Source organism: Hyaena hyaena, unplaced genomic scaffold (genome assembly GCF_003009895.1).
Source record: "Hyaena hyaena isolate Hyena2069 unplaced genomic scaffold, ASM300989v1 scaffold_830, whole genome shotgun sequence".
Taxonomy (NCBI): Eukaryota; Metazoa; Chordata; class Mammalia; order Carnivora; family Hyaenidae; genus Hyaena; species Hyaena hyaena.
Window position 1 is genome coordinate 130,923 of NW_024081455.1, and position 262,396 is coordinate 393,318.

Below are 262,396 nucleotides of genomic sequence, written 5' to 3' on the forward strand. Positions count from 1 at the left end.
CGAATTTTGTGCCCTAAGATCAAAGTCATCCCTTTAGGAGCAGCTGGGTGGTTCAGTTGGTTAAGTATCTGACTCTTGATCTCAGGGTCATGGGTTCAAGCCCTGCACTGGGCGTGAAACCTATGTAAGAAAAAAAAAATCATCTCTTTGGATGGAGGCTTTGAGTACAGTTCAAGAGCGAGAATAAGTCGATTTGGGGGATACGGTGTTATTTTAGAGTATCTGAAAGCAAGAGTCTCTAGTAGCCCAGGGAGAAGCCACACATACATACAACTATGTATACACTTTATCCTCTTCAAAGGGCATTTAGTTATGAACACTTAGGACATTCCTAAGGCCTCAAGTTAAGGGAGACAGAGCATCTCAAACATTATACACCTTTCAGAAACGGTTACACCTCTTTAAGGGTGATGGGCCTGAGACATGGAGGCATAAGGCATTTTGAAAGCTAATAGTAACTACCATTTATTGAGCATTCACTATATACCAAAATATCACATTTAATCCTCACATCAAGTCTATAAGGTAGGTGCTACTAAAGCTCCGTTTTACTCTTTGAGAAACTGAGGCACAGAGATTTTATTTGCCCAAGATTGCAAGGCATTAAGTGGTAGAACTAGATCTCTCAATCACTAGACTGACTTCATGCTCCAAGTCACTTAGCTGTAAACTTCATAATGGCAGGGTGCCATTTAGAGGTCCCAAATATCTCTATCCTATTCCCACCCTGGTGCGAGCCAGACTGACCAGTATTGAGACCAAGCCAAGGAGGTGGTCATCTCCCTTTTCCATTTCTATACCCTTCATTCATGACTAGAGGAAAGTTTCTCCTGCCCCTTGTCTCACATTTGGTACATATCTTGTCCCCTGAGTAGACTGTAAGCACCTAGAGGGCAGGGATAACTATTCAACATATATTTATTGAATACTGACTGTGTGTTGGAGCCACTGCTAGAGGTATATGTTGCATGTTTGAGGGCCCAACATCCCTGGATCTGAGCACTCTGCTTCCCACTGGAACCATACCCCTTCCTGTCCCCATAAGTCTGTGGGAAGCTGGGACACAGAAGAGGGACAAAGCCTACATCGAAGTCCTCTTAGGAAGGGGACCTGTGGGAGTAAAGGGGGGGGTGGGTTCTGAGGAGCAAAACCACTTCCTCTGTAGCTAGTTCCTGTGTTGACTGAAAGAGCTGAAGGGGAGGAGGGGAGTGGAGAAAACAGAGCCTAAGGTTGGGGGACTATTTAAACTCTGGAGATGTGAAGGCCAAGAGTCATTCTCTATGATAAACCCCCTCCACTACTGCAGCTGGAGAAGCTTTTCCCAGTCTCTGTGCTCCCCTGGGGCAAGAGAGGTCGAGCAAGCAGTTTGGGTGGGAAAGGAGAACTGGAGGAAGTTGACAGGGATGGGCGGGGCCCTTGGGGGGGCTGACCAGGAACCCGGCTTCCTGCTCAGTACCCAGGCATCCAGCCCCTGGCTCACCCCCACCCCTTCCAGCCCCCACTCCCCTCAGGAACCTAGGGTTCCAGCCCTCCTCCCAAATCCCAGCTACCCTCCCCCATCAGTTTCTCCCCTCCAGGGGATGGAGGCCGAGAGACCCCAGGAAGAAGAAAATGGTGACCAGGTGAGCTGCTACTGGGTTGGGGAGGCTGACATGGGAGAGAGGGAGGTAAGAGGATGTGGGGCAGAGACACAGTGACAGGGGACTCTGGGGACTTGGAAGGGCTTGGGCAAACTGAGGCAGGAACAGAGACACAGAGAGAGGAAATGGGCCGTTGGCCTAGCCCCCTGCCCACCACACCCCCACTTGACTGGACCGGATGTCTCCCAGCATCAGGGCCCCCATCAGGATGAGCGTGGCTGGCCCCCTGTGAACACCACCACTCGGCCTTGGCGATCTGCTCCTCCGTCCCCTCCTCCTCCTGGGACCCGCCACTCAGGTACCCTCACTCACCCAGGGAGCTCCCTCACCTTGGTGCCCACATCCTTGTCCTTTCTGATCCCATTACCAAGGCCCTCTCCCCACCTCCTCCTGACTCCCCATTGCACCCCCTCAGCTCTCACTGCAAGTCATCTTGCACCACCACCCCTCCTGTCTGCCAACTTCTCTGGGTCTCTCAGCCCTACCCCTCCTCTCCCCAGCCCTGGGGCCCCGCTCGGGCTCCCTGCTCTCCCTGCAGACTGAGCTCCTTCTGGATTTGGTGGCTGAGGCCCAGTCCCGCCGCCTAGAGGAGCAAAGAGCCACCTTCCACATCCCCCAGAACGCCCCAAGCATAGCCCCAGCCCCACTCCGGCCTCTTGAGGACAGAGAACAGCTGTACAGCACTATCCTCAGTCACCAGGTGAGACACCTCCCCAGAAGGCAAGACCCAGGCTTTCTGGTCTCTTGGCCCTTGTTCTCTTTGGGGCCCTATCCCTCCTCCTCCCCACCATCTACCCCCTGGCCAGGCCCTGGTCCCCCCATCCCCATCACAGGTATCCTATATACCCCTCTCACCAGCCTTGGCTCGTTGCAAGGCCTGCTCCTCTTAAAACCTCACCAACACCCTCCCTTCCCTCCAATCCTCCAGTGCCAGCGGATGGAAGCCCAGCGGTCAGAGCCTCCGCTACCCCCAGGGGGACAGGAGCTCCTGGAGTTGCTGCTGAGAGTTCAGGGTGGAGGTCGAATGGAAGAGCAAAGGTCCCGCCCCCCCCCACATACCTGCTGAGACTTGAGCCCACCCCCCTACCAGCCCCTCTGCACTCCTGGGGCTCAAAGCTGGGTGGCATGCCCTCAAACCCTGCTTGGCAGGGGCACCAGAGACTGGAAGACCCAGGAGAAATCTCAATATTCATCACTCTCATCCACCTTCCCCAGGAACAGAAGAGGTGAAAGTCCTCAAACCCTGAGAATAATCAGGGTAGGGTGGTCTTTTAACTTCCTCCCCCAGGGGAGCTTGAAGCAGCCAGAAGATCCCAGCCAGAAGGACACCCCACCCCTCCTCTGATCCCAAGGAGTGGCTGGAAGTCTTGGTCCTGAGCTGTGGGGATGCCCCCAGTAGTCTAGCCACTACCCAGGATCTGAGGGGTCAGGCCTCCATCTCCCAAAAGGCAAATCTCCCAAGGTTAGGGCCTGAGAGACAGTTCCACCCTCCTTCCCAGTGAGAAGAAAGGGAGAGAGAGCATTACAAAGATATAGACCATTCTTCTACCCCACCACCAGCACTCTCAGCCCCAGGACTGAGGGGCCTACAGGCTGTGAATGGACACTGAGCATTGCCCACCCTCCCTCCCCGCTGCTGCTCCGAGTCCGATGTTTTGGTTGTATGAATAAATGTAGTATCTCCTCTGAACTGAAGAAGACTGGTGTTTGGGGCTGCGGGGTGGAGGTGGGATGTCGGGGGAGAGGGGGCAGGAAGGTGAGGGCAGAGGCCGTCTCTTTCCCTAGTCTGGCGGGAGGCCAGCTCCCCTCCCTGGCTGGTTAATTACTGGCTCATTAAGCAGCGGTTGGAGACCTCCCTAATTATAACCCCCCACCCCCACCCCAGCTCGCCTCTCCTGGTTTTAATTAAGTAGAACAGGGAGGGGAGTCATTAGGACAAGAAATATGAACTGAGCTGTCTGTGAACCCAGGGATTCTAGCGGCCGGAGTCCACAACACCTAGATTCCCTAATTCAGAACCAAGGAAGCGGCCCTCAAACCCCAAAACGCCTCCCTTCCCAGGCCACCGAAGTCCAGCCCTGGGGCCTACGCATATTTCTCCCGAAGGTCTAGTCTCCTCCCCTCGTCCCCTCTTCCCTCTCCCCTCCTCCACTCCGTCCCCGTTCCTCCGTTTCTATGTGTCTTTCTCCGCCCCCAGCTCCTCCCTGTTCCTCCTCTCTTCTCCCCTCCTCTTCCTCTCCGGCTCCCCTCCCCCCGCCTCCCTCCCTCGCTCCCCCCCTTCTCCCTCCTCCCTCCTCCCTCTCTCTCTCACACACACCCCCGCTTGGGCCTCCTCTCTCTCTCCGGCTCCATTTTCTCCGCCGCCGGGGGCCGGGGTCTCCTGTGGGGGGCCCAGCCGGTACCCCAGGTCTCCCTTCAGGGCCGGGGTGAACCTCCGGGAGAGCCCGGAGTGGGGAGACGGGCGGGGGTTGGGGCAGAGGGAGCAGCGGCCCCACCGAGTTTGGGGGGGGAAGTAACCAGGCGGGGGGGAGGGGCAGAGCAGGGAGGGGGCCTCAGGGCCCCCCCCCAACTATGGACGAGCGGCTGCTGGGGCCGCCCCCTCCAGGTGGGGGCCGGGGGGGCCTGGGATTGGTGGGTGGGGAGCCTGGGGGCCCTGGCGAGCCTCCCGGTGGCGGAGACCCCGGTGGGGGTAGCGGGGGGGTCCCGGGAGGCCGAGGGAAGCAAGACATCGGGGACATTCTGCAGCAGATAATGACCATCACCGACCAGAGCCTGGACGAGGCCCAGGCCAAGTGAGTGCCCCCACCCCGGGACCCCACACGGACCCAGCAGAAGCCCCATTCACAGGCTCTGAATCTTCTGGGAATCCTCCCCTCCCAGCCCCTACTCCAGGATCCTCTCCAGGAACCTACAGCTCTCTTCTCTCCTTACTCCTGGGAGCTCCAAAATAAGCCATCCCTCACAAACCTCCCTTCACCCCCAGGCCCTGAAACCTTCAAAGAGGGGGACCCAGGGTGGCCAAGCCCCACCCCCCAACTTCTCACTGACCCCCATACTCCCTTAAACATCCTTCCATCTTCAGAGCCCTGTTCTGGCTCTGAGCCTGAGAAACTGCTATGCTGTCTTAACTCTCCTCCCAGCCCACCCCCATACTCTCCAGGCCTGGGGACCTCCACAGTCCTTCCCAAATCTCTTACCACACCTCTCCACCATGGCCTAGTCTTCAAGGGCCCTCACCTGCCCTTGGCCCCAGTTCAGTGGGACACTAGGACTATCAGAGCCTCCTGCCTTGTTCAGTCCCAGGACCCTTCACACACATCTGTATTCAAGTCCTCCAACCCCTCTTTGGCACCTCAAACTCTGACTCTTCTTGCAGTCTCCATCTCTTTTCCTCTGAAATCTACCTAGTCACCCTCATGTCAGCAGTCACCCCCAAACTCTCCTTCACTACCCCTTTAGACCCATTTCCCACAGCCCTGTGCATGCCCAGGCGCTGCCTGCACCTTCCCTCCATCTTCCTAAACCCAAGCAGCTTCCCCACATCTCTGCTCTCTGGGAGCTGATCTCTTCCCAAGAACCCCCCAACTCCATTCTTCCCCCACCCCCACTTTGTGCCTCCCTTCTGGTTTGGAGGCTCCCGTCTCACCCTCTTGGTCTCCCTCACTCCGCCCCTCCTCTGTTTCTATAGCTCCTCAACTGTTCTCTTCCCTTCCTCTCAAGGAAACACGCCCTCAACTGCCACCGCATGAAGCCTGCTCTCTTTAGCGTCCTGTGTGAAATCAAGGAGAAAACCGGTATGTGGGACCCTCTCTGACTTCTCCCTTTTGGGGACAGAATCCTGTTCTTTATAGGACTCAAGCTCAGAGTCTGATAGCCTGGGGCCCTGAGAACAGTAGGGGTTAGGGAAGTTGCTAAAGGGGAACTGGGGAGGGAACCAAAACCTGGAAACTTGGGTCTCCAGGAAGACACCAGGAGGGCTGAGAGCTGGCTGTGGGTTCCCTGGGTCCCTAAGTTCACTGGTCTGCATGCTAGGCCTCAGCATTCGAAGCTCCCAAGAGGAGGAGCCGGTGGACCCACAGCTGATGCGCCTGGACAACATGCTTCTGGCAGAGGGTGTGGCTGGGCCTGAGAAAGGAGGGGGCTCAGCGGCAGCAGCTGCAGCCGCAGCAGCCTCCGGGGGCGGCGTGTCCCCTGACAACTCCATCGAACACTCGGACTATCGCAGCAAACTTGCTCAGATCCGCCACATCTACCACTCGGAGCTGGAGAAATATGAGCAGGTGAGGAGACGAGGCTGGAGTGGGTGAAAGGAGAGGCTCTTGGGGGTGGAATCTGAAGGCCAAAGGGCCCCTCCTCACAGTCCACTGGCTCCCACTACAGGCTTGTAACGAGTTCACAACCCACGTCATGAATCTTCTGAGGGAACAGAGCCGCACACGGCCTGTGGCACCCAAGGAGATGGAGCGCATGGTGAGCATCATCCATCGGAAGTTCAGCGCCATCCAGATGCAACTCAAGCAGAGCACCTGTGAGGCTGTCATGATCCTGCGTTCCCGCTTCTTGGATGCCAGGTGGGGCTTGGGGGCCCAGGCCAGCCCCCAACCCTGGGCTCCTTCCTATTCTTCTCCAAGCCCCTGAGCCACTGCATTACACAACATGGTACTCTGTGGCAGTGGCATTCTCTAGAGTTAGGCAAGATGGAGGCCCAGCCAGTACAGCGGGCCTCCTCACCACCTTTCTCTCTCTTCTGTAGACGAAAACGCCGCAACTTCAGCAAACAGGCGACTGAGGTCCTCAATGAGTATTTCTACTCGCATCTGAGTAACCCATATCCTAGTGAGGAGGCTAAGGAGGAGCTTGCCAAGAAGTGCGGAATCACTGTCTCTCAGGTATTGGGGAGACTTGGGGAGGAATTTTCAGGTCAGAAGCTCTCTGATTTTCCCGACTGAGGGGCTTAATAGAAAGTTCTCTACCTGACCCTGCTTTCTGCTCAACACCCCATAGGTCTCCAACTGGTTTGGCAACAAGCGGATTCGGTATAAGAAAAATATTGGAAAGTTCCAAGAGGAGGCAAACATCTATGCTGTCAAGACCGCCGTGTCAGTCACCCAGGGGGGCCACAGCCGCACCAGCTCCCCGACACCCCCTTCCTCTGCAGGTGGACCCCAATGCCATCCTGGCTGGCTGTTTTGCACACTTCCTGCTTTTGTTCCCACTTCCTGTCTAGGCAGGATCACAGCTGAGAGGGGGCCTTTTGGGGTGAGAAGGACCTAGCTAAGATGGGATGGAGATGTCAAGGGACAGAGGCCACTCCAGCAAAGTTACTTCTGCCTATCTTCCAACAGGTGGTCAGAGAGGGAGGGGGGAGCTCAGAAACTGCCCACCCCTTCTGAGTGTTGCAGTATTGTTGTTCGGATAATTTGTGTATAGTGTCACACCCCCAGAACTAGTTCATAGGGCTTTTTGGAAACCAGAGCTGTAGTGAGAATCTTGTCTGCTGTCAAGGCCTCTGTTTTACTCTTCCCTAATCCTTTCTCTACTCCCCCAAGGCTCTGGCGGCTCTTTCAATCTCTCAGGATCCGGAGACATGTTTCTGGGGATGCCCGGCCTCAACGGAGATTCCTACTCTGCTTCCCAGGTCAGGTGGCCCATCTCCTATCGAGTAGGGCTTTCCCAAACTTGGTTTCCCTCTCTTCAAGGTATGAGACTTGTCACTGTGTCATACCCATCTTTGCTGCCTGCAGGTGGAATCACTCCGACACTCAATGGGGCCAGGGGGCTACGGGGATAACCTTGGGGGAGGCCAGATGTACAGCCCTCGGGAAATGAGGGTGAGTGGATACCTGAAGCTCTCTTTGTCCAACTCTCACCAGGACAAGAGGGCCTTTTCGCTGGCAGTGTTGTCCCCATACTGGACTTCCCAGAGCCCTGCCCCAACCGTGTCTCTCTTTTTCCAGGCAAACGGTGGCTGGCAGGAGGCTGTAACCCCATCCTCAGTGACGTCCCCGACAGAGGGACCAGGGAGCGTTCACTCTGACACTTCCAACTGATCTTGCCCCTCAGGGCCACAGGGGTGGGGGCTCACAAGGCGACTCTTGAAGAGGACACGGGCATCCAGAGGACAAACCCCAGACACAGGAGAAGCACAAGACAGAGAAGGGCAAATGGGGTTATCCCTTCCCCAACCAGACTCTCTCAGTGCTGGGGGTGCTGACTTCGTGGCAGGGAGAATGGGCTCCCCTAAGGGGAGAGTGGGGTCTGTCTCCGTTTTTCCTTTTTTTCAGTCTTTCTTTTCCTTTCTCTCACAAAACCCAGAATCCTATTGGTCAGATCCCTTTCCCTTTACACACACACACACACACACACACACATGACCCCTTACTATATTCCATTTCTCTCTTTCTCTGAGCTCCCCCACTCTCTGTCCCCCACCCCACTTATCTGCTCTGGGATCTGTGGAGAAGCCAGCCCTGCCTGACCAGAGATGCCAAAACTGGGGACACACCTTCTGGACAGAGGACATGGGCCATGAACCCTGTGCCTCCCCACCCCCTGCCCCTCCAGATGGCTTTATTACCTCATACGCAGCTCATCTTAAACCAATAGAATTGCTCGGTGGACTAGAGTGTCTGACTCAGATATCTACCTCGGAGGGAGTTTCTGCTACTTTAGGAAATTGTTGACTGGGCTTTGGGGTTGAACTTTTTTTTTTTTTTTTTTTTAAAGGAAAGAAAAAAAAACCCTGGGATCCATCTGTATTTTTAAAAATTTTTGTTGTTATTGGTTCTTAATTCTTAGTTTGGGGAAGTAGATGTTTTTATAAATATATTGATTTCTTTTTTTTTTTTTTTAATTTCTTGCTTTCCCATGTTAGAGGTGATAGCCAAAGGGGTCATAAGAGAAAGGGAACAAATAGAACTTGTAAAGAGGCCCACCTGGCTCCAGTCCTGTCCATCAGAAAGTACATTTAGCAGGACACCAAGCCTGCACCCCTAAAATCACTTAGATGTTCTTTGCTTATGCAGGCAGCTCTTTGCTGTATTTGCTGTGGAGATAGGGGTTTGATCTGCTGACCTATCCCCACCCCCCACTTCTCACAACCCTTGGGCAGGGCTGGACTCAGTAACTCTGAGGAAATGCCACCTTTCCCTGTGAGTGACACGTCTTTAAATCTTTTTTTTTTTTTTAACTACTATTTGCAGATTGGAGGGGAAAGAATGGGGAGGGGCTTATTGCCAAATATGTTAAATGTGGGTTGGGGTGCTTGTGTTATGTTCTCTCTCTCCATTTCCCCAGAAATGAGGCATCTTTTATTCTCAGTCCAAAGTCAAGAGGGTGGGGAGAGAGAGGAGGGAGGCTGCAAAAAGCCAGGTATGGGGGAAAGTAAAATCACCAGTGTCCCATCCTTGGCCAGAACCCTTGCCATCTGAACCCCTCAAACATCCTCAGGATTTTACAAGACTGTCCTAGTGGGGAACCTCTCCTGTCAAGGATCCAGGCAGGACTGAAGGGGAGCAGGTTAGGTGTGTGATGGGTGGTGGGTGGGAGGCATGGGCTGGGGGCAGTTCTCTCCTCACTTGTAAACTTGTAGTTTTCACAGGAAAAAAATAAAAACTACTAAAAAAAAAAAAAAAAAAAAAAAACCACATATACACACACATACACAGTTTTAAATAAAGAAATTTCTTTTTTCCCTGGGTTTAGTTGAGAATTATTTTCAAAAACATGAGAACCCCCTCCCAAAATCTCTCTTTCTCATAAAACCCCAAACAGGTCTTTTTCCCAAGTCCTTCCAGCCTTGGCCTCACCACCGAGGCTCTGTGGTTCACCCTCACCCCCTCCCTGAGGGAAAAAGCCGGGCTTGAACCCTGTTGCCCAGCAACCTTGCCTAAGCAATACAAGTGTCTACCAGGCAAGCCCTGGTGGACTGAGAGGATGGGTTGGGGGTCCTGAGTGATAAGAGACCCTAGGAGGTACACTCCCCACCCCCATGGATGTGGCCGGGCCCAGAGACTAGCAGTGCCTAAAGGGTGGGGTGATAACCTTCTCCTAGCATCTGAAGGACTCTTGTCCAAGAAGCATGAATTCCTAGCATTCCCTGTGACGGGACAGGACGGGAAGATGGGGGTAGGGGAGAGGGTGCAAGCCCCACCTAGGGCGGTGGCCACAGTAGTGAGGGGCAGACAGAACAAGGAGCCTGGGAAGGAAGCAGGATGGCAGCAGGGGCAGCGGCTGGAGCCTGGGTGCTGGTCTTCAGTCTGTGGGGTGAGCTACTCCCCTCACACCAATCCTCCCTGCAGAAAGCACTCCATCCTCCCCACATCTGCCCAGGACTTTCCTAGAACCTGGGCACTGCTTTTCAAGCTTCCTCACCCACCTTGTCCCAGTTTTATTAGCCCCCATTTTCCTCCTACCCTTCCACCATCATACTGTCTCCCAGGGGCAGTAGTGGGAGACCAAAACATCACAGCCCGGATTGGGAAGCCACTGGTGCTGAACTGTAGGGGTGCCCCCAAGAAACCACCCCAGCAGCTGGAATGGAAACTGGTAAGCCGGGCTCCTGTTGCAGCTCCCCCACTTCCAGAGAGATCAGTGATGATTTGTATCCCCACCTCCCTGCCTCAGGAGTCCTTTCCCAAAGGACTTGCACTGCTCAGGCCCCTTTCCTCCGTCCGCAGAACACAGGCCGAACAGAAGCTTGGAAGGTCCTATCTCCCCAAGGAGGCCCCTGGGATAGCGTAGCTCGAGTGCTCCCCAATGGCTCCCTCCTCCTGCCGGCAATAGGGATCCAGGATGAGGGGACTTTCCGGTGCCGGGCAACAAGCAGGAATGGAAAGGAGACGAAGTCAACCTACCAAGTCCGAGTCTACCGTAAGAGTTCAGGGCCTTCCGTGGCCCACCTTTGATCTAAGGAAAAGTTTTGACCCCAGCCCTTTACTCCTTGGCCCTGGTGTGTGAGAACCTGTGACTTCAGATGCCCTAGTTCCCACACCTGGGGTGAGTCTTCAGCACTGCAGCCTGATTGAAATTTTCCCTCCTTCAGAGATTCCTGGGAAGCCAGAAATTGTCGATCCTGCCTCTGAACTCATGGCTGGTGTCCCCAATAAGGTAGTGGAAGAAAACGGGAGAAGTAGAAAGCAGCCCTGAGAAGAGGAAGGGGGTGTAAGCCGTGTGCGTGCATGTGTGTGCATTTTGTGTGTGCATGTGTGTGTAGTCTCTTATTTTCAAAGATGATGGTTACTCTTTCCTCAGGTGGGGACATGTTTGTCTGAGGGGGGCTACCCTGAAGGGACTCTTAACTGGCACTTGGATGGGAAACCCCTCATACCTGATGGCAAAGGTAAGCCCCAAAGTCCCCCCTCTTTGCTGCCTTCTTTCTGACCCCTCCCACATCCACCCTGGGATTTCTTGCCTTGTCCTCCCCTCTCCTCCCTGCCATAGGAGTGTCTGTGCAGGAAGAGACCAGGAGACAGCCTGAGACAGGGCTTTTCACACTCCAGTCAGAACTGACTGTGACCCCAGCCCTGGGAGGAGCTCCCCATCCCACTTTCTCCTGTAGCTTCAGCCCTGGCCTTCCCCGGCGCCGAGCCCTATACACGGCCCCCATCCAACTCACTGTCTGGGGTGAGTGGAGGTGGGGAGGGCCTGAATGTCTGGCCCTCAAGGAGGGAAGAGTTAAGCCCACGGCCACAGGGACCACACAGAGGTATAACTCTCAACCTCATGCCCCCACCCCCAGAGCCTGTGCCTCTGGAGGTCCAATTGGTGGTAGAGCCAGAAGGTGGAACAGTAGCTCCTGGTGGTACCGTGACCATGACCTGTGAAACCCCTGCCCAGTCCTCCCTTCAAATCCACTGGATCAAGGACGTGAGTAACTTGGAAAGGGGGCTGGGAAGTCGACAGACACATCACTGGCAACTAGGAGGACAGGAGGCTCATAGAGAGGCAGGCAAAGAGCTGGGGAAGACAACAGAGTATCTGAAGATACGGAGACAAAGACAGGAGTATGGGATGTGTGGAGATGTTGTAACAGTCTCCTGTCCCCCTTCTCCCCGCAGGGCATGCCCTTACCCCTTCCCCCCAACCCCGTGCTGCTCCTCTCTGAGGTAAGGCCTCAGGACCAGGGAACTTACAGCTGTGTGGCCACCCATCCTAGCCATGGGACCCAGGAAAGCCGTGCTGTCAGTGTCCACATCATCGGTGAGGAGACCTCTCCACAAATCCCAGGGACGCTGGGGCTGGGCTAAGGGATCGTGCAGACTCGAATTCCCTACTCCATCCTGGCACTGTCTCCTCCATGCACCCACACCCAGGCCTCCCCTGCCCCACCCAAGCCCTACCAAGAGAGCAGCCCAGCCTGTCCCCTCCCCTCTCTTCTCTGAACTGAAGAAAGGGGAAGACTCCACTAGGACTCCCACAAAATAACCTACTTTCTTTCAAATTAAGACCTTCCCTCCTAACTTGCTCTGACTTTGTCTTTCAGAAACAGAAGAGGGGCCAACTGCAGGTGAGGGGTTGGAAGCAGATGGCCCCAACGTGACTGGGTGATGGTCAACAAGAAAGGAATGGGAGTGCGAGGGGCCGGGCCCGCTCTTCTCCCCATCTCTCTACAGGTTCTGTGGAAGGGCAGGGGCTGGGAACTGTAGCCCTAGGCCTGGGGGTCCTGGGAGGCCTGGGGATAGCTGCCCTGCTCATTGGGGCCATCATATGGCAAAGACAGCGACGCCGAGGAGAGGAGAGGTGAGTGGAGAAAGCCAGACACCTCAGACTTTGGACTTCCAGGCAGCAAGGAGGGGAGTAAGGGGAAGGAATGATGGAGTGCTAGGAACCATGTGCAACATTCTTCCCCATCTTCGTCCCCAGGAAGGCCCCAGAAAACCAGGAGGAGGAGGAGGAGGAGCACGAAGAGCTGAATCAGTCAGAGGAGCCTGAGGCAGCTGAGGGCAGTGCAGCAGGACCTTGAGGGATGCACAGCCAGACTCCATCCATCAGCTCTGTTTTCTTCCCCCGCCCCTGCCCGCTTTGTTCTGGCCCCACACTAGTTCCGTCCTGTGTAACTGTACCCCAACTCACCAAATCTGCTTCCATAACCAGAGCCTCCCACAGTAAGAAGTAAATACCTTGCCCCATTTGCTCGTGTATGTGTATGTGTGTGTGAGTGTGTGTGTGTGTGTATGTGTGCGTGTGTGTGTGTGTAAGACACTCTTACCCCCTGAACCCTTAAAAGCCTTGAAGGAGAGGCTCACCGTCATGCCTCCCCACACCACACAGATATTTACTTAAGTTAGGGAGAAGCTGCTCCTGTTCTGGAAGGAAGGAAGGACAAAGGTAGGCAGAGCTTCCATCAATACATCTCACCTTGTTTATTGAATTTATAATAAAGGAGGTAGTGAGGGGAAGGAAGCACTTAACTCAGAACCCATAATAGACATTGGGGAGAGAAAAATTAAGTTAAATCAACAAGGGGAAAGTAGGGGACAGGGAAAGAGGGAGCTTTGCCCATCTTTCAACACCAAATCAAGAAATGTGGGGGGAAGCAAAGGATCAGGAGGGAGAAGAAACAGACATTCTCTTCTGTCTGTCCTTCTATCCCAGAGCTGGGGGTTATGATGCTACTCAGTGAGTTCAGAGCAGAAGGTTCTTCCATAGTCTGCAAAGACGTCACTCCTCCCCACACCCTCCTAAAAAGTTGGCCTCAGCTAATATAAATGGAGTAGTTGGGGAGGAGGGGCCTGAAGTCAGGAAGGGTCAGCAAGGACCCCCAATACTGATTCTCCTCTGGCCAGAGGTGGGCAGAAAGGAGACAAAGCTCAAATACTGAGCAGCCAGAAAAAGAAGAAGATGGCGAGAAACAGGAACAGGGAGTCCTGCCAGCTGGAGGCCGAGTGACCCTGTCCCAGATCCACACCTGCAGGAGAGAGGAAAGCTGTGGAAGAAACATCCACTCCTAGGTTGGGAAGGGGACTGGGGACAGAGGGCTCCTTGCTAGGAGCTGAGGGAAGGCTCTTACCTGTTCCCCGATGCAATGACTCATGGGTGTTGAAGACGGTGGTGAAAAAGCCAAAGGGAAAAGCACCAACACCAAATGAGAAGTGAAAGCCCCCGGTATCGCCAAATGACTGGAATCCCTAGGAAGGTGGAGAAAGTCAGAGGGGAACAGGGCAGGTCTTTGGCAAGGAAGGAACACAATCAGACAAGACTCACCCCTCTGCTCTCTGGAGCTGGTCGCTGGCCCTGGGGCCGGGGTGGAGTTTTCAATCTGAGGAATAGGAGAGGGACTAGCAAGGAGAAGGGTTCTCTCCCCTTCCACACCCCGCTCCCAGGGCAGAAGCCTTCCATCTTCCCTCAGCACCACCCCCTCTCTCTCACCTGGGGTCCTGGGGCTTCTGGCTCCCTCGACCATAAAGAGGGACAACCTTTTCTCTGCTGATCCCAGCTTTACACACTGGGCATTCTTGTCGCTCTGGCCGTGTCTCCAGCCACTGGGGGAGAAAATGAAGTGGTTTCCAGTACACAGCAGGGTCTCTGAACTCCTCAGACCTCCCCAATTCCCTCTTCATCTCCTCTGAGTACGCACCTGATGAAGACAGGGCCAACTGGATGGGAGGGAAAAAAAGGAAGTCAAACTAGCTACAGAAAAGAGACACGGACCTGACCTCACAGAGTCCCATCTCACCCCCTCTTCCCAGGTTTCTTTTCATATTTTCCGCAACCTCTACCATGCCCACCAATCTGGCCTTCCTTCTCTGATCTTACAACATCTAAAGCTATATCCATCCTCAACATGCTCAACCTTCTCCTCTCCCCCAACACACCAACACACACACACATCCATCCCCTCCCTTCTCTGCCTTTTGACTCGGTTTCCAGTTCTCTTCAACCAGTTTTCCAGATCTCCTCTTTCAATCCCAGCCCCTCCTTGCCCCCATCAATCCCAAACCAGACTCCCCCTTTACTAGCACCTTCCCCCACTACTCCTTTTCCTCCCTTCTAGGTTCAGCAAAGTCCCTATTTCCACAATCCTTTAAATTCTCAAAGTTGCCCCCTGTCCTCAGGTTTGTCATACCACTCACTGCCTACCAGTATCTCATCGGACTGTGATTCCATATTCCCTAGGTCTCAGCCTACTGAAGTAATGTGTGTCTCCCCTAATCTTTGAATCTAATCCGTTTCCACCTGTACAGCTAAGACCCCTCACTTTCTGGGGTAAGGTGGGTCGGGTCTCGCCTGTACAGATGTGCTGTGCCTGCCCTACCCCCGGTCCGGCCCCACTTCCCCCTAACACACCCATACCCCTCAACTCCTAGTTCCACGGACTTTCTGTTCCATGGGTGTCTTCTGTACAGACGTGACCCTCTCACCGACACATACTAAAAAAGAAATATTAAGTCCCACACTCGGGCCTCACCTACGGGGATGTGCCCTCTAATTATCTGTATGATTGTATGCCATCCCGCCCCCAGCCTCCTTATATGGAGGTGAGACCCACTTTTCTCCCACTCCCAAATTCTCACCAGTACAGGTGGCCACACACACTGACCACAGCTTCGCGAGCAGTCTCCAGACATATATTACATTCGAAGGTCGCGCCCGCCCCGCCCCGCTCGCGGTTTGGCCCTTCGGGGCCCCCGTCCTCCTCCTCCGCTGCCGCCATGGACGGGTTCTGTTTCGCCTTCAAGAACCCCTTAATCCCCTCAAAAACACAGATACACACGCCCCAACAACAAGAAACCGCCTCCGGCCCACGATCTTTGGGCGGGCTTGAAAGTTTTCTAGCCACTATTGGCCTGAGTGCCTGCCAATCACACAGGTCGAAAGAAAGGATTGGTCCAAAGGGTAGGGGTGAGGGTTGAGCAGTCCTGCCCTTGCACCAATGATTATTGGCTGATACAGTTTCAGTCAGTATGCAATGCGACGGGATTGGTAACAACTCGATACGTCCGGTCGCCCGACCCGGGGGAGCTTTACTCGTCTGAGTAGCTGCCAGTCATAATCAAAGGCCAGAAGCAATTGGTTCGGGACTACACAGGCCTCGCCTACTACAAGCCCTCTTTCTTTCTTTCACTTCCCCTTTCAGAGAATGTCCGGATTCCTATTGGACTTTGGAGCTTAGGATTCCAAAGCACTTCATTGGCTGGAACTCGATGGAAAATGGTGGTTAAGGAAAATGCGCATGCGTTTCAGGCGGCGGGAAGGGATGGGCCAATCCTGTGAAGGTTAAGCCTTCTCTGGTCCCTCCCCTTCACCTCTATCTTGTCGCCATGGTGACTGCTCTACGATTGGCGAGGTTTGAGGTTCAAAGGCCTTGGCTCGGCCTCATCCGGGGCCTTCGGCTGTACCCAGGCTGATTGGGCCGTTTCTTTCACCTCTGATTGGCCGAGATCGGAAAAGACGGCGAAGAGCTTGGCAAGAGAGCAAATACTAGGGTCTCAAGGTTCAAAATGGCTCCGGCCTCCTTCGGTGACGTAGAGGGCAGAACTTGGCTTTGCCCCTCCCTTTTAGTGAAGAAGGGAGCAGAACTGGGATCAGCTCAACGTTTGGATGGTGCGAGCATCGATCTGCAGAGCTGGTGTTAACCCATCTCCCTCGGCCGGAGGACTCCTCCCGCTCCTCCCTAGGTGATTTACAGAGCAGAACAGAACTAAAGGCCCACACCTTTTTAATGTGACACAGTATGACAGTTAATCTCGACTCCGTTTTAAACCTTAAAAGCAGAAAAGGCCTCGTTCCACCCCTTTGTGAGTGGGTACCTAGGAGGCAAGACCCGCCCCTTTTCAGGCGACCCGCGGCGGAATGAGGTTAGGCCCGCCCCTTCCGTCCTATAATGTGTCCCGCAGAACTAGGGTCTTCCTCCCGGGTTGGACCCCTGGGACTTGAGCAAGCCGCTTCAAAGCTTGGGCATTTTGTACGAGTTGGGGGTCTTTTCTACAGTGACCCTCACTGTGGCCCAAGGAGCGGAGCTAGGTAACAGTCCTCCCGCTACCCGTGTTCTTTACATCCTCTACCTCAGGGCGAGTAAATTCAAGCAGGGCGAAGGTGTGTCTGGCAGAGAAAGACACAGGCTGAGGGCAGTACAGCAACACCCAGATAAAAGGTCCCACGTGACTCAAGTGAGGAAAGGTGAGAAGTTGGGAGTTCCCTAGAGGAGGGCTGGGGAGGTGAAAGTACAGGAGGCCTGTAAAGGTATAGGAAAAAAGTTATTGGGACGTGGAAACCAGGAGAGGAGTGATGGATGAGCCTGGTAAAGGGATAGTGGAAGTAGGGGGAAGGGGAGATCAAGGGCTGGAGAGGGAACAGATACAGGACTACAAAATTAAGGAGGCATCCTCATCCCAGAGTAATCTAGCATTCATTTTTAAAAAGCAACCCTAATGCGCAGCTTCCATTGGAAGAAAAGACGCACCAAGACTCTGTTGGGGAGGGAAGCTGTCTCACACCGCTTCAGTGACTAGGGGAGACTGACAGGAAGGAAGTAGAAAAGTACTGAAGTTAAATAAAGGGCATGGGAGGACAGGGGCAGGAAGAGGGCCTGAGAGGAAGTATCCCTTCTCTTTAAAGACCAGAGAGGAGTCTAGAGGGAGCTGGGCTGCTGGAAGGGGTGGGGGGAGCAAAGGTCAAAGAGAACTGGTAGAGAGCTGGAGGGTCAGGTGAGATGAGACGAGGCCCTGGAGAGAAGACGGGTGAAGAATTCCGTGCTTCGCATTTAGTAGGTGCTTGAAAATATCTGGAATTGGATGGGGGACAGGAAAGAGGTTTTTGGAGAAGAGTTGGAGGGAATAAACAACACATAAGGGAGTTAAGGAGAAAGGAAGAAACCCAGTGAAATTTCCAGGAAGAGGAGACCTGATGAAGAAGGAATGGGCAAAGGAAGGAATACAACACCAAGGGACACAAGCCGTGTGTGCTGAAAGGGAATTGGAGGAAAAAAGGACGCAGCTGGAGCCAGAGAAGGCCAGAGACGGAGGCAGAGCCCAGCGGAGCTCTCGCGGGGCGGAGCTACCAAGAGGCGACAGGTCGCTGCGGAGAGAAGATGCCTGGGTCCCTGGGAGTCGATTGGCAAAACAGGCCGCCCATCACCGCCCCCTACTTCCTGGCCAGCCCCGGAAACCCGCAGGCGTTGGGGAGGGGTGGGAGGGATAGAGGCAACAGCAGCCCCAGCCCTCAGAGAGACAGCAGGAAGGGAGGGAGGGAGGGAGGGAGCTGGGGGGACAGCCCCACCACCGTTCCTACCGCAATGGGCCCAGCCTCCCACTCTCACCTCCCCTCCATCGGCCGGGGCTAGGACACCCCCAAATCCTGTCGCCCCCTTGGCACCGACACCCCGACCGAGGCAGAGACACAGCCACCCGCCACCACCGCTGCCGCAGCCTGGCTGGGGAGGGGGCCAGCCCCCCGGGCCCCCCACCCCACTGAGGTGGGGGCGGGAATGGGATGGGAGGAGGCGGGAGGAGGGTGCCGAGAGGGACTTGGAGGAGGGGATGGGGGAGAGATTGGGTCTGGGAGGGGGACTGGGGAGAGGGTTGTTGGGGAAAGGAGAGGGGACCTGAGAGGGAGGAAGGATGGAAGAGACACGGAGGAGACCCTGAGAATTTGGGATGGGGGTGTGGACAGAGTCTTGAGGGAATTCCCGACACCTTCCCCAATTCCTTTTCCTGCCCTTTGGCCCTACATGACTCTTGAGGGGTTGTGGCCGGGAGAAGGCGGTTTATTGCCCTCCTTCCCCCAGCAGAATTTGCTTCCTAGGAATGCCCTCTCAGACACCTCTGTTTCCATCTAGGCACAGGACCTTTCTCAGTGGGCATCCACAAAGGGCTAGAATCTACTGACACACAGATGCTTTGTGGGGGGCCATGTTTTCTACACTGAATCTGTGTGCCTTTGACATGTTTAATGGCTTATGTGCGGCTAGCTTCTCCCTGTGCTATCCATGGACTGTGGAGAGATGATGTGTTATTTTCCTTCAGAATTGCCCATTCTCGTATCTTATGTCCATATCTCATGTCCAGTCTTGACATTGTTCAAATGTGTGAGTTTTTTATATATTGCATCTATTATGTGCTTTCATGTTTCTTGCACATTTTATGCTTTTTGCATGTTTACTTTTGGGTGTAAAAATTATACCTTGTTTTGGTTTGTATGTTATGTTCATGATCCTATCGTACGAGATAGTCTTCATGTGTGGTATCCTGTGGTTTAGTTCACTAGTGCACACTCGTGATGTGATCGGATTGGCCTGTTTGCTGCATGTGTTTTCCCAGTTACGGTTTACACCGCACATACACATGCTCCTTTGCATGATATGCTGATGTGACATGACCGCAGCATGTGTGCTTCTGGTTACACATACTATTTATTTCATAATTTTATTGACACTATATTTTGTGAGTCATATGCATATTAACCCAGATGGCACTTCATAGTGCTTATAAATCTTTGGACATTTCTACTCTGGAGTGGGTCACTTAATGTCACATATTAGAAAGGTAACTGGGCCTCCATGTTCCCAGAAAACCATCCCCAATATGCCTTACCTTGCTGACCTTCCTGGTCTACGTCTTTGCACATACATTATCTCTCTAGTGGCTGTGTACAGTCTGTGTTCATGGAGCTCAATGCATGCCACAGAGTCCGCCTTGCTGTGCACATTATCTGTCCCCCACTCTTTTTGCACTGTTGGCATGTATTTGATGACAGCAGCATCTTTCCCGGGTGGCATGTTAATCCCCATTCTGTATGTTTCTCTTTTGTGTGAGATGGGATGTACCATCTTGATTGTTGTTGCCCTCCCTTCAGTGCCACCATATAGCATATGTGCATATTCACAGTAGGTTACTGTTAGGCTTGTTGTGATCATTGCTTTCTTGGTGATTTTTCTTTTCATAGTTAATAGTCCTCAAGAGTGTAGCTATCTGATTCATGATTGGCTCTGTCACTAGTTATGACAGGCTGTGTATACAGCCTTATAATCTGTTCAGCACATGTTTGTTTAGCACCCTCTCTTCCTCCATCTGTTCTGGGTATTGGGGAAATGACAGAGTTCCTGCCCTCAGGCTGCTTACAGCCTGGAGAAGGAAACAAAAATGCTAGTGAGCAGTTATGTACACTGTGGTGTCAAGATCAGTGGTTCTCAAACTTATGTGCACATCAGACGCACTTGGAGGGCTGTCCCTCACTTGAGGGGAGTTAAGATACCTATTCTTGGGCCTAAGGCCCAGAATTTGATTCAGGAGATCTGGGCTGAGGTCCAAGAATATAAATTTCTACACTCTGAGAACCAGTGATCAAGATAAAAGTGTAATGAGAACTCAGGCCAGTACGGTTTCAAGAAGACTTCCAAAGTGTGACACCGAGCTGCGTCAGGCAAGTGAAAGGCGGAAGGGCATTCCGGCTAAAGGGAACAGCCTGTTCACAGCACAGAAACATGAAAGATCATGGTGTGTCTATTATTGACGGACTGAAGTAAATCAATTTGGAGCAAAAAGGGCTCTTCTGGGGATGTGGCTGAAGATGTAAGCAGAAGTCAGCTTGTCAAAAGGGCCTCTTAGTAGACAGAGAAATGCTCAGATTTGTGTTACAGAAAAATCTCTGTGGTTGCCATGTAGATGATGAATTGGAGGAGGAGATTTAGGAGCCTGTTGCAAATAGCCCAGGGGAGAAATGCTAGTCCAGACTTACAGGGGCTGTGGGATAGAGCAGCTCAAAGCCTATAGCTTTAGAGTTGGCGGAGTCTCCTGTTTCCTCTATTGCCCCTTAACGTTCACTGATTGGCAGTGGGCCTACCTTTGAGCACAGACCTTCCTGTCATTGGAAAGGAGTGCCTGTAGCCTTGCTGGGAGTGACAGGTGTTTGCCTGAAAACCTTTTTGTGATTTGTGACCCTGCCCCCAGCAGTGGGACAGAGTGGAGGAAGGAGGAAGAACCTAAAAGGTAGGTTCTGTGTGCCTGCACCTCTTCCTCCTGAACTCTTTCCTTTCCCAGGATCAGTGGTGTGGTCTTTTACTCTCTCACCTCTTTTTTTCATTTGGTCAGGCCTTCCGTGTTATACCTGCCTGACCAGATCACCTCCAGTGTCCCTGTAAGGGAAAGGAGGCATAAGAGTTTGTTTGCCTGCCTGTAGAGGCAGGATTGATAGATGTAGCAACTCCTGGTATGTCCATGGGTTTATCTGGAAATGGGAAGGAGGGGAGAGGGTAGATACCTTGGTAGAGGGAGATTTTTCTAGTTATGCATTTACCTTCCTTTATCTGTTACTGGATGTGATTGTAAGTGTGTGTGTGTGTGTGTGTGTGTGTGTGTGTGAGTGGGTCAATCTTTGTATGACTGTCTATCTGTGTTTGCATTAGTGACAGAGCCTTTATTCTTGCCAGTCTGCCCTTAAGAATGTCTGTGGGTGTTTTGTGCCTTTCACTGTATTTGCTGTGTGCTGTGTGTTAACCTATGTGCATACATACTGGCAGCACCGTAACTGTGGTTAGGAGCACAAGCTGCCTAGGTTTAAACTAGGAAGTGCCTCTTAGGAGCCGTGTCACCACAGGTAAGTTCTTTAACCTCTCTGGGCCTATCTCCTAAAAGTGTAATTTACGTGGTTCATATTTAAGGGTTTAATATAGTCTATAGATCAACTCTAATCCAACAGAAATATAATACTAGCCACGGTGTAATTTTTTTTTTTTTAATTTTTTTTTTTTTTTGCCACGGTGTAATTTTTAATTTTCTGGAAGATAAAAAGTAACAAGGTGAAATTAATTTTATTTTTAAAATTTTTAAATTTATTTTTGAGAGAGAGAGACAGCATGAGCAGGGGAGGGTCAAGAGAGAAAGGGAGACACAGAATCAGAAGACAGGCTCCAGGCTCTGAGCTAGCTGTCAGCACAGAGCCCGATGCGGGGCTCAAACCCACTAACAGTGAGATTATGACCTGAGCTGAGGTCAGACACTTAACCGACTGAGCCACCCAGGTGCCCCTGAAATTAATTTTAATAATATATCCTATTGAACTCAGTATTCCAAAAGGTTAAGATTTCAGAATACAAAAGAATATTAATGGAATATTTTAACATTCTGTTTTTCCTTCAGTCTTTGAAATCTGATCCATATTTTACACTTCCAGCACAACTTAGTTCAAACTAGGCCACATTTCCAATGCTCAGTAGCCATATGTGTCTGGTGGCTACCATATTAGACAGTCAGGTATAGGTCATCCTAAGACCCTTAACAGCTACAAGTGTTTGCTAGTCTTATTGCTGCACTATTACCACATATCTGTGCGTTGTGGGTGTCCATGTCTCATATCTCTTGTCTTTGTGAATATTTCTGGAGCCTTATGGGAGAGGAGTGGGAGAGCAGTCCCAAGCTCCTATCCCCACCACCCCCATCCTAGAGAGGCTTTCTGGTCAGGTTATGGTGGGAGCCCTGACCCCATCCTGTGTCTCTGGCCCTTGTCCTCCTTGCTCCCCAAACCGTGTCTTCTAGGCCTTGCTCGTCCCATTCCTCTCCAGGAACGAGGCCCACTGTCCCTTGCCCTGTCCCCTGCAGGTGGCCAGAATGGAGTTGTGGCCAGGGGTATGGCCTGTGCTGCTGCTCATCTTCCTGTTGCTGCTCTTCCTGCTGCCCACCCTGTGGTTCTGCAGCCCCAGTGCCAAATACTTCTTCAAGATGGCCTTCTACAATGGTTGGATCCTCTTCCTGGCTGTGCTCGCCATCCCTGTGTGTGCTGTGCGAGGACGCAACGTTGAGAACATGAAGTGAGGCCCAGGGGGTTTTGGGTGATGAGAGAATCTAAGAGTGAGAAGTGAGTAGTGGATAGGGAGGATGTGGGGTGTGTAAGGAAGAAGGAAAGAGCCCAGGGACAAGGAAGGGGAGAGGACTGCAAAGATGCTCAGAAAAGCAGTAGGGGGAGGGGAGGGGAGACATGCAGATGGACGTCAGTGGGTCCTACTGGAACCCCTTGCTGTGACCCCACAGGATCTTGCGTCTGATGCTGCTCCACATCAAATACCTGTATGGGATCCGAGTGGAGGTGCGTGGGGCCCACCACTTCCCTCCCTCACAGCCCTACGTCGTGGTCTCCAACCACCAGAGCTCACTCGACCTGCTTGGTGAGACCCCTCGTAGGCACACCTCCCCTAGCCATGCCCTTCCTCTTTCCCCAGAATCTCCTCCCCTAGGGGTTCGCAACTCCCCTTTGTCTGGATGTTGCTTCCTTCCCCCTTTCCCCCCATCTTCCTCAGGATTTCCCACTCCCTGCCTTCCATCTCCATCCTTAGGAGTGTGGGTGATGGCCCACTTCCCATTGACACTTTACCTCCACCATGATCTTCACCCATCACCCACCCGACCTTTGCCTTAGTGATGATGGAGGTACTGCCAGGTCGCTGTGTGCCCATTGCCAAGCGTGAGCTGCTGTGGGCTGGCTCTGCTGGACTGGCCTGCTGGCTGGCAGGAGTCATCTTCATCGACCGGAAGCGCACTGGGGATGCCATCAGTGTCATGTCTGAAGTTGCCCAGACCCTGCTCACCCAGGACGTGAGTCCCCTGTGGAAAAGGGGGTTGCGGCATTGTGGAGTAGATCAGGGGCAGTGACCCTCAAAGGTCCATTACAGCGTCATGACCATTTTCTGACCCCTCTGTGTATGTCTTCTTGACCCTCTATCTTCCCCAGGTGCGGGTCTGGGTTTTCCCTGAGGGCACGCGAAACCACAATGGCTCCATGCTGCCCTTCAAACGTGGCGCCTTCCACCTTGCAGTACAGGCCCAGGTAATTACTATTTCCCCTTCTGCTTTTGAGCCCCCAGCTTCCGCCATCCCTTTCTTTCTTGGCAGCGGCTTGTCATGGGGGCCTTGGAAGGGAACTGTGGGCTGTTTGCTTTTCCCTTTCCCCAGGTTCCCATTGTCCCCATAGTCATGTCCTCCTATCAAGACTTCTATTGCAAGAAGGAGCGTCGCTTCACTTCGGGTGAGGGCTCTGAGTAGATCTGGGGCTAGGGGTGGCCAGAAAGGCCATGGTAGAGAGAGGGTAGACATCCCCACGAGGCAGGATTGGTCAGTATCAGAACTGAGATATCCAAAGGATCATCCAATGTGACCCCACACCAGCCAATAAATATTAAGTGCCCACTGTACCGTACCCTGCTACATGGGTAACACTTGGTCCCCCTATGAGGGGCCGTTACTGCCCAGTGGGAAAGATAAGGCCTATGTGTGCAAAGCTGTAATAACACTTGACAGTGAAAGCTAATCCTAGATGATGGGGGCTGGAAGGGGTGCTAAGGAGGTGTCCGGACTGGGATGTGGGGAAAGCTTTGTGCAGGAGGGCCTTAAAACAGGTAGCAGCTGGCAAGCTGAGGGGCAATTGTCCAGGGTAGGGAGAAGAGAGCCGAAAGGTCCCAGAGGGAGTAGCAGGAGAGCTCAGGAACTGGGCCCTGCCTGTGGGCAAAGGCCTAGGTAGACAGGCCATGATGGTGCTCACCCCCTCCCAGGGCGATGTCAGGTACGGGTGCTGCCCCCAGTGCCCACAGAAGGGCTGACACCAGATGACGTCCCAGCCCTGGCTGACAGAGTCCGGCACTCCATGCTCACCGTTTTCCGGGAAATCTCCACTGATGGCCGGGGCGGTGGTGACTATCTGAAGAAATCTGGAGGGGTGGGCGAGGCCCGGCTCTGACCTCCCTTCCCATCTACCCCCTTCATCCTTCCACACCTACCAGCCCAGTGGGCCCTGAAGCAGGGCCAAGCCCACTTTCTTGTTTTTCCTCTCCCCACTGTTCTCCTCTTTGGAATCTTCAACTTCTGAAGTGAATGTGGATATAGCACCGCTCCTTGCCCCTTCCCAGTTCCCCCCATGGACTCTCTTGCCTCAGTGCAGTCTCCACTCACCCCTACCCACCTCCTGTGCCATCTTGTCTTTGGGATGGTTGCCTCCCCCTCATCTTCAGTGGCTCATCTACACAAGGGTGGGAACACATCATCCTTTCCCCAGTGGACCCTCTGGACCCTCTTCCTTTGTGATCTTCTCTCCCTCTCCACTCCACATTGGCCAGTGAACTCATCCATTCTGTGGAACAATACCCTACCACAAGTCCATGGATTCAGTGGACTTATCCATTTGTGAGGACTCCTCACACTGTGGCTGGAAGCAATGCCTGGAACATTCCTGGCTTATCCTGGGAACACTCCTCAGCACCCTTACCCTCCCTCCCATTGGAGCCTCCTGTCAGTGGAGGCTGGACTCTTCTCACTCCGAGGTCTCATCCTGCCCATACCCAGGTGCCCAGGGGTGAGCATACTCCTAGATGCCAGTTTGGTCTCCACATTTCTGCTTCCCCCTATCCCTGTGGTACAGTTCTTCAGTGGTCCTGGCCCCAACCCAGTCCCCTGCAGCCCTGCTGTACCATTCTAACCAGACACAAGGGGAAGAGGCAGACATTAGGTGCTGCACTCACTTCTGCTCCCTGGGGAGTTGGGGAAAGGAACTGAACCCTGGCTGGAGGGGATGGGAGGGCTTTTAATTTATTTCTCTTTCTTTTGAGGCTTCCCCTCTCTGAGCCAGTTTTTATTTCCTCCCCGTGGCATTAGCCATTCTTGCCTCCACCACCTGTGCTCACAACTGGGAAGGTGGGCTGGGAGCAAAAGGAGAGGGTGGGACCCAGTTTTGTGTGGTTTTTATTAATTATCTGGATAACAGCAAGAAACCGAGAATAAAGATTGAGAGAGAGAGAGAGATCTGGGCACTTTCTGGCTGCATTTGTTAAGGCGTTGAAGTGGTTCTCGCCTAGGCAACCTGCCCCAGCCAGAAGACTCAGGGGTGGGCCCAAGGCACCCATCTTTCCCCCTTCCTTCGGCTCTCGAAGTTTCCATCGCTCATTGCTCCTTAGTGACAGATAACCTTATCTGCACTTCCCCAGCTGGCCAATCCCAGAGGATTAGTGGGGCCAGTTTCTCTATAAATTAGCGAGCAGGGGCTCTGGAGAGGTTCCTTATCGGCCGCCGATTGAGATTGAGGCCTGGGCCCAGGCTGTTGTCCTCACAGGAGCCTGGTGAAGGAAGGAGGCAGAAACATTGGCTGTGGACTTCTGGGGCTGCGTGGGCACTGGAGAGACTCTCACCCAGCAATAAGTGCAACTACTGGACAGGGTACCAGAAGAAGGGAGACAGTATGGGGAGACTGAGTGTTGGGGAAGGGTTTGGGAAAACTGAACCAGGGAAGGGCGTCTGGGAGAGCTGGGAGCAGCTCTTGGGGCTGGGGATTCAAGCAGAGAGGGGCATGAGGACTTACAGGCACCTAGCCTCTCCTCCAGCAGCAGCACTTGATCACTGAGAGACTCAATCCTGTCGCTACGGCCCCATAGCTCTGCCACCTGTTCCGGCTGTAGTTCTTCAGGTGGCATGGGCAGCATGGCTCGGACCCAGGCCCCGGCTTGACCCGCCCACTACAAAGGAAGAGACACTCAGAGTGTTGGGGGTGGAGCATACCCTGCAGGAGGGGTTGGACTCAATCACCAACATTCACCTGCTCCAGCCGATCCAGGCGCCCACGAAGTTTCCAAATCTCCTGCCTCAGGGTGTGGTCATATTGTTCTGCTTCCCGAACTGGGACAAAAGAGGGTGTGACCCACTGCCCAGTTGAGTGCAAGCCCTCACTGCCACCCATGCTCCCACTCACCTGCCACACTGAGGATGCTGGCACTGGTTGGGGGCTCCGGGGCACCCTCTGCACAGGTGCGCCCATCCAGGCCCAGCACCAGGCCTTGGGGACAGTCACAGGTGAAGCTGCCTGCCGTATTGAGGCAACGGTGCGAGCAGAGGGCAACGCCTGTCCTACATTCATCCACGTCTAGTTATGGGAGAGAAGATGGGGGCTGAAGGGTGGTGGAGAGCTGGCACCCCAAAGGTATAAGGTCCTGGTGCCACTGGATGGGGGTGTAGGGTGAGTTGACTCACCCACGTGACAGTGCTTCCCACCCCAGCCTGGGGCACACTCGCATTGCTCTGGCTTAACGCAGACACCTCGGTTCTGACAGGGCTTGGCGCAAATGGCTGTGGGCATAGAAGGGTGGTTCGAAACCAGACCCACTGCCCGCCTCCCGAGCCCTGCGGGGCGCCCTGTCCCCAGGCCTGGGAAGACCCAGCCTCACCATCGCAGGTGAGCGCCCCTGGATGCCGCTTCTTCCAGCCCTGGCAGCACACGACGTGGGTCTGTGGCACCTCCCTCCTCACCTCCCTCCACGCCACGCGGTATGTTGTCCTAGAACATAGGCCCGGCTCTGAACGTTGGTTTATGGGTTTTGGTCTGGGTTCTTGAAGTTCTTGAAAGGCTCTAGAGTCTAGGCTCCCCATCCCTCACCTGTAGGTGCTGCAGATGCGTCTTCCATCACACATGGTCAAGTAGGGCTTATACACTGGTTGGCTATAGGACTCGTTGTAATGGAGGGGGACCACCAGCATCTGCTTGGAGCAGACCCCCTGGCTGTACCCATGCCAGAGAAGGTGAGAGACATTCAGTCACCTGGGCGGGGGTGTCAGGAGGCCCATTTCCCCATAAGGCTCCACTGAGGCCCCTCCCTCCCTGGAGGTGACAGCCTCACCCCCATTCTAAACTTCATGGTTTTGCCACCTGTTGACGTCCCACCCCCAGCAGGTTTTCTGATGACCTCACCCCTGGACCCGCCCCCTGTCATCACCTCTCCTTGAGGGATCCACCCTTGGCCCCCTGGACTGACATCAGTAGCAGGAGGAATGAGAGTCCGCCTAAGAGAGTGCACAGCTCATCCCTGGACCCCATGATTCTCCTTGACTCCAAACTGCAGGCTGCAGGCAAGAAGAGGTTAATGGAGGCCCTTCCCCTCTCCTGTAACTTCTCCAGCTCCAGCCCCTCCAAAAGCATTCTGCTAGTGCCCTCTAAGGGAGTTAGCACAATCACTTACACAAATTTGCACTAGCCACCAGGATTGTCTACACCTGCATGTCCATTTAACACAACCCCTTCATCCAGCACATCATGGTCCAAGCATGCATCATGCGAGTGCACACCCCAACACACTCCCTCCACCTTCTCTACACACACACAGTTAACTCTCTGCCCCCATGACCTTCCTGTCTGTAACAAGCCCTCTTCTAAATGTTTCTACCTTCAAAGCCTCACATATTCGCCATTACACCCCCTCACACCCTGCACACAAACCCATATACCTGGAAACTGCACCTTAAACACATTCCTACTACCCCACATACCCACACCCTCACTCCTACAGCACTCCCCAACTCACACTCACTCTAAGGCTCATTCCCCATTGACACTGTCTCCCCACCTGTCTTTCCCTCTCTCCCGGAGACTTCCAGCAGACCAGCCTCAGCAGCAGCAGCTCAGACTGGTGGGCGGGTTGGGCAGGCTGGAAAGGAGAGGAGGGGCTGGGCCAGACAGAATCCTCCCATCCCTGCCCCCTCCCACAAGCCTCCTTCATAGCTCCTGCCAGATCTGCTCCCTGGGGTCTAGGTCGCACTACCTTCACCACCACCCCAGCAAAGGGGCCCCAAGAAGTAAATTCCCAACTCTCCGAGGCCCCTTATTTCTGGACTCCCCAAATCAGCAGAGGCTACTGGCTCTCTAACACCACCAGTGTGTGGCTCTTGCCACACGCCTCAACCCAACACAGACTAGGGGAGAACTGAAAGCAGGGAGAGGTCATGAGAGAAGAGGCAAGATTAGATGAGGAAAGAAAGGAGGGCAGGTCGTCACAAAGGGAGAAGGAGGGGTGGGCAGCCCAGGGCACTAAGGGGGAATTGCCCCCATTTGATGATGACATTTGTTAGGGCCTGGGGGTGGGGGCAGAGTTGAGTCAGCCACCACCCCCCATGCCAGAGCAGACAGGGCCCTATTGTCTCCACCAAAATTCCTTCTTTCAAGGAAGAGGAGGCTCATTGTCCAGCCCCTCACCCAACTCTGGCCTACAAAGGTCGAAAAGGGGTGCAACAAATGCCCACCCTGACCCTTAGCCCCCTTGTCTAGCCTGGGGGTGGCAGGCGCATTCCACCCATGAGGCTGGGGCACAAACCACTAAAGCCCTGGGCTCAGCCCCCCAAGCTTAGGCTGGGACAGGAAGATAATTGTCCTCTGCAGGAAAGAACCCACAGAGAATCAGGAACCCACACAGAATGGGCATTTAGAGAGCGGAAACACCAAGGGGGTCCCACCCCAGACCAGGCATCCGGGCACCCAGACCTCAGGCTCTCCATACCCACCCTCCTTGGGGAGCCAGGTCCCCCTCAACTGGAAATGAGCCAAACCACACTGAGGAAATGGAATTTTATTTCCATAAATACAGGGTTAACACCCATTCAATGGTAGCTAAAAGGGGCTGGGGCCTCAAACTAGGCTCCCAGGGGGAACCCCAACACTGAACATAGGGACTGGGGGATCCCCAAACCTGAGATGGGCCTCACAGGCCATAGATATTCCCCAACACTGACACTTCAAGAACGGAACTGTCCCCATAGGGGAGCCTCAGAACCCCACTCTCCTGGGTAGTCCTTCCTGGGAGTTGGGAGGGCTGAGGAAAAGGTAACATGGGGAGAACAGAAGCTAAAAATGTCCTGAGTGGCCTAGAAGGAGACCCCTGTAGTGGGTAGGGGTTGGGTTCTCCTATATTGCCAGAGACAGAAGAGGAGGAGCAGCAGCAGCAGCAGCAGCAGCCACAAGTTAAAAACCTGGTTTCTCCCCAACCTCAGCCTTGGGAGAGAGACAGCACAGAGCAAACCCCAAACACGAGGTGGTAGAGACCAGGATTTGTCATTTACAGAGGAGCACAGGAAGGGGGTCCTGGGAGCCCTGGTTGGTGGGGGCAGTGTGGGGTGGTTGCAGGCACACCGGAGCCTGACATCTGCTTTCCAAGGCCACCACTTGGTCTCTGGGCTGGGGAGTTCCTGGGGGATCCCTGAGGACATCTCAGGAGAGCCAAGGTTCAATGCAGGTCTCATAAAGGGTACGGTTGGAGTGCCAGGCCGTGTGGGAGATCCCAGCCATTGGACACCTCACTATGGCTCCCCGAGCCAATAGAGTCTTCAACCCAAAAGAATCCCGCAGATAAACCTTCAAGGTGAACAAAGAGTCACAGAAGAAAGAAAGAAACAAAGTGAGTTCCTGCTGGTATCCCAGGTCCCCTCCCCACAGGGTGAACCCTTCAGCTCAAACGGTCAGTGGCAGGGAGGGCTACAGACTGAGGTGGGGCGTGCCAGAAGAAAAGGGAAGTAATCCCAGGGGGCTCACCGGTTGCTCCTCCATCTCCAAGACCGTCTCATTTGCATCATAGAAACCAAAGAAGCTACAAAGAGAAGGTGGGCAGGGGAGGAGGTTATCAGGAGAGCTGGAGAAAATCAATCAAGATAGGTTAGGGGACTTCAGGAACCCATGGCCTATTGGGAAATAGGCAGCAAGGAAGACACACAAAATACTCAACTGGATTTCATGTACCTCACGAGGTGACACAGAGGCTACAGCATTGCTTCTGCAGAGTCCCATCAAAAACGCAAACCTGAATCTAATCATGAGGAAACAGCCAACAAACCCAACTGAGGGACATTCTACAAAAAAGATGGACCATACACTTCAAAAATATCAATGTAATGGACAAAGACTGAGGAAGTATTCCAGAAAAAAAAAAAAGACTAAAGAGGCATGACAAGTAAATGCAACACATGATCCCAGGTTGGATCTTGCACTGGGTTTTTTTTTTCCCTATGAGGACAACTGGAAAATATTTGAATAAGGTCTATAGGGTATCCTGTTGATGTTAATTTCCTGACTTTGACAATTATATTGTGGATATGTAAAGAATGTCCCATATACACAGAACAGACACTGACATACTGAAGTTTTAGGAGTAAAGAGACATCATGTCTACAACCTACTCTCAAATGGTTCCCAAACACACCTATACCCTGAGGGTAGAATGGATGTGGACGTAAACTTGGTAAAACATTAACCTTTAGAAAATTTAGGTGAAGAGTACACAAGATTGTTTTGTAATAACTTTAGCAACTTATGAAATTATTTCAAAATAAAAAAAAGTCTTAAAAATTTTTAAAGTAACAGTCAACTGACATGGGCAGTGAGTGGGCGCTGGCCATGAGCAACAAACACTAATAGTGTCAAGTCCAAGGGGCCATGGGAACAAAAAAAGACACATACCTCTAGTTTTAGGGCATCAGCAAAGGCTTCTCAGTGAGGTACTCCCCACTGAGGAAGGCTGTTCCCCCAGCAAATGGAAGAGCAAGAGCAAAGGTACAGAGGTGAGGCACCGCTGGGCACATGGGGGAGCTGGGTTGGAGGCCTGAAGGCCATATGGAGGGGCTGGGTTTCATCAGGTATAGGAGAGCAGTATGGGCACACAGACCTGGATTTGAACTGCAGCTCTGCCACACACTCCCAAATGTATGTGGCTGAGCATATTACTTATCCTCTTTGTCCTATATAAGAATACTTCCTTTTCAGAGAGGAAGTGAAACACCCTGGTTAAGCTAGATAGTCTGACTTCACCAGTTACTAACTCTATGAATGGAGACAAGTTATTTAAGCTCCTTGCACCTAAGTTTCTTTATATGTTAAGTGAGGATAATAGTAATTACCATGAACCCTGTTTTATTTTTTTAAAATTTTTTAAATTAAAAAAAATTTTTAAATGTTTTATTTATTTCTGAGAGAGACAGCATGAGCAGGGGAGGGTCATAGAGAGAGGGAGTCACAGAATCTGAAACAGGCTCCAGGCTCTGAGCTAGCTGTCAGCACAGAGCCCAACGTGGGGCTCGAACCCACGAACTGCGAGATCATGACCTGAGCCGAAGTCAGGCACCTCCATGAACCCTGTTTTCTTATATGTCAAATGAGGATTAAAGGAGATTTAATTGAAAAGTACTTAAGAATTGTGCCTTGGGACATAAAAGGTGCTATATAATTGTGAGCTATTACAATCTTCAGAGGGTTGGGGCGCCTGGGTGGCTCAGTCGGTTAAGCGTCCGACTTCAGCTCAGGTCATGATCTCATGGTTTGTGGGTTCGAGCCCTGCATCGGGCTCTGTGCTGATAGCCAGCTCAGAGCCTGGAGCCTGTTTCAGATTCTGTATCTCCCTCTCTCTCTGACTCTCCCATGCTCATGCTGGCTGTCTTTCTCTCTCTCTCTCTCAGAAATAAATAAAACATTAAAAAAAAAATCTTCAGAGGGTCGTAGATGTAAAATGAGAGAATAAATCCCATCCCTTAGTATTATAAAGAACATGACTCCTTCACTTAAAACCCTCCAATGCCTTTCCATCTCACTCAAAATAAAAAATCAAGGGACATGGTTGCCAGGAGCTGGGGGGAGGCAGGGATGGGGAGTTATTGTTTAATGGCTATGGAGTTTCAGTTTGGGAAGAAAAAAAAATTCTGAAGATATATGGTGGTGATGTTTACACAAGAATGCCAATGTGCTTCATGCCACTGCACTGCACACTTAAAATGGTAAATTTTATGTTCTGTATTATTTTAGGGAAAAAAAAAAAAAATCAAGGGCCTTACTTTGTCCTACAAAGGGTCAGTCAATATTACTTGCTCCCTGCTACCTCTTTCATCTCCTCTCCCATCCTCTCCCCAGGTCCCTGCACTCTAGCCACACTGGCCTCCTTATTCCTCATAACAGCCCCAGGAACTTTGTAGGTGCTACTCCTTTTCCTTGTGTCGTCCCTCCTCCCCCCAGACTGTTGCACGGCTCCTTTCCTCACGTCCTTGAGTTTCTACTCCAATGACAAGTCTTCCAGGACTTATCTGGCCATTATCTGACAAACGTTCCAGTCACCCTCTAATCCCTTCCCCTACTTTGTCTCATCACCACCTGACATACATATTTACATTTATTTTCTGTCTCCCACACTAGAACTTAAGCTACTGAAGAGCGGGGATTTCTCTTTCATTTACTGCTGCATCCCAGTGGCCCAGAACAGTGCCTGTGCATATAGACAGTGCTCAATAACTATTTGTTGAATGACAAATGTTAGCTTAGGTGACATTTCAGATCACTCATGATGAGCTGCAACAGAGGCCCACACGTAGCATGATGGAGCCTGAGGAACGTAGCATGGATTTTCCTGAGGAACAGGATGGAGGGGATGAGGCTAGAGGCTATTACAGAAGTCCAGGTATATAAAAGAGGTGGTAGGGGGCGCCTGGGTGGCTTAGTCGGTTGGGCGTCCGACTTTCGCTTAGGTCATGATCTCGCGGTTCGTGGGTTCAAGCCCCGCGTCGGGCTCTGTGCTGACTGCCGGCTCAGAGCCTGGAGCCTGTTTCAGTCTGTGACTCCCTCTCTCTCTGACCCTCCCCTGTTCACACTGTCTCTCTCTCTCTCCTAGAAATAAATAAAAACATTTAAAAAAATTAAATAAATAAATAAATAAATAAAAAATAAAAGAGGTGGTAGGAAACATAAAATGGCATGGAATTATACACATACCTCCTACCAATGACAATTTCCTGGTTTTGATACTGTGCTGCAGTTACATAGGATGCAATCATTGGGGGAACCGGGCAAAAGATACATATGCAGGCCCTTTCTATCTTTGCAACTTCCTATGAATCTGTAATTATTTCAAAATTAAAAGTTTTTACAAAGCAGGGGTTTAGGGATGGAGAGGAAGTAGAGTCTGACTGGCTAGATACAAGGAGTTGAGGAATGACTCAGGTTTTGTTTGTGAGTGACAGGACATATGGAAGATGGGAGCATTAACTGACCAGTGGGAGGTACAGACCAGTTTCAGGCATGAGATAAATTGTTGGGGATTAGGGGGTATCCTTAGCCAATTTTCAGGCCACACAGTCCCTTATTACCTGGACTGCCAGGGAGTAATAACGCCATCATCAGGGCCTCCAATCAGCACCAAGCGGCCCACACGAAGAAAGTTCTTCCTCCATGCTGAAGGGTGGGAAGAAAAGAGCTTGAAGTCAGCCACAGGGGTCAGGCCAGATTGGAGAGGGAAACAGAGGGGGTCAGAGAAGCAGAAAACGGGACCCAGCCAGGAGCCTGGGGTCTCACCCGTGGCATTGGGATGATCTCTTTCCCCATTGATCAGGGCCAGGAAGCTGCTGGCATTGAGGTACAAGTCATCATGGTGGGGGTCTAGGTACAAACAACAGTTAGAAAGATAGAGAAGCAGGGGAAAGAGACAAGACCAGAGGCTGGAAAAACAATCAGAAGACTACAATAATAGATAAGGTAAACAGCAATATAATAGTAACAACAACAATAATAATTGTAAACATGATACCAAACACCTCTCTCCAGCACTTACTATGCCAAATACTGTTCAAAGTCCATTATATTCACTAATTTATTCAATCTTCACAACCACCTATAGGGTAGATACTATATTATTATTTTACAGATAAGGAAAACAGGCACAGTAAGGTTAAGTAAGTTGTCTAACAGGGTCAGGCTTCAAACACAAATAGTCTGGACCCAGCATCCACGATCTTAAAAACTACACTAGGCGTTTGCAAACTATGGACCATGGACCAAATCCAGCCCACTGCTTGCCTGCATAAATAAAGTTCTACTAGAACACAGATACATGCATTTACAAATGGCGTATGGCTGCTTTCACACTATTGTGGCAGAACTGTATTTGTGACAGAGACTATATGGCCCGCAAAACCAAAAATATGTATTATCTGGCCCTTTAAAGAAAAAGTTTGCTGATCCCTGCACCAGACTATACTCTGAGGCAATAAGGTAAACACATGTAAAGCATTCTGAACAGCGACTGTTCACATAATAAGTGCTCATTACACATAAGTCCTCTTCGTCATCACTGCTGGAGGTTATGGTACAGGTGGGAGCAGCAGGCCCTACCCTCCATGCAGCTCTCTCCATGGAGCTCAATTTGGCATCCTCTACTCACCGTGCCAGTAGTTGCAGATGGAGAATTCCTGGCCCCAGGGACTATAGCAGATCCGATAGAGGTTAGACCTCATGGAGGTTGGGAAGAGCCACTTCAAATAGTCTGTATCTGGCAAGAGAACAGCAGTATCAAGTGGCCCCAAACCTTGTGTCCTCAAAACTCAGGCCCCTCTTTGGACCTCACCATCCCCACTCACCTCCATACTGTCCCATTTGCGGAGAGGAGAGAGAGATGAAAGAATCCACATTGTGCTCATCCATGACAGAGAGCAGTGCCCGGCACACTAGGCCCCCTGGAGGCAGAACACCACATTGGACAGGGACTTAGGGACAGCCAGGCCAATAGCCTCCCCACTCGGCCCCCCACAACCACCATGTACATGAGGAGACTGAGGCCCAGTGAAAGCGGGCACACCCTGTGGCAAAAGGCTATATATGTATGTCATGTAAGTGACAGAGCCAGATTAGATCCTGGGTCTTCTGACTCTAACTGTAGGGTGCTTTTTACTGCCCCATTATCCCTTATGTCCAAGAACCATGCGTAATGGCAAAAAGGTACAGCAGTGCAGGGAGCCTCCCTCCCACTCGGGACACAGAGATAAGACCCAAGTGCTGAGGAAGTCAGAAAAGTAGGGCTCAGGTACCAGGGCTCTGGCTGGAAGAACGTGGTTCAGAAAGGGGGACACTAGGAAGTGTCCCTCAGACAAAGATCAAGCCTCACCGAGGGCTTAGGAGTTGGGAGGGGGAGGGCTCCTACCCTGCGAGTAGCAGATGAGATGCACCCCTTGAGGGGCCTTTGCCATGATGGGGGCCACAGCCTCTCCGAACCCTTGCACCTGTTCCCACAAGGGTCGCAAGCTCTCTCTCCCATCGAAGAGATCGAGCACTGTCACCACAGTCCCGGGGTGTGTCTGTGGGAAGGGGGCAATGCTGCAACAGGGGATGGACTCTGAAGCCCCTCCACACCGCCCCCTGGGCAGTGTCCACATGCCTAATTGTGCCCTGCTAGAATCAGATCCCCCGATCTCCCAACGCCAACACGAGCTCCTCCAGGAACTGAGCAGGCCCAGAAGGGCAGCTTTCAGTTCCCCATTTCTCTTTCCCCAGCCACCACAGACGCCTCCAACGCCCCACAACCGGGTGTCCCCTACCAGACCTCGTTGATGTATTCCAGCAGGTGGCGGAAGCTGTACGAGCTGTCAAAAAGCCCGTGCACCACGATGACCGGCTTGTAGGGAGCGCAATGGGGCGCGGGGGCTGCGGGCAGCAGCAGCGGCAGGAACGGCAACAGCAGCAGGATCCCCGCCGGGGGGCGCCGCAGCCCCCTGAGCCCCAGCATGCTCCCGCCTGAGAAGGGGGCGATGAGGGCCTGTGAGAGAGAGGACAGCACACCCTCCCCTCGATGCAGACGCTTGGCATCAAGATTCCCCTCCCCGCCCGTAATCACACTAGGTCCAGGTCACAAAATAGCCTACTTTTAACTTACTTCAAGGTTGTGGGGAAACACACACCCCTACACATTGACGCACGGACGCGCACCCGAAACCCCGCCCCCAACCCTACGGGGACTCTTTCCCTAGGCCCAGGATCTTCCTAATGCATCACCCCAGCCATGCACGACCCTGGGTTTTGCAAAAAAGACCCGTGAGCAGCAGCGCAGGCTCCTGGAGAATGCAAGCTCCCACCTGGCCTAGGTCCGTGAGCCTGGCTCCGCCTGCTGTTTACTTCTCCCTAGACTGGAACCCGCGAGGTTGGGGGAGGGGGAGAGTGTGAAGAGAGCTCGCGCAGGGGAATGACGGATGGGAGACGGGAGGCTGCTAGGGGTCGCGCTTCGCCGTCACGTCCGGGGCTTTCCCTGGCAACCGTGCCAGCGTCCCCTGTAACGCAGGCCCAAGACCGGAGGGGCAATGGAACATTCCACCGCATTCCTCCGGGAGCGGGGGAGGATATCGGCAGAGCGATCCATTTTAGACTGGTGGGGAGAGGAAGAAGCAGCAAACAAATCCTGGGAATCATGAGAAGGCCAATTCAGGCCCTGCTGCACCAGAGACACCAGGGTCCGATTTCCTGGCCTTGATTCGCCCTACTTCCCAATTCGGGCGTCCGGCTCCGCTGCGGAACGTGAACTTCCCTTTTCCCCGGGAGGGAAGCGGGGTGGAGGAGGGCGCTGGGGAAAGGCAGTCCTCCGCATTTCGTCTCACGCCGCCGGATCTGGGCTGAAGCCAACCCCAGCGGACCCCTCCCCACCCCTACCCGCCCGCCGGCCGGCCCCAGGTCAGCGTCTTACAACTCTTCATTATGAAGTGCGTTGTAGTGCCCTTGTCTCCAGAGACGCGAAGAGTCCTCGAGGCCCCTCGAGCTAAAAGTGCAGCCTGGCCCAGTTTCTCCTGGCCTACTCTACTCCGCTCCCGGTATACGACCCACCTCCAAGGGGCGGAGGGCCCCTGGGGCAACGCTGACTCACGCGTGCGTGGTTTCCACCAGTCTTTCAACCTGAGAGACCCCCACAATCGGCCCTTAGCCGGGAGTTCCTGTGTGCGGCTCCCGATGCAGATCTTCGAGCCCCTTCCAGACTTCCGAGCTCCAGGCGTCCCGCAACTCCGCCTTGACCCCTACCCGATACCTAGGTGGGCTTTTGCTTAGTATTTAAAGACATATCCCTTGAGTAAAGGATATCGAAGCTTGTCTGAATCCCTCCTGTTCACAAGGTCTTTGCCGGTCTTAAAGTCTCTCAATAAAACCAATTTGTGCCCAAGTTGTGCAGTGTGAGGATGGGTGGCAGTAGGGGATCAGGGGCTCATGTAGACGCCTTGGAAACCGGAACAACCAGTTTGGGGCCGTGGCCTAAATATCTGGAGCTCCGTAGGCTCCACTTGGACGCGGAGGGCAAGGACACAGCCCGGGAGGGCGACTGCCTCGGGTGGGGGTTGGAGAATACTAATCCGAAGGTGGAGGTAGGGGAGGGCTAATAATGATTCCCTGACTGTGTTTTTGCAAAAAGCCCAACTCCTGTAAATCTCGGTAGACTGCCTGTCTTCATCTCCCCTCCCCTATGCGTGCTCCCAAGATACAATGAATAAAAGACTGCAATTACTGCTGTACCCTGAACTTCGCACTCCTGTCGACTCAGGAGGTGGTGTTGCGTCTTGGCAGAGGTGGTGGTGGGTGGATGGATGGGATTTTAAAAAGTGGATCTGAATACTGAAGGGCCCAGGAACTCTAAGAAGCCCAATAATCAAATGGGGGAAAAGAGCATGTATTCCCAAAATTAGCTACCAGAAATTAGCCGATCCATCCCCTCCCCCCAAAGTGCTCAGCAACTTCACCCTGGAGGAAGAGGTGTCTCTGCATCCCCCACACTTCCTCTGTCCTTCTCTCACCCTCAATCCCCCAACCGTAGGTTCAACTCTCCTGGGAATACTCTAGACCCAAGCCCCCCCCCCCCCCCCCCCCCCCCCCCCCCCCCCCCCCCTTTACCTGCAGTTCTCCCTGGCTATAGCCCTGGGAACTCTTTCAAGGCATCGCAGGTCTCAACTCTGCAGTTCTCTCTCACACAGTTATCTTTCCTCAAGTCGGGGCAATTAGGGCCCAGCATTTGGGAGAAGGCCCTGAGAACTTGCAGGGACTCTGAGGGAAGCTGGGGAGGGGGACACCGGACTAGGGTGAACCAGATCCAGTGGGGACTGGGGTATTGAATCCACTGAGCACCTGCTCACTTCCTCCCACAGTATAATCACTATAGCCTGTCTTGGAGGGGAAGACTCTAGAGAGTTCTCCCTCCCTCCTTCCTTCCCTTAGTCGCACCCGTCTTGCCTGGTCTTGCTTGCCTCCCTGTTTCCATGACAACTCCAAGAGAGCCCAAACTAGGGGCTTGAATGCCGGGGTGAGAGGAGGCGAGACCTAGTGAGGGTACCTCGGAAACTCTCCCCCTCCCTCTACTCGGCCCCTTTAAGCTCCCCCCCTTCCCTGCTCTCCCTCCGCCCCCCGCCGCTGTCTTCATCTCTCCATCTCTGTGCTGCTGCCGGCTGCGCAATCCGCACACCGAGACTCCGACGCCAGCCAGGGACCCTGACTCGCGCTGCAGACACTCTGTCCCAGCAAGACCACAGGCATGTCATCGGAAAAGTCAGGTAAACAACAACAAAACCTCCTGCCCTTTCCACCATCTCCAGACTCTCCCGCCATCCTTGGCCCCAACCCCCCCTCCCTCACCCCTCCGTTGGGGGGGGGGCTTCTATTTCATTCCCTTTCACTCCAGCTCTCAACCGCCTCATCCCCTTCTCTTTCTATATCTCCCACCCCTTCCTTTTCCTCCAATCTCAGCCTTGTCCCCTTGCCAACAACATGGAAAGGGGACAGGTTGAAAGGGTGAGGGAAGTACAAGAGTGGCTTAGCATCAGCCAGGTACTGCAGGGATAGCATCATTGGGAGTGACAGATGGACAGATGACACTGGCTCACATGGAGACATTCAGTGAGGAAATATAAAGACATGATGAGATGGAGGTTGTCAGTAGAGTAAAATCCAGAAGACCCTTCATCTGCCCTAAAAGAGGTGCTGAGATTTCCAGAGAGTCTAGGGCACCCCTCCCCAGTGCAAGAAGACAGAGTGAAATATGTCATCCCTCATGTGTTTATACAACTGTTGCATATGCACATGTTAACACAGTTTTGCATGTCTACACATGTGTACACAGTACACACAGGACTAGCTCAGATGGGCAAGCCCAAGGCAGCCATAGCTTGGGTGTGCAGGTGAAAGCCTTGGGCACTGTTGCTGAAGAGGGAGATAGCAGAGGAAGGTTTCCACTTCCAAACTAGATTGAAAGAAAGAAGGGAGGTGGACAGATGGCCTAGATACAACCCCTTTCCTGCCTGAAGACCAAGAGATGGTTTCTCACCCATCTCCTCTGTCTCTCCCATTCTCTTTCTTCATCCCTGGCCCTCTGTGTCTCTCCCTACCCCCTTCCTTATCTCTTCTCTGCCTGTCTTCACTCTCTCCCCAAACCCTCTCCTGTGCTCACTGTCCCCAGGCCTCTCAGACTCAGTCCCTCACACCTCTCCACCACCCTATAATGCCCCCCAGCCCCCGGCCGAACCCCCCGCCCCACCCCCACAGGCAGCCCCTTCTTCTCACCATCACCACCACCATCACTACCACCAGTCCGGGACTGCCACCCTCCCGCGTTTGGGGGCAGGCGGCCTGGCTTCTTCCGTGGCCAGTGGTCAGCGCGGTCCCTCATCCTCCGCCACTCTGCCGCGACCGCCACACCACGCCCCGCCCGGCCCTGCCGCCGGGGCGCCCCCACCCGGTTGCGCTACCTTGCCCCGCATGCCACCCGACCCTTACCTGCAGGAGACTCGCTTCGAGGGCCCACTGCCCCCGCCGCCGCCGGCAGCCGCCGCCCCGCCCCCGCCGGCGCCCTCTCATACGGCCCAGGCTCCTGGCTTCGTAGTGCCCACGCACACGGGGGCAGTAGGCACTCTGCCACTGGGGGGCTATGTGGCTCCCGGCTACCCGTTACAGCTGCAGCCCTGCACTGCCTACGTGCCGGTCTACCCAGTGGGAACGGTGAGTACAGGGCGGATGGGGCCTGGGAGGAAGGGGTAGGGACACAGGGGGTGCTGGTGAGATAGAGAAGCAGGGCCCAGGACCAGGCAGCGTTCCCAGGACAAGGCCTAGAGAGAGGAGGGACTAGAAACGGGTTGGGAATGTTGGGGGGAAAAGGGAGTTGGTCTGGCAGTCTGTTGGGGTCAGAGAGGGGGAACAAGCCTTGAAGTCCAGAGGAGGTTTGAAAGAAGGAAACAGCCTGGAGAGAGGGGGAGGAGAAATGAAACCTGGAAACCGAGGAGGATAAGGAAGAGTAAACCTGTAACTGACTGAGTAGGGAAGGTCAGGCAGATATCTGGAGAGAAGAAACAAGGTCTGAAGCGAGGCCAGGGCAGCACTGGTGCAGCCATACCTTGGGACAGGGAGTGTGGAGACTGCCAAGAATATAGGGTTAATGACAGCAATGAAGAGGGAAGAGGAACCTACGTGAAATTTTTGGGTGTCCTGGAAGTGTCGTGGATAATAAGTTTCTTTGAGAAGCAACGTGTAAGAACTGTGCTTTAAAAACCATTGTGCCAGACACAGAATGTTGGTGAGCTCAGAGAGGATCTGAATGACATTCTCTCCCCCCCCCCACCTTCCCTACACAGCCCTATACAGGCGGGACCCCGGGGGGAACGGGAGTAACCTCCACGCTACCCCCACCGCCCCAGGCCCCAGGGCTGGCCCTGCTAGAGCCGAGGCGCCCGCCGCACGACTACATGCCCATCGCAGTGCTGACCACCATCTGCTGCTTCTGGCCTACGGGCATCATCGCCATCTTCAAGGCAGTGCAGGTGGAAGTGGGGGAGTGGGTGGGCGTCTGGGAAGGGAGGCCTCACTCGGTTTTTCTTATTCCAAGGGAGTGCTGAATGTTCTGGGAAGCATCTTAGAGGGAGCAGCAGCTCTGATCAGCTTTCTTTCTCCTGTCCACCGCAGGTGCGCACGGCCTTAGCCCGCGGAGACATGGTGTCTGCCGAGATTGCTTCCCGCGAGGCTCGGAACTTCTCCTTCATCTCCCTGGCGGTGGGCATAGCAGCCATGGTGCTCTGTACCATCCTCACCGTAGTCATCATCATTGCCGCTCAGCACCATGAGAACTACTGGGATCCGTAAGGATGCACCTGGCCTGGCCCCGCCCCGCGCCCCTCAACCTCCCAAGCGCGTTCTGCAGCCACGCAGCGGATCCAGTGGGTGCCCGGCACACCTGCCTCTGGGGCCACCGAATTTCGATACATCCTAAATTCTGCCTCCACGGAACCTCTCGCCTTGCGGGCACGCTCCGATTCCAGTTCCTCAGGAACCCCGAAAAACCCCACACCCCCAGAGATGCCACTTTCCGGGATCCCCGCCAAATGCCGGGCCCTCAGTCACTCCAGTCCCCCGCCGCCTCTAAACGCAGCGCCCCCAGCGGAGCTCCCAGGGTCTCCGCTCGCCGCTGAGAGACTGGTCCCTAAAGCCCCGCCTCCTCCATAGGCTCCGCCCCGGCTCTGACAAAACCCCGCCTCCAGGTCGGCAGGCTCCGCCTTCTTTTCCTCCCCCGCCCCCGCGGGGTGATTCCGTCCGGTAATTGGGCTGTGGCGCTAGGCCTCGCCCCCAAACTGGTAGACTCCCTCCCCTTCTCTTGGCGCGGGTACCTAGCCCCGGAGTAGCCACGCCCCCACGCTCTCTCATTTTTCGTAGTACAGTTTTGTCTCCTCCACCAAATCCTCTTCCTATTTTCTTGCTAATCCCAGAACCTCGACTTTTGGTAATTTTGGAATGAGATTTCGGAGGTTCCCAGTTTACGGCCTTTCACTTTGGGCTGACGAACGTTCCCGTCTCTGTAAATATTCCCTTCCACCTACCCCAATCAGTGGCCAGCAGGGCAGAAGGTAACCCAGGGTAAGACCTCCCAACGTCGGGAGGAGCCAGCCCCGTTCCCCGCTCCCCTCGGCAGTCCCAACCTTGTTCTGATTTGTGCGTGAGTGTGTGTGTGAATTTCTGAAAGAATATTAAAGAGACTAAGTGGATTTATCACCTGCAATATCGAAGACTTCAGCCTTACAAAGACCCTCCTCTTTTGGTTCCCTCTTTTACCTCCCCTTAGCTTCCCTTCCGAGGGAGAGAGAGATAAAAGAAAACTGACAGAGACGAAAGTGGGAGGAGATAGATTCCCAAAACACTACAGAGACAGACACAACCATGGGAGAGGGGAGGGGAGGCTCCCTAGGAATCCTACCAGGGAAAATCCGGTATGGGGTCCGTTCTTGGTGGGGATTTCTTTCCCCAGCACACATTTTCCGCTTCCTATTAGACGGGGCTTAGGGCTTTGAAGAGAGGGGACTTACAAGTAGACCCAAGTATCTCTCCCCAGAACTCCAGGAAATTAAGAGAGAAGGACAGACTATTCTAATAGGGTGACAGGGAAAAGATGCCAACTGCCTACACTTGTTCCTGCCTTCAGGCTGGAGGGTGGTAAACAACTTGGATTAGAGCCCGACATGGTCTGTTGTACTTGTATAGGGAAGGCAACGGGAGCAGAGTGCTATGGGAGGCCATCTCAGTCCACACAGGCTGCTAGAACAAAAATGCTATTGACTGAGTGACTTATAAATAACAAATTTATTTCTCATGGTTCTGAAGGCTGGAAGTCTGACAGCAGGCTGCCAGTGTAGTTGGGTGAGGGCTCTCTTCTGAGTTACAGATTTCTCGTTGTATCGTTATATGGTGGAAGGGGCAAGGGAGCTCTATAGGGTCTCTTGTATAAGAGCACTAATCCCACTCATGAGAGCTCCACCTTCATTACCTAAGCACCTCCCAAAGACGCCACCTCCTAACACCATCAAATTGTGCAATAGGATGTCAATGTGTGAATTTGGTGGGGATCACAAATATTAAGACCACAGCAGAGCCCCAGTAAAGAGGTCACTAGGCTCTCAAGTCCAGCTAGGACTCGTTGCCCACTGCTATTCTGGAGGCTAGGGTGTAGGGGTGCATAAGCAGTGGACTTGGTATCCAGCTATATGCCTGCAGGACAGGGCTCTATGCTGAATTTGTGCATTCATACAACACGAAGACACCATGCAGGATGCTGGCAAGACATCCGTCCAGACAATAGATGTGAACACTGACCTCATGGCATTTGTAATCTAGAAGGAAAATGATGCACCAAGATAGGAGATATGGGAGGAGGATGAGATGGACTATGGAAATCATGGGTTCCCCTTTGGACATTTCAGATTTAATGTGCTTTGCTCACCAAACATCTTGAAAAAAGAATTCACATTTGCAGCTTCCACTTCCTCACCACCTACTCATCCCTCCCCCCTTATGTAAGTATTGTCAGAGATGTGTCTGTGTCTCTCTTACTTTCATACCCACTATTTCTTAACCCTTTAAAACATACTTCCACTCCCTCTGCTACTGAAACTGCTCTCTCAAACACCAGAAATTACCAAGAACCAAAGTTACCAGAAGTTGCCAGGAACCAAAATCAATGGCATTTGTACAGTACATACACAGTGCCTTTCTGAACCCTCCCATGTTTGTTCCTTGACCCTAGATTCTCCATTCCCCTGGTTCAGGGGCATGTTATCTCTCCCCCCTTCTCCAACTCTGTACATATTTCTAATCATGACCCCCCTCCTCTTCTCTTGTTTTTTTCTCCTCCCTTCCCCTAAGTGTCCATCTCTAGACCTTAACCTTTTCTGAGAGTTTCCCTTAAAAATCTCTTCCACTCCAAATTCAGATATCACTTCTAACTAAATGTTTCTCTACCATAGACCAAATGTTCATGTTCTCCCCAAAGGAATTAGATTAGTTGAAATTTAATCTTCAGTAAGAAGTGATTAGGTCATGAGGACAGACCCTCATGAATAAGATTAGTGCCCTTATAAAAAGGGACCCCAGAGAGGTCCCTTGCCCTTTCCACCACCTGAGGACACAGTGAGAAGACAGCATTCTATGTACCAGAAGGGGCTCTCACACCAAATCTGCCAGCACCTAGATCTTGAACTTCCCAGCCTCCAGAACTGTGAGAAATAATTTCCTTTAGTTTAAAAGCCATGAAGTTTGTGGTATTTTGTTACAGCAGTCTGAGTTGTCAGAGATATCTCCGACCTATATATTTATATGCAGGCATTCTTCCAGTGCCTGTGGAATATGGCCACATTGGACCATGCTGCTGGTCCTCTAAACTCAGCATGTTCCAAACCAAAATGATGAAATGCCATTGAAAACCTGCTTCCTTGTCTCTCTTAATGGCACCATTTCCCCCTTCACCCTTATCTGAAAACTTGATGCTCCCTCCATCTTCCTCCTGCCTTTACTCTTGGCGTGCTCTCAAGCCAAGTCAGTTCTATCGTCACAATATCTATTGAATCTGTAACTTTTCCCCAGCCCTTCTCTGAATAATGACCTCATCTAGGATTGCTGCTACAATCTTCCTATTTCCTACCTCTCACAGCTCCAAGTCTCCCTCAACACTGCTGTCAGGTTACCCTCCCTAAACACACTTCTTTTATAATTTCACTGCTCGAAACCCCTTCAAGATTCCCTATTGCTTACTCAATCATTTATATAATTGTAATCTGGCCTTCAACCTCTTCCATAATTTAAAACCATCCAGCTTTCTCTCTTCATCCTAATCTCCGACCAAAACTGAATTACTCATCATTCCACCCCCAGGTTCTTGCCCAGCTGTTCTCAAATCTTAGACCTCTTTCTCTAAACTCTCTTACAAACCCAATTATATGCTGCTTGTCAGGTGTTTCTCGGACCACATCTAAGTTTGAGCTCACAATGTTCTCCCTTCATATCTGCGTCTGCACTTGGTCAAAATTTACCTATCTTTTAGGGCTCAGATCAATTCACCCCAACTCAAGCAGGAAGGAATTTCTCCCCTATGGATTTGACTAAAGCAATTGTTTCTAAACAGAGCTCCAGGCATTCCTTGGAGCAATGATTCTCACCCCTGGCTATACATTAGAGTCACCTGGGAGCTTTTAAAAATCCCAAAGCCCAGGTCATATCCTGAACCAATTAAATCACAATCTCTAAGGGTGAGACTCAGGCATCAATATTTTTTTAGACACCCCCAGGTAATTCCAAAGGGCAGCCAAGGCTGGGAATCATAGGCTTAGAGGCAGTTTAGGGACCACAAAGGAAGGAAGAGTGGGGAGCCCAAAAGGTATGGCTTGAACTAGAGCAACTTTTTTTTTAACAAAAAGGTATACAGATCTAAACCCTACACATTGTTACTTTTCTGTATTTTTCCATCTCTTTCCACCTGAAATCTTTTTTTTTCTTAAGTTTATTTATTTAGGGGCACCTGGGTGGCTCAGTCAGTTAAGCATCTAACTTTGACTCTGGTCATGATCTCGTGGTTTGTGAGTTGGAGCCCCACATCAGGCTCGCTGTCGTCAGTGCAGAGTCCACTTCAGATCCTCTGTCCCTCTCTCTCTGCCCCTCCCTTGCTCATGCTCTATCTCTCTCTCAAAATAAATAAATAAACTTTTTAAAAAATATTTTCTTTATTTCTAGGAGAGAGAGAGAGAGAGAGACAGCATGAGCAGGGGAGGGGCAGAGAGAGAGGGAGTCACAGACCGAAACAGGCTCCAGGCTGTGAGCTGGCAGTCAGCACAGAGCCCGACGCGGGGCCCGAACCCACGAACCGCGAGATCATGACCTAAGCGAAAGTCGGACGCTTTAACTGACTAAGCCACCCAGGTGCCCCGAAACTTTTTTAAAAAATCCTTTAAAAACTGGGGCGCCTGGGTGGCTTAGTCGGTTAAGCGTCCGACTTTCGCTTAGGTCATGATCTCGCGGTTCGTGGGTTCGGGCCCCGCGTCGGGCTCTGTGCTGACTGCCAGCTCACAGCCTGGAGCCTGTTTCGGTCTGTGACTCCCTCTCTCTCTGCCCCTCCCCTGCTCATGCTGTCTCTCTCTCTCTCTCTCTCCTAGAAATAAAGAAAAAACATTAAAAAAAATCCTTTAAAAACATGAAAGTTTACTTATGGGGCTCTCTCTCCTAGAAATAAATAAAAAACATTAAAAAAAATCCTTTAAAAACATGAAAGTTTATTTATCGGGGGGCGGGGCGTGGAGGGGCAGAGAGAGAGAATTCCAAGCAGGCTCTACAAGTGCAGAGGCCAACACGGGGCTTGGGCTGACACTGACACTGACATGAGGCTGAAACTCAAGAATTGTGAGATCATGACCTGGGCTGAAACCAAGAGCTGGAGGCTTAAACCACTGAGCCACTCAGGCGCCCTCTCCACCCTGAGATCTTGATGTAAACATCTTACTTAGTGAGCTACTTAAAGGTGGGAGCCAAATTTGGTTTATCTCTGGTTTTCAGATCCTCATCAGATAAAACCTCTTTACCAATCTTTGAACTCAATTGAATGGAAAAGAATTAGGCAGAGGAAGAAGTGAATGACAATGACTCCTCCAGATCTCTTCACCCAGACTCTGCCCTTAAAGAATCATATTCTAATTTGATTTTCCTCCCAGCTTACCTCAATTCCCTCCCTGTATGGTGCCCTTGATTCTTGCACCACTATGGACAGAGATTCCATCCTCTAGGAGAGGCTCTGGCCCCTTCTAACATCTACTTGGGAGGTCTGATTCCCCCAATCATTTGACTCTGGGTCATCATTCCCCCTCATTCACTGAAGATTCAGTACCTAGGTTACCGCCTTCCTTTCTCTTTACCACCACGTCCGTCATTTCATTATTTCTGGTGGACTGAACAGCCCTGTAGATAAACATCTAGCATCCTGGTCAATTCCTGGCCTTCCTCACTTCCACTGAGGTCCCCCCACACACACACACACTCCTTAGCCACTCTTCTTTCTGTGTCATACCTTCAACTGGGTTACCATCAATAACTGCCACCCCTCCCAAATCTGTTCAGCCTTTGCATATCATCCCACTCTTCCGTTCAGTATCCCATTCCAAAAATTCTTCAATCTCACCCAGACCTTCCATCCTTCGACTCTCTCACTCTTCTTTGATATTTGTTCCCCTCAATTTTTCACTTCTCTCATTACCCAGTATAGATCCCAAGGTTCAACACTGCCATCACCTCTCAGACCTTGCCCTTTTATTTCTGGCCCCACTAATTCAGATGTCTTTTAGCCCTGCAAATCCAATTCTGCCTGCTCCATACCTGCACCCAACAGCTGAATGTGTCTGGGGGAAAACACATGGTCATATTGACTGCTCTCACTTCTATCAGCCCTCAGTATGGCCTGCAAGCTCACATTGCCCCAAACTGTTCACATTTCCCAAGTCTGAGACTGCAATTTCACAAGATGATGACCTTCCTTCCTATCAGTGAGAAGACAGAAAATTTCAGAAGAGAACTTCCTCCTGGTTCCACCCCCAAGTCTACTAGGTCACCTGCTTTTCAGCTGTATTTACTGCCTTCTTGTTACTGCTGAGAAGCTAATCTGCTCCCAGTGTTCACCCCATCTGTACAGTGGGGTCCTGTCCCTTCTCACCTTTCAGAAAGGAGACTCTTGAAATTATCTCCTGCCTCTCTTACATAATCAGATTCCCCCTCTTTATTGAAACATTCCCATCATCATACAAAGATGCTGTAATAATACAGCTCATGTTTTAGAAGGAAACAAAACAAAACAAAACAAAAAACTCTCATTTTCTATCTACCTATGCAGTGAAAGCACAACGTTCAGAATAGTGGATACCCTTGGCAGGAGAGGAAATCCAAATTGGAGAAGGATACACAGGAAACTTTAACAATCACAGGGGGATTTTATTTCTTAAGCTGCATGGTATTCATTATGTTACTTTGTAATATACATGTGCCAAGATTGGTAAATGCTAGACTAGACCATCAGCAACATGTGACAACAGTTGAGCACTCCCTTTTCCTTGAAATGTTTTCTTCACTTTAATACTCTTTCTGGATCCAACTAAAGGATATATTGTATTCCCTAGTTCCTTATTTGCTGCTCCTTCTGTCTTCATTGACAGCTTCTACTCCTCTTCCAGACACCTACATATTAGAGGGCCTCTCCCCTTGATCCTATCCCTAATCCAAGCTCCCACAGCTACCATTGTCTCTTGACTAACCCCTGAACTGGATTTTCTGCTTCCATTTTTGACTGATACAGTCCATCCTTCATGCAGAAACCAAAGTGATCTTTTATTATAAATCCTGCTCAAGAGAGCACCAAAGTGATCTTTTAAATTACCAGATGATATCACTCACTTTGCTCAAACATTCTGGTAGCTACCGTATCTACACTTAGAATAAAATCCAAAATACGTTGGCCTATGAAGCAAGCATACCTGACCTTGTTTCTTCCCCACCTCTGACTTCATCCCTTCCCAACCTTTGCCTTGTTTACTCTGCTCCACCTCCTCTGGCCTGCTTGCCCTTCTCTCAGTTGCTAGCAAATTAACATAAAAATCCCATTTCTTTTTGCCTAGGGCTTCTGCACTCCTGTTTTTCTCTTCTGGACACTCTTCCTCCAGTTATTTGCATGACTGCTCTGTTACTCATTTATGTCTTTGCACAAATATCACCTCTACAAGGAAGCTCCTCCTCCTCACAATTAAAGACAGCACAGGGGCACCCCCGTGGCTCAGTAGATTAAGTGTCTGACTTCAGCTCAGGTCATGATCTCATGGTTTATGAGTTTGAGCTCCAGAACGGGCTCAGCAAAGAGCCTGCTTCAGATCTTTTGTCCCCCACCTCTCTCTGCCTCTCTCACGCTGTATCTCTCTCTCTCTCTCTCTCAAAAATAAAAAAAAACAGTAGGGGCACCTGGGTGGCTCAGTCGGGTAAGCAGCGTCCGACTTTGGCTCAGGTCATGATCTCATGGTTCATGGGTTCAAGCCCCGTGTCGGGCTCTGTGCTGACAGCCAGCTCAGAGCCTGGAGCCTGCTTCAGATTCTGTGTCTCCCTCTCTCTCTGACCCTCCCCAGCTTTCTCTCTCTCTCTCTCTCTCAAAAATAAATAAAACATTAAAAAATTATTTAAAAAATAAAAATAAAAAAACATTAAAAAAATAAATAAAAAACAGCACCGCACCTGGTATTGTGGTCATAATGCATGGCCACGATTCAGTAAAGAGCAGTTCTTATCATTAAACATTTCACTGGGGAAAAGTCTGCCTTTCACTGCTTCATCCTGCCTGAAAGCCCTGCCTATAATATCACCCTAAGATGCTTTGGGAGCAAAGAGGAGGGAGAAACAATTTTGACATAAATCCCAGCAGAACTAAAACCACAGAAACCACCAAAGCTAAACAGAAGGAGAAATTTATTTAGCCTTTGGAAAGCTAGAATTTTTGTCTCTCATGCTGATGATAAACCACAGAGAGTAAGTGCAGCATATGGTGCCATGTGGTGAGTATGGAATGCAGGGGAATGTGAGGGTATAAAAATTCCAACCAGCTTGATGCCTGGTGACAGGGCAGCCTACATGGGATATTGAGATACTCTGAGAAAGCTGAGATTGACAAGCCAGAGATGACTAATACTGGATGTAAAGTGGCTTTCATTTCCTTATCTCTCCTGCCCCGTATTGCTTCCTTCACCTGCAATCAACCCCTGCAATATCTGCAGGTCAAAATTATGGCCATCCTCCAAGACTCAACCCTCTGGACTCCTTTTCAGATCACCCTCAGTTGGAAATAAGCTCCCTGTCACTTATCACTTGTATGCTTGCATCCAGAGCTTTTGTTAACTATGACACCTTACCCTATTGGACTGCTGGTGGGGATCTCTCTGTATTTTTCTCTGTGTTCCATTGACAGATTCTGAGTACTCAGTAAAGATTATTGAATGAAGAGGAATCTTACTTCACCTATTTAGAGGGCAGGTGTCATATCCTTTGTGTGTATGGAGACAACAAGCAACAACCACCAGCTTACAAATTATCTTGAGCCAGCTCCTGAGCCTCTTCTCTCAGCTTCTGCCATCAGGTCAGACCTTTGATGACGGCAAAACAACACCTCCGTGGAGCAGAAACAGACCCATAAATACAGAGGACAAACTGATGGTTGCCAGAGGGGAGGTAGGCAGGGAGATGGGCAGTGTGTGAAGGAGAACAGAGGATACAGGCTCCCAGCTGTGGAATGAATAAATCTCAGGGATTAAAAATTCAGCATAGAGAATACGGTCAATGGTATTGTGACAATATTGTATGGCGACAAATAGTCTCTACGCTTGTTGTTGAGCGTGGCATAACATATAGATTTGTCTAATCATTATATTGTACATCTGAAACTAATGTAACATCGTGTGTCAACTATCCTTCACACACACACACACACACACACACACACAATGCCCCTATGGGATAGGGCAAGGAGAGCATCAGAATAAGTCCAGATACTCTGAGCAATCTTGCAAAGAGGTGACTCAGAAAGAAGAAAGGCAGGACAGAAATGACACCAGTTGGGATTTTAAAAACAATTATTTACAGGTAAATCCTCACAAACGTGTCAAATGTGGGGATTTCCCTCAGAATGATCTTCAACAAGGCATTAAGTGCCCCCATAATGACTTGGATGAAGAAAGAATTGTTCCAAAATAGGGCTATAACCACACATTGCAAAAGCAGTGACAACCCCCCCCCCAAGCCCTTCCATTATCCCAGATGTGTCTCTATGTCTCTTTGACTCTCTTAACACAGATTTTACCATGATCTCACTTCCTGTCCAGAGGTTCCTGTGTGCTACTCCCTCCCATCCCTCTCATCTGAGACAGGGGAACTGTCTTAGACACAAGGTAAGTCATGTTCCAAAGCACCCAGACAATTAGGTGCTGTGAGGTTAGTCCCTGAAACACCAAAAGAAGAGGGAGAGCTGAGGACATTTGTAGTAGAAGATTGGGATTGAATCTAGTCACTTGGAAAAGAAAATTCCTTATCTTCTCTTCCCCTCAAGGCTGCGCTTCTTCCAGTTCATTCTCAAATCTTTAGGTGAAAGAGAAAGAAGAGAAACAGTGTTCCTTCCTCACTCCTCAGTCCAAGTCTCTACCCCAGCAGGTAAGTAAATTTTCACTTGCCATCCTCTCTGTGTTCTCCTCAGATCCCATGTTCTCTAGTCAGGCCTGGGGACATAATCCTCCTAGTGTGTTTCCCTGCTTCTTCCCGATTCCTTGGTGACTATCCCCAGAGAGCGGAGCCCCAACATAATGAGGCTCAAGGGGCAGGGAACCAGGAGAGAGCAAGCAGTGAGTCAGTTAACATTCATGCAGCAACACTTTGGGGAAGGCCCTATGCTCTTCCCCATTTCTGAGTTTTCACATCTTTGTCCCTTCCTACTCCTGTGTTTCTCAATCTGAGGCTGGGGGAACCTAAAGATCCATGGATTCCTCCTCTGAGAATTCTGAGTCCTCTTACATAAAACTTAAATTTTGCGTTTTCATTTTGATGAAATTTAAATTTTATTTATTAAAAACATATATTTTCAGGGCACCTGGGTGGCTCAGTAGGCTAAGCGTCCGACTTCGGCTCAGGTCACGATCTCATGGTTCATGGGCTCAAGCCCCCATCTGGCTCATTGCTGACGGCTAGCTCAGAGCCTGGATCTGTGTCTCCCTCTCTCTCTGTCCCTCTCCTGCTCACACTGTCTCTCTCTCTCAAAAATAAACATTAAAATTTTTTAATAAATAAATAAAAATATATCAAAATATTTTCATTTTGGATGATTTGGACTACTTTCTCAAGGAGTTTATGTGCCTATGTTTATATATATATTTTATAGTCATAATGGTGACAAGGGATCACCTGAAGAGACAAAGTCGATCACTTAATTCAGTGGTTTTCAATACGGGTTCTATAGAACTGAGATGCGGTTGGTTTTTTTTTAATTTAAAAAATGTTTTATTTATTTCTGAAAGAGAGACACACACACAGTGTGAGCAGGGGAGAGTCAGAGAGAGAGAGAAGGAGATACAGAATCTGAAGCAGGATCCAGGTTCTGAGCTAGCTGTCAGCACACAGCCCAATGCGGGGCTCGAACCCACGAACTGTGAGATCATGACCTGAGCGGAAGTTGGACGCTTAACTGACTGAGCTACCCAGGCGCCCCTGAGATGCAGTTCTAACTCATTCTTTAAATGGCAGTAAAAATGCCTCATCCACAAGGAATATCCCCTAGTCCTTCATCCACTCTCATAGCATCTCACACTTCTCCATGCTACTGTAATTACTATTTTCTTGGTAGACTAGAAGTTCCATGAGAGCAAAGACTATCTGTCTGATTCATCTATGTACCCTCAGTTCCTGGCATGCTGCTTGGAACATAGCATGTGCTCCATAAGCATTTGTTGAGGAAAGGAAGAAAGGAAGGAAGGGAGGAAGGGAGGAAGGGAGGGAGGGAGGGAAGGAGGGAGGGAGGGAGGAGAGAGGGGAAAGGGAAGGGAGGGAAGGGGAGGGGAGGGGAGGGGAAGGGAAGGGAAGGGTGGGAGGGAGGAAGGAAGGAAGGAAGGGAGGGAGGAAGGAAGGAAGGGAGGAAGGAAGGAGGGAAGATGAAACACAAAAGATATAGAGACAAGGCCTTTGCCCTCTCTAGTCTATTGGAACTGAAACATACATACACAAAACACTAAAAGAACATTACAAAGCAATACATTTGTAGCAGAGTACAGTTTCTTTTCACTGAGAGAAGCTGATCTTTGAAGGGTCATCAGTGTGGCTCTCCAGTTAAGGTATACAACACGAATTAGCAAACTTTGTCCATGGATTAGGGTATAATCAAAATTTTGCGACTCATTCTAGACTTCCTACCTTTTCCAAAAATCCTAGGAATGGAAAGGGGGAAGGAGGGAGGGAGAAAGAAAGGGTGAATTAATTTTCAGTAGGAGCCCAGGGATTACAAGAATCAGAATATTTAGCCATAGGGGAAGAGGTAGCAGTGGACTAAGGTTACTCTGATTCAGAACCCAGAAGTAAAACTTGAGAAAAAGTCTAGGTTAATGACCTGAGTCTCAACACAAAACAGGGAGAGGACTGTTCTCACACAATTCTGTGCCTAATAATGCCCTGGCATGGTCTTTGTAGTCTGGGACAAGATGATAGGTTGTAAGAGAGCAAACTGAAGAAGGAGCCAAAGTGAGGTACTAAGAATGGGATTCTCCTTTCCTGAAGAGCTGTGGTAGCCCAACCAGTGCTGGGAGCTGGTCAAGCAAAGCTGAATCACACTTTTGTGTGGGACCTACTTCTTTTATTAGAAGGAGAAGGAGGACCAGTTTTCCACCCAATGACACCCTCAATGGAACAGGTTATACCAGTTATATATACAAAATATAGGACAAATTGACGGGGCACAGAGCAAGGGTGAAGAGAATGGTATGAAGTTATCCTTGAATTGTATTACTCAAAGTGTGGTTCATGGGTCAGCAGCATCACCATTCAAGAGCATGTTAGAAATGCAGAATGTAGGGGTGCCTGGGTGGCTCAGTTGGTTAAGTGACCAACTTTGGCTCAGGTCATGATCTCATGGTTCATGGGCTCAGGCCTGAGCTGGGCTCTGTGCTGACAGCTCAGAGCCTGGAGCCTGGTCCAGATTCTGTCTTCCTCTCTCTCTTCCCCTTCTCCGCTCATGTTCTGTCTCTCCCTCTTTCTCTCTTTCAAAAATAAATAAACATTAAAAAAAATTTTAAACCCTATCAAAATAACACTCTTCACAGAACTAGAACAAACAATCCTAAAATTTGTATGGAACCAGAAAAGGCCCCAAATAGCCAAAGCAATCCTGAAAAAGAAAACCAAAGCTGGAGGCATCACAATCCCAGACTTCAAGATGTATTACAAAGCTGTAATCATCAAGACAGTATGGTACTGGCACAAAAACAGATCAATGGAACAGAATAGAGACCCAGAAATGGACCCACAAATATATGGCCAACTAATCTTTGACAAAGCAGGAAAGAGCATCCAGTGGGAAAAAAAGCAAATGGTTCTGAGAGAATCAGATAGCAACATAGAGAAGAATGAACCTGGACCACTTTCTCACACTATACATAACAATAAACTCAAAATGGATGAAAGACCTAAATGTAAGACAGGAAGTCATCAAAATCCTAGAGGAGAAAGCAGGCAAAAACCTCTTTGACCTCAGCTTCAGCAACTTCTTACTTTACATGTCTCTGGAGGCAAGGGAAACAAAAGCAGAAATGAAGTATTGGGGCCTCACCAAGATAAAAAGTCTTCTGCACAACAAAGGAAACAATCAGCAAAACTAAAAAGCAACCAACAGAAGGGGAAAAGATATTTGCAAATGACATATCAGATAAAGGGTTAGTATCCAAAATCTATAAAGAACTTATCAAACTCAACACCCAAAAAACAAATAACCCAGTGAAGAAATGAGCAATAGACATGAATAGATACTTCTCCAAAGAAGACATCAAGATGGCTAAAGACACATGAAAAAATGCTCAATATCACTCATCATCAGGGAAATACAAATCAAAACCACAATGAGATACCACCTCACACCAGTCAGTACGGCTAAAATTAACTGAGGCAGCAACAGATGTTGGCAAGGAAGAAGACAGAGAGGATCTTTTTCGCACTGCTAATGGGAATGCAAACTGGTGCACTACTCTGGAAAACAGTATGGTATGGATCTTCCTCAAAAGGTTAAAAATAAAACTACCCTATGACCCAGCAATTGAACTACTAGGTATTTATCCAAGGGATACAAGTGTGCTGTTTCAAAGGGGTACATGCACCCCAATGTTTAAAACAGCACTATTGACAATATCCAAATTATGCAAAGAGCCCAAATGTCCATTGACTGATGAAGGGATAAAGAAGATGTGGGGTATATATATGGGAGTATATATACACATGCATGGAGTATTACTCGGCAATCAAAAAGGATGAAATCTTGCTACTTGCAACAACGTGGATGAAACTAGAGGGTATTATGCTAAGCGAAATTAGTCAAAGAAAGACAAATATCATATGACTTAACCCATATGTGGTATCTAAGCTAAAAAACAGATGAACATAGGGAAGGGAAGTAAAAATAATATAAAAACAGGGAGGGGGACAAAACATAAGAGACTTTCAAAAATTTTTAAATGTTTTTATTCATTTTTGAGAGAAAGCAAAACACAGTGCAAGCATGGAAGGGACAGAGAGAGAGAGAGACACAGAATCCAAACAGGCTCCAGGCTCTGGGCTGTCAGCGCAGAGCCCAACGTGGGGCTCAAACTCACAAACCGTGAGATCATGACCTGAGCCAAAATCAGACGCTTAACCGACTGAGTCACCCAGGGGTCCCAAACATAAGCGACCCTTAAATATAGAGAACAAACTGAGGATTGCTGGAGGGGTTATGGGTGGGGGGATGGGCTAAATGGGTAAGGGCCATTAAAGAAGACACTTGTTGGGATGAGCACTGGGTGTTATACATAGGGGATCAATCACTGGAATCTACTCCTGAAATCATTATTGTACAATATGCTAACTTGGATGTAAATAAAAAAAAAAAAAAAAAGAAATGCAGAAGGTAGGCCCCGCCTCAGACTTCCTTAATCCGAACCTGAGATTTAACATTCCCCAAATATGTATGCACGCCAAAGTTTGAAAAAGACTAAGATTTCTAGAGGAAGAAGACTTGAAAGGAGTGATATGTATGCGGGAACAGGTAAGGAGAAGCTTCAGGTGATCCCACAAGGGAAGAGGGGTAAATGGGGAGAAGGAGGCCTGAGGGTTTCTCTTGCAGCACCCTGGACTGAATGCGCGAAGGAGCTGGTTGGATGGCTCTGGCTGGGAGCCCTGAACGTAGGGTACAGTTGTGCTGGGGGTCTTCACATAAAGGTTGCTGCCGCTATCAGTCACCAACAGCTCCATTACCCCACTCTCCCTCCTGAGCCCGTTTCCCATTTCAAGACTTCTCCAGACTTTTAGTCTCAATGAACTGGTCAGTCGGACCTCGCTAGCTCTAGCTCGGTTTGATTCGGCCAGGTTCGGTAGCTAAGGCCCACAACTTCCAGGTTGCGAGAGGGGCAGGGGCGGGGAGGGAAGCGGGGGCGGGACTGATGTCACGTCCAAAAGGCGGGCTAATCAGACCTCTCCCTCCTCCGGATTGGCTGCCAGGAATTTGATTAGATTCGCAGCCTCGCGGGCTCCAGCCTTAGCTGTTATTGTCCCCAGATGCCCCTGGCCCTCGGCCACCCTCTTCGCCTGGAGCAAGACTCCTAACACAGTACTGAGGAAGCACTTAGCTTCGGAAGGAGCGGTGATTCGAATGGTCCGGCCATTGGCATCAGGCGAGGCGTTTCGGCGGCGCAGGTACTTTTTGACTCGATCGGGTGTCCGTAGTTGGGGCGGCTACCCGAACCGCAGGGATTTGTGGAATTTATAGTTCTGCATTAGTTCTGGATTAGTTCTGGGTGGGCCGGAGGCTCCAGTCCGACAGGGATTTTTGGCGGAAAAAAAAAAAAAAAAAGGATTTTGAAGACTGCGGGCCTGGGTCCCAGAAGGACGGGGGAGGATTTAAAGAGCGTCTAAATAAGAATCCTGCCATTAGCATTATTTTAGTTTTCTTTTCAGGTGCTGACCTGAAACTGATCCATCCCTTTCTGACCAAAACTGTTCGCCCACGGTGGAAGGGACCAGGCAGCCAAATGGAGATGCCACCAGTCAATCCAGTAGAAGAGAAGGACACCTCTCAACCGCAACAACAATGGGAAGAGAACCCCCAGGAGAACCTTGATTCAACTGTCCAGATCAGGCAGCAGCCCCCAGACCCTCCTGAAATCCTTGAGCTGAGAGTGAGCCCAAATCAAGTCAGCCAAATTCTAGAGAATTCTCAAGGAACTGAAAAACTGGCTGCTGGACTTCAAGGAGACTCTGCTAATTCTCATGGAACAACCAGAGAGATGCCAGAGCCCCTTCAAGCTTCTGATCTCTGGTACTGTCCCGATGGGAGCTTTGTTAAGAAGATCATAATCCGTGGCCATGGCTTGGACAAACCCAAGCTGGGCTCCTGCTGCCGGGTACTGGCGTTTGGGTTTCCTTTTGGGTCAGGCCTGCCAGAGGGCTGGACAGAACTAACTATGGGGTTAGGCCCATGGAGGGAGGGCACTTGGGGAGAACTCATAGAGAAATGCTTGGAGTCCATGTGTCAAGGTGAGGAGGCAGAGCTTCAGCTCTCTGAACACTCTGGACCTCCTTTCAGGCTCACACTGGCTTCCTTCACTCAGGGCAGGGACTCCTGGGAGCTAGAGGCCAGTGAGAAGGAGGCCCTGGCCAGGGAAGAACGTGCAAGGGGCACAGAATTATTTAGAGCTGGGAACCCTGAAGGGGCTGCCAGATGCTACGGACGGGCTCTTCGGCTGCTGATGACTTTACCCCCACCTGGCCCTCCAGAACGAACTGTTCTTCATGCCAACCTGGCAGCCTGTCAGCTGCTGCTAGGGCAGCCTCAGTTGGCAGCCCAGAGCTGTGACCGAGTGCTGGAGCGGGAACCTGGCCATTTAAAGGCCTTGTACCGAAGGGGGGTTGCCCAGGCTGCCCTTGGGAACCTTGAAAAAGCAACTGCTGACCTCAGGAAGGTGCTGGCGGTAGACCCCAAAAACCGGGCAGCCCAGGAAGAGCTGGGAAAGGTGATCATTCAGGGGAAGAAACAAGATGCAGGGCTGGCTCAGGGTCTGCGCAAGATGTTTGGCTGATTAAAAGTTAAATCTTAAAAGAGACAGGAACCTGTGAATTGTGGTTTATGCTGTGAGATTTTGATGGGACCAAGAGGGAGGGTTTCAGCCATGTCCCATTCATTCCCAGCTTTTGCTTTCCTAGAGGAGGTAGCAGTGGTCTCGGTGCGCCTCTTTCCCTCTTTTACCATTAAAAGCCATACGATCACGTGTGCTACATTTTGGGAGGCTTATTCATATACGAGGATAAATGAAAGATAACTAAACTTAAGAATTTAGGACTGGGGGAGATGGCGGGTCTTTAAATCCTGGAAACTACAACTCCCAGGCTCTTTATCACTGGCTCCTGCTCGGCGCATGCGCAAACTATGCAGTCCGGTTCAGCGGGCGTGCTGTCCTCCTGCCGTGCTCCCATTGGCCCGCCCTATTCAGCCAACTCAAGTACTCAGCACCCAGGTCTCTTACTGGTCGGTAGAACTTCCGGGACGTCCTCCCCCGCCCCCCCTTTTTTTTTTTTTAAAGAATCAACTGATTGGTTGGTGATGGGGAGAGGCGGGTCTTGGGAACCGTCTCATGGTTGGGGGGCGGGAGGGAAAGATGGCGGAACTGATGCTGCTCAGCGAGATTGCGGACCCAACACGTTTTTTCACCGATAACTTGCTGAGCCCGGAGGACTGGGGTCTGCGGAGTGAGGCCTCGGGGAGGGAGGAGGGCTGTGGCATACTATGCTTCTGAGGCACGCAGGGAGGAAGCGGAGGTCCATAGAAGAAGGCTGGGCAAATATGGAATCCATCACTCGAAAAGAGGGCGGAGCAGGGGGGCTTGTTGTGCATTCGGGGGGATGCGGGAGTTGGGAAAGATCTCTACTCCCTGCAGAAACGTCGAGTTGTTCTGGGGTGGGGGGGAAGGAGGAGCTGAAGTTCTTTGGGTGTATCACGTTTCAAGGGGGCGGGCGGTAGGTCTGGCCTAGCGGAGCCAATGAGGGGTGGGCCCAGGGCTGTGTGTAGATCTGTAGGCTGGGCCACCGGGCGACCCCCTGACACTGCATCTCTTGCAGACAGTACCTTGTATACTGGCCTGGATGATGTGGCAGAGGAGCAGACGCACCTCTTCCGTTGCCCAGAGCAGGATGTCCCGGTATTGCCCCCTCAGCCTTGTCTTTAACCTTTGGCGGTTGGGAGTTGCCCCAGAACAAGGACTCAGCCCCAGGTCAGAGCTCATGAAGCCATTGCCTTCACATTCTTGCCATCTAATGTCCTTCTTTATTCAGTTTGGCAGCAGTTCCCTGGACGTGGGGATGGATGTTAGCCCTCCTGAGCCCCCCTGGGATCCCCTGCCTATCTTCCCAGGTAAGATATCCCTTGTGATTCCCACATCCTTACAAAACCATTTCTTTCCACTGTTTACCAGGAACTACAGAATCCCCTGTATCCTCACATCTCCTCTCATAAGTGTCTGTGCACTCTTCTTTCCTTCAGTCCCGTATGTGTTCCTTCCCTTTTGCCCCCGGTGAGGGTATCCTCACCTCCAAGCCTTTGGACACGTTTTGGACTCCTCAGGCTCTGCTTCCCCAACCCCTTTCTTCCAGATCTTCAGGTGAAGTCTGAGCCGTCCTCTCCCTGCTCCTCTTCCTCCCTCAGCTCTGAGTCATCTCGTCTTTCCACAGAGCCCTCTAGCCAGGTGAGAGAACCGTCTCTCTCCTTCTACTGTTTGTTCCATTCCCTTCACCCATAGGTGCAGAAAATGTTTTGTGTGCTATGGGTCATGGAGTAGTAGTGGTGGTGCCTTTGGATTTCTTTAATATCCTCGTTTTCCAGGTCTCTGCCATGGTTGTCTGTAAGAGAAGATGGAGTCATTTTAATATAGAGAGATATGTGGCAACTATGGTGGGGCCAGGAAGAAGAGAGTTGTTAACTGCCAAGAATTCTGGAATTGCTCATGCCCAAGCTGTCCATTCTAAGGCAATATTTGAAATAATGAGACTTCATCAACCCTCCCAGGAATAAAATAGAGAAAACAAGGGGCCGAAGACACTCAGTACCATTCAAACCAGAATGTCAGTTAGTAAGCTCTAAAACTTTTGTTCTTACTCTTGCTCTCAACACCTTCCTTGTTTTCTTTTCTTTTTTCTGCCCCTCTACTTCACCCCACTCTCCCAGGCCCCTGCTGTAGGGGAGGTGCTGGTTGTGAAGACAGAATCCTTGGCACCCCCATTCTGCCTCCTAGGAGATGATCCAACATCCCCATTTGAAACGGTCCAGATCAATGTGGGTCCCACCTCTGACGACCTCTCAGGTAATAACAGCCTGCCACCCCCCCGCCCCCAGGTTTTTCCAAAGCAAGGTAAATGGGAGAGGGGATGCAGGCAGCAGGAGAGAGAGGAAGAGAGAGCAAACAGGGGAGAGGCAGAGAGAGTGAGTGGGGACAGAGGATCTGAATCAGGCTCTGTGCTGACCCCGGATTGCTGGGAGAGCCTGATGCCATGTGGGGCTCAAACTCAGGGACCCTGAAATCATGACCTGGCTGATGTCAGACATTTTAAATGATTAAGCCCCCCAGGAACCCCTCCTCCCCCATTGCTTTGCATTTTTAAAAGACTTATGGACAGTTTAGGGCATATTTATTTGTTATTCCCCACCCCTGAAGTTTTATTATAAAAAAATTTTTCAAACATACAGAAAAGTTGGAATTCCATATACCCAACTCTTAGATTCTGCAGTTAACATTATTTGCACTATTTTACTAAGTGTTAACTAAGTTTATTTATTCTTAGATGTTTACACAGTAAATATTTATTGAGCTCCTGCTCCATGCCACATACTGGACAGGGTGCTGGGAATGCAAGATGAAGAAGATGTGAGCACCACGCTGACCCAAGAATCCTGTAGTGTGGAGGGAGGGGAAAGACAAATACCAATTGCCATAGGTGTGGGAATTCCAGGATAGACGTCACAGGGTGCCAGGAAAATTCATAAGAGGGGCAGCTCACCTGATTGGGGCTGGATCAGTGATGTGCACCTGGAGGAAGGGTTTCTTGAGCTGAGTTTTGACACATAGAGGGGCGCCTGGGTGGCTCAGTCAGTTGAACATCCAACTTCGGCTCAGGTCATGATCTCATGGCTTGTGAGTTTGAGCCCCATGTCAGGCTCTGTGCTGACAGCTCAGAGCCTGCAGCCTGCTTCAGATTCTGTGTCTCCCTCTCTCTCTGCCCCTTCCCCAGCTCACACTCTGTCTCTCTCTGTCTCTGTCTCTCTCAAAAATAAACATTAAAAAAAAATTTTTTTTTAAGAAATGAGGCGCAAGATGAATGTGGGGATTTGGATGTGAGAAGGGATGGTTGTGAGAAGGGAGTGGGAAGTGGCAAGAAAGTTGCAGAGGCTGTAGACCAAGTGGGAACCCTGATAAGAGACTCTTAGCTTTTTTCCTGTGGGCAGTTGGGAGCCTCTGAAGAATCAAGCAGGATGGAAACCAACTTGACAATAAACTATTTAAAAAAAAAAAGAAGAAGAAGAAGAAGCAGGAGAACAGTGTGATTAGGAAGCTGACTGTGGTGGCAGAGTAGAGAGAATGGATGGTGGAGAGGCAGGACTGGATACAGTTAATCAAGAAAGATATTTGGATGCTAAAAAGAGGCAGAAAGTATGAAATAGAATGGATGGATTGCAGTGACTTCCTGCCTAGGATCTGATGCCAGAATTTCTCCTAGGGCAGATAGGTACTACGGAGCCCCCTGGTCAGGGAGTGTGATGAATTTCAGCGTTGGGTGTGGATTGCAAAGTGCCTTCAGGGTTTCCTGGCACTGCCCATCTTTGGTTGAACTCCAACAAGAAGCTGGAGGGCAAGGGAGCCCAGTGGGGCAGCCCTTTCGTGTTTTCCTCCCTGGCCTCAGGGCGGGACAGGTTAGGATGGAAAAGAGAAACTGATCACACCTGCAAACAGGATAAGGCTATGAACCTTGATTGTTGAGGACTTTTGAGGGCCTGTGCTTTACCAATCAGTTTAATAGACAGGAAGCATAAAACATAATCCTTGCTTTTGGAGAGTCTCATGAGTGTCATAACACGTGGTTAATAATCAAATAGTGGTCATTTCTGAGGAGGGATCCAAGTGGCTGGTAGACGAGAAAGGAAAGGAGATCCACTTCACTGAATTACCCTTTGCTACTTTGGAGTTTTGTGTCATGTGAGTGTATTACCTACTTACCAATATAAGTTGAAATTTTAAAATAGCAAAATTAGCAATTATATAATTAAGTGCCCAAATGAGTGGTATGGACCAAAGGTAGTGGCAGACTGTTGACCTGGGAGTTGAATTTGGCTGTCAGATGAGTTTTATTTCACCCATATGGGGTGATCAGCAAGTCTCACAGTTGGATTTATCAGAGGCCAGGAAAGCTCAGAGGCGACTGAGGCTTTGTGATTTGATGCCTGGGAGGCTGACAGAGTAGAAAGGGAATTTGTGTGAAGGGACAAGCAGTGAGCCCCATTTAAGGCCAGCTTGAATATGGACGGATGGTGGGTCATGAGAAAGAAAGTGACCAGCAGGCACCTTGGGAGTTGGGATCAGGACACAGGGGAGCCAGTCAAGGGTAGAAATGCAGACTTGGCTGCTGTCAGCATAGAGACAGCTTCAGGAGCCAGCGAAGGAGAAAGGAAAGTCCTGGGCAAAGAGGTAGGAAGAGAGCCAGCAAATCAGCAGCCCCGTAGTTCCTCTTCCTTCTGGATTGTGTGCCTAGGGCCAGAATAGTCTGTTTCTGGTGCAAGGAGGAAGGACTGTGTCTTTCATCCCCTATCTTAATCCTCTTCTCCTTCAGTGTTTATCTGATATCCAGCATTTTATATTATCCTGACACCCCACAGATGTCCAGACCAAGCTAGAGCCTGTCTCCCCATCTTCCTCCATCAACTCCGAGGCTTCCCTGCTCTCAGCAGAGTCCCCCAACCAGGTGAGCATAAACCTCTCTTACTCTCTCCAGACATTCCAGTGAGCTCCTTCTGGCCCTCAGAGGTATGAAAGCATTCTCTTCTTCAGCTCCTTCTGCTTGATACTCCTCCTGACTCACATATCTTCTGGAATGCCCAACATAGGCTTTTATAGGAGAGGAGGTACTGGAAGTGAAGACAGAGTCACCATCCCCTCAAGGGTGTCTCCTGCGGGATGTCCTAGGCCCCCCACTTGGAGGTGTCCAGATCAGCATGGCCCCATCCTCTGATGGCTCCTTAGGTAATGGGGCCTTCTGATACCTTGGGATCCCTGGCAGGAGGCCTCTAGTCCTGACATTCCTTCCTTCCTTCCTTCCTTCCTTCCTTCCTTCCTTCCTTCCTTCCTTCCTTTCCCCTTCCTTCAGGCAAAGCCCTGCCCACCCGGAAGCCACCGCTGCAGCCCAAACCTGTGATGATAACCACTGTCCCAATGCCACCCAGACCTGTGCCTCCTAGTACCACCATCCTTTTGCAGCCTCTTGTCCAGCCACCCCCAGGTACTAAACAGGGAGAGAGGGAGCCAGGCTGGATTAACTTTCTCTGGGAGCTCACAGTCATTGAGGCTCCCAGCCCTTGGGTGCTCAGATACGGGTGTGGACATAAGAACAGATCTCACCTCCTTCTCCTGCTCACTTGCCCCAGTGTCACCAGTTGTCCTCATCCAAGGTGCTATTCGGGTCCAGCCTGAGGGGCCAGCCCCCCCTGCTCCAAGGCCTGAGAGGAAGAGCATTGTTCCAGCTCCTATGCCTGGGAACTCCTGCCCACCTGAAGTGGATGTAAGTATTGGGGAGGAGAGGAGTAGGACTTAGTAAGGGGGAGGAAGTCTGCCATGGGAGAGAGAATTATGGAATGAGGAGGGAGCGAAAAGTGAGCAAGCAAAGCCATAGATGATCCTGAAGGTCAGAGTGGATCCCTGTTTATATATGAGTATCAACTCTGTAGTTTTCGGGTCCTTAGTTTTGCTATCACTGCAGATGAAGAAATGGGAATGCTGTCAGTAAATCTAAGGGAGGAGAGTCATACTGTGTCACGGTTGTGGTAGTAGTTGGAAGAGGGAGGCTGTTTCCTAGGGGGAAACCAGGTAAAGTGTTCTTTAATTATAGCAAGGTTAAAGTGTGGGCCCTAAAGAGAATTGAGAGGAAGGAAGACCCCACCCCACCAAGGAAAGCAACTGAGTTTCCACCAGGAACCAGGATGGAGGATGTCCTTCCTACAGTCTGATTTCTCTTAGCTCTGAGGAACAGGAGCAGGGAGTGGTTGAGAGAAGGGCTCCTTCTTTGAAACGTTTTAACAGAGAGGAATAACTGGTCTCTGGCTGCATCGGGTAGAGGTCAGGAAGGCAGTAGAGTGGCCAGTGTGAGCGTTGGGTAATCAGTCCCTGAAGTTGGGGAGGCATAGTTCTCCTCTCCCATCCATCTATCATTCCTTTTCTGGTCCTCTGGGTACCCTAGGCAAAGCTGCTGAAGAGGCAGCAGCGAATGATCAAGAACCGGGAGTCGGCCTGCCAGTCTAGGAGGAAGAAGAAGGAGTATCTGCAGGGGCTGGAGGCTCGGCTGCAGGCCGTGCTGGCCGACAACCAGCAGCTCCGCAGGGAGAATGCTGCCCTCCGGCGGCGGCTGGAGGCCCTGCTGGCGGAAGTGAGACTGGTCCGTCCCAGGGAGGCCCCTGGGAGTACAGGCTCCTTTGGGATGACTCACCACCTCTCATCTCTTTCTCTGCACCTTAGAACAGTGAGCTCAAGTTAGGGTCTGGAAACAGGAAGGTGGTCTGCATCATGGTGTTCCTTCTCTTCATTGCCTTCAACTTTGGACCTGTCAGGTGAGACCTTCCCTGCCGTCCCCAAACCTTCGGGTGGAGCCCAGCCTCACAGCTGCCTGCCTGCCTGCCTTGGCACAGCCCTTTCATTCCACTCACACACAGACAGCACAGGTGTTCTCAGCACTGACGGTGCATCCAGCCAGTCCCTTCTCCTTCCGTCATTTCTCTCAGAGTGGTGTGTCCTGCAGCAGCTGGTGGTAATAATAATAACACTGGTGAAAACAGTGATGTTTAAGTGCTTACTGAGTTCCTCATGCTTCCTGGCTTTATTAGCTAGGGATGATTCTCATTCTGGTCATACGCATGAAGAGATTCACTCTGCAGGATAGATTGGAAGCCAGGCAGGCTTTCTGCAGAGCCCACGATCTTAACCAGCCCCTGGGCCAAGCTGGAATTCCTCATACTCTATTCTTCCTTATCCTCAGCATCAGTGACCCTCCTCCGGCTCCCAGATCCCCTCGGATGAGTGGAGAGGAGCCTCGACCCCGGAGACACCTGCTGGAATTCTCAGCGCAAGAGCCGGTTCATGGAGTTGAACCCCTCCAGGCTTCCTCCCTGGGCCCTGAGGAGCCTCAGCCCAGCCCTCCAGGCCGGCCAAGTTTCAGGTGAAAAGAGGGCCCTCTCTCTTTTGGGGTTGCTCTCCAAAACGTTTTTCTTCTGAGGGGAGCCAGAGTTCTCCTGCCATCATTGCCTGTTCTGTTGGGGGAGGGGTGCGGGACAGCCTCTCATCATCGCCTCCTCCCTGCCTCACTCCAGGAACCTGACAGCCTTCCCAGGGGGCGCCAAGGAGTTGCTTCTGAGAGACCTGGACCAGCTCTTCCTTTCCTCTGATTGCCGGCACTTCAACAGGACCGAGTCCCTGAGGTTTGGGGGATCCCCAGCTGGGACATCCTCCCTGCCCTCTGGGGCCCCTCCACAGGTGGCCCGGCTGCCCCCATGTGCTGAAGCACCAGCTCTCCCTGCCCTCCCTTTTCCCTCTAGTGTGTGGGCAAGGAAAATGGGAGCTCTGGCTCCATACAGACGCGTTGCCCCTCTATTTCCCTAGGCTTGCGGATGAGCTGAGCGGCTGGGTCCAGCGCCACCAGAGAGGCCGGCGGAAGATCCCCCAGAGGGCCCAGGAGAGACAGGTAGGAGGGGCTAGGGCTGGTTCAAGGAAGGCCACTGGAAGACTAAATGTCCTGGGGATTTTGAGGGAGCATCTCATTGTGGAGGTTTGAGGGATCATTTGGGGTGGGTGGAGGGGTGGGTGTGAGGTGACATCAGCTTCCAGGGGCCGTCTGTCTCTTTCCCTTTTCCCTTCACCCTCTTCAAATCCTTAGATACTTCTCCTTCCAGAAGTCTCAGCTATGGAAGAAATCACCTCCAGTTAAGGCAGTCCCAACCCAGCCCCCGGGGCCCCCAGAAAGGTGAGACTATGAGGGTGCTTGTTTGTTACTAAGGGGGGGCTTCACTCTAAATAGCTGTACCCCAGGAGCTGTCTGTGCCTGGCACCATTGCCACCAATGGCGTTATGCCCCCCTCATCCCCTGGGCTCTCCTGTCTTTTATCTTCTCTCATCCTCCCCAGTAGGAACGGGAGTGGGGCTTAGTTTCTCCCAAATCCTGTCTCCCCGCCTGGCTAGGGATTCTGTGGGCCAACTGCAGCTGTATCGCCACCCAGACCGTTCACAGCCAGAGTTCCTGGATGCAATTGACCGACGAGAAGACACGTTTTATGTTGTGTCCTTCCGACGAGTGAGTTCCTCCCTGCCCCATCCCCATCACCCTGGGCTCTCCAGCAGCGTGTCTTCAGGCTGAGGCTGTAGAGTAGAGGTGGGGGGAGAGCCTGTCTGCATCTTTTCCTCCAGCCTTCTGGCCTGGCCCCTTTGTTTCCCAGGACCACTTGCTGCTCCCCGCCATTAGCCACAACAAGACCTCTCGGCCCAAGATGTCCCTGGTGATGCCTGCCATGGCCCCCAATGGTAATTCTCTCTTTGCCAGATCTGGGGAGGGGTCCTGAAATCGAGAACTGGGAGATCCAATATGAGATGCTGAGGGGGAAATGGAGAGAAGAGTGGGCCCTTCCAGAGAGAGGCTAGACTCCTGGATGAGAAGATATAGGAAATGGGTGGAGAAAAAACAGAAGGCAGGAGATGTGGGAGGAAGATGAGGGTGCAGGCCATCCCTTGGTGAGGGTGCTCAATAGGTGTGGGCAGAGGGGGTGGGCTGGGAACAGCCCGATTCTCACCTTCTGTTTTCTCTTGATGTCCTCTCCTCTGTGATCTCAATCATATGTGTACTCTGTGACTCATCAATGATATTTTCTTTTCCTGCCCCTACCACGCCCCCCCCCCACCCCCCGCCGGCACCAACTCCATCCCTGCCCTCTCATTCAACCCCTGCTGTGGATTGGCCTCCTCACCATTGCCCCTCCCTCCCTGCCCACCTTTACTTTTCCCCTCTCTGTTTGCCCTTCTTTTCTCCCTTAACTCTTTCCTTCTCACAGAGACCCTGTCAGGCCGGGGGCCTCCAGGGGACTATGAGGAGATGATGCAGATCGAGTGTGAGGTCATGGACACCCGGGTGATTCACATCAAGACTTCCACGGTGCCCCCCTCGCTCCGAAAACAGCCATCCTCGACCCCGGGCAATGCCACAGGTGGCCCCTTGCCAGCTTCTGCAGCTGGCCAGGCACGCCAGGCGTCCCACCAGCCCCTCTACCTCAATCACCCCTGACCTGTGCAACTCACACTATCTTAGAGCTGGTGGTGGGGGACGGGAGGTGGGGGTGACCAAGTGAGGCTTTTCTAAGTTCTCTGATCCCTGGGCTTGGGGCAATTGGTAAAGGAAAGACAGGGTGTGGGGTTAAGCACTTATTTGGAGGTGAGGGGGTTTACCTCTCTTCTCACCCCTTTTTGGAATATAGGGCTCCTCTCATTTCTCTAAACCCCTAATTCCTGCTTCTTTCTTTGAGATTAAGTTTTGGGGTGGGTGGACTCCTGCACACTCTTTATTCTTTTGTTTCTCTGTTTAGGGGGGTGGAGGGGGGAATTTAGTCCCCAGGAGGGACAAGGGACATTTTTACATTTTGGAGCTAGTAACTGGGAGTAAAGGAGGGGTGGTGGTGGGAGATCAGGTTTACGTATATGTATATCTTCTTTTTTATTATTAAATAAACAACTTGGAGGGAGTTGAAGGAATGGTGGCTGCCTTCCTGACTCAGGACGGGGAATTGGGGGAAAGTGGCTCCTGTATGGCCAGTGTCTTAGAGAACCAAGCACTGAAGACATAGCTGGCTCTGGGGTGGGTTGGGTGTGGGATCCCAGACCTCATGTCATCCCGTTGTCCCCGCCCCTACAACACTGGGGCATGTCTGTGTCTAGTGGTGGGGGTGGGGGGGCTGAGGGTGGGATGTCTCCTGGCATGACAGCCCCGAGGATACAGATCCCTGGAATGTGTCTGAGTAAACAGGAAGGACAGGGGGCCCCACGCCCTTTGGGGTGAACAGCCTCCCTGGGTCCCCTGCATTCTAGCAGGTTCTCCCTCCCTTCCCTTGATTTCCAGGACGAGCAGCTTGAACAAACAGCAGAGCTGGGGCCAGAAGGCTGTGAGCCAGAAAGGAGGGGCCACAGTGGAGAAGGGGGCAGTGTTTGGAGGGAAGGGAAGATGTTCAAGAGCATCTTCTTAGCCCTAAACTGGGGGAGACTGAGACTTGTGCGTCCAGTTGAGAGAAAAGGGTGAGAACGGATCTGGCAGGAAAGGCTATGCCTCTAATTAGGAGGAAGGGGAACAGGACAGGGTGAGGGGCCAAATCTCTTTCAACCTGGGGGGATCCCATCAGCGGCTCCTGTCCAGCAACGCCTCAGGCCTGGCCCTGCAGGAGTGTCCTGGGTCAGCTAGAGGGTGTGGGCTGGGCCTGGGCTCAACGCCCAGATGACTGGACAGGGGCCGCCCGGGCCACAAGCCCAGGCCTGAAGGAGGAGGGGAGAACCTCACGTGTCCAGCCAGGCTCCCCCACTCCCCATTACTGTGTTTGGGGTGAAAACAGACTGGGTTACTATGGCAACCTGGAACTAGGGCTCCCAGGAACTAGGCCTCTCCCCCCTCCGGAGCACAGCCCTGGCTCCTCGGCTTCCCTGTCCCCATATCCCTCGAGGCTTATCCAGGCCCAGGGAGTGCAGGAACAAGGATTCGGGAGACAGATCACCTGAGTTGGATTCCCTGCTTTACCTTTCATTAGTGGATGCCCTTCATATGTAACTTAAACACTTGGGGCCTTAATTTCCTCATCTGTAAAATAGAATACTCCTACCCACTTCTCAGGGTTGGTGTAAGGGTGAAAGAGGTTCACAGTGCCTGGTCCCTGAAAGGTACACCTGTCCCTTGTTCCCTACACCATTCTCTTTCCATTTACATTGTCATTTTCTCCTCTAGTCCACATTTTTTTTTTTTTTTTTTTCCTGAGAGAGAGAAGCAGCGTGAGCAGGGGAGGGTCAGAGAGAGAGGGAGACACAGAATCGGAAGCAGGCTCCAGGCTCTGAGTTAGCTGTCAGCACAGAACCCGATGCAGGGCTCGAACCCATGAACCATGAGATCATGACCTGAGCCGTAGTCGGACGTTTAACCTACTGAGCCACCCAGGTGCCCCACCTCTAGTCCACTCTTAATCCCAGCTGGGTTCATCCCTTTTTGATCATCCCATCTCTCTCTGTCCTGACCCCAGCTCAGGAAAGTGCTTGAGTGTTGGCATCTCAGACTGGGGGCCCTGAGGTGGGGCTGTAGCACATCTGGCTGAGTGGCAGGGGACAGCTGGCACTTTGGTGTGAACTGGCAGTTGACTCTCTTGGCCCAGTGAGTGGAGTGGTGGGAAGGATCAGGAGAGGCAAGGGTGTGCGAGGTGGGAGGGTGAAGGCAGGTCAGTCTCTGGCTGCCGCCCTCCAGGTCCATGTGGCTCTGCAGTCACAGCCTCATCCCAGGCCACCTCAGTGTATGGCCACTGTCACTCCTGCACCTCCTGTTGGCCCATCCTGTCCCAGGCCCACTTTGTCTTTCTGTTGAGCTGCTTTCCTTCCTCAGGATCCGGCCTTTTGTTCCTCTTATCATCCCTGACCCATTGCCTTGCCTCTTTGCACTAGATTCTTTTTCTTTCCCCTCTTTCCGCTCTGTCCCACTGGGAGTCCTCACCTTCTCTTTTGGACTTTTCAGTCTTTGTTCATCTTGTTTCTCATTCCTTTTTTGTTTTGCTCTTCCTCCCCAATGTTCCACTCTCTTTTCCCTTTCTTTTTACTTGTTCTTCTCACCTCCTCCTGCTGCTAACCCTGTGCTCAACTCCTCTCTTTTCATGCCACCCCCTCCCGGGTTCCCTTTCCTCTGTCCACATTCCTTGTCCTGTTAGGCGACTTCCTCTCTGCTCCCCCGCTTCAGCCCTCTCCCCCTTCCTCCCCCCTTCCCCACTGCAATCCCCCGTCCTCTTCCCAGCTGTAGGGGCCAGGACTGGAGAGCCTAATGTTTGCCTCATCGTTCTGCTATGGCTTCTGGATACAGCACATCTGGATTCGGGGGCCCAGATGTGTGGTTGCCACAGCGACCTCGGTCCCTCTGGTAAATACAGGCGCCCACCCGCCCCAGAGCAGAGAACAAAACAATTGTGTGACTTTCTTTTGTCACGAGATAGAAATGTCCTCCCCCCTCCCTCCTCCCCACACCCGCGTCTCCAGGCAAAGGAAGTTTTAGGGTCCAAACCTTCCTTCTGTGGCTCTGTGGCCCCCTTTTCAGCCCTAGCTTGTGGTTCTCTCCCATCTCTCATGTCAGGCTGTCTCTTCTCTTTGAGCCCCCCTTCCTCACCATCTCCCAGTCCCACCCCTCAGTAGTGGAATGTTGAGTCCCCTATCTTAAACTTGGTGGTTTCTTACTGAATCTGCATAGTAACTGGATATACAGGAAAAAAGTTTCAGAAATCTAGATCTTCCACCTTTCCTTCTCAAACAAGTTCTTCCAGAAGCCCTTTCATTTGTTTCTGCCCTAAGTCTTCCATCTTTCCAAGGCTATTCCTGGGGAAGGGAAGAGAATACGGGCTTTGGAATCAGAAAACCTGGGTGGAGGCTCACCTTCACCACCACTAACAAAGTCCCTTGGACAAGTCATCTAACGTCTGTGATCCTCCGTTTCTTCAGCCACAAAGTGGGATTGATCAAATGCCTTCACTGTGTTGGAAAGTGTTTTGTCAACGGAAGCCCAGTACAACTGTTTTCTCTCTTCCCCCTCTCTGGGACTGCTCCCTTGGATCGAAGCCCCTGGCCTCTCTTCATTCCTTCTCTTTTCTTTCAGGTCCTTGCCCTTAATTGCCCTCATTCTTTGTCTTCCCTCCCTTCTCATTGTCTTTTCGTTTCATTACTGTCTGTATCTTTTATCCGGAATCCTCCTGAAGCCAGGACAGGAACATGGAGGTTCTTTAAAGAATGGAAACCCAGAGCTGAAGACACCTGAAATAAGGATTCTCACACCATGAGCCAGAGCACATGGACAGTTGTTAGCAACACTGATCTTTCTGCCCATCACCTGAAACACCTCAGTGAAGGCAACTGGCTCTGACCACTAGGCCTCCCTGCCTCCACGCCTGGGACTCCTGCCAGACTCCCTTTCCCTGTCCTTCTCACCCAGTCCCTTCACAACTTGATAGCGACAAGAATTCATTAGGCACCTGCACTATGCACGGTCTGTGCTTTACTGATGAGATGCAAGCATGTAAGACATCTCGTGTCTTTCATGAGCTCCTCCAAGAGCCTGAAATCCAGGGGGTGAATCAAATTTTAGACAATGATGATCTCAGAAACTGGAATTATGTCTGTTAAGCCTACAGTGGCTTCTTCAAATGCCTTGTAACCTTGTAAATGTTTGCAATCCCCCTCTCCTCTCTGAGACTGGTATCCCATCTGTCCCTAGCCGTGGACTTAAAAAACACCCCATGGCCATCCTTCGAGCTCTCACATCTCCAGGGGCTTCGGGCCACTCCGTGGGACAAGTATACTTATGGTTGCCATACTTAGTAAATAATAAAGCCAGGAACAAGACATAGGAAAAATAATGGCTATAACCATGAAACAGAATTACTGAAATCTGGGGATGTGAGAGGAAATTCGTCCTCTGCATAGTCTGCTCTCCCCAAGTAATGCTGTTTCAGCCCCCCCCTCGCCTTTCAAGTGTTTCCCCCCAGCCCTCCCAATCAAAGGGAAGCTATTACCTACTCCAGGCTCTGGGGGCTTTAGGCCAAGGCAGAGGAAGGAAGCTGAGCCCAGTTCCGTCCAAGATGCTGACTTCATCCTCCCCATCAAAGCCAGGAAAAAAACAGCCACACACACACCCAGACACACACGGGGACACCCACGCGAGAGTCCGTGCAAGCCTTTGCCCTCAGTCACAGGGAGCTGACTGGGCATGTGGGAGTCATGCACCGTGCCAGTGTGCCCTGACCCACGAGCAACACTCTCCTGTAACCAGGGGGATCCGATCTGGGGTGCAGACACCTGTGCCCCAACCTAAGGCAGACTGAGGCACATACAGGCTCCTCGGGGTCCCTTTCTCCCATCACCTATGACTAGGCTAAGCTACTCCCTGATGATGAGGTTTGTAGCTGGGTAGCAAGAACTCACTCCCTGTGAAACCTGGTGGGGTTGCCTCACCATGGATACTTACGTGGTGAAAGTCTTTTCAGCCCAGGGTCAGGGCAGGGAGTACAAGGGGATACAATGCCAGAGAAACAGCAGCCGTATGTGGGAGTGTCTGTTGCCCTGTCCTCTGGTATCCGTCTTCTTGTCCCTGCCTGAGGTCAAAGTGCTTTCTTCCCTGAGCCCCCAACTCTCCCTACCTCTGCTCCTGCTCCCCTGAAGCACCCAAACAACATTAGCTCCTTTCAGCTTTCCACCGACTCTACCCCCCTCGTATCTGCCTCCAGCCTCTAGCTCTGTCTCCATCCCTAAACCTCCCCCCTAAATTTCCAGCTTCTCTTCCCTGTCTCTCCTGAACCCCAACTTCCTTCCCAGGTCATATATCTTGGTGCTCAGCCAAGCCCTCACCCAGCCAAGCACCAAGCCTCATCTGCCATTTCTCTAGAATTTGCTGAGGTGGGCGAATGGAAAGGGGGCAGTGATCCAAGCTGAGAACAGGAGGTGGGCTGACCAGAATGGATGGGAGAGGCAGTGCGAGGGCGGGGCAAGCAGAAAAGGTAGGAGATGAAGAGACACGGTGCAGGTGGGAGCAAAGGGACCAGGCAGGAATAGGTGGGAGGGGAGTTTCCTTCACCCCTGCCCCCGCGCCCTGCTACCAGGAGAGAATGGCAGTGGCTGGGGTGGGGCGGGGGGGGGGGAGTGGAGAAAACTAATGCTGGGCAACAGGCAGGTGGGGGAATATCCAAGATCCAAGCTGGAACAAAGTGGCAGCAGGGCAGAGGTGGGAGAGGAGATGCCAGGGAGGGAGGAGGGAGAAAGGCTGGCCAAATGGAAGGGTGTTGGTAGAGAGGAAAATCTAGTGAGAGAGCAGGAGCAACAGGTGGGGAAATGGTGGGGGGAAAGGGGAAATGGCACAAGAGATTGGGGGTGTCAAGTTGGGCAAAAACTAGGGTGGGGAGGAAGAGGAGACATGGGATGGCGTGGGGGGAAGATGTGGGAGGTAGGACCAGGGATGCAGAAGGCAAGATGAAGGTCTTGTGGGACTCAGTGATCCCAGACAGGGAGGGGAGGAGGGGTGGCATTCGATGACGCTGGGAGGGCCTGGCAGGGACTAGAGGGGTGGGAGGACCTGCCCTATCTCCGCTCCCCTCCCTGACCTCATGCTGGTCCTCCCCTTCTCCTCCCCCTGCTCACTGCAGACTCCCTCCTTCTTGCTGTCGCTGCCGAGATCGACGGTCGGTCGGTCGGTCGGTCGGTCGGTCGGTCCGGTCGCAGCTCTGTGAGCCCCTGCTGCAGGGAACAAGCAAGGGGACCTCCAGGGAGCTCGGCGCTGCCAAGGCACGGTAGCTCTGCCCCGTCTGGAGACCTCCCCTCCCAAGGTCAGGGACACAGCAGGTGCAGAAGCGCTGCAGCCGCTTGTTGCCCAGGTAAGGAGCTGAGCTCTGGGGAGAACAAGGGAAGAGCTGGGAGAGGTGGGGACTCTGTCCCACTCCGACACCCCAGGCGAAGGTGTGACAGTAGAGCTCTCAGGAGAGAGAGCCTCGCCAGAGCAGAGACTGTCTGTTGGGGCAGAGGAAAAGAGACTTTGCAGTGGGGACTAGGCTCCCTGTGGAGGGTGTGTGTGTGTGTGTGTGTGTGTGTGTGCGCGCGCGCGCGCGCGCGCGCGCTCGGGATCAGAGATGGGGAAGCCCCGGTTTGGATGGGATCAGGTGGTGGTGGCACCAGGGTGTAGGTGGTTATCAGTGACGTAGGACTCAGAGGTGCCCAGACTGGGGGAAACAAGGGGTTGGAGGCTGAACCGGTGGCCAGCTGGACCTCAGGAGTAAAGTGCTGGTGGGACCCCAAGAGCTCTGGTTGGAGCAGCTGAGCTAGAGCTCCAGGAATGTGCCAGAGGAGTCTCTCAGCATGTGGATTACAGGATCTGGAGGGAGGTCTGGGGGTCTTGAGCCTTTAAGAAACGCTGAAATGAAGCAGAGCCAGGATTCCCAGGTCTGGGAAGGGCACAAAGCCTGCAGAGAGGATCCTAAAACTTACTCTTGGCTGCAAGCTCCGCACCCATGACTCACGGTTCAGCGGGGCTGGGCTGACTAAGAGATGCCTCCAGGGGCACAGGAGCTCCAACGTCCTTCCGTCCCCCTTCTAGGCTCTCCCTGCTTCTGTCCGACTAAACCTCCTCCTGCCCCCTACACGTGACACGCCCTGGGTGGGGCGGGCGGGCCCCTTATCTCGCCTGGAAAGAATTTAATGGCTTGGAAACAACTGGAAATGGAACCAAGAGGAACTACTGGGAAGCAAGTCGGAAACACCGCAGCTGCCAGCTGTTCGCTCCTAGTCCCTGCCCGCTTCCCGCATCCCGCTCCCTCCCCTCTTTATCTCGCTTGCCTCCGCTCCCGTGGAGACCCGGCATCTCAGTTCCTCAAACTTCCTTCCCCCTGCGTCCCGGTCACTCAATGCAGGACCTGAACCCGCCTTCCTGTCTCTCATTGCCCCCTGACTCTTTCCCACTGGGGGTCCGGAAATCCTTTCTCTCACTTTTTCCATTCCTCTGGCCCATTAACTCCCCAGAATAAGGGCCATCTGGATCCCCCTGAACCCCTCCTCCCTGGAGCCCCCGACTCATCTCCCTCCTTCCTCTCATGCTCCTGGAATCCTGCTTTCACTCCTCAGGTGGCGTGAGGGACAGAGGGAGGCAGAGGGGTGGGGCTCAAATCGCCCATCTCTGGAACATCCCTTGTGGAAGCCAGCCCTTCTTCACACCTCTTGGGACCAACAGTCCCTGATGAGCAAAGTGTCAAAGTTGGCCACGACATGAATACCAGGCAAGCTGAGTCATGGCTTGGGACGATGCCCCCATCTGTGCCAGCCCTCCCACCGTGAGGAAGATGCCAAAAGAGTGAAGCCATGTCCCCCCTCCTCACTGCAGAAAGGAGCCCCAGACACAGCAGTAGAGGGGATGATAAGGGGGAAACACAAGAGACACCCAAGTTCTTTGCTTCCCTACTACTGAGAGAAGAGCAGAATTCTTCCAAGAGCTGGAGGTGGAGAGGTGGTGACAGGGCAGGAGTGGGGATGGGGAAGGGGGCTCGGACTGTCAACTGTGGGGGCTACCCCATCCTCTCAGGCCTGCCTCACTGCCTTCAGCTTCTCTCTTTCCTGCTGCAGAGAACCTGTCCCCCCCCCCCCCAGGGGTGTGGGGCACCAGGGACCCTCTGCTTCCCTCTGGAGGAGGGCCTCCCATCAGGTTCCCCTCACTCCAGCTGTGTTCTTTGCCTCACACAGCTGCCCCCTGAGCCAGTGAGACAGCAGCTTTCTTAGGCATCACCCCCTGAATACGTGTGGAGGAGACGTGAAGAGGAGATTGTGCGCGCACACACACCTGTGCACACACTCACCCATGTGTGCCTGCAAAGGTGCAGGTTTATTTGTGTACAAGTGTGTTCATATTTGTATTTGTGGATGAGCGCACACTCGGGTATCTTTGCATGTGTACATGTGTTTGTATGTGCATACACCCCTCGGTCTGCATGGTCTTAGACACAGAGTGACAGGATTTGAGGGTAGGTCAGAGCCCACCTCGTACCCAAGGCTATGCTCCAAGCTGACCAAAGGGCCAAGGGGCCCAGGGAAGGGCAGCTTTCTGCACGCCAGGCCTCTCTTCCTGGGCCTTCTCTTAGTGTGGAAGTGCTCTTTCACTGTTGTCCAGCTTTCCCTCTGGGCTGGTGGCAGAGTGTGATGGCGGGGAGCCCTGAAAACTCCTTTTTCTCAGGCTCAAGAAGTTTAAGAGTAGGAAGCCAGGAAATGTGTGTGTGTGTGTGTGTGTGTGTGTGTTGGTTACTGTCCCTTCCCTCCTTGCTGGTCAGCATTTCCACACTCACCCTGCCCTCCTTCTCTCTCCAGTCTCTGGTCCAGAGAAGCTGGGTGCCCGCCTACACCTCTCCTCACCCCTTCTCCTAAATGGAACGCTCTGTGTCCCTTTGCTGCAGCCCCTGCCCTGGCTCACTCTGAACACCTCTGGTCTTCCTGTGCTGCCCAATCCTTGCTTCGCTGGGTCCCGCAAACAAACAACTGGGTACCAGCACCTAGATCAAGAAACAGGATATTCTTGGCACCCCAGAATTTCCCCACCATACCCCTCCGGTCACTACTCCCCCCCAAAGCACCACACTTCTGCTTCAGATTTTGCCTCCCTCTCTCTGCCCCTTCCCTGATTGCACTCTTGTCTGTCTCTCTCAAAAATAAATAAACCTAAATTTTTTTTTAAAAAAATAGAATTTTACAGCATGTTCTCTTTTGTGCCTGGCTTCTTTTGCTCAATCCCATATTAGTGAGATCCACCCATGTTACTACATATAGTTGTAGTTCTCATTGCTTTATTTTATTCCACTGTACGAATAAACCATGCTTTATTTAATCCATTCTACCGAGGTGAGATATTTGGGTAGTTCCGGGTTTGGGCTATTATGAGTAGTACTGCTCTGGTGGGTATATTCCTGGGGGTGGAATTGATGGATCATAGTGTTCGCATATAGCTCTGGTAGATTTCGTAGATTCTGCTAAATGGTTTTCCAAAGGGCTTGCACTGTCTGGCCCTGCCAGAATCCACACCTGGCCTTCTCTCTAGCCCAGTTTCTGCCTCTGCTGCTGTTTCCCTCCAACTGCCTGTCCCAGACACTGTCCGTGGTCCTAGCCCTGACCTTGGTCCTGTTCATGGTTATGGTCCTGTTCATGGTTATGGTCCTGATGGTAATCCTCAGCTTAAACTGAACTTTTCATTCATTCATATGGTCAATATTTATCGAGCACCTAATATGTCTAGATGCAAGGATACGACAGTCGAGAAAAAATCAGGGCCATGCCTGCCCTCATGGACGTTATAATCTAGTAGGTAAGACTGGGTGTGGGCAAAAAAGTATTAAAATAATCCAACCAATAAATATATGATTATAAATTGTTTTTTATTTTTTTAATGTTTTATTTATTTCTGAGAGAGAAGGAGAGACCACATGAGCAGGGGAGGGTCAGAGAGAGAGGAAGACATAGAATCCGAAACAGGCTCCAGGCTCTGAGCTGGCTGTCAGCACAGAGCCTGAACCCACGAACCGTGAGATCATGACCTGAGCTGAAGTCAGCCGCTCAACTGACTGAGCCACCCAGGCACCCCTAAATTGTTATACATGGTACAAATGGGAGTTAACATGGTGCTTTGATATCACATGTGAGGGGAAACCTGACCTGGGCAAGAAAGTTTCCCTGAGGGAGCAACATGAGATTGAGACATAAGGGTTAAGGAGGCCATGAGGAAAGGGGAGAGGGTTTCACATATACAAAAGTCTGGGAAGGGGGTGAGGGGCATAAGGTCAGTGGGACTGGAATGGAGAGAGGGAAGGAAGCGTTATGTGTGATGAGGTGGGAGAGGTCAACAGGGACCAGATGATTCAGGGCTGTTTGTCACCCTCGAAGGGAATTCAGAAGGGAGACACTGGAGAGATTTTAGCGGGAGTGGGACATCCAAGTTGCCTTTGTGAGATTGTATGGGGCAACGGCGGGGGGTGGGGGGAGGCGGGCAGAGAGACCAGCTAGGAGGCCAATACAGTTGTGAAGCAAAAGATAGGTGGTGGCTTGAATTCTAACAATGTCCAAAGGGAGAGAAGTGAGTAAATTAAAGAGACGTTTATGAGAGGGGTGCCTGGGTGACACAGTCGGTTGAACATTCAACTCTTGATTTTGGCTCGGGTTTTGGCTCTCACCATTCATGAGTTTGAGCCCTGCATCAGGCTCTGCATTGACAATGTGGAATCTGCTTGAGATTCTCTCTCTCATTCTCGTTCTGCCCTTTCCCAGCTCTCTCTGTCTCCCTCTCAAAATAAATAAACATTAAAGAAAACAAAAGGGCAAATATGTCAAAATAGGGTGGTCTTGATGGGGGTTAGTTTCTAGTTGTAAAGCTGGATAAATGGTGGCACTGTGAGCTGTGGTGGAGAACACAATGCAGAAGGGGTTTGGTACAGGAAGGGTGGCCATAGTACAGTTTTAGACATGTTGAATTTGAGGTGCTCAAGAAGAGATGCCAAGCATATAGGCAGTTGGATATATTACTTGGAGTTCAGAGGAGATGACTGGGCTAATTGATATACTGGGGTATAGTTTGGAAATTAAAATCCTGGGCCTGGATGAAAGTACTAGGTGAGTGACTAGAGACATAGATCTTAACTCTGGTTGCTCATTACAATCACCTGGGGAGCTTTTTAAAAATACTGAATAGGGGCACCTGGGTGGCTCAGTTAGTTGTGTATCTGACTTGGGCTCAGGTCATGATCTCGTGGTTTGCGGATTTGAGCCTTGCATTGGGCTCTGTGCTGACAGTTTGGAGCCTGGAGCCTGCTTTGGGTTCCGTGTCTTCCTCTCTCTGCCCCATCCCCTGTTTGCATTCTCTCTCTTTCTCTCTCAAAAATAAATACACATTAAAATTTTTTTTAAAAAATACTGAATAAAATACAGTGTTTCTGTTACTCTGGGCACATTTCAAGTGTTCAAGAGCCACATAGCTTTCCTGGCTACTGTATTGACAGCACAGGTATAGAATGTTTTAAAATGGAAGATGTCGTGAGCCATGTCCAGTGATTTTTGAGACAGGTCAAGTAAGATGAAGACAAATGTTTCTCAGATTCTGTGACATTGAGATCTTTGGGAGGTCTTAGGGAGAGCTGTTTGATAGGTTGAAAGGAGGTGGGGAAGCCAGATGGAAGTGCAAGGGGGCATGCATGGGATTTGGGAAAATGGAAACAGCAAGTAAAGATAAGTCTTTGGACAACTGAGGCCATGAAGTTGGGGAGGGAAATATGTGCTGCCTGGAGGGAGTATGAGATTGAAGAAAATTTTGGTTGTGGTCGTTGTTGTTGTTGTTGTCGTTGTTGTTTTAAGACATAACTTTCAGGGTCTCCTGGGTGGCTCAGTTGGTTGAAGGTCTGACTCTTGATTTCTGCTCAGGTCATGATCTCAGCCATAAGTTCCCACATCAGGTTCCACTCTGGGTGTGGAGCCTGCTTAAGATTCTCTCTCTCCCTCTATTCATGCTCCTCCTCTATTCATGCTCTCTCTCTCTCTCTCTCAAAAAAAGATATAACTTTCACATTGTGAAATGAACAAATCTAAAGTGTATAGCTCAATCAATATTTGAATATGTATACACCTGTTTAATCACCACCCAGATCAAAGTACAAAATATTTCCAGTAATCTTATCCTATCTTCTAATAGTAAAGATCAACTCTGTTTTTGAACCTCATGTAAACAGCATCAGTTACAGTGTTCTCTTTTTATGTCTTGTTTCTTTTGATAGCATTATGTGTGTGACATTGTCCATGCTGTTACATGTAACAAGAGGGTGTTTTCATCGCTGTATAATAGTCCATTGCATGATTGTACCACAATTTGTTTATCCATTATACTATTAATGGACACTTGAATTGTTTCATTTGGCTGATATGGAAAAAATTTCATAGTCTTATACATGTCTATTGGACAATATATGCAGTCATTTCTGTTGGATATTTACTGAAGTGGAATTGTTGGGGTTATAGGCTGTGTGTCTTAGCAGATACTGCCTAATAGTTTTCCAAAGTGGTTGCACAATTTAATTTTTGCTCCTGCTTACAGTAGATGAGAGTTCCATTTGCTTCACATTCTTGCCAGTATCAAGCAACAACCTCTTTAGTTTTAGCCATTCTGATGGCAAATAATGGCAGCTCATTGTGGCTTTAATTTGCATTTCCTTGGTTACTAGTTCTGTTATACACACATATATGTTTATTTTCCATATGTTTATTGGTCCTTTGGATATATTCCTTTATAGAGTATCTACTTAAGTCTTTTGTCAGTTTAAAACACTGGGTTGCCTGTCTTTTGTGTGTTATTTTTTGTTTTGCAGGAGTTTTTAATCTCAGATTTTAATCCCATCTCTCACTCTCAGTATCCATCTGTACCTCTCTCCCTCCCCCGTTACCTCCCCACATTTCTCATATATTTTATTCCAGTCCATGACTTGAATTCTTATTCTCTAAATGGTGTCTCTGGATGACCAGAAGCGATCGACTTCATGAATCCTAATGTATTCATCTCTTTTTTATGGTTAGGTTCTGTGTGAAAACTTTTATGCTTAAATCTTGTGTGGTTAGGTTTTTAAAAATCTTTGCTTACTCTAAGGTCGTAACATTTTTTCCTATTTTTCTTCTATATGATATTGTTCTGAAAAGGTATTGTTTTACCTTTCATAATTAGGTCCCTGAGATTCACTTCAAATTAATTTCTGTTTGTGGCCATAAGGTAGAAATAGATTTTTTTTCCATTTGGATTTTTTCCCATTTATCAGAAAGAGCATCTGTTCTCTTTTTAATCACAGTGTCACCTTTGGCAGGTCACCACATGCAAGTGGGTCTGTATCTGGACACTATTCTGTTCTATCCATTCTTGCACCTTTCTAAGTGCAAGGTTTTTGGTAATGTATGTACTGAGGAAGAAGGATTCCATTAAACAACAGGAGCTATATTAGCGCCTATGAAAGTTGATGGGAAGGACTTAGTGGAGAGTGAGGGATTGAATAAAAGAGAGGGGGGGGGTAATCTTCACCCAAGGAGACAGTGGGAGCTGGGAGCCAGGTGCTTGTGGAAGGATTGGTCTCATACACTCATCCGCTGATCTATTCAACATAAATGTGCTGGGTAGCCCTTGGCTGTCAGACACAGGTGTACAGCAGTGCCAGGACAGACGAGGTCCCCGTTCTGATGGAGTTCCCACTTTAGTGGTGGGAGAAAGATAACAGACAAGTACCCAAAACGAACGGGTGATTCAGGCAGCAGTAAATGCCATGAAGAACATAGGCAGGATACTGTGGCGGAGAGTAATGGAAAACATTCCAACTGGACCCCAGGGAAGGTCTCTGAGATCAAAGACATGTGAGTTAAGATTTGAGCAAGAAGGAGCCAGTCTTGAAGAGCATCCCAGACGGAGAGAACATACAGCTAAAATGTCTTTAGGCTAATGTAAGCTTGTAGAATCTGCGGAACAAACAAAAGACCACTGAGGATGGAACAGTAAAGAAAAAAGAAAAAAGAAAAAAAAAAAAGGATACCCTCTGCCCAAGGAGAGTGTCCCTTAGGTTGAGTTGAATGTGGAGTTTTACATGCATGTGAGTAGGGTAGATTAGTTGTGCGTAGTGGGACTGTGGATGTGTATATTGAGGGATGTAGGGAGCCATCTTCTCTCCTTCTCTGTGAAGCTCCTCACATGTGCCCTCTCTCCCCACAGCCTCCTGAGTGATGCCAGCCCAATGGTTCCTAATCTCCAGACTGGCCTTCCTGGTACTGCTGGGCACAGTCAGAGCAGGCCCTTTCTCTCCACGGTCCAATGTGACACTCCAAGCCCCACGCCCCCCTCCCCAGCCAGGAGGCCACACAGGGGAGCCAAGAGGGGGAAGCCCCTCTTCCCGGCTTTATGAGCACACTGTGGAAGGAGGGGAGAAGCAGGTTGTGTTTACCCACCGCATCAACCTGCCCCCTTCAGCCGGCTGTGGTTGTCCTCCGGGCACGGAGCCCCCTGTCCCTGCTTCAGAGGTGCAGGCCCTGAAGGTCCGGTTAGAGATCCTGGAGGAGCTGGTGAAAGGACTCAAGGAACAGTGCACTGGGTCATGCTGTCCTGCTGCTGCCCAGGCTGGCACAGGTGAGCAGATGATCATGGGAGGGGGCACAAAAAAAAAAAAAAAAGAGGAAGGTGGGGAAGTGGGTCAGGGTTAGGTGGTCATCACTAGTCCATAAAGGACCTTGGTATGAATTAGAAAAAGGCACTCCATCTTCCCTCTTGGGGGTGATGAGTGCAACTCGGGGCACAATGTGGAGTGAGAAGCCACCAGGCTTGATGTCAGCACCTCCCTCCCCTGTCCCCAAGCATATGCTAGGGCCTTGAGAGGCCACATATGTTGACTAGGAGTACCTGGAAACAAAGATGACCTTATGAAATGATCCTGGCCCTGCTGGCCGGGGGAGCACAGCATGGGCTCTGTCTCTCCCCAGAGAGACTGAGACCTGCCTCTCCCTCTTACTCCAGGCCAGACAGACGTTCGTAGCCTCTGCAGTCTCCACGGCGTGTTTGACCTGAGCCGCTGTGCCTGCTCCTGCGAACCAGGCTGGGGTGGGCCCACCTGCTCAGACCCTACAGGCGCCGGGGTGCCCCCATCCTCCCCACCCTCTGTCTCCGGCTCCTGCCCAGACGACTGCAACGATCAGGGTCGCTGCGTCCGCGGGCGCTGCGTGTGCTTCCCTGGCTACAGCGGCCCCAGCTGTGGCTGGCCCTCCTGTCCTGGGGACTGCAACGGCCGCGGGCGCTGCGTGCAGGGCGTGTGCGTGTGCCGGGCAGGCTTCTCCGGCGACGACTGCAGCCTGCGCTCCTGCCCCCGGAGCTGCAGCCAGAGGGGGCGCTGCGAGGACGGGCGCTGCGTGTGCGACCCCGGCTACACGGGCGACGACTGTGGGAAGAGGAGCTGCCCTAGAGGTTGCAGCCAGAGGGGGCGCTGCGAGAACGGTCGCTGCGTGTGCGACCCCGGCTACACCGGCGACGACTGCGGGGTGAGGAGCTGCCCCCGGGGATGCAGCCAGAGGGGGCGCTGCGAGGACGGGCGCTGCGTGTGCGACCCCGGCTACACTGGCGACGACTGCGGCTCGCGGAGCTGCCCGTGGGACTGTGGCGAGGGCGGGCGCTGCGTGGACGGCCGCTGTGTATGCTGGCCCGGGTACGCGGGCGAGGACTGCAGCACCCGGACGTGCCCGCGAGACTGCCGGGGTCGCGGGCGCTGCGAGGACGGCGAATGCATCTGCGACGCAGGCTACAGCGGGGACGACTGCGGAGTGCGCAGCTGCCCAGGCGACTGCCACCAAAGGGGCCGCTGCGAGGACGGCCGCTGCGTGTGCTGGCCGGGGTACACCGGGCCTGACTGCGGCTCACGCGCCTGCCCCCGCGACTGTCGGGGCCGCGGGCGCTGCGAGAACGGCGTATGCGTGTGCAACACCGGCTACAGCGGCGAGGACTGTGGGGTGCGCAGCTGTCCCGGGGACTGTCGCGGCCGGGGCCGTTGCGAGAGTGGTCGCTGCGTGTGCTGGCCGGGGTATACAGGCCGAGACTGCGGCACGCGCGCTTGCCCTGGAGACTGCCGTGGGCGCGGGCGCTGCGTGGACGGCCGCTGCATGTGCAACCCGGGCTTCGCGGGCGAGGACTGCGGGAGCCGTCGGTGCCCTGGGGACTGCCGGGGCCGCGGCCGCTGCGAGGACGGCGTGTGCGTGTGCAACGCGGGCTACGAGGGAGAGGACTGTGGCGTGCGCAGCTGCCCAGGAGGTTGCCACGGCCGCGGCCAGTGCCTGGATGGGCGCTGCGTGTGCGACGATGGCTACTCAGGCGAGGACTGCAGTGTACAGCGGTGCCCCCGAGACTGTAACCAGCACGGCCTGTGCCAGGATGGTGTGTGCACCTGTTGGGAGGGCTATGCAGGCGAGGACTGTGGCCTCCGTACCTGCCCCTCCAACTGCCACCAGCGCGGCCGCTGTGAGGACGGGCGCTGCGTGTGCGACTCGGGCTACACTGGCCCCTCCTGTGCCACCCGCACCTGCCCGGCGGACTGTCGGGGCCGTGGGCGCTGCGTGCAGGGAGTGTGTGTGTGCCATGTGGGCTACAGCGGCGAGGACTGTGGGCAGGAGGAGCCTCCCGCCAGTGCCTGCCCTGGGGGCTGTGGGCCCCGGGAACTGTGCCGTGAGGGCCAGTGTGTATGCGTTGAGGGCTTCCGAGGACCTGACTGCGCCATTCAGACGTGCCCCGGGGACTGCCACGGCAGGGGAGAGTGTCGTGAGGGCAGCTGTGTCTGTCAGGATGGCTATGCAGGGGAGGACTGCGGGGAAGGTGAGCAAGTAGCCTTCTGCAATAGAATGGGTCAGGGACTGGGAACGGGAGCCCATGGGAAGGCCTGAGCCTGAGGCCTAGGAGCTCAGGGACCTAGAGGAAGAGTGAAGGTGGTCAGTTTTGGGGGTTTGGGGTGGGGGCCAGTCATAGGAGCCAGAGAGCCAGTGTCCGCCAGTAGCAGCAGAACCATGGGGTCATGCCTGTAGGCAGGACTTGCTTTCAGATCTCTGATGGGCAGGTTGGGGCTCCTTTACTTGTTTTTGGAGAGATTCTGTGTTCCGAAAGATGAGAGGTGGAAGGTGAAGGAGACTCCAGGGCCTGTTCTGGCATCTGCCAGCTTTGCCCCATCTCCAGAAAGGAGCAGGAACTGGGCTCCATCTTTTGGTGTGACCCTGAGTTGGGGGGGGGCGTGATAGGGGTGAGGGGCTGCTTTAGGCTAACCATCTTCCCATATCTCATTCTCCTGGGCAGAGGTGCCAGCCATCGAGGGCATGAGGATGCATCTTTTGGAGGAGACGACGGTTCGGACAGAGTGGACCCGGGCTCCTGGCACTGTGGATGCCTATGAAATTCAGTTCATTCCCACGGTGAGAGCCCAGCTGCAGGGGCAGATTGAGTGGGCTGGCCTCGAGGGAGGGAGTGCTCACCTCTGGCAGGAAGTTCTAGGTAGTCAGTGGTTGAGTCCAGATGGCTAGGTTCCTGAAGCTGCTCTGAAGGCCTTCTCGTCCTGCCCCACACTGGGTCCAGAAGGCCTCTGCAGCATTAGTTCACTGCTGCTGGTGAGAGTGAGCTCAGTACTTCCTGAGGCTGTCTAGTCTGTTGTTGGTCATCACGGGTAGTTCTTTCTGTTGTTGCTGAGTCTAAATCTATCCCATTCTGACATCCCTCCATTGGCCTTATCTGGGCCTCCACCAGCGTCAGAATGTTGCCTTTGCTTTTCTCACGTCCTCCACCACTGGCTTTCAGGTATTTGGAGATGTCAGCCATCACCACACTCTCATTCTCTTCAGGCCAGACCCACCAGTCTCTTCACCCCTTTTCCCTAAGGCTTTGTTCTCCAAATCCCTCAATTCCTGGGCTCCTTCCTCTAGTGCCTCGTGCTTTTTGCATTTGCCCCCAAAATGCGGGGGCAGGGAGGAGCCCCGTATTTCTGGCTAACTCTGGAGACACTGGCGCTTTTTTTCAGAGTTGATGTATGTTAACTTGCGGTCACAAAACCAGCAGCTGTTTTCGATCAAAAATGTCTTAAAGTAACTTCTATTATAAAAGTCATGTAGGCTCAGTGTAGGAACTTTAGAAAATGTAGATAAACAAGGAAAAAAAGAAAGAAGAAAAGAAAAAGAGAAGGAAGAAAAGATGACATTCAACTATATACACTTTTTTAGCCTAAATATAGGCCTCTGCATGTGGCTCTGTTCAGTGTTATCTTTTTTGGTTTGGGCCAAGCTGTCTAAGCTGTTGCAATAATTTGAGTCTGTGAACTGGTTCCCCCGCCTCCGTGTCATCAGTACGCTGCAAAGCATTCTTTCTCTGTCTCCTTCCAACTCGCTCTTAAAATATTTGGGGGCATCCTAAGGTCAAAGCCTTATGGCCTCTCATTAGAGACCTCCTTTTATGCAGATGGGGCTTTTATGATATGTTTGGCCTCGCAGCTCCGAATTATTTGACATCTCTACCGTCTAAACTCATGTTTTCCTGCATCTTCTCACAAATGCCATGGGTGAGTAGGCCATTTACCCCTAATCTCTGCCTGGCCAGAACTCTGGAAGAATAAATAACTTCCAGGGCCTAAACCCTAGGAAGGGTCTAGGACAGAAGGGACAGTTCAGAGGTGCTGGATGTCATCCCCACCCTAATTGGCCTGGTCATTCTTTTGGGGGGGCTGTTCATTCTAAGTGCTTTTATCATAGTCCCAAGACCAGACCCCTACCATGCTCTGTCACTCCTTACTGTCTGGTAGAATCAGAAGCAGAAATCCCAACTTTGCGGTGCAACCAGTACAGCTTAGATTTTTTCTTCTGTTAAAATTTTTTTGTTGTTGTTTTTTGTTATAAAAATAATTTAATCACAAGACAAGAATTTGGCAACTAAGGGAAAAAAAAACAAATAAGCCTTGGCTCCTTCGCACTAAAACAAGCACTGTTAACATTTTAAAGTGTTTCTTCCACTCTCTTCTTCTGTGTGTGTATTATTTACATAACTCTGATCTTGAGAGGATAGGACTTTTAAAAGAAACAACTTTCTTAAGCAAGTGCAGGGAAAGAAGAATTAAACACTTGAGGTAGAAGGAACTTGCAGGGCAGCATTGTCCTCTGCTCTTAGTAAATACAAACCCATCCTCGGGTGTTTTTGAGAAGTGTTTTCAAGAAGCTTCAGCTCTAGGCTTCCTCCCTCACCATGGGGCCAGGTGAGGTCGAGCTGTCCTGTACCCGGCTCATCTCTGGGTATGAACCTCTGTCACATTCTGGGTTCTCTTTGAGTCAGGGTGTGGAAAATGCCCCGGACACCCCTCTTGGACTCCACATTAGCTTGTGCTACTGGCCCTCAGACTGCTTTCTAAGCTTTCTGCGGCTGGCCCTTGGAATCCTGCCTCTGGCCTTGGCCCACGCTCTCTGTCCATTTCTGTTGGCACAGAGTATTGGTAGCTGGCTGTCCTCGGGCACTGCCATCTTCTTAGAAGCGTATCTCTATCTTATCTCCTCCCTTTTCCAGAAGCACGCTGTCCCAAAGCCCAGCCTCTGCCATTGCTGACAAAGGGACACACCTAATTAATCACTGGAATGATTTTCAGAACACAGAAGAGGAACATTCCTCCTTCTCCATGCATATGTGAATTGCTACTCTGACTCAGTGGTTCTCAAAGCATATTCCCTGGACCTGCAGCATTAGCATCACCTGGGAGGGAGCTTGTTACACATGCAGATGGGCAGACTCCAGCCCCAGATCTACTGAAGTAGGAGCTCTGGGGCTGGAGCCCAGTAACCTGCGCCGTAACAAGCCCTCGGGTTCTGATACACCCCGAGCCTGAGGACCACTAGCTCAAGGAATGTTGCTATTTTGCAAAAGGCTGGTTCCTCTCTGAATGTGAGAGGAAGCATGAAGAAACTGAGGGAGTTGAGCCCTTGAAAAAAAGGAGGGTCTGGCATTCTTTGTCTGGCTGTATTCTGCAGCCTAGAAACTGGGCTATGCCACACTTTCATTGGGACACAAGACCTCATGGCCTTAGAAAAGTTTGTGTTCGGGATCTGGTCTGAAAAGTGGATGATGGTGAGGGAAACTCCAGGGCCCAAGCAGGATGGCTTCCCCCACCTTCTGATGAAGCCTTGAGGTTGGTATCAGAAATAGGGTTAGAAACTTGGCAAGGACAATTGATGAGGCAGCCAAGCTTTCAGCAAGGGATGCTAGCATCTGGCTAGAGAGCCTGTCTCAGACCAGACGAATGAGAGAGGTCAATTAGACTGACAGTGGCACTTTCAGAGGACTATTCCCAAGTTGATCTTAGGAGGGACTAAGAGGTGTGTAAAAGGTTCACGGAGGCAGTCTGAAGGGAGAAGGTGGTCTGAAGAACAAGGTGGCTTGTCTTGCTGGAAGGACCAGATATCATCAGGGAGCACCCAAGGGCCGTGTGTGTGTATGTGTGTGTTGGGTTGAGGGAATAAGGGGAGAGAGGAAGAGTAAGTTCTGGGAAGGATGAGGACTTCACAGGTCTTCAGCTGAAGTCCGTCCAATGGCTTCTAGGCTGGGGTGTCCTAGGCCAAGGTGGGTAGGAGAGGAGCAGGGGCCCTGTGTGCCCAGGAAAGCTTTTCAACCAACAAAACTCTGACAAAGCTTTATTTCATCCTCAACCCAGAAATCTCTACGTGGCTTCTCATCTGGTTTTGTACTCTGGTATTTACTGTGTTGGTTTCCCCACAATTTTCTTGGTTTAGGAGAGTACCTTTAGAAATTTCCAATCCTACTTGGCTGAATGGAGGTGTCCTCATCACGGCCAACATAGCTAAGCAGAACAGAGCGTCCTTATTAGCTGTCCTAGCTAGACGGCCCAGTGAAATTTGGAGCAGTTAGACTACTCACAGATGTCCATTCCTCCTGTCTCCTCGGTGACTGGCATTCCAGGAGACCCTGCCTGGAGCTGGTGTATTTCCTGTGGGGTCACCACAATAATCGTAATGCCTTATGTATGCACTTGGAGGGGGTTGTTCACTCAGAGGCATGTATGACACAAAGATTTGGGTACGGATCTAATCAACCTTAACATGAGCTGAGGACGGGAAATATCTTTCATCATGCCCAGCACGATGCCAGGTACAAAATTGGGAAACATATTTGTAAAACTTTGGGCAGGTGGACTTTGTTTTTGAGTGGCCTACAACCCTGCTCAGGAGAGCAGAGAAGTGCCTAATGGGAAATGTCATGCCAGAGGTCACACCCACATTACCCAGCCAGGGGCAGGTGTCTGTGGGGAGGCTGAGGCTGGGGCAGTTGCTGTAAGGAAGGCGTGAGACTTGTAAGGGTCATCCCTCAGTCACTTCATTTCTTATGATAGGAGTGAGCTGGGGAGAAGCCTCCTCGCACCGGGTGGGCAGGGCTCCTGGGGAAAGCCAGAGGGAGAATCCTGGTGTGTGTTGGGTAAATTCTGGCTGACAGCTGATGAACTGGCTTAAAAAGGTACTGCCTGTGAGAGGAGGCTGTGAGGTCACACTGCCTGGGTTTGAATCCCTGCCACTTTCTTGGTGTTGGTGACCTTGGGCAAGATACTTAATCCTTTTGTACCTCAGTTTCTTTATCTGTCCAATGGGAATAACATGATCTACTTCATATGGTTCTTATGAGGATTGAGTGAATTCAAATATACACATTGCCTTGGGGCACCTGGGTGGCTCAGTCAGTTAAGTGTCTAACTTTGGCTCAGCTCACCATCTCACATTTGTGGGCCCCAGCCCCACGTTGGGCTCTGTGCTGACAGCTCGGAGCCTGGAGCCTGCTTCTGATTCTGTCTCCCTCTCTTTTGGCCCCTCCCCCACTCACGCTCTGTGTCTCTCTCAAAATAAAATAAAGAAAAAACATTAAGAAAAATGCAAGTTGCCTTGAATAGCACCTGGTACGGACTAAGAATTTTATATTATATTATTTTATTTTATCTTATTTTATTTTGTTTTGTTTTATTTTTTTTTTTTTTGAGAGAGAGAAAGGGTGCAAGTGAATGAGGGTTAGAGAGAAAGAGAGAGAGAGAGAGAAGCAGGGCTTGAACTCATGAACCTGAGATCATGACCTGAGCCAAAGTCGGATGCTTAATGACTGAGGCACCCAGGTGCCCCAGGACTAAGCATTTTAGATGTGTTTGCTGCTACCACCACACTCCCCAGCTGCGCAGGACCAAGTTCCACACAATTCTATGTTGACACCGCCCGGAGCTCGGAGAAAGAAGAGATAAGGGAGATTGGGCAGCAGAGTGAGAACACCAGCCCTAAACCACCTGGTGCTCTCTTTCTTCCAGACAGAAGGGGTGAGCCCCCCGTTCACAGCACGGGTACCCAGCTCTGCCTCAGCCTATGACCAGAGAGGACTGGCTCCCGGCCAGGAGTACCAGGTCACTGTCCGTGCCCTTCGAGGGACTAACTGGGGCCCTCCTGCTTCCAAGACCATCACCACCAGTGAGAGCTGGGGCTGAGGGCCGGGTCCTGGTTGGAGATCTGGATTTGAGAGGGGTGGCTGGGAATCTGCCCCTCCCAGGAAAGCAGAAGGGAGGAATTGGATGGTGACAGAGCTCTCAGAGGGAAAGCTGGTGATTGAAGAACCAGACTCCCACCTGATCCCTCTTCTCTCTAACCTGGCTAGTGATTGATGGCCCCCAGGACCTCCGAGTGGTGGCTGTGACACCAACCACAATGGAGCTCAGCTGGCTGCGACCCCAGGCTGAGGTGGACCGGTTTGTGGTGTCCTATGTCAGTGCTGGCAACCAGAGGGTGCGGCTGGAGGTGCCCTCTGAGGCAGATGGAACGCTGCTGACCGACCTGATGCCAGGCGTGGAATATGTAGTGACTGTCACCGCAGAGCGAGGCCGGGCAGTAAGCTACCCGGCTTCTGTCAGGGCCAACACAGGTATGCCTGGCAAGGGGCTAGGGAAGGACCCAGTTTCTTTGTGGAGCAGCCCCTTCCTTGGCAGCTCGTATCTAGGATTCACAGGCTCCTCTGAATACATCTGGGTAGGGCAGTCCTGTAGGAGGGCTGCAGGTTGGAGTGTGAGGTCGGGGGCGGGGGAGCTGCTCCATGGAGAGAGGCAGTAAATAGGAGATGATGTCTGATCCACCCAGATGGGGTAGTTCTGCTTGAAACTTAGACACAGGGGCAGGCCTGCGCTCACAGTCAGTGGTCAGACCTTGTAGGGATCGGAATTGGGCAGATCAGAGATCTGCATTCCTGTTGACTTTAGGATTGGGGTTGGGGGGAATTTGGTCTCAGAGCTGTAATTTTCCACTAATCCTCAAGGTCTCTTAACAGATGGATATTTAATTTCTTTTCCTGTGACAGAGGGACGCCCACCTCGCTGTAGCTCACATTTTCTCCTCCCACTCCCCTTTCTCTCCTTCAGACACAGGGCCCCACCTGCTGGCTTCTCTCTTCTTTTTAGGGTACCAAGAGTGGCGGGCTTGGAGGGCGAGCGGGGAGGGGCTCCTGGGACACTGATTCCTTTCTCTGGTTCTCTTTCCAGGTGGGGCTGGGGCACAAGCAAGAGGCCTCTGGCTCCGGTGGGAGGGGATGGAGGGAGGGGCTGCCGTGGGGGGGAGCGCAGGGGCGCTGGGGAGGTGGGCTGCGACTGACCTGCTCTCCCCTTCCCCCTTTTTTGCCCCCGGCAGCACCTGGCCACTACAGTTACCCGGAGGGGCGCCCCCCAGCCCCGCCCCCCCAGCCCCGCCCCCGGCCGGCTCCGGCCCCTCGGCCCCCACGGCCCCCGCGCCCGGCTAGGCCCTCGCGGCCCGCAGAGGACCGGGAGGAGGAGCCTCGGCCTGGGCCGAGCCTGCCGCAGCCCCCTCGGCGGGCATGGGGCAACCTGACCGCCGAGCTGGGCCGCTTCCGCGGCACCGTGCAAGACCTGGAGCGCCACCTGCGGGCTCATGGCTACCCACTTCGGGCCAACCAGACTTACGCATCGGTGGCGCGCCACATCCACGAATATTTGCAGCGGCGTCGGGCGGCGGCCGCCCCCGTCGGCTCCCCCGCCCCCCCGCCGCGTCGCCCCCGCCCCACTACCAGCCCCGACCCCGGCACCTGGAAGCGGGACTCCAACCAGGGCATCTACGGCCTCTCGCCAGAAGGCGTCGACCGGGTGGCTGCGCCCCGCCACCCCAAACCCGAGGTCCTGGGCAGTTCCGCGGACGGCGCACTACTCGTGTCCCTTGACGGGCTCCGCGGCCACTTCGAGCGCGTGGTGCTGCGCTGGCGGCCGCAACCGCCGGCAGAGGGCCCCGGCGGGGAGCTGACCGTGCCGGGCACCACGCGCACCGTCAGCCTACCTGACCTCAGGCCCGGCACCACCTACCACGTGGAGGTCCACGGGGTGCGTGCAGGGCAGACCTCCAAGTCCTACGCCTTCATCACCACCACAGGTAGCATGGGCTGGGGCCGCGGGACCACCCATCCCCTGCCCAGCCTCACCTGCCACTGGAGTCTGCATCCAAGAGTTCTCCCACTGCCTCACTGCTCAGACCGCCAACCCCCTACACCCTCCCCCTCGGCTTTCAAGCCCTACCTGGTCCAGGCTCCAGGGGACCCCACAACAAAGCATGCTCTCCTGTGTCTTTAGAAGCCATCGCCACCCCAGGGTCCTCGGGGGTACCCAGGGCCAGGGAGACCCGGTCTTTAGGGTTCCCCAACACTTTACCCGGATTGCCATCCCGGGCAAACGAAGGGGCATTTGGGGGAAGGGTCGGGTCTGCAAAAACTCACTGGAGCAGTTTGGGTGGGGCACTGGTGTGAAACCAACAGTGTCCCACTCTGACTCACTGCGGTGAGGGTGGCAGAAGGCTGTGGTCATTGGTTACTATTTTCCACAGTTTGGTCTTGACCTCAAAGGGACACATGGGGACTGATGGGGGGCGGGGGGAGGGTTTGGCCTAGAAGCCATCAGACAGCTTGTGTCTGTGAGAGGTGAAACCACTGCTTCTTGAGCTGCCTTTCCAGACCTCCCGGCTCACTTCACGCTTGTCTCTTCCACAGGAACGATGCCGGGCTCAGGGGAGGGGTGCTCTCTGGCTGCCCTGGGGAGGGTTGTGGACCTGTTCTTCCCCCCTAGGGCCCAGATGCCACCTGAGCTGGATGTACCCCCAGACACTGCTCTTTTCCCTCTCCTCACTACCCACTCTCCCCTTGCATCTGCCTTCCCTAACATCACATCTCCTTTCTTTCAGGCTTCTCACTGCAGCACTAATGGAAGCCAAGACCACCACCCAGTGGGGAGGGGGATGTGCTTAGGGAAGGACATGGAGGTGGGGCTGGGGTACATAGGAGCCTTGTGAGGGGAGGGATGGCCAGATTTATTTCTTTTATTTATTGCCTGCAGGCCTGTCTAAGAATATGGCAGACAGGGGTGTTGGGAGGCCAGACCCTTGGGAGGATGAGGTGGTCCACTGAGTGGACTCAGAAGCAGAAGAGGGAGGGTCTGTGGGCTCTGAGAGGCTAGAAGGCAGAACCTGGAGGCTGGGATTTCCTTTCTTGCTCTCATTCTCGACTCTCCTGTTTTCTCTCCCTGCCCTTTCCCAGGGTCCTCTCCCTCAGGCCTCTTGGGGACCACCGATGAGCCTCCTCCCTCAGGCCCTTCAACCACCCAAGGGGCCCGGGCCCCTGAACTACAGCAGCGCCCCCAGGAACTAGGAGAGTTGAGGGTGCTGGGCAGAGACAAGACAGGGCACCTCCGCGTCGCTTGGACTGCTCAGCCTGACACATTTGCCCACTTCCAGCTGCGCCTTCGGGTGCCCGAGGGGCCGGGGGCGCATGAAGAACTACTGCCAGGGGACGTCCGCCAGGCCCTGGTGCCCTCACCCCCTCCTGGAGTCCCCTATGAGCTGTCACTTCATGGGGTCTCCCCGGAGGGCGAGTCCTCTGCCCCTCTTATCTACCAAGGCATTACGGGTATATCCTAAACTCTGTTCAGATTGGTGTCCTGAGGGTGGGGGAGGGGCTGAGCCATATGGGCTTCCGAGGTGGGAGGGGATTGAAGGGCAGTGCTGGTGTTTGGGTTGGAACGGTAAGAGCAAACAAGGAGAGCAAAGGTTGGAGTTGAGGGTTCAGAGGAAAGAGGAGTGGAGGGGGTCTTAGAACAGTGACAGGGTGGGTAGGGCAGGGAGTCGAGGTGAGACAGTGTATAGACTTTTGGCTCTCCACCTGCAGCTTTCTTTGCCTATGTCCTACCCAATTCCTGGTCACTCCTCTGCCCCTCCCACCCCATAGATCTCTCTGGTAGGTGTGGGAAGGCCTCTAGCCCCAAGGATACTGACCCTTAGCCCCCTCTTCCCCTTCCCTTCCCCACAGCCCCCGCCATCCCTTCACGGGCAGGCTAGGATGGTGGCCTGCCACCCCGGGAGCCTGGCCTGCAGTGGACAGTGCTCCAGGGTCCCATCAGCCAGCTTCTGCTGGGGATGGAAGTTCTTTAGCGTGGGGAACTCCACAGCCAGCAGGGCTTCAGAGATGGGTGAGGTCTGTGGAACCAGTGAGGGATAGGGCCTGGGCTTCCCGGCTCTCGGGTTCCCTCCGGGTCCCTCTTTATGGGACTAGGGTGAGCCTCTCTCTCTGCAACCCCAGGTCACGCTCAGCAGTAGGAGAGAGGGTGGTGAGGGAGAGAAAAGTCCAAGTGGGTGCAGGGGTCTTCGGTGGCTCCAGGACAGCAATGAGGAGGTTCTGACTCAAGAAGAACTGGGGCGGGAGGGGGGTGGCCTGAAACTCCCTCAAAAGTCTTGGTGTGGAGAGGGACTGGGACCTTTGTGAAGGACGGGGAGGCTAGCACGAAGGAAGGGCTAAAGCTCTAATTCCAGAACAGAGATGGCTGGCTACTCAGAGAGGGCTGAGGGTAGGGAAATGGAGGCTTTGAGGGAGGGAGCAGAAGGAGTGGGCTAAGGAAAGGGAAGGAGACCAAGGACAAGGCAGTGGTTGAGTCCACCTGCTTTACTCTGTCCCCCACATTCCAGACAGGGATGGGGCAAAGCCTGGGAAGCCCTTGGCCCCGCCAAATCTGGGCGAGCTGACAGTGACTGACATGGCCTCCAACTCCCTGCTCCTGCAATGGACGGTCCCTGAGGGCGAGTTTGACTCCTTCGTGATCCAGTACAAGGACAGGGACGGGCCCCAGGCTGTCCGTGTGGAGGGGTCCCAACGCTCAACCCTCATCACCAACCTGGACCTTGGCCGCAAGTACAAATTCGTGCTATATGGGCTCGTGGGCAAGAAGAGGCATGGCCCCCTGGTGGCTGAAGCCAAGATCTGTGAGTGAGAACCCTCACCCACACTCCTACCCCTGCCCCCTGCATGGTCTTGTAGGAGGTCTTCCCAGTGCTTTGGGAACTCCAGGAAGGCTTCCTGGAGGAAGTGGGGCCTGACATGAATCCCGAATGGAATATAGTGGCGGGTCAGGCAGAGAGGTTGAGGAGGGCAGTGCAGACAGAGGGAGCCATGGAGAGTGAGGCGGCAGTGAGTGTGATCCTCTGGATGGAGAACAGGGCACCTGGAGAGCTGAAAGGACTGGCCTTGTGTTTCTGACCGAGGAGCTTGGTGGTCATTTGTGGGCTCCAGGGTGCCTCTGAAGGGTTTTAAAGGAGAGTGACATGATTCCATGCTTATCTTACAAATAACACTGAGGCCGCTGCAGAGAATAGCTGGAGAAGTGAATTAAGAGCCAGCAGGAAATGATGCTGGCCTGGCTGGAATGGTGGGAGTGAGGCTGGATGTAGGAGGTGAAGGACAATGAGGAGGCCCAGGCACTCCATGGTCTAGTTCAGACAGTCCCATTCCCTGAGGCAAGGAACAGCGGAGGTGAGGAACAGCACAGCGTGAGCATTTAACTCTCAAATGTGTTTAAGATGTTCTAAAGGCATCGTCGCTCTTATTGCCTCTAACAGCCCTGTGAGGCATGCCCATTTATAGATGAGGAGAGGCACTGAGAGAGAGGGCACTCAAGCAGAAAGTGGTGGGGCTGTGGGGTTATCACTGCTGCCCTCACGGATCTGGAAAGCAGAGAGAAGGCCTGAAGAGGGAGCATGCGTGTCCTCAGTGCCAACGGGCAGGAGTCAGAGTGAGGTAGAGTGGCAGCTGGAACCCTGGAGACGGACTCAGCACTCGGGGCCTGAGCCCAGGTAGAGGAGCATGCAGGGAGCCCAAGGAGGTGATCTGGGGAGAGGGGCACAGCCAGGGAGAGTGGTGTCCTGGATGCCAAAATGAAGGGCGTGGTCAGACATGTCAGATTCCATAAGAGTGAATCAGGGCTACAGAGCATCCACAGGACTTAGCAGTGGCGAGGCCACCACTGACCCTGGTGAGAGCTGCCAGTGGAGGGTGGAGCCAGATTGAGAGGGGGATGGAGGTGAGGACATGGCTACAACCAGGATAGACGTCTCTTTCTGGAATCTGGGTAAGGAATAGAGCAAGGAGGGAGGCTGGAGGCTGGAGTGAGCTAGCAGCTGAGAAGAGGAGCTCCTATAAATGCTGAGGGCACAGTGGCAGGGAGTGAAGGGTTGGTGGTACGGGGTGGGAAAGGAGGAGGTAGGGCCGGAGCACGGGCGTGGGAGGCTATCCCACATTAAAACACTCCAAAGACTGCATTTCCCTGTCTTGGAGGAGAGAGCAGCCAGTAGTTAGGGCTGGAAGCAGCAGAGATTGTCCTGGAAGGCTTCCTTGGCTACAGAGACACAGAAAGGGATGACTGGGCTCCCTTCTCTCTGAAGTCTCTCACTAGGCTGTGGAGAGTCAGGGCCGTGCTAGTCTATAAGGTGCTTTTGTGCCATTTAGAAGAAGGCATCCCTTCTTCCTTCATCCCTAGGTGAGCGTAGCCCCATGCCAGGGCACACAGCTTGGCAAGGAGAGGCTGGCTGGATTTTAGTCTCTTGGCCCTCTCTCAGTCATGTACCTTTGTGCAGTGAACAGCCTGTACAACCTCACCCAACATCCCTATGTGGGAGATGGATCCCCCTTCTCCTTTGACCTCTGTTCCTCCTTCTTCTCTCTACCCCTCCTCCCAGTGCCTCAGAGTGACCCCAGCCCAGTGACTCCACCTCGCCTGGGAAAGCTGTGGGTGACAGATCCCACCCGAGACTCACTGCGCCTCTCCTGGACCGTCCCTGAGGGCCAGTTTGACTCCTTCATAGTCCAATACAGGGACCGGAATGGACAGCCCCAGGTGGTGCCCGTGGAAGGGCCTGAGCGCTCGGTCATTGTCTCCTCCCTGGACCCTGACCACAAGTACAGATTCACTCTGTTTGGGATTGCCAACAAGAAGCGACATGGCCACCTCACAGCTGATGGCACCACAGGTGAGGGGCAACTACCTAAGCTCCCACATGACCCCTCCCAGCCTTCCACACACTTGTCCTCAGCCAGGGACTAGCTGGGGCCTCCCAGTGAGATGGCCGACTCTGAATCCTGGCCCCGCTCCCAGGCTGAGGGCTAGCCAGCCTCCCCCATACTGCTGGGTCCCTTCCATCCCATTCAGTTGCTTCCCAAGGCCCAGAAGATGTATCATACCCTGGCTCTGCCAGACTTCCCAGGAGTTCAGCACCCATGCTGATTGATTAGTGATCCATCCGCCAGGTATGACTGTCCGTCCAAACCCCAAACCCTAATCTGGGGCTGCCACTGTAGCCCTCAGTGGATCCTCTTATTTACAGCCTCAGAGAAGACAGAGGAGCTCCTCCACCCAGAGTCCCCAGAGCAGCCCCTGCTGGGGGAACTGATGGTGACTCATGCGACCCCAGACTCCCTGCGCCTGTCCTGGACAGTGACCCAGGGCTCCTTCGATTCCTTCATGGTCCAGTACAAGGATGCCCAGGGGCAGTCCCAGGCAGTGCCCGTGAGGGGTGATGAGAACAAGGTCACCGTCTCTGGCCTGGAGTCCCACCGGAAATATAAGATGAACCTCTATGGGCTTCATGGCAGGCAGCGTGTGGGACCTATGTCTGTGGTGGCCACCACAGGTGAGTCAGGGCCACACAGGCCTCCCTCCACTCCAGCGCCCAGTCCTCTGAGCAGGACCTGGCCCTGGGACTCCTTCGTATTTCTCTCCACCTTCTCTTTCTGGGCTCCAGTTCTGCCGAGCCTCTACGCTCGACTTCCCCACATCCCAGGACTTCTCACCCAGCCAGCAGCCTCTGACCTTCTCCTCAGCCCCGCTTCTCCATCTCCTAGAACAGCCCTCATTTTTACCATTCTGAATGCCTGGAGCCATCCCTCCATCCCAGGCTGTCCTCCCCACAGATATCCTCAGCCACTGTGTTCTTTCTCCTACAGTGGCCTGGCTTGGGTTGCTGTCATTTCTGAGCTTCTGTCATCAGCTCCCTGCACCCTCCCACTGTTGCTTGCCCTGCCCAGAGCTGGCAGATCTCAGGGACAAGAGTCTCATGTTTCCCCAGCTTCTTCCCGGCATGAAAAGGTCTCATCCCACGTCCCCTGATTCCCAGCCACCTTGGAGCAGGGCAGAGGGCTCCCTCTCAGCCCCCCTGCTTCCCCTCATTCCCCCACCTGTCCAGCCACCCCCTGGTCAGCACCATTTCTGTGGTTATAGAGCGTCATGGGTTGGAGCATTGGCTCTGGATCCGACTGCCTGGATTTTAATCCTGGCTCTACAGTTGATTACCTAAGGGACCTTGTGTAAATTACTAAATCTCTTTGTACCTCAGAAATCATCTGTCAAATGAGGATAGTATAAGTCACTACTGCTTCACAGAGTCATTAGAATTAAATCAGTTAACATACAAACATACAAACTTAGAACAGTGCCTAGCACATCAAAACTTATAAGAATGAGCTGCTAGGAGGGGCGCCTGAGTGGCTCAGTCGGTTAAGTGTCCAGCTTCGGCTCAGGTCATGATCTCACGGTCTGTGGGTTCGAGCCCCGCATCAGGCTTTGTGCTGATAGCTCAGAGCCTGGATCTTGCTTTGGATTCTGTGTGTCTCTCTCTCTGCCCCTCCCCCACTCACACTCTGTCTATCAAAAATAAATAAGCATAAAAAAAGAAGAAGAAGAAGAAGAAGAAGAAGAAGAAGAAGCAGCAGCAGCAGCAGCAGCAGCAGCAGCAGCTATTAAGGGCACCTGGGTGGCTCAGTTGGTTAGACATCTGATTTCAGCTCAGGTCATGATCTCATAGTCCATGGGTTCGAGCCCTGCGACAGGCTCTGCTGTTAGCACGGAGCCCACTTTATTTATTTATTTATTTATTTATTTATTTATTTATTTAATTTTATTTTTTCAGTGTTTTTAAAAAAAGTTTTGAGACAGAGAGAGGCAGAGCATGAGTGGGGGACGGGCAGAGAGAGAGAGGGAGACACAGAATCTAAAGCAGGCTCCAGGCTCTGAGCTGTCAGCACAGAACCCGATGTGGGGCTTGAACTCACAAACCTGCGAGATCATGACCTGAGCTGAAGTCAGACACTTAATAGACTCAGCCACCCAGGCACCGGGAGCAGACCCCACTTTAGATCCTTTGTCCCCCTCTCTCTCTGCCCCTCCCCTGCTTGTGCGCACACACACACTCTCTCTCTCAAAATAAATAAATATTTAAAAATTTTTTAAAAACATGGAGCTGCTATTTCTCCTTGATTCTCTCCCTTCCCAGTGTCCTTTTGTTTCTCCTTTTTCTCTCTACTTTGCCCATTGTTGCCTGCTCCCTCCTCAATCTCCTGTCCCCCGAGTAATACCCTATGGACCAGGGAGTGGGTTACAGAAGCCAGTCTCCCCTCTCCATAGAGCCTCAGCAAAGACCTAGTTGCCAGACAGTGGATAGATGCCCTCAGTGCTGTGATTCTAGACCCAGCTAGGGAAGAGCCCGGCCCTCTCTAGCCCTCTCCCCCAAACCTTTCTTCCACCCTTGACTGAAGTAGAAGGAGGGACGGGACCGTCCAGGGAGGCCTCAGACAGGGCACATTCTTTCTGGTGTCCTGGTCAGTGGGGTGGGGGCAGCTGGAAAGCCCTGGGGAGGTGCTGGACCTGAAAGGGAAGAAGGCAGATGGGAAGAGGCCTTACTGCCCCCTCGATTTCAGCATTGTCAGAGGACATGGGAGAAAATTCCTCAGAGTTTCCTCTCTTCCCATCTCAGCTCTTTTTTCAGGCGTAAGGGGGACCCCCCACCCCCACAGAATCCACCAGTACAGTTCCTACCAGCAGTACCTACCGGGGTCAGGGGCCTATCTCAGCTCTCTCCAGTGAGTTATTGAATGGCTAATACAAACGCTACCTGAACCCCAAAGCCTATGGCTTGATGGCTTTATTTGCTAGATATACTTTGTTGTCATAATTAACCAACAAAGCAAGTCATGCCATAAGCTTGTACCCTCATCTCTTCTCTCAGCCCCCCAGGAGGTTGTGGAGGAGACACCCAGCCCCACAGAGCCTGGCATGGAGGCCACAGAGACCCCTGAGGAGCCCCTGCTGGGGGAGCTGACAGTCACAGGATCCTCCCCAGACTCGCTGAGCCTCTCGTGGACCGTCCCCCAGGGCCACTTCGACTCCTTCACTGTCCAGTACAAGGACAGGGACGGACGACCCCAGGTGGTGCGTGTCAGGGGTGAAGAGGGTGAGGTCACCATCGGGGGCCTGGAGCCGGGACACAAGTACAAGATGCACCTGTATGGCCTGCACAGGGGGCAGCGCTGGGGCCCTGTGTCCACTGTGGGTGTGACCGGTGAGTGAGAGCTGGGGCCTGCTTCCTTTTCCTCCCACCAGTGGCCCCCAGCCTTCCTGTGGCCATTGCTCTCCCTTGCTGCAGTGGTAGCATCACACCCCTCTGCCCCCTCCAGCTCCACCCCCTGCCACGGGGTGTGGGGGGAGGACCTCAAAAGAGCAATTAACCAGGGACTGGGCTAGAACCAGCTTTGTGACCTTTAGCAGTTTTAAACTTCCTGTGCCTGTTTCCTCATGTGTAAAATGAGGACAGTAACAGCCACCCTGCAGCCAGAAAGATGGATCATAATTATCCTGAGTCTGGGATCTGCTCTGTCCTCTTTGGCTGGTTCAGCTGCTTCGATGGTCAGATGTGCATGAGACATTGGGCCTCTCCATCAGTAGCTGGAAACTTTCTTTACCACTCATCCAGTGATTGGCTTTGGAGCAAAGAGGGCCATTCCTTGCACACCCTGTCTTGGGCCCCGGTATGGGACCACCTGGGCACCACTGAGGACCCAGCCTGGGGAATTTCTCTCCAGAGCCTCACCGCCGGGGCCCAGAACCAGGGCAGACCTCTGGGACTTGCACTTCTCCTGCTGACTTGCCCAGCCTGGTCACAGAAAGGGGCCTCTCTTTTCCCTTTGCTCACTGAAACAGACACACCTTTTTCAAAGGAAAACACACCTTTTTCAAGTTTTACTATAAGGAGAAAGATGAAACACTTAAAAGCAGAGAAACAAGTTTTCAGAGCATGGTTTCTGTACTCCCACGAAGCACAACCTCACAGTGACTTGGGTGGCTTCTACTCCTAATTTCTTTCTGTTCTTCAGTTAGCCCTAAGAGTAGGGAGAGGGGAAAGCCACCTGGAGTCCCTGTCCTTCGGGCTTGAAGTGGCAAGGTGGAGGCTTGTGCCAAGCCCAGAACGTGTTGCCGAGGTTTCTTTTAGGGTGACGCTCACAGGTCTCTGTGAGTCCCTGTCCCTGGTCCCTGGTAAGGATGGGCTGTTTTGGGCACTAACTGAGGCAGTGCAGTAAAGGAAAATTGAGTTTGGGAATTTGACAAATCGAGTTCTATTTATGACTTCCCTGGTTTGTGATCAAACATGATGTCCATTATCAAAGCAGGAAAGTGATGGGTAGCTGGAGCCTGCTGAGCTGACCAAAGGGCTGTGCCTGGCATATAGCACATGTTGTACCACTCCCAGGAAAAAATATGTATACTGCCTGTTAGAAACATTTCTAGGGGCACCTGAGTGGCTCAGTCCGTTAAGCATCAGATTCTTGATCTCAGCTCAGGTCTTGATCTCAGGGTTGTGAATTTAAGCCCCACATTGGGCTCCATGCTGGGCATGAAACCTACTGAAAGAAGGAAAAGAGGGAGGGAAGGAAGGAAGGAAGGAAGACAAGAAAGAAAAAGAAAGAGAGAAAGAGAGAAAGAGAGAAGGAGAGAAGGAGAGAAAGAGAGAAAGAGAGAAAGAAAGAAAGAAAGAGAGAGAGAGAGAGAGAAAGAAAAGAAAAGAAAGAAAGAAAGAAAGAAAGAAAGAAAGAAAGAAAGAAAGAAAGAAAGAAGAATTGATGGAGGAAGGAAAAAAGGAGAAGGAAGGAAGGAAGGAAGGAAAGAAAGAAAGAAAAAGGAAAGAAAGAAAGAAAGAAAGAAAGAAAGAGAGAAGGAGAGAAGGAGAGAAGGAGAGAGAGAAAGAGAGAAAGAAGGAAAGAAAGAAAGAAAGAAAGAAAGAAAGAAAGAAAGAAAGAAAGAAAGAAAGAAAGAAGGAAGGAAAGAAGGAAAGAAAGAAGAATTGAGGGAGGAAGGAAAAAAGGAGAAGGAAGGAAGGAAGGAAGGAAGGAAGAAAGAGAAAAAGAAAGAAAGAAAGAAAGAAAAGAAACATTTCTAAATTAGAAAACGATTATGTCAAATGCAACATGGAACTGCCATGTCCATGGGTAGTTATAATTCTACCTTCTCCAGGTAAGCCAAGCCACAACAAGAAGGCTTATTTGATGGTGAGGGACTGTTTCTCTCCTTATGGAAAGACCAGGCAATGGGTGCTATAGGAACCAGCAGAGCTAGAAGGAACATGAAATACAATACAATACCAGCCCTCATACCTGGTACGAGGTGCAGCCGCTCCCACCTTCAGCTGCCTTCAGCCCTGCCCTTCCCGCTCAGACTCATTTTTGTCTTTCCGGGGCCTCACCAACAGCCCATTTTTAGAGCAGGTTTTATCTGTCTGGAGCCTAGTCTTATCCTCCTGCAGACGCCAGAGAAAACAGCTCTTAGGAACCACTCCCGGGAACCTCCTCCACTGTTTTACTTCTTGGGACCACCTTCCACGGTTGGTCACTATTGAGGAATGCCGCCCACGCTCAGCTGATTCTGAGGCAGTGGGGACCAAGAGGTTCTGAGCTTGGCCTTTCCCAGCAGAGTCGTGCAGACCACTCAGTAATTTAACAGACATTTGTGGAGCACCCTCAGTGTGCCGGGTGCTGGGGACACAGCCGTGAGCAAGGCAAAGCCCCTGCCCGTGGAGCTCGCATTCTAAGCAGAGGGAAACAGACACCAAACTGCACAAATATGTCAGTGCTACCGAACGTGACAGTGATTAGCCCTGGAGAGAAAAGCAAAGTCCAGCAGGTGAGATGGTGAATGGGTGGGAAGGAGGTAGGAAATGGCCTCTCTGAGGGCAGACCTGAAAGAGGGAGAGGGCAAGGCACATGGGCCTTTGGGAAGAAGATCCAGGGCACAGGGAAAGTGCCCTGATCATCTGTGGACAATCCAGGAATGTCTGGGATAGAGAGAGGGGAATATGTGAGAGATAGTTAATCACGTGGGACCTCAGAGGCCATTGTAAGGACTTGGCTTTTGCCCTGAGTGAGATGGAAGTCATTTTGGAAACAGGCCCTGACTAACAGCGATCAGAGACAGGGTGAGGGTGGAGGAGGGAGATGATTTAGGAGACTCGGATAGTCCAGTAAGAGCCGGTGGTGCTGGGAGATGGTGGCAGGAATGGAGTTAGTGAGGGGGCGTCAGCTGCTGAAGGGGGTGACAACAGAACTTCCTCATAGGCTAGATGTGGGGGGTGTGAGAGGCCTCGGACGATGCCCACAATGAAGCTGTGGCTTTGCCAAGGTGGGGATGCTGTGGACTGAGCAGGTGTGGGGGGACTCTGTGAGCCTGGTTTTGGACTGAATGAGTTTGAGACACAGACCAGGCACCCAACAAAGATGCCAGGCAAACACGAGTCTGCAGGTCTCGGGGGAAGGGCCTTGGAGCCATTGACACAGGGGGAAGTTCACCACTTTCCAAGTCTCAGTGACGGTGCACACCCCTCCCCATACCCAGCACAGCCCCAGATCCTGGCAGGGACTGAGTGAGGGGCTGGGGCCAGACAGATGTGACCAAATTAGTGTAGTTTTACATCAGAGCCACCTTGTGAGCACCACACAAACAACAGACCTAACTACTAACAAGGGAAAGAAGGACTTTTCCTCACTGCTTCCCTCTGTCTCTGTGTCAGCTCCACAACTGGAAGAGACTCCAGCCACAGAGCCCCCCTTGGAGCCGCACCTGGGAGAGCTGACAGTGACAGATGTGACTCCCAACTCGGTGGGCCTCGCATGGACAGTCCCAGAGGGCCAGTTTGACTCCTTCGTGGTCCAGTACAAGGACAGGGACGGGCAGCCCCAGGTGGTGCCTGTGGCCACAGACCAGCGTGAGGTCACCATCCCCGGCCTGGACCCTGCACGTAAATACAAGATGAACTTCTATGGGCTACATGGTGGCCAGCGTGTGGGTCCCCTCTCTGTGGTAGCTGTGACTGGTGAGTGAGCAGGGGTGAGGCAGTTCCCATCCCTGGTTACACAGAATCCCCCCGCCCCACAACCCTCCCTGAGATCCTGCCTCAGTGGCCTCCATAGGTCCTTCCTGAGGTCATATAGACACCTTAGTCTGATCCCTGAACCCTTGGCTTCTTCCCCAGGCTAGAACCTTCCTGCCCTCCCAGTCCTCATCTCCATTCTGCCCTTTCCCCCAGCAGGAATGTCTAGCTTCCATATGGTCTAAATCCAGTTGCAGACTGTTTGTCTCCCCGATTGTCCACAGCTGTTCCCTTCCTTTCTCTTCACAACCCTGCTGTGACCTGGACACAGCTTCCACCTTCCCCTGATGCCCTTTTTTTAGTTGAGCTTAAATGGCACACATTCCTTGAATCTCTTCTCAGAGGCCCTTAGCACCCTGGGTGCCCTTGTTCTTGGCTTCCTGGGCACAGGTTGCCACCATTTTTCTGCCATGGTGTCTGGTGAAACCCATGGACCCCTCTCAGAGCAGTGTTTTATTATTATTATTTTAATTAAGTTTATTTTTTAAAGTTTATTTATTTGAGAGAAACAGAGAGAGTGACCGGGTATGGGGGAGACAGAAAGGGGGACAGAGGATCCAAAGCAGGCTCCATGTAGACTGCAGAGAGCCCAAAGTGAGGCTCAAACCTGTGATTTCAAGATCATGACCTGAGCTGAAGTCAGACTCCCAACTGACTGAGCTACCCAGGTGCCACTCAAAACTTTAAAGTCTATAAAATAAATGCATAGGATTACAGAAGAAGCCATCAAAATATTTTAAATTCAAATTTATGATTTAGTAACACAGAAACTTATTTATTCATTCGTTAAATAATAAGACTTAGGGGAATGTATAATAATGTACCCATGTTTAGAAGTAGTTGGTGATGAGTGTAAACGATATTTTGAAGTTTCTGTAGTAATTCTAAGGTGATGGGAAAACGTCCATGGATTCCTAATAGTGACAAAGCCACAAGTACTGCTGGTCCCACAGTGGTTGGTCACCTGTATTCATCAGTGAAGGAAATGCTACATTTCAGTTAGAGGTCAAGGAATATATGGGTGTAACTGTTTCTTATCTTAGTTTAAGGCTCCCTTGAGGCCCTGGGAGCCCAGAAGTTCAAGGAGGAAGTTCTCTTGGCCAAGACCTCAGCCATGTTCTTTGTTTTCCTGGATCCTAGCTCCCCATCCCCCAGCCCTAGCCACCGAGTCCCCCCAGGAGCCACGCCTAGGGGAGCTGACAGTGACAGACCTGACCCCGGACTCTGCGAGCCTCTCGTGGACCGTCCTCGAGGGTGAATTTGACTCCTTCGTGGTCCAGTACAAGGACAGGGATGGGCAGCCCCGGGTGGTGCCTGTGGCCGCAGACCAGCGTGAGGTCACCATCCCCGGCCTGGAGCCCAGTAGGAAATACAAGTTCCTGCTCTTTGGGATTCAGGATGGCAAAAGACGCAGCCCAGTCTCTGTGGAGGCAAAGACAGGTGAGAGTCCCCCAAACCCCCAGTAGCCTCCCCACCCTTCTTCCCACTGCCTGATCTTTTTCCTTCTGCTGGTCTTCCCTTTGTCCCTCTCTTTTGATTCATCTGAAAAGCCATACTGCCTGCCCCAGTTCAAGGAAAACAAGTCCATTCCGGGTCTGCTCTGCCAGTTGATTTTTTCTCTCCTCTCATAATTCCACTTCTGTTGAATGGGAGAAGCCCCTTCAGGACCCTTCCTGGAAGGTGGGACAGACTAGGAGTACTGGGGGAGGGGTGAAGGGAGCCAGGAGCCCTTTCTGCCTGCCTGGGCTTTGCAGCTGTCAGTTTGTAGCCATCACCTCCTGAGAGTTTTGCTGTTACCCAGTTTCTTAGCCCACTGACTTACGCCCATCGTGTCCCTATCTGCTGCCTCTAGAGGACTGTTTTCCTCCTGTGCCCTCTTCCTGGAGCCTCGGAAACTGGGAACCAGAGGAGCCCAGGGCTGGCTGCCTGGCTAGTCTCAGTCCATTCCAGCCCAGCTGTGCCCCTTTCCTGGGTTTCAGTCCAGGCCCTCCCCTACCCTTGGGGGCTCCCTGATGCCAGAAAACTCTAGCAATAACAATGCTGTCAGCGTCCTCCCTGGCCAACAAGGCAGTGGGCCAGCTCCTTCTCAGGCCTCAGATTGGCTTGGGGACAGACACTAGATCCTTTCTCCATGTGAGCTCCCCTTCTTCTCCCACCCCACCAAGTAGGCAGCCCCCACTCCTCTCCCAGGTCCTGTGAGGGCCACCTCTATCATAACATCCTGCTTTCCCACCTGCTGTGTGCACTCACTGGGGATCCTGTGCCCCTCTGATGTCCCCAGGACCCTCAGATTTCCCCAGGGACCAGTCAGATCACAAAGGGTAGGCTTCTTGGTGAAAGAAAATAAGTAAATCAAGCTGCAGCCTGCTAGGAAAATAGTCTTTAATAGGTGGGAAGAGTCTGGAAAGTCAGAGGAATAAGACAAGCAGGAAGCTAGGGATTCTTTTTTCCCAGAGATGTCACACTGGCTAAGTGGAGGGAGGCATGGGCCAGTTGGGGATGGTGGCGGAGATGGGAGGGTGATGGAAATATTTTGGGGAAGCACTGATCATTTGGGCCATCCTGGATTTTTCCAGCTCTAGCGTGAAGTAGTCAAAGAGTCATTCTGGAAAAAAATAAACATAAGAATCTTTCCTCTCTTTCAGCTGCCCAAGGTGACGCCAGCCTTGGGGCCCCACCCCGCCTTGGGGAGCTGTGGGTGACAGATCCCACCCTGGAATCTCTGCGCCTCTCCTGGACAGTCCCCGAGGGCCACTTTGACTCCTTTGTGGTCCAGTTCAAGGACAGGGATGGGCCCCGAGTGGTGCCCGTGGAGGGCCACGAGCGCTCAGTCACCATCACCCCTCTGGACACTGGCCGCAAGTACAGATTCCTCCTTTATGGGCTCCTGGGCAAGAGGCGCCACGGCCCCCTCACTGCCGAAGGCACCACAGGTGAGAACATCCCCTGCAGGTCCAGGCTCTGCTCCTGGGACTCCCCCAGGGAAGACATCAGCACCCTGCCAAGCCAGGGAAGCAGGTGACCACCTGTGGCGGCTGCTATCACAGCTGTTATTCTCCTTGCACAGTCCCATAGCACTGGCCCTACAGGACTCAGCCGTGGCCAAGCCCTATCTGCAGACCTCTCAGTTCTGCCATTGGAGGTCACCCAGGCTACCAGAAACAGCGCAGCTCTTTCCTTTCTGTCTCCATCTCAGAGATCCGGAGTGCTGTGGATGATGCTAAAGCAAAGCATCCCCCAAAGCCCCATCTTGGGGAGGAGCTACAGGTGACCAGAGTGAATCCAGACTCTGTGAGCCTCTCGTGGACAGTCCCTGAGGGCCAGTTCGACTCCTTTGTGGTCCAGTACAAGGACAGGGACGGGCAGCCACAGGTGGTGCCTGTGGAAGGCAGCCTCAGGGAGGTCAGCATCCCGGGCCTGGACCCAGCCCGCAGGTATAAGCTGCTGCTGTATGGGCTGCACCAGGGCAAGCGTGTGGGTCCCATCTGGGCCATCGCCGTGACTGGTGAGTAGGCCGTCCCTCCTTCTGGCGTCAGCTCCCCTGGCCTGACCAAGCCCGGGGATTTCTGAGCTTCCTATTTCCCTTCTTTTAGGTAAAAGGATCAGATTTATCGAGTCATAATTTACATACAATTTTATGTGAACAATGCATGTTGGTAAATTTCTAAGTCATAAAACCATTGCCACAACTGAGATATAAAACATTTCCATTGACCTAGGAAACACATTACGTCACGCCCCTTTGCAATCAGTTCTCCCAAACCCAGCCTCTGGCAGCCACTAATTGTTTTCTCTCCTTATACTTTTGCCTTCATAAGCATCTCTTTTAACAGAATCACACAATGCATATGCTGTGCTTGGTTTCTAACACAGCATAATCCTTTGGAAATTCACCCCTCTGTATCACAGAGTCACCAGTCACCCATCTCTCCCTGTTTCTCTGAACCAGCCTCCAGAGAAGATATCGAAACTGAGACCCCAGGTCCTCCAGGGCCTGAGCCCCGCCTAGGGGAGGTGACTGTGGAGGAAGCCAGGCCAGACACCTTGCATCTCTCCTGGTCAGTAATGGACGGAGATTTTGACTCCTTTGAAGTCCAGTACACAGACGAAGATGGACAATTCCAGGTAGTCAAGTTAGATGGTGACCGAAATGACATCATCCTCACTGGCCTGGAATCTGACCACAGATACCTGGTGACCCTGTATGGTCTCCATGGCAGGCAACGTGTGGGTCCTGCCCACATTGAGGCCTTGACAGGTGAGCAAGGAGAACTCTGCTACCCTCCAAATGGCCATGAAGCCCAGAGGACAGCAAAGTACCCCATGGTCATCCTGCCCATCTCTAAGGTCCTTCTCTCTCTCTCTTTCTCCTGTCTATGTTCAGCCCGAAAGGAAGACGAGGATGAACCTTCAGAACCTCCCATCAAGCCGCGCCTGGGGCAGCTGGCAGTGACAGACGCCACCACCGACTCCCTGCACCTCTCCTGGACTGTCCCCGAGGGCCAGTTTGACCACTTCCTGGTCCAGTACAAGAACGGGGATGGGCAGCCCAAGGCGGTGAGGGTGCCAGGGAATGAGGACCAGGTCACCATCTCAGGCCTGGAACCCGACCACAAGTACAAGATGAACCTGTATGGCTTCCACGGTGGCCAGCGTGTGGGCCCTGTCTCTGCCTTTGGGGTGACGGGTGAGTGGATGGTGGAAGCCCCGGGGTGGGGCCAGCTGGGGGATCACCTCTCTCAGGTGATGGATGAATGGGGTGCAGGAGGTCCCTTAGCTAGAGGTTGAGCCATGGTGTCCTTTGTGCCTCCCCCTGGGACTCCCTGGGGACCAAAGGGTCCTCCTGGGCAGAGAAGGGGCCCCATGAGCTGTGCTGGTGGCTGTTCAGGGATCCCCACAGCTGGTCCTGGAGCCTCCCCAGCATGTTTGTGAGAGGTCAGCTGAGCAAGTCCACCCAGCCCCAAGGGTGGGTTTCTCTGAACTGAATTTGGGGCCCTCAGACATGGTCACAGTGCTCCATTCTTCTCCTAAGATCTGAGAACATCGGAGGGTCCTGCATCACCCTCTCTGTGTCTCTCTTTCTCAGCTGCAGAGGAAGAGACCCCAGCCCCCACCGAGGTGGAGGAGACCCCCAGCCCCACAGAGCCCGGCACGGAGGCCCCAGAGACCCCCGAGGAGCCCCTGCTGGGGGAGTTGACAGTCACAGGATCCTCCCCAGACTCGCTGAGCCTCTCGTGGACCGTCCCCCAGGGCCACTTTGACTCCTTCACTGTCCAGTACAAGGACAGGGAAGGGCGGCCCCAGGTGGTGCGTGTCAGGGGTGAGGAGAGTGAGGTCACCGTCGGGGGCCTGGAGCCGGGGCGCAAGTACAAGATGCACCTGTATGGCCTGCACAGGGGGCAGCGCTGGGGCCCCGTGTCCACCGTGGGCGTGACCGGTGAGTGAGAGCGACAGTGCGACTGGTGGGAAAGAAGGCCCTCCAAGCGAGGACCACACTTTGAGTAGCAAAACTCCTCACAACAAAGGAATTGGATGCTCTCCTAGAATTTGTTGGACAGAATTGCACTTGCATCCCTGATCCCTCCCAGAGGCTCAGCCTCTCTAGAGTTCACCGGAGGCTGTGGGGGGGAAGACAGAGGGTGCTCAGGATGCAGCATCCTGACCAAGACACCTCTGGCCTCATGGTTGGGGTATTACCAGACTTAGGATTCCCATGGGTCAATGAGATTGGGTGCCCTGAGCCAGGCACTGTGGGAGTTCACTAGGGGAAACCTGACCATGGCAGAGAGACAAGTTCTTATCATAATGGGGCTTCCAAGCACAGGGAGACAGGCTGTGAGCCAGCAGCCAGGCAACAGGGATGTATGTATGACAGGAAGCCCCAGGGCCAGGCCAGACTGGGCAGCTCGCCTAAGCTGGCCTGCCCACGGGTGTCCATGGGACAGCTGAGAACCGAGGTTGGGCAGGCATTAGCTTGGTGACAGTGTTAGAGTCAGATCCATGTCACAGCTGGTGCCAAGGCCTAGAAACTAGGAACATCATGGCCGATGAGAGGGACCGAGAGGATTTTTGTGTGAGATCCTGAGTTGGGGAGAGTCTTGAGATGGAGGAGAGTGGTAGCGGCAGCTCAGAAGCCAGGAATTTCTCCCGGGGATAGAGAGGTTTGTTGCACAGTTAGCTAAGGCTGACACCATCAGAGGCGCACTGAAAGGCTCATCCTGGTCCCCTGTGATGGAACAGATGGGACGGGGAGCAGGAAACCCAGTAGGGACGTGGTGACTCAAGTGCGAAGCAATGGCATTGGGGGGCTGGGTAAGGCAAGCCAGGCTGGTGGGATGCAGGTGTGAGGAGTGAGGAGACCAGGAGGAACTTAGGAGTGAGTTGCACACTCTTGAGTCTGATGGCAGCTGGGGACAGGAACACATCTAGGAAGATTCCAGGCTTCCAGTTGGGGGAAGGGGCTCTGAGCTGTTTGGGAGCAAAGACATGAGCCAAAGGGAGTGAGACGTCAAGGAGACGCCCCCATGGAGGGAGGCCCAGGGCACAGTGTGCAGGGGAGGTGGGTGCTGGAGAAAGTGGGAGAGGTGGCGGGCTGTGGGTAGGGGTGGGTGAGGGCAAGGTGAGATGAGGGTAAGGGGTCAATAAGGCCAACATTAAGGGACTGGGAAGAGTAGATGAGTTAGAGCCACTGTGGCCGGCAACGCTGTGTTCCTCATGTTTGTCATACACCCACTTATACGCTGACCTGCCTGCCCATCCTCACCTGTCCCTGTGTGTCTCTGTGCAGCTCCAGAATATGAAGCTATGACCACCCAAGCCCTGTCCACCATGGCACCTGAGCCTCCCATCAAGCCGCGCCTGGGGCAGCTGGCAGTGACAGACGCCACCCCTGACTCCCTGCACCTCTCCTGGACTGTCCCCGAGGGCCAGTTTGACCACTTCCTGGTCCAGTACAAGAACGGGGATGGGCAGCCCAAGGCGGTGAGGGTGCCAGGGAATGAGGACCAGGTCACCATTTCAGGCCTGGAACCTGACCACAAGTACAAGATGAACCTGTATGGCTTCCACGGTGGCCAGCGTGTGGGCCCTGTCTCTGCCTTTGGGGTGACGGGTGAGTGGATGGTGGAAGCCCCAGGGTGGGGCCAGCCGGGGATCACCTCTCTCAGGTGATGGGTTGAGTGGTCCCTTACCACTTACCCTTACCAGGAGGTCCCTTAGCTGGAGGCTGAGCCATGGTGGCCTTTGTGCCTCCTCTGGGACTCCCTGGGGACCAAGGGGTCCTCCTGGGCAGAGAAGGGGCCCCATGAGCTGTGCTGGTGGCTGTCCAGGGTTCCCCACAGCTGGTCCTGGAGCCTCCCCAGCATGTTTGTGAGAGGTCAGCTGAGCAAGTCCACCCAGCCCCAAGGGTGGGTTTCTCTGAACTGAATTTGGGGCCCTCAGACATGGTCACAGTGCTCCATTCTTCTCCTAAGATCTGAGAACATCGGAGGGTCCTGCATCACCCTCTCTGTGTCTCTCTTTCTCAGCTGCAGAGGAAGAGACCCCAGCCCCCACCGAGGTGGAGGAGACCCCCAGCCCCACAGAGCCCGGCACGGAGGCCCCAGAGACCCCCGAGGAGCCCCTGCTGGGGGAGTTGACAGTCACAGGATCCTCCCCAGACTCGCTGAGCCTCTCGTGGACCGTCCCCCAGGGCCACTTCGACTCCTTCACTGTCCAGTACAAGGACAGGGAAGGGCGGCCCCAGGTGGTGCGTGTCAGGGGTGAGGAGAGTGAGGTCACCGTCGGGGGCCTGGAGCCGGGGCGCAAGTACAAGATGCACCTGTATGGCCTGCACAGGGGGCAGCGCTGGGGCCCCGTGTCCACTGTGGGCGTGACCGGTGAGTGAGGGTTAAAGGGCCTCCAGGGTTGGGTCTGGTAATGTTCTGTTGGTAGGGAATCCAGGGTGTCCTACACTGGAGAACCAGAATCCTTAAACCCCACCTAACACACCCTTCGTCTAGTAACATCTCAGGAAAGTGAAGTGGTGTCTGGAAGCACGAGTGCCTGAGGCCTGGTGTGGAAGCCTTTGAGGTAGTGATAGACTGACCTATTTGTGGCTGTGCTCTGCGAGGGAACTCTGGAAAGATCTTTTTCTTGTGTGTGGTTGAAACAAATGCCATGAAGTATTCATTCATTCTTTCAGCAAATATTTATTATACATGATTCTAGCTTACACACAGATAAAGAAGAGCATAATGAAATCTTATGTGTCCACTGCCTTCCTAATATTACCTCCTGGCCAGCCTGTCTCAATTTGCTCACTTTCTGCCCTCCTCCCACCAGAATATGTTCTTTATTAGCAGTTTAATTGAGATATAATTTACATGCCATAAAATTTGCCTGTTTTAAGTATACAGTTTAATGATTTTTAGTGTATTTACAGAGTTGTGCACCATCAGCACTATCTAATTTTTGAACTTTCCATCGCTCCAAGAAGGAAACTGGTGTGCAAATCTAGGCCGCCACTAATTGACTTTCTATTTCTGTAGATTTGCCTTTTCTAGACATATACAGACAGTATCATACAATATGTGTCCTTCTGTGTCTGGCCTCTTTCACTAAGCATGTTTTTGAGGTTCATCCATGTTGTAACCTATAGGTGTACTTCATTCCTTTTATCCAAATAGTATTCCAATGCATGCATATACTGTTGTAAGCTCATCCCAGACACTCTATACTTCATTGCTTCATATTTAAGTGTATTACTTTTTTTAAAAAGACCAAAAATAGGGGCGCCTTGTTTGCTCAGTCCAACTTTGGCTCAGGTTATGATCTCACGGTCTGTGGGTATGAGCTCTGTGTCGGTGTCTGTGCTGACAGCTCGAGCCTGGAGCCTGCTTTGGATTCTGTGTTTCCCTCTCTCTCTGCCCCTCCCCCGCTCACTCTCTCTCTCTCTCTCAAAAATAAATAAACATTAAAAAAATTTTTAAGTCTAAAATAAAAAAAATTTTAAGACTAAAAAAAGCCACACCATTATTGTTCCTTTGAAAATGAGCATTCATTAATATCGTTAAGTATGTAGGTAGTGTTAGTTTCCTGATTATCTTGTAAGTGTTGTTTTGCAATTTGTTGCTGGGATCAGCTCCAAAAAATGGAGGATACGTTGCAATTGGGAGAATTGGAATTTTAAATAGGGTGGTCAGGATCGGCCCTGAAGAGGTGACATTTGAACAAAGAGTTAAAGGAAGTGTGGACATGAGCCATGCAGGCACCTGGGGTCAGAACATTCATGCAAAGGGGATAGTAGGCGTGAAGGCCCTGAGGTAGGAGACTGCCTAGCAAGTTTGGCAAACCATAAGGAGACCACGAGAAGACTTAGATGATAAGCTGAAATGGATCTCAAGTTAGGCTTACAGAGGTGGCCCGCCTTCTGGTCTGAATCCAGGAAAGCCAGGACCTCGACTACTTCCACCAATAGGAAAGGTTCTGTTTGCATCTATTCCCAGATCCTGAAGAGGAGCCACCTGCCCACACCCTTCTGAAGCCACACTTGGGAGAGCTGGCAGTGACGGATGCCACACCCGACTCCTTGCACCTCTCCTGGACTGTCCCCGAGGGCCAGTTTGACCACTTCCTGGTCCAGTACAAGAACGGGGATGGGCAGCCCAAGGCGGTGAGGGTGCCAGGGAATGAGGACCAGGTCACCATCTCAGGCTTAGAACCAGACCACAAGTATAAGATGAACCTGTATGGCTTCCACGGTGGCCAGCGTGTGGGCCCTGTCTCCACAGTGGGCTTAACTGGTGAGTGTGCAATAAAACACTGGGCCCTGCCCTAGCTGGACTCCAATTCTCTTTCACTGTCAGTATTCAGGTATTTTTGTCCCACTGTGCCTGAGACTGAGCCTCCCAAACTCACAACTCCACAATCATGAGCTGCTCACTCTACTGACTGAGCCAGCCCAGGTGCCCCAACATACAGACTTTTTGGTCCTTGAAGAGGCGGGACACCAGGGAAATAACATAGACTCAGGAAGACCTGGGTTTGAAGCTTCAGCCTATTCAAGCTATGTGACCTCAAGATCTTGAGTCACTCAATGTCTCGATGCCTCCTTTTCTTCATCTGTAATGAAGGAAGGGGAGAAAATTAGTTTCTGAAAATTCTCAGAATGAACTCTCATAATATTAGAATCCTGCTAACATGGATGCTATCACTTGGATGGTTAGTATCAGTCACATGTGTAACTTCACAAGACACTTCCCTTAATTCATTACTCACTAACAGGGTTATTTGTTGCTTTTGTTAAGTTCTTTGGAGCTATTACCCTTCAATCCTTATGACCCAGTTCCCAAACAGAACAGATAGGAAACAAGATGATTTTGTAATTCCGCTAGTAAGGAAGAATGAAACTCTATGCAGAACAGAAAAGATGAAAGAAATCTGAAGGCATGATGGGTCATCTGTACTGTAAATTACTGAGAGAGCTAATACAAGGTTCAAAACAACTCAATTGCAAAGATGATCTCATGTGGTCTCATCTCTTTGGCCTCAACTGTGAAATCTAAATTCCTCTGTAAAAATGCTCAGAAGGCTTCTAAATCAAAGGAGGTATTAAAAGAAAATACTCACAAAGTAGAATTTCCAAACCGGAGTAGATAGACCTTCTGATGTGACATACCTGCTATCCTTGCTGGTGTTATAAAGCCTTAGTTCCGTTCTGATGCACAGACTTGCTCTGCAGGTCCCAAGGGTTCAATGCATGAACATGTTGAGTATCATGGCAGTCCCATCCTACCACCATGTTGTCACCACAAGAGTATGCTCTGTCTGTTGGCTACTGAACATTCAAACCAGGGAAATGATGTCTTAACCCTGGGGAGCTAGCATCTAGGCTATGGGGCCTTGGCGTGCCTGGGAGGAATCCAAGTATTCTTTATGAGAAGGGAACACACAAAGTATTCCCACACATTCTCTTTGTCTCCTGATCCAGCCCCAGGAAAGGACCAAGAAATGCCAGCTCCAACAGAATCACCCAGCACGACTCCCAAGCCTCCCATCAAGCCGCGCCTGGGGCAGCTGGCAGTGACAGATGCCACCCCCGACTCCCTGCACCTCTCCTGGACTGTCCCCGAGGGCCAGTTTGACCACTTCCTGGTCCAGTACAAGAAAGGGGATGGGCAGCCCAAGGCAGTGAGGGTGTCAGGGAATGAGGACCAGGTCACCATCTCAGGCCTGGAACCTGACCACAAGTACAAGATGAACCTGTATGGCTTCCACGGTGGCCAGCGTGTGGGCCCTGTCTCTGCCTTTGGGGTGACAGGTGAGTGGATGGTGGAAGCCCCGGGGTGGGGCCAGCTGGGGGATCACCTCTCTCAGGTGATGGATGAGTGGGGTGCAGGAGGTCCCTTAGCTGGAGGCTGAGCCATGGTGGCCTTTGTGCCTCCCCCTGGGACTCCCTGGGGACCAAAGGGTCCTCCTGGGCAGAGAAGGGGCCCCATGAGCTGTGCTGGTGGCTGTCCAGGGTTCCCCACAGCTGGTCCTGGAGCCTCCCCAGCATGTTTGTGAGAGGTCAGCTGAGCAAGTCCACCCAGCCCCAAGGGTGGGTTTCTCTGAACTGAATTTGGGGCCCTCAGACATGGTCACAGTGCTCCATTCTTCTCCTAAGATCTGAGAACATCAGGGGGTCCTGCCTCATCTTCTCTGTGTCTCTTTTTCTCAGCTGCAGAGGAAGAGACCCCAGCCCCCACCGAGGTGGAGGAGACCCCCAGCCCCACAGAGCCCAGCACGGAGGCCCCAGAGACCCCCGAGGAGCCCCTGCTGGGGGAGTTGACAGTCACAGGATCCTCCCCAGACTCGCTGAGCCTCTCGTGGACCGTCCCCCAGGGCCACTTAGACTCCTTAACTGTCCAGTACAAGGACAGGGAAGGGCGGCCCCAGGTGGTGCGTGTCAGGGGTGAGGAGAGTGAGGTCACCATCGGGGGCCTGGAGCCGGGACACAAGTACAAGATGCACCTGTATGGCCTGCACAGGGGGCAGCGCTGGGGCCCCGTGTCCACTGTGGGCGTGACCGGTGAGTGATGGGGCAGGGATCAGAGGTTTTCAGGGAGAACTACCTTTTCTCAGTAGTAACCTGGATGATCGTTCTGCTCTTTTGCTGGTCCTTAAGGATCCAAGCCTCGGCCTCCATTTCATGCCTTTCCTCCATGGCCCTGGGCTGTGGCCTGTGCTTAGCAGTGTGGGATTTGCTGACCTGAAGCCTCATTATATACACTAGCATGACCTACATGATGGTCAGCCACTGGGCACCTCTAAGAATGCAGTGTGTCAGACACGGGCCAAGCATGCATACACACATGCGCGTGCCCGTGCACTTGCACGTACACATATGCATGCATGCACACATGCACACAAGAAAGAAAGAAACAGGACAACATCCAATCACATTGGGATGATTAAATACTTAGGCAACATCTATAAGATGAGCCATCACTGAAATGTTTTGACATAAGACAGCTACTTGATAATATTACATTGAAAAGGGAGCCCCCAAATTTTGTAAGGATGCTAATCACAGCCACTGAGAAATGGCAAAGCATGACAAGAAACCTGGAAAGAAACACATCTCACAGGATGCATGGTTTGTGGGGTAGGATAGAATGTTCCAGACCTTTTCTTGCTTTATTCTATTCTGTGTTGCCCAAATTTTCTTAAATAATGAGCATTTCTTTTATAGTCAGGGAATATTTCCTTTAAACATAATATCTTCTCCTCCCTTGTGTTCTTTCCATCTCCTCCCCAGCGCTCTCACACTTAACTTCATTCCTAATTTTGAAAAATTATTTCTAGCCACTAAGAAATTAGGGGGGCAAATCACAAGGTGAATTAAATTCTAAAAGAGCAGTCAGGGTGGCTTTTCTAAATCAGTGTGAGCCCAATGCTGATGCCTGGTGAGAGCACTTCACAGAGATCCTCTGCCGACACCGGGGATAGCCCCCTGTGAGGGCCTCTCCGTGGCTGTGGGGCTCACCGCCTCTATGACACCCAGTGAGCGGCTCCGGGAGGCTCACTGTCCTCTCCTGAGAATACTCCAGACAGAGGAACGATTTCACACAGCCTCTCTCTCTCCTGGGGGCTGGGCCTCTTTTTCTACATGCCTTCTAAGGAATGTGGCAGGAGCGGGAGAATGGGAATGACTGGAAACTGGATGTGAGAACAGCTCCCACCTTGAAGGAAAGCTTTGATCCACTGGTCAGTTTTATTGCCCTCTGTCACAGCAAATCACAAGCATACACAAAGTAAGGAGAGCAGGGTAAGGGACCCATGGCCCTTCTCCACACCCACCGTCGGGTGATCATTTTTGTAGTCCAGGGTTTCTTTCTAAGTCTACATTTTTCTGGTGAAATGAGTATCAACATTCTGGAATATGTAGATATGGAATATGGAAAAATAGGGAAAGAACTCTCTCACCTGAACCTTTTGACCCAATAACTGCCATTAATAACAATGTCAATAACACATCCTCTGTCTGCATTTCACGTGCAGTGAATGTTTCCACGTTGCAGAGTGGTCATATGATTCTTGGCTCGTCCTTTGTTTTTGCACTTTGGTTATATCCTGAGCATTTATTTTGCGGCTGCACAACCTGCATTACTCATCATTTTAATGGTTATTTGATGCTTCATGGTAAAAGTGCCACAACAAAATTAATCATCTTCTGTGGGCCATTTGGGTCCCTGAGACATCTTACTGTTATGAATAATCTCATAATGGACCCCCATGACACAACTTTTTCCTGCTTTTTCATAATTTTCTTAGGATAGCTGCCCAGAAGTGGGATTATTGGGTCAAAGGAAATGAGAATTACTTTGGCTTCTGACACACATCCGAATGACCTTCTTAATGTTTATGGTGCCTGCCAGTCCGTGTGTGATGGGGCTTGGGCCTGTCTCAGCACTCTCCATCAACCAGTTACTAGCTGCCTAATCCAAAGGCTCTCCAGCCTCTCTTCCTCACCTGGAGGAGTCATTGCTGAATGCACTTGTCCCATTCGGCACTTGCAGCAGAGAAGCTGACAACTAAGCCCCCATCCCCCTGTCTTCTCTCAGCACCTCAGGAGGTTGTGGAGGAGACCCCCAGCCCCACAGAGCCCAGCACGGAGGCCCCAGAGACCCCCGAGGAGCCCCTGCTGGGGGAGTTGACAGTCACAGGATCCTCCCCAGACTCGCTGAGCCTCTCGTGGACCGTCCCCCAGGGCCACTTTGACTCCTTCACTGTCCAGTACAAGGACAGGGAAGGGCGGCCCCAGGTGGTGCGTGTCAGGGGTGAGGAGAGTGAGGTCACCGTCGGGGGCCTGGAGCCGGGGCGCAAGTACAAGATGCACCTGTATGGCCTGCACAGGGGGCAGCGCTGGGGCCCCGTGTCCACCGTGGGCGTGACCGGTGAGTGAGAGCGACAGTGCGACTGGTGGGAAAGAAGGCCCTCCAAGCGAGGACCACACTTTGAGTAGCAAAACTCCTCACAACAAAGGAATTGGATGCTCTCCTAGAATTTGTTGGACAGAATTGCACTTGCATCCCTGATCCCTCCCAGAGGCTCAGCCTCTCTAGAGTTCACCGGAGGCTGTGGGGGGGAAGACAGAGGGTGCTCAGGATGCAGCATCCTGACCAAGACACCTCTGGCCTCATGGTTGGGGTATTACCAGACTTAGGATTCCCATGGGTCAATGAGATTGGGTGCCCTGAGCCAGGCACTGTGGGAGTTCACTAGGGGAAACCTGACCATGGCAGAGAGACAAGTTCTTATCATAATGGGGCTTCCAAGCACAGGGAGACAGGCTGTGAGCCAGCAGCCAGGCAACAGGGATGTATGTATGACAGGAAGCCCCAGGGCCAGGCCAGACTGGGCAGCTCGCCTAAGCTGGCCTGCCCACGGGTGTCCATGGGACAGCTGAGAACCGAGGTTGGGCAGGCATTAGCTTGGTGACAGTGTTAGAGTCAGATCCATGTCACAGCTGGTGCCAAGGCCTAGAAACTAGGAACATCATGGCCGATGAGAGGGACCGAGAGGATTTTTGTGTGAGATCCTGAGTTGGGGAGAGTCTTGAGATGGAGGAGAGTGGTAGCGGCAGCTCAGAAGCCAGGAATTTCTCCCGGGGATAGAGAGGTTTGTTGCACAGTTAGCTAAGGCTGACACCATCAGAGGCGCACTGAAAGGCTCATCCTGGTCCCCTGTGATGGAACAGATGGGACGGGGAGCAGGAAACCCAGTAGGGACGTGGTGACTCAAGTGCGAAGCAATGGCATTGGGGGGCTGGGTAAGGCAAGCCAGGCTGGTGGGATGCAGGTGTGAGGAGTGAGGAGACCAGGAGGAACTTAGGAGTGAGTTGCACACTCTTGAGTCTGATGGCAGCTGGGGACAGGAACACATCTAGGAAGATTCCAGGCTTCCAGTTGGGGGAAGGGGCTCTGAGCTGTTTGGGAGCAAAGACATGAGCCAAAGGGAGTGAGACGTCAAGGAGACGCCCCCATGGAGGGAGGCCCAGGGCACAGTGTGCAGGGGAGGTGGGTGCTGGAGAAAGTGGGAGAGGTGGCGGGCTGTGGGTAGGGGTGGGTGAGGGCAAGGTGAGATGAGGGTAAGGGGTCAATAAGGCCAACATTAAGGGACTGGGAAGAGTAGATGAGTTAGAGCCACTGTGGCCGGCAACGCTGTGTTCCTCATGTTTGTCATACACCCACTTATACGCTGACCTGCCTGCCCATCCTCACCTGTCCCTGTGTGTCTCTGTGCAGCTCCAGAATATGAAGCTATGACCACCCAAGCCCTGTCCACCATGGCACCTGAGCCTCCCATCAAGCCGCGCCTGGGGCAGCTGGCAGTGACAGACGCCACCCCTGACTCCCTGCACCTCTCCTGGACTGTCCCCGAGGGCCAGTTTGACCACTTCCTGGTCCAGTACAAGAACGGGGATGGGCAGCCCAAGGCGGTGAGGGTGCCAGGGAATGAGGACCAGGTCACCATTTCAGGCCTGGAACCTGACCACAAGTACAAGATGAACCTGTATGGCTTCCACGGTGGCCAGCGTGTGGGCCCTGTCTCTGCCTTTGGGGTGACGGGTGAGTGGATGGTGGAAGCCCCAGGGTGGGGCCAGCCGGGGATCACCTCTCTCAGGTGATGGGTTGAGTGGTCCCTTACCACTTACCCTTACCAGGAGGTCCCTTAGCTGGAGGCTGAGCCATGGTGGCCTTTGTGCCTCCTCTGGGACTCCCTGGGGACCAAGGGGTCCTCCTGGGCAGAGAAGGGGCCCCATGAGCTGTGCTGGTGGCTGTCCAGGGTTCCCCACAGCTGGTCCTGGAGCCTCCCCAGCATGTTTGTGAGAGGTCAGCTGAGCAAGTCCACCCAGCCCCAAGGGTGGGTTTCTCTGAACTGAATTTGGGGCCCTCAGACATGGTCACAGTGCTCCATTCTTCTCCTAAGATCTGAGAACATCGGAGGGTCCTGCATCACCCTCTCTGTGTCTCTCTTTCTCAGCTGCAGAGGAAGAGACCCCAGCCCCCACCGAGGTGGAGGAGACCCCCAGCCCCACAGAGCCCGGCACGGAGGCCCCAGAGACCCCCGAGGAGCCCCTGCTGGGGGAGTTGACAGTCACAGGATCCTCCCCAGACTCGCTGAGCCTCTCGTGGACCGTCCCCCAGGGCCACTTCGACTCCTTCACTGTCCAGTACAAGGACAGGGAAGGGCGGCCCCAGGTGGTGCGTGTCAGGGGTGAGGAGAGTGAGGTCACCGTCGGGGGCCTGGAGCCGGGGCGCAAGTACAAGATGCACCTGTATGGCCTGCACAGGGGGCAGCGCTGGGGCCCCGTGTCCACCGTGGGCGTGACCGGTGAGTGAGAGCTGGGGTCTTGACCCCAAGATATCCTTTCTTTGCTCTTTTGATTTCTCCCATTGGAGATCAGCACTCACAAATGGTTATAGGCCCCTCTCTTTCCTAATATGGTGCTGGTGATCTTGCCTCAGGCTTTAATTGAATGAGGACGATAGTGACTGTATTTAGGGTCAATAGGCATGTACCCTGGTCCTCATAAGTTTACCTGTATTCCCTAATATGGAACCTCAAACTTGCTTAATTTTTCATATATGGTATCCTCAAGCTCCCTGACTGGGCATTTTAGTGACCTAGAATGTTGCTGCAGAACTAGGTTCTCTGGGTTTAAATCCTGCTCTGAAGATCCTGATTGTGTGAATTCACAAACATTTCTTAATTTCTCTGTGCTGCAGATCCACACAAAATGGGCATGATAATAATACTGGCCCCCACTTTGTTGTGTGAGGATACTCTGTGAACTGGCAGAGTATCTGGCAATGCCTAGGACGCATTAAGCACTCTAGAAGTACTTGCTACAAAACATTCATTTCATAGCCTGGGCAAGGCACTCCCTCTCTCTCCTTCGAAGGGTCCTGGCTGTGACCTCTCAGCCTCCTCTGCTCTGTTCCAGCCTCTCTGCCCACAGAGCCCCCTGTGGAACCTCGCCTAGGGGAGCTGGCTGTGGTAGCCGTGACCTCTGACACAGTGCACCTCTCATGGACGGTGGCCCAGGGCCTCTTCGACTCCTTCCTGGTCCAGTACAAGGATGTGCAGGGGCGGCCCCAGGCAGTGACTGTGGGTGGACACCTCCGTGAAATCACCATTCCGGGTCTGGACCCCGCCCGCAAGTACAAGTTCCTACTCTTCGGACTCCAGGATGAGAAGAGGCATGGTCCTGTGGCTGCAGATGCAAAGACCTGTGAGTGAAGGCCAAAACCACCTTTGGCGCTGGAGCCTTCCCGGTGTCCTTCGCCCCCTTGTGGCGACCATTAGAATTCCTTGTTTCAGTGTTCTGCACTCCAGATCTATTTATTCACTGAGTCCAGTGAAATCCAGGTCCAGGGCTCCCCTCTTATCCCTCATTCTCATCCTTCTCCCTACTCTTCCTACAATCTGAGGGACACTGCTTTCTTCCTTGACGCATCTTTTATCCCTATTCCTCTGCCTCCCCACTTCCTGACATGTGGCCAACCCCCTCTCCCCCCAGCTCCAGGAACCATCTCCCACAGCCCTAGCACCCTGAGGAAACTCTATCTGCCTCTGTCACCATTTCTGTCAGTCTCCACACACCTCTCTCTCTTCTCCAGTCCCAGACACGAAACCTCTCCGCCTGGGGGAGCTGACAGTGACAGACCTGACCTCGGACTCTGCGAGCCTCTCGTGGACCGTCCCTGAGGGTGAATTTGACTCCTTCGTGGTCCAGTACAAGGACAGGGATGGGCAGCCCCGGGTGGTGCCTGTGGCCGCAGACCAGCGTGAGGTCACCATCCCCGGCCTGGAGCCCAGTAGGAAATACAAGTTCCTGCTCTATGGGCTGGCCGGCAGGAAGCGGCTGGGCCCCGTCTCTGCTGATGGCAGCACAGGTGAGTCCCAGCCCTGCACCTCACCTTTTCTAGAGCTACCTCCTATCCAAGCCCTGAGAGCTGCCCTGAACCCAAGCCTATCCATGAAGTTTAATTCTCTTGCCTTCAGCCTTTATAACACCAAAGCAAACATTTACTGGGTCATATTCTAAGTATTTTACATGCATTATTTCCTTCATTCACCGACTGCTGATGTAATAAAGAGAATCCAGTCTTTGGAGCCAAGTAGACCTGTGTTCAAATTACAGTTGCCAGTTTTGTGGCCATTGACAAGCCACTTCTTTCCCTTGAACCTGATTTTCTGCACCTGCTTTATGCTTATGAATAATAAATACTATTGCCACATTAATAAATGTTCACAACCTCCTCCCTCTGTCCCAACAGAGACAAGGAGTGGAAAATATGGAAGGTTTTGGCTGCAAAAAGACTATGGAAAAAATCTGGTGTCATTGTGCCCATTACTCAGCCCCCTGAGGAAGAGTGGAAGTGGGTCACTGACCCTTACTCCATTCCCAGGACCATGAGTCACCCTGGCCAGCCAGGGATGGGGCACAGGGTCGTTTGGGGCCTGGACAGTCACACTGCATAATTCTCTTCCCCAAACCCTCACTATAGGGAGTGAGTACAGGCTTCTCCCCTGACCCCATCATCCAATACCCAGCCCCACCTGAGCAGGTCTCTTCTGTGTTCTGCTCTGCCCTTTGTACTCCCAGTACCATCCCACCTGGCTGTCCTGGTCCAGTGGTGTTAGTGCAGGGCTGGGGAAGGAGCTAGAAGGATGGCCCAGGCTGATAGCAAGAGAGGGGAATGTCCTGGCCAAGCTCTGGGAGCCCATGAGCTTGTCTGGTTGCCCAGCCCGGCCCTTAGTATTTAACGGTACCTCCCTGACAACCCAGACACCCTCTGTGAGCCTTTTTCAGCTCCAGCCACATCCCCACTGAGGGGGCTAGGAGTCAGGGAGAAACTGAGGCCCTTTTCTACACCCTCAGGCATCCTACCTCACAAGGTGATCTTTTATGCATTTACTGCACCCTGACCGCGGCAAGGAGGGAGTGGGGGCAGGAAGGAGTTTGTGCTGTGGCCTCCAGAGGAGAGATCAAGCTGCTCACTCTCCTTCCTTTGGGCAGACTGCAGCTGCACTGCAGGGACCCTTTCCTAGACCCTCATGCCCCCCCCCCGAAGTTGCCAGGGGTGGAATAAAGACATCTCTTGACCAAGAGTTTTTCCTCCCACTCCCCACAGCTCCCCTGAAGAAGGAGCAGCAGCGCCCACCCCGCCTGGGGGAGCTGACAGTGACAGATGAGACCCCAGACTCCCTGCACCTCTCATGGACAGTGGCCCAAGGCCTCTTTGATTCCTTTGTGGTCCAGTACCGGGACACAGCTGGGCAGCCCCGGGCAGTGCCCGCGGCCCAAGACCAGCGGGAAGTCACCATAGAGGGCCTGGAGCCTGGCAGGAAATACAAGTTTCTGCTCTATGGCATCCACGGAGGACAGCGCCTGGGCCCCATCTCCATCCTGGGAGTGACAGGTGAGCAGGAGGCCCTGGGGCCTGCCCAGGGCTCTGGGGGAATGGCACAGTGGGACCAGCTCTGATGGGGACCAAGGAGCCCATCAAAAACTGGAACCAGGGCAAGCGTGAGGAAAGGCCCTGGCAGCAGTGCCCAGGGTCCCAGCCCCCGCCCTGCCCAGCGCCGCCAGCTGTGTCCCATCGCTCTACTGAAGCAGCTCTCACCGCCCCGCGGGGCGGCCTTGCCAGATAGGGGCAGACCCCTCCCGTGGATGAGTCAGGAGCACTTTTTGTCAAATGGAAAATAACTGGAATGGAAAATAGGCAAGAGACACAGCCACCCGTAGAAGTGGCTGCTGTGATGGAGCAGTTACTAACACCCCCGCTCAGGTCAGGGGGATGGGGCACTTGGGCCTGACCCGGAGGGTGTGATTTGCGCTTCTGGCTCACCAGCCAGCTGCATCCTCTGCTTTTCTCAGGAGGACCTTGTGTCCCGAGCTCAGGGAGTGACCAGCTATTCCCACCTCAGGCCATCAGCCTAGGCACCCAGGGAGGGTGAGGAGGGAGCAGGCTGTGCAGACGTCTTGAGGCACAAGAAGACATGGAGGTGGAAAAGGGGGAACACGTGCCTGCCTCAGCCACAGCAAGGGAGCCAACAGAAGGCTCATGGGGCCACAGTGCTGGCTCTCAGAGAGGCCCACGGGTGGCAGGAATCAGTGCCAAGGCAGGGAAATGACAGATTCAAGAGAAGGAAGATGCTAGAAGAGCCTCGGTCACCCCCTGCTCAGCGTCTTCCCTGGGTTTCTCGCACACAGCCCCGGAAGTGGACACGCCAGCCCCCTGGCACCCAGCCACAGAGGCCCCTCAGCGCCCTGAAGGGCCCCAGCTAAGGACACTGGCAGTGAGCAACATAACCCCGGACTCCATGCACCTCTCGTGGAGTGTGGCTCAGGGCCCCTTTGACTCCTTCGTGGTCCAGTATCAGGACACAGATGGGCAGCCCCAGGCCTTGCTCGTGGATGGCAACCAGAACAAGGTCCTGGTGTCTGGCCTGGAGCCCAGCACCTCCTACAAGTTCTTCCTCTATGGCCTCCATGAAGGGAAGCGCTTGGGGCCCATCTCAGCTGAGGGCATCACAGGTACCGCCGGTTGAGGGCCCTGTATCTAGGCCTCCCCCACCTCTAGTCTGGGACGGAAAGGGCTAAAGGGGGTGCCCAGAGGTGGTGACACATAAGCAGGGTACTATAGAGGGAGGCAGGGGTGCACTAGCAGTCTTTTGCTCTACACACGCGTGCTCACTGTGAGTGCCAGCCCCTTATTAGCTCCATTTCACATGGAAACTAGGGTCTATGGTAGGGTGGTAGAGGAGAGCTGCCCAGCCCACTGAGGCGGTGTGCTTCTGTCTCCCACATGCTCTGTGCAGGGCCTGCTCCTGCTGGTCAGGCCTCAGGGGAGCCAGGGCCCCGCCTGTCCCAGCTGTCGGTGACTGATGTGACCACCAGTTCGCTGCGGCTCAACTGGGAGGCCCCATCTGGGGCCTTTGACTCCTTCCTGCTCCGCTTTGGGGTCCCATCACCAAGCACTCTGGAGCCCCACCTGCGTCCCCTGCTGCAGCGGGAGCTGATAGTACCGGGGACACGACGCTCAGCAGTGCTACGGGACCTGCGTCCAGGGACCCTATACAGCCTTACATTGTATGGGCTGCGCGGGCCCCACAAGGCCGACAGCATCCAGGGCACGGCCCGCACCCTCAGCCCAGGTAAGGCCCCACGTTGGGCACGTTCATGTGCTGCCCCAAAGGAGGAGGGGGTCTTTGTACTTTGTAGGGTGGGACCTGGTGCCTCAGCCAGAGGGAAAGTCAGTGAGTGGTGGAAGGCTTGGAGGAATCTACAGAGACTTCCTTTTCTAGATCTAGAGGAAAGGGTGGTGGTGAGCAGGTCTGGAGCCACTGGGGCCCTGGAAGAAGGGGTGAGGACCCTGGGGCCAGAGGCCCCCTTCTCTTGCCCTCACCGCTGCTCCTTGGCACACACCCCCTCAGTTCTGGAAAGCCCCCGTGACCTTCAGTTCAGCGAAATCGGGGAAACTTCGGCCCAGGTCAGCTGGACGCCTCCACCATCCAGAGTGGACAGCTTCAAAGTTTCCTACCAGCTGGCAGACGGAGGTGATACCCTTTTACCCGTGTCCTCATCTGCCCTCATTTCTCCTGCTCCACTCGCCCTGCAGCTCTTCCTTGATTCCCTGGGCAAACTCCCAAGCCCAACATGTTTGTAGGGGAGCCACAGAGCGTGCAGGTGGATGGCCGAGCCCGGACCCAGAAACTCAAGGGGCTGATTCCAGGCTCTCACTACGAGGTGACAGTGGTCTCCGTCCGTGGCTTTGAGGAGAGTGAGCCACTCACAGGCTTCCTCACCACAGGTAGGATGGACTGGGACCTGGGCAGGAGGTAGGGGGAGAATGAATGGGGAAGGGAAAGGGGGGTGAGGCCAGCTGGAGTTGGGAAGGTGAGAGGTGGGGAGAGGAGTAGGGACAGCTCTGAGCCCCCTCCCTTCTTCTAGTTCCTGACGGCCCCACCCAGCTTCGTGCACTGAACTTGACGGAGGGATCCGCTCTGCTGCACTGGAAGCCCCCCCAGGCCCCTGTGGACACATATGATGTCCGTGTCACAGCCCCCGGGGGTGAGCATGGCTGAGGCCTCTGGAGAAGACTCCTTCAGGGAGGGGAGAGAGGCCCCGGCAGGGCACAACGGGGGCAGATGCTGATGCTTACCCCCTCTCCCAGCCCCCCCTCTGCAGGCCTCAGCCTCTGGCAGTGCTGTGGACTACCCTCTGGGTGGCCTTGTGCTCCACACCAACTACACGGTGACCGTACGTGGTCTTCGCGGCCCCAACTTCACCTCCCCGGCCAGCATCACCTTCACCACAGGTACGGCCTGTGAGGTGTGCACAACAGGGGGAGGGAAGGTTCAGGGGAGCTAGGATGGGCCTCATCTCCATCTTCCATTCCCACCTTCCTCTCCCAGGGTTGGAGGCCCCCAAAGACTTGGAGGCCAAGGAAGTGACCCCCCGCACGGCCCTGCTCACTTGGACTGAGCCCCAAGTCCCGCCGACTAGCTATCTGCTCAGTTTCAACACGCCTGGTGGACAGACCCAGGTGCCCCCATCCCTCCTCACTGGCCAACTCCCCTCTCGGGAGGTACTGCCCCCTCCTCTGGCTTTGCCAGTGGGGCTCTGCCTCCCTCTCCCCTGACCTGCTCCCTGTGTGTCCCACAGGAGATCCTGCTCCCAGGAGGGGTCACCTCTCACCAGCTCCTGGGCCTCTTTCCCTCCACCCCGTACAGCGTGTGGCTCCGAGCAATGTGGGGCGAGAGCCTCACACAGCCCGTGTCCACCTCCTTCACCACCGGTATTTGGGCACTGGGACCTAAGGTCAGGGGCTGAGCAGGCAACAGGGGTCTAGAGTTTGAGAAGAGGACTGGCCCCTCATTCTCCTCTCCTCAGGTGGCCTTCGGATCCCCTTCCCTCGGGACTGTGGGGAAGAGATGCAGAACGGAGCCAGCACCTCAAGGGCCACCACCATCTTCCTCAATGGCAACCGAGAGCGGCCCCTGGATGTGTTTTGTGACATGGAGACTGACGGGGGCGGCTGGCTGGTGGGTGGCAGACGGGACCCCAAAGGGCACAAGGCAGGGGCTGCTGAGCCAGGAGCCATCGGCTGATGGTGCCTCCACCTGCTTCCCTTCTTCCCAGGTGTTTCAGCGCCGCATGGACGGACAAACAGACTTCTGGAGGGACTGGGAGGACTATGCCCATGGCTTTGGGAACATCTCTGGGGAGTTCTGGCTGGGTCAGTGCCTCACAGGGCTTGGGGACCAGAGAAGAGGGGTACGTCCTGTGGGCACCAGAACCCTGATGAGAGCACTCTCCCTACCCCTAGGCAATGAGGCCCTGCACAGCCTAACGAAAGCCGGCGACTACTCCATGCGTGTGGACCTGCGGGCTGGGGATGAGGCCGTGTTTGCACAGTACGACTCTTTCCGAGTGGACTCTGCTGCCGACTACTACCGCCTTCATCTGGAGGGCTATCATGGCACAGCAGGTGAGGGGTGGGCCTGGGGGCTGTGGAAGGTGGAAGGTGTGGGGGGGGAGGGGAGGCCCTCACTGCTCCTTCTACACCTGCGCAGGGGACTCCATGAGCTACCACAGCGGCAGTGTTTTTTCTGCCCGTGATCGAGACCCCAACAACTTGCTCATCTCCTGTGCCGTCTCGTACCGTGGGGCCTGGTGGTATAGGAACTGCCACTATGCCAACCTCAACGGGCTCTATGGGAGCACAGTAGACCACCAGGTGAGGGGCCTGGGAGGCAGCCCAGGCCAGGAATGGGTTGGGGCCCAACCTATGGGGTGTGGCAGGACAAGTTACCGCGCCCCTTGGTGCCCCAGGGCCCTTATCTGTGAAATGGGACAATAATGCCAGTCTCACCAAGTTATCTGAAGGGGGAGATGAGCACGATTTATTGGAAGTGAAGGACCAGCCCAGATTAAGCCTCAGTCTTTGCCGTTGAGGATCGTAAAGTGGGTGGGGGGAGGAAGGGTGATTGACTTCTGGGAACCAGGCAGGGGGTGAGAGCGGATGGGATGTCTGCCTTTGACTCTGTCTCAACGACTCCTCTCCCAGGGCGTGAGCTGGTACTACTGGAAGGGCTTCGAGTTCTCTGTGCCCTTCACGGAAATGAAGCTGAGACCAAGAAGCTACCGGCCCCCAGAGGTGCGGGGAGGCTGACCACCGCTCACCTCTCCAGCGCCCCAGTATGACTGCCGAGCACTGAGGGGTCGCGCTGAGAGAAGAGCCAGGGGCCACCTTCACTATCCAGCCACCGGAGGGAGCCTTCTCCGTCAGCGATCTCACAGCACCATGTTTACAGGGGGGGAGGGAAGGGGTTTGTACGGGAGTAATAAAAGGAGAAACTGAGGCGTGTGTCCGGCGTGCGTCCTGCCCTGTCACTGGGGCTGCTCCAGCCCCAGAACGTCTGTTCCCCGGGGCAGTAGCCGCACCTGGAAAGGCTGCATCGTGAGGTTGACGCCAGAGTGGGATCTGGGTTGCAGAGAGGGTAGAGGGCCCGCGGGGGGCAGCAACGTGAAGGTGTGGAGCAGCCGTGCCAGCACCACAAAGAGCTCGAGGCGTGCCAGCGGCTCGCCCAGGCACACACGTGCCCCGCAGCCAAAGGCCAGAACTCTGGGGCTGGCGCCTGGGACCAGGAAACGATCTGTGGGCAGAAGGACAGGCCCAGGGTTTACTAGCCACTGGCACTGGCCTCTGCCGCCCCCACGCCACAGGCACCCTCCCCGCCACACACCCGGCCAGAACTCGTGTGGCCGCTCCCAGACGTTCTCATCCAAGTGGGCGCCTTGCAGGTTGGGGATGACAACCGTGCCCTCGGGGATGTCGTAGCCTAAGATGCTGAGGAGAGGGTAGGGTCAGAGACCCGTCAGGACCCCCCTTTCCATCCCACTCATCCTCAGTTCTTGGAGGTCACCTGCTATGCCGAGTGGTGCGGTGAGGCAAGGCCAGGGGCACCACGGGTCGCAGGCGCAGCACCTCAGCAATGGTGGCGGTGAGCAAGGGCAGCCGTGCAGGGTCTTTGAACGGGACTCGGGAGCCCGAAATCCCAGGGCCTAGTTCACGATCCAGTTCCTCCTGCAGTCGCTGCTGAATCTGGGAAATGGGAGCAAGCCTGGTGTCTGGGGCCAGAGCCCTGTGCTAGCTGACCCACAGCCACTCGGCCTCCCAGGCTCTGGCCCCTCCCTGAAGCAACCCAGCAGAGCCCTTGGGTGAACAGAGTCTGCCTGGGGGCCTCATGGGCTGAGTTCCTATGGCCCTGGCCAGGCTGTCCCCAGGGTGCACCTCAGGGTGGTGAAGCAAGAATGCCACAGCCCAGGAGAGGGTGGTCGCCGTCGTCTCAGTGCCACCAATGAAAAGGTCCACCACAGACATATGCACGTGTCCTTCAAGGAGCCGTCCATGGCCCCTTTCTGCTCTTGGCTTCCCCACCCCTTGGAGCATGTAGTCAGTCATGTCCCTCCACTGGCCTGCCACCATTCTGTCCTGTGAGGGGGAAGACGACCCAGCCTGAGTGCCGGGCTTGGGGAGAGGGGTCTCAGGAGAGCAACGGGTCCAGGACTGGAGCGACACCTAGCTCCGGGGCAGTGGTATCCCTGGCTGTGGGCTACGGGGCAGCCGGGTCCGCACAGCGTTCCCACCTTGTGCTGCTTCAGCTGCTTCTCTACAATGCGGTCCCTTTTCTCCAAGGCCTGCTTCAACCTCCAGAGGCCTGGGTTGGGGAAGAACTGGGGCAGGGAGCATGAGTGGAGCTGTTGGCAAGGAAGCCTGCACCCCCACCCCTTTCTCCCAGGACCCAGGGAGTCTGGGCTCCACTCCTCACCCTGAGAAAGGGAACTATGTCCAAAATTTGAATGGACCAGTGCTCCCAGGTTTTCATCAAATCGTGGACACAGTCATGAAAGACATGTACTAAGGTGTCTTCCTGCCAAAAAAAAAAAAAAAAAAAAGGGGGTGGTGGTGGTGGTGGTGGAATCCTTTCAATTCAAGACCAGAAAGGGCCAGGGAGGGGCTAAGGAAGGGCCCAAGCACGTATGTGAGGGCAAGAGAGCCTTGACCTTGTCTCCAAAGGTGAGGTAACAGATGATACTGCAGGTGAGGAAAGAGAACTCCTTCTGGATGGCCACAGGGGTGCCGGCCTGGGCTCTCATGCGCTGTGGAGAAGGAGCAGGAACTAAGTGGGCCACGGAGCTGCGGGAAGAGGTGAAGCTGACCTAGGGTGGCTGTGGGAGTCCAGCCTCACCTCACAAAACTCCCGGGTCATTTGCTCCACCAGTGGCTCCATGGAGTTGCGGATGCCCAGCAGCAGGGCTGAGCGGGTGAGTTTCTTGTGAGCCTTCCAGAGCAAGGAGTAGTCCCCTAGTGAGAGGTCCTGGTGGTCCTGAGATACCAGCTTATCTGCGAGTAGGGGAGGGGCCAAACTGACCAAGGAAGCCACAGGCCTGACCTTTTCTGCCTCCCCCAGCCTGTTTCTTCACTCGAGAAATGCCCCAACGCTTACAGGAGGGCATCTTGGGTCTGCCAGCAAAGTCCACCCATCTCCTGATCATGGCCTCCTCAATGGTCCTTTTAGAGTTCAGCACCACCACATCTGGGGGAGAGCCAAAGCAGGATGTCAGCAGGGAGAGGCCCCTACCTTCCCACTGTAGGGGGGCCAGGGAGGAAACAGACTCACCTTGCAGCCCGAGGCGGAGCCTATAGACAGGGCCGAGTTTCTGAGTCAGACCAAGCAGATAGATGGGAAGGTCGGGCTGCAGTAGGTGCAGGAAGCCAGGAGCAAGAGGTGGGAGGTGGAGGCTCCTGTACTTCCACTTGTCCCACAGCAGGCAGGCGCCGGCCAGCATGGTCAGCAGCAGCAGCGCAAGAAGTAGCATGGCCAGAGACCCATGCATAGGCCCTGGTGCGGCCACTTATAGTTTTTGAGGCCCTTCATCCATCTTGCTGCTCGGGCTATTTTGAGGCCTCCTTGAACTCCTTCCCTCAGGTCCCTGCCCACTGTTCTGCCCACACATTCTTGGCAGGACAGCAGTCCTCCTGGCCTTGGGGAGTCCACATTTTAAAGAACAAGCCTCTCATCCATCAAGAAGAAAGGAAGCGAAACGCAACCCTGACCTTTCTCCCACAGCCGGAATCGGTTTTCTGGCTGGACATCAACCATGCAGAAAAACATAGTCACTCTCTGGCCTGAGCCTTCTCCACCCACCACCCTGCCCTGGACCACGTTACTGCCACCGACTTTGCCTCAGGGAGACAATAGCCATCCATACTTAATATGCTGCCCAGGATTGCCCAAGGAACAAAATGAGTTGAAAGTGGCCTGCATGTTTTTAACTTTGAGATGGGGTGACCACATGGCCTGTTTTGCCTGGGTCTTCCCAGTGCAATTATTAACTGTGCTGTAGTTCAGCCTCAAAAGTTGAAGAAGATGAATTATATGGTCCCCCAATTTAGAGCCCTTATTAGGTACTTGATATACTCTTTGGTCGCAAGAAAAGAGACCAACTTGAGCTGGCTTGAGCCAAAAATAAGAATTATTCTACAAATACAGGAGTATCTCAGGGAGCTGAATGAAGAGCAGGAAAGGGAACCTCACTGGCCTTGGAAGGCCAGGGACAGAGGAAGAGAAAGGCTGAAGAGAGGGGCCAGCTCCTCACTCTTCGCTCCTCCCTCCTCTTTGTCTGCCGCCCTGTCATCTCTCTCTGCCGTCCAGCTGCTTGAGACCCAGGTGCAGGCATAGTGGGACTGTCTTCAGGGTCTGAGGCCTCAGGTTACAGGTCCAGCCCCAGGGTGAGGGAGGGTTCCCGGCATGACTGAACATGCCCCCCACAGATGCCAAAGTCCCCAGGAAAGAACCGGATAGCCACAGCTGGGATCAGGGGTCCAGCCGTATCCGGGAAGCTGCTGCCATAAGGGCTGGGGACCTAGCAGAGCAAGCAGAGCAGACCAAACCACTTTTTTTTTGAGCAAGAAGACAGTCAAAGGGCTCAAAGGAAGGGCTTAGGGAGAGAGCATGTCGAAGGGGTGACCGTGCTGAGAGGTCAGGGCTGCCTGAGGGGTGGGAGGTGCCCATCCCCCAGCTCCGCATCCCTGGCTCTGAAAACTGATCCCAGCACCCAGGACTGGTTAGACCTTCTCTTCTTGAGCTTTACCCAGAGCACAGGCTATGTGGCTGGAGACCCTGCGTGGAGACACTGGCTGTGCCACCCACCAGCTTGAAGAGGTAACTGCTGGTGTTCCTGGTGGAAGAGGCTCTGACGGGGAGGCAGAAAGCAGGGGTGGGATGTCCAGGGTCGGGCAGTCACTAATAGCTACTCCCTTCCTCCTAGTTGACCTCCAAGACCCAGGCTATGTCTTGTTACAACTGCAGCTGAATCCCTGACTCTCATAAATTGGGTTTATGCCACCCCATGCTGACTAGCTCTGGGGAGAGAGATCTGATGGGCAACTACAGGGCAATAGAGGCAACAGCCCTAGGAAGCCTCTGAAATCCTGAGGAAGGCCAGAACGTCTCAAAGTTGCATGGAATAGGAGGGGACTGCATTCAAAAGAATAGTGACCTGGAAAGCTGGCATGATTGTGAACAAACCTTCATAAACCGACTTGATTACCCTGCCGGCCCTATCTCTTCCGCCCCACCTCCAATCCAAGAGTGACATGAAGCAGTGCCCCCAGACGTGCCGGGTCCTGGGCCCTTTATATTCTCCTTCGTCAGCCTCAAATTCCCTTGTTTACCTCCAGTCTCTTTGCCTGATTCCTCAGCCTTCAGAACCCAACTTAGATGCCACTTCCTGCGGGAAGTCTTTCCCTCCTCACTTCCCCCAGATTGGGTCAGATGCCCCAACTGTGTGTCCCACAGGACCGACCATTCAGCCCCCAGACATCACACATTTCATGGGGGATGGGGACCTGGCACAGGGAAGGTGTGGCATGGGGTGAGAGGCCCACAAATTGCTGTTGGATGACTGAACGGCAGGCTGCTGAACAGACTCAGCTTCCATCAAAACTGATCTCGGCAAATTTCTCTAGATGGATTCCTAGGTTAGCCCTGAAGTCCCAAGGGCTGCCCCCACATGGGGGACAGCGAGGCAGGCCGGTGAGAAGGGTTCACCCAGTAAAACAGCAGTCTCCCCAGTGCACTAACATGCATAACACTGGGAAAGCTACCTAATGCCAAGTAACATTAGACCAACCATCAACAGACTTTCAAGAGACCAGATCTCAACCCTAGAACTCCCAAGAGCACAAGGGCAGAGCAGGAAGCGTGTGGCCAGACAGCCACTCATAAGGCAGAAGAGCTGAGGTGTTAAGCTGAGCACAAGGCCTGCGTGAGGCCACAGCGACCGGCTATAGCGGGGCAGTGCAGCGCCCCACAGGCACAGCAGAAGGGAGGCCTCGGTGTGGTGCTGGATCCTTAGGGTGCAGGCTGATGGATCACAAGTCTACTCAGGGTGGCCCTATGATAGACTGAGCTCCCAGGGTGTCATGTGGGAGTGTTCAGGGCGAGCTGGAGACCACAAGGGTCATCCAGGCTGTGAGCACCTAAGATTATGCAAATCCTGGCTGGCCTGGGCCCCTCAGAACCTGGTGGGGACACTGCACTCAGTCCTGGAGACACACACTGACACTTTGCTGCCAGAGGCCTTTATTGAGTCCCTGGTTCTGCCCAGGAGCCGATGTCCAGGAGCCAGGGCACAGCTCCAATCCAGGCATCCCCTTTCCCTGGCTCAGGCTCCTCCTGGGGAAGATGGAGGGGCAGCCCTTACACCTGGCACCCCTGAGAGCCATACTTCTGAAGGAAGTCATCGAGCTGGGTGCAGGCTTCCCGATGGCGGGTGCTCCGGCACAGGCGTTCAGAGGGCATCTCCTCAATCCAGCTATTCGAGTCCAGCAGGTACTGGGGGCTGTAGGGGCAAAGGGGCAGTCAGCGGGGGTGGGGAGAATGGGCAGGTGGGAGAGGAGAGCATGAAGTGCCTGGCTTCCGAGGCACCAGGGTCTGGGTGCTGGGGACCATTCCCCCATGAAGTGTGAGGAGAGCGAGAGACAGAGGGGCCCTGAGAACTCACTCTCCCTTGAGGTCATAGGTAGCCCCGTCCAGGCCCAGGATCAAATATTCTTTCCCAGTGTCCAAGCGAAGGCGGCAGGAGGCTCGAACGAGGAAGTTTCGGGTCTGACCAGCAGTGGCCTTGGTGTCCTTGGCTGAGAGGATAACGTGCACGAGAGTTGTGAGAGGAGAAGAGAAGGTGCAGGACAAGCTGGGACCAAGGGCTGTGCACGGACCCTCTCATTTTGCCCTCACTGCCCCTAGTGGGGAGCTACAACTGCTTTCCTATTTACGGATGATGCCAAAGGGATTTGAGCTCAGACTCTGAACTTGAGTTATTCCAAGCAGCCGGGCCACAAACCCTGACCTCAGCAGCCCCCTAGCCCCACCCGCCCATCCGTTCCCTTCATACTGAAGTGCAGGACTTGGCTGATTCTGGTCTCGAAGAGGCGAAAGGCGGCTCTGCCATCTTCTCGGAGGACCTTAACCTGGAAGCCTACGAGGGAGTTCAAGAGGGTTGGCCCACCTGCAGCCAAGAGGAGCAGGCCCAGGCAGAGAGGCCTTGGGTGTGAGGGAAGACTGACCGTACTGCACTCGGGGGTAGTAGCAGGCAAACTTCATTCTGTACCCCGCCTCTTCCTGCAGGCCCCGCTCCAGCGCACGACGCTGTCGAGGACACTTCCCTGGAGACAGGAGGCCCCCCCATGAGACAGCGTAGCCATGAGCCTCACCATCTTCCCACCCCCTGCCCCAGGCCCTGGCTCTCACCCTCAGCACACTGGCAGACATCAGCAGAGCACAATGTGGACAAGAGTTTGCTCTTAGTGGGCGCCCCATAGAAGATAGAGCATTTGTGCTCTGAAGAAGAAAGAGGGCAGTTAGAATGCAGGCCCCCCCCCCCCACACTGCCTCCTCAGACCCAAGGAGCCACAGGACATCCCTGCCATCCTGCACTGCCCCAGGTCCCGATGTCCAGTATGGGGACACCTACCCCAAACCTCCCAAGTGCCCCCCAAGTCCTCACCGGGGTTGTAGAAATCATACAGGGCTGCAGTGGCCGGCTGTACTAGCCCCACGGCCACCTCCTGCACGGCTCCAAAGCCCACGCACTCCCGGGAGGTGGGGACCTGGCACAGTGGGGAGGAGAGGTCAGGGGCACACACCCTGGGCCCTGCAAGCCACTGTGCTGCATATCCTTGACCTGTCTCTGGTTCTCATTGGTCTTATCTTCAGTGTCCGTCACATTCTATTACCTTCCAGCTGCCAGAACTCTAAGAACTGCTCCCCAAGGTCTCTGCTGATCTCACTGCCAGATAGTGACCTCATTCCAGTTTCCAGTGCCCCTGGTCCCTCTGCAGACTCTCACATCATGGACACATTCTGCGGGAGACTCGCCAAGCTTAGGGTTAGTTTCTGGCCATCCCTGGTTCTGACCTTGCCATTCCTCACCGCTTCTTCCTTCCCAGAGGTGCAGTCCCCAGCCCTGGCTCCTCCTGTCCCCCGCACTTCCCTGAGGAGGTCTCAGCCACTCCCTGGCTTTCACCAAACCCTTCCAGGCTGATTCCAAACTAAACATTCAGCCTCATTCTTGCCTTAGGATTTTTGTGCGACCTACAAGTTCTCCGAATTTACTCTGTCTGCCCCCAAAGCCTATCCACCCTCCTGACAGCCTTGCTTCCTCACCGAGGCAACTGGTCTTCTTTATCTGTCACAACCTAATAGCAGCTGCTGTCACTCTCCCATCCTCCATGACCCTGCAGCTCACAGCTTGGGCCCAGACCCAACACATCTTTTTCACATTTTCTCCAAGAGATTACAGTTAAAGTTCAAAAATGCTTGAGGGCCCTCAGGGGGTTAATAATACTTTGTTTTAGCCAATAATGGCATGAAAAGACAAGCACTTATCTATGACCATCATCGCTTTATAAAGGAAAATACATTTCAATATCAAAAACAAACCCCGGGGCGCCTGGGTGGCTCAGTCAGTTGCTTAACTGATTTTGGCTCAGGTCATGATCTCACAGTTCGTCAATCCCTGTATTCAGTTCAGAGCTGACAGTGTGGAGCCTACCTGGGATCCTCTCCTTTCTCTCTGTTCCTCCCCTACGCTCATGTGCACATGTGCACGCATGCGCACTTTCTCTCTCAAAAATAAATAAATCTTAAAAAACAGAAACAAAAAACTAGGAAGGTCAACAACAAAAAACAAAGGCAGTCCTCAAGTTGAATGAATTCAGCTTTGTGAAGGGCTCACTCTCAAGTCCTCTCCTGCTGACTAGCACCAGCCCCCATGCCACATTAGGGGCTCAGCCCCCACTGCCTGCAGGCAATGCAGCCCCCCAGGCCTGCCCCCAACTCTGCTCTGGCACACCTCTGTCCTGTCTCCCTGCTCACATCACATGTCCTCTCTAAGAGCACTGGCTGCTCATACAGCTGTCCCCAGGGAAACTTCGTAACACATGCTCAGTAAACCTTGTGTGGTCTATTCCCTGCGTCACCCCTCCCTGCTCACCGAGTCAAAGTACAGCAGGACGTGGGGCCCCTCAGTCTCGAAATAACTCACATAACGGTCAGAGAGGGAGGTCAGCTGTGGGGAAGGAGAGATGGTCACAAGGAGGTAGCCCCGGGCCCTGTACAAGACAGGGCTCAGCAGCTGGGATGGCTTCAGGGATGGAGCAGGGCTTCTGAGGGCACCCAGGGTCCCTCTGGGCAGGTGACCACACCTTCTCCAGGTCAGCACGCAGGGCATTGAATCCACTCAGGAGGGTGATATCGGCAATGGCCATGCCTGACAGCCCCACCTTGTCTTTCCGCCTGCAGAGAGAGGTGTCCAGGTCCCACATGCCCTGGGTTGCAGATGCCCAGTGCCAGCCTCTGTCCTGCCTCTGTCTCCCAGCCCAGCAGTGCCCCTATGTCGAGTGTGGTCCCCAGCACTCACCAGATGCACACGGTGTACTGCACCCTGGACTCCTGTTCATCAGCCACCTTGGGTACCTCCCGCCTGCGGCGGTTCCGCCGTCCCTCAAACAGATGCAGGGGTGTCACAGTCTGGGAACTGGTGTCTGGGTCATCCTTAGCTGGAAGCTCCTCATACACATAGTCCTCATAGTCCTCATTTGCTTCCACTGCACAGGGATGGCATTGTGGCTTGGCCCCTGTCACCAGCCCCCTGAGGGCCCCACGGCCTCCAACCCCAGAACTCACTTGTGTATTCAACATGGCCCATGACCGTAACCTCAATGTGAAGATCCTCACAGGTCGTGTTCTTCATGTCCAGGACATTGTAGGTACGAAGAATCTGGCTCAACAAGGTGAGGACAGGGGATATTGGGGGCCCAGACCTTTCTCCAGGGCCATACCTGGGGCATCTCCTGGGCTGAGGGATTCCAGGCCTTCAGCCCCTCTCACCCCTCCCGACCAGACCATAAATATGGATGGCCCAGGTATTGGGTTAGCTGGTGGGTCATGGGGAGCAGGGGCCGGCACTCTACATGGTGCACAGAGGAAGCTGGAATGGAAAGCTCAGGAAAGGCTTCTATCCAAAAGAATGAGTTTGTCACTTGGGGAAAAAGCAGTGGAAGGACACTGAAGGCAAGGAAAACTGTGTAGATGAGCGGTTTTGTCTGGCCGAGGAGGTGGGTGGGGGTTCAGTCGTGTATGTGGAAGAGTCTGACTTTTCTCCAGGGCTAATCTGACTAGTGTTTTCAGGAGGTTGATCTCACTGCAGTGTGGACAATGGATTAGAGAAAGGGGTGAAATATGGAGGTAGGGAGAAGTTCCCAAACTGTCTTAGCAGAGTCCAGGAAACAAGTGACAAGAGCCCAGGGTGACAGGGGAGCAGAAGAAGAAGTACTGGGGCCATAAGGAAGTGCTGGGGTGGGGACACTAAGATGGCCTCCAGAATGGTGGCTGGGCTCCTGTGGGGAGGGGGCTCTGTCAGCCAGATGAAGGGACACAGGAGGAAGAAGGGGTTTGGGACATGCCATGTCAGAGGTGCTGTGGGACACATGGGCAGGGGAGCAGCCTGGGTTGAGGTGCTGGCTGTGTGTGCCATCAGTATTGAAGGGGTAAGAGGAAACGGTGGGTGCTCAGAGAAGGTAGAGACCAGCATGAGGGAAAACCGCCCAGCAAAGAGCCCGGGGGGCCACCAACCATGAGCTCTGCCTTCAGGCCTCCCACTTAAGACCACAGCCCCTCCCTGTTGGGCCCCAGACATTTGGTGCTGCAGGCTCTCACCTTCAAAGTCCCTTTACTGTTTCCTCCCACCTTCACATTAATCGTGCTGCCCAAGGAAAACTTGTAAGAACAGAAAAGGGAAAGGGGTATCAGAAAGACACAGAAGGTAGATAGGTTGCTCCAATTTACTTCCTCCCTGAAAACCACCTCTTCTCTTCCACCTCACATTCTCATACACCTTCACATGCACTATCCCACTTCAGCCCCCTAAAAACCCTGTTTGGTACACCCTGTGCATTTATTAATTTTGAGATGAGAAAAATGAACCTCAGAGGTTATGTGACTTTCTCCAGGTCACACAGCAAGTAGGCCTTACCACAAAGATATCAGCAAGAGAGTCCATGGGGACTCCACAAGGGGGGTGGGTGGGCTGGGGATGGTGTCTGGACTGGCCACGGTTGGCCCAGGTGTTATGATAAGCCAGGTGAGGGAGTGGCTTACCTGCAGCTCCTCCTCTAGGCCCTGAAGTTGGTGGTTGTTCAGCTGCAGCTCATGGGACTTGAACCCATTGCGGCCAATGGAGCTGAGAGTCACATTGAGCTCCCTGTCTTCTGTGGTGTGGGAAGCAATCCAGTAGGCAGACAGAGCATCCAAGGCTATCACCGTGTCCTGGGAAGGTGAGGCAGGACTCAGGCACTTGGTCTCAGGACCACCTACCCCAGAGCCCCAGGGCAGCCCCTACCTGGGTGCTGCGGAATCCCCCTTGGAAGCTGCCCTGGTGAGTAAGCCAGGCTGCAGCATGGTCGGCCGTCTCTGACTTGCCCTCATGAAGCAGGAGGTGGAGCAGGCCATAGGCTGTGGTTTCAATCCACAGGGCTGGGGCCTGGGGCACAGGGTCTGCCGGGCTGTGAGGAATCAGGGTGGGTGCGATGACATTGTCCTGAGAACCAGTGACTGAGCCCCAGTACACGTTATCTGGAAGTGAAGGGAGACCCACAGGTGAATGGGGGCTGGGTCCTCATTGCCTGGCCCTGTGATACTCTCTGTGTCGGGCTCTCCTGATTCTACCCCAATTATCCCTGCTTATGCTTTCATTCCTTCTTGGGGCTTTCATTCAATTTCTCCCTTTGGGCACACTCAGGGTCCCTGGCTCATTGCCAGAACTTGACTCACCTCTGGTTTTCTGGGACATGGCCATGAGATTGTTGTGGGCAACACGTTGCAGGTCCTCGGGTGCCTTGGTGAGAGTCAGGGCATAGGCTGTGATGGCAGCCGCGTGGGCACCCAAGGTACCATTGCTTGCTCTCTCTACCAAGAAAGAGTTTGCTTTTGAGATGGAGGTTTGCTAGGAGAAAGTGGAGAGGCAGGTCACAGAACTGGACACCTGGGCTCCTGAGAAGAAACGGGGAGAGCTGGGGAAAAGCAAGGGGCAGACCCCTAGGTGCCCTTACCACTTTCTGCTTCAACTGCTCTGCTCTGTTGTCCTGGAAGACGACCAGCCCATGCTGAAGGGCGATGACCACAAAGGCCGTAAGTGCCACAGTCTCATCATTTCCTACCAAGCCCCCCTAGTTAAATGGGGTAGAAAAGAAGATGTCAACCAGAAGCAGGGAAGGGCAGGGAGATCATCCCATGTAGGCTCCTCTGTCCAACCTCCCAGCCCCGAACCTGCATGGCCCTGTGTATAACCGGGCGGGGGTCCTGGAATGAACCATCAGCCTGCTGCTGGGACAGCAGCCACCTGGCCGTCTCCTGTAGCTTTTCAAGTGAGCCGCCCACCTGCTCCTGGGCCAGACTCAGTACCTTCAGCACAAAAGCGGTGAGCCTACAGGGGAGGAAGGGATGGCTAGGGATAGTGACTGATCCCTGTAGGCGACACATTTCACTCCCTCAAGCACCTGGTTATTCACTCTCCCAAGGTACCTGGCTCTGCCCCCACCAGCCCCAGCTCCTGTCTGAGACCCAGAAACACTCTCCCAACCTCACCAGGTGCTGCTGTCTCGATGTAACCAAGCCCCATAGGAACCATCTGTCTTCCGAAACTGCTGGATCCGGATGTAGCCTTGGAGAGGAGAGGCAGCTGCTGAGGTGACACTCTCCCACTGTATGTGCCCAAGGCCACACTCCCCATTCCCACCAAGTGCCTCCCTTCTTCTCCCCTCTGGCCACCTGGGCTGCCTGTCTTTCTTTAACTGCCCTCTCCCAGCCCCACGCCTGCTTGCCCCTGTCCCCAGAACCTTTCTGGATCAGATCCACAGCATGGTCCTTGGTCTCGGGGGGCAGTGTGCTCCACTGCTCTGTCTTGTCCAGGTAACGGGAAGCGGCCAGTGTTGGAGCCAAGAGGACCATGGTTTGTTCCCCGCAGCCAGAGGGAACTCTCAGTAGGGAGGCAAGGCCTCCTGGCGACAAGGCCCCCTTCGAGCCCAAAGTGTCCAATGGATCTGAGGCTATAGGGGAGATGGAAGATTAAGGATCAAAGAGCAGGTCTGGGAACCTATTGGGATAATGGGATCAAACAGGGGTCTGTGGGTTTCACATGAATCTGAGGATGCTCCCAGAAAGAGACTGGAGGACAGCTCTCACCTGTAACCCTGACAAAGGTGCTGAAATCTCCATCAGGAATGATATTGGGATCAGAGTTGCCAGGAATCTCCAAGGTCCGGCCTCGGTGGTCTGTGGACATGGGCGGGAAGTTGGCAGTCTGTTTTGCTGCCCACAGCCCCCACCACCTACAAACCCATTAAGACACCAATGGGGGCTGAGGCTGGAGGCAGGGGGCTGCTCACCCAGGGGATTGAGTTCATAGACCATCTCCTCCGTGTGGATGGCCCCTTCCTTCTGTCTCAGGGAAAACATAGCTGTGAGAGGCCACATAGTACCACAGCCTACCCTTCCCAGTGCATGCTCCCCAGGACCTGGAGTTTGAACTTCAGGGACAGAGTTGAATCAGAATCATAGAAGATGTAAACAGACCAAGGCATTGGGTTTAGGTGTTGGGTCTCTGGCCTGGCCAGCAGAGAGGGCCTAGAGGTGTGGAGGTGTAAATCTGGGAGCCTAGGGACCTGGATTCAGGGGTGCTCCATTCACCTGAATTTGTAGAACCTTAGACACCGCGTCCCCCACAGGGAACTCCAAGGACCCTCGAGCCACCACCTTCAGGGACACAGCAGCAGCTGTCATGGGTACCACAGAGAAGCCAACAGGCCGGGCAGAGCTCGCAGGCACCAGTACACTCTGGGCCAGCCCTCCACCTCCAGCCAGGCACAGCCCCTCCACTGGGGTCACATGGACGCTCACCTGGGTGCAGGAAGACGGGGATGGCCAGAGCCTCAGCCCAGTTAGGCTCTCCACCCTTCACCTGCCCCAGCTCCCACCCACTCCCCTGTGTGCTCAGCCTCCTGCAGGGCCTCACGGTCAGATCTCTATCCAGGTAGTTGTAGAGGACAGGCCGCAGCTCAAGCTGCTCAAAGCGGCGGACAGAGATGGGCAGGCGGAGGTGTAGGTGGAATTCACGGAACACTCGGAGCTGGGCTGGTGTAGCCACACACAGGCCTGGAGGATGAGGCAGGGAGGGATGGGAGAGCGGGCAGAGACCAAGGGCCAGAGGGCACCATGGCCACAGGGTTCCAGGTGGGAGGGGCAGGGGATGACCCAGATCTGCCCCTCACCTGCCACCACATTCTAGCTTCCCAGCCCCCATGCATGCCAACACAGACTTCCCCAGGGCTCTGCCCCTAGTCCCTACACTAAGAGCAAAGGGCTAAGTGGGGAGCCTAGGCTGGAGGGAGACAGAAGCAGGAGACCTGAGGTCGAGGCAGGGCAATCTCACCTGTGCTTTCAGACAAGCTCACACCATGGATCTCCCACGTGGTCAGAGAGTCAGGAAGCACCTGTGACAGTCTGTGGTGGAAAAGGTGAGAAGCCCTGTCACACCCTGGGCTGCGAGCCCACAAACACAGCGCAGAGAGAAGGCCAGGCCCACCACACCCCCTCACTGGCGGAAGCGGTCCACTGTTTCCACTCTCCAGAGCCAGTTCTCCGGGAAGAAGCTGCGCACAGGAATGTCATCTTCATCGATCAGGTCCTCCTCCTGCAGGGCCTCTAGGGCTAGGGGACCACAGTGCAGGGGAATGAGGAGGGGATCGTTCTGCCCTTCCAGGGACTCCTTCCTGTCCCCCAGCCCCACCCAGAGCCTCACCTCGGGCAAAGCCCGCGGGGCTCCTGGAGCGGGACTTCTTGCGTAGGTCCTCAGCAAACTGGCAGCAGGACAGGAAGGGCTCCCGGCAGCCGGGCTCCTGCACACGATCCGCCCGCTTCTCACAGGAGCGCCGCATAGGCAGCCGCGTCAGCCCATCCTGGCAGCAGCGCCTGGCTACCTGGGAAGCATACTCGCCCACTGCAGGGCCAGGTGAGGGTAAGCAGCGGGGAGCCAGAAGAGGATACATCCCATTCCCCACCCTGACCTCTACGTACATAAGGACTCACCCTGAGAGACCAGGAACTCAAACGAGGCTAATGGAGAGGGCCTCCATCCACCTTTGACCCCAGAACTTGGGTCTCTGGCCTCAAATATCATACACAGGCTCACTTAGGAGCAGAGCAGCCAAGAGGCAGGCCCCCTCACCCTGACCCTTGGGCCCAAGTGGAGAGCTGTGTAGGCACCCACGACTCACGCTTCTCATGAATCGCCTTTTGGAAGTTCACGGTTCTCTTTTTCCGTGTTTTCTTCTCCTTGGGACAGCTCACACCTGGTCGAAAGCAGAACTGCAGCCAAGAGTAGGGTGCATGGCCTCTCACCTCCCCTCCCTTCCCCCTCTCCCTGGCCCGGCCCATCCTGCCAATCCTCTTCCCATCTTACACCCTCGGGCCCCTCCTCCTTCCTGATTTCCCCATCACCCAACTCCCCCTTCGTCCTCTGTTCTCACTCTTTCTGACTGGGGTCAATAGGTCTCCATCAGAAAAGGCCAGACCAGCTGCCTCAAACACCTGACGGGCATTGGCCCCACCTCCAGGACCACAGCCAAGGTCATAGCTGTTCATAACTTCGAAGACCTGTCAAGAAAAGGCCGGGATGTTTCAGACAAGTTGAGGGGTCAGATTGGCCACTCAGCTTCAGGTGAGAAGGAAGGGTATGGCAACCCTGAAAGAGATACAGAGAGTAGGGAACTAGAGACCACAGGGGCTGGGCTTGAGGGAAGACTGGGGGTAGTCCGTGGGGATCTTGAGTGAGATCTAGGGGCTGGGCCCAGGGCTCAGGGCTCAGGACAGCAGGAGAATAAGGCACAGAGAGGAGGGCGGGCTGAGGAGAACACAGGGTCTTGACAAACCTTGCCCATGTCAAGGGGTTTGTGGGACCTCCCACCCACAGCATACAGAGCCATGTCCACAGCTCCCAGTGCCACCAGGGCTCGAGAATCTGTTTGCAGGTGGAGCTTCACAGGCTCCCCAGGATGATACGGCTTGCTGCTGTCCACATTCAGCTCCAGCTGGCAGAGGCAGGAGGTGGGGGCAGTCAGAGTGGGGAGAGCTTATTCACTTTGTCTTCGTTCTCTCTTAACCACCTAACACACAGACATACCACCTCTCCCAGTGCCAGTTACCTTGCCCTCACAGGCCCCTGGCTGGACTTCCACTCGAAGGGAGTTGGCCACTGGGATGCCCCCATGATAGTAGAAGGCTACGAGGTAGAAGGAGGGTACCAAGTGATGGCCCACAAACACGGAGATCGAGGTCAGTTCCCTCCTGGGCTCTCGATTCACAGACATGATCCGGCCCCGGGATAGGATCTGAGGAAGAGTTGTTTCCTCTTCACTGCATATCCCCAGTCCTGAAACCATTCCCTCCACCCCAAGGGCTCTTCCCTGCCTAAGATCCTCCCTGCACCCTGCCCTCCTCGACAACCCAGCCTATGCATACCATGTAGTAGTAATGAGAGAAGCTGTCCCCACTGACGCCCATAGCTTGCAGGTTCAGGTTGAGAGTGTCGCCGACATTAGGGGGTCGAGGATCTGGCCGAACAATGGACAGGAATGGAGAGCCTGGGGCTGGGGCTCTCACAGTGAGCCTGCCTATGGCTGGATAAGGGGAGCCTGCAGACACCTGGAAAGAGGAGCGGGACAAGCGAAGAGTCAGTGGCAGGAACCCCGGTACCCAGCTCCTTCCCGCAGCTTGGGACATGGATTCTTAGAAAGCCAGCCAGCCTTTATTTCCTTCCGATACCCTGTCCCACGAGTGGGAGTCCTACCAAGAGCTGCACTTCTGAGATGGTCGGAAAGGTAGCAATGGGAATGATGATTTGGCCCCTCCCATCTGTGTTTCGTTCATAGTCCTGGATTCTAGAAGCAGATCCAGGAAAAGACAACGTGGCAGAAACTTTGACAGGAACACCAGAAGCTGGGGAGCCAGATATGTCTCGGACCAGGGCCTAGGTGAGTGGGGCGGGGGGGGAGGGAACAGGTAAAGGAGAGTGGCCAGTGAGGCCCTGTGCCCTCCTGGCAACAACCCTTCCCCCAACTCATCCTCCCCCTCCAGATGAAACCTGCAGCAGGAAGGGGCCCCCAGGCACAAGGTGTCGCTTGGTGTTACTAAGATCCAAGGAGAAGGGAGATGACACAAAACGCCAAGATGTGAGCTCTGCCTCCTCCATCTCTCCCCCTGCAAGAGAGAGGTGGAAGACAGATAGCCATAGCCAAGGAGAGAGAAGTAGAAGAGCAAGGGGGAACATAGCTCAAGTGTTTCCCACCCACCAAACGGTGAACCTCTTAGGGCACAGGTCATCTTATATTCATCTCTGTTGAAGAGGCCAACACAGGACCAAGCACATAGAGAGTGTTACCATATGTCTGCTGGAGGGATGGAGGGATGGATGAAAGGATGGAGGAATGAATGGAAGGATGGGTGAAAAAAAAAACTGAGATGGGGGAAAAGACATCTTCTCCCGAAACCACCCATAAACACAGCTAGGGAGAGACAATCTCTTAGGTCTTTCCTGGTTCTGGGTACACAACAAGGGTAAGAAGAGCAGAGGATGGTGACGATGCTGAAGAACAGAGGGCCAGCTCAGAGGTCAGAGGCAAGGGTCTGGTATTATAATCAGGGAAACCTCTCACCTGGAGACTCAATGATGGCAGCTGCAACATAGAGGCGCAGCCCTGGGAGGTCAGCAACAGTGACATTAAGCTTCTCAAGGGCACCCTGAACTTCAGCCTTTGAGAGGGAAATATGGCACTGGCCATCTACCAGCTGGGGCAAAGAAGAAAACATGGCATGGGGTGAGATTTATCTCCCACCTCACCTCTCCCACACCCTCTTCACCTTAGCCACACCCCCACCCTCATTCCTACCTTGATCTGACTCTCCAGCCCCCGAAGGAAAGTCTTATCACCATCCTCACCCAGGAGCCCGAAGCGCACATATGCCACCCCTTGCACTGGCTTCCCATAGATGTACCTGCCACCAAAGAGAGATCAAGAAGGTAGGTCTAGGAAATAAGTGTCCCTGGGGGGAGGGGGGCACGCTGAGGTGAGGGGGAGGCAGGGCTTCACCAGGAGCCCTGGGTGCCCCACGTGGTGGATGGAGAGTTACCTGGCCTGGACGTCTAGTTGGATTTCATCAAGAAAGCCAGGCGCTGTCAGTATGTAGGGCTTTCCAGGAATAATCTTCACTTCAAAGTTGGGAAGTACTGACCCAGGGTAAAGGGGTGGCAGGTCAGACTCTAGCAAAAGGACCCTTCAAAGACTTCTCTCCCTTCAGGGCTGTGGTACCCATACTGCCCTGCCCCCACCACCTCTCCTTCTATCCATATCTCCTTTAGGAAAGGAGATGCCTTTCCCTCATGTCTCCAGATCTTACCATACTTCTTCACCTCAAACTGGGTGCTGCTGTTAGACTCTCGGCCATCTGAGAACCGGGCTGAGATCCTCCATGTCCCTGGCCTACAAATGGGAAAGGGACTCAGCCCATTTGTGCAAGAGGCCCACGGACAGCCAGAGGCCTGGCTCCCGGGAAGAGGACTGACTGCAGGGGGTTGGGGGGAGACCAGAACTGAGGGGTTGGGGGAGAACTCGAGGTCTGACCAGGTGCTGGAGGGGGATAGCCAAGGGAAATGGGGATGGAAAGGGCCATCTCCAGGTCGGGGGAGCTCACTCTGAGATATCGGGAATCACAAAGTCATCCTGGAAGATGGAGGAGGGAGCGTATACTTCCTTCTTCCGCACGAGGAGGCCATGAGAGTTCTGCAATGGAGAAGTGGTCATGAGTGGGAGGTCAGATCAAGCAGCCCTGCTGATCAGAAGGACAGAGGTCAGAGACTCACCTCTACCGTGACTGTAAGGGTGTCAGTGGATGGGCGCATATTTTGATCCAGAGCAAAGATTCGGTACCGAACTGGGAGAGGAGGGCAAAAGGTGAGCAGGAATCCATTTGCAAAGGGTGGGCCCAGCCCCCACTCCTTCCACGGACCGAGGAGGAAGGACAATAAATATATGCTAAGCAGCCTTCTAGTGTGGCATGTTCAGGCTGTCTCACTTACAGGGTGTCAAACGTGTCTTGAGCAGCCTGGGTGACAAAGGTAGAGGCTCTAGGGCCCAGACTCACCCCGCTGGCCAGGGTTATAAATGGGCTGGTCAGTCTGCAGAAAAAGATGCCCCCAGCGAGTGGAGAAGAGCAGGTTGACACCCTGAATGTCTGTCTTTCTGGACAGAGAATTCTTCAGCCACGGTGACTTGGCCACTAGCTGGACCTCAGGGCCACCGAGGAGGAGGTGGAGGCCACAGCTCTCTGCACCTCTTGGGGAGATCTATCAGGAGAGGGAGAGGGAGCAGGTCAGAGACAGAGCAGAAGGAAAGAGCCAGAGTCCAAGATAGAAACAAGAAAGGCAACAGTATGGGGATGGAGGAAGAAAAGGAGGGGAGAAAGGCTAGTGAGAAGGCAAAAACACTTATAAGAACACAGAGGCGGGGACATCGGGTGGCTCAGTGGGTTAAGTGTCTGACTTTGGTTCAGGTCATGATCTTGAGGGTTCGAGTCCTAAGTCAGGCTCTGTGCTTACAGCTCGGAGCCAGGAGCCTGCTTTGGATTCTGGGTCTCCCTCCCTCCCTCCCTCTTTCTCTCTCTCCCTCTCTCTCTCTCTGTTCTTCCCCCACTTGTGCGCTCTCTTTCTCTCTCTCTCTGTCTCTCAAAAATAGATAATTTTTTTAAAAGAAGAAGACATCGGGGAACAGGGTGACAGGATGAGGGGTGCTAAGAAGCAGCAGAAGGGAGAGGAGTCCGGTTACCTGGACATTAAGGAGCATGAAGTCTTTTTCTGAGCTGAGGGTGAAGTCCACCTGTGGGGAGCAGAGTGCTTTCAAGTCATTTGGGTTTCTCAGGAACACTGATCCTGTCACTACCTGTCCCTGGGGAGCATCCTGGAGCTGCAGCCCCACTGATAGAGGAACCCCCAGGTGAACCACAGAAGGAGAAAACAGGAGCAACCTAGGGAGAAAGGAAGGGGTCAGCATTCAGTGATACCCAGACCCCTCCACCCCTTACTCCACAATTAGGTCCCCCGCGCTTGCTCCCATCACCAGCCCCGTCCCGCTCAAGCACTACAGTGTCCTTCCTCCAGGACCTGGGCTTCTGCAGAGACAAGGCGAAGAAGCTGGACACCCAGATCAGCCCCCAGAGGAGCCTCATGGCTGGAGGACACAAGAGGGATCAGACCCGTCTGTCTGCCTGCTCCTTTCTAGTCAACCCAGGGCTTGGAACAGATTTGACTCTGGACCTTGCTCCTCCCCTGGCCAAGCTAAGCTGGGAAACCATGTGATAGGCAAGAAACGCAACTGGCCCCAGGCCCAGTATTTGGAGGGGGTAGGGCACACATCCCAGACACCTGGGTCTCTGGGGAAATCCTGGCCCAGAGTTACATACTGTCCTTCCCTGTTAACCCCTCTCATCTCAGTGCTCTGGGCAGGTCCCCCTACTGGGTGTATCTGTGTACGTGTGTGTGTGTGTGTGTGTGTGTGTACATATATATATGTATACATGGTCCAGTTGGCATGGGTAGAGGAGAGGCCAATGTGGCTCAGCACAGAGATGGGCACAAGACACTTCGCTCTTACCACAACCCCCACAAAACCTGAATGATACCAGGCCTTTGTTTTGTGTAGGCCCTAACAGAAATTCGGGCATACCTTCACCATCCTACAGGGAGAACTGACCTTAATGAACTTATTTCTCTGAACAATGAGACAAAGCTGAGGCCCAAGTTTGGCTTGCACTCTACCCCCAAACAAGGTGCCCAAATATACATCACATTAAACAAAAGACATCCAGGAAATAGCACAAGCAAAGAACTACTTTATTTGCAGTGTTAACCCAGCATGTAGGAAAAGGAAACTCTGCCCTCCCTTATCAGCCTCCCCAGAAATCCCATTTTCCTATCCCAAGAGAATAACAGCAGTACTTTTGTTGTATGAAAGGCAGCAGCAATGGCCTTGATATGGTTTCTGGCTCCACTTCCACAGAAGGACAGAGAACCACTGCCCAAACCCCACAACTGGGTCAGAGCCCAGGTAAACAGCAGCAGTCACGTCTGACCCTTTGCGCAGATGCAACCTCAACACCCATCCTGGCTCCCAAGGTGACCCTATCTCAGCCACCACTGGACAGTACTCCTGGATCCCTCTCACCCGACTCTGGGGAGGTATGCAATGACCAACAGAATCCTCATGTCTCTGGCAGGCGGAGGAGAGTTCCAGAAGTAGTGGAGACACTGTAAAAGAAAAAACAGAGCTGGAACCATATACCTAGGCCAACAGTCTGGGGAAAACTCAGAACTTACCCTTGGCTGTTCCCAGAAGGGAATCCAACCTTGGGTCATTGCTCTGTCATCTACCAGAGGCTGGGGACTGACTCACCAGTCCACCAGCTGGGCCCCAACGAGGTCATGCACGTGGTAGGTGAGGCCGAGTCGCACCGCTGCAGGTGCCCGCCGGCCCAAGAGCTCTGAAAGGAGTAGCTCCCTGTACTTGGCCTTCCGGACCATGCCAAGGACAGCCTGGCGCCCTGGAGAAGTGGCATAGGAGAGGGGAAAAGTGAATAAGGCTTGGGCCTTGAGGAACCACCAAAAGCTGTTCTTGATGGACCAAGGGCTTGAGCTGTGGATGGAATACCTTTAACAAAATATTTGATGAATCTTCCAGCTCCAGGCACGGCTAGCCACCAACTCCCAGCATCTCGGACAGTGAGGACTCCAGCATTCACCAGCTGCCTATGAAGGGTGGGAAGCCAGGAGGAGGCCTCAGCTCTAAGAACCATCTCCCTGCCCACGGATGTTTGGACATTAAGTCTCCACAAAAACGTGGGCAACTTCTGAGGGGACTAGATAACAGAAACCCACTCTGGAGGGTTTTTCTGCCCACACCCTGATGTTCAGTGCCCTGTGCCCTTGCGTCTACTCCTCTTACCTGGATCGTCCCCCAACTTTCTTTTCCTGTTAGTATTACTTGTTCACTAAAGCAGCTTCTCTCTCAGAAGCCCTCCTTGATCACACGCCCTGACACACTCTCAGTCCAACCCCAGGGGAGAAACGAGGGCCTTTCTTCCATGCTCCTGCCACTGCTTACACGTGCCTCAACACAACTCCCCCACATCTTACTAAAAGGTTTAAAAAATGCTTTCACATATACCGTGGGTTGCAAAGTAGGGAGCCTGAGGCAAATAAGGTCCCCTGGTATGGTATTTTTACTTCATCCTTGCCTGATCATTAATTTTTAATGTGAAAGCTTTAGGGGCATCCAAGCTCCTACCATTTCTCCATTCTCTTAGTCTCCGCAAAATCCATAACAGGCATTTACGGTGCCTGCCAGGCCTCTAAATTCATTGGATTAGCCACCCAGAATTCCTGAATTTTTAGTCCAAGGTCCCAGGTAAGAAAGGCCTCCTTTCTTGGGGGAGTACAAATTTAGGTCATTATATTAAAAATAAGAGTACTTTTTCTGATAGGTGTACCAGAAGGAAAAGGATGGGGTGGGAGGGAGGCAGGGAAACGTCAGATGCCTGATTCTGTTGGTGCCCCAAGTCTCACGTGATCTCTGTGTCCCTGAAGCCGAAGGTCTGTGTCATTTGATCCTGCTGGAAGCTAAGATCCCCACAGGCTGGAAGCACCGAAGCCAGAAACTTCTGCACTGCCCCTGCATATGGTCGGCCATCACAGGCCTTGAGGACCTGGAACCAGAGATGAGAGATGTGGTGTGGCCCAGCCTTCGCCATGGACCTCCACCTCCAGGACATTTCTCTTCCTGTTTTCTCTTTCACTCATGTCTTTCTACCTCTCAAACTTTTCCTCCTTTTCCTCTCTTTCATATTACTATTTACCAGAGCCCTGTGCCCTCTCTGTGAGATGTGGGGCAGGAGAATTGTCTCTTTTTCTTTTTATTCCATTCTCCAATTTCCCTGTCTGCCCCCCACACCCATCACACACACACACACACACACACACACACACATACACACACACGCATGCACAGTCACAGTTACACGCACTCTGGTCTTGTAGTCTTCAGTGAAGATAATTCCATGAGCATCCAAGTCAAAGCCTAGCTGGATGATTCTGATCTCCCCCTGCTCTTGAAGCTCCTTCTGTCTCCAGAGAGATGGGAGTAAAAAGAAGGGTATCAGGGTAAGATACTCTGCTATACTCTGGGTACTTTGGGGCAGGGAGATTTTACTGCCAATTATTGGGGAGTTTTTCTCTAAACAAAGGAAAAACTGTGGGGAGAGAATCAGGTAGATTGTTAAACAGTCTCTTCAAATTAGTTACCCACCTTCCCATCCACCCACCTCATCAGTTGTCTATCAAACAATTAATATATATTTTCTAGGACCAATCATATACCAGACACTAAAATAAAATACTGATTGAGACATAGGCCCTGTCTTTAAGGAATTAACAGTCTAGATGTGGGGTGAGGGAAGGTGGGAAGGTAGGGAAAACATCTGAAGAGATAATAGCAAATCCATAATCGCAAAAGGATATAATCTACCTTTCATAAACTCATAGAACAGACAAAATAATCACTACAGAAATAACTTTCATTAAGAATCTAAGTGTCCATCAACTGACGAATGGATCAAGAAGATGTGGTATATTTATACAATGGAATACTACATGGCAATGAGAAAGAAGGAAATCGGGCCATTTGAAGCAACATGGATGGAACTAGAGGGTGTTATGCTGAGCGAAATAAGTCAGGCAGAGAAGGACAGATACCATATGTTTGCACATATAGGTGGATTAGGAGGAAGTTAACAGAGGACGAAGCAGGAGGAGAAGGGGAAAAATAGTTGGGGAGATGGAGGGAGGCAAACCATGAGAGACTCTTGAATGCTGAGAGCAAACTGAGGGATGATGGTGGGGGGAGAGGGGGAGGGAGGTGATGGGCATGGAGGAGGGCACTTGTTGGGATGAGCACTGGGTGTTATATGGAAACCAACTTGACAATAAACTATTTAAGAAAAAAATAATTTTCATTAATAACTTTAGTTACTAAGAAATTAATAACTGAAAAACACATATTCTCTTCAAATATATATAGAATATTTAGCAAAACTGACTACATAGCACAAGGCAAGTCTCAATAAAATTTAAATGACTGAAATCACATTGTGTATGTTCTCTGGCCACAATATAATTTGTGTCAGGTAATATGAAAATGCTTCAAATTAAGACATACATTTCTTGACTCAAACCTTGGTCAAAGAAGAAAATCACACAAAAAGTTAAAACATATTTTAAACTGAATAATAACTAAAATATGTGCCCAAACTATATACATCTGCATGTACTTAAGATAAACTACAACCTGACAAGTGTATACTAGAAAGAAAGAGAGAATGAAACTAATGGGGAAAAAGAAATAAAATCTGCCCAACAGTAGAAGGGAAACATTCATAAAATAGAAAACATACATACAAGAGAGCAACAAAGCTAAACATTAATTCATTGAAAGACTATTGGTAAGCCACAGGTGAGACTGATCAAGAAAATGGGGAAAAAAAACTAGAAAAAGCACAGTCAATAAAAAGAATGAGAAAAGGGTCATCACTACACATCCAAGAGACGATAAAATCAAACTATTAACTTTACACCAATATATTTGAAAATTCAGATGATAAAATAACAAATTCCTAGAAACAAAACTTTTTTCACTAGAACAGAAAAAATGGACATATTCATAAAATAGAAATCTATGAAATGAACTTTATCTATGTGAAACTGAGCAGAACCTCAAAAGTATTCATCTAATAAAACAAGATATAAATACATACATATGGTAGGATTTTGTTTGTATCAAGATCTAAAATGAATACAATTGAGCTATGCTGTTTACACATAAACATATAGGTGGTATAAAAAAAAACTCAACAATTATCACACCAGTCAGGAGAATAGTTACCTCCAAGGGACAAAAGTCATATTGGAGAGTGATTTTTGTGGGTATTGGCTTGTTCCATAGTCTGCCCTGGGTGGTAGTTAAATGGGTATCTGCTTATAAACATTCTGTAAAGTGTGTGTGTGTGTTTATTTTTTCCTTTGTGCAATTATTACAGCTTTTTCAAAACTTAGGCTAACATCAGTAAATTAAATACAACAAATACTCTATAAGGAGTGGTTCCATCTAACTTGCTTCCTCATGAGACTAGAGCTGGTCTCCATCTTCCTTTTCTTTCCTCTTTTCCTCCTGAATCCAATGGACAGACTTTGGATATTATTTTACTTGGATCTCTTTACCAACCACTGCCTTAAATCACAGGTTCTAACACTGCCAACTACTCCACCTCCTTGAAAATCCATTTGCTTTCTCAGTAGGCTTTATGGCTTCCTCCTACCTCTGGCAATTCCTTCTCAGCCTCTTCCACAGACTCCTCTTTCTCCGCTTTCACCTAACATCAATGGATCCCAACTTTTAAGACACATTAAGAATCACTTGGGACAGTAATTCAAAATGTAGATTCCCAGGTCCTACCTCAAGAGATCTTAGGTGAGTCCCAAGAACCTATATTTTTGAATAAGCAGCCCAGGTCATTTTTTGTTTTAATAACAGGTAATTCTGATACAGGTAGAACTCAGGACATACTTTGAGAAACACTGCCTTAAATGTGGGTATCTCCCAGCTTTGTAGATTTGGCCCTTTCACTCTAAACTTGAGGTCCTTGGGGCACCTGGGTGGCTCAGTCAGTTAAGTATCTGACTTTGGCTCAGGCCATGATCTCACAGTTCGTGAGTTTGAGCCCCATGCTGGGCTCTGTGCTGACAGCTCAGAGCCTGGAGCCTACTTCAGCTTCTCTCTCTCTGCCTCTCCCCCACTCACACTCTGTCTCTCTCTCTCTCAAAAATAAACAAACATTAAAAAATAAATAAACTTGAGGTCCTTAACCTTGGACCTCAGAGAATCTGTGAAACAACCCCCCTGCCCGGACAAAAACTCCACATACACCTTATATGTATATGGCATATATGTGTTTTTCTGGAGAGAAAGAGCCATAGCTTTCATTACCTTTTAAAGTTTTTTAATACGTTAAAAATTACCCCTCTACTCACTCTCCCTACCCAATCTCACCTACATCCAGACTGAACCACTGCTCACATCTACCCAATCTCACCTACATCCAGACTGAACCACTGCTCACATCTCAATGACTTCAATTCTATAGCACTGGTTCAGAATTCTCTCCAGTTCCTCATATCCAACTGTACTACACACTTGCCTTTGGATGTTCCCCAAGCACCTCCAACTCCTACAAAATCAAGCATGTCATCTGCCAACAACTCAGCGCCCTCTACTCTGTCCACTCCACCAGTGTGTCACTGAGAAAACCTGAGTTATCCTGAACTCCTCCCTCTTCCCACTGTCCATATCCCCCATCTCCACCCATCCTCCCCCTCCCTACTATACTCCCCTAATTTAGGCCTTCACCACTTTTCTGCCGCATTGTCTTCCCAGCCCATCTCCCTGTCTCATCTCACTCCTCCAATCCACACAACACCCCGTTCCCTCTGCCAATTAACACTCTCTGCTAGCTCATCGCCTTCGGTGTAAGGCAGAAACAACACTGATGCACAAGGTCTGCCGCAATCTGACGTCTGCCTGCATTCCCAGCGCTGTAAAGCTCCAACTACACCCGATGACTCAGTTTCCCCAAAAGATTCGTTCTTCCACTTCCATGATGTGGCATGCTCTCTACTGCCGTTGGGTCTCTTAACAGGGTCTGCGGCATTTTCCTAGGCCCCGCCGTGCCCGGCCTGGAGAGACCTGACGCCTGCTGAATGGCAGAGCGGCTGGCCGGCCGCCCGGGTGTCTGAGTGATGGGGTCGAGGCAGGGAAGCGGCTTCCGTCCGTCGCTCCGACGCCCCTCACCAGCTGCCGGTCGGCCGCCGTCCGGTCGGGCACGAGACTGTACACCTGGCTCCTCAGCGCGATGGGCGGCAGCGCGTCCTCGAACAGGCCTCGCGGGAACAGCTGCACCAGCTCGGCGACGGCCGCGCGCGCGGACCCTAGGTGGGGAGATCCGGTCACCGAGACGAGAAGGGGGGCGGGGGGCGCCGCGCTCGCGTCCTGCGCGACCCGGCGGGCGAGGCCGCTCCCGGCAGGGGCCTTCGGCCTAGGCCCGGGGCTGCCACGCCCACCTGACTCGCCCCTGAGAGGGTCCGCCTCTGCCTGCCTCGGTTCCCGCCGCCTCTTCAGCCCAAAGGTGTCCGGGACCAGGCGATGCCTCTTTCGGCTCATATCCTGGGGTCTCCGGCTGCCGGGGAAGAGGTCGGTGTTGTGGGACGAGGACGCGAAGACTGCATCTTCCGGCGCAGAGCAGTGACGTTAGGCTCCCCGGAGACCGGACGGCCGGGTGGAAGGACGACGTGGGACGAGGAAGCCGTCAACTGGCCTTCTCGGTCAGCCGGGAGGAGGGCTGCCGCACGGCTGCTGGGATTGGTTTCCTCCGCCGGCACTCCGGGCCGGGAACCCGTGGGCGGCGCGGCGGGCTGCGGGCGGACGGGTAGGGGTCCACCTCCCCGGGAAAAGCGCACGCCCTGCACGCCCCCGAGAAGTCGGCCCGCCACTGTCGCTGAGTGATTGCGTCTTGGAGTGCGGAAACCACCTTTGCATACCTCCCCGACTTCTGGACACAACTGCCGTGACGTCTTAGCTCCGCAGAGGTAGAGGTCGAGGTTGGTGGGCTCTGAGGCAACCAGATCCTTGGTCTGAGCCCAGACAGCCTTCCTCAGCTCACTGACTTTGGAACATCTGGAGGTGGGGGTGTAGGTCAAGGGAAAAGGTGGGATGTGCACCTAGCCTTGGTTCTGTTTCAGGGCCAGAGCCTGGCCTTCCGGAGGCTAGCTTAGTCCTGATCCAGAGTCCCCCTTTTCTGGGCCTCCTCTGTAAAAGGGTAACTTCCCTAACCCCAGTTCTCAGGACCTCATGGATCGCAGAGGGACCAAGAGAAAAGTGGAAAACGTAGAGGTAGCTGAGCCTCGGAACAAACTCCCCAGCCCAGCACCCTCAATGCCCACAGACCCTGCCCTCTACTCTGGGCCCTTCCCTTTCTACCGCCGCCCATCCGAACTGGGCTGCTTCTCCCTGGATGCACAACGCCAGTACCATGGAGATGCTCAAGCCTTGCGCTACTACAGCCCACCCCCTACCAATGGTCAAGGCCCCAACTTTGACCTCAGAGATGGATACCCTGATCGATACCAGCCCAGGGACGAGGAGATCCGAGAGGGGCTGGATCACCTGCTACGCTGGCTTCTGGATCACCGAGGCCAGCTGGAGGGGTGAGCAAAGCATAGCACATGGGTAGATCTAGAGACCTGCACCTACCCTCTAAAATTAGGAGAGCCAAAACTGGAATGAGTTCAGTCTTTAGAAGGAACCTAGGATATTCTTTGGGGGAGTCATCTGAGCTAATGCTTGTATCAGACCTTCAGCTTCTAACTCCTCCCTCTCAGGGGTCCAGGCTGGCTGGCAGGGGCCATAGTGACATGGCGAGGGCACCTGACAAAATTGCTAACCACACCGTATGAGCGGCAGGAGGGCTGGCAGCTGGCGGCCTCCCGCTTCCAGGGGACACTGTACCTGAGTGAGGTAGAGACGCCGGCAGCTCGGGCCCAGCGGCTTGCCCGGCCACCCCTTCTCCGCGAGCTTATGTACATGGGGTACAAGTTTGAGCAGTACATGTGTGCAGGTGAGAGTTGCCCCTGCTCTGTAGTCCCCTCCCCCTTCCCCAGAGACTGAAAGCCCCCACCCTGTTGCCGCTTCTCTTCTTGTGCAGACAAACCTGGAAGCTCCCCGGACCCTTCTGGTGAGGTTAACACCAACGTGGCCTTCTGCTCTGTGCTACGCAGCCGCCTGGGAAACCACCCTCTGCTCTTCTCAGGGGAGGTAGACTGCACAGACCCCCAGGCCCCATCCACACAGCCCCCCACTTGCTATGTGGAGCTCAAGACCTCCAAAGAGATGCACAGCCCGGGCCAATGGAGGAGCTTCTACAGGTTCAGGATGGGGGTGGGCGGGGTGAGAGCCTAGAACAGACGGCTGGAAATGGGACCAGGGCAAGAGGCCGGAGGGTGGAGGAAGGGTCCTACTGACCCCTTGCCTTTCCTGACAGACATAAGCTCCTGAAATGGTGGGCTCAGTCATTCCTTCTGGGGGTCCCAAACGTCGTTGCTGGCTTCCGTAACCCAGAGGGTTTCATCCGTTCCCTCAAGACCTTCCCTACCATGGAGATGTTCGAATATGTCAGGGTAAGGCAGTGGTCTTGCAGCTCCCACCTGTACCCCCACACCAGACCACAGGTCCAGTATCCCGGGTCACAGTCCACCTTGCCCCTTCTCTGCCCTCACCTTCACTGCCTGTTTTCTGCCTCCTCTTTGGCCCTCTCCAGAATGACCGTGATGGCTGGAATCCCTCCGTGTGCATGAACTTCTGTGCTGCCTTCCTTAGCTTTGCCCAGAACACAGTTGTCCAAGATGATCCCAGGTGAGCCATTCATCTGTCCCTGCTCTCTGGGTCCTAGAAATTTGCCTCCAGTCCTCAAGTTGTGACTCCACGTCCCCCCTAGGCTCGTCCATCTCTTCTCCTGGGAGCCTGGCAGCCCAATCACAGTGTCTAAACATCGAGATGCACCCTATGCATTCCTGCCCACGTGGTATGTGGAGGCCGTGTCCCAGGACCTCCCATCACCCCCCAAGACACCTTCCCCCAAGGTCTGAGACTTCAGAGGGGCTGGTCCTATCTCCATGTGCACAGATAAAAGCCTGTTTCTTAAGTGGCTCTTCCTGCTGTGTTCTCTTGCACCAAGTCATCCCTGTTCAACACTTGAAGTACACACAGGTGGTTCGCTGCTTTATTACTACATTTTTACACTGGCCACTCACTGAGTGTATAGGCTGGCCGCAAAGACGATGTCCCTCCGCAGCAGAGTGGCTGCCGTCTCCATCTTGGCACCTAGCACAGGTTCTCCTACCAAGCGGGCTGCCCCCCTCAGCGAGCGACACATCTCGGCCAAGCGCTGGATGCAACGGACCACCAGGCCCTCAGGAGTCCCCGACAGCCCTGCCAACTCAGAGAAGGGCTGTGGGGGAAGCAGGGTGAGGACTGAGTATGGTAGACCTGGGCAGCCTCCCCCCAGCCAGCTGTCCACAAAGCCCCAGTTACTTACCATGCCCCGGGCCCACTCGTACACGACCTCCACCAGCCCAAAATTCAACTCTCCGACAAATTCTTCCACGGTCTGGTTCAGGCCACAGGCCACTTGGACCTCACCAATCCGCTTGGCCACAGCCCGGACACGTTCCACTCCCTGCAGATGGCCAAGGAGAGGTTCAGACCCCGCCTTCCTTCTTTAGGACTAGGGAGCCCCTGATCAAGGAAGAAGCCATTCCAGCTCTTAGGGGTACTTAACAGGGCTGGAGGGGGTCATCTGAGGAATACTTGGGGGTGGGGATTGGGAATGCCACACCCAAGGGAGAGAAAGTGGGGTGGGTGTCCCATACCTGTTTGAGGGTGCTTGGGAGCTGCTCCCCAGGGTCCCCAGGGCTCTGGCAGACCAGGCCAGAGAGCAGGGCTGCAATCTCTTCTGGCCGCAGGGCACTTAGAGCGTTGTCAAACATGAGCTCAGTGAGAAGCAGCTCGTGGCTGCTCATGGCACAAGCCACCCGCCCTGCCAGCTTCACAGTGCCTGCCTCGTCTACATAACCCAAGGTTCGGAGCACCTAAAGAAAGATGGTAGGTGTTGGGAGCCTGCTCTCTTCTCTCTCACTAGCCCCCTGTCCCCACCCCTGGCCTTCCCACCTCTACTCGCTGGTGATACTCTGGGAGCAGAAGCAGTGACTGATCTGACAGCAGGAAACGCAGTCGCTCCATCTCCTTCTGTATCTGCATTCGCTCCTGCAGCTTCAGGTACTGCAGAGAGCCACCAGCAGAAGCATGTTAGCTTTCCCCTTATCCCAGAGCAGGAGGGCACTGAGGACAAGGGCAGAGATGAGGGTGGCCAGGCTACAGGAGAACAGAAGGGAAAAGCCTCCCTCTGAGCTTGGGAGCTGGCATCCAGGACCCTACCTGGGCGGAGAAACGGGGACTGTGCACACACTGAGCACCCCAGATCAGCTCCTCCAGCTTCCTGGCCCGGAGCCCTCCCTCAACCACTGGCACATCCTTGAGCTGCAGGTCATTGACAGGGTCAAGGGTAGAGGGTCCCGCTGGGTAGGCCTGTGCCAGACGCAGCAGTTCCTGGACAGCAGTGGTCACAGCCGCAATAGGAGGATCCTTCCTGAAGAAGGAGCAAGGTCTTAAGACCTAAGGCAGAGTGTTCTCTCTCAGAGAAGCCCTCTCAGGCCGGAGAGACACCTCAACCACCCCTCCCTACACCCCCTCCGGTCCCCTCCCCAGGAAAAGGATCTCCCTAGCCATCTCTGACTTGAATTTTGGTTGCTGCCTCTTGCTGAAGTCCTCCAAGATCTTCTCCCCATTCACCCGTAACACCTTGGTGGTGATGGCAGCCACGTCTCCTGGCTGGAGCTTGGCCACCGTGTGGTCACATGGCCCTGTGAAAAGGGAAGAGCAGAGTCAAACCTTACGATGGACCCAAATATCCTGCCTACATTGCTGTCAGGAACCCGGACATCTGCCCCATGCTCACCTTCAGGCAGGAACAGCTTGAATCCTACAAGGTCATCCGGGTAGGGCACATCTGGGGTGGCTGGTGCCCTCCCCTGTGGGTCCTCAGACACAGGTTTATCACACAAAATCAGGGTTGTAAATATCCTGCTGCTGGAATTTGAGGAGACCTAGGGTAGATGGGGAGGCCAGGCCGGGGCAATGTGAGGAGTGGACATCAAAGATAAGAGACCAGGTCCCCACCCTCAGGCAGGGACCACAGAGCAACTGCAGAGCTCATCAGTATGGACTGGTAACCAAGTCAATCAGAACAGTCTGAGGAGGGGCGCCTGGGTGGCTTAGTCGGTTAAGCGACCGACTTTCGCTTAGGTCATGATCTCGCGGTTTGTGGGCTCGAGCCCCGCGTCGGGCTCTGTGCTGACTGCCAGCTCAGAGCCTGGAGCCTATTTCAGTCTGTGACTCCCTCTCTCTCTGACCCTCCCCTGCTCACGCTGTCTCTCTCCTAGAAATAAATAAAAAACATTTAAAAAAAAAAAAAAAAAAAAGAACAGTCTGAGGAGTAAGGGGGAGAGGCAGTGGGGGAAGGGAGGATAAGGAGGTAGGCATGAGTGGTGGCAATGGGAGAGAAAGGAAGGCAGGAGGGAAAAATGAGTGCTATGTGACAACTGCCCCCAGCCAAGTACAGAAGATGGAGATAGGGCTCCCTCCCTCTGGGGTCTAAATTTCCATTGCCCTCACCTGCAGGATCACACCCAATGTGTTATGATACTCCTGAGTCTTCACAACCACCACCCTTCCAGCTGAGAGAGATTTCAGCCCATTCACAGACTCCATGATGCGTCGCTAAAGAGTGGGGATATGCACAAAAGGGATAACAAAGGAAGCATAACAGGGACACTGAGAATAGGTTGGGACTAGGTTCAGGAGCACCCAGAGTGTCGCATTCTCTTCCTCCCTTCCTCCATCACCTTCACAACACTCACCTGAATCAGGTTCCGGGTCTCTGTCAATTCCTCCCCCCAGCTGTAATACTCAGGCAGGTCAACCAGTTGGCCAGTCGTGTCAGGTTCCTCCAAGGCCCCCAGCCTTTTGGTCAGTTCAGCTAGAGCCTGTTCATGGGCCTGGGAGGAAGTGTAGGGAGGTATGAAAGGAGAGTCCCCAGGCCCAGGATGCCACACTCCCCACATTCACTGCCTCGTCTCTAGATGTTCACCTCTTAGTCTGGCTTCCCTTGTCCCAACATGCTGCCTGGTTTACTGGTCATCCCAGCCTCCTCACCTTGCTGTCCTTGCGGGATGGAAACTCCGAGAAGCTCCTCTTCATCATGTCTTCTACCCTGAGGGCGTCCACCCGCAGCAGGTTCAGGATCATGGTGTATGTGAGGCGGAACTGGGACTGCAGCTGCGATGGCTTCCCCTGGGGCACGTCAGAGAAGCAGTGAGATTGGGGTGGGATCTGCTGCCCCCCAAGCCAGCCCTGTGAGGACCGGCTCTACTCTCAGCAGATCTAGTCCCCATGGACCATGGGACCCTAGACAAACTGTTTACTTACCTCCTCTGCAAAATAAGGGAACTAAATAAATAGGCCCTCAAAGGTTCTACCTAGCTGTCTTCACAATGAAAAAAGACTAGAAGGGGTGGGATTCAATCTAATCCTCGGATTTGCTTGCTCTGACCTTGGTTTCTCTCAGGCAAAAGAAAAAAGTACAACTGACCCTTGAACAACAGGGGTCCACTTACACGTGTATTTTTTTCAATAAATACTGTCCAATCCTGTAAGTATTTTCTCTTCCCTATAATTTTCTTCATCATGTTTTCTTATCTCTAGCTGTATTATAAGAATACAGCAACAAATACATATACAAATAAGTGTTCATCGTCTATCTGTTATTGGTAAGCCTTCCAGCCAACAGTATAGGCTATTAGCAGTAGAGTTCTTCAGGACTCAAAAGTTGTATGCGGATGTCTGACTATGCAGGAGGTCAGCACTCCCTAAACCCTACATCGTTCAAAGGTCAACCGTAGAAATAAAAGAGAGGGGAAGAGGGTCAGAAGAGAGAATCCAGCAGGTCCCCAGAGCTGGGGCGCTCCCAGCTCAGCCTCATACCGTCCTGGCTCACCATCATCATGCGGTGCAGGTCTGCCATCTCAGGCACACGGCCCTTGCAGAGCAGGATGACAGTGCCAGTGGGGTCCAGGCCCCGCCGGCCTGCCCGGCCGGCCATCTGCACATACTCTCCAGGGAGCAGATCCCGGAAGGTGGAGCCATCGTGCTTCCGCATAGAGTCAAACACCACTGTTCGGGCTGGCATATTAACACCCATGGCAAAGGTCTCCGTGGCAAACAAGACCTGGGATGGAGGAAGATCGGTAAAGGGGCTACACGGACACCCATCCCTGGCCAAGTGTACCTTACTCTGTAGCCAAGGCTGAGTAGGTACCAGGCATGGTCCCAGACAGTTAACTCGCAGGATCTCATTTAATAACTCTCAGAGCAAAACTATAGAGCAAGTACTATCATTTTCACTTTATCTATTTGGCTACCCACTTCTTTTCTTGTAACCCATATCCAATTCCCATATCCCCACTGTCAATCATCCCAATGCATTTAGAGTATCTCTTTGCGTGAACATATTTTTGCAGAGTATATCTTATTTTTGGTGCATGTAATTCACAATTCAAGTTAAAGGCAGTTACACCCCAATTCAAAAAGATATACACACCTTTAGGAAAGTAAAGTAACTTTTCCTATGCTTGCTAATTTTCTGGGTTTCCCTTCTGAATACCGCCTGTGCCCATTCTGTGCATCTCCATTTAAGATAGGAAAGCTAAAGTTCAGGACGGTTAAGTAATCTGCCTGAGGTCACACAGAAGTAGTGGAGCCAGGATGCATACACAGGCAATCTGGTCTAGACCCCAAGCTCTTAACCACTGCACTGTCCTGTCTGAGCCCTGCCCCTCCACCCTCCGCACAGCCTGTAAGGGAGCAAGAAGTGCTCTGAAGAGTCCCTCTTCTACCAGTGTGTGTACCTTGACCAGGCCTCTACTGAAAAGCATCTCCACGATTTCCTTAAGAATGGGCAGGATGCCACTGTGGTGCACACCCAGGCCACGGTGCAGGAGCTCGGACATGTGCAGGACCTGCAGGGAGCCAAGGCCCATGGTCAGGGATAGGGTAGTGGAGAATCCTTTCTAGACAGTCTTCAAGACCCCCAACCACACCTGGGGCAGCTGGCGGTCAGAGCCGCGAAGGCGAGCAAGGCAGCGTTGCAGGAAGAGGTGAATCTCACTCTTCTCTGAACTTGTCGTGAGATCCAGGGAGGTGAGGCCCGAGGCTTGCTCATCACAGCGACCCCGCGAGAAGGTAAACACGACCACAGGCAGCTGCGCACGGGTGCGGAGGGAGGCCAGGAGGGATAGGTACACACCGCGGTCCTGGAAAAGGGGGCAGGAGGGGGCAAAGGTCGCATCCCTGAACCCGTCAGGGCCAAAGTGAGGGGAGGTGAAGCTGTGTCAAGTCAGATGGTGCTCAAAGCTCAAGTCCAAACGCCTAGGGAATGAGGGAAGAATGGATAGAGGAGAAACAGGTGGCAGCAGATACAGAGCCTGCCGGCTCTCACCTGTGCAGGCCCCCCCTGATGCGTCGGTTGTTTGGCCCCAAAGGTCTGGGCATGTTTGCTCATCCGCTCCTTCTTGGCCTCCACAGCTGCATAGTACCTGGGGCACAGAGAGGGTCGCTGATCACAGTCATGCCCAGTGGACCCAGCCCTGACTCTGCCCCATCTCCAGCGTACCCCTTTGTGTGGAAGGCACCTCGGGAGTCCAGCAGCAGAAAGAGCTCCCCCTGGGTCTTGGGGCTGTTCCCCGTGAAGAGATAATGCTCCAGGGGTACAGGACGGGCAACAGTGCTGATCACATAGATCTGGCGCCGTTTCAGTCGCCTGAGTGGGTAGAAGAGAGCAGGTCAGTGGCAAGAGTGCAAGAAGGAACCCACATCTCCACCACCTTCCCCCTTCAGCTTCACCTGGTCTTTTCTGAGAGCCAGACTGGAAGGCTGCCCCACCATCCTATCACCCAACACACAAAATGATCTGGGCCCAAGTGGGGTCTTGCAGCCGCCTGGATCAGACACGCATCCCAGCCGTACCCCTTCCCCCTCTCCACCCCCAAGACACTCTCCTTGCTGTGGTAGTCTTCACCCCCACTCCTAACCAAGGAATGCTATAGCCCCCTTCACCCAAGAATCCCAGAGCACACATCTTACCCAATCCAGTCCGCGAACTCAAGGGCATTGGGGACCGTGGCACTCAGAAGGATGATGGAGACGTGGTCAGGGAGCATGATAAGCACCTCCTCCCACACAACCCCACGCTGGGCAGAGAGAGAAGACTGGTCACTGTCGGCTCAGAGGGAGCTGCCCTTCTGCCCCAGGGGAAGCGCAGAGGGTTACATTTGGGGGCAAAGAAGGCAGTGAGGTCCACAAAGTTGTGTGGACTAGTCTGTGTGATCTGGGTGCACAGGAGAGGACAACTGGGGTGTGGGGACCCCAGGCCTCTTACCTCAGCATCGTTGATGTAGTGAACCTCATCAAAGATGACCCACTCCAGGTCCCGGATGACATCTGAGCCGCTGTACAGCATGGAGCTGGGGAGAAGAGGCCAAAGGCTGATTCCCCAGTGGCTCCTGTCTCCACCCTGTTCTCAGTCAACATGCTGTCCAGAGCAGCCGCACCTTCCTGACCAAAAATCCACCCGTGTTGAGTGCCTATGTCTCACCGAAGGATCTCTGTCGTCATAATGAGGCAGGAGGCCTCTGGGTGCAGCTGTACATCCCCAGTGAGCAGTCCCACATCCCCAAAAGTGTTTCGAAAGTCTCGGAACTTCTGGTTGCTCAGGGCCTTGATGGGCGAAGTGTAGATGGTGCTGGGAAGAGGGCATGAAGTCAGCACTGCCTGTCCCACCCCGAGCCCCCCGAGAAGCATGCCAGAGCCCACGTGCCTTCCTTCTCCCCCCAAACTGCCCTTACCTTCTTCATGACACGACCCCACAAAAACTCTTCCTAAGCTAACCCAGGTCATCGTCATTTTTTTTTAATGTTTACTTATTTACTTTTGAGACAGACAAAGTGCGAGCAGGGGAGGGACAGAAAGAGAGGGAGACAGAGAATCTGTGCTGACAGCACAGAGCCCCATGTAGGACTAGAACTCTCAAACTATGAGATCATGAGCTGAGCCGAAGTCAGATGCTTAACTGACTGAGGCACACAGGTGCCCCACACAGGTCTTCTAACTTGCTCTCCCCACCACACCTTCCCACATCACTCCTGGCCCCATCTCAGTCTCTCTCCAAACCTCTCATCTGAAGGATGAGGTAGTGGTGGGGGAAAGATGACACCGAGAAAGGGTATAGGAAAACACAGGCCCAGCTGCTGAAGGGGCCTATACCGTGTCATGTGTTTCTGGGCAAGGGCAATGGCGTATTCAGCCACGACCGTCTTCCCCGCGGATGTGTGAGCCGCTACAAAGACAGAGTCGTGACGCTCCAAGTGTAAGATGGCCTGTTTCTGAAACACATCCGGCTCAAACGCCCACTGCGGGAGAGAGGAGTAGTTGGAGGCCAAGCCAGAAAAAGAAAAGGGGGCCCTCTTGCCTCCAGCTCTTAGGGCATGCAAGGTGGCTCTGGCATGCAAGAGTGAGGCTGGGAGTGAGCCCCAAGACGAACCTAGAAGGCATCTGGCCTCGGCGGGGAGAGGAGATGAAGGGAGCAACAGGGAAGAGGCAGGGGAGCAGGTGAGCACTGGGCCACACTACCTGGAAGGCAGGCTGGGGAATGAGGCGGTAGAAATCACCAACAGGGGAGGTGACATCCACAGGAATAGCCCACTGCTCTTGAGGCAGGGGTTTGGGGGGCTCTGGAGGGGATTCAGCTGTGGATGCTTCCTGGAAAAGCCGGGGGTAGAGGTGATAAAGATACAGTCAGAGAGCCCTCTGTTACCACCCCTCCATAAAGATGCTCCGGTCTTCCTCTTAGACCCAACCAAGCCAGCCACCCCTCCACTAAGACCTCTTCTTTCCTGCCTCAACTGCCCAGAACCACCAACCTTCAACACTAGGTCCTCCAAGCTGCTTGCTCGGGCCAGGGAAGCACTGCAGGGGGCTGCTGAAACAGTGTCCCCTCTGGGAATTCCTGGCTGGCCCACTGCCTCACTCTCATCCTCATCGCCTCCCCCCAAATCCAGAGGCTCCAGCAAACGGCTGAGGCTGAGCAAGCCGGGAGCTGGAGCCGGGTGATCTGAGGAGCAAGGCAAAAAGGGAAACCTGGTCATGTCCATCTCTGTTCCACAGGAGAAAGCCACTATTTCTATACCCTATCTTAAAACTAAAACTCACCCTTTGGGGCAAAGTCCACACCTTTCTTGAAGCCAGGTGGGACAGTAAGAAGATCTGAAGGACAAGGACAAAGAAATAGAATCAGCATTACTGTGCGGTGGCGTACAAGTCATATGATACCTAAACCTACAGGATGCCGTTCACAGCGTAGGCGCCAGAAATGGGGCTCTCTGCCATCTTTCCATAACAATAAAGGTTGTTACAACAAGGGTGCCTTTCCCTAATTTTCTCAAAGGCACAGAAGGGCTAGCAGCGGCCCACTGATAGGCCTGGGCCCCTCTTCCTCAGGGCCGCCGACTCACAGCCCTACTCCCAAGGGTCTGTCATGGCACCACCTCACCTTTCTCAAAGTCTATCTCCTCTTCAGCTTCCTCCCGAGTGCTCAGATCTGTTATGGTGGGCTCATCCATTCCACCTGGGAAGAGTGTGGACAAAGAGGGATTTGTGGGGTGGGAGGGATATGGGATGGGTGGGGAACTCTTTCCTAGAGAATGAGGGCGCCCTCTCCTACCACCCCATTTCCACAAAAGTCACCTGGCCAGAAAGGGTATTGTGTCGGATTCCCCCACAGGGACTGGGAGACAGGCCCTGGGGGCCGGCGAAGAGACAAGGAGGTGGTGGCTGATAGGTTTGTATTCTCCAGCAGGACCTGAGGCAACAGACCACACAGCCCCAGTGAGGCTGAGCTTGCCTCCGACGCTTTCCCAATTCTCCTTCTTATGGCCCCTGACCTCCTACCTCTTTGTAGCCCAGTATCTGCCCTGTGGTTGGGTGTCTTTGCGCCTGAAGGTCTGAGGGGACTGGGGCCCCCAGTGTGGCCAGGAGAGACCAGGGATCCATCTTCCTCTGCCATTTTCTGCAGAAAATGAAAACATTTTTCAGGTCTTCTTTCTCTCCTCTCCCAGTTTCCTTTAGGGACTTAGCTCCCCAGTCCAGGCCCCTCCAGACCCCTCACCGGGCTGAGTGTTCCACACCATGCAGAGGCAACCAGGCTGGAGATGATAAAAACAACTGCTCTGCCTCCTGCTGCAGATCGGGGGCACAGGGAGGGAGGCCATGGGGAAGCTGGTAAAGGACAAAACAAAAGGCATTAGGTAAGGGGAGAAGAGAAGACATAGACAAGAAAGTGATGTGATTTGTGTTGAAACTAAAAACGGTAGACATTCCAGACCAACTAGGATAGTCAAGCTGAAGCAATATTTTCCAAAGATTATCTTGCTTTACAGGACAAACTACCTGCTACTGATTTATCTGGAGCAATGGTTGCTAAAACATTACAATACAACATGAAATACAATCATTCCACAATCTCTGGGGCTAGGCTTAAGAATCTGTATTTTTAAAAATCCCCCACCCCCACTCATTATGAGGTACACTTAAATTTGAGAACCACTAGTTTTAGGAAAAGGGAGCCCAGGACTAAGGATGAGAGTCAGGGCTTCAAAGGGTAGCCATCAACAAGTGCCCTGGTGCTTGGAGACAGGTGACTCCGAAGAAAAAACACATTTGAAAGAGCAATTCTCAGACGTAAGGTATCCCCAAAACTCCCTTCTCTGTCTTCACATGAACTCCGGTCCACTAGCTGGGGTCTGCCCAGCACAAGGCAAGCCCAGATGACAGAAATCCAGAGACAGGAGAATGAGGTTACCTTAGGGTCCAACAGTAAAGAGAGTGGAAAAGGTTTTAAGCTCAAAGTGGGTCAAAGGTTAGGGTCAAAAGCCACTCACTGTGCTCTCTGGAGCCCCAGGCACATTCAGCAGCTCCCAGCGCCCGGTGCATCCCAGCTCCACAGGCCGAAGGGGCAGATCCAAGGGATCTGGAGGAGGCAGCACTACAGAAGGAAGGTCAGAGGTCAGAGGTCAAGGGTCACCCCCTTAACACTTGTTGGTTCCACCCCCTCCCCCTCACCAAGTCGCTCTGTCTCCATCATCTTGGAGCCCAAGCAGCCGCAGGGCACACCGGATGTGCAGCGAAAAGCCGTGAGGTAAGCCCCGCCCCAGAGCGGGCGGAAGTGGAGGCGACTTCCGTCACACACACCCGCGGCGGAGGGGTAGAGCGCTACCGAGAGGCTGACCTGAGCTGGGGGACTGCGGGGCGGAAGTGTCTAGCCTTGTGCAGCCTTGGTTACCGCGTTCTCCACCCCTCGCTACGTCATCGCTCTGAGCCAGCTCTCTGTTGCCCGCGCGGGCGCCGCCCGAGACCGTGGGACCCCGGTTACCGCCCCCTCAGGTAAGGTGTTCTCCTTCTCACCCGTCGCCCCTTTTTTCCGAGCTCCTTCTCTCTTCTTCCCCTTTTCGTTGCTCTGAAAGCGCTGCGCGGGTTTCACTGCCTCCTGTGCCGTTTGGACCCCGCGGTTGCCATACTAACCCCAGCGGGGGTAGGGGGTGTCTGATGCCATCGTCTTGGCGACGGAAGGGGTGCTTCTCCCTTCCCGGACCACTTGGTCCTGCAAGACGCTGGTGGCCGTGATTCCTGGAGAGAAGAGGGAATGCTGGTTGATCCGGACGAGCGGGGGCTTGGATGGCAGCCTGGTTTAAGCAAGGGATAGGGAGAGGCAAAAGACAGGAGTAGGTAGGCCTGGAGGGGTGCGGTTGGGTGCAGTGTGGACGGCGTGTGAACCCTGGGCGGTGACAGTGGAGAAAGATGTCTTGGGCCCTGCCCCTGAACCAGGAGCCACCATGTTGGTGATACCCCCCGGACTGAGCGAGGAGGAGGAGGCTCTGCAGAAGAAATTCAACAAACTCAAGAAAAAGGTGAGGGAGTGTGTGGGGGCGTGGCCCAACCTTTCACAGACTCTACATTCTTGAGAACACCTGGGGTGAGTGTGAGGGGATGGGGGGGGTGGTTCTTCCAGCTTGGACCTGAAGGCATATCTCCTCTCCGAGTGGGCTTTTCCCAAGTCTTGGTGTATACCTTCTCTCTCTTCTGTGCATTCTGCTGTAGAGTTGTCTTCCTTTTCCGTGACTTTTTAGTACCAGCGCAGGGATGGTAATCTCCAGGTTTGTTTTTTCAATTCTGTCCGAGCTGTTATTGACAGCCTTCAGATTCCCAGTGTTGCAGCTAGCTATCATCTTCCTATGTATTCTAACATAGTTCCTTTTCTTGATCTTCCACGTAGGACTGACCACGTTCAGTTTTCCCCCGCGTTCGGAATCAAAATCTCCTCTCTCACGTCTCCACTATTTGCATAGCCAAACGTTTGCCAAGTCTTCTTGATTCTTCCTTTGAAGTAATGTCTGTTGTTTATTTTTTCCTGTGTATTCCATAGATCCAGTTTTTGCTGATGCTCATGTAGAGTGTTGTAATGGTTTCTCAAGAAGCTTCTTAGTGTGTTTTTGGACAGACCTCTTTCACTCTTATTAAAAATGAACCACTGAAATCAAAAAACTCTGTCTCTCTTTTTCTCAAAACATGTAGGTGGTTTCCCATTGTCTATGCAACAAATCCTTACCTTGCCATCCCTTTCTAGTCAGAACTATTCACCAGTCCCAAAACATGCATTCCCAAAGCCTTCTTCTTTCTACATCTTTGCCTGTCTGTGTTCTTTGTCTAAAATACTCTTTTCTTTAAGTCTGTTTTGTGTAGATTCTACCCAGGGTCCAGTTTAATAGCCATTTGGCATCAGATAATCTTATTTGCTCTCAGCAACAAGCAGTTTGCACCTCTTACAATCACTCTTGATAATTATGTCTAATCGTCTTATTTCTCAGACTGTAAGCTTCTTAAGGGGAGGAGCAACGTCTCATACTCTTGCATACTTCTGTTACAGAGCAATGGCGTGTCCTCGTTAAATATGCAGGGGATGGATGGATGAAGCCTCCCTCCCCCACCCCGAGAAAGAAACATAGGCTTGTATTTACAGTTCATATCTTGGGGTTCTGGTCCATGTTCAAATTCCTTACCTTCCACTTCAAAAACTGAGGCTTGGGAAAGCCTGTGGATACAATGGTTTGGCTAGTTTACGAATCGCTGGTATTGCAGATGATCCATTGGATTATGTGTGAACGGTAGGGCTGCCTCAGTGCACCACTTCAGGGACACCATTTGCATTGTTTTCTGAGAAAGGCGTCCCCTGGAGTGAGGTGTCCAGGGACCTTGGGAGAGGACCTGTTTGGGGACTGGCTCTCACCAACCCCTCTCTTCTCTCTCTCATTCCCAGAAAAAGGCATTGCTGGCTCTGAAGAAGCAAAGTAGTAGCAACACAGCCAGCCAAGGTGGTGTGAAACGCTGTGAGTGACGGGGGAACTGGGGATAGACTGGAAGTGGGCAACATGGGGCTGACCTCTCTCACAGCCTGGCCAAAATAATGCCTCCTTCCCTCACCACTCCAGCACTGTCAGAGCAGCCTGTGGTAGACACAGCCACGGCAACAGAGCAGGCAAAGCAGCTGGTGAAGTCAGGAGCCATCAGTGCCATCAAGGCCGAGACCAAGAACTCGGGCTTCAAACGTTCTCGAACCCTAGAGGGGAAGTTGAAGGTGAGCACAAGCAGAAAGATTGTTCAGGGGACCCTTGACTTCAGAGGGCATCCTTCCAAGTTAGAGTCACTGTTAGGGAAAAGTAATGCCTATTCATTTCTGGGCAAATTGTTGTACCAGTCCCGAGTTTCAGGTTTCTTATCTGTAAAATGAAGACACTGACTGACTCCTAAATTCTGCATGTCATACATTCTGTGGCTCTAATCTACCACATATTCGAGCTCCTGAGTTTGGTTGTTCTGAGAAGTTGAACAGGTTGAAGATGTCAGCAGATTCAAGAAATGTACAGATAAATACTCTAAGTGTATATTACGTCATTTATGAAAAATACCACATAATCAGATAAACACACAAAGGGACTAAAAAGGGGGGAAAGGCCAGAGGAAAGCCAAGAGGAGGGTGAGGAAAGAGGCATCCCTTCTGTCCCATGGTTAGGCAGCGTCCTGCTCTCACATTGAAGTAGATCTCTACAACCTTCTCAGGATCCCGAGAAGGGGCCAGTCCCTACTTTCCAGCCGTTCCAGAGAAGCATATCTGCTGACGACGATCTGCAGGAGGTATGTTCCCAACTCTCTGTCCCTGAGAGGCTGGGGAATGAGGAAAATGAGAGATCCACATATTTGGGACCACATGCCACCAACTAGGACTCATCTTAACTGTCCTTAACTATCTTTGGTTTCTTTTGCAGTCATCCAGACGCCCTCAGAGGAAATCTTTGTATGAGAGGTTAGAGAGCTAGAGAGAGGACTGGGTCCCAATTGGGGGGGCAGGGGAGGTTTAATTGCCTGCATCTTTGGGAGGTTTAGGGCTGGAGTGGAAGGACCTGGGGCTGCAGAGGGAGTGTTGAGTCTCCACAGGGTCTGGGAAGATGAAGTAAAGGCCCCCGTTGATCCTCAGTATCTGCCTCTCCTCAGTTTTGTGTCTTCCAGTGATCGGCTTCGAGAACTAGGGCCAGATGGGGAAGAGGCAGAGGGCCCAGGGGCTGGTGATGGTCCCCCTCGAAGCTTTGACTGGGGCTATGAAGAACGTGGTGGTGCCCGCTCCTCAGCCTCCCCTCCCCGAAGCCGCAGCCGGGACCACAGTCGTGAGCGGAACCGAGACAGAGACCGAGATCGGGAACGGGATCGAGACCGAGATCGGGAACGAGACCGTGATCGGGACAGGGACCGAGATCGGGAACGGGACCGCGATCGGGACAGGGACCGAGATCGGGAACGGGACCGTGATCGAGAACGAGAGGGCCCTTTCCGCAGTGAGTAACCTGGTCTGCTGGGAAAAGTAAAGGGTTTAGGCGGGTCCTACTACATTGATCTCTTAAAGTGGAGGCTGAGATGGGTTGTGTGTTGTGACTGTGACTCCTGACCCCACAGGGTCGGACTCGTTCCCTGAACGCAGGGCCCCTCGGAAAGGGAATACTCTCTATGTGTATGGAGAGGACATGACGCCCACCCTCCTCCGTGGAGCCTTCTCTCCCTTTGGAAACATCATTGACCTCTCCATGGACCCACCCAGAAAGTAAGGATGGTAGTGGGGCAAGATGATAAGTCCTGGGAGGACCTGGGTTTGAGGGAAAACACCAACCTATCTCCAGTGGCCTATGAGCACTCGATTTGGTTGGGTCCGCAAGAGTCCATAGACCCTCTACTGATACTGTTTTCTCTCATCCTAGCTGTGCCTTCGTCACCTATGAAAAGATGGAATCAGCAGATCAGGCTGTTGCTGAGGTTGGGACTTCCCAGATCTGTTCTTCCCATCCCTACTGCCATTTCCATGTTTCTCTTTAAAATATTGGGAGCCAGGAGGAAATAATTTCCTCTTGACAGAGAAAGTCTCTTTCTATCTACATAAGAAATGTTGTATTCTTAGATCCTTACTCAGTCTGTTCCTAGGATGGCAACTCTTGGAAATCCTCCTTTGCCTTGTCTGTAATGTTTCCCCCCATCCTTTGCCTCCACCTCTCTTCTTCCCTAGCTCAATGGGACCCAGGTGGAGTCCGTACAGCTCAAAGTCAGCATTGCCCGCAAACAGCCCATGCTGGATGCTGCCACTGGCAAGTCTGTCTGGGGCTCCCTCGGTAAGAATGGATTCTTCCTCCTTCATCCTGTTCCCCACAGCTCACCTCTTCTCTTTGTTCCCTTGCATGTCCAAGGATTCCCTATAGGTGATAGATGTCTGGATCTGTGTGGAGGCTGTGGGAATGGGAATGAGAGTTGTCAGGCCCTCTGTCAGTTAGACATAGGAGAAGATTTCTTAGTGGGAAGGAGACAGAAGGATTGAGAACAACTTCTGAAGCAGCAATAACTGGAACAGGGAAGAAAGTGGAAGTGAGTGAGGTCATTGAGTAGGATGAGCATCTCACATGGCCTTGTTCGTTTTGAGGTAGAGTGTAGTTGGCTTTATAAAATAAGCATTTGAAATTAGAGACCTGGAACTTGGGTGTGAAGTGAGGACATGGATCAGAGTCCTCTGTATCAGAGTGGCTGCAAAATGGTAGTATTCTCAGGGAAGACTGAATTTGGAGAAAAAAATTACACAGGCCTGGACTTGGGGGGTATTCAAGGAGCAGCACCAGAGGCCATGAAAGCCAAAGATACAAACTCTGGAAGCTGGGTAGTGATCAGCAGTGTCAAGGTATGAAGATCCAAGAGAATAGAGGCTGGTGTGGGGTGAATGATTGTAGCCCCGAAATGGCAGGGTTGGAATCCTTGGAAATGGGGTGGAAGAGAGGGACATGTCAACATAGAAAGGAAAAAAAGAAGAGGAAGGAACAGCTTGAGGGTCGAGGAAGAACGTTTTGGGCCAAAGCCGCAACCAGAATGAGCCCCCCTATTGAGGCTAGTAGCATTTCTAGTGTGAACAGTCCTCTATACCTATTGGTTTTCCTGACAAAGGAGTTGGGCAGAAAGGGGTGTTCAGAGTAAGAGTGGCCCTCCAAATGAAAAGAAGGAACAAAAATGACTAACATGTCAACAAAGGGCTACAGAGATTTTCCAGTTTTTAATATTTTGATGTAACGGGTTAACATCATTCAGTTATCACAACGATTACCTTTGGGGCTGTTCTAAGAACAAAACATTCCCTGCAGTATCTTACCACAGTAACAGGCATGTGCTCCTTGCCCTGAGGATGGGTTGGCTTAAGGGAGCCAAAGGGAGACAGCCCATCCTGGCCACCAGAGGGCAGCATCAAAATTGGGCTTCCAATGGCCAAAGGCCAGGAGTGAGCTGGTGAGACTCTGAGCCTCTGGCCTCACCAGTACTCAGATGCAGTGCTTCTTAACCAATCCTTTCCTCCCTCCCTAGCTGTCCAGAACAGCCCTAAGGGTTGCCACCGGGACAAGAGGACCCAGATTGTCTACAGTGATGATGTCTACAAGGAAAACCTTGTGGATGGCTTCTAGGGAATGGAGCTGTATTCCGTGTGCCTCATCTGCGCCAACACTGGTCTCAGTAAAACACTGAGGTGGAAGCTCACACATCTCCCTCAGCCTCTGGTTTTTCAGCACTTGGGATTGGGGTTGAGCCTTTAAAAACGGCTGTTAGATTTTATCTCAGTTGTAACACATGGCCAGTGCACGCTCCCCTCTCCCTTACCCCAAAAGGATCTTGAACACAGGTATTGTCGCAGCTGTTTTAATTTGGTCTCATCCCCCTTTCCAGCAGGAAATCCCTTATAGAAAATCCAAATCCTCTTCTTTGAGTTTCTCCTTGAGCCAGGGCAGCACTTGGAAAAGGTTGATGTGAAAGTCTCGGGCATGACCAGGTACCTGCTGCCACCGCCTCTGGTCTTTGCAGACATCCACTACACCCCAGCTGATCACACCAACCTGAAGAGGGCAAGGGGATGCCACTGATCATTTGGTAGGATTCCTTCCTAATCCAGGAGGCTCAACTATTTCCAAGTATGTCTGAGTTGATCTAGAAGAATTAGACTAGGGACCCAGCTGAGTCCTACTCTCTAGCACACAGGCCAGACATTGCCCCAACCCGGCCATTTCAAGGAGTAGTTGTAAGGAAGCAGGCTCTGTCCTCCCCTTTCCAGCCACATGCATTGAACTCTCCTGCTTTAGGGCCCATGCTGACCACTTGGCATCTCTCCATAGATAGGAGAGGAGAAACTCACTTGAATGAAGCGACTCCTCTTATGAATAATCAGGGGACCACCAGAATCACCTACAGGGGAGGAGAAGCTGTAGGGAAAACGATTCTTGGGCATAAGCAACATGTAGGAAAGGCAAAGAGTCTTCTCTTACCTTTGCAAGTGTTGGGGTCAGTATAGGGATCCACCCCTCCAGTGCAAAGGAACCTGGGGGTGACCACTTTAGAGATGTCCTTGACTTTGTCATAGCCTACGGCATATTGAGCATCTCTCTCACAGCTGGCTTTCTGTAGGTGAGGTATAAAGCATGGAGGAGAAAAGGGTGATGAACAGAACATGCTTAGGAAGAATCGGGACCTAGAGGACCTGCTTAGAATCCCATATTCCTCACCTTTTCCCCATTCTTGATGTAGACCTCCTTCCGAATCAGCATCTTCTTCCTATCTTTGACCAACTCTGACACAAACAGAGCTTTGACATCCTTTGCAGGGAGCAGCTCTTCCACTGGACATATGGACAGATGGGATCATTTAAGCACCCTCCTTTCCCCCCACCATCTCCCTATTGCCTTTGTCACTCAGCAAACATGCTTCAACCCTTTCCTGTGGGCTGGAGATCAGGCAGGCTCCTGCAGCACCCTGTCATGCCCCACATGTCTCTTGTGCTACTTTCCCTGAATGGCTTACTCTGTTGCTGGCAGGTGGTTGACAGTGGAAGCCTCAAAGCTTGATTTGTTCCCTGGGTGCAGGGAAGACAAATAGGCCTGTTAAAGAGAGATGGGGGAGACTCAGGGACAGCAGACCGGACCTGCCCCAGACCCGTAGCCCCAACTTGCCCATAATTTTCTTGTCAAGTCCAAAGGGCTCACCTGAGAGTCTCGCTGTACTTGAGCTTCTCGTTGAGTTTGACAAGGGCCACGTCATAGTCATAAAATTCAGGAATGCCTTCTGCTTTTTTCCCATTAATGTCATACATGGGGTGAAATAGGACTTTATCTACACCCACGTCCTTCTTCCTCCCTCCTAAGGTAGGAGAGTGGGTATGTCAGGACATCCTACTTCTCTGGGCAGCCTCCTCCTCCTGGCCTCGCATCCTCCCCAACCCTGGAGTCATCCCCCCTGGCCCCCCCCCCCGCCCCCCGCAGCCCAATATGCAAGAGAGGGGGCTGCTTTGAGGATTGAGGGAGGGGAGATTGGGAGGGTGCACTCCTGAGGAAGTGGAAGGTGTTGCCCAGGGAGCACAGCTGAAGCTCAGGATTGATTCACCGCATCCTTACCCACGCTGACCTTGATTGAAGTATTCCGATCATCCACTGTGAAACAGTGTGCCGCTGTCAGCACATAGTACTCAGACACCACGGCCCCCATACAAGTCTCATGTCCTTTCAAAGGGCGCTAGGAACAGAATGGCAGGGAAGAAAGCTTAACTTCTACAAACATCACATTTTGCCCTTCCCCTACCTCCATTCCACCTGACCTCACCTCCCACAAGTCCCCACCACCAGGAAGCTGTGCTTACAGTGACTGAGATCTTGGCCTGCCACGGTTGCTTGTGGTAATCAGTAGCTGTCTTGTGCTCCCAGACCATTCCACAGAGTCCCAGAGTCCGGGTTTCATCTAGCGAGAAAGGAGAATGTGCTGAAACTTGGGATACTTCATTTCCAAATGGCAGAAGCCTTTTGGGGAGGCACACCTACACAGCTATGAGGAGCAGAGGACCATGAGGAAAAGAAAGAGGCATTTGTTTCCTTACATTGAGGGCAAGGAACTGTGGCAGCATCGCAAAAACAAGTTGGAACTAACAGATGGGAGACCTGGCCCAACTCTTGCTGGCTTACTTGCTTGGGCTGCTCTTGGCCTCACTTTCCACATCTGTAAAATGAGAGACTTGACAAGACCTCCAATGCTATTCAGAACTCTGTGATTCTAAGGTCAGGAAGTGGATAGTGCCCAGAAACAAGAATGTGACTGAGGTAGAGAAGGAGCAATGAGAAAACCATCCCAGACTGCCTTTAGGAGAGGAAGTGAGTGGCCTTGGGGTATCTAGGGAGTTTCCTGACCTCTTTACACCCTCTCAGTATCTTCCTACCAAGCATTTGGATGAAGACATCTTCCAGGTTTTCCATGTCCTTGACTTTGAACACATGTTGTTCTTTATCCTTCTTGGAAGCCAAAGCATTGATGTTCTCTTGATTTACCAGAGGCCCAACCCCAAACACATAGACATCTGACGGAGAAAAAAAGGAGGGGGAGTGTCCAAGCCCTGGGGGCAGGAGCTGAGAAAGCAAGGTGCTGGGTCCAAGGCAAAAAACTCACCCAGATAATCCTCCCTTAGGTTTTTGCGATCCCTCCCAATGTCCAAAAAGCTCCGGATCTCATGAATGACAGGGACTGGGTCCCCACCCATGTTGTGCAAGCCTGCAGAAGAGACAGGGACCATGAAGGTGAGAAGCAAGTAAAGAAGAGGGTCAAAGAAGATAAATTGGCTAGAAATAGTGACACATAGCTGGGTAAGCAGGTGTTTTGTTTTTTGTTTTTAATGGCTGGAGGTGAAGTTTCAGCTTTTTAATTTTTTTAATGTTTACTCATTTTTAAGAGGGGGAGCAATGAGTGGGGGAGGGGCAGAGAGAGGGAGACACAAAATCTGAAGCAGATTACAGGCTCTGAGCTGTCAGCAAAGAGACTGACATGGGGCTCGAACTCACAAACTGCAAGATCATGACCTGAGCCAAATTCAGAAGCCTAACCAAGTCACCCAGGTGCCCTTGGGTAAGCAGGTTAAGAGATTATAGAAGTGACAGATCACACGGAGACTTATGAAGGGTCTCTCCTTGTAAAGGGTCACAGGAAAGATCAACATGGTTGGGGCCCTCAGTGCTGCTCAGAACCCCAACCATGAGTCTAGTGTTACATGTGGACCTAACAGCCATACACTGGTATAAGGGTGAGGAGCCCGGGGCAGGAGAAAGGTCCCTTCTGACCATCAGTCATGAGAATGATGACATGGCGGGTGCGGTTCCAGCCTTCAGGGGGGACGTTCCCTGGCCAGCCCATCATGCTGTAAACTGCCTGGAGGGCCTTCTTCGTGTTGGTCCCTGCCTTCAACATGTGATCTGTGGAAAGGGAAGAGGTCACCTTGCCTGGTCTCCCAAGTCATTTATGAACCTTAGAGGCCTATCCCAAGTGAGATACCACATTTTTCAGCTTTTTGAGTTGTCATCCCTCTGACTTCCCTTCTCAGCCCCCAACAAGTTTGCAGTAACCCCTATTCCCCAACGAGGCTGCTGTCCAACCATTGACTGCAAAGTGGCCTGCCCTGCCTTCCCATGTGGTCTCACCACCTCCTCCCTACAACCCTGAACCTTTTGACTTCTCTGACCCCACAGTGAACCCCACCCCCAGTCCCTTCCCTAACCTCTGACCTTCATAGCTGATTTTGTCGATTTTCCTTGTAACCCAGTCTGCATCACTGCTGTTTTCCTCAGACACTCTGATCAAAATATTGGGGACTGTAGCATATGTCACTAGACCGTATTTTGGCTTCACCCCATAACTTGCCACCTGTGGGTTAGGAGAGCAATAGGTAGTGGCAATGAAAAAATACTGTGGTTGGGAGAGGTTAGCAGCTTTTCTGGGACAGGGAAAGTTATAATCAGAGACAAAAGGGCTAACTGATCACCCTGAGGCTAATGGATGATTGGGTTAAAGGTCAAGAAACTGCTTCAAGTAAAAGGGAAGGAGGACAGAATAGGACCAGAGGTTTTCTGGGACCTGTGTCTCAGAAGGTCTGGAAACCAGGGGACTAGTCCTAGCTGGGCAGTAAGTTCACATTCAGGGGAAAGGGGGCTCCACCTTCTCAATGAAGTCTTTGAGACAGTTCTTGGCCCTTGTGAAGTTGCCGATCCCAATGCTGTCTGATGCATCCAACACCAGATAGATGTTCATGGAGCCCGAGGGGTCCAGGACAATCTTCCTCTTCTGCTGTTCCCCTGGGTGCCACCAACAAACTCAGGCTCCAGCATGCATGGTTCTCCTGCCCCTTCATCCTCCCCCAATTTCCTGCTTCCCTCCCCTCTCTGCCTCCAAACCTGGGCTATGCCCATCCTCGGCGTCTACTCCTTCTATGGTCTCTGTCAGGGAAGACAGGAAGGCTTCGGCTACCTCTTCAGGGGTGTCATACATAAAGGAGTCTGGGAGAGGTCAGAAATCAGGTCAAATGTCTACAGATGTTGTTGGGGGGTGAGAAGGTCAGAGACACCATGACCAGAGAGACGGGATGGTGGGTTTCCAGGATGGGAAGGGCTCAGTAGTGAGGAAGTTCTACAGGCAGGTTTAGAAGTGAGGAAAGAGCTGGGTTGCATTAGGGGGACCTGGAGTAGGGAGGGACATGAGGATAAAAGAGCAGGGTCTGACCTACGAGCCTGGGTCAAGAGTCACCTTGGCAGGAAGGCTCTGTTCCACTCCAAGAGCCACTTTCCTGGCACGTTCGCTGCCGGGAGCCACGAAGGGTAAGTCCCCGGTTGCAGTAGTAAGTGACTGTGTCTTCAAGGCGGTAGTGGCTGCCCACCTTCCTTGTGCCAAGGGGGATGCCTGGGTTGGGGCAGTAGCCCGCTGCAGAAGCATGAGACATGGAGGTGAGGACCAGATCCTGAGGCCCAGATGGCACGGTAGAGCACAAGAGCTGTGGTGCTAGTTCCTCAGGCTGGAATGTGCAGGGAGAAGACACCATCACCAGGGAAGGGGACACTTCTCACCTCCATCATCGCAGATGGCTGTTTGTCCATCCCACCGACCAGTTGCTTGGCAGGTGCGATTGGCAGAGCCCCGGAGAGTGTAGCCATCATAGCAGCGGAAAGAGATCTCATCGCTCAAATTGTAGTAGAGAGCCTGGGGCCAGTATTCCCCATTCTCAAATTCCTGTGGTCTTGGGCAGCGAATTGCTTTGGCAGAGGGGGACAAGTAGAAATTACTGAGAAGGAAAGGCTTCCCTTGAGAGTTTCCCTTCTGGTCTCAGGGACCCTGTCACAGAGAAACAGTGCCACTTGGTCCCACAGACAGCATCAACCCTTAAACTATGATGACTCCTTTCTTCTCCTTGCCTCCGATTTCTGAGTGTTCTGCCAGGGTTGCCTGGCACCGGGTAGATGCTCCGTGAAGATTCATTCCCTTTCTTGTCCCTCTCTCCCTCCTTCAGCCCTAGACAGCGGCTGTGTTTGCTCAGCTCCCCCTGCTAACCTGCCTGGCCTCAACACAACTCTTAATACCATGCTAGTCTGCCCCTGGCCACCACCGGTTCCACCCCTCCATTGACCCGTGCCCACCCTCACTGCCCTCCAACCTCTGCATTCTGCCATCTTGACAATCTTTTGGTCTTGGGTTCGCAGGGTGCTCCAGGACCCTGTGGATCTGCAAGTGCGAACCTGCACAGGGTATGGGTAGAAGCCAGAGGGACACACATACTCCAGTGCCTGACCCTCCTTGAGAAGCCTGAAGGAGCCACCTTTGATCTTTACTCCTTCCACAGAGCAGGAGCCTTGGGGGCTAACCGCAGACAATGGCGTTGTGCTCCCACCTAAAGAAAAAGGCCGATGAAGCCCAGCCTCCCAAGGCCAAGGAGGAATATTGGGGACAGCAGGAGGGGGAGGCGGGTGGTGACTCTCTCTTACCTCCAGACAAGAGGCCCAGCATCAAGGATACCAGGCAGAGTTGGGGTCTGAGACTGCTCCCCATAGTGATGGAAGGCAGGAGAGAAACCAAGGCTGGGGACAAGATGGATTATCCCAGCTTGTGCTGCCTGTCTGTTTGGCTCGATGTCCAAAGAAACTTCAGACCTGGGCCTGATCACACTCTTCCCCTGCCCCCCACAACCTCCAGCCTTTTATGCAATTTGTGTTCTGGCACCTGTGGCTAACCCCACCCACCCCAACCCACATCATTTTCCGGAATGTCCCAGGTGGGAGGGCCCCCACCGAGCTGCCAGTCAAGGAAATAAGAACTGCATAAGCCCTACCCTTTCCTGCCCACGATCCAGGAAAGACCCATCAATACCACCTCTCAGCTCCAGTTCCTCCCCAGTAATCCCAGACCACCCCCTCAGGAACGAGAAAAAAGGCCAGCTCACTCCTTGTTGACTCTGCTCTGGAGCAGAGTCCAGCCACTGTTTGTCCAGCAGGGTCTCTGACCTGCCTCCCTGCGGTTCCTGGAATCATTCTAGCCTTCCTCTGCCCCCTGGCCAGCCCCCAGGCAGAGACACAGACAGATGAGGAAATCATCAATTTTTATTAATTTCAAAACTGGGAAATTCCATGTGAAAGTGAAAGGAGAGTGAGCCAAGTACAGCAGAGGGTGGGCCCCTGGGGATTCCCCAGGTTGGATGTGCTACACGGGGTCCTGGGAGCTGGGAGCATGGATGGGTCATGGGGTCTGAGGGTAAAAGTTCAAGAGTGGGAGACTGGCAGATGCTGGCAAGACAACAGAGGGGTCAGTGAGCACAATTAAAGGGGCAAGAAGTTCAAGATACCCTCCAGATGCTGCCTCAGCCAGGGCTGTAAGCGAAAGAGATTGATGTGAAAATCTCGTGGTGGTGGGATCTTGCCCTTGGGGGCCTTTTGGCGGGAGTTTTTATTGCTGTTGCCACAGGGGTTGTAGAGACCCCAACTCACCAGGCCCACCTGAAAGGAGAGAATGAGGTGGGAGGCTGTCACAGCCCCGGCTCCAAGCCTCAACATATCTGGCTCGTTCAAAGGCCTCCCTCGGCCTCTTTCAAGGCCAAGACTCTGTAGCTCCAGTCCCATGAGCTTCCTTCCCCCTTCTCTCCTTACCTGAAAAAACCTGTATCTCCGTTCAAGGAAAACTGCTCCCCCAGATTCTCCTGTCAAAAAGGAGGGACAAGAGACTGTCATACTGACTCACCCCTCTCCCTTGTTATTAGGGCAGTGCACCAGTGCCCTGGCATGCATGCTGGCCACAGGGACACTGGTGGACTTTCCCTCAGGAATCCAGGCTGGAGAGTGGGAGGGGCTTACCCTTGCAGGGATTGTCATCCTTCTCGGTCCCACTGCATAGGAACTGGTCTGTCACCACCTCTCTGACATCTGTCAAGTGGGGGAACGTGGTTTTGTCTTGGGAGACGACCTGGATGCAGCTTGTCCACTGAGGCAGGGGTGGAACAGGAGAGAAGGAGAGAATGAGCAGTCCTAGGAGACACCTGGCAGTTCAGCTAGAGCTGGAGGAGGGGTAACACAGGGTCAGATGGAGAAACCAGCCAGAGCTGGAGAAGGAAGGGACAAAGAGAGACTTTTGGGGAGGCTGCCTCAGGGAAGTCCCGTTCCCACACAGCATCCCAGACCTGAGATCCTCACCTCTGTCCCTGTCTTGAGGTTAATGTCCAGTTTGCTCCCACTCAAGGACACAAAGTGAGCAGGAATGCTCAGTTTGTTCAGAAGTTCACTTTCTGTGGTCAAGGAGAAAGGGATGTGATGCTGATCCCTTTACCAAGCATTCAAGCTCCAGACTGGGGGCTGTTGCCCAGCCCATGTCATCACTCCTAAGTGTCATCACTCCTGGTCCTAGCTCCTTATGCACCCTAAGCCCCAGCACTCACCGTGGTCTCGGCAGGTGCTGCCCGGGTGTCTCCGCAGTGCCAGATTTGCCTCCACCGTGCAGGGAAGGCAAATGGGTCTGAGGAGAAGGACAAGGGTCACATAGGCCCATCCTCAGGGTCCCCTCCTCTGGGACTCCCCAGAGCACTCTCCCACAGAGGATGGCCTCTCATCCCAGACTCTAGCACCTGGCATGGGTGGACATCTTCACTTTCTGGGCCAGCTTCAACAGGGCAATGTCATCACCATAGAACTCCAGGATTCCCTGATCCCTCTTGGCAAATACATCAAATCTCGAGGAGATCACAGCCTTCTCAATACTGAAGTCTTTGCCCCACCGGGAGTTAGGATCCCCTGTGAACAATGTGGCAGATTAGGCTGGGCCAGGGTCCCTGGAGGGGGTGGGGGCTAGGGACAAAGGGTGATAGCTCTGGCCATGGGGTTAGGAGCCTGGTGTGGGCCTTGCCTTACCCACAGTGACCCTCCACAGAGAGCTGTTCTCAGCATGGCGGAAGCAGTGAGCAGCTGTCAGGACCCATTGGTCTGAGATGAGGGCCCCCCGGCAAGTTTCCTGGCTCTTAGGCTGCAGGGAGACAGGTGATCTTCAGGGACTATGTCTCTGGCCCATGGCCTCTTCCACCTCTGAGATCCAAGCCCCATCCCTCCTTACTGGTACCTTAATAGTGACATGCCAGGGTGTCTGCTCCTGGGCAGAGGCATTGGCTGACATGTTCCCCACCCCACAGATGGTGTCTGTGAGCTGGGAGACATCTGTTGAGTACGGGAGCAGAGGGGAAGGAGGTATGTGAGAGTCACTGTAAGCAAGTTCCCAACCTGGAGCTCTTGCTGGCTCCTCACCACCCACACCACTCCAAAAAGGGCAAAGCACACTCACCCAGCATGTGCTCAAAGACCTGGTACAGAGCATTTGTGTCCTGCAGAATGAAGGCATGTCTTTCACCATCCTTCTTGGACCCCAGTTCATTCAGTTCTCTCCAGTCCACATCCAGCTTGCCCACCCCAATAGCATAGATATCTGATGGGAAGAAGGAAATCACCAGAATCTAGTGGCTGAGGGGCTACCCCATGAGACAGGAAACTATCATTTGGAATTTACTGGGTCCTACAAAGTCCTAAATGAGCTGGACCCTCACCCCCTACTACCTATCTGACCTCACTTCCTACCACTCTTTACCCTTCACTCCCTTCCATAGAGCCTCCTCAAAGCTCTGCAAATTTGCAAGCACACTCCCACCCTAGACCTTTTGTATAAGCTATGCCTCTGCCTGGTTCACTCCTTCTCAGACTGTCCACATGGCTCACTTTCTTACCTTTTCAAGTCTTGCCTCAAATGTCACTATCTCAGCAAGGCATTCCCTGGGCTCCTTGTCTAAAACTGCAATGCCTCAGACAATTCTGTTCCCTCTCTGCTCCATTTTATACCTTGGCACATGTCACTATCTACCATGCCATAGAGTTTCCTAATTTGTATCGTTTAATGCCTACAGTGGGTAGAATTGTGTCCCTCAAAAGGATATGTTCAAGTCCTAACCCCTGGTACCTGTGAATGTGACTTATTTGGAAATAGAGTCTTTGCCTAAAGCCTCCAGAGGTAGCAGGGCCCTGCTGATACCTTGATCTTGGACTTTTAGGCTCCTGAATGTGAGAGATTAAGTTTCTGTTGTTTTAAGCCACCCAAGCCTGTGGTTGCAGCAGCCCTAGAAGACTAATACATTGGCCCTCCAGGATGACAACCCCAACAAGATATTTTTGTCTGTTTTGTTCGCAGCTGTATCCTTAGAATGGTGCCCAGGAGAGACTTTCAGTAAGCACATTTATGACTGAATAAGGAGCTCATGAGCATGCATGGAGCAAACCTTCAGATCTGGTTCTTCTGTATAGGCTCGGAGAGAGGGGCCTGGAGCCCTATCTCTTCCCACTAGAGAACTTAGGCCCACACAATTATCCATGTCCTCCCTCCCAGTCAGCCTGGGGGCCAGTCAGAGCTGCCCCAGGGTGGAGGCCCACAGAGTCCAGTCTTCCCCCATGCTTTGCATCCCTCTTGGCCCTTTTTTGCTCCTAGAGGATCCTGGGTGGTATGCAAAGAGCAAGATGCTCAGATAGACTGGGAGACAAGGCTTTTCTCAGGAAACAATCTGTCCCCAGGCAGGCCACAAGCAGTCACTGTGCGGGCTGAACAATTATGTCCTACGTGTTTTCTGTGACTAGGTCCCATCAGTCCCTGCTGCCTTTTAATAAGGTGTTTCTGAGCATTTAGCCCTAGCCCAATGATGCTAAGGAGTTAGGGAAGAGAGTTTAGACTTTGCCTTCCAGAAGCCAGAGTTTTACAAAGGAATCCACTTGCCCCTGCTGGGCAGGTAAGGCAGGTGGCATGAACAGGAAAGAGAGGACCCAAGGGGAAAGTGAAACTTGGAGGCTCAAAAGCAATTATCCTCACTTATACAGAGCACTTCTGTCTGAAATTCTTTTCTGGCCAAAGATCAGTGCAATTTGTGTTTAGTCTGAACTGAGGAATTGTTCCTTTCGAGGCTGCAACTGCCGAAGTATTAGTTATCTGTACCCCTGAAAGAGGAATGCCAGGGACAGTCCCTACAAGGAATCCAGGACTTTCCTCCCTGGAGAGGTTCATGGCCACAATGGTGGCAGCAGCCGCTCACATACACTGTTCCTCTGTGTATGTGTACCAGAGCTGAGCATTCACCCCTATTGTCCTCCGAGGTAGGTCCTAGCACCGTCCCCCTTTAGCAAATGCAGAAACTGCCCACAGCCACAGTCAACCCAAGATGAAACCAAGGCTCGAAGTCTACAACTGCAGGGCAGCTTCACTACAGATTGTTCAGCATGATTCTCAGCTGCCTTCACACAGAACGACACAGCCTGGGGTCTCACTGGAAATAAAGCCAAGGTGCGGCCCAGACTGTTGGCTGCCTGACTCATGCCCCTGCAAAGGCAGCACAGCTGGGGGCGGGCGGAGGCTCACCCAGATAGTCATTCCTCTGCTGGTTGATGTTCAAGATCTCTTTGATACTGTCAACAGCCAGCTTGGGGGAGCCACCCATATTAGACTTTCCTAGAATGGAAGGAAAAGAATTGTCCATCAGGGGAGTATATCTGTACTCCCCACAGCCCCAGAGGAGTGGACATTCAGCCTGGGAATCTCAAGCTTTACCACTTCCCGCATGAGTTTCAAGATATGTTATTTACTAAAATTCTCTACATTCCAGGCACCGGGTCAGGAGCTTCGTAAACTGTATCTCATTTGACTCTCCTGAAACCTCAGGTAGTGTGGGTATCCTAATTATATAGGCAAGAAAACCAAGTTCTGAAGGAGCTATGCAATTTGGACACAATCAAAAGATAAATGGCATAGCCCAGATCCACTACAGTCTATCCTTCCATCCATGCACCTTGGCATTCCTGCCCCAAAGCTACCCCTCCACCCCTGTCTAACTGACTCAAGGCAACCTCCCAGGTAGTAACAATAATTGATATCTGTAATCACAAAGCACTCTTACACAAACTACTTCAATTCCTCTCCATAAAAATTGTGTAAGGGAAGGAGGGCAGCTATGACTATCATCATCATCATTGTCGTTCCATTGTCACCATCAACACTATTTCTGCTACAGAAACAAGAAATTGAGGCCCAAAGTAGCAGAGGGAGAACCAGAATGCAGGTGTCCTAACCCCACATCAGCGCTCCTTCTACTGTGCCAGACTCACTCGCAAAGACGACCATACCCACCATCTGTCAGAAGGATGATAGCATGTCGGATTTCCTGCCAGGCCGCCGTGCTCATTCCGAGGCGTTGCATCTGGTTATTCATCATGATATGGACACTATCTAAAGCTGCATAGGTGTTTGTTCCGGTTCCATTTTCATGGTCTGGATTATGTGAAGAGGATTATCTTAGATGCTTCCTACCTACTGCCTGGGAGAAGAGAATCTCTCTTCTCCTCACCATTGGAAATGCATTTATCAACTGTCTTGATAAACTCGGACCTTAGCTATCCAGACAGAGGTTTGGCATCATTGTCTGTTCAGACATTAAAAGCCTTTCCCCTTAGAAATACTGCATAACCGGGGTGCCTGGGTGGCTTAGTCGGTTGAGTGTCTGACTTTCGCTTAGGTCATGATCTCGCGGTTCGTGGGTTTGAGCCCCGCATTGGGCTCTGTGCCGGCTCAGAGCCTGGAGCCTATTTCAGGGTCTGTGTCTCCCTCTCTCTCTGACTCTCCCCTGCTCACGCTGACTCTCTCTCTCTCTCTCCTAGAAATAAATAAAAATATTTAAAAAAAAAAAAAAGAAATACTGCATAACCCAGTGGCCACTCTAAAGCCTCAAGATTCAAAGATGGAGTTTCCAAAGAACTTGGGTGGCCATACCCATCTGCTCTCTACCACCCAGGTAGTTTCATAATGACATGGGGAGACTCCAAGTCAAAAAAAACAGGCCATGTAGTTCTGGAATCAGGAAGGAGCCAAAGACCTGTGTGAAGCATTTGGATGTGTAGCACATTAGAGTAAGCCATGAGCTGGTGGGAGCTGGGACTTGGCCACCATGAACTTAACTTGGAAGCTACCTCCACCTGAGGAACCTGAGCCCCAGAGCCCTGGGACTCGAATGTCACCAAAAGGCCTCATCTCTAACTTGTCCAGAATTTCTTTGTAGGTACAGGCAGCTTATCCTCCCCCCTGCCTCATCACCTTCATTTGATGACACTTGTACCTCTATAGTTGACATTGTTCAGACTGTTGATCACTTCAGTTGCATCCCTCGACTTGTCGTGCAGAACAGACATGATGATTTTGGGCTTTGATGCAAAGGTGATGATGGCGACACTCACATTGATCTCAAAGCTGAAGATCTGTGAATGGCAAGTGAGAGGCAGCATGAAAGGCCCTGAAGCAAAAGGGGAGAGAGTAAGAGAGCAAGCCAAGGACCCCAGAGGAGGCAGAGAGCCTGCACCGAGACTGAGTCACTTACTAAGAGACTGCTGATTGCAGGGAGCCAAGACACTGACATTTGTGGACCTTCTAGCATCTTTGATAGGCTCACTCACTCCTCACTGCATCCTCACATCAATTCTGGGAGGGGGCAAGAAGGCCCTATTTTATAGATGAGGACACTGAGGCTTGTTGCCTCGCCCCAGATCACAATACTGGTACAAAGTGGAGGTAGAATTTGAACCTGTCCTCATGAATCTGAGGCGGTTCTCTAACTTGGCAAATTTTGCAGCCTCAGAGCTTACTGAGTTACTACAGGTCTTAAGAGACTCTAAGGAACTGCCTTCTTTAAAGTGGAGGTGGGAAGGAAAACATATATCTACAGAAACTATTGTGAAAAGCATAATTACCAAGCAAAGTGCTGGCAAAGAACCTAAACTAAGTGGCTTCCAAACTCTCCTGTTCCTGCATCTTGTCAGTAAAAATGTTTTGAGCACATACCTAAATATAGGTATATAGATTTATAAAAATTGACTCATATTTATTAAGTACATCACCATTCAAATATATTATACACATTTTTAAATATAAAAATTGGGAATTTTTAAAGGAAAGTCTTAAATATTAAGTTATTGGTTTAACTTAAATTAAAATTATTCAACAAGGATACCAGCACTTGTCTACCACACCTCACTGGGTTCTTTTATATACCATTCTCTGGAGACCACCATTCTAGATGATGGGTTGGTTCCTGGGAAGTAGGACCTCAGCTTTGTTCATCTTTGATGTCCCCCAGCACCCAGCACGGTGCCTGACACATAGTAGGTGCCCCAGGAGTGTTTGTGGGATCCTGTAAATTGAATCCATGATTCCTGCATGGAATGCCCATAATCTAGGAGGACTTTTTGGAGGAAGTGGGCTGTGAGTGGGATTCTGAGGAAGAGAAGGAACCAGAGAGAGACAGTGGGCATAGGAAGGCCCCTCTGTAAACAGACTCCGATTTCCTGACCCTGTCCACCATGAGAATGGCGCTCTCCTTGAAGATGTGGAAATCGTCTTCGGTCACACTCTGAGAGGCATCCAGGAGCAGGTAGAGGTTCAGGTGACCAGAGCGCTGGATTTGTATTTTACGACCCACGCTTTCTGGAAGAAACATGGAAGGGGTAGATTCACATCTTCACCTCCCACCGGCTCTCTTCCTAAGGGATAGGGCCTCCCTGCCTCCCCTCCAGTCAGCTCAGTCCCACTGAGTTTTCTGGAAGCTCTGAGCGCCCTCTGAGAAGACTCTTCCTCCTACCCTAGGCCCAGCACCCTACTGTCCCCGTCTCAAACACTCACCCTTTTTCTTCTGGGTAGGATTGGTGGCTCCAAGTAGGTGGGACAAGGAGGCGCCCAGGGCAGGGGCCACATCCTCGGGAAAGTCATAAGAGTAGGGCTCTGTGGGAAGAGCCACTGGGGTCAGTCAGGGTCAGGGGTGGGGTGCTCAGGGAATCTCTGGAGGGTCAGGGCAGCTGGCTACTCACGGCGGCATATGGGCTCTGTCCCACTCCAGACCCCATTGCTCTGGCACTCCCGCTCCGCAGACCCGGTCAGCACCAGATTTGAGGAGCAGCGGTAGGTGACTTTGTCCCCAAGGCCAAAGCGGGACCCTGTCCTCACAGAGCCCACTGAGATTCCCGGGTTGGGACAGTAGCCAGCTGTGAGTGAACAAAGGAAGATGGCAGTGAGCAGGGACACCCTCCTCAGCCTTTTGGCCCTGCTCACCCACTCTCTCCCTCGGGGCTCTTCCTCCTTTCAGACCTGTGGAGCTTCTGTGGGTCATTCAGCCTCCTCCTTGGGAGATACCACAACTGTGCCTCCCAAGGGTGTGCATGGAAAATCTTAAGAAGGGCAAAATGTTTAGAACTCAGTGGCCTCACATGCCAGCTAAAGCATCCCAGTCCCAACCCAGGGACCCACCCTGCATCCATCCCAGAGCCCCAGGGAAGATGCTAGCTGACAAGCCCTACACCGTCACAGATAATATTTGTACCTCATAAACCACAGTGAGGCTTCACTACACACCCACCATGATGGCTAAAACTGGGGTAATCCAGGTGTCAGAAAGGATGTGGGGCAACCAGCACTCAGATACATTGCTGGAGCCCCTACTAAAACTAAACATATACCAACCTGTGACTGGATAATTCCACTCCTAGATAACATGCTCAAAAGAAGAAAACTCATATGTGCACCAGCAGTTATGTATAAGGACGCTCATAGAGCTTTACTTATAGTAGCCCCAAAATGGAGAGAACCCCAATGCCCAGCAACAAAAGAATGCATAAATAAGTTGTAGTCTCTTTGTATAATGAAACTACACAGCAATAAAAAATAACAAATCGATAAATCTCACAGGCAGAATGTCGAGTAAAGGAAGCCAGATGCCAAAAAAGCATATTCTATATGATTCCACTTGTATGAAATGTAAGAATGAGGGGACAGAAGACAGAGTGGTCACTATGTGGTCAGGAGTGGACAGGAGGAGCCTCCTGCTTTGTCGGACATGTTCTCTACCTTGCATGGTGATTACACAGGTGGATACATGTGCAAAAGTTCACGGAGCTGAATATTTAAGATACTTACACTTTAGGTAGATGTACCTCAGTTTTCAAATCAATTCTATTTATGTTTGAATCAATGGCTATTTGGCAGAGTCATGAATATGAGTAGAGAACCAATGTATGGTTCCTACCACCTCGTGGATTCTGTGTTTTCTGTATTATCCAGGGAATCATGGGAACCCCACTTCTATCAAGCAGAGCCCCTCACCATTGACATGGCCAGTAATAACTATGACAAAAGTATATGTGTCGCTTACCAGACCTCAGGCACTCTTCCAGATGCTTACTTATGTCAACTCACTTAATCCACACGGCAACCCTATGTGGTGGCCACTCGTACCATCTCCATTTCAGATGTGAAAATTGGGGCACTAAGAGGTTAAATAACTTGGCCACAGGCTCCCCAAATCAGAGCCAGGCTTGGGCGCAAACTGGCTGCAGAGGCAGGCACTAAAGCACAGCACTTGATTCCCTCTCAGCACATCGTCCCTTGCTTTGAGGTATTTAAAAAAGCTTCACATCAGATCCAAAGCTTAGCACCACCTGCCTCAGCCAGGCTCCCTGCAGGCCGGTGATGTGTGACCTATAAACCTCAATTTACTAAAATTCAGAAAATATTATTTTGGTGTCAGAAACACCAGGTTCCTGGCTCCACAAAGCTTCCCCCCACCCCGGGCACACATCTGATTCCAAGGTTCCCAGGAGCCATGCCCCCATGCAGCCATCAGTCAGGGCACTCACCGCCGTTGTCACACACGGCTGTCTCCCCGTCCCACATGCCGTTGGGGCGACACTGGCGCACAGGCGATCCCCGCAGTGTGAAGCCGTCCTCACACTCGAAGCTCAGGTTGCCGCCCACAGGGTAAGACCCGAGCCGTGGGGTGAACATGCCATTCTCAAAGGAAACAGGACCCGGACAGCGAACAGCTGGAGGAAGAGGAGAGGAGGAGGATACAGGCATGGATGGATAGCACCTGGGCTGAGTGATGCTCAGCGTGGGTGCGTGGGAACAGCCAACTGGTTGTCAAACTACTGGGTTGTTGCATGTGAAATCGCTGCTTGTGGCAATTGGTTGAATTTCGGCAATTTCACACAGTGCAACCTAATAAATTGATAAATAAGCACTACTCTAAGCCCTCTGAGGTCCTCAGATGTCCCACAAGTGGACAACCAAAGGGGTAACACCTGGCACGACAGGGGACTCCAGCACACATTCTGAATGATTGGGACTATGCTGTCAGTTGTTAAATATTTTTTTAAAAAAATCATCCCAAGTATTTAAAAAACCGATTTAGTACCCCCACAATCCCCATCAAAGCCTTCCTCCAATGCCTTGCTGTGGACAATGGGCATTTCCCCACTGTGTTCAAAAGCCCCATGGAAAAGCAGCTCTGCGATCCCTGGCACATCACCTCATCAGGTTAAGCCCCACCCTGAGCAACTCCTAAATGGAGGTTCCAGAGTGGCCACTGCTGGGCACCCTGAGGAAGGCCCACAGAGAGCCTCACGTTTGCAGACCGCCTTTGTCAGCTGGGTGGATCTCAGGGTCTGCCACCGTCCGTTGCTCTTGCACAGCCGCGATGCTGGGAATGGGTAGCGGCCCACGGGACAGGAGTAGGTGAGGACACTCCCAGGGGCCCAGCCATGGCTGAGGGTGAAAGTGCCGCCAGAGATATTCACATTCTGAGGGCAGGAGGGGGTGGCTGCAGCCAAGCCTGTGAGCATGAGACACAACACAGAAATGGAGAAAAGATGAGAAAAGGAAAGCAAGAGGGATTGTCCACTTACAAGTGGGAACTCAACGCAGGCGGCACAGGCCTCGCCCACGAGACCCCAGCATTCCCCTACCCTGCTCCTACCTGGATACAGGGGCAACAGGCAAAGGAGAGCCATCAGTGGGTCCATGGTGTCCACCTTGAGGCAGAGAGAGGCAGAGAGCCCGCAGAGGGAAAAGGTCATCTGACTTCCCGAAACCCAGAGCTGGCTCAGCAGCTGCTTTATTTGCTGCCAGAGAAAGAAAACTAGGGAGTGGCAAGGGGGATGTGCTCTTAGCAGGGGGAAGAAAAATCAGGGATTGGGGACTGAGCTGAGAGGGTGAAGCCCTTGCCCATCTCCCTAATCCCAATATATCCTAGTCAGCTGATCTCACCATACACTTTTTATACTGCTCTCAGCCTGCACCCCACACACATGTGCACACACACATGCTCTTGCATGCATCATCTAAAGCACACAAACCCACAAACCATCCAAAATATTGCAAAATCGTTTATTTAAGTAAAGTTTCAGTTTTCTCTTAGGTGCCCAAAGTGGACTTTATTTCCTGAGAGCCTGGGATAGGACTGTCTTCTTGAACATAAACCTCCAAGGAATGCAGGCTAATTTTCTCAGAAATTCTATATAAATAGGAAGAATCACAATCTTGTTCTTCCTTGCAACCCTTCCCCAGAGAGAATCTGAAGGTAAAAATGAAATCAACGCTTAGTTTTGAAGACTGCAAGATGTTTAAAGCACTTTTATGGGAAGTCCAGTAGAAAAAATTCCCAACTCATAAAATAAATAAGTCTGGAATTGGTTACCCAAAGACACAAAGTATTTTTGGATTTTGGATGTGTCTTTAAATTACAACTTGCAATTGTATGAAATGCTGGAATGAAAGAAACTCTAAGCTAACATGTTAACCCCCTATCTGACAGAAGTCTCTTTAATACTTTGTCAAACAATGTGGGATATGAATAAATAAGATCAATTAAAAATAAAGATGAGGGGTGCCTGGGTGGTTTAGTTGGTTAAACGTCTGACTTCAGCTCAGGTCATGATCTAGCAGTTCATAAGTCCAAGCCCTGTATTGGGCTCTCTGCTGTCAGCACTGAGCCTGCTTCAAATTCTCTGTCTCCCTCTTTCTCTGTCCCTCGTACCATTCACGTGGGCTCTCTCTCTCAAAAAATAAACATTTTATTTTTTTAATTTTTTAATGTTTTATTTATTTCTGAGAGAGAGAGAGAGAGAGAGAGAGCGTGAGCAGAGAAGGGTCAGAGAGAGAGGGAGATACAGAATCTGAAACAGGCTCCAGGCTCTGAGCTAGCTGTCAGCACAGAGCCCGATGCGGGGCTCAAACCCATGAACCATGAGATCATGACCTGAGCTGAAGTCGGACACTTAACCGACTGAGCCACCCAGGTGCCCCAAAAAATAAACATTTTAAACAAATAAATAAATAAACAAACAGACAAAATTTTAAATCTAAAAATTTAAAAATTAAATCTAAAAAAGCCTGAGTGGCTCATTGTTGAGTGTCTGAGTCTTGATTTCAGCTCAGGTCATGATCTCAGGGTAGTGGGATGAAGGCCACATAGGGCTCTTCACTGAGTGTGAAGCTGCTTGGGATTCATTCTCTCTTTCTCTCCTCCCCCCGTACCTCCCCCACTCACATGTATGTACCCACGTGCTCACTCTCTCTCTAAAATAAATAGATAGCAGATAGATAGAAAACATCTCTGAAGTGATTGTTTAAGTTTGTGAAAACTCTTTTGATTTACAAATAACTCCTTAGATAAAAATATAACTACCCTATGACCCAGAATTGCTCTACTAGGTATTTACCCAAAGAATCCAAAAATGCTGATTCAAAGGGGCACATGCACCCCAATGTTTATTGCACTATCGACAATAGCCAAAGTATGGAAATAGCCCAAATGTCCATTGACTGATGAATGGATAAAGAAGATGTGTTACATACATACCTATATATATTATACATATACATTATATGAACCATATATATATAATGGAATATTACTAGATCATCAAAAAGAATGAAATCTTGCCATTTGCAACATGGATGGAACTAGAGTATATTATGCTAAGTGAAATAAGTCAGAGAAAAACAAATACCATATGATTTCACTCATATGTGGAACTTGAGTGAAACAAGACAGATGAACATAGGGGAAGAGAAGCAAAAATAAAGTAAAAACAGAGAGCGAGGCATACCATAAGAGACTCTTAAATGCAGAGAACAAACTGAGGGTTGCTGGAGGGGTATTGGGTGAGGGGATGGGCTAAATGGGTGATGGGCATTAAGGAGGACACTTGTTGGGATGAGTACTGGGTGTTACATCAAGTGATGAATTACTAAATTGTATTCCTGAGATCATTATGACACTAAATGTTAACTAAGATTTAAATTTTAAAATACAAACACACGCACAAATAGCTTCTTAGGAACACATATGCAAAATAGGGCTCACCTTGGACAAAACTGACTGAATTCAGGAAGACCATGATACCCTTGGTGTTAGGGGTCCCAAAGCTGCTGCTGTGTCTCCCTGGCACCCAATATCTGTTCTCTTTCCCTCCTTCTACAGTAAGATGTTTAGCAGGACACATAGTCACCTAGCTAAAGACTACATTTCCCAGCTACCCTGGCAGCTAGGTAACTGGTGACCTGGTTCTGGGCAATAGGAATTGAGTAAAACTGATACACATAATTTCCAAGTTATGCCCCTAAAATCAAAGGGGAGCATGTCCTCCCCTTTCCATAGGCTAAAATATAAATCTGGTGGTAGGAGCACCTGGGTAGTTCAGTCCGTTGAGTGTCTGACTCTTGATCTCGGCTCAAGTCATCATCTTGCAGTTTGTGGGACTGAGCCCCGTATTAGTCTCTGTACTGACAGTGCAAAGCCTGCCTGGGATTCTCATTCTCTCGCTCTCATTCCTCTCTCTCTCTCTCTTTCTTTCTCCCTCTCTCTCTCTCTTTCTCTCTCTCTCAAAATAAATAAATGAACTTTAAAGAAAATTTAAAAAAAGAAAATATCAACGTGATGGCGATTCAAGCACAACATCCAGAGGATGGTGGAGCAAGCAGACAGAGAAGCCTAGGTCCCTGACACTGTCTTGATGTCATATCAGCCCTTCCCTCCTACTCATATTGTTAACAGAGAAATAAACTCTCTTACGGGTGGTGGATATTAGAGATGTTGACAAAGATTCTGGCTTTATCTCCCTTCAGTCACAGAGTAGGATTGAAATTCCCTATCCACTTGCATTGGCCAATGAAATATGAATATATGTGACATGTACCATTTCTAGATGGAAGCTTTATGAGCCAGTGCAGTCCTCACCATGCTCTTTTTCCCCTGTGTGGCAACATTCGAGATGGTGACTGCTCCATCAGCTCACATTCCTGAGTGACACCAAAAGCTCTCCTCTGCCGATCCTCATAGGATATGTACGTAATATGAGCAAAAAACAAATCTTTGTTTTAATCTATTACATTACCACTGCTGTTGGAAAAAAAACAGATACCACCCAAAATTTAGGGGCTTAAAAATAAGATTTCTTCTTTCTCATGACTCTGTGGGCTGGCCTGGTGATTCTTCTGCTGCTTTTGCCTGGACTCACTCATGCAGCTGCAGTCAGCTGACGGCTGAGTTCAGCAAGAACAGCTGGACACCTGGAACTTGCTCGCTCTCCCATGGTCTTTCATTTCTAGCCTTGCATCTGCAATCTCAGGAAAGCATTCTAAGAGATCCCAAGCGAAGGGAGGCCCATCTTCAGAAGTCCTATAACGTCACTTCCACCATGTTCTACTGGTGACAGCAAATCACAAGGCCAGTAAGAGTGGGGGAAAGTTTACCTCATGAAGTGAGGAATAGCAAAGTCATACTGCAAAGAGGCACACACACTAGAACAGGAGAGGTTCATGACCATATTTTGCAAACCACTACGGCAACTAAAATTCAGGAGTTGTTAGTTATCAGGACATAATGACCCCTCACCTGACTGAATACGTAAGTCCCTGAATTTGGGGTACCTTCCTTAGGCCACTGCTATGAGCTGAATCATGTCACCCCAAAATTCATATCCTTAAGCCCTAGCTTACTTGACTTACTTAAAGATGATAGGGCCTATAAAGAGGAAATTAAGGTTAAATGAGGCCATATGGAGGATTGATCCAATAGGATAAGTGTCTTTATTTTTTTTAATTTTTTTAATGTTTATTCATTTTTAGAGAGAGAAGGAGACAGTGCTCAAGCAGGGGAGGGGCAGAGAGAGAGGGAGACACAGGATCTGAAGCAGGCTCCAGGCTCCAGGCTCCTAGCTGTCAGCACAGAGCCTGATGCAAGGCTTGAACTCACAAACCATGAGATCATGACCTGAGCTGAAGTCGAAGGCTTAACTGACTGAACCACCCAGGTGCCCCAGGACAAGTGTCTTTAGAAGAAGAGACACTAGAGTGCACTCTCTCTCTCTCTCTCTCCTTCCCTCCTCCCTCTCTCTCTTCGACACCTCCTTCCCATCCCCATGTGTCACAGAGGAAAGCCACATAAAGATGGGTGTCTGTAAGCCAGGAAGAGATTTCTCACCAGAAACCAACTATGATGACACACTGGTCTCAGACTTCCAGCCTCCAGAACTGTGAGAAAATATATTTCTGTTGTTTAAGCCACCCAGTCTAGGGTATTTTGTTATGACAACCCAAGCAGACTAACACATCTGCCCAGCTCATATGTAGCCTTCAAGTAAGGAGGTGCTTTTCTTTCATGACTTTCTCCCAGCATTTGTTAAGTTAAATAAACTTAGCAGTGTGTCAGAACCCATTATCCCTTCTTCCTGAAGTATTAAAACTTGCAAGTTTTCCACTGGGCCCATGGAGTATGTTCTTAAAGAAAGAGGTGCGTGGGTACCTGGGTGGCTCAGTTGGTTGAGAATCCAGCTTCAGCTCAGGTCATGAGCTCATGGTTTGTGAGTTTGAGCCCCACATCGGGTTCTCTAGTGTCAGCACAGAGTCCGTTTCAGATCCCCTGTCACCCTCTCTCTCTGCACTTCCCCGCCCCCTTGCTCTTTATCTCAAAAATAAATTAATATTGGGGCGCCTGGGTGGCTCAGTCGGTTAAGCGTCTGACTTTGGCTCAGGTCATGATCTCACGGGTTCGTGGGTTCGAGCCCCGCGTCGGGCTCTGTGCTGACAGCTAGCTCAGAGCCTGGAGCCTGATTCAGATTCTGTGTTTCCCCCTCTCTCTGACCCTCCCGTGCTCACGCTGTCTCTCTCTCTCAGAAATAAACAAAGCTGGGGCGCCTGGGTGGCTTAGTAGGTTAAACATCCAACTTTCGCTTAGGTCATGATCTAGCGGTTCGTGGGTTAGAGCCCCGCGTCGGGCTCTGTGCTGACTGCCAGCTCAGAGCCTGGAGCCTATTTCAGTCTGTGACTCCCTCTCTCTCTGACCCTCCCTTGCTCACGCTGTCTCTCTCTCTCTCCTAGAAATAAAAAACATTAAAAATAAAAAAATTTAAAAAAAATAAAAAAGAAATAAAGCATTAAAAAAATTTTTTTAATTAAAAAAAAATAAAAAATAAATTAACATTTTTTTACAGGGTAGTCTCTCAATTTTTCTTCTCCCGTTCCCCCTGGCTGGAATGCAGGCAGATGGATAGAAGCCAAAACAGCTACCTTAGACCACAAGATGGAAGTCATGTGTTGATGATGACAAAGCAACAAAATTAAAGAAGTTCTGCTCCCCAATCCTACAGGTCTACCATGACTGCCCTGAACCACTTATGCTCAGCCCATGCTCAACCAACCAACATAGGTACTGTTGTCCTAGCCTTTGTTTTAGCAGCCAAACATGTTTCTAACTAATACACTTGGCTAGAAATCTATATGGGAGCCAAAGGCAACACCCACAGACATGTGCTTATCAGGGTCTAATCTAAGCTGCTGTAATAAAGACAACCCAAAATGCAATGATTTAAATAAGGTAGAAGTTTACATCTCTCTCAAGTAAAAGCCTCAGTGTAAGCAGACAGGGCTGATATGGTAAGAGTGGCCCTAGCTGGCCCTGGCTGGCCCATCAGTATCACTCAGAATCCCAGGCTCCTTCCATCTGGTGGCTCTGCCATACCATTGAGAATTGTCCTTGTTTGCATGGTCAAAAGAAGTCTCTATCAAGTCTGCATCCCAGTCCCAAGAAAGTGGAATGAAAACAAAATGGAGGGGGGCGCACCTGGGTGGCTCAGTCAGTTAAGTGTTGACTTTGGCTCAGGTCATTATCTAATGGTTCAAGAGTTTGAGCCCCACATTGGGCTCCGTCCCAAGTGTGGAGTCTGCTTGGGATTCTCTCTCTCCCCCTCTCTCTCTATGTTTCTTCCCCATTTTCTCTCTCTCTCTGTCTCTCTCTCTGTCTCTCTCAAAATAAATAAATAAACTAAAAAAAATACTTTTAAGAAAAAATAGGGAACAAGTAGGGACATGGAAACTCACCCAGCTCTTGCGCTTATATTCTGTTGGTAATACGACAGGCTGGGAAATGTGGTCGCTAGTTTGTTTACCATGTGCACAGCTGTAACTCTAACACTATATTAGAAGAGAATGGATTTCGGTAGACAACAACGTGCAAAAGAGAGGAGGTCAACTATGATGGGAAACCGTTCAAGGAAACGCCACATTGCCTGGTGGCAAATCAAAGCAGACAAAGAAGTGGGTCATTGGAGTTGGGGCCCTGTTCCAGTTCTCCATGAGGCCCAGTCCGGTACGGAAGGACCATGACCTGAGAGGCTTTGGACCTAAAAACATCAGATCTTTATTCCCCTCCTTAGGCTCCCAAGTAGATTTTCAGTAGATTTCCATTTGGTGAAGGTGATCTTGGCTAGTCTGTTTTTTGCATCATTAAAAAGCCTGGTGAATGCAACCTGTTTTCACCCCAGATGGAAGGAAGAAGGTAAATAATGCTTAAAATGACAGCCCTCCACTCCTACCAGCGTCTCCTCTTGTCCAAATTTCTTCGCATCAATCCAAGTCTTCTAATACTTACTTCCAGGGAACCAGTTCCAAAGGGAGAAAGCAACACACCATACTCTGCAACTTATCTCCTATCACAGGTTAAATAAAAAGAAATGATGGTGCCTGGGTGGCTCAGTCAATTAAGTGTCAGACTCTTGATTTAGTCTCAGGTCATGAGATGGAGCCCCAAGGCAGGCTCTGCACTGAGCCTGAAGCCTGCTTAAGATTCTCTCTCTCTCTCTCTCTCTCTCTCTGCCCCTCACCCACACATACATGCTCTCTCTTTTCCTCTCTTGCTACTTCTAGATAAATAAATAAATAAATAAATAAATAAATAAATAAATAAGAAATGATGGCCTCTCAAAATGCCTTACTACTCCCATGGGGAGCTCAGCTCCTTGAAAATTTCCTACAAAGAGCAAACCGGCTGGTAAACCGGGCAAGGCCCCTGTTGTGTAGACTTCTTTTGGCCAGTCTATTCTTTGTCCAGTTTGGGCACTTAAACATGGATCTAACTGACATCCTAGGATCTGCCACCTTTCATGGTGACTGTAGTGCCAATTCCCATTTCCGGATCACCTCCAAGTTTTGGAAACTAGGCTGACTTGGGCTGATTCATAGCCTACCACGTGATTTTAGCTGTGGAGTCAATATTACTCAATACGCCTCCACATTTATGGAGGATCTGTCCTCGCCTCACTCACATCCTTTGGGCCCCACCACTGGGGAAGGCCACTGACTTCCAATAGCAGCTCTTTGTCTGAAGGTTTCTCTGGTGTCCTGCCCCACTTGTGTCCAGAAAGCTGGGAATGCTGGAGAACTAAAGCCCCCTGAAAGCCGCCCTCAATCTGTAGCTACAAGAAAGGGGCATATAAATATCCCTGCTGGCACATGCCCACCATGGGGCAATTGTGATGTTCTACACAATCCAGGGTTCCTCAGTGGGGCTAATTTCCATTCATCTGCAATGGTAAATTTGCTTGTCTTTTATTGACTCCCTTCCTTCCCTCTCCCACTGCCCCACTCCCCTACCCATGTTTCCTGGCACCACCTCTCAAATGCACTATTTGTCCTTGAATCCTTGTCTCGGAGGCTGCTTCTGGGGAAGAAGACTTCATATTAACAGGACCCGCTATGTGCCAGACAGTATTCTAAACCCTTTATGTGCAGAAGCTCACTTAATCCTCACAAAAAGCCTATGGCCCAGGTTCTGTCGTTATCCCCACTTTACAGATGAGGAAGCTGAGGCACAGAAATGTTAAATGACTGGCCCCAGATTCACACAGGTGCTAAGTGGCAGAGCCAGGGTTCAAACCCAGGCAGCATGGCTCCTGAGTCCACAGTCATAGCCAATGCTTCAGCGCCTCTTCCTAATACTTTCTCTGAAGTGGCTCTTCTGAGCTTCCTGAATTCCCCTCTAGGGCAGGGGATGTCCTTCCCCTGGACACTTGCCTCTTGGTATCCCCTCTCCTGTGACATCTTCTCTATTCTCCAATCCTTCAGGAAGCTCTCTCAGTCCCCCAGATTCTTACAGGACCTACACAGGATGTATGCCTTCTTGCTCTTTGTGTGCTCACCCCAGCCTCCGCACAGAAAGGACACTTGAGGGTAGAGGGGTCTATTGAAACAACGAGCTCCATGAGTAAGATCAAGGTTCATGGTTATACCTCAGACTCAAGATTATACCTCAGCAGAACCTCCTCCCCAGTCCTATTCTCATTCCAAGTAAGCAGCATCCTTTACATCAGCAACAAAAGTGTCTTTGGTTTCTAGTCCTTCCATTTCTTTTTTTGTTTGTTGAGTTTTATTTGTTTAAGTAATCTCTATACCCAGCATGAGGCTTGAACTCACGACCCAGAGATCAAGAGTTGCAGGCTTCTCCCTCTCCCTCTGCCCCTCCCCTGCTCATGCTGTGTGCATCTCTCTCTCAAAAATAAATAAACATTTAAAAAATTAAAAAAAAAAAAAAAAGAAATAAGAAGCTCCTCCAACTGAGCCAGCCAGGCGCTCCCTTCCACTTTTTATTTACTTATTTTTTTAATGTTTTTGTTTATTTCTAGGAGAGAGAGAGAGAGAGACAGTGTGAGCAGGGTAGGGTCAGAGAGAGAGAGGGAGACACAGAATCTGAAGCAGGCTCCAGGCTTTGAGCTAGCTGTCAGCACAGAGCCCAAGCCATGGTTCCATGGCTTGAACCCAGGAACCATGAGATCATGACCTGAGCCAAAGTCAGACGCTTAACCGACTGAGCCACCCAGGCACCCCTAATTCTTTTTTTTTTTTTTTTTTTACAAATAGTTTATTGTCAAGTTGGTTTCCATATAACACCCAGTGCTCATCCCCACAAGTGCCCTCCTCCATGCCCATCTCCCCCCTCCCCCCCATACCCATCAGTTCTCAGTTTTGTTCTCAACATTCAAGAGTCTCTCATGGCTTGCCTCTCTCCCTCTCCCCCACTATTTCCCCCCTTCTTCTCCCCCATGGTCCTCCGTTAAGTTCCTCCTAATCCTCCTATACGCAGGGCCCCCTAATTCTTGAGAATTAAGCAAGGCATCAAAGGTAGAGTGGGGACCTCCCAAGAAACAAAAGGCCTGTCCCTAACCTCCCATAACTCCTTCATGTGGAAACCCAGTACCTGTAAACAACCAAACCTGGGATATACCAGTGTCTCTATCTGCCCACAACACAGCTCCTACCTCACCTCTATCCATCCCATCCCTCCGAGGTCTCCCAGTCCTGGGTGGCCAGTGATGTGTCTCATTCCCCCTCCCCTACTTCTTGCCACCAGAGGCTGCCCCGTGTAGCCCAGGTGAGAGGGTAGTGACCATGACTCATGTATTCAGGGGTCAGCTGGAAGAGGGCAAGGGAAGGGATGGCCTCAGGCTGTACCTCCCTGGATCCCTCTCTCACCACCTCCATCCCCCAGGTCTGGACTTAGATTTGGTGGGAAGGGGACCTAACTGCCCCTCCTCTGCTCTTTCATTCAAAATGCTTCTCAGGGGTAACTGTCTTGCTCAGTCAGTAGAGCATGTGACTCTTGATCTCAGGGGTGTGAGTTTGAGCCCCACATTAGGTGTAGAGATTACTTTTGAAAAGTTTTTTTTAATTAAAAAAATGTGTCCCTAATGTTTTCCTCCATATCCTGGGGAGTGTGTGTGTTGGGGAGATAGGGGGTGTTCCATTTCCTTTCCTCTTCTGAATACTAGCTCCCTCCCACCAAAAGGGCAGAGCTGGGATTCAAGGAAGGGCAGTCTCCCACCCTCACCCCCTAAGTGTCAAGGGGCAGCAAGAGAGCTTTCTAGTGTAAAAGGGACATAGATGCATGCCTTGCTTTTCTGCCAGACTCAAATGAAAGGTCACACCCTGGCAGAATTCCTCATGCCCCTATGAGCACACAGCACACATAGCCCCCGTGTAGTAGAAGGAATTCATGCTTTGACTGAAGACAACCTGGAACCTTGGGTTTGGCTTGGCACATTTATTAGCTGTTTCACAGTCCTACTCACCTGTTTTGTCACCTGTCATACATGGAGCCAACAGCAAAATCCCTTATGGTTACCTGTGAGAATTAAATTAGGACTATCAAAATGAGCAGTTCTTTTCCCTACAGGTATGGTGTACAAAGATATTCACTACAGCATTCATTGTCCCCACGAGTAAACATTTGAAAATAACCCATGCCCATAAGCAGAGAAGAATAATGCACAGCACCTTGTAGTTGGCCAGTGGGATACTATGTAGCCTCTGAAAGCTTAAGGCTTATGTATGTATGAAGTGGCATGTCTCAAGATATTATCTGTAATATAATATATACTTTTTAACTAAGCAGACACTCAAAACCATGTATATGGGCTGCTGCCATTTATGCCGAAAAGTTGGGGGGAGAGGCTGTAACTATATATGCTCCTTATATGTAAACAATTTCTCTGGAAAGGTATACAAAAAACTGGATGGGACATTTGTCTTTGGGGAGAACTGGGGGCTGGAAAATAGGGTGTGGGGCAAGGAGAGAGATTTTCTTCACTAAATCCTCTTCATTTCTCTTTGCATTTTTTATTGGGTACATGTGGTATATATTCAAACAGATGAAGGGAAACTTAGGGAGCCAGGGGAGAAAGCTCTGGAACTAGGTAGGAAGATTCTTGCAGAGGGTCTCTGGGGAGTCTTAGCACCTCTTTTGCATCCTCCGTCTCCTTCCCAGTAGGAAAAAAAAAGCCATTTTACAGGAAAAAGTGATTTGAATATCTGCCTAAATGTTCCAATACACCAAAAGAGTCACCCTGCTGTATTAATAACAGGAGACTCTTATGCATCCTCTCCGCAGACTGAAGTTTTACAAAATAAAAAAGAAAGAAAAATAAAATAAAATATGATGAACCTCCATGTACCTATCACCAGCTTCAACAGTCAGCAATACATGAACAATCTGTAGACCCAGCCACTCCTGGGATTACTTTTAAATAAATCCAAGATGCTATATTACATTTCACTTGTTAATATACATAAGTATGCATCTCTACAAGATAAATACTCCTTTTCTGCAAATGCATCGATAATAGAATTATCCCACTTTTTAAAAAATCAGCCATATTTTTAAAAATTTGTGGTAAAGTGTACATAACAAAATTTATCATCTGAAACATTTTTAAGTTACAGTTCAGCGGCAGTAAATATATCCTTATAGTATTTTGACATCACCAACCAAAAGGAGTGGGAACAGCACATAAGGGTGCAGTCTGTACGTGATTGAAATTAAGCTGGTATAAATTCAAATTAGTGTTATAACTTTAGGGTATTAAAAGTAATCCCCATGGTAACTACAAAGAAAATAACTATGAAATATACACAAAAGTAAATAAAGGAATTTAAAATGTTTCACTATGAAAAAATCAACTAAACACAAAAGAAGACAGTAAAGCAAAAATAAAGGACAAATAAAGTTATAAGGCATCTAGATAAGAATAGCAAGGGACACTGGGAAGGGGCTTCAGTGGGTTAAGCAGCCAACTCTTGGTTTAGGCTCAGGCCATGATCTCATTGTTCATGAGTTCAAGTTCTGCATCCAGATCCATGCTGACAGTGCAGAGACTGCTTGGTATTCTCTCTCTCTTTTCCCCTCCCTGATTAAGCTCACTTACTCTCTCAAAATAAATAAATAAACTTTTAAAATTAAAAAAAAAAAGAAAAGAAACAGCAAAGTGGCAGAAGTAAGTCCCTCCTTCTCAGTAATTACTTTCAATGTAAACGGATTAAACTCTCCAATCAAAATACAGAGATTGGCAGACTGGATTTTTAAAAAATACAGGGGTGCCTGGGTGGCTCAATCAGTTAAGCCTCTGACTCTTTATTTTGGCTCAGGTAATGATCTCACAGTGGTTTGTGAGTTCAAGCTCTGCATTGAGCCCCACATCCGGCTCCAAGCTGACAGTGCAGAGCCTGCTTGGGATTCTCTCTCTCCCTCTCTCTCTCTCTCTGACCCTCCCCCACTTGTTCTCTCTCTCTCAAAATAAATAAATAAACCTTTAAAAACTGTTTGGTCGTCTGGGTGGCCCAGTCACTTGAGGGTCCAACTTCAGCTCAGGTCATGATCTCACAGTTTGTGGGTTCAGCCCCAAGCCAGGCTTTGCACTGACAGCACGGAGGTTGCTTTGGATTCTCTGTCTCCCTCTCCCTCTGCTCCTCCCCTGCTTGTGCTCTCTCTCAAGAAAAAAATAAGCATTAAAAAATTTTTAAGAATATTTTAAAAATAAAAAGATAAATTTTAAAAAGTTTACAAGAGACAAAGAAGAACATTATACATATATACAAGGTTCAATACAGCAAGGACATATAAGAATTAGAACATTTACACACCTAATTACAGACCACCAAAATATATCAAGCAAAAAGGGTCAAAATTTAAGGGAGAAAGGCAGTCTACAATCATAGTAGGAGATGTCAGTAACCCATTCTTAACAATAAACAGGATAATCAGACAAAAAGTAAGTGAGAACATAAAGGACTTAAACAACACAATAAGCCAACTAAATCTAAGAGACATCATGTACAGAATGCTATCCAACAGCAGCAGCACACACACCCTTCTCTAGTGCACATGAGACATTTTCCAGGATACACCATGTGTTAGGCCATAAATTATATCTCAATAGATTCCAAAGATAGATACCACACACAGTATCTTCTTCAATCACAATAGGATTAAGTTAGCAATCAACAACAAAAGTAGAACTGGAATACTCAAATTGAACAACACACTTTTAAACAACCAATAGACCAAAGAAGAGATCACAAGGGGAATTAGAAAATACTTAAATATGTATGAAAATTAAAATTCAACATACCAAAGCTTATGGGATGCAGCAAAAGAGGTAGTAAGAGGGAAATGTATAACTATAAACATTTACATTAAAAACAACAACAAGAAAGTTCTCAAATCAACAACCTACATTTACAGCTAAAGGAACTAGAAAAAGAACAAACTAAACCCAAAGCTAGCAGAAGGAAGGAAATAATAAAGATCAGAGCAGATATAAGTAAAATAGAAACTAGAAAAACAATAGAGAAAATCAATGAAAGCAAAAGTTGTTTTTTTTTAAAAGATCAACAAAATTGACAGCCTTTAGATAGCCACATTAAGAAAAAAGAGAAGATACAAATTACTAGAACCAGAAATGAAATTGGGGACATTATTCCTGATTCTACAGAAATGAAAAGGATTGTAAGTGGGTATTGTGAGCAACCCATATGTTAGCAAATTGGAAAACCTAGATGAAATGGTCGAATCTATTTTTAGTAACATGTGAGTCTTCACCTTTGACACACCAACTTGCATTATCTTTTCTTTATTGAAATATAGCACACATAAAATGCACAAGTCTTATGTGTACAACTTATTGACTTTTACATGGATTGTCACCAGAGTAACCACAACTCATATCTAGATATGGAACTGAGGCACCTGGGTGGGTCCGTCAGTTGAGTGTCCGACTTTGGCTCAGGTCATGATCTTGCATTTCCTGAATTTGAGCCCTGCATCTGGCTCGCTGCTGTCACCACTTCAGATTTTCTGCCCTTCCCCTGTACGTGCTCTTTCTCTCAAAAATAAATAAATATTTTTTAAAAAGATACGGAACATTACCCACCCCAGAAGTTTCTCTTGTACCCTTTCCAGCCATTTCCCACCCTCTCCCCCAAATTTAATTTTAAAACATAATTTCATTATAAATTTTTTATGTAAAATCTCAAGTCTTTTAGTTCCCTTAAAACATTTCTTTTCACTTTTCAGCTTCTCCCAAATGAAATCCCTCTGAATATTTTTTACAAAATGTTTAATTGTTCTCTGAATTAGAATTTTATTCCATTTTTAGAGTACATGGAGTAACAGAACAAAAGATGTGCATTCTTCTACAAATAATTGTCATGGAAAGGTGGAATTCTTTATAGACTGAAAGAATTATGAGTCATATTGCTTAAATGCATGCAATGTGTGGCCCTTGCTTAGATCCTGATTCTCACAAACCAACTGTAAAAGGACATTTCTGAGACAATCAGGAAAATTTGAACATAGAGAAGCCATAGCAGATGATATTATGGGTTATGGTTAATTTTGTTAGGTATGATCATTGGGGTGATATGGTCTTAAAACTCTTCTGATGTTAAGTATACAAACAATGGTATATACAGATTAACTGATATGAAATCTGGCATTTGCTTTAAAATTCTCCAGTGGGAGGGGGAGGCCAGATGAAGCAAGGCTGGAAAACTCAAAAATTGTTGAAGCCAGGTTATCTGTGTATTCTACCTGCTTTTGTGTATGTTTGAAAGTTTCCATAATAAAAAATTGTAATATAAAAAGTTTTAACCCCCTTTGACCTCTCAGATCAAACAAATAAAAAGACTAGACAAAACACACACAAAGACCCTGCCACACAATAGGCACTGTCGAAAATATCAAACAAATAAATAATAAAGCTCGGGGAATATGAGTATTGAATCATCTTGCAAGTTACAACTACCACTGAAATTAATAAATGAGCCATTCAACGGGCACCTGGGTGGCTCAGTCAGTTAATCGTCCAACTTTGGCTCAGGTCATGATCTCATAGTACATGGGTTCGAGCCCCACATTGGGCTCTGTGCTGACAGCTCCGAGCCTGGAGCTTATTACAGATTCTGTGTCTCCCCCTCTCTCTGCCCCTCCCCTGTTCATGCTCTTCTTCTCTCTCTCCCAAAATGAAAACTGCTAAAAATTTTTTTTATATTTTTATTTATTTCTAGGAGAGAGAGAGACAGCGTGAGCACGGGAGGGTCAGAGAGAGAGAGAGACACAGACTCTGAAATAGGCTCCAGGCTCTGAGCTGGCAGTCAGCACAGAGCCCGACGCGGGGCTCGAACCCACGAACCACGAGATCATGACCTAAGCGAAAGTCGGACGCTTAACCGACTAAGCCACCCAGGCGCCCCTAAAATTTTTTTTAAATAAATGAGCCATTCATACATTAGTCTTTCATGAGTGTTATAGCATGAGTCAGTTCTTTGGAGCCTAGTCATATCTGCATTTTTAAAATCCCATTTCTGAGACAGACCTTTTGGAAAAATGGCCAAATGAAGGTAAAGCCACCCTGTTAGAGCCACCTATTATCCTTGCTCGGATGACATCTTTCTATCCATTACCACAAAACCTACCTCATAAGATTGCTGTATTAAATGAAGGTAAAGTACATAAATTAGCACCTACCACAGCAACTGACAGGAAGCAGTAATTCGATAAACATTACGCCCCTGTAGCAGCCACTTCCTGTGCCCTGTATCTTCTCTGCCCCTTTTTGATTTCAGCTATGGCTAAGGTAGACAGTTCTTTGGAGCTCAGACTCACCTAAATCATCCCAACCTGGACCTTTTCCAGAGCCTCAGTGCCCCATGGGCAAGCACAAGTGGGAAAAGCAGGGAAACTAACGTCTCAGAGTCAACCTGCAATCAATCAGAGAATGGAAATTGGTGGCTAAATATTCCTGCCTCCTGTCCTTCCAGTGGGCAATTTCCAGAGACATTCTGTTTCTCTCTTCAAAAAGTTCCAGTGGAATCAAATTCCCATTGCACACAACAGTAACTTCACTATTATCCTCCTAAATTGGCTTTTCCTTCTTCACAATATCACATTGCCTCACTTCTGCTTTCTGGAATCACCTAAATTAACTGCCTACACCTACATCTCAGGCTCTGCTTTCAGGGGCAAGAAAATTAAGACTGTCCCTTTCCCCGTTCACCTCTCCCATAATCCACTGCTCTACTTTCACTGGATTTCCCCAACCAACACTCCAGTCAAATCTGGACTATAATATTAACACAGAGAATTACAATCCATTGGTTTACTGGTCTCTCCTCATGACTGGAGCACAAACTGGTCAAGGGCAGGGACCCAGTGACAAGCTTGGGATCCCCAGTGTCCGGTAGAAGAGAGAGAAGGAAGCAAGTAAGCATTGCACCAAGCTGTGGTAGTCATTAGGCTGTTCACCAATTTTCCTATTTTCTGCCTTCTTCCAGGCACATGGTAGGATTGAATTTCTCGGCACTCTTGAAGTTAAGCATATCCAAATAACTTGCTCTCCTCAGTGAAATGTGAGCATAAAAATGTGTGTTGTTTTTTCTGGGCAGAAGTGCTAATTGACAACGCAATGACAGATATTACAGCGCCCTCTTTTGGTGGCGCTTTATTTAGCCTGGATCTCCAAGTGATTACGGTGATCAGAGGCCCCTAACCCCATCCCACTGACCCAACAGGTAGCATGAGTGAGCAATAAAACTGTTGTGTTAAACTACTGAGATTGTGGTGGTGTTTGTTACTGCAGCATTACTTACCCATTCTGACTGATACAACCTGAGATAGGAGTGCATCTAGAGTTCACAGACACACAAAGGTATCAGATCTCTCAGAGGTTCAGAAAAGCTTCCTAGAGAAACTGGAGATAAGCCTTAAAAGATGAATATTCAACTACCCAACAAGAAAGGGAGAGGGCAAAGCAATCTGCGTTGAGTAAAGGCTTGGGAGTATGGAACCCCAGAGTAGAGTTAGGGAACTGAAGGACATTTAGGAAGTTTTAGGGTGGGAGAGGGAAGGGGAGGCTAGAGTGGGAGAGGGGCGAGGAGTAAGATGAGACCGTGGAGGGGAGCATGCCCTATTAAAAGCGAAGTTGGTAGCCTGTAAGGCAATTAGTTCTATGGCATTTTAGATAAAGGAAGTGATAGGTTTTCAAATGCATTTCAAAAATATTATTCTGGAAACAGTATGGAAGGTGAATTGGAAGATCAGTTAGGAGACATTTATAATCCTTGCAAGAGACGAGAGCCTAAACAGAAGCAGAGACTTGGGGAAGGAGAGCCAGGACAAGTGAGGAGTAGACCCTGGAGGCCCCTCTGCGCTCTCCACTGAGCTCCCTGGACAACCCAGCTGCCTGCATCTTCACACTTACCCCAGCATACTCTGCCTATTTATTAACTGTAGTCTTCTTGAGCCTATGAAATGTCTTTTTGGTTTTTTACAAATTAACATTTTATTATTCAATTTGAAGGGCAGTGGAATACTACAGAGGTTTTTAGCTTCCTGGGAAACCAACAAGAGAAGCAAAATGTGACCAATAAATAGATACGGATTTTTAGCTTCTAAAGAGATAGGTTTCTTTTTCAAGGGTTATATTTGACAGGACAATTTTCTGTATTAAAATGACTATTCACTACTAAATCAATTTATTTATCATTTGTTTAAAAAATTTTTAATAGCAGTAAAATACACATAACATTTACCATCTTAACCATTTTCAAACGTACATTTCAGTGGTATTAAACACATTCATAATGTCCTACAACCATCACCACCATCCATCTCCACAACTCATTTCATCTTGTAAAACTGAAACTCTGTAACCATTAAACACTAACTCCTTGTTCCCTCACCCCCTCGCCCTGGTAACCACCATTCTGCTTTTTCTGTCTCTATGATGTTGACTTCTCTAAGTATCTCATATAAATGGAATCATACAGTATTTATCCTTCTGTGTCTGGCTAATTTCCCTTAGCACAAGGTCCTTAAGTTCATACATGTTATAGCCTGTGTCAGAATTTCCATCCTTTTTAAAACTGAGTAATATTCTATTGTATGTGTACCCATATTTTGCTTACCCAGTCATCTGATTATGGGCATTTGGGTTGTTTTTAAATTTTAGCTACTGCAAGTAATGTTGCTATGAATATGGATGTACTACTATCCTCTGAGACTCTGCTTTCAATTCTTTTGGCTGCATACACAGAAGTAGAGTTTCTGAATCACATAGTAATTCTATTCATTTTTTTACATTTTTATTTTATTTTTGAGAGAAAGAGAGAGAGCAGGGAATGGGGCAAAGAAAGAGGAGAAGAGAGAATCCCAAGCAGGCTCCGCAACTCTGAGCACAGAGCTCAATGCGGGGCTCGAACTCAACGAACCGTGAGATCATGACTTGAGCTAAAATTCAAGAGTTGGTTGTTTAACTGACTGAGTCACCCAGGTGTCCCAATAATTCTATTTTTAATTTTTCTGAGGAAACACCATACTGTTTTCATAGTGGCTATACCATTTTGTAGTCCCATCAACAAGGGTTTCAGCAAATGTGTCTTACTCTCCTTTGAACCACCAGCACTAGCTCACCATTGGAACACTGTAGAAACTCATATACTTATTAAATAGATGGGGAAAGGATTTGGTGGCTAAGCATATATGAGGGATAAAGGGCAAAGAGAAGTCCATATTGAATCCCAGGTTAGAGCTTGGCTGGTAAGATGAACGGTGACACCGGGGCGCCTGCGTGGCTCAATTGGTTAAGCCACTGACTTCAACTCAGGTCATGATCTCGTGGTCTGTGAGTTCGAGCCCCATGTGTGGCTCAGGGCCTGGAGCCTGCCTCAGATTCTGTGTCTTCCTCTCTTTCTGCCTCTCCCCAGCCTGCACTCTGTCTCTCTCTCAAAAATAAATAAATATTAAAAAAAAAAAAAAAGATGAACGGTGACACCTATAGGAGAAGAAATGGATTTGGGGAGAAAGAGAACAGACTCTATCAGGACATACTGTGTTTTAAGTACCTTTAGAACACTCGGGAGGAGATGGACATTCTAGACTGGAAACAGGAGGTCTGGTGGGAGACAGATATGTGAGAATCTGTATCAGTTAAGGTTCTCCATAGAAGCAGAAACATAAATACAAAGAGACTTGTTTTAAGGAAATGGCTTATGCAATTATGGGGACTGCTGAGTCCAAAATCCATATGGCAGGCCAGCAGGCTGGAAACTCAGAGAAGAGTTGATGCTGTGGTCTTGAGTTGGAATTTGTCCAGCAGTCTGGCAGGCTGGAAACTGAAGCAGGATTTTTATGTTATAGTCTAGAAGCAGAATTCCTTCTCTGGGAAACCTTGGTTTTTTGCTCCTAAGGTCGTCAACTGATTAGATGACACCCACGCACATTATCAAGAAGAATCTCCTTTGCTTAGAGTCAAATGAGTGTAAATGTTAATCATATTTGCAAATTACCTTCACAGAAATATCCAGAATTGCTACTGTGGCACACCCAAGTTGACACATGCAACTAACCATCAGAGTCATCAAGGTGGCAACCAACCTCTTAACAGCACAAGGGATCACGCAGGGAGAACAAAATAAAGGGCAAGGACCCCAAGAGTAAAAAGAGAGACAAAGGAAGAGTGAGGGGTTGCAGATGAGGCTGAGGTTGTAGAAGGAAGGGAACCAAAAGAAAGAGATGTCAGAAACCGAAGGAAGGCAATGTATCAAAGCAGCATGGTCAAATGTGCCACTGGCTGCAGAAGGCTCAAGTGAAGGGAGCACTGAAAATCAGGAAGCCTTTAGTGACCTTTGTACAAGCAGCAGCAGTGCCACTGCTGTTTGGGAGTGTAAATCGGTACAACTGCTTCAGAAGATTCTTCAGCATCAGGCAGGGGGGTTGAACACGTGAAGAGCCCATCGCTTGCAGGTGAATAGCAGTAACCCCTTATCCGTGGTTTCGCTTTCCACAGCTGCACTTACCCATAGTCAACCTCATCTGAAAGCAGATCCTCCTGTCAACAGGAACCTAATGCCTGTCATTCACTTCACTTTATCTCATCACATAGGCAACTTATCATCTCACGTCATCATAAGAAGACTGAATACAGTACCAAAAGACATTTTTTAAATGTTGGTTTTTGGTTTGTTTGGGTTTTTTTTGAGAGAGAGCAAGACAGACAGCGTGAGCAGGGGAGGGTCAAAGAGAGAGGGAAACACAGAATCGGAAGCAGCTCTAGGCTCTGAGCTGTCAGCACAGAGCCCAACGCGGGGCACGAACCCACGAACCATGAGATCATGACCTGAGCCGAAGTCGGATGCTCAATCAACTGAGCCACCCAGGCGCCCCCCAAAAAACATTTTGAGAGAGACCACATTCATACAACTTTTATTACAGTATATTGTTATAATTTTTCTGTTTTATTGTGTTATTCTTGTTCATCTCTTCCTGTGCCTAATTTATAAATTCAAATTTATCATAGGTACGTATGTATTGAAAACAATAGTATGGGGCATATGGGTGGCTCACTCAGTTAAGTGACTCTTGGTTTTGGCTCGGGTCATGATCTCATGGTTTTGTGAGTTCAAGGCCCACATCGGTCTCTGTGCTGGCAGCGCAGAGCCTGCTTGGGATTCTCTCTCCCTCTCTCTCTCTGCCACTCCCCAACTCTTGCTGTCTCTGTTTCTCTCAGAAACAAACAAAACAAAAAAAAACTTAAAAACAAAACAAAACAAAGCAAAGGGCAGCTGAGTGGCTCAATCAGTTAAGCATCCAGCTCTTGACTTCAATAGTGCAGGTCATGATCTCACAGTTCATGAGTTTGAGCCCCACATGAGGTTTAGCACTGACAGCGTGAAGCCTGCTTGGGATTCTCTCCCTCTCTCTCTCTCTGTCTCTGTCTCTCTCTAAATAAACTTTAAAAAAAAAGAATTAAAAAAACAATAGTATATGTGGGGTTCAGTACCTCTACAGTGTCAGGTATCCACTGAAGGTCTTGGAACCTGATCCCCAGGGATAAGTGGGGGCTTACCGTGTACTGATGCTTGCTACTCAAAGTGTAGCTCACAGACTGGCAGCGCTGACATTACCAGAAGCTTGTAGAGATGCAGAATCTTAGGCGCCATCTAGACCTACTGACTCAGAATCTGCATTTGAACAACAAATCTCCAGATGATTCACATGCACAGTGAACTGTGAGTGTGAGAAATACTTCATCTTCAAACTTTAAACGTTTGCAAACTATGTATGTACTCCTTGCACATTTTTATGCTATTACCTAAATTTTCCTCAAATGTTTAAATAGTTGCAAAAAGATGCAATTTCCAGTGTGTTGTGAACGTTGACCTTTAAAAAAAAATGTTATTAGGGTACCTGGGTGGCTCAGTCCGTTAAGCATCAGACTTCAGCTCAAGTCATGATCTCACAGTTCCTGAGTTCCAGCCTGTCATGGGGCTCTCTGCTCTCAGCACAGAGCCTGCTTCAGATTCTGTCCCCCATTCTCTCTACCCATCCCCCACTCTCTCTTTTCTCTCTCAAAAAAATAAGTATTTAAAAAGGGGGGGAAAAGCACATGACCACTCTCTTCTTTAACAGTCAGAAATTTCACACTGTTCCATTTCTTCTGAATTCATGTTTCTATTTCAACCTATCAAAACATTATCTTTTTTCAATATAAATAAGATAGAAAAAGTCTCTGCCTTAATTTTTCTTTTTTATTTTAGAAAGAGAGAGAGACTCTTAAGCAGGCTCCATGCTCCAATCTCACAACCCTGGGATCATGACCAGAGCCGAAATGAGTCAGACGCTTAACCAACTGAGCCACCCAGGTGCCCCTCAAAACATTATCTTAATAAAATATATCTTATGCTTTAAAGTCTCCTATTCTCTGCAACAAAAATATGTATATAGGTTAAAATTGAATTTTTAGGGGCGCCTGGCTGGTTCAGTCAGTAGAACATGTGACTCTTGATATCAGGGTCATGAGTTTGAGCCCCATGTTAGGTGGAGAGGTTACTCAAAATAAATACATAAAGCTTCTTTAAATTGAATTTTAAAATTTTCCTGTAGCCTTACAGCTCTAAACTTTAAACTTTTTCTTCTGGATTAATTATTATGATTATAATTAATAATTAATTTGTCAAAATAACATTAATATATTACAAACTTTGCTAAATTAAGCATAAAAATAGGAGTGCCTGGGTAGCTCAGTCGGTTAAGCATGGGACATTGGCGCAGGTCATGATCTTACAGTTTGTGAGTTAAAGCCCCACGTCAGGCTCTGTGCTGACAGCTCAGAGCCTGGAGCCTGCTTCAGATTCTGTGTCTCCCTTTCTCTCTGCCCTTCCCCTCACTCTCTCTCTCTCTCTCAAAAATAAATAAGCAAAAAACAAACAAAAAGAGTGGCACACTCTTCCAGCTGAGCCAGCCAGGCGCCCTTGGTGATGGTTTCTTAGATATGGACACCAAAAGCACAAGTAACAAAAGGAAAAATAGATAAATTGGACTTCATCCAAATTAAAAATATTTGTGCATCTAAAGACTTTTTTTTAGTAAGCTCTACACCCAACATACAGCCTGAAGAGTCTCACTCTACTGACTGAGCCAGCCAGGTACCCCAATCTAAAGACATTTTATAAAGAAAGTAAAAAAAGACAACCTACAGAACGGGAGACATATTTGTAAAGCATATACCCTGTAAGGATCTAGTATGCAGAATATATAAAGAACCCTTACAATTCAACAATAAAAAAGCAAACAATTCAATTTAAAAATAGTCAAAGGACTTGAATAGATATTTCCCAGAGAAAATATACAAGTGGCACCAACAACCACATGAAAAGATAATATCGTTCATCATTAGGGAAATGCAAATTAAAACCATAATAAGATACCACTTCATACCCACTAGGAAGTGAGAGCTAGGATGTGGAGAAAATGGAGCCTTCATACAACGTGCTGGTGGGAATATAAAATGATTTAGCAGCTGTGGAAAATGGCTTGATGGTTCCTTAAAAGTTAAATATAGAGGGGCGCCTGGGTGGCTTACTCGGTTAAGCGTCCGACTTTCGCTTAGGTCGTGATCTCACGGTTCGTGGGTTCGAGCCCCGCGTCGGGCTCTGTGCTGACTGCCGGCTCAGAGCCTGGAGCCTGTTTCAGAGTCTGTGACTCCCTCTCTCTCTGACCCTCTCCTGCTCACGCTGTCTCTCTCTCTCTCCTAGAAATAAATAAAACATTAAAAAAAAAATTTAAAAAAAGTTAAATATAGAATTACCATACTACCCAGAAATTCAACTCCTAGGTACATACCCCAAAAAACTAAAAACAGGTACTCAACAAATACATGTACATAGCAGCACTATCCATAATCACACCAAAAGATGGAAATAGCCCAAACATCCATCAACAGAGGAATGAACAAATTGGGTCAATACATGATTGGAGTATCAGTCAGCTATAAAAAGGAATGAAGAACTGGGGCGCCTGGGTGGCTCAGTTGGTTAAGTGTCAAACTTTGGCTCAGGTCATGATCTCATGGCTCATGAGTTCAAGACCTACATCAGGCTCTATACTGACAGTGTGGAGTCTGCTTGGGATTTTCTCTCTCACTCTCTCTTTGCATCCCCAGCTCATGTACTCTCTCTCTCTCAAAATAAATAAACTTTTAAAAAAATCACCTTATACAAAAAAAAAAAATTAGAAGGGGCAGTATGTATGTGAAAGAAGCCAGACACAGGGCCACATAGTGTAGGATTCCATTTATACAAAATATCCAGAATATATCATTCCACAGAAATGGAACACATATTGGCGGTTGCTGGAAGCTGGAGGAAGGAGGGAAGCAACTGTTTAAGGGGTACTGGCTTTCTTTTGGGGTGATAAAAATGTTTTGGAGTGAGACAGAGGTGGGGGTTGCACAACATTGTGAATGTACTAAATGCTACTGAATTTTTCACCTCAAAATGGTTAACTGTACGTTATGTCAATTTCACCTCAATAATAAAAAGGGTAAAATGCTAAGTGCACATAACTTTGTTGTAATGACAGAGAAAGTAGCTGACTTGTAGAATGATGTCACTAGGTCACTCAGTTTCTCAGAACCAAGATAGATTTCGGAATTGTCCCTTTGGTGCCCTGGTGTTTTCACTCTCCTGATTCCCCCTGGGGCCTACTTTCTGTGGTAAGGGAGGGTTGAGCAAGAGAATGGGGACACGTGCTTCTCCTTCACAGAGGCCTCTTCAGGTCCATCAGCACCCCTATGCCTTTTGGGAGAGTCTGATCTGAGAAGGGTTCTCTTATATTTATTCAGGTCCACCTACCCCTTGAGCAGTCCTGTCACACTACAGGGATACATGTCCCTAGTTTGAAGCCTGCTGCCCTGGAGAAGATTACATGTCATACCCAGAGATGAGTAAAAGAGGTCTCACAGCAGCATTGTTTAAGTAATCAGTTTAAATAATGCAAATGTTCATCAACAGGACAAAGGATTAACTGAGGTGTAGGCACGCAATAGAACGAAGGTTGCAACTATACAACTCAACAAAATCAGAACGAGTTAAAAAACACATAAATGACGACTCTATCTATATGAACATCTAATGCACAAGGCTAAACGGCATGCTATTTAGGAATACCAACAATGCACAGATAAAGGAAATTTCAAGACAAGAAATGGATCTATATTTGAGAAATTCAGAGTAGCAGTCACCCTGCAGGAAGGGAGAGGGATGCAGTCAGTGTGGAGACCAAAGGACATCTGAGGTCCTGGGAATTTTTGTTTGTTTGTTTGGAGAGAGAGAGAGAGAGAGAGAAACAGAGAGAAAGAGTCCCAAGCAGGCTCCACGTCACCAGCGCAGAGCCGGACTCCAGGCTGGAACCCATGAACCATGAGATCATGACCTGAGCCAAAATCAAAGTTGGATGCTTAACCAACCGAGCCGCCCAGGTGCCCCCTGGGAATTTATTTCTTAAGCTATGGTCAGGTAGCCAAGTATTCTGTTTCCTTTGTCTTTAACTACACATGCTCATTTTATACGGTCTTCAATGTGTATATGTATTCGCAATACACGTTCTTAGAAGAGAGGATGAGCGTGAAGAGAGTCACGGAGGGTAAACAGTCACAATGCTGGCTACGCTGGGAAGGGGAAGGAGAAGTGTGGTGGCAGCCAAGAGGGACCAGGCTGAAGAAAGATTTTTTTCTCTTAATGAAGCAAAGATTGGTCTGGGTTTAAAGGGGCAAGTAAAAGCCCAAGAGGGCAAGAAATAGAGCAAGATTCAGAGTGGGATATAGGAGGAAAGGAAGGACTTTCAACAGGCCCTGACATTAAGGAAAGGGGAATAAGGATGAGTGAAGAAAGGGATGTTTGGGGTGTGAAAGAGAGCACTCTAGTCTGCTGAGAGAAGGGAATTGATCAGGAGAGGGGTAGGGGACTCAGGAGAGTGGGCAAGTAGAAAGGGCATCATGGTGGGGGAAGGGGCTCTTCCAGGCACAGAAAGCCCCCTCCTAACCCCCACTCCCACCAACCCAACTGAAGGGTGCAGCTAAAGTCAGAGCAGCTGAATGCTGCACGTGAGAAAGGGAGGGAGGGGATGTAAGAGAAAGGGGAGAACAAGATGCAAGAGATGCCCAGAGGCCTCCCTGGGGAGTGGGGCAGGCATACTCTCTGCACCCCCACCCTCCAGGGAGACATCTGAGAATGTGTACGCTGGCATTTCAAATTTCAGAGAGGATGAAGTTCCAGATGCTGTTAATCACCAGCGGGTGATCCTGGAAAGAAAGTGGATGAAATGGAGACAAGATAAAAGTTATTAGAAGGAGGTCAAGAAGCTTTGAAGAAACCAGGAATGTCAGTTGCTGGAGGGCAGGGGAACTGGGTAGGGGCTGGAAGGAGGCCTTTCAGTCTGTACCCTTTTATACTTTTTGAATTTTGTGGTCTTTGGGGTTTTGGTTTTTGTTTTGTTTAGTTGGTTGGTTGTTTTGGGGGGGGTGGCTTGGTTTGATTTTGGGCTTTGTTTTTGGAGCGAAGAAAAATCCTATTTATTGGTGTGGTGCCACCCAGAAGAACAGGGAGCTAGTGCTTAAAGTCCTAGCCTCCCTGTTGACTAACAAGCAGGGGTTTTTAAGGGTGAAAATTCAGGGTAAGGATCTCAGGGTCTTGGCTCATGCCAAGTGATCAACTGTAATATTTCCTTTCTTGACCATCTTCTCCCTTTTGGCATCTCCTTGTCAGGTGTTGGCGTGAGGGCAGGGAGGCGGTCACTCTACTGCAGGGGCTTGGCTGTTCCTCTTTAGGGGCCTGGAACCACAAGACCTTCGCAGCAGACTGTGTTCAGTGATATCATCTCTAGAGTACAAAGGCAGATGTTTTACATGCTGTGACTATTACTAAGCTGCAAACTATTAGTATTTCTTTTCTTGTAAATGTGGCACAGCATGTTTGACATCTCAGCCAGAACAGCATCCCACAGACTTTTAAGGAGGCAACATAATGTTATTTCCTAAGGCAAGTTTACAGGTTTCTTTAAGAGTGACCAAGGGCTCTGTGACTGGTCAGAGGCAGCTATGTTTAAATTGTGGGGTTCAAGGGGGCTTCCATCCCCAGTTTTAGTCCCCCCGGCCCTTGTCTTTCGTCATTCCCCGACCTTGAGAGAGAGGGACAACGACTGCTCTAGCTACTTCCTATTGAGGAGGGGTGGAGGTCAGGATCATGGGGAATGAAAGTGTCCTGCTCCTGGGGCACCTGGGTGACTTACTAGGTTAAGTGTCTGACTCTGGCTCACATCACGATCTCACAGTTCATGAGTTCGAGCCCCGCGTCATGCTCTGTGCTGACAACTCAGAGCCTGGAACCTGCTTCAGATTCTGTGTCTCACTCTCTCTGCCCTTCCCTTGCTCACACTGTCTCTCTCTGTCTCTCAGAAATAAATAAACGTTAAAAAAATTTTTTTAAGTGTTTTGCTCCTAACCGTAAGTACTCTGGTGCCTAGCCTAACTTCAAAGCTTTGGACAACCATTAATTAGTTTCTGCTTTTGCTGCCTTTGAGCAGCATCTCATGCCACATTTATGAGTAAATAAATCATTAAAAGAACAGCCGAGATAGATAATCCCACTTGGGTTAACGCCCAGAGTACTGATGGAACGAACTCCTTGAGGAAATCAGAAAAACAGACCAGAATACTAATCCCATTTTGTTCCTGGGACTTGGTGGAAATTTATTGCAGCCAAACGGCTTGTCCTTTAATCCTGTCAAGGTGGGTTTCTACTTTTTGTTGAGCTACTATTACTTGAACAGTTGGCCAAAATTCCCAAGGTGATAGAAAGATTTTTGATCATGTGCTCCTGAGCCCTTATTCCCCACCAAGGTAAAATGCTCTCCCAAATGAATATCAAATGTATTCTCTTGATAAGCAAGCAAGTAACCCCATCTTGTATTGATTTCTTTCCTGTTCAATAAAATACACTTTTTGAATTTTGGACCATGCCAATAATTCTAAGAAAACATAAAATACACAGGACCATTTTTTTAAATTGTGGTGTGGATTAGGTCATTTGCATGGACACTAGCAGGCCTGGCTGGAGAGGCTGGCCTAAGCCAGGTACCACAGGCCTAGAAGTAGCTCAGGCAATCAAGGAGAGGTAGGGAGCAGCCAAGCAGGACTCAGGGTTCCTATAGCGAGGACAAGAGCTGAGTGTAGGTCAAAAGAAAGAAAAAGGAGTTGGAGGTTCTGTTGTTATACAGGAAAAATTTTACAAGCCTATAGATTAAAAGTCCAGACTGACTTCCCTCCTCCTTTCCTACTGGTAGCACAAGGAATATAAATTTTTCCAGTCTAGGCTAAGCATAATGCAAAACTACACCCACTGCCCCAACTACTTTGAATGTCTCAGAGAAATGTGTAACTCTTCCTGTTTGAGATTATCTAGACCACTGCTTACCTCCATCAGTAACCAAGAGTGGTGCTCTAAGCCATGAGCTAACTACTCCTCGACCACTTTTCTCAGACATACACAAAAAATACACACTCCTCAGGGCGCCTGGATGACTCAGTTGGTTGAGCATCTGACTCTTGATTTTCACTCAGGTCATGATCCCAGGGTTGTGGGATGGAGCCCTGCATCGAGCTCTGCACTGATAGCATGGAGCCTCCTTGGGATTCTCTCTCTCTCTCTCTCTCTCTCTCTCAAAATAAATAAACTTTAAAAAAAAAAAAAAAGGAGTGGAATATAGCTTTGAGCTTAGGTGTGTCTGGCACAAAAGCCAAAGTTCTTTCTCAGATTCATATGGCCTGACTATAAAGGAGATTTCTACAAAGAGGGCATTTTAGAATAAGGAGAACTGAGTAGAGGCATAAAAAGCAAAGAATTTAAAAGGGAAAGGCAAAGAGTCAAGCACCACCTAAACACTGCCCCCACTCTTCCACCAAAGGGTATTCCTTTGAGTTCAGGAATTCAGTTTAAGTCAGGAACAAACTTTTTATGGGTGGATCCTGGCTGAACTGAAGAGGAATGACTTTAGCAGTCAGTCATTTATTGCATGCCTTTTATTTGCAAAATATAACCCATGACATAATTCCTGCAATCAAGAAGTTTACAATCTAATGGAGGAAGTCAGAGGTCAAACCCATTATGTAACAGGCAGTTTCATCAGAATTGATGCTAAGAAAAATGCTCTAATCTCCTGAAGTATGTAATAAACCAATCCAATCAATGGGAAGCAGGGGCTTTTTTCCCTGGACTTCAATGGGTGGGGAAGTGAGCGTGCAAGAAAGAGGTGGGCAGTCTTAGAGGTGCTAATACAAGCCGTTAATAAATCCGTGGAGACTGCAGGTTAGTTTGCGAGTGACACAGAAAGAGAAGAATGAGGTGCAGTGTGATGGGAGGTTTTGTTTAAGGCGGTGGAGCTCTAACCTTGCCAGTCCTGTGGAGAAGCAGGAATGGATGGGAAGGACGGTTACAGTTGGAAAGATTAAAGATGGTAAAAGCACACTGATATACATAATCGCATAATTAGAAGAATTAATACTAGGGCGCATTACACAGTAGGGGTGAAATGGGCAAGGTCATCGACAGTACATACAAGTGGAGGGTGTTTGCCTTGGCAAGAAGTGGGATCAATTATGAGAATGCAGGGAAAGGTCGGATGGGTGTGATGTTACACGACTGTGGGACACAGGAAAGTTGAGGGCACTGGATTGTTTCTGTAGGTAGTTAAAACACCTTTTAGCCCAGAAAGGCTAGGGTGGTCACTAACTTAAGAAGAGTTGAAAAAGTCATGAAATGTGGCTGGAGAAACTGTGAACATACCCAACAGAGGAACAGCTCTTATAGTCGCGGGTAGGTCTGGACTCCTGGGAGGGGCTGCTGCTGCAACCCTGTCCAGCTGGCCAGAGCGGTGCTACCCCAACGAGCAGGTGGCAACACTGTCTGCGGGCGCTGGGCTGGCGGGGAGCGCGGGCAGGGGCGCGCGCTGGGGGGCGCGGAGCAGACGGCTCCACAGGCAGTCGGGAACGGGGGGCGGGCCCAAGCAGGCGGGCCTCCGCGAGGCACTTGGCACGCACGCGCAGACGTGCCGCGGGGCCCAGAGGCACAGAGGAGGGGGAGCGAGAAAGGGGGGTGTGGAACGTATTTCCGCTCTGGCGGACAAATAATACCGGCCAAAGGGGAGGCCAGGCCATCCGGCCCTTTAACCGCGCTGGGGGGGGCTGGTGAAGAAAGGGGGGTCGGGAAGGGGCGAATCCTGCTCCTTTAATTCCCTCCCCTCTTCCTCCTCCCCGAGTTCTCGCCGACGCCGAGGCGCGCGGGGCCTGGAACACACTGCACGAGCCGCCCCCGCCCCTCCCTCCTTACGCCCACGCGGAGCTGGCCCCGCGCGCGCGCCTCGTGCACCCCCGCGCCTGCGCGCTGCCCAGGCCCTGCCCGTGTTTGGGGGCGCTGCCGACCCCGGGGGGGTGGGGGAGATAGGGGGGGAAAAAACAGCGCGCGGAACCGGGCCAGGTGAGAGGCGCGTGCACTCAGGGTCGTGGGGCTGGGGGGGCGTGCCACGGAGCTCTGAACGTGGGGGGGGCGTGCACGAAGCGTGCAGGCGGCGGGGGGAGGACGTGAAAGGCGCGTGCAAACGTGCAAAGGGGGGGCGGAGGAATGAAGCAACGAGGAAAGGGGGCGGGGTGAGAAGAGGCTGCAGCCCGGGCCACCCCGGAGCCCAGAGCCGCAGGCCTCTGCTCCCGGTTTCTCCAGCCTTCCCCGTGGGCGCGCGGGTTTGCCCCATCCTCGCGGGCGGTCGGGCCGGGGGGGGGGGGGGGGGGGGGGGGGGGGGTGTGGACGCCGCTGCCCCGCCCCCGGGAACCACGCCTCCGTCCTCTCCGTGGGACCGCGCTTCCCCAGGGACTGGGGAAACTGAGGAAGGGGCCTGAAGACTGGGAGATCTGAAGCTGGGATGCTGGGCAAGAATGGGAGTGAGGGGCCTGGAGCCTTGGCTTAGGCGAGCCAGAGACCTTTGTCTCTGACCGGTTTCCTTCCCAACCAGGGTTGCCCACCCCCGCCACAATGGCCTCTGGGGTGGAAGTCCTGCGCTTCCAGCTGCCGGGCCACGAGGCCGCTACCCTGCGGAACATGAACCAGCTCCGGGCAGAAGAGCGGTTTTGCGACGTGACCATTGTGGCCGACAGCCTCAAGTTTCGTGGCCACAAGGTCATCCTGGCCGCCTGCTCGCCTTTCCTGAGGGACCAGTTCCTACTGAACCCCAGTTCTGAGCTGCAGGTCTCACTGATGCACAGTGCACGCATCGTGGCTGACCTGCTCCTCTCCTGCTACACGGGCGCTCTGGAATTTGCTGTCAGGGACATCGTCAACTACCTGACGGCTGCCTCCTACCTGCAGATGGAGCACGTGGTGGAGAAATGCAGGAACGCCCTCAGCCAGTTCATTGAGCCCAAAATAGGCCTCAAAGAGGATGGGGTCAGCGATGCCAGCCTTGTGAGCAGTGTCAGTGCCACCAAATCCCTCCTCCCTCCTGCCAGGACCCCAAAGCCAGCCCCCAAGCCCCCGCCCCCACCCCCTTTACCCCCTCCACTCCTACGGCCTGTGAAACTGGAGTTCCCTCTAGATGAGGACCTGGAGCTGAAGGCCGAGGAAGAAGATGAGGACGAGGACGAGGACGTGTCTGACATCTGCATCGTCAAGGTGGAGTCGGCCCTGGAGGTGGCACACCGGCTCAAACCTCCCGGAGGTTTGGGAGGAGGCCTGAGCATCGGAGGCTCGGTGGGCAGCCACCTTGGGGAGCTGGCCCAGAGCAGCGTGCCCCCCAGCACTGTGGCCCCACCTCAGGGTGTAGTGAAAGCCTGCTATAGCCTGTCCGAGGACGCAGAAGGGGAGGGCTTGCTGTTGATCCCTGGAGGCAGGGCCAGCGTGGGGGCCACCTCGGGCCTGGTGGAGGCAGCAGCGGTGGCCATGGCTGCCCGGGGGGCGGGGGGCAGCCTGGGGGCAGGGAGCAGCCGGGGACCCCTGCCCGGGGGCTTTTCCAGTGGAAACCCTCTAAAGAACATCAAGTGCACCAAGTGCCCGGAAGTGTTCCAGGGCGTGGAGAAGCTGGTCTTCCACATGCGGGCGCAGCACTTCATCTTCATGTGCCCACGCTGCGGCAAGCAGTTCAACCACAGCAGCAACCTCAACCGCCACATGAACGTACACCGCGGCGTCAAGTCGCACTCGTGTGGCATCTGCGGCAAGTGCTTCACGCAGAAGTCCACGCTGCACGACCACCTCAACCTGCACTCCGGAGCGAGGCCCTATCGCTGCTCCTACTGCGACGTGCGCTTCGCTCACAAGCCTGCTATTAGGCGGCACCTTAAGGAGCAGCACGGCAAGACAACGGCAGAGAACGTGTTGGAGGCCAGTGTGGCCGAGATCAACGTCCTCATCCGCTAGCGGGGCAGGCTCGGAGGCCAGGAGGCGCGGGTCCCAGGGCTGCGTGGGAAGGGAGCTCCCTGGCCCAGGAGAATAGGTAGGGCGGGGTGGGAGGGTCGGGAACAGGCAGGTACGGTGGGAAACCTGAGCAGATAGATCCTGAGGGAGGGGTTGAAGATTCCTTGGAGAGAAGACCCCTGCCTTTTCAGAAAAAAAGAATGGAGAGGGAGAGGGTTTTTTGAGAAGGCCAAGGGAATGTGGGCTCCCAGAGAAAATTTTTCTTCTCTTAGAGGTGCATGGATATGTGGAGGGAGGGAGGGAAAGGGTCTTATGGAATGAGAAGAAAAAAAGACAAAAATGATTTTATTCCTGGTTAAGGCTGCCCAGGGAGACGTTCTGATATATCTCGAGATGGGGGGTGGGGGGGTGGGAATTGGGAGGGAATTTGGCAGGAGGCAGCTTATGTGCTCCTGCATAGAATAGATCCTTGGGAGAGGGAGTGGTAGGGGGAAAGGATTATTGAATTCCAGAAAAGGAAGTGGGGAGACAGTTCTTGCATGCTGGGGAATGGGACTATGGGTAAAGACTCACCAAAACTCTAGGGAGAACCATGTCAGGTGCCAGGTAAGAGAACATGGGGGTGAGCGTTCTGGGTAGATGTGGAGAAGTGGGGGCAATAGCAAGAAGGATGAATAGTGGTGGGGGAGGGGGTTGGGCACTTAGATGAAAGGCTAAAAGGAGGGCTGTTGGGGGGGAGGGAGAGGAGTAGAGACTTATACAGTATTTTTTAAGAAACAAAACGTATTTTTTAGGATTTTTTCTGGAGTTTGGGGTTTTAGTTTTTCTGCTTTTGTTTTCCACAAAATAAAAAAAAAAAAACCACTTTATTTTTTCTTTATACTCTGTCTGGAAACTGCGTGTGTATGACTACCCCACCCTAGACAGCCTCTCCCTCTCATGCCATTTGCTCTACACTCCACACAACTCCAGCAGGTCCTATGTGTGAAGGAGACTTGACAAGGGGATAGTGCAAGTGGGCTTCCCTGGCTGAGGACCTTCCCAATTCTATAACCTCAGCACCTGGAAGATACCTCACACTTATGTTCCATGATTAGCAGTGGTGATAACACACAATCTCCCCCTCTGTTGGAAGAGTTTGGTGTCAGCACTATGGATGAGCTATATATGATCATTGTGTCCACCAAAATTTTAAGCAGGAGCCAATGTTTGGGTATTTATGATCTGAGGAAAGAGTTCATGTCGTCGGGAAAGCTAAAAAAAAAAAAAAAAAAAAAGCAAAAAACACCCCACTATGTTTGGATTAGTGTATGGGAAGACTACAATTCCCACAAAGCTCTGGAATAGTTTTTAAGCAAAGAGAACTACAGTTCCCAGAAGGCCTTGAATTGGCCTCAGGTGCCCAATACCCCAACCACCTGCTTCAATCAAATACTGCATGTGAAATCATACAGGGTTTTTTTTAACAAACTTTGACCAGAATGTAATACATAAAGGGATGGTACCCTAAATAATGCTATCAAGGTTATAGATTAGGTTATAGACATTCATACTGTCAACTGGGTTGTGACCCACGTAGTGCCTATGTTTGTAAAGTGGACAAAAAAAAAAAAAAAAGTTACCTAGTAGTATCATTAGGCAGTAATGACTGTCGGGCCTCCAGGGTCTTAACCTAGATCCCTAGTGCATATGGTGGCGTAACATGTATGGCATAAACAGAAAAGACGTTTAGCCCCAGGTTTTCAAACGGGGACGCTGCTCCAGGGACATGAAGCAGCATGCTAGAAGCAGTCGAGAGTAAAGGTGTCCGCGCGTCCCCACTGCCCCCTTCCTGCTCATTAGAGAAGCGAGGCCAAAATTGAGCCGGTACTTTCTATCTGGCGACCCAGAAACTAGAAAGCACCCAGAGGCGGGAGAAGCATACGCGGGCCAGATTGGAAAGACAGCCGCAGCCGAGAACCTGGAGGGTCAGACATTCTTTTCGTTACCTAAAACCAGGCTGGGGATGGCGAAGCCACACCTGACCCAGGCGTGCCTCACCTTCGGCTCCCCGCTGAGGTGACGCCAGGAACGTCAGGAATTCTCCCCTGCAGCCCCAGCTTAGGACAGCCACTGCCATTTCACTGCCATTTCCGAAGCTGCTCTCGGGGGGAAAATGGCCCGAAGGCGCGTAGTGGCTCCTTTAAGGCTCCTCCTAATCCTCCCTCCCCCGCCCACGTGACCCGGGGCGGCCGCGCGCCGGCTCAGCCCCCCGCGCAAGCGGCGATGGCGGCGGCGGCGGGAGCTGCAGCGGCGGCGGCCGCCGAGGTGCGGAAGGGGAGGGGGAGAGGCGGGTGCATGCCCGCGCGCGCGCCCGGGGGAAGCGCGCGCCCGTGCAATGCTCCGGGGGTGCAACGGGGCCGGGGGGCCCGGACGGGACCTGCAGCAATCCGGAGGGCCAGCACCGGGGGCGGATGAGGGGACCAGGGGGTGGGAGGTGGGGGGAGTGGGCACGGAGGCGCGCGTGCAGCCGCCGGCTGCCCCCGAGTGGGCGGCGGGCGGCGGGGCCCCAGGAGCACGCGCGAGGGGCACGAGGGGCCGTCCGCCGGGCTGGGGGGCAGCGGGCGCTGGAGGGGTTGGTGCCCGGGGTCCCCGCGGCCTGGGGGACAAAGGGGGAGCGGCGCGTGCAGCCGGGAGGAGGGGGCGGGGCCGGGGCGCGGAGGCCCCGCCCCCTCCCCCTCCTCTCTTCTCGGCCCCGGAGATGCGGGGTCTACCGAGAGGGAGGGGGCTGATGCGGGCCCGGGGGAGGGGTCGTGCGGCCCCTCCGGGCAGCCGAGGCCGCGGAAGGGGGGGCCCCCATAGAGGAAGAGGTAGGCCCCGGAGCCTACTCTCTCTTCCCAGAGCCCAGGCGTCCTGGGCTCCCCAACTTCCTACTGGGCTGACCAGCCCTCCTCTACCTTGTGTCCCCTGCCAGGGGGAGGCCCCTGCTGAGATGGGGGCGCTGGTGCTGGAGAAGGAGCCTAGAGGAGCCACTGAAAGAGGTGAGTGCAGCAGAAAAACGGGCCCAGTTGGACCTTCACCTCCCCCAACACGGGATTCACGGAGACCTTAGCCCCGAACTTTTCTTTTCCCTTACAGTTCATGGCTCTTTGGGGGACACGCCTCGTAGTGAGGAGACCCTGCCCAAGGCCAGCCCTGACTCTCTGGAGCCTGCTGGCCCCTCATCCCCAGCCTCTGTCACGGTCACCGTGGGTGATGAGGGGGCTGACACCCCTGTAGGAGCCACACCACTCATTGGGGATGAACCTGAGAATCTCGAGGGTGATGGGGACCTCCATGGCGGCCGCATCCTGCTGGGTGAGAAGCTGGGGAGTCTTGGGGGGGAGAGTGCGGGGGGATGTGGGGTATCTTCTGACTACTTTTCCTCTTATCTTGCCTTTGCCTGTCTGCTTGTCTGTTTTCCAGGCCATGCCACAAAGTCATTCCCCTCTTCCCCCAGCAAGGGGGGTGCCTGTCCTAGCCGGGCCAAGATGTCAATGACAGGGGCTGGAAAATCACCCCCATCGGTCCAGAGTTTAGCTATGAGGCTCCTAAGTATGCCGGGGGCTCAGGGGGCGGCAGCAGCAGGGCCTGAACCCCCTCCAGCCACACCCAGCCCAGAGGGGCAGCCCAAGGTCCACCGGGCCAGAAAAACCATGTCCAAACCAGGAAATGGGCAGGTGAGGATTGAGGGAGAGGGTTGGGGGTGGGGAGACAGGAGTAATCCACTGTAAACCCCTTGTGGACTTTTTTTACACTGTTTTTTACAGTCTAGCTTCAGACCTTTTCTAAGCTATTCACAGTTTTGCATATTTATCTAGGAGCTACAGTGTGTCAAATTCTGGGCTGGGGGTTAATCTGAACAAACAGACAAGTTTCTGTCTTCCTGGAGTTTACATTCTTGGAGAGAGAAAAGTAGAAAAGACAAAGGTTAGAGAGTTAGTTGTGTAGTTACTTTGATGATTATTCTTATGATAATGACTATCTAAAGAAACTTAAGACCACTCTTTATTTCTACCTCAGAGCTAGCCCCAAGGGGACTTTTTCCTCCCTTTGAAACTGCCCCTGCACCCTTTTTTAAAGGGTTCTAAGGGTTTTACTATGAATCCCTAAGGGGAAGGAGGTGAGGGAAAGGACAAACGCCTCAGAATTTCAGAATCTTTATGACAATATTTTTAGGGATCTTGGTATGATTTTGTTCTGGGTTTGGCTTAGGTAGCTTTGGGCAAGTCATGAACCTTTGTTTTCTCATCTGTAAAATGGGCAAAAGGGGCCTGCTTCTGCAACCTTGAATAGATAAGTGTTAGGTGTGGGATGTGCTTAACATACTTTTCTCTGGGGATACAGCAGTTGTGATTGCCACATTCTGTTTCACTGGAGCTTCAAATGACACTTTTGAGGGTGTGGCTCACCCACCCCACTTTCACTCAGGGCGGCAGGCCAATCCAGGCCCCCAGGCCCAAGCTGAGATGCTCCAGACCCTAAGTGTGCTCCCTCTCGGCCCCCAGCCCCCAGTCCCTGAGAAGCGGCCCCCTGAAGTGCAGCATTTCCGCATGAGTGATGACGTGCACTCCTTGGGAAAGATGACCTCAGGTCAGTCCCACCTCCCACCCACCTGCTGCGGGATAAGACCTATCTTGAGGGTTAAGGACAGGCCTTACTCCTTTCTCTCTTTCCTTGTAGATGTGGCCAAAAGGAGGAAGCTGAACTCCGGTGGTGGCCTGGTGAGCCTGGAGAGGCAGAAAACAAGGCCTCTCCACCTAGGGGGCCGCATCCTGCCCTCAAGGGAAATGGGTTGGGGGGGAAGTACCAGCAGCTTCCATTTTTCTGATCTTTTCCTAGTCGGAGGAGTTGGGTTCTGCCCGGGGTTCAGGAGAAGTGACCATGGAGAAAGGGGACCCAGGGTCCCTAGAGGAGTGGGAGACAGTGGTGGGGGACGACTTCAGCCTCTACTACGACTCCTACTCTGTGGATGAGCGTGTGGACTCTGACAGCAAGGTGAGAAGGAGCCAGCCTACCTCCCTGCTAGCACCCACCTGTCCAAGGCTCAATCTCCAGTCTTCCATTCCCCTCCTGTCTCTTTCCTTTTTACCTTGTGAACACCCCATAATTCAGGGCCCCATTGGGTCCATAACTTCCAGTGCATGCTGCACCCCAGTTCCTCCCTTTGCCCCTCTCCATGGTGATAACCACCATCCTGGACTTGGGGTTTGGCATCCCATTTTGTTATTTGTTTGCTTGTGTATTCTTTTGCTCTTGGTTTGGTTTCATCTCATACATGTTTTCTTATGCAGTATAATGCTGTCTTACCTGTTGTGCTTTTTAGTTAATATTTTTTCATGGAAAATTTCAAATATATACAAAAGAGTAAAGGGTGAGCCCTCAGGAGGCCTCACCTGGCTCCAGCAATTTTCAGTACATGGCCACTCTTGACTCCTCTCTTCCTCCCCCAGCACATCCACCTCTCTGACTGCTTTAAAGTAGCCATCACATCATTTTATCTGGAAATGTTTCCATATATATCTCTAAACATAAGGCCTCTTCCTTTTTGTTTGTTTGGTTTTTTTTTAACGTTTTTGTTTATTTTTGAGAGAGAGAAACAGTGCCAGCGGGGGAGGGGCAGAGAGAGAAGCAGGGTCCAGGCTCTGAGCTGTCAGCCCAGAGCCCATCACGGAGCTCAGACTCATGAACTACAAGACCATGACCTTGAACCAAAATCAGATGGTTAACCACCAGAGCCACCCAAGCACCCTCTTCCTATTTTTTAATATCGTCGCTTAACTGTTTTTACAACCTAGAAAATGTAGCTATCCCTAGCTATTAGTGTTCACATGTTCTTGTTTCATAGATGGGTTTTTGTTTGTTTAGATTCAAATGAGCTCCATACATTGGTTTGATTGCCATTTGCCTTAGGTCTCTCTTGATGTAAAAGTAGGTTCTCCTGTCTTTGAAAAAGAAATTTTTCTTGCCATTCATTTGTTGAAGAAGTCAGGTCAGTTGTCCTACAGAATTTCTCACAGTTAAGAATTAGCTGATTGGGTGGAGACAGACATGTTCTTTTTTCTTTTTTTTTTAATATTTTTTTTTTTTATTTATTTCTAGGAGAGAGAGAGAGAGAGAGACAGCGTGAGCAGGGGAGGGTCAGAGAGAGAGGGAGTCACAGACTGAAACAGGCTCCAGGCTCTGAGCTGGCAGTCAGCACAGAGCCCGATGCGGGGCTCGAACCCACCAACCGCGAGATCATGACCTAAGCGAAAGTCGGACGCTCAACCGACTAAGCCACCCAGGCGCCCCTCTTTTTTCTTTTTTTAATGTTTGTTAATTTGTTGTGCTTTTTAGTTAATATTTTTTCATGGAAAATTTCAAATATATACAAAAGAGTAAAGGGTGACCCCTCAGGAGGCCTCACCTGGCTCCAGCAATTTTCAGTACACGGCCACTCTTGACTTCTCTCTTCCTCCCCCAGCACACCCACCTCTCTGACTGCCATACATTGGTTTTCTTTTTTTAATGTTTGTTAATTTTAGATAGAGGGAGACAGAGAATCCAGAGCGGGCTCTGCACTGACAGCAGACAGCCCTATGTGGGGCTCAAACTCATGAACTATGAGATCATGAGCCAAAGTAGGATTCTTAACCCACTAAGCCACCCAGGCGCCACCCTCAATACTCTTTGTAAGCTTGGGGTGCCTGAGTGGCTCAGTTGGTTAAATACCAACTTTAGCTCAGGTCACAATCTCACAGCTCATGAGTTTAAGCCCCACGTTGGGCTCTTGTGCTGTCACCTCAGAGCCTGGAGCCTGCTTTGCATTCTGTGTCTCCCTCTTTGCCCTTCTCCTGCACATGCTATGATTCTCTCTCTCTCTCAAAAATAAATAAACATTAAAAAAAACTTTTATTTTATTATTATTTTTTTTTTAGCATTTATTCAGTTTTGAGAGATAGAGAATGAGTGGGGAAGGGGCAGAGAGAGAGGGAGACACAGAATCTGAAACAGGCTCTGAGCCATCAGCACAGAGCCTGATGCGGGGCTCAAACCCACAAACTGTGAGATCATGACCTGAGCTGAAGTCAGATGCTTAACCGACTGAGCCACCCAGGCGCCTCTTTTTATTTTATTTTTTAAACTAGATTTAGAAGCATGATCAGCTTTGGGTGATTTTTTTTTAAAGGTGAGAAGATTTGATAGCTGGTCTGCATGCTTCCTGTTGCATCACATCAGGCATAGGACATCTTGTCTTTTTATTAGTGATATTTGAGATTGATGGTGGATTTATATGATGTCAACCTTCTCCTTATTTCAAAGTTCATTAGCTTTTCATGTGGTATCTTTAGCAATCATTGGTAGTCCTATCTATGTATGAACTTCATAAAGAGCATAAAATACGTGGTTGTTTTCTGGAACATTTTTTAACATGTTGACAAGATTCACAGACATTGCTGTGGGTGAGGTGCCTTCTTTTTCACAGCTATCTAACATCCCACACTCTTTGTTTCCTTTCCTGTCCGTTCACCTCCTCCAGGGAGCCATCCTGGGACAGTAATAGTAGTTCTTTAAAAAAATTTTTTTTAATGTTTATTTTTGAGAGACAGACAGACAGAGTACGAGTGGGGGAGGGTCAGAGAGAGAGGGAGACACAGAATCCAAAGCAGGCTCCAGGCTCTGAGCTGTCAACACAGAGCCCAACGCGGGGCTTGAACTCAAGAACTGTGAGATCATGACCTGAGTCAAAGTTGGACGCTTAACTGACTGAGCCACCCAGGCACCCCAGAAGTGGTTCTTTATCTTGCTTCATTGAGTCTTGGGGCTTGGATGTGTCCTGGCCTGCTTCTCTGCTTCTCTCCCAAGTTCCCCCCAAGAGAGGGCTGTGGACTACGGGTTGCTGTTTCCCCAGCCCTACCTTGCTTCTCTCCCAGTCTGAGGTTGAAGCTCTGGCTGAACAACTAAGTGAGGAAGAGGAGGAAGAAGAGGAGGAGGAAGAGGAAGAAGAAGAGGAAGAGGAGGAAGAGGAAGAAGAGGAGGAAGATGAGGAGTCAGGCAATCAGTCTGACAGGGTAAGAGCTGGAGGCTGGCATCCTGAGGAGTAGGGGCTGAGGGGCTGGAGGTCTGAGCCCCCACAGCAGTGGTAGTGGGTTGGGAGCTAGGCTCGCTGATTCTTCTTCCATCCCAGAGTGGTTCCAGTGGCCGGCGTAAAGCCAAGAAGAAGTGGCGGAAGGACAGCCCATGGGTGAAGCCATCCCGGAAACGGCGGAAGCGTGAGCCTCCACGGGCCAAGGAGCCACGAGGTGAGGAGGCTCCTCTGCTTTTGGGTCCCCTCCTCCAGCCCCCCTGCCAGCCCCCAGAGAGCGTGCACAAACATCCGCTCATGCATGTGCTCACGCATGTACACCCGCATGTACCCACGCGTCCAGGCACCTGTGAGCTCGCACTCTCACTCTCTCTGTCTCTGTGTCAGGAGTGAATGGTGTGGGCTCCTCAGGCCCCAGTGAGTACATGGAGGTCCCTCTGGGGTCCCTGGAGCTGCCCAGCGAGGGGACCCTCTCCCCCAACCACGCTGGTAATTGCCAATTGCTGGGATAGCGAGCCACTAGGGGGCACCCTCTGGGCTGGAGGGAACAGGGAGGAGGGGGACCCCATTGGAGCTGAGGTGTCTGTCCATGGCCAGGCTTTGGGGGTTCTAGAGCTCGGAGGGAAAGGCAGGGTGGGGGTGCAAGGCCCCACCAGGGGTCCCTGTGGGTAATGGGCATGGCCTCCCTCAGCTCCCTTTTCCCTCTGTCCAAGGAGTATCCAATGACACGTCTTCACTGGAGACAGAGCGAGGGTTTGAGGAGCTGCCCCTCTGCAGCTGCCGCATGGAGGCACCCAAGATTGACCGCATCAGTGAGAGAGCTGGGCACAAGTGCATGGCCACAGAGAGTGTGGATGGAGAGGTGGGCCTTTGAGATGGGAGGAGAGGTGCCAGAGGGTCAGGGGGCTCCAGCCCCAGGCCCCAGCCTCACTCTCTTCCTACTGTTCACACTGCCACAGCTGTCAGGCTGCAATGCCGCAATCCTCAAGCGGGAGACCATGAGGCCGTCGAGCCGTGTGGCACTAATGGTGCTCTGTGAGACCCACCGTGCCCGCATGGTCAAACACCACTGCTGCCCAGGCTGTGGCTACTTCTGTACAGCGGTGAGTGACTGGCAGGGCAGACAGGCAGCATGCCCCACAGGGGAGGGGTCTTCTGGAGCCTGACCACATTGTTTTCCAGGGCACCTTCCTCGAGTGCCACCCCGACTTCCGTGTGGCCCACCGCTTCCACAAGGCCTGTGTGTCCCAGCTGAACGGCATGGTATTCTGTCCTCACTGCGGAGAGGATGCATCTGAGGCCCAGGAGGTGACCATCCCCCGGGGGGATGGGGTGACCCCACCAGCTGGCACTGCAGCCCCTGCCCCCCCACCCCTGGCTCAGGATGCCCCCGGGAGAGCAGACACTTCCCAGCCCAGGTACTGGCCTCCCCCTTCCCTACTGTCTGTTCCCTCCCCCAGCCCCATTGCTTGTAGACATGAGCACCTTCTCCCACAGTGCCCGGATGCGAGGGCATGGGGAGCCCCGGCGCCCACCCTGCGACCCTCTGACTGACACCATCGACAGCTCAGGGCCCTCCCTGACCCTTCCCAATGGGGGCTGCCTCTCGGCCGTGGGGCTGCCACCTGGGCCGGGCCGAGAGGCCCTGGAGAAGGCCCTGGTCATCCAGGAGTCAGAGAGGTGAATGAGGGCTCGCACTTGGGCTGGGCGGCCAGGGCTCGGGCTGAAAGATGGGTCTGCAGGTGTTGAGGTTGATGCCCCTTCTGAGGAGCCCACCCCTCTCCCTGGCCATGGCAGGAGGAAGAAACTCCGCTTCCACCCCCGGCAGCTGTACCTGTCGGTGAAGCAGGGGGAGCTACAGAAGGTGATCCTGATGCTGTGTGAGTATTCTACTTACTCCTTTGCTCTCCAGACCTCGATTGAACTCTGGTTATGTACCAGACACTGGGCTCAAGGCCAGGAGTATGGCAATGAAGGTCATCGTCCTTGTCCTGAAATACTTAGTGTGGTGGTGGAGAACAGACACAGATAACCCATCACTTGAGCCTTCCCAGTGGCAGTCCAGAGGGGTTAACTACATTGTCCAGGAGGGGCTCCTGACCTGGGTTGGGGCCCTAAGAAGCCTTCCTGGAGGAGGTGCCCCCTAGCTTGCTTACCACTTGTCTGTCCCTCTTCCGGTGTGGCGGACTCTTCCTGCAGTGGACAACCTGGACCCCAACTTCCAGAGCGATCAGCAGAGCAAGCGTACGCCCCTGCACGCGGCTGCCCAGAAGGGCTCTGTGGAGATCTGCCACGTGCTGCTGCAGGTCAGCACGGGCCCAGCCTTCTGCCTCACTGACGAGGCCCCTGGACACCCTCCCTTGCCCAGCCCGTCTGTGGTGCCAGCCCCCATGCCCCCTCCTTGCAGGCCGGAGCCAACATCAATGCAGTGGACAAGCAGCAGCGCACACCGCTGATGGAGGCTGTGGTGAACAACCACCTGGAGGTAGCACGCTACATGGTGCAGCGTGGCGGCTGCGTCTACAGCAAGGTGTGGTGACTGGGCCAGCCGGGGCCTAGGTGTGAGATGGGTTTACATGCCAGTGGGGGACTCATCTGCCCACATCTCCCTCAGGAGGAGGATGGCTCCACCTGCCTCCACCAAGCAGCCAAAATTGGGAACTTGGAGATGGTCAGCCTGCTGCTCAGCACAGGACAGGTGGACGTCAACGCCCAGGTTAGTGGCCTGGCTTGCCTGCCCAGCCCACGTCGTCTGGGTCCTGGGCTCAGCTTCGGGTTCCAGGCCCCCTTTCCACCTCAGCTGACCTCCGACCCTTTCCCTGATCACACCTTGCTCTAGCATGTCCCCATCTCCTTCTCCCTCCTCATTTGTATTTTTTCTTCACCTTTCTCTTTTTTGCTTTTTTTTCTATCAGTTTTCAGAATAATGGGTTCCTGCCTTAACCTCTGGAAGTATGCAATGATACTCTTCACTGCCTCTTACTTTGTTATGTGTTGGTTGTGTTTTAGTCTGTTAATCCTTGACTTGTTCCATTCTTTGTCCAGGAGGAGCCCCTTGAACTAGGCTTCTGTGGTTTTTGATAAGGCCCAGCAACTTTTTATTTTTTATTTTTTTTAATGTTTATTTTCTTTTTGAGACAAAGAGACAGAGCTTGAGTGGGGGAGGGGCAGAGAGAAAGGGAATCACAGAATTCAAAGCAGGCTCCAGGTTCTGAGCTGTCAGCACAGAGCCCAATGCGGGGCTCTAACCCATGGACCATGAGATCCTGACCTGAGCCGAAATCGGCTGCCCAACCCACTGAGCCACTCAGGCGCCCTGGGCTCAGCAACTTTTAAGTGCATATTTACCTTTCAGTACAAAGAGACTTTTTTTAGAGACTGCAGTTTGTGTGCTTAGGAGCAGTTATTGCTGATGGGTCATTGTTCCAGGACTTTTGAGTAGAAAAACCTGGGAAATATGTGTCTCTTAGAGTGAGAGAAATTACTCCACAACTCTGAGCAATAGACACTGACTAGTCCCATTTTACACATCGGGAACCTGAGACCCAGAGAGGTTAAGGGACTTACCCGGGGTCTCGCAGCCTGTGAGTGGTGGAGCTGAGACTCACACTCAGAGTCTAGTCCCAGAGCCTGTGCCCTTGACCGCATGCTGCTTTGGGAAGCAGGGCCAGCTGCTGGGCATACCCGGGGCAAGGGAACAGGGACCCCTCACCCTCCTCCCTCTCTCCCCACCCATAGGACAGTGGGGGTTGGACACCCATTATCTGGGCTGCGGAGCACAAGCACATCGAGGTGATCCGCATGCTGCTGACACGGGGCGCTGATGTCACCCTCACAGACAACGTGAGAGTTTGGTGTGGGTAGTGGAGGTGGTGGACTGTTCTGGCCCCCTCAGCAGGAAAGAGGCTGGGTTCAGGGGCTCACTACTTGGGCCCACCCTGCCACTTCCATGTCCATAGGAGGAAAACATCTGCCTGCACTGGGCCTCCTTCACCGGCAGTGCTGCTATCGCTGAGGTCCTCCTCAATGCACGCTGCGACCTCCACGCTGTCAACTACCACGGTGACACACCCCTGCACATCGCGGCCCGGGAGAGCTACCACGACTGCGTGCTGTGAGCCCCAGCCCACCCCACACCCAAACGCCCCATTGCCTTCTCACAGCCCCAGACCCCACAGGCTTCCTGTCCCCTCCCAGGCTGTTCCTGTCCCGTGGGGCGAACCCTGAGCTGCGGAACAAGGAGGGGGACACAGCATGGGACCTGACTCCTGAGCGCTCCGACGTGTGGTTTGCACTGCAGCTCAACCGCAAGCTTCGTCTTGGAGTGGGGAATCGGGCCATCCGCACCGAGAAGATCATCTGCCGGTGAGCCCGGAGCCCTCTGCATCCAGGACAGCCTTCCACCCCCTCCCCCAGCCCTGCTCAACCCCCAGAACATCCCTCAGACCTCCCAGGCTCCACTGAATCGCCAGAACCAACCCCCAGCTAGAATGCCAGATACAGTAAATAAAGTGAATTTCAGCATGTACTTTCTTAGCATTAAGAGCATCCCGTGCAGTATTTGGGACATAGCTGTAGTAAAAACATTATGTCATAACTTATCCAAAACCCAATATTCATTGGGTATCCTGCAGCTTATTTTTATGTTTATTACCCCCCTTGCTCCGATGAACCCCCAGAACCACACCCTTCCCTCCCACAGCCCCAGGAAATTCCCAGTCCTCTCCTTTCACCTAGTGGACCCCCCTGACCCCAGCCTGTAGCGCCCCCAGCCCCATCTCCCTTCCGTCAGGGACGTGGCTCGGGGTTACGAGAACGTGCCTATTCCCTGTGTCAATGGCGTGGATGGGGAGCCCTGCCCAGAGGACTACAAGTACATCTCAGAGAACTGTGAGACGTCCACCATGAACATCGACCGCAACATCACTCACCTGCAAGTGAGCAGGGGCCCAGGACCTCCCGGAGGAATGCACAAGCTGTGGGCCAGCAAGGCACCTGGCCAGCAGAGTGGGGCTGAAAGGGACCTGTGGCGTAGGCTTGCGTGCATCTGGGAAAGGGTCCTTTTTCTAAAACACGTGAAGGTGTCATATGGGCTCATGGTAGGCCTGGGAGCATCACCACCTGGTATCCTAAAATAACCACCTCAGAGAAAGGACAGCAGTTGGGGGGCAGAGAGCGCTGGTTGCTGAGGGGACAAGGCCGCTTCCGAGGGCTGAGCTGATCTCCTGCCTCCTGCCCCAGCACTGCACATGTGTGGACGACTGTTCCAGTTCCAACTGCCTGTGTGGCCAGCTCAGCATCCGCTGCTGGTATGACAAGGTATGTGTCCTCACCCTGGGCTTCCAGGGGCGCTACCAGGACGGAGATGAGCCTGTGCCCAGCTACATGCTGATCAAGGACATGGTGGCACAGTTCCTGTTCTCTGTGCTCAGCGCGTGGCCTCCCCCCGCCCGTTCTCCCCGTCTGTGGCCTTGGGACCCACGGTGGGTTTTTCTGTGGCGTCCTGGGGCTTCTTGGCAGCCGAGGTGGGCACCATACCACTTGTCCTCTCCTCCTTCGGCCCCAGGACGGACGGCTGCTCCAGGAATTTAACAAGATCGAGCCCCCACTGATTTTTGAGTGTAACCAGGCGTGCTCCTGCTGGAGAAACTGCAAGAACCGGGTGGTGCAGAGTGGTATCAAGTGAGGCCCACCCCTGCAGCCCACCCTCACCCCCACCTCACTCCCATGTCCCTTCCAGTGGGGGTTTCTGGGGTCCCTCCACCTAATGTCACCCTCTCTCCTACCCCCAGAGTGCGACTGCAGCTCTACCGAACAGCCAAGATGGGCTGGGGGGTCCGAGCCCTGCAGACCATCCCCCAGGGAACCTTCATCTGCGAGTGAGTAAGGGTGGAAGGGTGCACAGCCATAGCTGACTCCCAGGCCTCTATCTGCTCTCTTCCCTGATGGGTCCCGCCGCTGCCCACTGCCCCTCTCTGGCCAGATTATACCTGCTCCCAGGCCACTCAGAGCCTTCTGTCACCACTGCCACATCTTCCCTCCCTCACCTTTCCAAGCTGGGAGACAGACAGACCTGGGTTGAGCCTCTCTCTGTCACTGGGTGTCCTGGGCTAAGTTTTTAACCTCCTGGAGCCTCATTTTGCTCATCTGCAAAACGGAGGTGATAAAGCTACCTTTCTGTCCAAGTCGCTAGGGAGGACCTCACTTCTCTCCAGTAATTCTCTTTTCCCAGCATCTGCAACCCTCCTGCCCCCTGGCTCCTACTCCATGGCCTGCAGACTTAATCTAAGCATCCTTTGGCCCCACTTGCCTCTTTAAGGGATCATCCATTTTTCTCTTTACTGGGTCGTCTCTCAATTTTGCTAAAATGGCCCCTTCGTCCTGAGCCTCAGTTAGCCCACCATCTACTCACCACACATCCCTGCCGGAACCCGCCTTTGCCCTCCCCCTTCTGCTAATACCTCCTCTCGACACCCCGCCCTTTATCCCGTATCTTGGTCCTCGTTCTCCCGGAGTCTGCTACACTCCTTTGCTCTGACTCCCATGACACTGTCCTACCTCTGACCCATCCATCCTCCCTCTTCACCAGTTTGTCTTCCTCTGCTTTCTAAATGTGGGGTCCTTATGCCCAGCTCCTTGCCGAATGGCTCTGTCCCTTCCTGTGGCCCCGACGTCTCCTGTCCTGCAGCCCGGCATCACCACCACCTGCTGGGTGATTCCTAGTCTGGAAACCTCCCAGTGACTAAACCTACACGAATTTCCCTGCCCAAACCACCTGCCCACGGGAGCTTGGTGTCTCCCTACTCACTGATTCTTCCTCCGGCACAGCTCAGGCCCTTCCCTTTACCTTCCCCACCACTGCTTCTCCAGCTCATCCTCGGCCCACTGGCCCCGATTTGCTCCAAATTTGCCGGTCCTACCTGTTGTCCCAGCTGTCCAGTAGAGACCCCAGCTGGCAAGAGTGTGCCCGGTGGTGTTCTGTCTTTTGTGTCCTCTGTTCTCCTCCTGGTTCTCATTCCAGAGGGGAACCACCCCCAATCCGAGATGCCCACTGTCCTCCGTGCCCACTGTGCCTCAGCTGCCCGCCTCAGCCATATCGATCTGTGGGATTCATGGACACAGACAGGGGCAGCTGACAAATTGGGAAAGAGGGTTCCATGGGGGTTCTGAGGAGAGACGGCCTGGAGCCAGCTCCCGATAACCCCTGCTCACCTTCAGAACCACCACTTCCTGCCCAACAGGTATGTTGGGGAGCTGATCTCTGATGCTGAGGCTGATGTAAGAGAGGATGATTCTTATCTTTTCGACTTAGACAACAAGGTGAGCAGGAGACCCCTCTGTCCCTTGCCCCCAACCAGCTGATGGAAACCTAGGGAGGAGGGACTGGATGGTCCTTGGGTGGGGAGGTTGGCCAGGCAAGCAGGGTTAGTAGTAGATGTGAAGAGTGATGCCTTCCCTTCAGGACGGAGAGGTATACTGCATTGATGCCCGTTACTATGGCAACATCAGCCGCTTCATCAACCACCTGTGTGACCCCAACATCATCCCCGTCCGGGTCTTCATGCTGCACCAGGACCTCCGGTTTCCACGCATCGCCTTCTTCAGTTCCCGAGACATCCGGACTGGGGAGGAGCTGGGGTGAGGTGTCTCTGGGGTGTGCCAGGGGTGTGGGAGACGCAGTAAGCTTGGGACCAGAAGCTGAAGACAAGAGTGCCTGGTTTCCAGGCATGGATTAGAGCAGAGCCTTGCCAAAATCAGTGTAAATGGAGTCCTGAGCCTCCCAGATTGTCATTCAGTAGATTTGGGATGGAGCCTAAGATTCTTCTGCATGTCTAACGAGTCCCAGGCAGTGCCAGTGCCGCAGACCTGTGAAACAGAAAAGGGCTTGGAGCCCATCTGGAGAAGATGGGGATGGGTGCTTTGGGGTAGTCCTGGGCAGCTGGCTCTGGATCCCATAGCCTCTTTTGCTCCTCTGACAGGTTTGACTATGGTGACCGCTTCTGGGACATCAAAAGCAAATACTTCACCTGTCAGTGCGGCTCTGAGAAATGCAAGCACTCAGCTGAGGCCATTGCCCTGGAACAGAGCCGCCTGGCGCGCCTGGACCCCCACCCCGAGCTGTTGCCTGAGCTCGGCTCTCTGCCCCCAGTGAATCCCTGAACACGGACCACACACATGCCCCAACCCTGGATGGCCACCAGCTCAGCAGCCCCCTCTGCCACTTGCTGCTCACAGCCCACACCTGGAGGTGCTGCCGTCTTCTCTCCCCTATCCCTTCACACATTCCTCGGCCAGAGACCCCCAGCCAGGCCCTGGAGGTCTGACAGCCCCTCTCTCCCAGAGCTGGTTCTTCCCTGGGAGAGTGACTTCAGGGCGGGCCGCTCCCTGTTCCCCTTCCTCGGCTCAAGTTTGATGAATTGACATTGGGCCTCTATGCCAGCTGATTTCCTTTGTTCTCAATAAATATTGGGTTTGGTAATAAACTATCTTGGTAGTTGTTTCGGGGGCCAGAGGGGTTGGCCAGGGAGGGTGCACGCATAGCCAGAGGGAGTGTGGGCCCGAGGGACTGAGCAGGACGGACAGGTGTGGATGGTGTGGACAGCCACCCGAGGTGAAGGGAGGGTTGTGGGAGACCACTGTGGACAGAGTCCAGTCATGGGTGTGAGTGCACCACAGTCAAAGTAATTTGCAAAAACAAAGCTTTTAAAGCATGCCTTCTCCTTCAAACCATGGTCCGTGGAGCCCGCGGCAAGCAGCACTTAGCCGCTGTCACAGGCTTGGCCTTCCAGTCCTCCAGCTGGGCACTGCCCAGGCGCGGACTTGGAAGGAGGAACTAGAGTGTGTCAGGACCACAGGTGGAGGTGGGGCTGTGACGTGTGGGAGGGCGGGGCAGGCAGCAGGTGAGTCGCTAGGTCTCCCTGGCTCCAATCACTCTGGAGACTGAGCCATGGGGGGAAAACAGCACGAGGATGAGGCCTATGGTGAGTCTGAGGGCAAAGCTAGGGCAGAGGCCCCGGACCCTCAGAGGGAGGGGAGGCCAGCCTGGACCTGCTTTAGGGGAATGACGGCTGGGGCTGGCCCCAAGGAGAGGAGCTGAGTGGAGTCCTGGGTCCCTGAAGGGAGGGCCCAGAAAAGAGCTGATGGAAGGAAGTAGAGTCAGGATCCTGGGAAGAGGATTGGCTTTAGGGGCTGGGGGCCTGTGCTGGGGAGACTGGGGAATGAAGCTAGGGTCGCCATGAGAAGTTGGGGGTGGAATCTGGGTCCCTCAGGGCAGGGCCCTGGGAAGCAAAGCCTGAATAGAAAAGAGGCAGATCAGGATCCTGAGGAGGAGGATGGGTCTCAGGGGCTGGGAGGGTGTATGTGCTGCAGAGCCTGTGGGGAGGCTGGGGTCTGGCCCCCGTCAGGGGGAATGGCTGGGGTCCCTGTGAGGAGGAGGAGTTCCAGCCTGGGCTCTGGGGTCTCTGAGCGGAAAAAGTGCTAGAGGTCTGCCTGCCAGGGTCTCTGTGAGCAGTGACAGCAGGACTGGGGTGTGTCTAGGGGTCCCTATGAGGAGTTGAGGCTGTGGATCTCTGCGGAGAAGAGGCCGCACACAGCCTGCCCCTGGGGTCTCTGTTAGGAGGGGGAGCCTTCTCAGGGTACCATGAGAGATCCAGGCAGAGGGGTTGGGGGGCTTCTGAGAATGGTGGGGCCTGAGGCAAGAGGGAACAGAGAGCCTCTCTGTGGAATCTCCGTGAAGAACCGGGGATAGGAGACTATCCCAGAGACCCCTAAGATTGGGGGGGGGGCGGTCTGAGAGGAGAGGGAACTGGGATACCAGCCTCTGGGACCCCTGTGAGCAGTTAAGGGCTTGGAGCCTGCCTTCAGGGGTCCCTTGGGGTTTGGGGTCTGAGTTCTTGGTCTGGAGGGGAGGGAACCACAAGGGAGGGACCTCCCAGAGGCAAAGCTTGAGTTCCTAAGCAGGCTAGGGGAAGGAGCAGTAAGGACTCCCCGGTCGACTTCCTGGAGCAGCTTTGGGTCAATCATTGATCTCATACCCAAGAGCCATGGAGGGACAGAGTCCAGAGCACCCGGGGAAAACGGATCCCACCCCTTCCCACACTCTTGCCCAACCCTCTGCCCTCCCTCCTCTGTGCCCACACAGGACCCTAAGCTGCCTGGCCTCTCAGCTCCTCCCTGTGTGTACTCAGGGAGGACCAGGAACAGGACATGGCCACAATCTTAACCGGCCACAATCTCAACTGCCAGGCTCAGGTGTCACCGTGACTACTCGCCCAGAGACTGGCAGGGGCCTGGCGTCCCTTGGGGTCAGGGGCCTACAGGGGCCCCTCCCTGCCCAAGCCCTTCGGGAGTTAATGCCTTTGGCTCCAGTTACTTTCCCTATGGCCTTGGACCAGAGGGTGGAGGTAGGGCCTGGGGCAGCTGTGGCGAGGGGCTGTAACCTCTCTGATAGACATGTGCCCACCCTGGACTGGGTACAGGAGGGGAGACGGATAAGGATTGGGGCATGGAAGCCACTAAGATGGCTTGACTCAGAGTCCCACATCCCAGCTGGAGGGAGATTCAAGAGAAAATGGCCAGGATGGAGGCAGAAGGCAAAGGCTATATTTTCCTGATTGCCAGCCTTGAGGTCTGAGCTGGAAAGAACCTGTTAAGGCCCCTTTTTCCCCCTCCCTCCAAGGCCACCTTGTTAGAGTTCACGGTAAGCAGTCAAGCTGCTGACCAGGCCTTGATCCTGCCTCTCCTGCGCTCCAGTTTCCTCTCCAGCCAGCCCTACCACTGTCCACCTCCCCCCAAATTCCTGAAACCCAGGTAGGATCCTAGCCAGGGTAGAATAATGCTGCAGGGAAGGGACAGGAGGGACAGGAGATGCGTAGAGACATCCACTCAGGGCCTCACTCGCTGCACTCCTCCCCATGCCCCTCAGGGAATCCAGCCAAATATGACCCCTCCTTTCGAGGTCCCATCAAAAATAGGTGAGTTCTGGGCACCGCCCCAACTGGCGGGGGTTGAGGGGAGGGCATTGGTCTTGCTTTGTATTTGCTGAAATATTGGTAAAAAGCTTGTAAAAAAGAAAACTCCTACCCCAAGAGAATGGGGCCCTTGGGGGGGGTTGGGTCTGGAGGGGGCACAAGGGGACTTTTGGGGTACTAGTGATTTCTGTTTCTTGACCTGGGAGCTGGCTACACAGGCCTTTGCTTTTTGGGAAGATTAATCCAGCTGAGCACTGATGTGGGTTGTGTACTTTTCTGTGTCAGACTTCAGAAGAACGTTTACCCACTGAGAATATTCTGTTCTTTTGTGCCCCCTGCTTCGACAAACGGAAACAAGCACTTCTTATTTCCTGGTGCATTGTGAGAGATTTTCTTAAAATAAAATAAATATATCTTAAAGAAATAAAATAAAACGTACCCACTCTCCAGCCCGTGACTCCTCCAGCCCGTACTCCCCATATCCCCTCTCCAAAAACTTTCCCCACTTCTCTCCCAGGAGCTGCACAGATATCATCTGCTGTGTCCTCTTCCTTCTCTTCATTCTGGGGTACATCGTGGTGGGGATCGTGGGTGAGTTTCTAGCTGTGCGGTGCTGGAGCCAAGGCCGGGGGTAATAACCCGGGGAGGGACCATCCCCGTGGTTGTTCCCCGCCCCCCCCCCCAAGTCCCACCTGCCGGTGATTCATCTCTGCATCTGCTTCCAGCTTGGGTGTACGGAGACCCCCGGCAAGTTCTCTACCCCAGGAATTCCACCGGGGCCTACTGCGGGGTGGGGGCCAACAAGTGAGTACCAAGGCAGGAAGAGGGGACAGGCAGGAGCTGAGGTGGGGGGTGGGCAGAGAACCCCAACTCTCAAGCTCCAGATCCTTCCTCTGCTGCCCACACACCCCCCCCTTCCTGAATCTCACCACACTAGGTCACTTTGAGCAGCCTCCATTTCTGAGCAGCTGGCTTCTGATTTCTGCCCCCCAAAGTGGGAGACAGAGTAGTGATTAAGTGCATGGATTTTCAAGTTCAGAGTTTGGCATTTGAATCCCCAACTGGGCTAAGTAAGATCCGGTTGTATGGCCTTGGGCAAGGTACTCAAACTCTCTGCGCTTTGATCTCCTCATCTGAAACACAAGGGTGATCCCCCAAGTGATGCCATCAGTTCGTCATGCAGGAAACTTTCAGTAAATAATAAAACCTTAACAGTTACACAGCATTTACTATGTTCCAGGCAGGCAGTGTACTTTGCACACACAAACTCATTTAAGCCCTGTGAAGTAGGTACTATTATCTTACACCTGATGGAATTGAGGCAGTGGGCAGTTAAATGACTTGCTCAAGGTCATAAACTCTTAACCATTTGTTAGCAATTTCAATGCTCAATTAACTCTGGGAAATCTTCCAGGTGGCCCCTGTATCTCCCTAGCCTGAGCTTCTAAGGGCAGAAGCTGAGTGGTGTACCTCATGGAAGAGGGGGGAGGGGCTGGTTGAGCCCACTGTACTCGGGACACAGCCCTGGCAGCCCTCCCTTCTCTGCACACCTGACCAGGCCCTGATGCCTACACTACCTTCCCTCCTGCAGAGATAAACCATATCTTCTCTACTTCAACATCTTCAGTTGCGTCCTGGCCACCAACATCATCATGGTGGCTGAGAATGGCCTGCAGTGTCCCACACCCCAGGTCAGTGCCTGGGACCTGCCTCTGCCCAGATCTCCCCCCAAGGTCTGGGTACCAGCCCCTCAGCATGCTCTCTGCCCCCAGGTGTGTGTGTCCTCCTGCCCAGAGGTCGCATGGACTGTGGGAGTAAACCAGTTCTCGCAGAACGTTGGGGAGGTCTTCTACACTGCAAACAGGAGCTTTTGTCTGCCGGGGGTGCCCTGGGATATGGTGAGCGCTGCCTCTGGCGTTATCGCTGTGGTCAAGGAGGGGCACATGTGTGGGGGTGAGGAGGAGTTGGGTAGGTGATTATGGTGATGGTGGTGGTGATGAGGGAGCTCACACCTTCATCCTGCTCTGTGTCTGTGTGTCTGTGTGTCCTCCCCCCCACCCCCAGCCAGTGATCCAAAGCCTGCAACAGGAGCTCTGCCCCAGTTTCCTCCTCCCTTCCACTCCAGGTGAGAAGCTGCGTTCCTTCCTCAGGCATCATCCAATCCTATGTCTTTATTGCTCAAGTGAGGAAAGCAGACCCAGAGAGAACAAATACAGCTTAGCTGGCAGAATTGGAATTAGCACCAGATCTTTACCTTTCTGTGCAGCAGGACCCTACACATGGACCCTGTGTGTGTTGTGCACCAGGCACCCAGATAGATGTGGGGCTCCTGGTTTGAGCTACCTTTTAGGTGCAGAGATCAGAGATGTTCACAAAGACACTGCCCAAGAATCGGAAACGACTGGATGTCCATCCGAATTTACAAGCAAACATGGCCAAGTGGTGGGATCACGGTTGACTTTTTAACTTTTCCTAATATGTTCTTCTTTCCAATGGTAAATGTTTTTTTTTTTTAATAGAAAAAAATTTTAATTATAGCATGCAAAAAGATATCCAGTTCTCAATATAGGTGCTATGAAAAGTATCTCAAATGAATGCTCCAAACTCAGATCTGGATTCCAGCACTTTCCAGCTGTATGGTCTTGGGCCAAGCATCCTCTCTGAGCCTTGCTTCCTCATCTTGAGAATGTAAATGCCAAAGCCAGCCTGCCAGGCAAAGTCATCGTGAGGATGGAGATACATGCCTCTGGAGGCACATGATATGTGCCTCAGGAGATGGGGAAGGGGTGAGAAGGTTTTCTGGAGGAGGTGAGACGGAGATGGAGCTGAACAGGGAGTAATGGATGGGATTTCCAAAGGGAGAACACTCAGAGAGAGGGGCCGGGAGAGCAGGGGCACAGAGCTGAGAAGAAAGTGGACTAAGCTCAATCGGTGGGGTCTTGAAGCCGGCCCAGGGAGCAGAGGCTCTCTGGGGCAGAGCTTCCAGAAGTGTCTGAGCAGCAGAATGACCTAGAGCCCTGGAATGATGAGGCATGCTCTCCCTGGCACTAGGGTAGAGGGTAGGTTGAAAGGTGACAATGTTGGGGTCGAGTATAAGAGTTAGGCCAGAAGGAATCAGGGTCTGAACCAAGCAGTGGCAAGGAGGGGAAGAAGGGGGTATTCAGAGACAGGGAAGGAAGGCTGGACTGGGCACCACGGAGTATGAGGGAGCTGTGGTGGCCCTCCCTGTGGAACTCCCTTTTGGCTGTGGAGTTAAGAGCAGCTGTGGGGAGGGGAAGAGTGAGGAGCAGCAAAGCCCACCTCTCCTCCCTTCCCTAAGCCCACTAGGGGGCTGGGTAGAGGTCAGGGGTTTTCAAGGCAAAGCTCTGGGCCTTCCCACTAGGAGCCCCGGTTCTCTCCCTCCAGCTCTGGGGCGTTGTCTTCCACTGGTGAATAGTACTCCACCTGAACTCCCAGGGATTTCCAATAACACCTCCATCTCCCAAGGAATCAGGTGGGCATCTTCCTGCTCCCCCATCTCTGTGCTGCACCCCTCCCCCACAACAACCCCTCTGATTCTGTCTGTCCCCAACAGTGGTCTTCTTGACAGTCTCAATGCCCGTGACATCAGTGTTAAGATCTTTGAAGATTTTGCCCAATCCTGGTATTGGATTCTTGTGTGAGTCACCGGTTCCCCTCCTCACTACTTCCCTTCTGCCCTCCCTGATCCTCTGTCCCCACCCCAATGTCCAGAACAGAAACTTCAGACAGGGGTGAAGGAGCCAGAGCTCAGAACGGACCCCAAACCCACCAAGATTTATAAGACAAAGGGGGTCTAACCTCTGGGAACCTTGGGAGTGTGAGGCATTTGAGGGCCTCTGAAAGGAAGAAAATTTGAGGTATGACCCTCAACTACCTCACCCTGCCTACAGTGGCCTAGGAGTGGCTCTGGTCCTGAGCCTGCTGTTTATCCTGCTTCTGCGCCTGGTGGCCGGGCCCCTGGTGCTGGTGCTGATCCTCGGGGTGCTGGGCGTGCTGGCATATGGCATCTACCACTGCTGGGAGGAGTACCGAGTGCTGCGGGACAAGGGTGCCTCCATCGTCCAGCTGGGCATCACCACCAACCTCAGTGCCTACCGCAATGTCCAGGAGACCTGGCTGGTGGCCTGTAAGTGCCCTGCCCATCTCCGGACCTCCAGCCACCCGACGGCTGCCCCGGGCCATGCTGAGCCCTGGCCCTGACGGAGGCCTCTCTGTTCCTCTCGACCCTCAGTGATCCTGCTGGCTGTGCTTGAAGGCATCCTGCTCCTGATGCTCATCTTCCTGCGGCAGCGGATCCGCATCGCCATCGCCCTCCTGAAGGAGGCCAGCAAGTCAGGATCTGTCTGGGAGGGAGATGAGGCAGAGGACGGGGGTGCAGGCCCAGAAGGGCAATGTTGGAAAGGTGGCAGGGAGCCCTGAAAGAGAAGGGGAGAATTATGCAGTGGTTAACACCACCGTGTGACTCCATTTTTTCCTGAGACTCAGTTTACCCATCTGTTAAATGAGGGCAACAGTAGTTCTTACTATGTAGGGCTGTCATGAGGATTAAATGAGTTAGTGTCTTGTCGGGTTCCCAGAACATGAAGCAGACCCTCCATCAGGAGTAGTGAGTGGCAGCTGCTATTTGGTGGTGGTGGTGGTGGTGGTGGTTAATGGGTGGAACAGGAGCCCAGGCATGAAGTAACAGCTTGTTCCCAACCAGGACCATCAAGAGACCATACTTTGAGGACCCTATTCCCTTAGTCTCCCAAGAAGCTGCCCCCAGGTGGCTTCTCTGTGATTCTAATTTCCTCTAAGGGTCCCTTGCGCCTGATTTATTCAGTTCAGTTCATTTAATGAGCACCTACTGTGTGCCCAGCCTGGGGGACAGAGAAGGCCCTGGCAAGGACAGAGGTGGGGATGTTGCCAGGGTGGGGCCTGGGGACTAGGGCCACGTGGATAGACTACTCTTATCTTCCTCCAGGGCCGTGGGGCAGATGATGTCTACCATGTTCTACCCGCTGGTCACCTTTGTCCTCCTACTCATCTGCATTGTCTACTGGGCTATGACTGCCCTGTATCCTTTGCCCACATGGGCAGGCCCTCCTGGGGAGGGGGTGGGGAAGGGGCAATACTCACCTATAAAATGCCTCAGAGCATTGGAAGAAGGTGCTCCTTCCCCTGGGCAGACACAGGGCTGCCCATGGACAGAGTTGAAAGAGTGAGTCCGGGCTGAATTCCAACCCTTTGTACAGTGAACGACCTGTACAAGTACCTGGGAACGGGTCTCTGAGGAGGAGACCTGTGGAGACCCCCATGTGACTATGCCTTCCTTGACTCCCCTCTGGGTACCTGGCCACATCGGGGCAACCCCAATATGTTCTCTGGGCACCCAACGCCAGCTTGCCCAGCTGTGAAAAAGTGCAAATGAATACATCATGCGACCCCATGGTGAGGGGACTTAACGGTGGATATGGAGGTGTCCATGGGGGTGAGGTGACCTTAGGGGCCAGCTGCTCCAAATCCCTCATTGTGCAGCAGAGACTGAGAACCAGAGAGAAAAAGAAGCTCATTCAAGGTCACACAACAAGCCCCCTTGCCAGCCAGATGGGGGGCCAGCAGTGGACTCCAGATCCAGTGCTCCTCTTGCCGAGCTACCTCCTTATTCAGAGAAGGAAACTGAGACTGGAAGAAGAGGCATGCTGGCCCTGGGAAAACTGGCTACCAGCACTTCCCACCCCTCCCTTGGACTTGCTTTTGCCAAGGGGGACCATTAGCTACTCAGCCTCCAGTCTCAGTCTGTTCATCTGTAAGATGGAGATAATCCTAAAACCTGTCCCTCAGGGAGGCAGAGAAGATTAAATGACATTGGGCACATAAAGTGCTCTGAACAATGTCTGCCACCTGATAAGAGCTGATAACTGTACATGGGTTTTGTTTAGTTGTTTTTGGTTTTGTTTTAGATAGGTTTCATGCCCAGCACGCGACCCAGTGCAGGACTTGAATTCATGACTCTGAGATCAAGACCTGAGCTGAGATCAAGAGTCAGACATGTAACCACAGAGCCACTCAGGCGCCCCAGTTTTGCTTAGTCTTTTGAAGTCTTTCTCCCTGGGAACTTGGCGGCACCCTAGGCAATAGGCGGGTGGAACTCCCCCTTCCCCACCCTCCTGATAGGCTCTCAGGAAGTGGCACTGAACTTCAGGTAATCTGCTGTCCTCAGAGCTTTCATGTGGCCACCTCATCTGAGCTGGGACCCACAGGCATCAGCTCACTCTAAAAAAGGAAAGGGAAGCTGGTTTACATTTAGGGAGGACCCACCATGTGCCAGGCACTAGATATGCAAAGCTCCAAATGACCTGGTTCTTGCTTTCAACTTGCTCAGGATCTAGCAGCAGAGACTGACACAAACCCACACAAAGGGCAAAGTAGTTTATTTTCTCAAAAAATTTCAAACATACACTGAGCAATTTCAGCAGTTATAAGGATTTTTGTCACATTTGCAGGCAAGGGCTGTTTTTAAACTTCTGTGTTCTTCGCTTTTTATTATGGAAATTTTCAAACACACGCAAACCCTCAACTTCCCACTGTCCTTGTTTCATCCATTCCCCCCCCATACCCACAATTCCTTTTTTCTGGAGTTTTTTAAGGCAAATTCTGGACATAAGTGCCAATTCACTTGTAAACACATCAGGATGGATCTCCACAGATAAGGACTTTTTTTTTTTTAAAGTAATCTCTATCCCTCAACGTGAGGCTTGACCCTGAGATCAAGAGTCACAGGCTCTACAGACTGAGATAATCAGGTGCCCCAACCGAGAAAGACTTTTAAATTATAAGCATAACCACTATACCATTATCACACCCAACAAGGTTAACAATAATTCCTTAATACCATCTAATACCCAGTCTGTTCATTTTTGCTAGAAAGCATTTTGGTGGGAGTTGCAGAGGCTGTATTAGAGGGGACTGCTGATTGAGTATCAGGGACAAAGCCAGGTGCTGGTCACACTGCCTTCACGCCATTAAGGCTCAGCCCACAAGGCCCGGGAGCTCTCGAGTCCATATGGAGGCTGAGAGGAAATTAATTCTCTCACGTGATAGGCAATCTGAACCCAACTTGAACCTGGAGAAGAATCTCCTGGAAGGAAATGGCTTCCCCAACTCAGAGAGGCTGCTACTCTGGGAGTGTCAGGAGTTGGCTGGGAATGACCCTACTCTGTCACCCCCAGGCCGAGCCCGTGAACTCCTCATGCCCAGGACTGATGTGCGTCTTCCAGAGCTACTCGTCCACGGGCTTGGTTCAACGTTCTCTCTTCAACTTGCAAATCTATGGGGTCCTGGGGCTATTCTGGACCCTCAACTGGGTACTGGCCCTGGGCCAGTGTGTCCTGGCTGGGGCCTTTGCCTCCTTCTACTGGGCCTTCCACAAGCCTCGGGACATCCCCACCTTCCCCCTGACCTCTGCCTTCATCCGCACACTCCGGTAAGCCTGGGGCAGGGGGCTGGACATTGTGAGCGTGGGAGTCCAGGGGTCCTGGAGCTGCCTCTGACTACCTAAGCCCTCTGCAGGTACCACACTGGGTCGCTGGCCTTTGGAAGCCTCATCCTGACCCTTGTGCAGATAGCCCGGGTCGTTTTGGAGTACATTGACAACAAACTGAGAGGTGAGCAGGTAGCCCCTTGGGGAGTGCCTGTCAGGGGCCAGTGACCGAATATAAGCATCCCCTTACTCCCAGGAGCCCAGAACCCTGCGGCCCGCTGCATCATGTGCTGCTTTAAGTGCTGCCTTTGGTGCCTGGAGAAGTTTATCAAGTTCCTAAACCGCAACGCCTACATCATGGTGAGCCTTCCTGCACAAGCAGCCCCTAGCTCTGGGGTCCCTTGGCCCAGGCCCCTGCCCCGGCCCAAGTACGCTGCACACAGATAACTCTCACCTTTTGACCTCACTCAGATTGCCATCTACGGGAAGAATTTCTGCGTCTCAGCCAAAAATGCCTTCATGCTGCTCATGCGGAACATTGTCAGGTCAGGCTGTCCCCCACCCCTGTGATCTCCCAACCAAGGCCGGGTTCTTAGGCAGCGCTCAGAGGGCCTCGAGCTTGGCTTAACGCTCCATTGCCTCCATCTTCAAATGTGCCCAATTTTCTTCATTTTACATTTGCCACAGTCACTTATATAGCCAGTCCTGTTCCTAGCTCTGCCAGCACCCTCATGCCCGACCCACCCCAACTTCCCATACAGGGTGGTCGTTCTGGACAAAGTTACAGACTTGCTGCTGTTCTTCGGGAAGCTGTTGGTGGTTGGAGGTGTTGGTAAGGGCCAGGACTGGGAGTTACGGGCACCAAGGGCAGGGGCACAGGGCAGCCGAACAGGTGACCTCAGAGGAGTGATGACACTGACCTCCAGACCTCTCGCACAGGGGTCCTGTCCTTCTTTTTTTTCACCGGTCGCATCCAGGGGCTGGGAACAAACTTTGAGAGTCCCTCCCTCAACTATTACTGGCTGCCCATCATGGTGAGTAGACTCCCTGGCTCTGCCTTGCAGTCCAGCACACCCTGCCCCCCCCCCCCCCCCCCCCCGCCAAGGAACTCTAAAATGTCCTGTGTCTTCCAGGTCTCCATCCTGGGGGCCTACGTCATTGCCAATGGCTTCTTCAGTGTTTTTGGCATGTGTGTGGACACACTCTTTCTCTGTTTCTGTGAGTAGACATCCTCTACCACTTCCCCCAGATTTCAAGGTACCAAACTGTTTAGGGTTTTTTGTGTTTTTTTTTTGGAGACCTGGTGCTTCTAGAAACAGCAACTTTGCGAGTTAAAGGAGCCAAAGCCAGAGGAAGCCTCTTCTGCCATCCTCAAGCCAGGGGTTTGGGGAAGAAAGGAGGAAGTGAACTGCCAGGCTGGCAGGGTCTCCCAAGAAAGAACATTCCAGGGGAGAGGCCTCTGGTACCCTTCCCTAGAAAATCGAAGGTAGAAGTTAGTCACAAGAAACTTCCCAGCAGATGGCTGTAGTGAGTGCAGATTTTCTTTCCCTCCTATACACAGTTGACCCTTAAGCAACCTGGGTTTGAATTTCACAGGTCACCTTAAGTGTGGATTTTTTTCAGTAAGCACAGTACAATACTGTAAATGTATTTTCACTTTCTTAGGATTTTCTTAACATTTTCCCCCTGTCTTATTTTATTGTAAGAATACAGTATACAGTACATATAACACACAATATATGTGCTAATTGTTTACATTGTCAGTATAGCTTTGAATCAACGGTAGGCTATTATATTTGGGGGGAATCAAAAGTCATAGGTGGATTGTTGATTGCACGGAGGTCAGCGCCCCTTGGCCCCTCTGTCGCTCAAGGGCCAACTCTACACTCGTTCAAGGTTTATGTAGTACCTACCGCAATCTGCAATAAGCTATTGACATGCATTTTTTATATTAAGCCTTACCATGCTATGAAATATTATTGATCACAATTTACCGATGAGAAACAGATTATACAACCTACCCAGTAGGTTACAAAACCTGACCGAAAAGAACAGCCCGTGGCGTTGTTGCCTGAAACCAGGCAGCTTCTTGTTGTCTTCCCCGATTTTCCCGGGGAGTGGGGTGGCCCCCGAGGGTCCTTTCTAACGGTCTGTGTTGCGGCTCAGTGGAAGACCTGGAGAGGAACGACGGCTCCCTGGACCGGCCCTACTATATGCCCAAAGCCCTTCTGAAGATTCTCGGCAAGAAGAACGAGGCGCTTCCGGGGGACAAGAAGAGGAAGAAATGAAAGATGCGGCCCTGATCCCCTCCTGTACAGTCTCCCAGCCTCACCCCGCCTTCCAGATCTCAATTTTGTAGTTTAAAAAAATTTATTAAAGGTTGATGTTTTGTTTTCTCAAAAAGTCTGAGACTTTTATCCCATCCATGACATGCAGTCCTTTTTGTCTTTTTTCGCCACAAGTTCTTTAAAATAGGTTCCGCCCCCATGACGCGCCCCAGGAGCCATGGCCAATCAAAAGGCTCCTGAGGAATGATGCCGGCCCCCTTCTTCATCCCAGCCAGTAAGCTTCCAGTCAGGGTCACATGCTCCGGGACTTCAGAAAGAGCCAATTGGAAGGTCCAACTCCAAGGCGCTAAATGGTCATATGAGGAGTCAGAGTGAGGAGTCAGCCAATTAAAATCGCAGAAGTGCGGCAGGAGGCCCGACTCTGGACTGGGGGGGGGAGGGGGTGGAATAGCTAGTGTTTAAAGGGCCCGGTCAGCTGACAGACTCCTGCCGGCGTCTACCCTTGGGGGCCTGGTTCTGGCTACCTGGGGAGAGATGATGGCGTACCGAACCGGCCAAGTGCTCCAGGGCAGACCCGGGGGATCGCAGAATCCGGGGTTCTGGGGAGGCTGTAGAGTTCAGGTATTTGCCGCGATCTTCCTGCTGCTGTTGTCTCCGGCAGAATTTGGGGCTAGGGCAGAGAACGACTTCAGTCTGGTGAGTCGCCCCTCGTATATCCCCATCGCCAACCCACGCGGGTGGTCTGTACCCAGCGTCCCCCGGGACGCGGGTTGCTGAGACCCGTCTTTTCGAGGGACTCTCCCGCCGTTCTCGGACTCCGTTCCCTCCATCCACTTCCAACCCCTCTTCCTCCTCGGGCCCTTGTCCTCCTGTCCTCCCGAGCCTCTTCATTCGAGCTCCTTCACCTTTGGGAGGTCCTCCAGCCCCACGCTCTCAGAAGGCCCCTTCTTCCCTCAGACCCCTTTTCCCTCTCCGAGCCCCCAGCTTTGTTTCAAACTCTCCTCAGTTTCCCCTTTCTTATTCTAGGACACACACACCCCCCAACTCTGATCCCCAACACTCTGCCTTTCCCAGGGACGCTCGACTCCGAGCCACTATTCAACCGTCCTAAAACTTGAAGTCAAATTTGTCCGTGTTGACCCTTCCTCCTCCCTTCGCAGGTTCAGCCGCTGGTGACCATGGAGCAGCTGCTGTGGGTGAGCGGGAGGCAGATCGGTTCTGTGGATACCTACCGAATTCCCCTCATCACAGCTACTCCTCAGGGCACTCTCCTTGCCTTCGCTGAGGCCAGAAAAATGTCCACATCGGATGAGGGAGCTAAGTTCATTGCTCTTCGCAGGTCCTTGGACCAAGGTATAAAGATGCCTGAGTGGTAGATGCTGGTGTTAGGCTGGATGGGTAGGGAGCCTGACCTGCCCAAGGGCTCTAAGGATAGGACCATGGGAGGGCTGGAGGCCTGGGTCCCTGAAGAGACTTAAGGAGGAAAGCTGTACAGAGCAGTGATCTAGAAATTATAATCAGCTAGGGTTGAACATTGAAAATTTATTGAGCACCTGCTATATACCAGGCACTGTTCTAGGTCTGTGAATATGGTTGTGAACAAAGCAGACCAAATATCCCTGTCCTCATGGGGCTTATATTGTCTGTGGGGAGACAGACAATAAGCGTAATAAATAGGTGAGTTTATTTTTTATATTAGAAAGGGATAAATATAATGGAGAAAAATAAAGCAGGATGTTGGATATTGGTGGCAACTTTAAATAGGTGACTTTTGAGTAAAGGAGTTGAGAGTAACCCTGAGGAAGAGTGTACCAGGCAGATGTCACAAGTTTGTGACTTTTCTCCAGGAGAAAACTACTTGAGGAATGGGGAGGAGCTTGTGGGACAGGATGGAGTGAACAACGGTAGAATAGATAAGGTCAGAGAGGTAAGGCTGCAGGGCAGGGGGGTGGAAGGGCAGGTTTTGTAGGGCTCTACAGCCACTCTAAGGCCTTGGGGCCCTAGCAAGAGGTGGAAATTAACAGGGAGAGGTAGAAAGGGCACCTTCAGAGTGCTCACCCTGGATTTCTTCTCTTTTTTCTTTAGGCAGCACATGGTCTCCTACAGCCTTCATTGTAGATGATGGGGACACCCCGGATGGGCTGAACCTGGGGGCAGTGGTGAGCGATATGGAGACAGGAGTGGTGTTTCTTTTCTATTCCCTCTGTGCTCACAAGGCTGGCTGCCAGGTGGCCTCCACTATGTTGGTGTGGAGCAAAGATGACGGTGTGTCCTGGAGCCCTCCCCGGAACCTCTCCTTGGATATTGGCACCGAGATGTTTGCCCCCGGACCAGGCTCAGGCATTCAGGTCTCTATCCTGAGATGGGTGGTGGGGACTGCCTTTTGGAGAGTCTGGAAGATGCCCCCAATGGGACTTCTTCCCAGGGAGAAGGACTTATGAAGTCAGATTTTCTCTTAGATGGGATTCCTTGAAAGAAAGGGACATCCTGGGAGGAACCCCCTCCTGAGGGAAGATGGATCTTTGCCATTGTCTTCCCATTTGGGGGTCATACATAGCTTGGTGAGTGAGCACACCAAGCATGGGTTAAAGCTCCCATGCACTTCTGTGGCTGGAACCCCCTGTCTGATGTCCTAAAGGAGCTTATTCTGCAAGAGTTTCTTAATTCAGGCAGTAGGTACTTATGGGATCCTCAGTAGCAAAGACAGAACTGAAGAGGACCAGATGTGTTCTCACGCTAGAAGGTGATGGGTTCCCCTTCCCTGCCTGTGAGCCTCTTCAGTGTCTCCCTCAGTGACACCCAGCTTCCTTTCCCACAGAAACAGCGGGAGCCGCGGAAGGGCCGCCTCATCGTGTGTGGCCATGGAACACTGGAGCAGGACGGGGTCTTCTGCCTCCTCAGTGATGATCATGGTGCCACCTGGCGCTATGGCAGTGGGGTCAGCGGCATCCCCTATGGCCAGCCCAAGCGGGAAAACGATTTCAACCCTGATGAGTGCCAGGTGAGGAGTCCATGGGCTATTCCCCACCCACTCCACCTCCCCTGTCCTCCAGAGCACCATTTCACTCACAGACCCAGGATCTGCCCGCCCACCTTTGTGCAACCTGGCCTGCTTCCTCAGGGACAGGGCCCTTTGCCCTGCCCCCTCCCTGGGTCTTCATGAAGCCATTTTCTATCTCTTCAGCCCTATGAGCTCCCAGATGGCTCAGTCGTCATCAACGCCCGGAACCAGAACAACTACCACTGCCGTTGCCGAATTGTCCTCCGCAGCTACGATGCCTGTGACACCATACGGCCCCGTGATGTGACCTTCGACCCTGAGCTTGTGGACCCTGTGGTAGCTGCAGGAGCTGTAGCCACCAGCTCCGGTATTGTCTTCTTCACCAATCCAGCCCATCCGGAGTTCCGTGAGTGTCTGCTGGGCGAGGTCGTCGGGGGAGCCCCTTTTATCTAGAGAAGGCGTGACCAGAGACCCCCCCTTTTTCTGACTCTGCTGCCTTCCCCAGGAGTGAACCTGACCCTGCGCTGGAGCTTCAGCAACGGTACCTCATGGCAGAAAGAGACGGTCCAGCTGTGGCCAGGCCCCAGTGGCTACTCCTCACTGGCAGCCCTGGAGGGCAGTGTGGGCGGGAAGGACCAGGCCCCCCAGCTCTACGTCCTGTATGAGAAAGGCCGGAATCAGTACACAGAGAGCATCTCACTGGCCAAAGTCAGCGTGTATGGGACGCTCTGAGCTGTACACCTGCCACCAGAGTAGAAGGCCCTGGACTCAGCCTTCAGGACTGTGGGCCCTCAGAGGCTAGAGGTGCCTAAAAGACAGTTCCACCTGCCCGTAGACTCTAGCCTTTTGCAAAATCAATTTCTCTTTGACAGGGAAGTCACTCTGTTAGGACTACAAGCCTGGCTGCTTCCACACAGGGAGTCCTGCCCTCACTTGGGAGCGTATCCCTTCCCCATCATTGCTGGGCCTGGCCCCCTTCTGTTCCTGGGGCAATGATTGGTCCTTTTCGTAGGTGGGGTTAGGTAGGCCTGTGGAATTGAATATATTTGGACTCAGGGAAATGGGGAAGGCTGAGCTTCCTCTTTAGGGTAAGATACTGTGGAGCAGGTTGGCGAAAGTACTGTAAGGGCAATATTTGGATTCAGGGTAAAGAACTAGGTGTACCACCCACCTAGACTATTTATAAATTGAACTATTTGTAACTTAACGTTTTTAATGAAGGAGAATGAGCACTTGCAGTGTCTCTGTGGTTCTGTCCATGCGCATGTGCGTTCTTCATGTACACCTGTAGGAGGCTGGGAGTGAGCTCTGGGGAAGAAGCTGCTGTTGCCCATGACAGTCACACTTTGGCAAATTAAGTCCTCCTTTCCCTTTCACATTCTTCCTCATCACAGAAAAGCGGATTCATCTTCATAGGTGTAATGAGGAGTAGCAGGGGGAGCCCCACAAGATATTAAACAGTCTGCTCTGTTTCATATCTGAGACGGAGTTGGACAGTGTCTTCTACGAAGTCAGGGGGCAGGTGTGTAAAATGCAGATGGAGAGCCTCTCCCAGGCCACCCCTGCAGAGAAATAAGCATTGTGACAATTTACGTGAGAAAACAGCACCATCCTCAGGCAGATGCTATTAAAAGAACAGATGAGTGGAAGAGCCATACCTTTACCCCATATGGAAAGAAAATACAATGCCTACATGAGCACTGGTGGTCTGAATCTCAAAGACTCAGGGGGCGCCTGGGTGGCTCAATTGGTTAAGCAGCCTGACTCTTGGTTTCAGCTCAGATCATGATCTCACGGTTCATGGGTTCAAGCCTCTATGCTGACAATGCGGAGCCTGCCTGGGATTCTTCTCTCCTCTCTCTGTCCCTCCCCTGTTCATGTTCTCTCTTGCGCTCGCTCTCTCTCTCTCTCTCTCTCTCTCTCTCTCTCTCTCTCGCAAAAAAAAAAAAAAAGATTCTCACTTTCCCTCTGCTCCTCCCCCCGCAATAAAAATTTTAAAAAATAAAAGAATGTCAAAGATTGAAGAATAAGGGCCACACTGACATACAGTTGCAGTTTATTTTGCTTTCAACTTCCTTTTCTAAGAAATGTTAGGGTAATGCATTCCATCAGAAAAAATGGAATAATCTCCCTGTATAGGAGGATATGGTATGATTTAATTTTGTTATATTTTATCCAGAATTTATCAATAATTTAATACTTTAGTTTTTCACTTACATTTTTAAAAACAAAGATAGAGAAAATGGGTTAATGAACCCCATGTGCATCCTATGTATCCAATGTTTGCTTCTTATTCTTTTTTATTTTGTTGAATTTTTTTTTTTTTTTTGAGAGAGTATGAACAAGGGGAGGGGCAGAGAAAGAGAGGTAGAGAGAAATCCCAAGCAGGCTCTACACTGTCAATGCAGAGCCTGACACAGAGCTTAATCCCATGAACTGTTGAGATCATGACCTGAGCCAAACCAAGAGTTAAATACTTAAGCAACTGAGCCACCCAGGCAACCTCCCTTTGTTGAAATATTTTGAAGCAAATACCAGACCTTGTGATATTCACCCCTACCTTGTTCCGTTTTTTTTTTTTTGGTTTGGTTTGGTTTGGTTTTTTAGAGAGGTAGAGTGCACACATGAGCAGAGGAGAGTGGCAGAGAGAGAATTTTTTTTTTTTTTTTTACTTTTTAGCAGTATTTCCCTTTTTTAATTTATTTAAATTTGCATCCAAGTTAGTTAGCATATATATAGTGCAACAATGACTTCAGGAGTAGATTCCTTGCCCATTTAGCCCATCCCCCCTCCCACAACCCCTCCAGTAACCTTCTGTTTGTTCTCCATATTTAAGAGTCTCTTATGTTTTGTCCCTCTCCCTGTTTTTATATTATTTTTGCTTCCCTTCCTTTATGTTCATCTGTTCTGTAGAGAGAAGAAGAATCTTAAGCAGGCTCCACACTCAGCTAGTTGTCCAACAAGGAGCTCCATCCCATGATCCTGAAATATAACCAGAGCTGAAATAAAGAGTCAAACCCTCAACTGAGCCACCCAAGTGCTTCCACCCCTACATTCTTAAGTGTGCATCCCATCCTTTAAAATGGAACACTTTATTATGTAACCATAATGTCATCGCATACTCATAACATTAACAATAACTCTGGTATCATCTAATACCCAATGTGCAAATTTCATCAAATGTCTCAACAATGTCTTATTTATAGTTCTTTGTTCAAATCAGGATCCAGGGATGCCTGGGTGGCTCAGTTGGTTGAGCAGCTGATTTCAGCTCAGGTCATGATCTCACATTTTGTGAGTTAGAGGCCCACATAGGGTTCTGTGCCAACAGCTCAGAGCCTGGAGCCTGCTTCAGATTCTGTGTCTCCCTTTCTCTCTCTGCCCCTCCCCAGCTCAAGCTCACACACTCTCTCTCAAACATAAATAAACTTAAAAAAAAAAAAAAAAGATTCTCTCTCTGCACCCACCCCTGCTCATTCTCTCTCAAAAAAAACAAAAAACAAAAAACAAAAAAAACACCTAAATCAGGATCCAAAGAAAATCTACACATTTCCATTTGTTTTAAGTTTATTTATTTATGTTTGAGAGAGAGCAAGCAGGGGAGGGACAGAGAGAGAGCAAGAGAAAACCACGCAGGCTCTGCACTGCAGCGCAGAGCCAGATGCGGGGCTTGAACCCACAAAGATCATGAGCTGAGCTGAAATCAAGAGTCAGATGCTTAACCGACTGAGCCACCCAGGCGCCTGAAAACCTGTACATTTAATTTTGATGTCTCTTAAGCCTAGGTTAATCTACAGTCCCACTTCTCCTCTTTCTTCTTCTTGATACCATCTATGCAGAAATCAACGCATTCGTCCTATAGAAAGTTCCACTCTGATTTGTCAGTTTGCTTCCTCAGAGTGTCACTTAACTCCTTCCTCTAGCTTTCACATTTCCAATGATCAAACCTGAAGATTTGGCTTCCCATTCCATTTGGGGGGTGGGGGCAGTGGGAGAAGATCGCTTCACAGGTACTGTGTGCTTCCTGTTGCATGTCCTCAGGGGGCAAGTACTGTCTGCTCCTCCCTCTCTGAGTAAAGCTGAGGTTGAGCACTGGGTTCAGATGGCCACAGTCTAACCCCTCCTTTGTTAAGTTTCCCCCATCAACCTTCCAACTGACAATTTCATTCACAGATGGGTTTTGCCTGAATCAGTTATTTTGTGGGATTGTGAAATGTTTTTTAAATTCTATTATTTCTACCCCATCTATTACCTGGAATTCTTCGATAAAAAAAGAGCTGTCTCTCATCAAGGCTGTTGGGCTACCCTGAAGCATGCTTTGTAAGGAAAGGCAGGATAAAAGCTTAATTTCCCCCCTTTTCCTTGCCAGTTCTGAGTAAAGTGATGTAATACTTTGCCTTGGCCAGTAAACCACACTGTTACCAACGACACAGGAGACATACAGAGGAAGACTCTATGGCCAGCAGCAGGAGGCAGGGGAATCTGAGGGAAGAAAGAAGAGAGAATCCCAGGCAGCGTGGTTGCCGGGCTCTGCTTTTCTTTCCTTTTTTTTTTTTTTTTTATGTTTATTTTTTATTTTAGGGGAGAGAGAGACAAGGTATGAGCAGGGGTTGGGCAGTAAGAGAGGAAGACACAGAATCCGAAACAGGCTCCAGACTCTGAGCTGTCAGAATGCACAAACCGCGAGATCATGACCTGATCTTAACCTCCTAATAGTCTAACCTACTGAGACACCCAGGCGCCCCTGAGCTCTGCTTTTCTTTAAAATTTTTTTAAATGTTTATTTATTTTTGAGAGAGAGTGCAAATGGGAGAGGGGCAGAGAAACAGGGAGATACAGAATCCAAAGCAGGCTCCAGGCTCTGAGCTGTCAGCACAGAGCCCAAAGCAGGGCTAGAACCCTGAGCTGAAGTCAGACGCTTAACCAACTGAGCCACTCACGTGCCCCCAGCCTCTGCTTTTCTAATGTAGATCAGAAAATAGGTAAGACATTGGAAGAATAAAGGGGGGGGGGGTGGCATCTGCCACAGTTGGGACATCTGCTGTCCAATACCACTAAAAATTGCACATCTGACAAAGTCTTGGTAACAATTTTATTAAAAATGCTGGAAGAAAGAAAGGAGGTGATGCCTTGAAGGTCTGACTCATGAGCTATTGTGTCATGAAGTAGACATGGCAGAAGTCTTATGAAGAGCGACTGAGTTCCTTCTTAGCCAAGAACCCTCGTCTGAGAGAGGATCCTCCCCAGGAGGGTGTGGGACAGAGCCCTGGGCCCCACTCCAGACCTGCAGATTTAGTATTCTAGTAACAGTCTGGGACCTCGCATTTTAACAGGAACTGCAGGAGACGCTGATGCTGGGATCTTTGGACTGCACTTTGGGAAACTTTCTCTTAGACATTTAGCGTAGATTTAGGAAGAATAGACTTCAAAACACTGTAGAAAAGATCTCAAAAGAGAAACTAATTAGGAAGAATTTATGTCTGAAGAAACCAATAACCCTTAAAGCTGTCAGGGACCAAAGCTGCCTGTTTACCCAAGCATCTTTTTTTTTTTTTTTTAAGTTTTATTTACTTAATTAATCTCTACAGCCAACATGGAGCTCGAATTCACGACCCCAAGATCAAGGTTCTATTGACTGAGCCAGCCAGGCACCCCAAGCCAAGCATCTTGAATGCCCGCCACAGTAGCTGGCACATGGTGGGTGCCTCATACAGGAGGTAAGACAAATCTAGGATGGGTAAGGAGCTAGTGTGGTGCCAGATGGGCATCTGCACTCCTTGGGAACATGTTAGAAATGCTTGACCACCCTCTTGTCTGGAACCCCAAAGCCACCACACCAAGACCTACAGAGCAAGAAGTTCTGGGAGTGGGGCCCAATAATCAGTGTGTTAACCTTCAGGGGACTTATGCACATTCAAGTTTGAAAACCAGGATTAGATGGGGCGCCTGGGTGGCTTAGTCGGCTAAGCGTCCGACTTTTGCTTAGGTCATGATCTTGCGGTTCATGGGTTCGAGCCCCATGTCAGGTTCTGTGCTGACAGCCAGCTCAGAGCCTGGAGCCTGTTTCAGAGTCTGTGACTCCCTCTCTCTCTGACCCTCCCCTGCTCACGCTGTCTCTCTCTCTCTCTCTTCTAGAAATAAATAAAACATTAAAAAAAAAGAAGAAGAAAACCAGGATTAGAACAAATGTCAAGGGTGCAGAAAGAGCTGAAGAACTTTTTGTTGGGTTTTTTTTTTTTCTTTTAATGTAAAGGGGGAATTGGAAGGAATGTCAGGAAGCTGGAAGAGGAAGCTATAGTGCTTATCTGGGAAAAATGGGATGGAGCCCACTAGAGACTGAAGCCTGACGAGTGCCTCCTTGGTAAGCAGCCATATTCTAGCATGGAGCCCAGCCCCTAGCACAGGCGCCTCCCTTCACACACTCAGCCCTCCACAGTGCCTTGAACCAACTTGAACCAACTCTGGACTCTCTTTCTCTGTCCTCAGGCTACTCTTAAACAGTGGAAAAAGGTGAGGGGTGCCTGGGTGGCTCAGTCGGTTAAGTGTCTGACTCTTGGTTTTGGCTCAGGTCATGACCTTGTGGTTCCTGAGCTCAAAACCTGCATGGGGCTCCACGTAGCCTGCTTGGGATTCCTTCTCCCTATATCTCTGTTCCTCCTCCTCTCTCTCTCTCTCTTTCTCCCCAAAAATAAATAAACTTTTTAAAACCCCCACATTTTTACTGTAAGGCTTAGCCAGAATAAAATTAAGGGATCTTCAAAAACCATAAATAATAGAAAGCAAGAATCCAGAAAATCAAGTGGACCTGGAGGCTCTGTTTGCCCTGGGGACATCAGCTAATGCTCAGTG

General features: G+C 51.7%; 23 protein-coding genes across 49 annotated transcripts; 14 read left to right on the forward strand and 9 right to left on the reverse strand.

The window, feature by feature from the left end:
- Positions 1-1,217: 1,217 nt before the first annotated feature.
- On the forward strand, positions 1,218-3,330 carry GPSM3 (G protein signaling modulator 3). The gene is made up of 4 exons (XM_039219498.1): positions 1,218-1,622; positions 1,830-1,938; positions 2,141-2,340; positions 2,569-3,330. The coding sequence occupies exons 1-4, from the start codon at positions 1,281-1,283 to the stop codon at positions 2,704-2,706; spliced, it is 789 nt and encodes a 262-aa protein (XP_039075429.1). The 5' UTR covers positions 1,218-1,280; the 3' UTR covers positions 2,707-3,330.
- An 881-nt stretch (positions 3,331-4,211) lies between these two features.
- PBX2 (PBX homeobox 2) lies at positions 4,212-8,827 on the forward strand. Its single transcript, XM_039219609.1, has 9 exons — positions 4,212-4,432; positions 5,361-5,434; positions 5,673-5,920; positions 6,021-6,211; positions 6,394-6,529; positions 6,645-6,798; positions 7,190-7,278; positions 7,385-7,471; positions 7,598-8,827. Exons 1-9 carry the CDS (start codon positions 4,212-4,214, stop codon positions 7,688-7,690), a joined length of 1,293 nt encoding a protein of 430 aa, XP_039075540.1. The 3' UTR covers positions 7,691-8,827.
- A 559-nt stretch (positions 8,828-9,386) lies between these two features.
- AGER (advanced glycosylation end-product specific receptor) lies at positions 9,387-12,772 on the forward strand. 2 transcript variants are annotated; one of them, XM_039219487.1, is made up of 11 exons: positions 9,766-9,905; positions 10,081-10,187; positions 10,319-10,511; positions 10,684-10,748; positions 10,893-10,980; positions 11,082-11,264; positions 11,380-11,507; positions 11,699-11,840; positions 12,124-12,147; positions 12,254-12,380; positions 12,504-12,772. In XM_039219487.1, exons 1-11 carry the CDS (start codon positions 9,854-9,856, stop codon positions 12,601-12,603), a joined length of 1,209 nt encoding a protein of 402 aa, XP_039075418.1. In that variant the 5' UTR covers positions 9,766-9,853; the 3' UTR covers positions 12,604-12,772. The 2 variants fall into 2 exon arrangements, with proteins under 2 accessions (XP_039075417.1, XP_039075418.1); XM_039219486.1 differs by having other exon boundaries at positions 9,387-10,187.
- Positions 12,773-12,979: 207 nt separating this feature from the next.
- Positions 12,980-15,394, reverse strand: RNF5 (ring finger protein 5). Of its 2 annotated transcripts, XM_039219495.1 has the most exons (6): positions 15,155-15,394; positions 14,218-14,236; positions 14,010-14,122; positions 13,845-13,899; positions 13,651-13,768; positions 12,980-13,548 (listed from the first exon to the last, which is right to left on the reverse strand). In XM_039219495.1, exons 1-6 carry the CDS (start codon positions 15,292-15,294, stop codon positions 13,451-13,453), a joined length of 543 nt encoding a protein of 180 aa, XP_039075426.1. In that variant the 5' UTR covers positions 15,295-15,394; the 3' UTR covers positions 12,980-13,450. The 2 variants fall into 2 exon arrangements, with proteins under 2 accessions (XP_039075426.1, XP_039075427.1); XM_039219496.1 differs by lacking the exon at positions 14,218-14,236 and having other exon boundaries at positions 15,155-15,238.
- Positions 15,395-16,233: 839 nt separating this feature from the next.
- On the forward strand, positions 16,234-25,360 carry AGPAT1 (1-acylglycerol-3-phosphate O-acyltransferase 1). 5 transcript variants are annotated; one of them, XM_039219482.1, is made up of 8 exons: positions 17,799-18,054; positions 20,453-20,566; positions 22,175-22,383; positions 22,604-22,737; positions 22,989-23,164; positions 23,301-23,396; positions 23,522-23,594; positions 24,118-25,360. In XM_039219482.1, exons 3-8 carry the CDS (start codon positions 22,184-22,186, stop codon positions 24,300-24,302), a joined length of 864 nt encoding a protein of 287 aa, XP_039075413.1. In that variant the 5' UTR covers positions 17,799-18,054; positions 20,453-20,566; positions 22,175-22,183; the 3' UTR covers positions 24,303-25,360. The 5 variants fall into 5 exon arrangements, with proteins under 5 accessions (XP_039075416.1, XP_039075413.1, XP_039075412.1 ...); XM_039219485.1 differs by lacking the exons at positions 17,799-18,054; positions 20,453-20,566 and adding an exon at positions 16,234-16,258; XM_039219481.1 differs by lacking the exon at positions 20,453-20,566.
- Positions 25,358-28,237, reverse strand: EGFL8 (EGF like domain multiple 8). 2 transcript variants are annotated; one of them, XM_039219472.1, is made up of 9 exons: positions 27,946-28,237; positions 27,319-27,445; positions 26,982-27,104; positions 26,773-26,882; positions 26,579-26,674; positions 26,301-26,471; positions 26,148-26,227; positions 25,914-26,067; positions 25,358-25,671 (listed from the first exon to the last, which is right to left on the reverse strand). In XM_039219472.1, exons 2-9 carry the CDS (start codon positions 27,417-27,419, stop codon positions 25,586-25,588), a joined length of 921 nt encoding a protein of 306 aa, XP_039075403.1. In that variant the 5' UTR covers positions 27,420-27,445; positions 27,946-28,237; the 3' UTR covers positions 25,358-25,585. The 2 variants fall into 2 exon arrangements, with proteins under 2 accessions (XP_039075403.1, XP_039075402.1); XM_039219471.1 differs by lacking the exon at positions 27,946-28,237 and having other exon boundaries at positions 27,319-27,850.
- Positions 28,238-28,925: 688 nt separating this feature from the next.
- PPT2 (palmitoyl-protein thioesterase 2) lies at positions 28,926-36,946 on the reverse strand. Of its 7 annotated transcripts, none has more exons than XM_039219479.1 (10): positions 36,844-36,936; positions 36,242-36,292; positions 35,713-35,925; positions 35,314-35,467; positions 34,754-34,849; positions 34,558-34,665; positions 33,693-33,776; positions 33,488-33,572; positions 29,901-29,955; positions 28,926-29,723 (listed from the first exon to the last, which is right to left on the reverse strand). In XM_039219479.1, the coding sequence occupies exons 3-10, from the start codon at positions 35,893-35,895 to the stop codon at positions 29,580-29,582; spliced, it is 909 nt and encodes a 302-aa protein (XP_039075410.1). In that variant the 5' UTR covers positions 35,896-35,925; positions 36,242-36,292; positions 36,844-36,936; the 3' UTR covers positions 28,926-29,579. The 7 variants fall into 7 exon arrangements, with proteins under 7 accessions (XP_039075410.1, XP_039075407.1, XP_039075409.1 ...); XM_039219476.1 differs by having other exon boundaries at positions 35,713-35,903; positions 36,844-36,935; XM_039219478.1 differs by having other exon boundaries at positions 36,242-36,528; positions 36,844-36,913.
- A 1,648-nt stretch (positions 36,947-38,594) lies between these two features.
- On the forward strand, positions 38,595-42,180 carry PRRT1 (proline rich transmembrane protein 1). The gene is made up of 4 exons (XM_039219588.1): positions 38,595-38,686; positions 39,589-40,127; positions 40,757-40,942; positions 41,085-42,180. The coding sequence occupies exons 1-4, from the start codon at positions 38,668-38,670 to the stop codon at positions 41,259-41,261; spliced, it is 921 nt and encodes a 306-aa protein (XP_039075519.1). The 5' UTR covers positions 38,595-38,667; the 3' UTR covers positions 41,262-42,180.
- A 14,047-nt stretch (positions 42,181-56,227) lies between these two features.
- Positions 56,228-57,973, forward strand: FKBPL (FKBP prolyl isomerase like). 2 transcript variants are annotated; one of them, XM_039219499.1, is made up of 2 exons: positions 56,228-56,417; positions 56,667-57,973. In XM_039219499.1, exon 2 carries the CDS (start codon positions 56,753-56,755, stop codon positions 57,797-57,799), a length of 1,047 nt encoding a protein of 348 aa, XP_039075430.1. In that variant the 5' UTR covers positions 56,228-56,417; positions 56,667-56,752; the 3' UTR covers positions 57,800-57,973. The 2 variants fall into 2 exon arrangements, with proteins under 2 accessions (XP_039075430.1, XP_039075431.1); XM_039219500.1 differs by having other exon boundaries at positions 56,679-57,973.
- Positions 57,974-58,351: 378 nt separating this feature from the next.
- Positions 58,352-67,738, forward strand: ATF6B (activating transcription factor 6 beta). Of its 4 annotated transcripts, none has more exons than XM_039219604.1 (18): positions 58,352-58,466; positions 58,836-58,915; positions 59,049-59,127; positions 59,367-59,458; positions 59,938-60,073; positions 62,638-62,723; positions 62,866-63,001; positions 63,126-63,257; positions 63,427-63,536; positions 64,212-64,397; positions 64,487-64,578; positions 65,004-65,183; positions 65,335-65,442; positions 65,624-65,705; positions 65,914-65,984; positions 66,200-66,311; positions 66,454-66,538; positions 67,063-67,738. In XM_039219604.1, exons 1-18 carry the CDS (start codon positions 58,352-58,354, stop codon positions 67,290-67,292), a joined length of 2,112 nt encoding a protein of 703 aa, XP_039075535.1. In that variant the 3' UTR covers positions 67,293-67,738. The 4 variants fall into 4 exon arrangements, with proteins under 4 accessions (XP_039075535.1, XP_039075533.1, XP_039075534.1 ...); XM_039219602.1 differs by having other exon boundaries at positions 63,403-63,536; positions 67,063-67,737; XM_039219603.1 differs by having other exon boundaries at positions 58,352-58,457; positions 63,403-63,536; positions 67,063-67,736.
- Positions 67,739-81,532: 13,794 nt separating this feature from the next.
- TNXB (tenascin XB) lies at positions 81,533-128,613 on the forward strand. Its single transcript, XM_039219607.1, has 41 exons — positions 81,533-81,932; positions 82,317-84,155; positions 84,627-84,742; positions 89,653-89,809; positions 89,994-90,257; positions 92,916-93,284; positions 94,337-94,630; positions 96,380-96,670; positions 97,025-97,330; positions 99,701-100,033; positions 103,529-103,831; positions 105,029-105,328; positions 106,534-106,821; positions 107,085-107,393; positions 107,838-108,146; positions 108,273-108,575; positions 108,975-109,325; positions 110,676-110,999; positions 111,415-111,765; positions 113,374-113,670; positions 114,876-115,187; positions 115,587-115,937; positions 117,973-118,305; positions 119,656-119,979; positions 120,407-120,745; positions 121,359-121,646; positions 122,035-122,310; positions 123,553-123,840; positions 124,635-124,958; positions 125,243-125,578; positions 125,858-125,980; positions 126,091-126,234; positions 126,375-126,494; positions 126,598-126,741; positions 126,839-126,969; positions 127,089-127,221; positions 127,317-127,468; positions 127,566-127,662; positions 127,753-127,914; positions 128,000-128,163; positions 128,494-128,613. Exons 1-41 carry the CDS (start codon positions 81,533-81,535, stop codon positions 128,596-128,598), a joined length of 12,150 nt encoding a protein of 4,049 aa, XP_039075538.1. The 3' UTR covers positions 128,599-128,613.
- On the reverse strand, positions 128,306-131,309 carry LOC120221929 (steroid 21-hydroxylase). The gene is made up of 10 exons (XM_039219608.1): positions 131,111-131,309; positions 130,937-131,026; positions 130,679-130,833; positions 130,494-130,589; positions 130,259-130,360; positions 130,077-130,163; positions 129,721-129,921; positions 129,353-129,531; positions 129,173-129,276; positions 128,306-129,082 (listed from the first exon to the last, which is right to left on the reverse strand). The coding sequence occupies exons 1-10, from the start codon at positions 131,307-131,309 to the stop codon at positions 128,817-128,819; spliced, it is 1,479 nt and encodes a 492-aa protein (XP_039075539.1). The 3' UTR covers positions 128,306-128,816.
- A 2,745-nt stretch (positions 131,310-134,054) lies between these two features.
- Positions 134,055-148,541, reverse strand: C4A (complement C4A (Rodgers blood group)). 2 transcript variants are annotated; one of them, XM_039219552.1, is made up of 41 exons: positions 148,263-148,365; positions 147,928-148,126; positions 147,248-147,449; positions 146,967-147,037; positions 146,798-146,886; positions 146,504-146,586; positions 146,237-146,333; positions 145,996-146,101; positions 145,762-145,894; positions 145,191-145,306; positions 144,897-145,076; positions 144,569-144,751; positions 144,253-144,438; positions 143,980-144,138; positions 143,578-143,704; positions 143,326-143,400; positions 142,851-143,048; positions 142,648-142,759; positions 142,482-142,552; positions 142,065-142,204; positions 141,740-141,949; positions 141,439-141,490; positions 141,236-141,325; positions 140,890-141,099; positions 140,639-140,714; positions 140,321-140,477; positions 140,104-140,220; positions 139,826-139,997; positions 139,395-139,627; positions 139,154-139,321; positions 138,713-138,772; positions 137,681-137,774; positions 137,415-137,601; positions 137,200-137,290; positions 136,989-137,063; positions 135,501-135,603; positions 135,245-135,334; positions 135,061-135,159; positions 134,889-134,972; positions 134,499-134,631; positions 134,055-134,336 (listed from the first exon to the last, which is right to left on the reverse strand). In XM_039219552.1, the coding sequence occupies exons 1-41, from the start codon at positions 148,325-148,327 to the stop codon at positions 134,195-134,197; spliced, it is 5,235 nt and encodes a 1,744-aa protein (XP_039075483.1). In that variant the 5' UTR covers positions 148,328-148,365; the 3' UTR covers positions 134,055-134,194. The 2 variants fall into 2 exon arrangements, 1 of the variants encoding a protein (XP_039075483.1); XR_005525919.1 differs by lacking the exons at positions 134,055-134,336; positions 134,499-134,631; positions 134,889-134,972; ... (1 more) ...; positions 135,245-135,334; positions 137,200-137,290 and having other exon boundaries at positions 135,589-135,603; positions 148,263-148,541.
- A 427-nt stretch (positions 148,542-148,968) lies between these two features.
- Positions 148,969-155,502, reverse strand: STK19 (serine/threonine kinase 19). 2 transcript variants are annotated; one of them, XM_039219558.1, is made up of 7 exons: positions 155,322-155,502; positions 154,948-155,189; positions 151,178-151,273; positions 150,720-150,859; positions 149,806-149,903; positions 149,551-149,698; positions 148,969-149,405 (listed from the first exon to the last, which is right to left on the reverse strand). In XM_039219558.1, the coding sequence occupies exons 1-7, from the start codon at positions 155,419-155,421 to the stop codon at positions 149,360-149,362; spliced, it is 870 nt and encodes a 289-aa protein (XP_039075489.1). In that variant the 5' UTR covers positions 155,422-155,502; the 3' UTR covers positions 148,969-149,359. The 2 variants fall into 2 exon arrangements, with proteins under 2 accessions (XP_039075489.1, XP_039075490.1); XM_039219559.1 differs by having other exon boundaries at positions 155,053-155,189; positions 155,322-155,501.
- On the forward strand, positions 155,502-157,962 carry DXO (decapping exoribonuclease). 3 transcript variants are annotated; one of them, XM_039219554.1, is made up of 7 exons: positions 155,502-155,582; positions 156,096-156,464; positions 156,639-156,874; positions 156,962-157,181; positions 157,298-157,433; positions 157,574-157,668; positions 157,751-157,962. In XM_039219554.1, exons 2-7 carry the CDS (start codon positions 156,109-156,111, stop codon positions 157,899-157,901), a joined length of 1,194 nt encoding a protein of 397 aa, XP_039075485.1. In that variant the 5' UTR covers positions 155,502-155,582; positions 156,096-156,108; the 3' UTR covers positions 157,902-157,962. The 3 variants fall into 3 exon arrangements, with proteins under 3 accessions (XP_039075485.1, XP_039075486.1, XP_039075487.1); XM_039219555.1 differs by having other exon boundaries at positions 155,514-155,846; XM_039219556.1 differs by lacking the exons at positions 155,502-155,582; positions 156,096-156,464 and adding an exon at positions 155,770-155,846.
- Positions 157,963-158,021: 59 nt separating this feature from the next.
- Positions 158,022-168,155, reverse strand: SKIV2L (Ski2 like RNA helicase). Its single transcript, XM_039219553.1, has 28 exons — positions 168,103-168,155; positions 167,922-168,025; positions 167,150-167,259; positions 166,933-167,050; positions 166,729-166,843; positions 166,535-166,609; positions 166,195-166,248; positions 165,906-166,096; positions 165,616-165,744; positions 165,250-165,395; positions 164,582-164,728; positions 164,366-164,450; positions 164,071-164,177; positions 163,601-163,747; positions 163,427-163,523; positions 163,029-163,241; positions 162,837-162,947; positions 161,927-162,157; positions 161,086-161,223; positions 160,791-160,928; positions 160,546-160,650; positions 159,830-159,977; positions 159,608-159,734; positions 159,250-159,460; positions 158,983-159,093; positions 158,685-158,903; positions 158,351-158,491; positions 158,022-158,263 (listed from the first exon to the last, which is right to left on the reverse strand). Exons 1-28 carry the CDS (start codon positions 168,122-168,124, stop codon positions 158,063-158,065), a joined length of 3,741 nt encoding a protein of 1,246 aa, XP_039075484.1. The 5' UTR covers positions 168,125-168,155; the 3' UTR covers positions 158,022-158,062.
- Positions 168,156-168,307: 152 nt separating this feature from the next.
- Positions 168,308-174,146, forward strand: NELFE (negative elongation factor complex member E). The gene is made up of 11 exons (XM_039219591.1): positions 168,308-168,423; positions 168,865-168,947; positions 170,354-170,423; positions 170,526-170,671; positions 171,154-171,228; positions 171,360-171,397; positions 171,586-171,923; positions 172,042-172,186; positions 172,341-172,395; positions 172,643-172,745; positions 173,974-174,146. Exons 2-11 carry the CDS (start codon positions 168,873-168,875, stop codon positions 174,069-174,071), a joined length of 1,143 nt encoding a protein of 380 aa, XP_039075522.1. The 5' UTR covers positions 168,308-168,423; positions 168,865-168,872; the 3' UTR covers positions 174,072-174,146.
- Positions 174,147-174,289: 143 nt separating this feature from the next.
- On the reverse strand, positions 174,290-180,597 carry CFB (complement factor B). The gene is made up of 18 exons (XM_039219590.1): positions 180,435-180,597; positions 180,107-180,340; positions 179,523-179,708; positions 179,206-179,379; positions 178,857-178,958; positions 178,621-178,757; positions 178,191-178,329; positions 177,750-177,881; positions 177,085-177,186; positions 176,858-176,995; positions 176,288-176,385; positions 176,046-176,163; positions 175,638-175,791; positions 175,456-175,532; positions 175,161-175,273; positions 174,924-175,056; positions 174,794-174,843; positions 174,290-174,497 (listed from the first exon to the last, which is right to left on the reverse strand). The coding sequence occupies exons 1-18, from the start codon at positions 180,496-180,498 to the stop codon at positions 174,342-174,344; spliced, it is 2,307 nt and encodes a 768-aa protein (XP_039075521.1). The 5' UTR covers positions 180,499-180,597; the 3' UTR covers positions 174,290-174,341.
- Positions 180,598-181,028: 431 nt separating this feature from the next.
- C2 (complement C2) lies at positions 181,029-191,843 on the reverse strand. Its single transcript, XM_039219614.1, has 18 exons — positions 191,798-191,843; positions 191,447-191,653; positions 190,680-190,865; positions 188,859-189,032; positions 188,674-188,772; positions 188,345-188,478; positions 187,118-187,256; positions 186,136-186,276; positions 185,371-185,460; positions 183,265-183,405; positions 183,046-183,140; positions 182,841-182,952; positions 182,558-182,723; positions 182,372-182,448; positions 182,130-182,221; positions 181,794-181,920; positions 181,590-181,639; positions 181,029-181,439 (listed from the first exon to the last, which is right to left on the reverse strand). Exons 1-18 carry the CDS (start codon positions 191,841-191,843, stop codon positions 181,263-181,265), a joined length of 2,253 nt encoding a protein of 750 aa, XP_039075545.1. The 3' UTR covers positions 181,029-181,262.
- A 29,904-nt stretch (positions 191,844-221,747) lies between these two features.
- Positions 221,748-223,997, forward strand: ZBTB12 (zinc finger and BTB domain containing 12). The gene is made up of 2 exons (XM_039219616.1): positions 221,748-221,793; positions 222,323-223,997. Exon 2 carries the CDS (start codon positions 222,343-222,345, stop codon positions 223,720-223,722), a length of 1,380 nt encoding a protein of 459 aa, XP_039075547.1. The 5' UTR covers positions 221,748-221,793; positions 222,323-222,342; the 3' UTR covers positions 223,723-223,997.
- A 1,987-nt stretch (positions 223,998-225,984) lies between these two features.
- EHMT2 (euchromatic histone lysine methyltransferase 2) lies at positions 225,985-240,288 on the forward strand. Of its 5 annotated transcripts, XM_039219566.1 has the most exons (28): positions 225,985-226,026; positions 226,673-226,739; positions 226,837-227,055; positions 227,164-227,417; positions 228,246-228,330; positions 228,421-228,461; positions 228,580-228,735; positions 231,654-231,791; positions 231,908-232,022; positions 232,193-232,294; positions 232,519-232,667; positions 232,765-232,908; positions 232,988-233,223; positions 233,303-233,485; positions 233,603-233,685; positions 234,005-234,111; positions 234,213-234,335; positions 234,420-234,521; positions 235,544-235,648; positions 235,765-235,919; positions 236,003-236,170; positions 236,598-236,742; positions 237,047-237,124; positions 237,372-237,487; positions 237,598-237,684; positions 239,047-239,125; positions 239,268-239,443; positions 239,785-240,288. In XM_039219566.1, exons 1-28 carry the CDS (start codon positions 225,985-225,987, stop codon positions 239,963-239,965), a joined length of 3,636 nt encoding a protein of 1,211 aa, XP_039075497.1. In that variant the 3' UTR covers positions 239,966-240,288. The 5 variants fall into 5 exon arrangements, with proteins under 5 accessions (XP_039075497.1, XP_039075499.1, XP_039075495.1 ...); XM_039219568.1 differs by lacking the exon at positions 232,193-232,294; XM_039219564.1 differs by lacking the exon at positions 225,985-226,026 and having other exon boundaries at positions 226,460-226,739.
- Positions 240,289-240,752: 464 nt separating this feature from the next.
- Positions 240,753-252,599, forward strand: SLC44A4 (solute carrier family 44 member 4). Of its 2 annotated transcripts, XM_039219595.1 has the most exons (21): positions 240,753-240,786; positions 242,730-242,778; positions 243,293-243,366; positions 243,501-243,579; positions 244,367-244,466; positions 244,548-244,673; positions 244,840-244,900; positions 246,181-246,268; positions 246,350-246,433; positions 246,687-246,922; positions 247,028-247,127; positions 247,760-247,852; positions 248,124-248,226; positions 250,008-250,261; positions 250,348-250,442; positions 250,515-250,618; positions 250,730-250,803; positions 251,020-251,090; positions 251,198-251,292; positions 251,392-251,476; positions 252,425-252,599. In XM_039219595.1, the coding sequence occupies exons 1-21, from the start codon at positions 240,753-240,755 to the stop codon at positions 252,544-252,546; spliced, it is 2,127 nt and encodes a 708-aa protein (XP_039075526.1). In that variant the 3' UTR covers positions 252,547-252,599. The 2 variants fall into 2 exon arrangements, with proteins under 2 accessions (XP_039075526.1, XP_039075527.1); XM_039219596.1 differs by lacking the exon at positions 244,548-244,673.
- A 401-nt stretch (positions 252,600-253,000) lies between these two features.
- NEU1 (neuraminidase 1) lies at positions 253,001-256,785 on the forward strand. Its single transcript, XM_039219598.1, has 6 exons — positions 253,001-253,242; positions 253,707-253,899; positions 254,632-254,894; positions 255,365-255,547; positions 255,731-255,953; positions 256,053-256,785. The coding sequence occupies exons 1-6, from the start codon at positions 253,081-253,083 to the stop codon at positions 256,277-256,279; spliced, it is 1,251 nt and encodes a 416-aa protein (XP_039075529.1). The 5' UTR covers positions 253,001-253,080; the 3' UTR covers positions 256,280-256,785.
- The last annotated feature ends 5,611 nt before the right edge of the window (positions 256,786-262,396 follow it).

Bases quoted from the DNA above. Each gene is read 5' to 3' on its own strand.
- TNXB (XM_039219607.1), top strand. From the start codon at position 81,533: ATGCCAGCCCAATGGTTCCTAATCTCCAGACTGGCCTTCCTGGTACTG. The intron at 81,933-82,316 runs GTGAGCAGATGA...CTCTTACTCCAG, and splicing joins TGCTGCCCAGGCTGGCACAG to GCCAGACAGACGTTCGTAGC. The intron at 128,164-128,493 runs GTGAGGGGCCTG...CTCCTCTCCCAG, and splicing joins GGAGCACAGTAGACCACCAG to GGCGTGAGCTGGTACTACTG.
- CFB (XM_039219590.1), bottom strand. From the start codon at position 180,498: ATGGGGAGCAGTCTCAGACCCCAACTCTGCCTGGTATCCTTGATGCTG. The intron at 176,386-176,857 runs GTAGGAAGATAC...CTTTCTCGCTAG, and splicing joins TGTCTTCATCCAAATGCTTG to ATGAAACCCGGACTCTGGGA. The intron at 175,533-175,637 runs GTGAGCCCTTTG...TCTCTTTAACAG, and splicing joins AAGTACAGCGAGACTCTCAG to GCCTATTTGTCTTCCCTGCA.
- DXO (XM_039219554.1), top strand. From the start codon at position 156,109: ATGGATCGCAGAGGGACCAAGAGAAAAGTGGAAAACGTAGAGGTAGCT. The intron at 157,182-157,297 runs GTTCAGGATGGG...CTTTCCTGACAG, and splicing joins CAATGGAGGAGCTTCTACAG to ACATAAGCTCCTGAAATGGT. The intron at 157,434-157,573 runs GTAAGGCAGTGG...GGCCCTCTCCAG, and splicing joins AGATGTTCGAATATGTCAGG to AATGACCGTGATGGCTGGAA.
- NEU1 (XM_039219598.1), top strand. From the start codon at position 253,081: ATGATGGCGTACCGAACCGGCCAAGTGCTCCAGGGCAGACCCGGGGGA. The intron at 253,243-253,706 runs GTGAGTCGCCCC...CTCCCTTCGCAG, and splicing joins CAGAGAACGACTTCAGTCTG to GTTCAGCCGCTGGTGACCAT. The intron at 254,895-255,364 runs GTCTCTATCCTG...CCTTTCCCACAG, and splicing joins GACCAGGCTCAGGCATTCAG to AAACAGCGGGAGCCGCGGAA.
- SKIV2L (XM_039219553.1), bottom strand. From the start codon at position 168,124: ATGATGGAGACAGAGCGACTTG. The intron at 165,396-165,615 runs GTAGTGTGGCCC...TCTCTCCCGCAG, and splicing joins TTCCCCAGCCTGCCTTCCAG to TGGGCGTTTGAGCCGGATGT. The intron at 158,264-158,350 runs GTAAGTAACTGG...CTTCCCCCACAG, and splicing joins ACGAGTGGGCCCGGGGCATG to CCCTTCTCTGAGTTGGCAGG.
- ATF6B (XM_039219602.1), top strand. From the start codon at position 58,352: ATGGTTGGGGGGCGGGAGGGAAAGATGGCGGAACTGATGCTGCTCAGC. The intron at 58,467-58,835 runs GTGAGGCCTCGG...CATCTCTTGCAG, and splicing joins GGAGGACTGGGGTCTGCGGA to ACAGTACCTTGTATACTGGC. The intron at 65,184-65,334 runs GTGAAAAGAGGG...GCCTCACTCCAG, and splicing joins CCAGGCCGGCCAAGTTTCAG to GAACCTGACAGCCTTCCCAG.
- NELFE (XM_039219591.1), top strand. From the start codon at position 168,873: ATGTTGGTGATACCCCCCGGACTGAGCGAGGAGGAGGAGGCTCTGCAG. The intron at 171,229-171,359 runs GTATGTTCCCAA...TTTCTTTTGCAG, and splicing joins CTGACGACGATCTGCAGGAG to TCATCCAGACGCCCTCAGAG. The intron at 172,396-172,642 runs GTTGGGACTTCC...CTTCTTCCCTAG, and splicing joins CAGATCAGGCTGTTGCTGAG to CTCAATGGGACCCAGGTGGA.
- SLC44A4 (XM_039219595.1), top strand. From the start codon at position 240,753: ATGGGGGGAAAACAGCACGAGGATGAGGCCTATG. The intron at 242,779-243,292 runs GTGAGTTCTGGG...CTTCTCTCCCAG, and splicing joins CGAGGTCCCATCAAAAATAG to GAGCTGCACAGATATCATCT. The intron at 250,619-250,729 runs GTGAGCCTTCCT...GACCTCACTCAG, and splicing joins ACCGCAACGCCTACATCATG to ATTGCCATCTACGGGAAGAA.
- FKBPL (XM_039219499.1), top strand. From the start codon at position 56,753: ATGGAGATGCCACCAGTCAATCCAGTAGAAGAGAAGGACACCTCTCAA.
- PPT2 (XM_039219473.1), bottom strand. The intron at 34,850-35,313 runs GTAGGAGCCCTC...TTCTGCCTCCAG, and splicing joins TCTCATCTGCTACTCGCAGG to GGGGCCTAGTGTGCCGGGCA. The intron at 33,573-33,692 runs GTGAGACCCCAG...CCCACCCTTCAG, and splicing joins AGATCATCCCAATGCCACGG to CATGGAGGAAGAACTTTCTT.
- PBX2 (XM_039219609.1), top strand. From the start codon at position 4,212: ATGGACGAGCGGCTGCTGGGGCCGCCCCCTCCAGGTGGGGGCCGGGGG. The intron at 5,921-6,020 runs GTGAGGAGACGA...CTCCCACTACAG, and splicing joins AGCTGGAGAAATATGAGCAG to GCTTGTAACGAGTTCACAAC. The intron at 7,472-7,597 runs GTGAGTGGATAC...CTCTTTTTCCAG, and splicing joins ACAGCCCTCGGGAAATGAGG to GCAAACGGTGGCTGGCAGGA.
- EGFL8 (XM_039219471.1), bottom strand. From the start codon at position 27,521: ATGCTTTTGGAGGGGCTGGAGCTGGAGAAGTTACAGGAGAGGGGAAGG. The intron at 26,228-26,300 runs GTGAGTGGGAGC...CTTTTGTCCCAG, and splicing joins CAGCATCCTCAGTGTGGCAG to TTCGGGAAGCAGAACAATAT. The intron at 26,068-26,147 runs GTGAATGTTGGT...CTTCCTTTGTAG, and splicing joins GCCTGGATCGGCTGGAGCAG to TGGGCGGGTCAAGCCGGGGC.
- AGER (XM_039219486.1), top strand. From the start codon at position 9,762: ATGGGGGTAGGGGAGAGGGTGCAAGCCCCACCTAGGGCGGTGGCCACA. The intron at 10,749-10,892 runs GTAGTGGAAGAA...CTCTTTCCTCAG, and splicing joins TGGCTGGTGTCCCCAATAAG to GTGGGGACATGTTTGTCTGA. The intron at 11,508-11,698 runs GTGAGTAACTTG...TTCTCCCCGCAG, and splicing joins AAATCCACTGGATCAAGGAC to GGCATGCCCTTACCCCTTCC.
- GPSM3 (XM_039219498.1), top strand. From the start codon at position 1,281: ATGATAAACCCCCTCCACTACTGCAGCTGGAGAAGCTTTTCCCAGTCT. The intron at 1,939-2,140 runs GTACCCTCACTC...TCCTCTCCCCAG, and splicing joins TCCTGGGACCCGCCACTCAG to CCCTGGGGCCCCGCTCGGGC. The intron at 2,341-2,568 runs GTGAGACACCTC...CCAATCCTCCAG, and splicing joins GCACTATCCTCAGTCACCAG to TGCCAGCGGATGGAAGCCCA.
- C2 (XM_039219614.1), bottom strand. From the start codon at position 191,843: ATGGACCCACTGATGGCTCTCCTTTGCCTGTTGCCCCTGTATCCAG. The intron at 183,406-185,370 runs GTGAGCCTCCGC...TCTTCCCATCAG, and splicing joins GCAGAGGAATGACTATCTGG to ATATCTATGCTATTGGGGTG. The intron at 182,953-183,045 runs GTACCAGTAAGG...GTCTCCCTGCAG, and splicing joins CCTGGCATGTCACTATTAAG to CCTAAGAGCCAGGAAACTTG.
- AGPAT1 (XM_039219485.1), top strand. From the start codon at position 22,184: ATGGAGTTGTGGCCAGGGGTATGGCCTGTGCTGCTGCTCATCTTCCTG. The intron at 23,397-23,521 runs GTAATTACTATT...CCCTTTCCCCAG, and splicing joins ACCTTGCAGTACAGGCCCAG to GTTCCCATTGTCCCCATAGT. The intron at 23,595-24,117 runs GTGAGGGCTCTG...ACCCCCTCCCAG, and splicing joins GGAGCGTCGCTTCACTTCGG to GGCGATGTCAGGTACGGGTG.
- EHMT2 (XM_039219564.1), top strand. From the start codon at position 226,460: ATGCGGGGTCTACCGAGAGGGAGGGGGCTGATGCGGGCCCGGGGGAGG. The intron at 232,023-232,192 runs GTGAGGAGGCTC...TCTCTGTGTCAG, and splicing joins ACGGGCCAAGGAGCCACGAG to GAGTGAATGGTGTGGGCTCC. The intron at 233,224-233,302 runs GTACTGGCCTCC...CTTCTCCCACAG, and splicing joins GCAGACACTTCCCAGCCCAG to TGCCCGGATGCGAGGGCATG.
- PRRT1 (XM_039219588.1), top strand. The intron at 40,128-40,756 runs GTGAGTACAGGG...TTCCCTACACAG, and splicing joins CGGTCTACCCAGTGGGAACG to CCCTATACAGGCGGGACCCC. The intron at 40,943-41,084 runs GTGGAAGTGGGG...TGTCCACCGCAG, and splicing joins CCATCTTCAAGGCAGTGCAG to GTGCGCACGGCCTTAGCCCG.
- STK19 (XM_039219558.1), bottom strand. From the start codon at position 155,421: ATGAGCCGAAAGAGGCATCGCCTGGTCCCGGACACCTTTGGGCTGAAG. The intron at 150,860-151,177 runs GTGCGTGTAACT...CTCTGGTTCCAG, and splicing joins CTGAAGACTACAAGACCAGA to GTCCTCAAGGCCTGTGATGG. The intron at 149,904-150,719 runs GTGAGACTTGGG...CACCCTTCATAG, and splicing joins TTCAGGGACACAGAGATCAC to GCAGCTGGTGAATGCTGGAG.
- C4A (XM_039219552.1), bottom strand. From the start codon at position 148,327: ATGAGGCTCCTCTGGGGGCTGATCTGGGTGTCCAGCTTCTTCGCCTTG. The intron at 142,553-142,647 runs GTGAGGGGGTGT...TTTCCACCACAG, and splicing joins ACAGTGGACCGCTTCCGCCA to ACTGTCACAGGTGCTTCCTG. The intron at 137,775-138,712 runs GTGAGAGCCTGC...TTGTTGAGCCAG, and splicing joins ACAGTAAAGGGACTTTGAAG to ATTCTTCGTACCTACAATGT.
- LOC120221929 (XM_039219608.1), bottom strand. From the start codon at position 131,309: ATGCTACTTCTTGCGCTGCTGCTGCTGACCATGCTGGCCGGCGCCTGC. The intron at 130,834-130,936 runs GTAAGCGTTGGG...CCCTACTCGCAG, and splicing joins CAGACCCAAGATGCCCTCCT to ATAAGCTGGTATCTCAGGAC. The intron at 129,083-129,172 runs GTGTGTGGCGGG...TTCTGCCCACAG, and splicing joins GCCACACGAGTTCTGGCCGG to ATCGTTTCCTGGTCCCAGGC.
- RNF5 (XM_039219495.1), bottom strand. From the start codon at position 15,294: ATGGCGGCAGCGGAGGAGGAGGACGGGGGCCCCGAAGGGCCAAACCGC. The intron at 13,769-13,844 runs GTGAGTCTTGTC...CCACCTTCCTAG, and splicing joins CAGCTCCAGAGAGCAGAGGG to GGATTCCAGTCATTTGGCGA. The intron at 13,549-13,650 runs GTAAGAGCCTTC...TCTCTCCTGCAG, and splicing joins GTCATTGCATCGGGGAACAG to GTGTGGATCTGGGACAGGGT.
- ZBTB12 (XM_039219616.1), top strand. From the start codon at position 222,343: ATGGCCTCTGGGGTGGAAGTCCTGCGCTTCCAGCTGCCGGGCCACGAG.